This window comes from Panthera tigris, chromosome C1 (genome assembly GCF_018350195.1).
Source record: "Panthera tigris isolate Pti1 chromosome C1, P.tigris_Pti1_mat1.1, whole genome shotgun sequence".
NCBI lineage: Eukaryota > Metazoa > Chordata > Mammalia > Carnivora > Felidae > Panthera > Panthera tigris.
In genome coordinates, this window is record NC_056667.1 from 10,624,569 (window position 1) to 10,890,289 (window position 265,721).

Genomic DNA, 265,721 nt, shown 5'->3' on the forward strand with positions numbered 1-265,721 from the left:
TATTATCAGCCTATTTTATTTGAGCATAAACAATAAATACATTGCAAATTATTAATGGGAAACCGTGTTTAGGAATTACAGTGATTACAGATCAATTGGATGGAATAATTACTACAATCACTGGGTAATTAGATCCTTCCTGGCCTGAGACTTCCTGGCCCAGGAGCTCTGGGAGTGATTCCTCTGCGAAGCAGACTCTCAGAACCAGAAAGAATGAGTCCTGAACTCTGGGGCAGCCCACCTGACAATTATAAGCTACCCCCAAAGATGACGATGCCACATCCCTTTCAAATGCTTTCAGCTTAAGGTTACTGAAACCCGACTGAAAGCAGCTTAAACTATGGGGCCTGGTTTTGTTTTCCACCAAATAAGAAATCCAGTGGTCGGTAGAACCGGCCTGGTGCATCATCTCAACAGCAGAATCAAGAGCCCAGCCTCTTTCCATCTTTCTGAGTCGCCATCCAGAGGTTGGTGGTTTGTTACTTCATGGTCGCAAAATGGCTGCTGATGCTCCAGGCACCACATTTGCATTTCAGGCAGGAAGAGGGCAGAAGAGATAGTGACAGCAACATTTGCCCCCCCCCCTTTTTTAATGTTTATTTATGTTTGAGAAAGAGAGATCAAGCATGAGTTAGAGAGAGGCAGAGAGAGTGGGACAGAGGATCCGAAATGGACTCTGTGCTGACAGCAGAGAGCCTGATGCGGGGCTTGAACTCAGGAACCGTGAGGTGGTGACCTGAGCTGAAGTCGGGTACCTAACTGGCTGAGCCACCCAGGCACCCCTGTTCTTTTTTATCAGGAGAGGCCTGAGGAGACTTCTACTTATGTCTCATTGGCCAGGGTAGAATCACATGGCCACATTTGCCGCAAGAGAAGCTGGGAAAGTGGGGAACAGGATATATCGGTTGGCTTAGGCCAGTCACGGTCCCTCTTCTAGGCTGAGGCTGTCACTCTGAACAAGCAGGGTTTCTGTTAGCAAGAAAGAAGAGGAGAGCTGGGAAACTGGATAGACAACTAATGGTGTTTTGACTGTCCCAAGTCCCTTTGAACCACGAAGGGCATCCATAGTGGAACTACAGATGAGTTTGTTGCTTTTTGTTCATTCATTCACTCACTCATTCATTCAGTCATTCAACACATATGGAATCAGTGCCTAGTGGATGCTAGAAATTGTGCTAGGAAATGAGAGGAAGTACAGAATTATTTAGGACTAGAGTAACAGGGATGGAGGGCATCGCTAAGAACTTTCTGGGGAAAGTGACTTCTAAGCCAAGAATAAGAGATAAGCGCTTGCCACCTTGTTCCGTGTGTGTGTGTGTGTGTTGGGGTGGGGTGGGAAGGTGGATGTGTGAGGAGCAGGTGGGAGGAAGGGAGTGTTGCAGGCAGAGAGAAAGGCACGAGTGATGGTCTCAGTGGAGGAAGAGGTGAGACCCGTTTGCAGAGATGGGACGAGGCCAGTGTAGCCAGAATGCCGAAAACGAGCCTGGAAAGACAGGAAGACAGCAGATCCTGGAGAGCCTTATGAACCAACCTAAGTCTTAGGCTTTACCTTAAAGGCCACGTCTGCCCCAGCCCCTGGTTAGTCAGAGGCAGATAAGAGTGACATTGGCCAGCATGTGAGCCTTCTTTCTGGCTGCATTAGTCAAGACTGTTTGGGTTATGTGGGAGGAAATGTCTAATTAAAAAAAAGATGAGAGAGGGTTGTTATTGGTGCATGTTATTCAAAAACCCAATAGTTGGCTTCAGGCACAGCTGGATCCAGAGGTTCAAATGGTGTCATCATGAGGCTGCCTCTCTCTAGACTCTTTCTCCATCGTGTTATCTTCATTCTCAGACAGGATCTCCCTGACTCATAGCAAGAGGCCATCAGGAGTTCTGGACTTATGTTCTGTGAACCTTAGCTCCCAGATGAAAGAGCGGTCGTTCAAGGAGAGGTCCCAGGAGGAGCTCATCGTAGGTGACATGGCCAACCCTGAGCTGACCTTTGAGGCCAAGGGATGCTGTGCTTTAATTCGCAGGCCTGAGTCAGGTGCCCACCCCAGGGGCCTGCAAAGTGAGCGGAGACAAGAAATTGAGGTGCTGTTATGCTCCGGTAGATAAACTGTCAGGTAGTGCTCCCCCCATCCCCCCACCGCTGCCTCATTCTTCGCCTGTCGCTGTCTGGACTCCTCCTGTGTTAATGCAGCTCCTCCCTCCTGAACCCCTTCCTGCTCCCCTTCCCTCACCCTCCTCCCTCTGCACCTGGCAGATCCCAGCCAACATCATCGGTTACTTCTGTGCTTAATAAAAACGCTAAAGTCTCCTTGCGTTGCATAAAGCGGGAACCCAGGCCCTGTGCGTTGCTTTCTGTTCAGCTTCTCAGCAGCCTAGTCAGTGTGCCGCCATGAAGGCATTGATTTATTCTGTCCAACATATCACGGCTTGTTAGCGCTCTCAGTATGACAAGAAGTATTGAGCCTTACGTCCAAGGTTTTACAAAAATATGGATAGATCACCATCTGGACTCTGAATTAACAGAGTGTTCTGCCCGCTGAATAGGAAACTGAGACAGGGAAGTGACAAGAACTTTGCTGAGACACAGACTACCTTTCCCTGTCCTTCAAGACTACCTCTCGTTTTACTTCCCCTGGGAGACCTCCTCTGAAATCCCCACTGTGCTATTCAAGACTCTGGGTTATAAGTGACGGAAAACCAACTCAAATAGACACAAGCAAGAGCAAAGTAATTTATTAGTTCTTGACTGTGAAAATCCAAGAGTGATTGGCTTCAGGTATGGCTGGATCCTGGTTCTCAAAAGATGTCATCAGGACTTAATATTCCCTCTCTGTCTTAGTCTCTGTCTCTGTCTCTCTCTCTCCATCTCTGGGATCTGCTCTCCTGTACATATGGGCTTCGTTCTTAAGCAGAATCTCTCCCATGATACCCCTGGAATGTCCAAGGCACGTTCTTATAGCTTAGCGCCTTCAACAGCAAGAGGGTGCCTTTTCCCCAAAATTATCAGTCCATGTCCTGTGGCCGATGGTCACTATCTTTGATTGACTCAGCTCTGGTCATCAATCTAGGGTCTAGACCAGACCCACCATCTGTTTTTGCGTGGCCCACAAACTAAGAGTGCTTTTTACACCTTTAAGTGTTTGGGGGAAAAAAAGTCAAAAGAACAGCGTATCATGGCATGTGAAAATTATATGAAACTGAAATTTCGGTGTCCATAAAGGCTTACTGGGACACGGCCATGCTTATTTGTTTATGTGTCATCTAAAGCTGCTGTTGAGCTACAATGGGGTGACCTCCATGGCTCACAAGGCCATTTACTATCTGGCCCTTTACAGAAAGCGTTTGCTAACCCCTGGTCTAGACACTCAGGGAAGCCAGTGGGATGTGTGAATCAAGTGCCCACCCTTGGGTTTCAGGGATGGAGTCAGCCCAACCAACCAGACCACAGGATGAGAGTGGCAGAAGGTTCCAGAAGAAGGGGGCATGAGTGCTGAGTAGGCAGAAGAGCAGGTGTCCACTCTGCCCACTGTCTTAGACTGGGATATCCCAGAATCAGAGAAGTTTGTAAGCACTTTCTCCTTAGGGGGATGAGGGAGTCTCAGGGAGCACTGGTGGGAGTGGAGGGGAGGGAGACAAGGAAAGGGAGAGGAGAGAAAGAGGCCAACACAGGGAACTTTGTTGAGTAGATACCACTATGGGAAACTGGGTTCCATCCTGCTTAGGGATTTCTGGGAGACAGTGTGGGGCACACACCTCAGATAGCCCAGTTGGAGAGTAAGGGAGCTGGTATATTCATTCTGCAACCCCTCCCGGCCCCTGGCCATCATATATATGGGCTCCACTTTTCATGTCTGCCTATGAGGCAGTTCTCTCTTCCTCACCCCATTCAGTGGGTGGTTAATAAAGTCTTCTTGATGCATGGACACCTGGGATGAAAGTGAGCAGTAACCAAGAGGTTGGGGCAATGTCCCCAGAACCCTTGCTAAGAGACCCCTGGAGCAAGCATGTTACTGCTTCGTGGCTTTGGTGACTTATGCACTTAACAAACAGTGGGTGATGGCCCCATTCAGGTCATAGCCTGGAGTTTGGGTTTACCAGCAGCCCGGTGTCTAGGAAGAGAATGCTGTCAGCCATGATTCCCTTACTTCCACTCAAAAAAATCTATCCTGTCCTTCCAGGTAGCATCTATGACCTCCTCTTTCCCTGCCCTTTGTCTATGACATATACTATTTAGAGGAATGTGATAATATACATGAAAATGTCTTGAAAACCATGCAAATGTGATAGAAGTCATCATTTAAAATTTATTACCGTTCATTCCAATTTATTGAGTACCTTCTGCCAGGCACAGGAAATACAGGAACGGAAAAGAAACAGTCAACAATCTCTACACTCACGGAACTTAGAACCTAGTAGAATTGTCATTATTAGTTACTATTATTATTAGTTATATGATGAAGATATAATAATGGCTCTTGTTATAATACTGAGTCTGGATTGGTAGATCTTAAGGTGCTGGTTTGGGGTGTTCTTCCATTGTAAATGATTTTCTGCTTGAGAAGACTTTCAGCTGGGCCACCCTATAAAAAAGAGTAGATTCCCAAATGGTTCTGTGCGTTTCTGTGTTCAGTTAAAGCTGTTTCGGTAAGCAGGTGTTAAAGAGGTTTGTCCTAAGCAGGTGGGTGTGTGACATTAATTCATTTTAAATGCCCATCCTATGGGGCGCCTGGGTGGCTCAGTCAGTTAAGCATCCGACTTCGGCTCAGGTCATGATCTCACGGTTTGTGAGTTAGAGCCCCACGTCGGTCTACAGAACTTGGACGTCTAGAACTTCCTGTTCTTAATCCTAATTCTGAAGCTTCGTTGGGCTTAAATGAAGCTCTGCCTCATTCAGCTTTTCTCCCCAGGGCAGAGCCCACAGCCAGACCTTCCTCCTCTTTCTGGCCTCTGTCTGGGGCTCTTTATCTTCGGAGCATCCCTGAGGCGTGAACAAGGTCTGCCCTTTCCGCCCTTCCCCCACTCCACTAAACTATGGTGGGAAGATGGTCTCAGCATGGATTCCCACGGCATTACTTCTTTTAAAATTCTTCATCATATCATGTTTAATGAAGATAACAGAGCCTATTAATGAATTTGAACATTTTAAAGTATAGTTTTTGTAAATGGCACCCACAGACCCACCACCCCTCTGAGAAACACCCTCAGGGGGATGAACAAGACGGTGACCAACCTTGCTGAGGCCACCTGTGGGTTCTTCCCCCTCCCAAGTCAACTGATCTAAGCACATAGTGTTGTCCTGAGTGTTGTCTTTATCATTTCTTTGCTTATTTTTTTGTCTCATCTCATGTTTATAGATCTCGAAATAATTATGTAATTATAAACACTGGTGCTTCGAATCCATGGCTTCTGGAAGGTCTCTTGGGTTTATAGCTAGGACTGACATTTCTGGTATACAGTGAACTGGAAAGTCCACATCTCAGCTTGAGAGAAAGAACCACACTATCCCAGTTAGTTACCCAGAACATCCATAACTCACCTCTTGTGTTTGACTTTACAAGATTACGCTCAATTATGTTCCAGAGTGGTCCTTCCCAGGCTCCCCTCTTGATCCCCTTCCTCGATTGTACGCAGGCTTAGGGTCCTGACTCTTCAACCTGCTCAGGATCTGCACTTTACCCACCTAAATTCAAGGAGAGGAGAGATGGACAGCTGCCCACACTGCCCTTGATCAACTCCTACCAGGGGCATGGTGGGAATTCAGGCTTCAGGTCAACCCAGGGGAGAAACTCTCCAGCTGCAGGTGTGTTTTCCAAACCCACCCTCTTCCGCCACCTTAGGGCGCTAATGCTGAGCATTTCCTCCATGTTCTTCTTCAAATGCATGGAAGAAGAATTTTGTGAAAAGAAATCCTTGAAGGTAGTGGTGAGCTCCACGGTCATTGAATTGGTCTGCCTTGGTTCACATCTTAGCCCTACCCCTCTGCTGGCTGAGAGACTTTGGACAAGTCCTCCCCACCCCCACGTTCCCTGGCCTCACTGCCTGCATTCTGGGGATAAGGAGGCACAGTGAGTCATCCTGAAGGTTAAATGAGAGTAGTAGATGCTTCGAACAGTGTCTGGCATAGAGTAAGCATTCAATAAATGCTAGGTATTGTTTGAAAGGTTAAATAATAGCCAAAAGGCACTCAAAAAACTCTAGAGTAAAACACATTCTTAATAAATGTCAGCTTGAAATGATTGTTATTACCAGAAAAACTCCTATTCATCCTTCAAAACCCAACTTTCACGGAGCTTTCACGAAGATGTCCTTCCCTGCCTCTCTCTCCTGACAGCATTTGGTGCAGAGCTCATAATCCCATCTATCGGGTTGTGTTTTTATTTCCCTGTCGGTGATCTTTGTTGCTGTTATTACTGTCTCTTTCCCCAACTAGAATTATGGTATCTTTCAGAGAGGGACTCTATGCCTTTTACTCATCCCTGTGTCCTTGGTGGCCAGCAGAGAGTAGGTGCTCAATGTGTGAAAAGGAAGGGGTAAAAAAAGGCAAGAGAACAGCTGGATCGTAGAGGCATGTTATCGGCTGCTTCTCTCTTACATGGTTGCAGAACAGACAGGAGAGGGGAGCCAGCCTGCCCACGCTCATTCATTTCCTCTGGGCTGTAGTAATTCCGAGGGAGGAGGAGCCAAATTGTCTTTGTCCTGCCTCCTGCCCTGGCCAGTACCTTGTCACTTCCTCCAGGAGCTCTAGCCAGATGCCAAGCCGGGTTTCCAAACACGCCCCCCAGCCCATTAGTTTTTCTGACCCTCCTTACCACCTGGCATCCCAGAAAACTGATTTTCCCTCACACTGTGTGGTTCTCATTGGCTGCTTCCAACTAAGAATCCCTTTTGGTTCTTAATTGAGTCCGCAAGAGGGCATGCACAGTGATTGCTGATTTGAGTACCCTCCTCTGTAGAGGTCAATTATTTCCTTTATTTAAATAATAGCCGTTGAAATGATTAGATGGCTGGGCGCTGGAAAGTCTGGGATGGGGGATCGAATCATACACAGAATTGCTAGCAAATCGTCTCATTTTGGCCTTTTCTTCCTAATCACAAGCTGCTCTTGCCTTTTTGAACATTTGCACCCTGTTGTCCACCTTTCCAGGACCCACATCTGTGGGAATACAGGTGCAGGGAGGAGAGACATTTAACAAGCACATTACATTTCTCTCAAACTTGAACTTGAGATTGGAGTCTTTCCCGATGCTGAGAAGAGATAATGCTGCAAACCACCTGCTAAATATTACTCTCACCATTCATGGTGGGTGACAGAAGGGCTCAGGATGTGATTTCCTGAAATGTATTTTTTAAATTTTTTTTTAATGTTTACTTATTTTTCATAGAGAGAGAGAGACAGACAGAGCGTGAGTGGAGGAGGGGCAGAGAGAGGGAGACACAGAATCCAAAATGGGCTCCAGGCTCTGAGCTATCAGCACAGAGCCTGATGTGGGGCTTGAACTCACAAACCATGAGATCATGGCCTGAGCTGAAGTCGGATGCTTAACCAACTGAGCCACCCAGGTGCCCCGGTTTTCTGAAATATATTAAATAAGGGTTGCCATTTGACCGTAGGCTGCCCTCAAGCTGGAAATTCCAACCCTCATCCAGGCAAAAAGAGCCACACCTGCCTGGGCATTTAGCCTGGAGCTTCCTTTTGGTACCTTGTCTCTTGTCCACCATGTGCCTCAGTAGTCTTTGGTGGGGACACATCCTCCAAATCCCTACATTTGGGGTCTTGTTTATTGTGGGTATTAGAGGGTCATGGACTCATATTTATTAAATGCATTCTTTCTGTGCACCAGACACTATCTAGGAATGTGTAATGGATGTAGCAATAGCAGGATGCAGATACCAGAGACCATGGTCCCCTTGATACGGTAACAGGTGTGGATCGATGGATGCATGGATGGGTGGATGGATGGATGGATAGGTAGGTAGGTAGGTAGGTAGATAGATAGACGGGTGGATGGATGGATGGATGGATAGATAGATAGATAGATAGATAGATAGATAGATGGGTGGGTGGATGGATGGATGGATAGGTAGGTAGGTAGGTAGGTAGATAGACGGGTGGATGGATGGATGGATAGGTAGGTAGATAGATAGATAGATAGATAGATAGATAGACGGGTGGATGGATGGATAGATAGATAGATAGATAGATAGATAGATAGACAGACGGGTGGATGGATGGATGGATGGATGGATGGATGGATAGGTAGGTAGATAGATAGATAGATAGATAGATAGATAGATAGACGGGTGGATGGATGGATGGATAGATAGGTAGGTAGGTAGGTAGGTAGGTAGGTAGATAGACGGGTGGATGGATGGATGGATGGATGGATGGATAGGTAGGTAGGTAGATAGATAGATAGATAGATAGATAGATAGACGGGTGGATGGATGGATAGATAGATAGATAGATAGATAGATAGATAGATAGACGGGTGGATGGATGGATGGATGGATGGATGGATGGGTAGATAGATAGATAGATAGATAGATAGATAGATAGATAGACAGACGGGTGGATGGATGGATGGATAGATAGGTAGGTAGGTAGGTAGGTAGGTAGGTAGATAGATAGATAGACAGATAGATAGATGGGTGGATGGATGGATGGATGGATAGGTAGATAGATAGATAGATAGATAGATAGATAGATAGATAGATAGACGGGTGGATGGATGGATGGATGGATGGATGGATGGATGGATAGGTAGATAGATAGATAGATAGATAGATAGATAGATAGATAGACGGGTGGATGGATGGATGGATGGATGGATAGGTAGGTAGATAGATAGCCAGATAGCCAGATAGCTAGATAGCTAGATAGCTAGATAGCCAGATAGCCAGATAGCCAGATAGCCAGATAGCCAGATAGCTAGATAGCTAGATAGATAGATAGACAGATAGATAGACGGGTGGATGGATGGATGGATAGGTAGGTAGATAGATAGCTAGATAGCCAGATAGCTAGATAGCTAGATAGCTAGCTAGATAGCTAGATAGCTAGATAGCTAGATAGCTAGATAGCTAGATAGCTAGATAGCTAGATAGCTAGATAGATAGACAGATAGACACACATATAAGGTAGGTAGGTGGGAGGTAATTTAATTCAGTGATAAGGGCTGTGAGAAAATTAATAAGGGTGATGTGAAGAGAGTAATGGGGGATGGGCACAAGAGTGATCAGGACTCTCAGAAACAGACATTTGAGACAAGATCTGAATGTTGAGAAAGAACGTGCAAAGAGCCAGGAAAGAACATCATAAATGTCTAGAACAAGTGTGAGGACTGAAGGTGCAATAAACTTGGCAGCTGTGTGACACTGTGCGGAGTTTTATGGGTAATTCACTTAGAAATGGGGTCCCAAATGGGTTGTATTCCAATGCACAAAGCTGAAAATATGAGAAGGACATACCTTGTCCAAGGCATTTAAGTGAAGGACCCTGAGGGCGGGTGGGCCTTCTCAAATCTCTGCAGCATTGAAGGATCAAGGGCCCTGCTCAGGCAGCAGGGAGCTGGCGCTGGGGCTGGATGTGCTCACCCCCTCCCAACTCTGCATTCAGTGACATCACCTCAGAAGTCAGCAAATGCTATACATCATTAACGTTCATTCATTTTTGAGAGACAGAGAGAGACAGAGCATGAGCAGGAGGTTGAGGGGGAGTGCAGAGAGAGAGGGAGATACAGAATCCAAAGCAGGCTCCAGGCTCTGAGCTGTCAGCACAGAGCCTAACGTGGGGTTCAAATCCACAAACTGTGAGATCATGACCTGAGGCAAAGTCGGATGCTTAACCAACTGAGCCACCCAGGCGCACTGAATCAGGTATTTTTTAAGGCAGTTTTTAAATGTTTACCAGCACACCACTGACTTATGGACAGGGCCTCCCTGGGAATGAATGTGCATTGGGTAGTGAAGCAGACCATCCAGTTACCTCTCTCACCTCTTGTCCTCTCTTCTCCCCTTCCAACCTATTTCAGTCATTCTATCCTTGGCCATGCCAGCTGTGCTCCTGCCTCTAGGCTTTTGTACTTTCTGGCCCTCTTTCCCCGGACATCTACATGGCTGGCTTTCTAATGGCCTTCAGGCTTTGCAGACATGTCTCCCTGTACTTCCTGTCCCTCCCACTCTTTCTCTGTAGCATTTAACACCATCTCACTTAGGGTGTCTCCTACTGATTTATCTTTTTCATTCTCTGCCTCACCCCCCACTCCCTGCTAGAATGCAAGTGCCAAGAAGAAGGGGGATTTTCGTCCCTGTGGTTCACTATTTTATACCCAGCACTTTAAGCCATGCCTGGCACATAGTAGATGTTAATTCATCTTTCACTGAACACATGAATGAATGGCCTGGTCTGTGTTTTCTCTTTTCCCTCTAGTGGATCCATCTGTTTAGTGTTGCCCCTTGTTTTCAAAATGAGGATAGACAGGGTCCAGAAGATCTCAATGAGGCACCACAATGAGAGGAGAGAGTGGCTTGACTTACACCAGCAAGAAGGCCCCAGGCAGGACCACTCTGTTCTGTTGTGCAAGGTAGCAACCCTGGGAGTTCCTCATTGTCCTGCTTCATTTAGTGAACTATTCCCCCCAGAATTTTAATATCTAAAAGCCATTATTGTGCTGAATGCAATTGACATCTGTTTACATTATGCCTCCATTACTCGTTTCTGTGCGAAATCTGTTTGCCTTGATGCTGTGCTGATTTTAGAGCATGTTACTTGGAAGGATCAGAGGAGCGGTACAATTCACAATGGGATTCTGTTTCTTTTGCACTTTTCGCTTTTTTTAATTTTTACTTTTATTAAAGTAATACATGCACATAATTAAAAAATCAAAGAGTATTAAAAGGCTTATAATGAAAAGTACCAATCCCATGCCCACCCTTCTCTCCCCTGATTCCAGCTCCCCAGAGCCAACTACTTCCCACACTTCTAGCTGTCTCTTTTGCTCATCTCCACATTTTAAAATCGTTTGTATATAGCTATTTCTTGGGTTATCCATTTTAGTCATCGTCTATTGATGTCCTCTCATGGTGGGTGAATATTTAGCTCTCTTAGGCCCCCTTCACCCACCTGTCCCTCCCCAGTCCTCTTAATATAGTTGGACCACACTTAGTTTCTATCAGTGGTCTGTACTGACATTTATTAGAATCACACTCACTGTAGAATCAGGAAGCATCTGAGATTCTCCCAGAATGGCTGTGCTGTTCAAATCCGCACCTACTATGTGCATAGGCGTGTATACTAAGAAAGACTCAGGGCTCTGTGTGGGGCTGAGGGTGAGGGATCCAAGAAGGAAACAAGAAGTTGAGGAAAAGAATCATAAAGGACCCATGACAGTGGATAGCAGGAGGAGGCCACATTTAAGCCAAGCCATGAAGGATGGAAGGAGGGAGTCGGTGGGGGAGGCAGTGGACAGAAGGGTTGCTTTGCAAGCACGGGGAGGAGCATGAGGTCCTCATTTCAGAGTTTTGCATCTCTTGGTGGCTGCCATCAGACATGAAATCAGGCTCAATGGAGGGGCTGGCCTTTCAGCGGGGCCCTGAAGACGAGCGAGGCATTGGCAGACAGCCCTGGGGTGGAGATCATTCCTGACACAGGAACCTACGTTGGCCAAGACCCAAAGGTGGGGTTGATTTCAGCAAGCCTCCCTTCCTGTCACTGGATTTAAATGTCTTCATTTTATAACCTAAAGACTTTTTTCTAAAGAAATACCACCCCCCCCGCCATCCACTTCCCTGACTTATCCTCTTCTAGTCCTCACTTCTGCACAGACACTTTTATATCGGTGTTGCTTTTGGTGGTCTTGAGTTTGCAGAATCCACCCGTGGGCCTCCAGGTGTTGGGGAGACTCCATGTGGATCTCAACCTTACTGCACCCTCACCACTGCAGCCACTCAGCAACTGGGCAAAGATACACTGGAGCTCACACTGCCAATGCCTTGAACTGTCTCCTCCTGCAGGAGAGGGCATGATTGTAATAGCTTTAAAAAGCATTTGGAGTTTTACCCCTCATCCTCAGTCCCCTAGCTGTGCAGACAGAGATCCTCAAGGGGGATCCAGCTTCCCTTTTGAAAGTGTATGCTTTGAGCTCTCATTAGCAAGCCTCTGACATCTAGTCTGGATTGAGCCTGTTTTTTACCTGCAGCACCCCTGGCCCAGCCTCAGAGCCTGCGTTGGGAATGTAAAGGAGCCCAGGCTCAGAATGGACAGCCCTGCCCTACCCTGTATCCTCACTTGTACTTCCCCAGGTTCACCTTTTAGGCAGATTGTTTTTGCCTTTGTGAGCCTCAGTCTTCTCATCCGTAAAACCTATCCTAAAGGTTGCTATGGGGGGGGGGGGCAGTTAAACAAGGTGCTGCAAGCTACAGTCCTGGAACAGAGCAGGAGCCTGGCAACTGTTACTTTCCTCCCCTTCCTCACTTTCCCATTATTAACTGTGACTGCCTGATACTCACTTGACACTCCTTCAGCCTCACTTTACAAAATAGCATCCTTCCTGGGCTGTCAGCCTGGTTGGACATGTGCTGGAAGAAGAGTGTCTTGCAGGCATCTCTTTGGGCACAGAGCCAAGATTTAAATGAGATTGTTCTCAATGAAGAAAATGTGTGCAGCCGTAGGATATATTTTTGTCTCGTCTGAGTGGGAATCAACTCAGATGACAGAGTCCCTTTCCAACAGGGAGAAAATTGTGCTTCTTCCTCAATCTCTTTTTGGCCTTCACTGGGATGACAGGGCAGCCTGAGAAGCTGGTAGCTTCACAGTCAAGGACTTCAGTGACTTGCCCAGCATCCCACCATAGTGCCTGGCTGCTTTGGGGGCTGGGTGGGTGGAGAAATGGGTAGATTGGTGGATGGATAGACGGATGGATGGATGGATGGATGGATGGATGGATGGATGGAGAGATGAGTGGGTGGGTGGATGGATGGATGGATGGATGGAGGAATGGATGGATGGATGGATGGATGGATGGAGAGATGAGTGGGTGGGTGGGTGGATGGATGGATGGATGGAGGAATGGATGGATGGATGGATGGATGGATGGATGGATGGAGAGATGAGTGGGTGGGTGGATGGATGGATGGATGGATGGAGGAATGGATGGATGGATGGATGGATGGATGGATGGAGAGATGAGTGGGTGGGTGGGTGGGTGGATGGATGGATGGATGGAGGAATGGATGGATGGATGGATGGATGGATGGAGAGATGAGTGGGTGGGTGGGTGGATGGATGGATGGATGGATGGATGGAGAAATGGATTGATGGATGGATGGATGGAAGGAAGGAGGGAAATAGGGATAGAAGTATGGGGTTCACAACTCCTTCCTTCAGTCTTGAATGTCCTTGATGGGTTGACGCTTAGTTTCTCTATGTTACGCCTGTATTCCTTGTGATGTAAATAGGTGCTCTTTAAGAGGTCTGTTAGTCCAAATTCTCTAAGAAGCAAACACCAAGGTGGGATTAAACATGGGACAATTTTATTAGGAGAATTTCCTTTGTGAGGGAAAATGGAGAGGGAACGAGAGAAACCTGGTGAGCCATCAGACCAGGATGTAAGTTGGACCCCAAATGATGGAGAGAGAAGAAAGGTCAAATGGAAGCATCCTAGACTGCCATGCAACCTGAGGAAGGTTTGGCAAAGCTGTCCAGGCGTCCTCAAGCCAAAGATGGCCATCAGAGGAGTCCTGTGTCTCCCAAGAGTGGGTCTGACTTTGTATCCTTATCATGCTCCATCACTGGGTGGGAGCAGACCCCAGAGAAGCATGGCCTCTGTGCAAAGGTAGCAGCGGGGACCCTCAGTCATTTATGCTCGCTGTGTCTGGAAGTCATAAAGGTGCATTCTCGCAGCCAACAGAGGGGAGGAAAGTTCTACAGACCTATAAATTTTGAGATTGCTGAATTCCACAATTTTCAGGAACTCTGGGTGCATGTCGGCATAGCAGACTGGCCCAAGAAGATCTGCAAAAAAGAAATCTGTTGGATTCAGCATTTCCCAAATTTATTTGATGATGCAGTCTCTTTTCATAGAATGGTTCCAAGGAATAGAGTTTGAGATCCAGGGGTCTAAGTGTAGCTCCAGAGTTCCAGGCCAGGAAAGAGAAGAAAAGAGAAGGAAACAGATGTGTGTGTGTGAGAGAGAAATGGTTGCACACGGACAGAGGCAGGACAAACGCAGAAACACAGATCGAGGGGTGCCTGGGTGGCTCAGTCGGTTAAGCGTCCAACTTCAGCTCAGGTCATGATCTCAGTTTGTGGGTTTGAGCCCCACATCGGGCTCTGGGCTGACAGCTCAGAGCCTGGATCCTGTTTCAGATTCTGTGTGTCCCTCTCTCTCTGCCCCTCCCCTGCTCGCACTCTGTCTCTCTCAAAAATAAACAAACATTTAAAAAAAAGAAACACAGATCGAGGGAGAAACAGAATGTCACTGGTTGTTTTTAACAGACCATGAGATACCAAACATTGTTTTCAGTAAAATATGTAGTGTCTATAGATGATGTAAAGATATATGTGTATAAAGAATCTCAGAATCTCAGTGCTACTGGCCAAGGCTGACACAGGACACAAAATCATTTCACTTGACTTAAAAACCATCAGGCCTCCTATGTACACAGAGCACTACAGTTTATAAAGCTCTTGCCCATTTGCCATTTCCTGTGTCACCCTCAACCCTGCGAGTGAGTCTGACCGAGAGTTGCGGTCCTCATTTTATTGCTAACAATGACACTGTCCGCGGTGGTGATAACCGTTGAATTTCCTGAGCGCCCTCTAAGCGCGAGACACTGAACTAAGCAATTCTACCCCTAGTAACTTCCTTCTTCCCACACAGGGAGGGGACTGTGGCTCAGAGAGGTTAAACGACTGGCTCACCGTCACACAGCCGGCACACGGTGGCCTCTCATCGAAACCGGGGTCTGGCTTCCCAGCCGCTGCCGGTGAGTGAGCCGGGTGACCCCTTCTGGTCTTGCTGCCCCTTTCTTGCCTGACAGATCAGCAGACACACGCAGCCCCCTCTACGTGGGCTTTTTACAACCTGTTCTATATCACAGCGAGAAGTAGGCTCAGGGAATATGAAGTGGATGGTGATTTTTCTCCTCCTTTCTTTTACTGCCTTTGTTTATTGAGGGACAAATCATTGCTGTTTTCGTTTGTGTTTCTAGCACAATAAAAATAAAAGATATGCTGGCAATCTGTTTAAAAGCTTATGCAATCCCAGAATTTAAGCCGTCGGATTTATGCCACACGCTGATCTCACAGGCGTCACGGAGCCAGCTGCCCGGCCCGCCAAGGGCTTCTGAAGTTGCTGTCATCAGTCAGTGCCGGGCGGTCACGAGCTCAGCGTGGCCGTGGCCGTGGCCGTGGCCGTGGCTCCAGCCGAGAGTTGCGGTCCTCATTTTATTGCTAACAATGACATTGTCCGCGGTGGTGATAACTGTTGAATTTACTGAGCGCCCTCTAAGTGCCAGACTTAGCCAGGGCCCTCTAAGTGCCCCTCAGGGGCTGCATTTACCTGGCTTTGCCCAGAGCCTCAGGGGTGCCCACAGCCGGCTCACTTTGCTTGTCGGAGTTGATGTCTGGCCCAAAGCAGGAGAGGGGCCCCGGGCGGGCGAAGGGCCGGCGCTCTTGACCCCCACATCCACATTCTGGTCCCAGCCTCGTGTTCCCAGAGAAGCGTGTATGTCTGCACTTGGGAGTGAGAAAGGACTTCCCGCAGCTCATCAGCCTCCCCCGGCCTAGAACAGAGCCTGCTACACAGCAGGTGCTTCGTAAGTGTTTGTTAGGTGGAAAACGGAAAGTCACATACGCATGACCGACAAGCCAGTCGGAGGGACAAGTCAGGGCTGCCATCCACCCAAGGCGTGTTCCTTCCTCTCTCTTGCCCTCCTTCCTCTGCCTCCCGGCCCTCCTCTCTAGAGGCCTTTTCTCTCTTTCTCTTCCTCTCTCTGACCGTCGTCTCCTACCCTCTAAGACCACGCCCCCAAGCTCAGACCTTCCAGACGACCCAGGGAGAGAAAGCAGCGAAACAAGGAGGCCCTAGTGCTGTCCCTGATTTGCTCCGAGCCTGAGTCCTGCCCCCTCCGAGCTTCGGGCTCCTCGGATGGGAAATGGGAGGCATGCACCCACCTCAAGGACAGGATGGGCGTGAGCTGGCACGTGGGCAGGGACCCTGGAACGTAGAGGGTGTGATGGGGCGAACCAGAGACCCCTCCGTGTCCGGGACAGCGGTAGCTTTCTCTGCGGGCGTGAGCGTGGTGGGCGCGCGGAGCCCTGGTTTCAGAGTTCATCGAGAGGCAGCGGGGGGAGGGGAGAGCACGAACATCCAGTCTTCGAGTCTGACGCTACAGATGTCGACCGTCAGTGAGAACGACAGTTCCATTAGACAGCTGCCCGCTCTCCGCGTGAGTGATTAAAACGTCACCATCCATCCTGCACACTATACATCATCTCGCCGGCCTGGCACTTCATCAAGGACTGTGTGCACGCAGGGTGTTCGCGCATCTTCCGTGGGCCGCGCCGAGGCAGCGGTGGCTGGAGACATCCGGGCTGCGGGTCCCCGGAGCACCTTGGACACAGAAGCTGGTGAGAGCTTCACAGGCAGCGAGAGGTCCGTGTGCCGGGAGAAGGAGAGCGGGGACTAGGTCAGGAGAGGTCACTGGGGATCCGAGAGGTCAAGGGCCCTGGGGGTCACCAGTCCCTGCCCTCACTTTACAGCCCAGCAAGCTGGGACTGGGGCAGCCGAACTCCCTGCTCCCCCCATTTTTATCAGCTCACAGTGAAGTTATTCATTTACCCCCAGGGCCCGGTCCCACCCAGCAGGTGTCCTATTGTGCTTTCTGACTTGCAAGGAGTGATGACCAGCGTCCTGGGGTCATTGGCCGCCCTGGAGTTACAGCCCAGGTCTCCCGTCCCTCCTGAGCATGTATGACCCTGTCTATCATGAATTCTAATCACATCGTCATCAACACAGTAAAACCAGAACAGTAACAATAGTGATAGCAGCTAACATTTACCGTCAATGTGCTAATAAGCTCATTACACACATTAACACAGATGTCCCTGCTGTCATGTCATCCATGTGTTCCTGGAAACCCGACATTCTAGAAAATCCTGCGCTGGAAACTGCAGGGCTGATGGGAAGAGGGTCGGGAAGGCCTCTCCGGAACCTCGGAACTTTGTGACTAAAGCACGATCGGAAACAATAAAGGGTCACATAAGAATATCAGCTGAATACGGTTGAATTCATCCCCGGCTTCCCTGGGGGTCATTTCTACGCACCCTTAAAGGACACGCTTAACACTTGAGCTTTCTCTTTTGAGATGTTGATCCCGGAAGGCACTTGCTTCTGATAGAGCCTGTTTTCATCAAAATTAAAAATCAGAACCACGCTGTCGTTTTAACGATTCATCCTTCGCTTTCATACAGAGATCAGAATGTTCAAGCGTTGCCGTCTCGCACACGGGTCCCCCAAATAGCGTGGCGGGGTGGGGCACGGGCAGATCTGGAAGCCGTGAGATCAGTCACGGCTTGCCATAAAGAAAGGCACATGGGTAGATTTTCTACTTCTTTTGTGAAGATCTTCATTTGCCGCTAAGACTTCCTCTGTAACTTTAAGAAAGTTTGCCCCGATGGCTTCAAAACACTGATGTGCCAGGGCAGATCACCCCTAAACCAACACGATGTCCATCGCATTCTCTGGACCCCAGGCCCTTCCTGACCAGCCACTGATGAGGTAGTTGGAGCAGACAGACTGTATCTCCTTAAATCCTCCCCCCCAACCCAAGGAGGCAGATGCTACTAAAATCATCCCCATTTTCAGATGGGAAAACCAAGGCTTAGAGAGTTCAAGCCACTTGCCCGGTTACGCGCCTGATACGTAGACCAAGAATCTGAGCCCAAGCAGCCTGCCTCCAAAAAGGGTGACCCCAGCGACCCTCCGCCTCACTGCCAACCCAACCTTGTGTGCATTTGCATTAGCTACGATAGACTTGAACGCCAGGCTGTGTCTGTTCTTCTTCGCAGACCCCCAGCACCTAGCACGACGCAGGGCACAGACCAGGCATGGGAAAATGTTTGTTTGGAGTGCTGTCACACTGGAGAAGTTTCACCTGGAAGGTCCCACAAAGATGGTGGGGAGAGGGCTGTCGCCTGTGTGGGGAAGATGGCCCCGCCCCGCCCCCAACCACCACACCGAATCCCTAGGCAGTACGCACCTCCCTGGGTCGCCCAGGTCCCAGGCTCTGGTCCCCGCTCTGTCACCTTCCTGTCACCAGGGGACCGCTGCCCAGGGATAGTGTCCTTAAGGCCAGCGTGCACCAGGCCCGTCGTGCACACCTCACAGCTGGGGACTCTCTTCTTCCGTGGCGAGTAGTGGCCCCCCTCATGTCCCTGCTGCCAGCTGCCCTCTGTCCCTGCTCCTGGCACAGCCCTGAAGCAGAATCTCTAACTCCTCTGACCCTGTCCCAGCACTCCCAGGGGCCCCAAGGGGGTACATTGCTGCCCCTGAGCAGGGAGCTGGCAGAACCGACGAGGGGTGGGCAACAGGGATTAAAGTGCCGTCTCCACAGAAGCTCATTTGGGTTTCCAGCAGGAGCCTCCAATTCTGTTGGAGCCAGGAGCCAGGCTTTCAAGGTCACCTTGCGAGGCTGGAATCCTACCTACCTCTTCAAGCCCTTACCACCTGGGCATTGATTTATCCTCTCTGGGCCTCAGTATTCTCAGCTGGGAAATGGGATAGCACTCAGCGACTTAGAAAGCAGGAAGAACAACCAACATATCTACATGCTCAAGAAATGTTAGTTCCTCTTGTGGGACAGTACCTTGGCGGGGGGTGTATCTTCCTGTGGGGCTGTATCTTGGGGGTCGCCCTATCTCTTCTTCCCTTTCTCTGCATCCTTATCACCCCTCTCCCTCCACCCTGGGGCTGTCCACCTGGGCCTACATCTGGAAAATACCAGGTGTCCGTGTTTGAGGGCTTGAATTTCCTGGGGTCTCGGGGACAAAGAGGGACCCAGACAGCTCTGGGAGCTGCAGTAAGGCCAGCCGGGTATAGACACGGCACCTATCCACACTGCAGCCCGGCTTATCTTGAGTGGGGAGTCCAGCTGCCCAAACAACATACCTGGTGGTCAGAGGGGGTTAGGAGGCCCGTGAAAGGGGCAGGAGTCAGGGCCGGTGTCCTTCCCGGGGAGCGGCAGCTCTATGATGTTCTCCCATCTGAAGCCCCCTTCCCACCTGCAAGCCCCACCCCCTCCCCCTCTTGGCCCCCACATGAGGTGCCCCTGTGTCTAGGCTTGGTCAGCCTTTCCAGCTTCTACCCAGGCCAGGATCGCCAGTACCGGGCACATGTCCAAAGGGCCAGATGGTCTCTCTGGGAGCACTGGCCCAGGGTTCATGCCACTGGCAGGAGATGACAAATGTGGGCACAGAGAAGTGGCTTTGAAACGGAGCCCAGGGGCTCGAGGGTATGGACTGCAACTTCTGTGATCAGAAACGTTACTTTTCCTGCCCCTGTCACAGGATTATAAGAGTCAGCGTCCTGGTGCGCCGGGCTGCAGACAGCTTTATACAAGTGAGCTTAGCCTCTCGCTACTCCAGGTGTGGTCCACCGACCAGCAAACCTCAGCACTGCCAGGAACTTGTTCGAAGTGCAGCAGCCCAGGCCCTTCCCCGAACTGTTGGATCCCAGTCTGCAGTGTGAACAGATAACCCCACGTGATTCCTGTGCTCGCTGAAGCTTGAGGAACACTGAGCCACACTTGACATTGGTTTTCCAGGTGAGGACCCTGAGAATCAGGGGATCACAGGACTAGGGATGGGCAGAGCGGAGATGTGAATACATCTGGCTTACTCCAGAGCCCAGCCACATCCTTCATTCGTTTAACAAGCTGTTCCGGACGTCCTGTGTATCATGCTTGGGTCCAGAGGATTCCAGGGTGAACCAGACTTTGTCCTTTCCCCAGGGACCTGCAGTTTAGTGGGAGGTGGGGCGTCAGTGGAATGATCGCCGCCAATTACTATGTGTGGCAATGACCACGAGAAGGCACACAAGGCAGAGGAGCATAGCGCAGGGGCCGCTGAGGCAGGAAGGGTGTGTGATCAACTGACCTGGCGACAGCCCTGGACTCCGGTCCTGTCTCCCGGCCCCCCTCCCATCCAGTCCTGCCGCCGACCCAGAAGCAGCTGCTTGAGGAAGCTTGGGGGCCTGGCCAAGGGCGCTTGGTGCAGATTGGGGCCAGGGTACAAGTTGTCTACCCTCTCCAGTTCCCAATGGGGCTGAGGCATCACAGTAGATGGAGACCAGTGGCTCATGGGCCACTCTTGGCCAAGGAACAAAGATCAGAAGGAGAAAGACAGCCCTATCTGGGGGGCAGAGATATGCTTCTGGGTCAGGCTGGCCTGGATCCGAGTCCCAGAGAAGCTGCAGGATCTTAGGCAGGGACGACTAGCCTGGCCTCTGGTGAATTGCTTGTGGATGCCACCCACCCCCCACCAGCTCACCTGGAGGACCACCAGAGCACTCAGGCCCTGGGTCTCAGTTCCATGAAAACCTCCAAGTTGCCCCCAAGGACACCATCTGGTCCTTTGTGACTGAGCCATTCCCATTTTACAGATGCAGAAACTGAGGCAGAGAGAGGGGAAGGGACGTGCCCAACAGTTTTTATTGAGCCTACACGTTGACTAGCGGTGCCACCGTGGTGCCCAAGACAGCGTCGCCCACGTCTTATGGAAGACTCTTGTATGTTGGGGTTTCCCTGGTGGTATCGGCTCACCTCTCCGCCTTGCTGAAGGGAGGGGTCTCATCCGTTCAATGTGAGGCCCAGTTCAGGGTGGGGGAGGCATACTTCTCAGGCACTTGGGTCCGTCTGAGCTTGCGGGGGTCCAGCGAATGTTCTCGGGAGGCGGACTTCCCGAAGTAGTAACACGAGATGATTCTGTGGGCTGAAACTCACCTGGTTGTCGAAACGGGCGGGGAAAGACGCACAGGTGCAATTATCCTGGGAGCTTAGCTCGGAAGCACTGAGCAGGAGGTGCGTGGTGCACGGTGACTGTCGGTTTTTAATTTAGCCGTGCGATCAGGGGTCTCGGAAATGCGACTCAAGAATTTACCAGGGCCGTGAGCAGCCCGTTTCCAACCTACCAAACTGATGAGGACTTTTAAGAATAGAACAATGTCCCTCTCTAGCTCCTTGCCTTAATATCTGTCTCCCTGCTACACCACAGTTATTTTTATCTGCTGCCTATTGTTCTGGGTGGAATTATGCCTTCCCAAGTCTGCGGATAAGAGGAGAAGTTTCTAAATGAATTTGCACCTCGCCCGAAGGCTAAATGGCTGTCTTTTGACTTTTGTCGACAGCCCCCCGACACCTCCCTCCACACACAGAGAACTCCACCCTGAGAAGTCTGTGCTCCTCGTCTGAATCACTTGCCCCTTCATTGCACCAGTGACCAGGTGTAGTCTTGCATTGAGATGGATCGCTGGCATGATCTTATGGCATTCTGGTCAACCAGGCCAGTGCCCATGACCCGGGTGAGATGTCGTGGGGTCCTCGCTGGCCGTGGCATCAGCCTGGGACACAAAACTGGTGGCTGTCCCACAGCCTGGAAGGGAACTAGCCCGCTGTGGAAGAGCACTTAGGTGCCGGGCGGTTTCCACCACCAGGCAGAGAGGCAATGATTCTGCTTTACACATGGAAATACCGACAGCCAGGCAAAACTTGCCCCAGTGCACGTGGTGAGCGACAGCACTGAAATTTGAAACCACTTCTGAGGTGTAGCCGTTGCGCTAAGCCGCCAGCTTGCTTATGCAATTGGAATAGAAGTTTCCAGAATAAAGAGAGAAGGAAGCATGTTTCCCCCCCCACCCTTTGAAAAGAGGGAGAGGCTGCTTCCATGGCTGCTTGTCAAAGCAGTTCAGTTGAGGGATTGATTTTTCAATAAGCCACCAAAACGATGGTACGTTTACTCCTTATGTTACTGACAAGGAGCACATTAGTAATTGCAATGCGCCATTGGGATATGGCAGGTAGGTAATGATATGACTTAGGTCCTTGGGGCTGAGGTTTAAGTTATGTAGTCGTTGTTGCAAGGGCCCGCGCTATAAAATCAGATGCAGAGAGACACCACCGAGGCATTCGGTGACACCGTGGCTCTTGGCTCTTGTGAGGATAATGGCCATGGAAACGGGGGAGGGGTGCAGAGAAGGGGGGAGGGTGGCCGGGAATAACTCTGCCCACATGCATTTACTAAATAAATGGGAGGAGTACATAGTCCCCACCAATACGGATGCCAGTCTCAGAGGAACTCGTTCTTTCCGTGTCTCTTAAGTCTCAGATTATTCTCATAATGACAAGAGCCATTGTGCCTGTTCTTCCAGGATAAACATGAGCATATATTGGTTGTTGGGCTATTACGGGCTCACTCAGAGATTTTACAATTCGGTCGCAACTCAGATTCCTTTCCCCTCTTTCGATGCTTCTCTTTGGGAGGCGGGGTGAACGGGATTGCCTCATTAAGCAGAGAAGGCTAGGAGAGACCTCGGAAACCGTCTTCAGCCACATACAGGGCTCTCCGCAGTTTGTACTCAGAACGGGGGACAGGGGACTCGAATGCACAAGAGAGATTTGAGAGAAGCGGGCCAAGCACACGTGAAGGGAAAGAACACAGGTTCGGGGATCGGGCAGGCGTGGGGTCAAGACCCTGCACGAGTCGCATTGCTTCTCTGAGACACGCGGATCTTCTTTGCAGAATGGGAGTCGCAACATCCCCTTCAGAGGGTATAATGATGTCGAAATCAAGCGCTCGGCACAGCGTCTGACCTCTAGGTCACTGCTGTTCGTGTTACCAGTATTGCATGTCGAATGGGTGAGCACCGTGGGAGTGCGCGAGACATCTTCACAAAGGACACAGACCTCAAGAAGCCGCTGTGGCGTTCACAGTCCTGCAGACAGAGCCACGGCCACCTACCTGTGGGATTCCGGGACTCTAAAAACTAGGATGAACGTGATTTGGAAGGGGACCCCTCAGATACTCCCACGGAAACCTTTTGAAATGTTTTGTCACTTGATTTCTCCTTAGGCTATTTTGCATCTTTTGGGAAAAACCCAGCCCAGCTGTTTCCATTCAGAGTCCCTTACGTGCGTCTGACACTTTTTTTTTTTTTTGTGGTTGGAATCATTTTATTGAGATACAATTCACACACCATCCAGTCCACCCATTTAAGTGGACGGCCCTAGACAACAGATTTGCCTATTTTGGAAATTTCACTTAAACCGAATCACACGATATTGGTCTTTGGCAACTGGCTTCTTTCACGTAGCGTTATGTGTTCAAGGTTTAGCCACATCGTAGCAGCTGTCAGGACTTCCTTCCTTTTTATGCCGGAACAATGTCGTCGCATCACACGGATATCCCGCATTTTGTTTATCCGTTCATTCGCTGATGGACCTCTGGACGTTTTTTCCACCTTTTCGCCATTGTGAATAGCACTGCTGTGGACGTTCACGTCCCAAGTTTTCAGTTCTGCTTCTCCCCTAAAAACAGATCTCCATGGCAACAAGTGAGTATTGGCAATATTAACTAGAATTGAAGATAACGTACTTGAGGAGGATACAAATTTAGAAAAAGATTGAAAGATACCCAAAACCTGTATTTGCGTCCTTATTCCCTTGGCTGGCCCTGAGAGGCCTTCACGGAACAGCCTCTGGAATCCACCGGTGAATTTAGTGGAAAGATATCATCGCAGACACTCGTCCTGTGCGTCCTGTGAAGATCCATGAGATGAAATTTTCTTACATCTCCCTCCAGTCAATGTAGTAAGAACTGTAATTCTAAGTAATGGATTTATTTTTAGCCTAAAGATGCTGAACCCCATAGCTCACCATACTTCCTGCTCGGCCGTGGTCACTCTGGTATCCAGAGGCAAATTTCCAAGCCAGCTCTGGTCACTGTTCAGAGCGGGGTCTATACCAAGCACTCTTCACGCATCGGCCCATTTTGTCTTCCGACAAGCCCGTGAGGAACTATTATGATCCCCATTTTACAGGTGAGAAACCAGGGGAGGGCTTGCCCAAGACCACCCGGCAGCAGGTGGCAGAGCGGGGACAGAAATCTAACGCTTTTTTCCTCCCAAGTCCGGGCTCGGGACTGCCATCTGGAAGACTGTGTGCATTTCGCAAACCCACCTCGGATCCTTTCTGAGAAATGTGGAGGAGAGATGCAGACCTCTTTCATCTTCAACTTCTTTCATTCACTGCTTAATTTAACCCTGATCGGATCCCAGATCTGATTATCGCTCACCTGCTCAGAATCTAATTACAATGTCCTTCTGGTATTTTAAGACCATCAGGATAGCCTGATATCAAAAGCCCTTATCTGGCAATGTCTTTTCTCTATCACAGCCATGATCAGTTGCTGGAACTAATAAAGAGGCCAGGATTATTTTGTCCTTCTAGGCTTTTCTGCATGTTGAAAGCTTTCCTGCTAGTTTCTCTTCCTGTCCCCACCCTATCTCCTTAGACCTCTTGTATCAACCATCACACGTCAATAAGAGAAAGTGCGTCGGATGTGGTGGCAGGACCATTCTGCTTGAAACCTCTCCTGGATGTCCCCCACCTCAGTCATCGCTTCCCTGGCATAGAATCCTGTGAAGCCAGGCCTTCTGGGCGAGGCTAGGTTAGGGAGAACATGGTGATATTCGCAGCAGCCAGCACAAACGAGCCCCTCTGTCTCTTCTGCAGGTACGTTGCAGATGTAGCTGGATATAATGAAAATGTTTCCTCTTCTTTCTGGCATTGTGGTTAGGGAGAGGGTCCGTAGACTCTCTTCTGGGATTTGTGAAGAACTTCTTTGTGGTCCAGTACTTAGCCAATTTTTTAAGTACCCCAGGGGCATTTGAAGGAAAATAGGTGTTTCCCATTTAGCGCCCACGCATATACGCTAGGCTACATACACATACTTTGTGCCCGACGCGCGCGCGCGCGCACACACACACACACACACACGTGTCAAATTGAGTTTGTTAATTGTGTCTTCAGAATACAGCTAAGTGAAACAGAGTTTATCAACTGAAACCATAAAGCGTCTTTTCGGTAGACGTAAAATAAATTACTGGAAGAAGCTGGATCTAGTTAATGAAGCATCTGTGTGCATTTTGGTGCTGAGGTTGGTCATGAAAACAATTACTTTTTATCAGGTTCAAAGTTGCCAAGAGGGCTGTTTTGCCTTTACTCGGTTCTCCGTGATTTGCACAGCCTTTCCTATGAGAAGGGATGGAAGGAAGCAACTGAAGACACAATCCCTGCCCTGGGGAACAAAAGGAGCAGGAAAGAATAACAGTGAGCCAGTATCGTCCCTGAGCCAAAGGAATTTTGATAGAAGATCCAGTTTCCTGCCCACTGTTTGTTATTTCGTCTCGTGCTAAGGTAGACCTTCGTTGTGTTCTGTCCGCTCACACTTGTTACTCGAACTCCCTTCCAGGGACTCACCCCACCCTTAATCCATTCAGTTCAGGTGGGGATCATGCCAGTCCTGCAGTCTCCAGGCCACGTTGATTTGTTCAAGGATGGGCACTTGACCCAGTCAGAGCTAGAGACGCGCAGTGAGGCTTTTACGGAGACCGCTGGACAAGAGATGCATGCTTACCCATGTGAGCTTGAACCAGGGAGATGAGGCTCCAGCTGCTGGCAGCCATCTTGCCACCAAGAGGAGAGAGCCCATCGGAGCAGGGAACCAACCCAGAGCAGGAGGGGAGCCCGGTCATGCTGAGAGTAATGCCGAAGAGCGGTATCATTCGAGCTCCTTGGCAAACCTTGCTCTGAAAATACAACTGTCCTGGCACTTTCCAGTCACGTGAGCCAATAATTTCCTTTTTATTTAAACCAGTTTGGATTGAGTTATCTGGCATTTGTCATTGAAAACCCTGACACCGGCATCTACAGAGCGTGCTAGACCCGTGAAGGAAAGAGGATAGAAACTTGAGAAAGAAATATGCCCCCTCTCAAGAATCTGAGCATGGAGTGAGCACAGCACAGATCTGAAATCATAATTAAAATACAACTTGACAATTGCTGTAATAAATGTATGACCCAAGTGTCCGGGGACCCAAAAGAGGAAGGAAATAACCTTGTGGTTGTCTGTCTGCAGAAGACCCTCTTCAAGGAGGACTTTAGGGGCTCTTCATGTGGGTGTTGAACTCGGGAACGGGCACCCGGCTCTTGGCAGGGGAGGGGGGCGGGGCAAACCCCCATGAGAGCTTCCCATTCCAGTGCACTTCCAGATCAATCCGGCACTGTTCCGATCAGACCTGGTAGGGGTTTAATTGCTTTGGATTGATTTTTACCCGCGGTGCCTTCAAAACCCCCAGCCCAGGGATAAAGAGAGATTAGTCACGTCAGGGAGGCTCCCTGCCGGCTCCGGTGAAAATCAGCCAGGGGTGAAAATGATTTAGAAGAATTTTTAAAATCTGTGTCCCTGAGTGTACCTGGGACGTGAGCGGGCTTTCTGACAAATGGCGACCAGAGCACTTTGTGAGAACCCAGCAGTGATAATCCTAGGAGCTACCGTTTCTTACATGCGCCATGGTTCGCTGATGCCGCCCGAGCCCTTTACTTATATTCGAGGATGTACTTGGCTTTGCAAACCAGGACACGGGCCAGCGTCACCAGTTACCGGCCACTGGCACAATGCACGTGCTGTATTGGTTGTGCATTATTTGTAGTGTTGCCCCTTTATACAGTGTCTCCTTTAACCTTCAGGACGATGCTGAGACGAATAATAAGTTGTACAGATGAGGGAAGAGAGGTTAAGTTACCTGCCCGGCTAGGAAGGCACAAAGCCGGGATTTGATCTTGGTGGGGTCCTCTCGCTCCCACGGTTCCGTTGATGCCAGGAAGAGACATTTTCTGGAGCCGGGTCTTTGTATCTCCGTTTTCGCAACTGTCAAGCGATGAGCGCCAGCTTTGAGGCCTCGGTCTGTCCTGGAACAGTTCTTGTGAAACTCCCGGAGTGTGTGTGCACTGTCGATCCCACGTTTGCCATCGAGGCGAATGCGATGAGCAGCCAAAGGCATCACCCAGGGCGTGTACGGAGGGCTGACTTAGCCCTGCCGAGTGGTCCAAAAAGGCCAGGGAGAGATGTGTCGCGCTGTGTGGCAAGCAGACCCCACCCCAGCAGCAGCGCCCTGCCCCTCAGCGGGACATTGGCGCTCTGCTGTGTCGGGGGGTGAGATGTGGTGATGAAACCTCTGCCCCCACCTGGAATGTTCCAGAAAGCAGGTGTCTCTGTGTTTCAAAGACAGCTCTGAGCAGAAGTGGAGAACAGGGCCCAGTGGACATCCTTACCTGTCTTGTACTCATCTGGAGATGTAAATCTCCAGTTTCCTTTAATTTTCCAAGATTTTTATTGAACGCTAGATTTGGGGAGGGGGGTGAGAGATGAGTTGGATTCAGATCAGGTTTTTTGTTTATTTATTTTGAGATAGAAAGAGAGAGAGGCAGAGAGAGAGAGAGAGAGAGAGAGAGAGAGTCCCAAGCAGGCTCTGCACGACCAGCGCAGAGCTGATGGGGTTCCATCTCACAAACTGCGAGATCGTGACCTGAACTGAAATCAAGAGTCAGACGCTTGGGGCGCCTGGGTGGCTCAGTCGGTTAAGCGTCCGACTTTGGCTCAGGTCATGATCTCACGGCTCGTGAGTTCGGGCCCCGCGTCGGGCTCTGTGCCGACAGCTCAGAGCCTGGAGCCTGCTTCGGATTCTGGGTCTCCTCCTTTCTCTGCCCCTCCCCCCGCTTGCACTCTGTCTCTCTCTGTCTCTCAAAAATGAATCAACATTAAAAAAAAAAAAAAAAAGAGTTGGACGCTTAACCGACTGAGCCACCCAGGCGCCCTGAGTTGGATTCAGGTCTCCACCCTGGAGATCTCACCCATCAAAGAGGGGCAGATGTGGAAATAACCATAATACAGTCCAAGTTCAGTGGTGGCATTTGGTACGTACATGCTCTGAGAACTCAGGAGAACAAATAATTAACTCATCTGAGGACTTCATTTCAGGTGAAATTTAAGGACAATTAAGGGTCAGGTTGAACGGGTCTTTGAAGGATGAGTAGGAGCTTCTGAGTAGGAGTAGGGGCATAGGCGTCTCAGGCAAATGAGCCCCAACAGGCAGGCAGAGGCACAGAGGTGCAGCGGGTGGTGTTTGGGGGCAGAAAATCATGCCACAGAGCTGCCACGTGGAGTGGGGGCGGGGGGGGGGGTGCAGCTGAAAGGTGGGCAGGTTCGTTCCTTCATTCGTTCACTCGTGATCTCACTCTTTCTTCGAGCCGGCAGGCACTTAGTGAGTGGCTGTTATGAGTCAGGCGTGGATCAAGAGAGAAGTCAGCTAGACTCAGGAAGGGCAGAGTCCTCTCTTCCCAGGATGCTCAGCACAGGGGGGATTCCACCGCCACCAACTAGCTCGAGGCTTCGAGGAAATGTCAGGCGAACTGCCTGTCTTCTTGTCCGGGGCAGCTGTGAGAAAGTTCAGGAGTGACTTCCTACTGAGAAGTGAGAAAGGCTGCAAAGACGATGTCAAGGGACGGTCCCAGCAATGGCTCCCAAATAGGACTCCGTAAGTGGGTGTCAAGGTGGGTGGGGCACAGCCCTAAACCTTGAAGCAGAAAAGGTGGCAGGAGCGGGCAGCGGGTTGTCGCGTTTCTTCCCCCTCCCCCCCACCCCCACCGTGACAGCATCTGGCAACATCTGGCAGGCAGGACAGTGTCGCGCTGTGCTCGGGGGATGGGCTCTGAATTCAGATTGCCGAGGGCCGTATATGAGCTGCACTACGTTCCGGCTGTCCCTTTCCCTCTCTGGACCTCTGTCTTCCCACATGTGAAATGGGATGATAATGATATCAGTCACCCAACCCGCAAGGCGGTTGTCCTGTCTGGGATGCAAATGAGTCACTGCACCTAAAAGGCTCCAACCAGGCCCCCGCCGTGTGAACGTTCAGTGCCAACCGCTCGGGACACCAAAACGCACTGCTGGTCGGATAACCCCCAGGGGCCATGTCTTCACGGGGTCTTGTCCCTCCAAAATGCACTGGCACACACGACAGGAAACTAGCCGACCTGAAAGGCAAAGATTCTGGGTGGTGGGGGGAGGTAGAAGATTCTTCTACCTCTGCCTCCCACCCAAGGTCAGGGACGCCTTCTCCACACCCAACGCCATGTCTGGAGATGCCAGAGGAACAGACCTTTCCAGACAAATGCGGACGCGGTGCCTTCCCAGTATGAAAATAGATCGCCCTGGGACCGGAGGAGCTAATGAAGACGATAATTAGAATTGCTTATCAGGACCTGTCTTCTAAAGTTCATGTGTGCTTTTAATAGAATCTACAATGCATCTGCTTAGCAAGGATGATAGATCTTCCCGATCTGGTGTATTTTATAACGAGATCCTCGCACCCTGCCTTCTCCCGATTCCCCCGCCCCCGTCTCTGCCATCTGCTGCTGAGGTCGTCGTCCTCCACGGGAGGAGCCTTAAAATTGAGACCCGCAAACTTCTTGCAGGGAGCCCCCCCCCCCAGCCAGAGAGCCAGCTGGTCCCCTCCCTCTGAAAGCACAATCCCATACAAACCACCCCCTGCTCCTTATACTCCAGACTGTTCTAGGTGGGGAAGTGTCCCCCGCCGAATTCACGTCCACCTGGAACCTCGGAATATGACCTTGTTTGGAAACATGATCTTTGTGGATGTAACTAGTCAGGTTAAGGTGAGGTCCTATTGGATTGTGGTGAGCCCTAATCCAAAATCGGGTGTCCTTATGAGAAGACCGTGTAAAGACGTAGAGGGAAGGAGGCCATGGGATGACAGAGGCCGAGATTGGAACGATGTGTTTATAAACCAAGAAATGCCGAGGATTGCAGGCAACCACCAGAAGCTGGGAGAGGTAAGGAAGGGTCCTCCGCTAGAGCCTCCGGAAATGGGGCCTTGCCGACACCTTGGTCTCAGACTTCCAGCCTCCAGAGCGGGCAGAGAATAAAGCTCCGTGTCTCAAGCCACCCAAGCTGTGGCACTTTGTGGCAGTAGCCCCAGGAGACTACTACAGTGCCCGTCCTTCAGTGTCTCAAGCCTGCCCGGTTCTCTCACCCCTGCACGGGCTCTCCCATCTGCCTGGGACTCTCTCCCAGCTGCCCCTCCACCCTGCACATCCCCTCCTGGCCCTCACCACGCTTCAGCATAACTGTGTGTCCGTGTCTGTCCTCACCTTCAGACAGAGGGTCTGGCCAGGGCGCCGCCATTGTGGGTCTTATCCACTGACTTGTCCTCGGGGCCTGGCATCGTTCCTGGCATTCAGTGGGAGCTCGGGAGGATTCTGTGTGGTGGAAGATGAAGTGAGCAACGTTCCCGGCCACTACCCACCGTGCTGGCAGCTTTTCTTGACTTCTGCCACCACGTCTACCGTGGGGGACAAGACAGCGGCCATCATCTCAGACTCTGCCACCGAAGGCACCGTGGGGTCCCATTCGACTAAAGGCTCTGGGAGCCGGCTCACTGGTCAGTTGAAAATCCCGCTCTGGTTCTCCTGCCCTTCCCTTTAGTGAGGACTTTGCTCATAGATGAATATTTAATGAATTACCTTATTTAAAACAGGTGGCCTATGGGGCGCCTGGGTGGCTCAGTTGGTTAAGCTTCTGACTTAGGCTCAGAGCATGACCTCGCAGCCCGTGGGTTCGAGCCCCGCGTTGGGGTTTGTACTGACCGCTCGGAGCCCGGAGCCTGCTTTGGATTCTGTGTCTCCCTCTCCCTCTGCCCCTCCCCCACTCACGTTCTGTCTCTCTCTCTCTCTCTCTCTCTGTCTTTCTCAAAAATAAACATTAAACAAAAATTTTTTTAAGTAAAAGAAAGAAAATAAACAAATAAAACAGGTGACCTAAATAGAAAGGAAGCCTCCTGATTTGCCTGAAATTTGGCGAGAGCCCCCGCCTCCGTCCCGTAAGCTCTTGGGGAGTAATATTTGTGCTCATCTAATCATCTCTTTCTCCCTGGAGCCTGGCACTGAGTTGACAAATAGAAAATGCTTGATCCTAAAATAGCTGAGCCCAGAGAAGCCAGAGGGTCCTTTCGGCCCTGGCTCTGACCGCATCCTGACACCTAGCATGAGTCTCCAGTCACAGGCTTCTCCACGGAGAGATCCTAGTCTGTGAACTCTTGGGATTGGTGCACTAGAGAATTCCATTGTTGCCAGGGCGTAAACTTGCATTTGACAAGGCAGGGCGGAAGTCGGGAGGGCCACTCGCCCAGCCCCACGAGTGGTGGGCTTTTGACCTTGCGATGCCCTTCTTCTGAATCCCACGTTCAGCCTCCTTTTATCCAGGCCTCCTGAGCTGCAGCGCTCGACCACGGCCCAGCCAGGGCCACCGGGTTTCAGCTCCGATCAATGGCACCTGGAAACGTGCCTCGGGGCCAACCTTTTGCTTCCGTCCGCTCCCCTTCCCCCTTGAAGATCTGTCGTTTTGTGAGATCCGCTAGGGTGGGGAGGTGTATTCTGTGCGGGGGCTGTGAGGGGGCTGAGGGGGAAGCAGAAGACAAAAGCTGCACTTGACTTTGACCAGGGGACCAAAATAGAAAGCTCGGAGCATTTGATTCCCTCCCGTCCCCCGGGGGCCACGCTGCTGGTGGAGTGAATGTTGTTGTGTCCGGTGGGCATCCATCCACTTCCAGGACCACAGGCACGTCAGGTTCTGTCACTTTTCTGTGCCCGTTTCCTGCTCCGCAAAGTGCATCCAGCTCATGGAGACGCTGTGTTGCTGGTGATCACAGCAGTCACCCCGCCCGGTGCCTTAGCTGAGACTTTGCCTTCTGCGTCAGCCTCGCTCGGGGCCTTGGGAGACCCCCAGAGCGTGGAGGCACCGGGTGGGCAGTGGGCTCATCAGCTGGCACGGCCCCTGCTCCAGGCGGGCTGGTGCCTGGCTCCGTGCCCTTGGTTTTCCCGTGCTGAGCCTGTGATGTGTAGAAGGTTCCGGACTGTGTTCAGACAGAGGGGAAATGGAGACACAGAGGGCAGAGGGCAGAGGGGGAAATGGAGACACAGTTTCACTGCGGGAAGGACAGGAGCGGACGGGGGTGACTTCCCAGAAGCACAGCCAGAGCCTCCTCCAAGGCCACTGGAGGAGAACAGTTCTGACCTCCCCCAGAAACATCTGGCTTCCCCGCCACTGTTAATTGCGGGCACTCATTGAGCGCCAGGCACTATTCCAGCACTTTCCCTGGGAAGGAGCCATTTTATAGGTAACCGAGGCTCAGGGAGTTGAAGCAACTCGCCCGAGACCACACAGAACAGACCTGGGATTCCGACCCAGGATGACCGAGCCGAGGCTGACATCTTACCCACTTATTGGGGGCCCTGCTCAAAGTGAATACCTAACCACCACTTCTCAGCTGGGCAGCCTGGGGGGAGTCACGTGGCCTGGAAGCACCTGGGCAAGCCTTGAGTTGGGGGTTTCCGATGGGCCCCTCTGTGGCTGGCCTCAGTCCCGCACATCCTTGGGGCCAGGCAAGCGTCTGGTCTGCTTAGTTTCTCTTCCTTGCTCTTCCTTCTCTCCCACTGTGGTTTGAGGAGCCCCGTGGTGTTGCCGGTACCGGTGAAATGCTGAAAAAGGAAGCCAGGTCCCCCCTTCCCCAGTCCCTGCTGGCATGTCGGAACGTTCTGGTCAGTGGGAACGCCCATGTCCGCAAAGCAAAGCGGCTGACTCCTGTTCCAGCCACAGCTTGGGATCAAAGCCTCGTTTCAGGATTCCAGCTCCCAGCCTGCCCTCCCACTTCTACCCACTTCCTGCCCGGATCGACCCTTCCGATTTGTTCCTTTAAATCACCACTTGCGTTTTGGACAGTCTCAAGCTTTTCCTGGCTCTCATGCTTTTTTCTCCCCTCTCAGGGTGAGCTTGCGACCTCTCATGGCCTTCCCTGTGTGAACACAATTCAGGGGGCTGACTCCGGACTCACTGTGGAAGCTCAACGCAGGGGCTATGTGTATATATATTCAGCACAGCGCAGCTCTAATTACAGGCTGCTGCTGGAGACTAGTCATTTTGTGAGTCATTAGGACGTGTGGCTGGGGCTTTACAGTATCTTTTGACAAGTTCTGTGATTTTTAGATCTTCACCTATGATGACGTTTTCGGTGAAGCAGAACACGGTAGTGAGGTTGGCAAATGTCACGGCCTCCGGACTGTTTCCTTCTCCCCATTAAAAGGGTCCTCTCCTCTCCGTTGCAAGGAGAGCAATATTGATTTTGATTGGGTTGGAGGGGTTGGAAGCATGGCTGTGTCTCTGTGTCTTGCTAATCAATATCCCAAAGCCGTGGTTGGGGGTAATGTTTTGAGTCCTTGCTTCTGTTCTCCTTCGTGTTGGCAAATTACAGGCTTTCAGGTGAGGCGCCTTCATTTTGCAGAGGCTGTGAGGAGCAGGTTTAATTAGCACGCAGACCTGCTGGAAAAATCCAGCGTTATTAAGAGCCTCCCTCCATGTCGGTGGCTGCCAGGCTGTGCCAGTCCCCGGCCCTCTGCCATCTCCTTCCTGCAGATACCCAACACTGACCCCTCATTACTTTGCCATTACTCCCAAGATCTCCAGGGATGAGCAAGAAAGGGGTGAGAAAAATTACAAGTTCAGATTTTTCCCCATTGAGACGAGGACTCAGGGTCTCATGAAACTCTTGAAACTCTTGGCTTTGATCCTCAGATCCTGCTGGGCAGAGTCACTGAGGGTTGGGTCCATGGGCTCAGCTCTGGGAAAAATTAAGTCCTTTCTACTCAAAAGCAGAGACCACAGGCTTTGGAGCTGAGATAGACTTTGTGGGTTGAGCCCCGTTCTGCTCCTGACTTGATGTGTGACTTTGATTGAATAGTGTGATTTGTCTGGTCTTCAGTTTCTTCATCTGTAAAATGGGGTTAATTGCAGTGGCACTCTCATGAGTTGCTGTGATGCCCAATGAGCTAAAGTATGGAGGGAAGTGTGAGCTCGGCACAGGGATTGTCAGAGCATCAGCTCTCACCCAGGTAGTTGCTCTGAGGGTTATGCTGTGATGGTCGTCCCGTGGTCATGTTGTTTTGACCAGACCCAACCAGGAGAGGTGAGAAATTCAGACTCATCATATCAGTGAGTCCCTCCATGCCTGCCCGAGGTCACGTGGTAATCCAGGAAGTTCATCTGATGACCAGAGAATGGGGGAGGAGAGCGGAGTCTTGCATCCATGGTGGTCTCAGCTGACCTGGTCTTTGTCCAGGCCCACCTGACCCCCAGAGGTGGACGGCACTCTCCCCTGAGCCTAGGTGTTTCTTTGGTGATGTCAGGAGCCCCAGTGTCCAGGGTCCAGACCCATGAACCCTATGTATGGTGCCTACACGTGGCCACTCCAGACTTCAGCCCTGCTGACCAGTCACCATGCTGGTAGAAACCAGACACGTTCCCACTATCACAGGCCTACAGTCCCTCCTGCTAAGGCCTGGAGAATTGTCCAGTCTCCTCCTTCTAGAATGTTCCATATCTCCACCCCCTAGAAGCACCACCTCTTCTCCTCCTCTGGCCTAATTTCCTCTAGGCTTCCTGTCTGAGGAACAAAGGTAAGGAGGGAAGTATGCCTCCAGGTAAGCCCTGCTTTCCTTTCATACACGAGTCTCCCGGAGGCAGGGGGCTGAAGGACCCACTTTCTCTTGGAGCAGTGATTGACCAGAGTTGAGTCACACATTCATCCTGGAATCAGCATGGGGTCAACCCTATGGGAGGCTCATGAGCTGAGTGTAGAGGAAAAAGAGGTGGCCAGGGAACAGGGAGGTGCTGTTGCCAGAAGAAAAGGGCATGAATAATGCATAGACAACATGGCAAGAGACTGTCACCAGCAGACAAACACCTTGATTGCTGTATCAGAAGCTGAATTAATTAGGGCACAAGCCTTTGGTGACCCAGCTCTTAAATCACTCTGCTGTGGGAAGAAAAGGGACTTGGAGTCACAAAGCCAGACTTCAAGGCAAGCCTCTGTCTCGTGATGGTTGTGGGACCTCTCTGGGCTTATTTTCCGGTCTACAGAGTGGGAAAAACTACTTCATACAGAGAGGTTTTATGGCAGCACTGCTCTAACATGATAAAAATGTTCTAGAACTGCACTGCCCAGTGTGACGGCCGCTAGCCACAGGTGGCAATTGGGTGCTTGAAATACGGCTAATGTGACTAAGGAACTGAATTTTTTATTTTATTTTAATGAATTTGAATTTAAAGGGTCACACGTGGCTAGCGGTGGCCATATTGTACAGTACAGTTATCAAGCATTTAATGGAATCATGAACGGGAAATTGCTTCGTTAGGTGCCATGAAGGGATAGTCGTTGCATATCTAAATTGAAAGATCACGGATGGGGCCAGATGCTGTGTGAATAAGTCCAGATCATGGTGATTGTAACTGCTGATCTCAAGGAGGCCTAAGACCCCAACAGAGGCTGATTTCTGGACATCTCCTTCCATACATGAAGGGTTAATACACCAGCCCTGCCATAAACCTATACGGATTCCAGTAAGAAATGTATTGCATGGATGGATGAATGGATGGACAGACAGAGAATAGATGAACAGGTGAATGAATGGATGGATGAATGGATAGACAGACTCATCCATTTATTCCTCTGCCCTCTACTATTTGCTTGGCGTTGTTCTAGCAGTTAGGGATGGAATAATGAAGATGCCTTCACGAGGATCATGTTGTAAAGAGGAGAGTCGAATGCTAAACAAGAAACCAGAGGGCTAATATATCAAATAGCAGCAGTGCTGTGGAGAAAAAATGAAGTCAGGAGAAGGGACCAGAGCAATGTGGGTTAGCTAACTCACAAGGGTGGTTGGGGGAAGACATCTGGTAAAGCGATATTTGAGAAAAGTATGAGGGAGGTAAGGGAGTGAGCCATGCAGAGACGTGAGGGTGGAGCTAAGACAGCAGAGGGAGGCCAGGGTGATCTGGACCAGGGTGTCGGACGACATGTGAGCAGAGAGGAGGCCAGAAGGAGCTGGGGGTTTTCAGAGGTGGTTGGAAGGCTTTGGTTTCCCTCTGAGGGAAGTAGAAAGCCAACAGAAGGTTTACAGAAGAGGAGGGATGGGGTCTGGTATATATTGATGCTGCGTTGAAAATAGATGCTTGGTGGGGCGTATGGGTGGCACGGTCGGTTAAGCGTCCGACTTCGGTCATGATCTCACAGCTCGTGAGTTTGAGCCGCCGCGTTGGAGCCTGCTTCGAATTCTGTGTCTCTGCCTCTCTCTGCCCCTCCCTCACTCGTGCTCTCTCTCTCTCAAAAATGAAAATGAAAACAAACATTAAAAATTAAAAAAGAAAGAAAGAAAGAAAGAAAGAAAGAAAGAAAGAAAGAAAGAAAGAGGGAGGAAAAGCAGGGGCAGGCAACAAATAAGGTGGCTGTGATGCTAATCCAGGCAAGAGATGATGGTGACTGGGACCAGAACATGAGCAGCTGCAACGTGGTGGGATTCAGGATCTAGGGTAAAGGTCGAACAAACAGTGGGATTAGATGCAAGGTAGGAGAAAACAGAGAAGTCGAGGATACTTCAGGGATGTAACCTTGAGTTGCTGGAAGGAGGGCGTTACCAATTGTTAAGACAAAAATGGGCAGGAGCTAGTTGAGAACATGTAGGGTGGGGGCGACTGGGAGTTCAGTTTGGGGCCTGTTAACGTTTGAGATGTCTGTTAAATCGTCCAAGAGTTTGGAATTCAAGAGAGAGGTCAGGGCTGGCCGTATACATTTGGGACGCTTCAGCATAGGGATGGTATTTAAAGCCATGCTACGGGGCGGGTATACACAGAGAGAGAAGAGAGGAGGCCTACGGATGGAGCTCGGGGCCCTCCAGCATTTGGAGGGCAGAAGGAGAAGGGGGATCCAGCAAAGGCTATTGGAAAGGAGCAGCCGCAGGTGAACTAGGAAGAAACCAGCAGAGCGAGGGGCCCCGGAAGTAAGGTGTGTCAAGGAAGAGAGAGTGATTAACTGTAAAAAGAGGCTGGAAAATTGACCATTGGCTTTAACAGCGTGAAGGTCGTTGGCGACCTTGGACTGTTCAGAGGAATGTCGGCATGAATGGCCAGCGGGCCGGCTGGGTGGGTGGATGAAAGTTTACCCCGACTAATGCAGCTGACTGCAGCATCCCTCACCTGGACCAGCAATTAAGCAGATGTTGCCCGACGCCCTGGATGCCGGAACCAAAGGCCGTCAGGACCAACCTCGTCCATTTTCCCCACTTCTCTGGGTTTGGCCCACAAATGTCGGTGTGACCCCTGCTCATTATGAGATTTGAATCTTGGCATCTTCTGCTTTGATTAGTGTTCTTTTGATTACCCGTAATGCTCTCCGTTGAATGTTTCCTCTTCTGAGGCGTGAGAAGGGAAAGAGAGGGAAGAAAACGAGAGAGAGAAAAAGCTAGCTCTGGGATTCTGGATTCACTTGGTTTTGTATTTGCATTTGCAAACTGCCACTTTGCCAAATTCCGCTGCCTTTTGGGAAGAGCAGATTTGCAGACACCTACCTCTGCGAGCAGGTGTCCCTGGTGATTTCCGTCCACTTTAAAGCCAAGCGAGAAAAGTGAGGTACGCTTGTAAGTTGTAGTTGGAGAGCTAGAGATTTTATGTAAAATGCTGTTGATCTTTTATGGGTTTATTTCGTTATCATTCATTGGCAGGCATGGAGGCTGGAGCCCAGTCAATCAGCCTGTATTACATTGTCCTTAGTTTTTTTTTTTTTATGTTGTTTATTTGTTTGTTATTTATTTTTTTTATTTTTAATGTATATTTTATTTTTGAGAGAGAGCGTGTGTGCACATGCGTGAGTGGGGGAGGGGCAGAGAAAAGGAGACACAGAATCTGAAGCAAATTACAGGCTCTGAGCTGTCAGCACAGAGCCCGACGCGGGGCTCGAACCCACAAACCGGGAGATCATGACCTGAGCCGAAGTCGGACGCTTAACCGACTGAGCCACCCAGGTGCCCCTGTTTGTTTGTTTGTTTTTTAATTAAAAGCCTTATTTTCCATGAAGCAGTCTCTCTCTTCTCCTAACATTAAAAATCACGTAAGTGGGGAGGCATGAGGCTTAGACCAGGCTTTCTAGCTGTGCCAGGATCGTGATAGCCAAGGGTTAACCTCTCAAGAATGTGGTGAGCCTCATACTGGTAGCTGAAATCGGTGATGGTGAGGGTATTTACACCAAGGCAATTGGCAGCCCGACAAATCAGGACTCCTCTCCCCCCCCCCACGTCCACAGCTGATTGTTAAGCATTTACCAGCAAGCAGGCCACCGCCTGTGGCCCTCAGCCCTATCCTCTGAGATTCATCTGAAGTCCAATCTAGGCAATTCCCTGCCTTCCTGGAAGAGGAGATTTCAGCCCAGGTGTGACTGTCACACAAACAGGTGCTCAGGAAGATGTGTTGCCCACAAACTCGCACGGTTGATGTGCCCAGCTTCAAGCTCTGCAGGGTGGGTGACCGTGTGATGGGAGAGAGCTGTCCCTCCGGCGACCAGGGAGATTGAAAGCAGTTTGGCTGAGAGGAGGAAGAAGGCGACCGAGTGGGGTTGTGATCATCACCGATGCCAGGATCTCACCTCATTAGGGCACCTCCGGGGCTACAGCCGCAGAGGCGAGAAGCTGGAGGTGAGGAGGCGGCTTGACAGAATTGTCCGTGTTATCAGTTCCCTGTCCCCGATCTCATCTGCACAATCACCGCCTCTGTTGTCACCTGTCCAATTTCTGATCTTGTGGTAGCTGTGTTTGTTATCTGCACAAATGCGGCCAGCAGCGGGATGGCACCGGTGACAGTGGCTGCAGGGGGCTCGTCGTAAAGCAAGCTGGGGAGGGAAAGAACAGATATCTGGGAAGGCGCACCTGGGGTGTGCAAGCAGGACCCAGGGCTTATTATGACCATCACTTCTTTGCAGGGGACGCAGGCATGGTGTCGCAGAGGAGTTAGATGTAGGGGTCTGGAGGGAAATTGTCTGGGTTCAAGTCTCGTTCTGCCACTTACTAGCTCTGTGACCTTTCTTTATGTTTGTTTGTTTATTTTTGAGAGAGAGAGTGTGCTAGCAGGGGAAGGGAAAGGGGCGGGGAGAGAATCCCAAACGGACTCTGCACCGTCAGCAGACCCTGACATGGGGCTTGAACCCACAAACTGTGAGATCATGACCTGATTCGCAATTTACAGTCAGGTGCTCGACTGACTGGGCCACCCAGGCGCCCCTAGCTCTGTAACCTTGAGCACACTTCTTACTCTCTCTGTGCACCTTACAGTCTACCCATTCATAAAATAGGATAAGAATGATGATGATGAGCCAAAAAATGGCGTGCTTGTGAGGCTTAATGAGCAATCTATATAAAACGTTTAGAGCGGTGCCTGCCACCTAGAGCTTAATAAATGTTAGCTGTTATCATTCCCTTCCAGGCCTTTTTTCCAATAGCCATGTCTGGATTTGTGAAAGCCCTCTCTACCACCAAGGGTACCGCAACGCCATTCACTCTGAAATCAGAACTAAAGAAAATAAATGGGCCTTTCGGTGCATTGAAACCAACTTGTATGAGTCAGACACATCCTGGAGTTTCAAGTGAGAGGAAATCAACATAAACTGTCTTAACACCCCCCTCCCCCCGGCCAAAATGCAATAGCTATGGCTCAGGTAATTGAAAATACTGGAGTGGATCCTTCAGGCATGGCTGGATCCAGGAGCTTAAGCAGTGTCACTTATTAAACTCTATTACATTCTCCTCCCACCACCAATCTTGTGGATCTGCTTCCTTTTTTTCCCTTTGTATATTGTCCCCATTCTCTCCTATTGAGGTAGGCTTCTTCCACGTGGCTAGGGAGATGGCCTCCAGCATCATCTTTACATCAAAGATCTCCAGGGAATAGAAAAGCATATTTCCAGGAGGTCCAGAAAAAGTCCCAGGGGAGACTGTGATGGGCTCACCTTTAATCTCATGCCCATCTCTGATCCAATCACAATAGCCAGAAGGACAGAGTCTGTGATAGACCTAAGCTATGGGCCAAGCCCTGGACTGAAAGGTAGGCAGATAGGGGCCAATGCATTTAGCCCAGCCCATGAGATGGGGAAGAAGTGGTCCTCTAAAAGTAGAGTGTGGGACAGACATACAGCACTGGTTCACCACAAGTCCATGGTTAGAGGAAAGGCTCCAAAGGCCTTGGGTTCAAATCCTGGCTCCTTCACTCCCTAGCCAAGTCCCCTAGGACACGGTCCTTTTCCTTTCTGTGCTTCAGTGTCCTCATCTGTAACATGGGGATACTAACAGCACCTGCTTCATGAGGCCGCTGGGAACAAAAACTAGTTAAAAAGCATAGTTGAGAGTAGTACTTGGCACTTAGGAAGTAAACGCTCAGTAAAACCTGTTGTATGATCTGATATTCGCAGTTGTCATGAATATCCTACAAAGACTTTCATTAATTAAACAAATGTTTTATGCCAGGCCCTGCGCCAGGCCCCAGATGTCTTGCCGGACCCTACAGCCCATGGGGAGTGATAGACATTAAACAAATGATTGTGCAGTAATTGAGGGGGAGGGAGGGACTTCTTACACAGAGTGGCAAAGTGGAAAGCTAAGAAAGCTTTGCTGGAAGCCACACCAGCCTACAGATGGGGCTTGGTTCCAAGCCCCAGCTCGGGCACAAATGGGCTGGGTGATGGAGGACACAGGGCACAAGCTCTTTCTCAGCCTTGACTTTCTTCTCTCTAAAATGGAATGACAATTTCTGGTGGACTTTCACCCCAACTGCCTAACACCCCAGGGTCTTTATCACACACCTGGGTGCATTGATTCAGACCAGGATTTCTCAGCCTAGGCACTATTGACATTTGGGGGCCAGGGAACTCCTTGTTGGGGCTCTCCTATGTACTGTGGGCTGATTAGCAGAAGCCCCAGCTTCTACCCACCAAGTTGTGACAACCAACCAAACATGTCTCCAGGCATTGCCACATGACCCACGGGAGCAAGGCCTCCCACCCACCCTCCCCTACTTGAGAACCAGTGCTCTAGAAGAATTTGTCTGTGTAACTCTTTGGTCTGGGACTCCCCTCCCCAGGTCTCAGTCTCCCCATCTGTCAAATGAATGGCTTGGCCCAGAAGATGGATAGCCATAGACCTCCCCAAAGCAGAGTTTTCCCAGCTCCAGATTTTTTTTTTTTTTTTGGAGGTTGCAGGGAGAGAGAGGGATAGAAGGAGAGGGAAAGAGAGAACCTCAAGCAGGCTCTGTGTTCGGCACAGAGCCGGACATGAGGCTTGATCCCATGACCCTGGGATCATGACCTGAGCCAAAATCAAGAGTCAGACACTTAACCGACTGAGCCACACAGGCAGCCCCCAACTCCAGGTTTTATGGTAAAATCCAGCCAAGTTCCACCAGCAGGAGACAAGGAGGACAAGGAAGACAAAGAGGAGAAAGGCCATTCGAGCTTCAGCTAGACTGTTACAGAGCTTTCCAGACGCTCTGTGTATTCACCTTCTATAACCCCTTCCCTTGTGCTAGGCCTTCTTTCTGGCTGAATTGCCCATTGGCCACTACATTTGCCCAGGTCCTGGGGAGACACTGTCCCTCCTGCATCCCAGAGAGAATAGGAGGGTCATTTGAATGTTAATGAACTTACTGGTGAATTTGCGGTGGATGTTGATATGATTCCTGGCACCCGAAATGGCCTCATCCCCCCCACAGTGGTCTTTTGACCCTGGCTTCGTGTTTCTGAAGGAGCTTATTCTGGTTTTCTTGAAAGGTAATTCTTGTGGCTCAACTTTGCTGAGATGAAGAGCCTTCTCCTCTCCCTTTAAATCCCCACATGTACCTCCAAGAGCAGAAGGGACCTCTGTCACAGGTGTGGTATCACATTAGCACCTGGGCTCTGGAATCAGAAGGTGTCCTTTCAAATCCCAGCCAGGACACATATGTGACACGTAATGGAGTAAATACCCCTTCGTGTGGGGTTGTTGTTGGAATTAAGTGAATTAATATATGTAAAGCCCTTAGCATAGTTCCTAATGCATAGAAAATGCTCTATACAAAATCATTTATCAATAGTTACATAGATTATAATTGAGAAGTCAAACGGGCTTATTTATATCTGGTACTTTTAAACTGTTCAGTGTTACCTACAAGACTAATAATTCTAAGATGTTATCAACATCATAAATAGCACTGTGCCAGCTTTCCAGAGGAAAATAGCCAGATACGATCTGTCGGTATCACAGCCCATCAGTATCCAACGATGCTTACTCTGGCTTCAGGGTCAGAAACAGCCTGGATCTCTCACTGGAACAATCATGCAGAAAGTGGACTTGTTGGCTCAGATTGACTCAAAGCCCTGCTCTGGAAAAATCTGTGCCACAGAACTGGGCCCAAGAACCACCCCCATGAGGACCAACAGGGTTCCCAAATGGATGATGGGAATACAATCTGATGTGTGCAGCTGTGCAGGAACACCGACCCCTCCCCCACGGAGTGGAGGTGTCTAAGGGACACTCAGGGTCCTCCGGCCATGATGGAGACAGTGACCACAATGGAATGGATGCCAGGTGGAAGCCGCCACATTAAGTGCATTATGTGCATTATCTCATGAGTGTTTACAACTTCCTAACCCCTTGTTATAAATGATGAAAAGGCTCAGAAAGATTAAATCCCATGCCAAGAATTTGAAGGCAAATAGCAGGAGAGATGGGCTTCTACCCTGGGCTTCCCAGATGTTTGACTGCTGCAGGCAAGCACACAGAAGTGCCTAAACCAGCTTTAGGATGAGGTTCACGTGCTCAGGAGGATTTGGGTTGTAGGGGGCGATGGAGTGAGTGATATGACAAAAGGGAGATGCCCCTTAAAACTCTGAGCTCATGAAAGAGAACTGTAAAGGCTTCTACACCAGACAAGTGCCACATGCTTCATGTACACTTTCCCACTTAGTGCTAGCAACAACCCGCCAAGACAGAGTCTCTGTGGACACCCATTCTAGATGAGAAAGCTGAGGCCTGCAGGGCCCAGTGGCTTTCCCTTGGAAATGTCTATAATAATTAGTGGAGCTGGGTTTGGAACCCATGCAGTCTGGCGCCCTGCAGAGTTGTTCCAGCTGCATGACAAACCACCCCGAATTTAGTGATGCACAACACTAATCATTTTATTTTGCTCAGGGATTTTGTGGGTCAGGAAACCAGACAGGGCTGGGGTAGCTTCTTTCTGCTCCACGATTCTGCAGCCTCAGCTGGAGCTGACCCGGATAGGTGGGAGCTGGGCCAACAGGTCCACTTCCGAGAAGGCGTCTTCACTAGTCTAAAGAAGTGCACAGGTATGACTCAGAGGATGGGCCCAGCCAGGAGTGATGATCAGAGCACCTGCCTGTGGTCTCGCCGTGTCACCTGGGTGTGTTAGAGCATCTGGGTTCCAAGAGGGAACTTTCCAAGAGAAACACCTGGAAGCTGCAGACTTTCAGGACCTAACTTTGAAGTCACATGGCATCCTTCCTTCTGTACATCACCGATCAGAGCAATCACAGCAGCCCAGATTCAAGGGGATGGGACATAATTTATACTGGGCTCTAGCTAATGCTGGGGATTGGGGGAACAGTAAGACAAACCCTCACCCTTGAGCAGCTCCTAGGCTCGTGTGGGGAAAGAATTACACCGCCGCGTGTCCCATGCCCTCGAGGTCTCTGTGTCATGCCGTGGGCATGGAGCTCATCCTCAGAGAGCGTGGTAACTGTCTAAAAGCTCTGTCCCATTAACTAGCAACACCATGTGCTCTTGGAGTCACTTGTGACCAGTCCTGCACGGGTTGTGCCCAACCAGCTTAAGACGAATGTTCTGAAGAATGAATGTTCCTGTGATAAGCAGGGGATTTCCAGTCATACCAGAAAATCCAGCAGAGTGACCGGGCAGATAGCTTCCCAGCCAACCACTTCCCAACACTTGTCACGACTGGTGAGTGCAGAAACGGGTGGTAGCAAATACAAAGGGCACGGGAAATGCTGGCAGAACCCCTTTTGAAAGCTGTAGAAATCATGTGAGGACCTTAAGGCTCAAGAAAGACTAGAAGGCAGGAAATCAGCCTTTTGCCACCAATATCATGGCATTGTTTACCACCTGGTCCTGGACTTTCATTGTTCATTTATCCTTCATCTACAAGTGTTTATTGACTGCTGATTATGTGCTAGGCATTGTCCCAAGCCCTAAGCTGTGGCTGCTGCCCGCCAGTGGTAGCAACTTCCTCTCCTCCTCTAGACCCGGTCTCAGCTTCTCCAGGGCAAGGACTAATCTCCTCTCCTCCTGTGTATCTCTCAGGGTCTAGTTTGAGCTGCCATTGGAGCCGGCACTCTTCAAATGCCTGTTGAGTCATTAAGTCTGAACCTCAAATTTTACTGTGACTCTGAGGGTCATTTTGAATAGTTATGACTAGAGCATATTTAAATGCAAAACTTCAAGTTCTTGTAGAAGAAAAAAAGCCCATCTGATATCTCTGAAGCGTGGTTTGGTGAAGCAGTTCTTAATTTGAATTAAAACTCCTCTTCTGGGGTCGTTGGGTGGCTCAGTCGTTGAAGTGTCCAACTTCAGCTCAGGTCATAAGCCCCGTGTCGGGCTCTGTGCTGAGAGCTCAGGGCCTAGAGCCTGCTTCAGATTCTGTGTCTCCCTCCTTTTCTGCCCCTACCCTGCTTGTTCTCTGTCTGTCTGTCTCTCTCTCTCTCTCTCAAAAATAAAAATAAACACGAATTTAAAAAAAACAACTCCTGTGTGTTAGCTTCTCACATGCAGCAAATTGTTTATTCTCCCTAAGCTTCAGTTTCCTTGTCCGTAGCAGGGGGACTAGCCTGTTTGGGGGCTGCTAGGGTGTGAAATGATGCCTGGAAAGTGCCTTGCTTGGAGTTGGGCATACACTTGGCTTTGATAAATGAGGACTACTGTTATAGACCTAATACTTATGCCAGTCCAGAGCTCCAGGTATTGGGGTAAGGTCATGCAAAGTGCCACACCAACTCTGAGGGGCCAGGGTAATGACAAAGTGCCAGTTAGAGTTCAGATCCCCAAAGCATCACCCATCAAAACCTTGCTCTTCCAAAAACCTTCATCTCCCTGCACTCAGGAGGACAAGTCAGAATGATTGCAAAAATAAAAGCAATTATAGAACACTTAAAAAAAATTAGTTGGCATTTATTGAGCACCTAAGAACTTCGAGAGGCTGCTCTAAGAACTTTGCATGGATTATTTCACTTCAGTCTTATGACAGCCCTGCCAGGTGGATGCTGCTGTCATCCCTCTTCTATAGGTGAGGAAACCAAGGCAAAAAAAAAGCAAAGAGATTTGTCAAAAGTCATTCAGGTCAGCCCAGAGCCCGACGCGGGGCTCGAACTCACGGACCGCGAGATCGTGACCTGAGCCAAAGTCGGATGCTCAACCGACTGAGCCACCCAGGCGCCCCTGAACTATAATTCTTAAATTAGCACACCACTTCTTTGTGGACCACCTGCTTGGAAATCAGTTGTTTTCCTTAACTCATTAAACGTCCCCCTGACCTTCCTGTGTATGATGAGAAAGCCTTTCTTCATCCCTCAGGTCCCCCAGCCCCAATCTGTTCTACACCTCCTCATTTCATAGATAAAGAAACTGAGCCTGAAAGAGATGATATCATTCGCCCAGGGTTTTGTAGCCTGTAACTAAGTCCAAAGAGCACCCAATACCAAAACATCTCTTTCTGTTGTACCACTGTATTCAAGAATAAAATCAGCCTTTAATGTTGTATGTATAACAGCAGTATGAACTGCATGGCTTTGGTTTGAATGTATATACCGTCAAGTTCTCCAAATTTAGGATGTTTGTCACTGGAGTCACAGAAGCCCAGAACTGAGTGCATTTTGGGAGGTCACTTAGAGAAGTGTTCCTTAACTCCCTGTGCATGGCAGTCAGCTGGGGCTCTCCTTAAAATGAAAATTCTGATTAGGAGCTCTGGAGTTAGGCCCAAGATGCAGTATTTCTAGCAAATTCCAGGTAAGGACCATGCTGTTGGTCCAGAGATCTGTACTGTGTGTGGTCAAAGGCTAGACCAACCTCTTGACTTTCCCTAAATGGTTTCCATAGCTGAGCAGGAAGTATTAGCTGAGAGCCTTCAAAGGAAAATCATGGTTCACAGTGGGAACACCATGGTGCAGAAGAGATCCACCCGTGGGGTGGGGCAGAGGGGACCTTAGCCATGGAGGCTGAGCCCCATTTAAACATGCAGCATAAAGATGTGCTCGCTGGGGAGTCCAGGGAGAACAGGACATCACTGTGCACGGGAAAATGCCTGGCATGCAGCTATTACCCATTGGTATGGAGTCATTATGAGCATCTTTTCCAAAAACACTTTAATGCCAGAATCAACAACAATAACGTTACCTCCGAGTTCTCCTTTATTAATCTGGAAATGGGATAATCACTAAGCTCTTGCTTGGGTTAACCCAGGAGTCCAGCCTGGGGGAGGGTGCTCCTTCCTCTCTTCCTGTTGCACACCTCTCCCCAGCCAGGCAGGCTTCAGGCCAGGTCCTCCAAAGCTTCCAGCTCCTGCCCCCAGACCTTTGCACCTGCTGAACTCATTGCCAAGAATGCTTGTCCCCCTTCTCTCCATCTGATTGACTCCAGCCATTGTGTGGGATCTGAGTGCCTCTCTCTCTCTCTCTCTCTCTCTCCCCGCCCCCTTCTCACATAGTTTACCACTGCATTTCCAACATTTAGAACAATACCTAGTTCCTAGTAGGTGTTCATAAACACTTTTAAAATGAATTGAGAAATGAACCACCACCACTCCTCCCCAGGTGTGGTTCTAAGGATTAAATGAGATTATTTATGTATTACAATTAGCATAGCCCTGGGTATTAGTAAATGACCAATAAATGCTAATTCCCCCCCCCCACTTTCTCTCCCCTTCCCCTTCTCTGCCAAAGATCCCTTTTATTATTTGACCCCTCATGAACCCTAGGTTTTGAAAGATTTTTTTTTTCCTAAACTGATTACATAATGTATTCTTCTCCCCCTGTGCCATGGAGCAAAGACAATGCTAGCTGTGCAGAGGCATTAGCCTCCCTGGGAAGAACCCATGACTGCATTCACTAGGAATGAATCCCAGAAATTCCTACGATGTGATCAACAACCAATGAGACCTCTCACTGGTCTAAGTAAGCTAGTGTTACCACTGAGCGGATAGAATTCCGGCCTTAAACAAAGAAACTTGGCATTTTTAGTGTGTCTTCTTGTGCACGGTTATCGGGAGTAAAATAATGATTTCCCTTGGGGCCGTGGGTTAGCTAGGTCAGTCTGACTCTCGATTTCAGCTCAGGTCATGATCTCATGATCTCACAATCTGTGAGTTCGAGCCCCATGTCAGGCTCTGTGCTGACAGCATGGAACCGGCTTGGGATTCTCGTTCTCTCCCTGTCTGCCCCTCCCCGACGTGTGCCCCTGCACACGTCCTCTCTCAAAATAAATAAACATTAAAAAAAATAATAATTCCCATGAAGCATTTTTTAAGTTCTTAAAAAAAATCTCACAGCCCTTCCTGTGATCCCTGGCCTCCTGCCCTGCCCCAAGGAGCCCCGGTTTGGGAGTCATGAGCCTTGCGGTCGTGTTTCTTGCCACCACGTTCCCGTGGAGCCCGGAGGAGGCATTTTTCAGGGTGCGACTGCTTGATCACTTTCCTTCCCTGCTCCCAGTAATGAGCTTCTGGGCCTAATTACAATGAAATGTGCTGTTTCTCTTCCTTCTTTGTGTCCATATCCATAATGATCTTTATCATTAGGACGGATTAATCGCTCCTGCCCGGTGCATGCTCGCTCTCGCTCTCTCTCTCTCTCTCTCTCTCTCATTACAGTTTCCTCAGGGTGTGTATATGTGGGTGCATGAGTCTGCTCACTGTGTGGATGCAAATGGTTAAGGGGACCTCCATAGAACTGGGAAAAAAAGAGGAAAAGAAAAAGAAGAAAGAAGATAGGCAAGTGACAAGGAATGAAAATAGCACCAAACGAGCCTCTCTCCTGACTGCCCCTCTGAGTGATCATTGAGAAGAGGGGAAGCACAACACAGCTGTGTTTGTCCTTCCTCATTGCTGTGGCTTTAATGAGAAAAGGAAATTAGCTGATCCGGGGACATTCTTGTCATCTTCTAGCACGTGAACACCTTTGTGAGGTTTCGGGCAAACTCGCCTCGCCCGGGCAGCACTTTGCAAGCCTCCCCGCCCAGGAGGCTGGAACACAAAGGCTTCTGCCCAGACTTGCTCTGTGACTCGTCCTTCCCATGGGTCCCCTGGGGTTTCCAGCCCCGGGACCCCAAGAATGGAAAGCCTCCGGGCGTACCCCCCTCTCCCTGCTGCACCCTCTTGTGCACGAGTGTTAACTTCAAAGACCTGGGGAAAGAGGGAAAGTGAGGGACCCCAGAAGTCAGGTAGGAGGTGCCAATCAGTCCCGCAAATGCTAATCATCTTCAAATGGATGTAGTTCATTACAGTGAGGGAATCACTATGAATACACACACTGGAAGGGGTGATGCCCCGTTTAACCTGTTGAGTATGGCTTTATGCATTACTGATTAGTTTAGCCTGGCAGAAAAATGGCCACAACCTCTGACTCCTACAACAGAAACCACTGGGTTACAGTGGAAAGAGCGTGTTGTATCAGTTAGGATAGACTCGGTTATGCCACAGGGTTTATTTGTCACTTATGCTCGTATCCGGTACAGCCAGGACCCAGGCTGATGGCGTAGCCTCTGTCTAAGACCCTGGCAGGAAAAAGAGAAAGGGGCAGATCACGTGCCGACTCTAAGAGCTTTGGCTCAGAGATGACACACATCAATTCTGTGCATTTCATTGACCAGAGGAAGTCCCAAGGTCAAAGCTGCCATCATCAGGAGGAAAGTATAGTTATTCTCCTCCAGGGAGAAGTAGTGAATATTTCTGAAAAATAGTAGTCTACCACAGTGAGCTTACAGCTTATAATTGCACAAAACAAACAAGCAAACAAAAAAAAAATTGAGCAATTATGATATAGTCACTTAACAGAATAGCATAGAGCCGTGTAATGGATGCACTCCAGCTGTACCTAACAACATGGGGAGTCTTAGAATAGTAAGGGTAAATGAAAAAAGCAAGTCACAGAAGACCACATTTATTGCGATACCATTTTTGAAAAGCTAACAACAAAAGGTGGAACCAAACAATATGTTGTTAAGAACACACATTGATTAAGTCAGATCTTTTTTTAAAGAGAGGATTGATGTTGGGGGTGGATGGGCAGCTCAGCAGGTTAAGCGTCCAACTTCAGCTCAGGTCATGATCCCGCTGTTCTCGAGGTTGAGCCCCGCGTCGGGCTCTGTGCTGATGGCTCAGAGCCTGGAGCCTGCTTCCGATTCTGTGTCTCCCTCTGTCTCTCTGCTCCTTCCTCACTTGCGCTCTCTCTCTCTCTCTCTCTCTCTCAAAAATAAATAAACATTTAAATATATATATGTAAACGAAAGGATTGATGATCCCCAAACCCTCCGATAGCACCGACCCCTGGTAGAGAAAGCAGGGATTTAGAACAAGGGAGAGGCAAATAGACAACAGTCCAACGATGCTGACTCACAGATGTTGACTTTATTATTAGGATTCATAACCTGCGTGTATATTATGTATTTTTTCAATGTCTTTCTGGTGGTAAAATACACATAACATAAAAGTTACCCTCATAACCCCTTCCAAGTGTGCAGCGCGGTGACATTAAGTGCACCCACACTGTTGTGCAGCTGTCACCACCGTCCACCTCCAGACCTCTTTTTATCTTGCAAAACTGAAACTCTGTCCCCATGAAACACTAACTCCCCTCCCCCCAGCCCCTGGTAACCCCCTATATCCATTGTTGTCTATGTATCAAATATGACATAAGAGTTGGTTTTGAAGGGAAGAACAGGAGCTCTGGGAATAGATCTGGGTTCAAATCTCAGCTCTAGCTTTTAAAGCCGACCTTGGGATCTGCTTAATCCTGTCTGCTGAGTGAAAATGATAAAAGCATCATAGACGACACGTGCTGAGCATTTAGCACGAGGCTAGACATATAGCCGATGCTTTAAAAAAGGGTAGATATGCCGTTGTAAGTGGCGATTGATTAATTAAGTGTTGAATAAAGAATCGGCCCCGGGGCCATGCCCTTTCAAGGCACTTAAATGGGCCAAAGCTGGGTTGGTTTTCTCCTGGGAGGGAAGGAGGGAGTGCTGCAGAGATACTGTCTAGGAGCAGAGGGTCCTGGGGTCAGAGCAGGGTAACTCCAGAGAGTCTCCAGCTCAGGGTGGAGAAAAGTTGTACTTCCAAGGGACGTGGGGCCGGATGTGACGTGCAGGATGAACCCTAAAGCCCAACGCCAGCAGAGGGCAGACTGGGGAACGTGGTGTGGGTTGGGTTAGGGGACACAGGTCTAGACTGAGGCAGACAACGATACAAAGGCATTGCTGGGGTCTGTTCAAAGGAGTGGGCGTGATCACCAGTCTGTTAGGATAATAAAATCATACAAGATCTTTTAGTGAGCCACCCTTCTGGCTGGAGATGCCCCGAAGAGCAGAGAGGGTCCCATCCTTACCCCTATCACCTGTCCTCTCCAGCAGTCTTGTGCAGACAGTTCCGATCCATGCCAATGACTTCCCGGGTCTTCCTGAGCACATTCTATGGCCACAGAGCATGCTTGACCCACCCACCAGCAGCAGGGTCAGAGGTCAGAGAGGGAGCACCTCAGGACCACCCTCAGGCCATGGCATCCAGGAGTTGGAATATACACATTGCACCTGCTTCGGTCCTTCCGTGGAGACCATGCCCGATGCGTTCTACACAGTCTCTTAGAGGGCTGCAGAGGATCGACCCCAAGTGTCACAGCAGGAACCCATTTGTCAGCCTACCTTCCTTGTCTGCCTTCCCCACTTCTTGCTACCCGGGACCAAATCCCAAATAAACTTCTTGTGCCCACATCCTTGTCTTAGGGTCTGCTTTGTAGGGAAGACCCAAACTGAGATGGCGTCCAGATCTGGTTTTTGTCCAGAATGACTTAGCACTCATTGCCTCCCCAGAGACAATTCCTATCCTATTAGAGACAGCTCTGACCCTGGAAAAGTCTGCAGCCCATCCCTCCCTGCCAACCCATGGGCCAAATCCAGCCCTTTTCCTCCCCACTGTACCTACAGCCCATCTAACAGGAATACTTTTAAATGGTTGGAAAATATCACGAGAAGAGTAATATTTCATAAGTGAAATTTACATGAAATGTAAATGTCGCTGTCCATAAATAAAGTTTCATTGGAACGTAGCCACACCCATTCATTTACATATTAGTTAAGGCTGCTCTTGCCCTGCAACGTGAGCTGAGTAGCTGGAACGGACACCGTGGAGACCACATGACCTGAAATATTTACTATGCGGCCTTTTACCAAAAAAGTTTGTCAACCATGGTCTTTTTTTTTTTTTTTTTTTTAATTTTTTTTTCAACGTTTTTTATTTATTTTTGGGACAGAGAGAGAGACAGAGCATGAACGGGGGAGGGGCAGAGAGAGAGGGAGACACAGAATCGGAAACAGGCTCCAGGCTCCGAGCCATCAGCCCAGAGCCTGACGCGGGGCTCGAACTCACGGACCGCGAGATCGTGACCTGGCTGAAGTCGGACGCTCAACCGACTGCGCCACCCAGGCGCCCCTCGACCATGGTCTTAACATGACAGATGTGGCAACTATCAGACTGTGGGGTGGTAACCTCAGTGAAACGTACCTTGTAGGTGAGGGGCACCTGGGTGGCTCCGTCGGTTAAGCATCAGACTTCAGCTCAGGTCACGGTCTCGTGGTTCGTGGGTTCAAGCCCCGCGTCGGGCTCCGTGCGGACAGCTTCGGATTCTGTGTCTCCCTCTCTCTCTGCCCCTCCCCCATTTGCACTCTCTCAAAAATGAATAAATGTTAAAAAAAATTTTTTTTTAATAAAAACATCCTTTTTTTCAGCACTTGCTCTGAATTGCCACCGAGGTTTTGATCCAGACCCCGTACCATCAATGATCTGAGAGTTGGGCTTTATTCATTATCAGATAAAAATATAAAGACATCCAGTAAAACATAACTTGCAGCCAAACATCTGTACCCTCAATACCTATAAAAGTTAACGCTTTAAATACTCCTGATAACAAATTGAAATTTTTTTCGCCCTGCCAACTTCTAAAATTGCAGGAAAGGGTGTTCAAAATTTTTTTTCATGTTTGTTTATGTATTTATTTATTTTGACAGAGAGCATGAGGAGGGGAGGGGCAGACAGAGAGGGAGAGAGAGGATCTCAAGCAGGGTCCTTGCTGTCAGCGCAGAGCCCGACGCGGGGCTCGAACCCATGAACCATGAGACCATGACCTGAGTCAGAGTCAGATCAGATGCTTAACTGACTGAGCCACCCAGGCACCCCAGGAGCGGGTAATTTTCAAGGTATCCTATAGATCAAAATTCTGTGACTCAGAGTCATCTTGGGGGCTCTTCCGATGTAGAAACTTCCAGACCCCACAGCAGATCCACCGGTAGGGCTCCAGATGGGGCCCGGGAATCTGTATTTCATCCAGTTTCATACTGCTTCTGATGAAAACCACCAGTTTAAAATTGCTACATTTCCCAGCTACATGAGAAAATGTCCGTAGAGTATTGTTGAATTTAACAAAAAAAATTTAATAGTAAAATTTTAAAAGGCAAGATAGCCTCTGTAATGCTATCTGATTGCCGGACAATTCTGTGTTGTCTTATGTTTGAGGGGAAGAAAAGCCAATAGAAGTAACAGTAAGGCAAGTGTAATTTTACAGGCGATTTATACTTTTTTTCTTTTTACTTCTCTGACTTGTCTGACTTTTATGCAATGAGTAGATACTTCCTTGAAAATAAGAAAGCAATCCCTAAAGTAATTTTCTCATTAGGGCAGAGCAGACAGAAGCATCCTGGGATCTGTGGCAATTGGGGTCTGGCTGGGAGAGGTTTTACGGTGCCTCCTGCTCTTGGATCTGGCCCTGCCTGTGCGTGTGATCAGAAGCTACTGGGGAGTGTGAAGAGAGGTTGGCGTTCCCTCCTCCGTTCCTCCTGCCTTTGCCCTCTGGCTTGCCACGAAAGGGTCTGTGAGCCGTGTAGACACCTAGAAGTAAGTGCCCTCTCAAGGTGACAGGCAGCATGCCGCGGGGTGGTGGCCCTGCTGTCATGTGTGGTTCATCTCTGCCCTCATTCGTGGCCTCAATAGAGTCTCAAGGTCCCCCAGGGGGCCCAGGCAAGCACCTGCCACAAGCCCTAAATCCTCCCGGAACTCCAGGGAGAAGACACTTCTGGCAGAAGAGAGTTCGGTCCCTGCCGGGGGCTTGCCTCTGGGTCATCTCCGATGACCAGTATCTGGATGCCCTCCCTGCACCGTCATTATGGGAAGAGAGTCGTCCGTCTTTTAGAGACACCTCTCTCTCTCTCTCTCTCTCTCTCTCTCTCTCTCCTCCCATCCCTTGCCCCATATCCTACAGTCCCTGGATTGTTTGAAGGCTAGCTTCTCCTACGACATTTCCAGCATCCTCCCCTCCCCTGGCAGCCCACAGGAGCCCACCTGCAGGCTTTACCTGTAGGCTCTGCGAGGGGCAGAGTGGAAAGGGAGGCGCTGGAAGGTTGCAGAGAACCCCCCCGAATGTGTCTCCAAAGCAGGCTTTTGAATTACGAGCCATCTCTGCTGCATCCGTGTCCGTGCCGAGGGTTAGATCTGCCCGGCCCCCTCCGGCATGGGCAGATGAGCCCAGGAAGCGCCTGCCCTTGGGCAGTGGGGTCTCCTGCAGGCCGAGCCATCTGATGGCCAGGGCCCAGGCCAAATCGTCTGACGCATCTTGTATCCCCAGCACACACAGGAAGTTTCCGGAAGGAAGGAAGAAAGCAAGGGAGGGAGAGGAAGGAAAGAATCATCAATCTGCTGAGATTATCCCTCATTCATGCATCCTTTCCACAAGTATTTATGAGCACCTACTATGTGCCAGCTGCTATTCTAGGTGCTGGGATGTAATAATGAACAAAGTTGGACCTGTTCCCTGCCTCACGGGGCTGCCAGTCTACAGGATACGGTCTACACCATAAGGGAATAATCCTTTAAAAGAATAGTGAGGGGGCGTTGGTGCCTGGGTGGCTCAGTCGGTTAAGCATCTGGCTTCAGCTCAGGTCATGATCTCACAGTTCGTGGGTTCGAGCCCCACGTCAGGCTCTGTGCTGACAGCTCGGAGCCTGGAGCCTGCTTGGGATTCAGTGTCTCCCTCTGTCTCTGCCCCTCCCCTGCTTGAACTCTGTCTCTCATAAGTAAGTAAGTAAATAAATAAATAAGAGAGAAATGGCTCCCATGACCAGAGCTGCACAGGGGAGGCCAGAAACCTTTTGATCTGGCCGGCGGTGGGCGGGGGGTGGGGGACACTCCCCTGTGGAAGCAAATGCCTCTTGGAGCACAGGCGGGTGCAGAGTACAAAGACCTCCATCCTCCCTTCCTGCTCCCCCTCACTTTAACTGACCCCACCCCTACCCTTCATGCTGTCACACCCACCCACCGCCACTTCCCCGACAGAGGGGGCGGTGGGCTGGGAAAACGCAGAATTGGAAAAACTCTTTCTGACCATATCGCGTCTGGAGCTCTATACACCCCGCTCGGCCTAAGACCTCCGTACCTGGAGGCCAGAGGAGGGCGAGAGCTCAAAGCGGGCAGCACCGATCCGTCCCCTTTAAGCCTACATTGAAGGTGCAAGACTCGTCTGAAAAGTCCCTTTCCCGAGGGAGGCACCTTCCGAATGTAACAAATCTCACCCCAGCTCGGGAGCAGACGGCGTTGCCAACGGAGTGTCTCAAAAGTTGTGCAAATGACAAGCTCATTTTGAGCTGAGAAGAAGACACATCTGAAATATTGATGAGGCAGCCGGGGCCCAGCTCCAGCCCCGGCTACAAAGGGAGGCGCTAAATAGTTGATGAAGAGTATAATTAATCGCAGTTATGACTCTCTGGCTGCAGGTTTCAAACCAACCGTTCCCCACGCACATTTCTCTGACCCGCCAAAGCACAGGGCGCTGCCACTCAGGGCATCGGCCGTGCGTGAGTCAAATTGTAAACTTCCTGCCTTCTGTCACCCCCATCTCCCCGCCCCCCACCGGCCCACAGCTTTCACCGTGGCCCCTCCTGCTACAGCATCTAAGCATCGGCCACTGGCCTGGCAAACACTGTTCCTCCTGCTCAGGACCACGTTCTCCTCTGTCGCCTGACCCACTCCCGCTCCCGGACTCGCCTCTTACCACCTGTGCAATGCCTGAAAATTTTCTTTCTTTTTTTTTTAATATTTTGCTCTAATATTTTTTTATTGTGCTTTTTTTGGGAGGTTTTCATGAAAGTATATTGATAGTGTAACTTATCTCCACAAACTCTGTTTTAATTTTTTTTTTAACGTTTATTTATTATTGAGAGACAGAGAGACACAGAGCGTGAGCAGGGGAGGGGCAGAGAGAGGGGGAGACACAGAACCCGAAGCGGGCTCCAGGCTCCGAGCCATCAGCACAGAGCCTGACGTGGGGCTCGAATTCACAAACTGCGAGATCATGACCTGATCCGAAGCCGGTCGCTTAACCAACTGAGCCACCCAGGCACCCCTGGAAAATTTTCTTAATCTCGTTAAGAAATCTGAAGTCCAATGGATTGGACACCCCCTTCCCAGCTCAGCTGCTTGGCCTCCCAGATGTGCCAGTGCCGCCCATGCTTACATAATTGCTGGTCTGTGGTCCTCTCTGGACTCCGAGCTTCTCGAAGACAAGGATGGGACCATTCCTCTCTGTATGCCCGGTGGCTGGAATGGGGTCCACAGGAGGTGCTGCATGAGTGAATGAATGAACGAACGAATGAATGAATGAATGAGTGAATCTGCACAGAGACTTCTCCAGGGTCTGAGAAATAGCCCACATCTGTGACTTGGGTAAAGGGGACAACTCTGTCGCCTTGCTCATCCAGCCAGCTGTTGGACTCAGTGGAGCAGAGGCTGCCCTCGGCCCTGGGGCAAGGGCCTTCCCCACCAGGCACAGAGTCTAGGCCTACGGATGCCATGGGGTAGCCCGCTGTGCCGCCGTCACTTGAGGCTGAGTTTTGGAAAGCGAGTCTCGCCATCCGTCTCCCCCCCTTCCAGAGCAGGATTCTGTAAGCGGCCCCTCCTGGCATTTGCCTTTTCTCCTTCCTCTCCCGGCCTCACCGGCGGCCTCTGCCATTATCCGTGTCGCCTCTCCCCATACGGAGACAATGGGCAGCCCCAGAATCTAGGGAGCAGCCAGGGAGCTGTCTCTGGTTTTTTACAGTGTTGGTCCCATGCTCCTACCCCCCCCCAACCCTCCCCCGCCATGCCTTGCATGCTGGGCACACGCTGCAGGCTCTGGGCAGCCCGGCCAGCCAGGAAGTGCAGACCGCCCTTGATTAGTATAAGCAACCCGCTTTCCTTGGCTGGGTCCGGAGCTGTTGTGGCCTAATTAGCAAAGCCGCCAGATCAGCAGGCCTTCTCATTAACATTGATCCCATCCCCTTGTCAGCTGCTGAAGCCCCCACGGTCCATCCCTCGGCAATCTCCCTCCGGGTCACACCAGGGCTCTGAGAGCGGCCCTGACAGCCAGGAAGGGCCACGCAATGCCCTTGTCACCAGCTGATGTACAGAACCAGCCAGGGGCTCATCTTCCTGGGGGGAAGGGCTTCGGCTGGAGGGCCTCCCAAAGTTCACGGCAGGCCTTGAGTCCCAAGTCTTTCCAGCCCTTCCTCGTACAGTGACTCTGCACTAAGTTCTCTGAGACACACGGCTGCAGGCCATGGTGCCTGGCTTCAGAAAGCTTTCCTTTCCCGGAACCCAGGCAGGCCTACTCTGTGGTGGCCACAGCCACAGCCTGTGTCACAGTCAGCCCCGGGACTCTCATTAGGTCAGCTCAGAGCACCTGAGGCCAGAGACTAAAAGAAAGTAAAGGGAGAAAAGAGGGGCAGCTGCTTTGGTTTACACGACCCGAAGGGCTTCTCAGAGGAGGTGGCATTTAAATTTTTTTTTTTTTAACGTTTATTTATTTTTGAGACAGAGAGAGACAGAGCATGAACGGGGGAGGGGCAGAGAGTGAGGGAGACACAGAACTGGAAGCAGGCTCCAGGCTCCGAGCCATCAGCCCAGAGCCCGACGCGGGGCTCGAACTCACGGTCCGTGAGATCATGACCTGAGCTGAAGTCGGATGCTCAACCGACTGAGCCACCCAGGCGCCCCAGAGGAGGTGGCATTTGAACTAAGACTTGAATGACCAAAAAAAGTCGACCTGGCGATGATCCAGAGAGATGTCCCAGGTGAAGGGGGAGCGAGTGCAAATGAGAAAGAAGCCAACTTCTCTCTACAAGAGGAAGGAGGCCAGGGTTCAAGGAGCTCGGTCAGGCATTGGGATGCTGAGTAATGAGGCAAGCGGGAAGAAATCATCGGGCGAATGAATGAATGAGTGAACGCTGTCAGCACTGAAGGCTGGGAGAGACCGCTGGGACTCGGGGTCGTCAGGGAAGCTTTCTAGAACACACAGGGCTTTGTTTTTGCTCCTGTGTACTCCTCCATCACAGAAGCAGATCCTACGCGGTGGGAGAAAAGAGAGAGATCCTCAGAGCGCGGCAGGTGGATTCAGACAGGCTCCACGTTGCTCCCACACGACAGACCCCTCCGCTGTGCTGTCACAAGTCACAGTTAATGGCCAAGTGCCAAGCACCTGACATACTGAAGCTTCTAACAGTCCCAACAACCCTACCATGGGATAACTCTAGTTACCTCCACTTTACAGCAAGGAAACGGAGGCACAGAGGGGTTAAGTCAGTCAATGGAGCAGGTGTTGAGCCCAGGCATGCCCCTAGTCATTGTTGAGTTTGCTTTGTACTTGGTTAGAGAGCCAAGGGACCCGCCATGCTGCGTGAGCGGCAGCCCAAATCCCTGCCAAAAGCCACGGATTTGTCCCTGAGAGAAGCCTGTTCCCGGGTGCTCAGGAGCTTTTACCCACCACGCCTACTGTCCGGGGGCCTCAAAGCGGCTCTCCGGAGTACATTTCTCTAGTGGACATCTGTCACTCGTTTGGCCCACACGGCATGCAAACCTCCTTTCTGGGCTTGAAGAAGCCCCAAGTACTTTCAGGAAGAGTCTACTCCCCTCCATCAAGTTGAAAATGCAGGCGACTGGTATTCCCAGCCTCCCTTGCAGCTAAGGATTCGACACATGACCTAGTTTCCACCAATCAGAGGCAACCATCTCACCCTTAGAACTGGAAGCCAGTGCCCCAAAAGAGGTGACAAGAAATGCAAATTCGGTTCAGTTTCCACAGGCTGTGGCGGAGGCACCCGTGGGTCCATCATGGGGAGTGGCAGTAGGCAAGATAAGAGTGTCTGTGCTGGACAGTGGGGCCCGGCCAGCTTGATTTGGGCCACTACTCCCGGTTCCACGCCCTCCAAGGCTGTCTCTCCCACCCTCCGGGAGATGTGTGAGCTAGCCAGACAAACGTACCTTTTCTGCTTGAATTAGCTGTAACCACTTTCTGTTGCTCGCCACCAACAACCGCTCGAACTGGCCCACTGTCCTTAGGTCTCATCAAGTCAGTAAAGAATGCAGTTCTGGGGGCGCCTGGGTGACTCAGTGGGCTAAGCATCCGATTTCGGCTCATGATCTCGTGGTTCGTGGGTTCGAGCCCCACATCGGGCTCGTGCTGACAGCTCAGAGTGGAGCCTGCTTGGGATTCTGTGGCTGCCTCTCTCTCTACCCCTCCCACACTCACGCTCTGTCTCAAATAAACACTAAAAAAAAAAACAAAACAAACAAAAACCTCCCAAAGGTGAGACAAGGAACTTGTCATTTCTGGGCCCAAGAGAGGGACTTTGGGAGACACTCCTGAATCTCTCAGACTGTCCAGCTTCCTGGGGCCCCACCCAATGACGTTTTCTTGTGATCTGGATTGTAGATTGAGAAAAGCAAGAACTTAACCTTGAAAGCTATGTGGTGTGGTGGGAAAATAAAGGTTTACAAGGAGACATGGGTTTGGATCCTGGCACTTGGCACTTACTAGCACTCGCTTAACTTCTCTGAGCCTCAGTTTCCTCATATGTAAAGGAGGGTTTTGCAGTTCAAATGTTTTCATCTGTAAGGACTCAACATCCAAATCCAGCTGGCATAAAAAAATAAAGATGTTTATTAGGTCATGACACTGCACTTGAAGATGTAGGTCAACTTGATCCATGACTTTGTCTCCATTTTTGGTGATTCTCTTGGCTCTGCCCTTTTCTGGGTTCAGTTCCCTCTTCGGGCTGGATGTCAGCCAGCTGCTGACGTTCAGACGCCACAATAACATCAGAGAAAGACGTGGCATTGTTCCTATCATCCAGAGAATCGGGACAAACTTCCCGGACAGCTCATAGGCAGCTACTCCAATGATCTCATTGGTCCAAACTGGTCACATGCCTATTCTCCAGCCAATAGCGGTCACCAAGGGAAGGCCACGTGCTGATTGGCTTAGGCCTGAACTCCTGAGCCAATCACTGGCCAGGGTTATCAGAATATCGGGATTGGCTCAGCCAGCAGTTCTCAGACTTGTGTTCTCATAACCCCCAGTACACGTTTAAAATTTAGGCAGGGCTCCTACAAGCTACTGTTTCTATGGATTGCATTTATTCACTTTACCATTTAGAAATTATAACCGAAAAAGATTAAATGTTTACTTTAAAAATAACAATAAGCCCATTGACGTGTTAATAGAAATAACGTGTCTTATGAATAATAACTATACTTTCCAAAGCAAAAAAAAAAAAAGTTACTGAAAAGAGTGGCGCTGTTTTACACTTTTGCAAACCTCTTTAAAGTCTGGCTTTAAGGTTCAAGTCCGACAGCAGTTGTCTCATATCCGCTTCCGCACTCAGGCTGCCGCAGTAATACCGTTGTTGGAGTTGTAGTTCACGAAGACAGTTCAGCCTCGTGCGGATACGTAGTTTGGGAAGGTGAGGCCCCACAGACTTCCGGGAAGGCTCTCGGGGACCCCAGTGGTCCTCAGAACGCACTGTGACAACCACTTGCTTGAACTGACCAGGGCTCATCCCTGGAGCTGGCCAGGGTCGGATCCTGTAAACTCCATGGGAGCTGCACCTTGAGGGGTGCGCAGGTATTGAGGAGACACCCACAATGTCCAGTCCGTGGAGACGACAATCCCCCGTACTCCATAGGGTTGTTAAGAGAGAAGTAAGGGAGATTATGTATGTAAAGCACTTAACACAGGGCTCACTAAATGGTGCCTGGGACTGAGGAAGGACCTCAGGTGAGCACAGGTAAAAGCAATAATCTTTGGCTCAGATGAACTGACTTCTCCGTCCCTTTTCCCGGGTCCTCCACCCACGTGCACCCCATTATGCCATTCTTGCTGCATCTGTGAAAGCAAAGACATACCATGATGGTTGCTACAGAAAGGAAAACGGGGTCGTTATTCTACAGAGGGGAGGAATCAGTTGCAGCCATCAGACCCCAGCACTTGAGTTTCCCTGAGCAGAATGAGAGGCAGGGTCTGGAGTTGGCACAAGTCAGGGATCAGGGTGAGCCTCGGATCTGCTGATGCTCTCCCCCAAGGGCAGAACTGGGGCCCTCGCTCAGGAGTGCCGTTGCAGACAGCGTAAGACACGGTCCAGGGTCCAGAAGCCAAAGCAAAGCATCCGGTGTCAGCACTGGTCAGCAGGTTGGGGTTGGGGACAGGAAGCTGAAAACCAGATGGCATCAGGAAGTCAGAGCAGGACAAAGGAGAGCAGATGAGGCCTTGGTCACTTGGTAGAAGGAGCAAGAAACTTCAGACCAAAGTTGGAACTTGCAGGGAACAGCTGGAGCATATGCACATGTGCACACACACACACACACACAAGTGTGGAGCTAGGCAGGTAGCTTGTATGACTAAGTCCCTTGCACAGAGAGGAAAGCAATGGTGTGAAAGGCTGGCCACCGCACAGCTTGCAGAATGATCCCAACTTCAAAGGACCCTAAGGCGATAGGGACGGGTACCTCTAGCATTCAGTGCACGGCACATAGCGCCTATCGGTTCGATAACTGCTGGCTGGATGAATGAACCTGTATCGTTACCCCTAAATGCCATCAAAATATCTCAAAACTTGCCACGCTTCGGCATCCCGATTGCATCTCCCAGACTCCCCCTTGCTCCCAGGAGTGATACAAAAGCCTTTAGCTGAAAATGTGTTTGGACTCGGGGCTCAGAACACCTGCTTCCGTCCAAGCGCAGTGAAAGGGACCCTGCTATGCAGACCAGGAAACCCTGGTTCCGTCCCCAGCTCTTCACTAGATTGATATGTCATCTTCAGCTCGTCACTCTCCCTCTTGGAGGCGCAGGTCACCCACTGTGGGCGGATGGGGTCACCAGCAGGGCACCTGAGAGTGCGTGCTGAAGCAGGGGCTCAGGATCCCAACAACAAGGAACCCAGAATGTTCCACTAGCTCAGGTTCTCCGGTGGGACCAGGGAGACAGTTTGCCAGCTGAGGGTCAGGGCACCTGGAGAGTTTGGGCTGTGGTCGCACCTGGCGATGTGTTCCCTCTCTCGGTCCTGGCAACCCTTTCGTAGAGCCCCTTTACCTCAGGAAGGCTACAGATGGACTCCAGCCTCTGACCTGATACAGGTCAAAGCCTTCCGCCCGACTTTTAGGGTACGTGCTGCCAGTAGCTGAGGCCCGTGAACTTGGGTCTGGGCCATGAGGAATGATTGGAAGGAAAGAAGCCATTTTCGGTCCCAGGCTTGATCTCCTTTTTCCAAATGTGAGGTTGGGGAGGCAAATAGGAAGGCAATGAACGGTCTTCAAGTCCTGTGATATGTCAAGCCTCTGTTAGACTCTTGAACTGTATACGTGACTTTCGATCCACATGGTAATTATCAGCGTCCCAAGGAATTTGAGAGAGAGGTGTAATGTCTTGGCCAAGATCACGAGCGCAGACTTTCAACCTCCCCTCTTCTATGCATCCCTCTCCCCTCTTCCCCCTGCTCTCCTCTCCTCCCCCACCTCCTCTCTTGTGTCCCTCCCGCCCCCTCCCCTCCTGGAAGGTACCCAAGAGTCCACAACCACCTCTGTACCCTCAAGGGATTTGAGCAGCCCTCTCAAGAAGCAGTGTCCTTATTTCACTTTCCCTTTGTGACCCTGGACTTCCGCCCTGGCCATTCAGGGTGGCAGCTTCCTACCGCCCTCTCCCCTCTGCCAACAAAAGCCAGACATAATCCTGCCTTCCTGCCCGCCCCCTCCATCCTCCAAAGTAATGTCTTTCCTCCCTCATTCTTCCTCCCCTTGCTCCAGCCCTGTGGCTGCCTTCACAGCAGGCCCGTGGGATTCGGGCCAAGGTTGCCAGGAAGGACTGGGATGGCTGGGGAGGCAGAGCCTGCTGACCTGCACGCCCCCCCCCCCCGGGGACTCCCTGTCATTTGCTCACCCCGATGGCTGCACCTTGGAGCTCCTCACGGTGCACCCGGCCGTGGGGTTTGTGAGATGCGGTGGCTTCTGAGAGGAGAGAGCGTTCTGCCCCCGACCCAGAACTGCTTCTCAGGGGCCGTCATCACCTACCCTCGAGCTCTGCTTTGAGTTCCCCTGGGAGAGATCCTGCACTTTGCAGAAGCTCGTGGGAGAGGTGAGAGCCCCGCCTCTGCAGTTAGCTCTGACACTTGGCACGAGTTGAAGCTGGTCAGTGCCGCCATTTCACCATCTGAAAAATGGGTACAAGAGTAGTAATGACCCCGTGGGGTCATTGGGAGGATTGCATGCCTGGGAAGAGCTTAGGCACTGGGTCCGGCTGGTAGGGAGGACCTAGCAGGTGGGGTACAGCTGCTACTATGCTGATGTCTTTCTGGCTTCCTCTGTTGTCTGGAAAGGGGAAGCCACTGGAAGGAGAGAGTTGCTGGCATGGTTGGTCCAGGGAAAAGAGTTTCCTTACCCAGACCGCTGTGATTCCAGGGGTGGGTACAGTGCCCACTAGGGTATGCTGCACAGAGTGTCCACAAATTTATTCGTTCAACAAATAATTGAGCATCCACTCTGTGCCGGGCCCTATGCCGAGGGCCAGGAGGCAGTGGTGACAAGACACAGATGACCTTTGTCCTCAGTGAGCTTCTTGTATGGTAGAGAACGATAACCAATGAGCATTGAACAAATGATCTCGAGATGCATACGTGCTATGAGAAAAACAAAGTGTGGTCATCGGTTGGGGACAGCCAGAGGGAGGGGCTGCTTCAGGTGGAGGTGGGGGCAGGCCCCTCGAAAGAGCTGGTCTGTGACTGAGACCTAAACAGGGAGAAGGACCTGGGCACAGGTGGGACGGGGAAAGAGCCCCTCTCGCCGGGAGGTACGGCACGTGTCAAGGCCCCAAGGTGGAAAGTGGCTTGGCTTACTCACAAGATAACAAGGCTAGTGGAGATCAGTGAATGAAGTCAAAGTGGGGATGGATGGGGTTTGGGGCGGGGGGAGTCAGGCAGGGGACAGATCGTGCCAGTTATGCCACAGTCAGGAGTTCAGAGTTTGTCCAAAGAACAACGGGAAGTCAGTGGAAAGTTATAGGCAGGGGGTCACATGGTCTGACTGGCTGTTAGTCTGGCTTTTGGGTGGAGGCTGGATAGGAAAGGAGCACGAAGGCGCAGAGCCTGCTTTGGATCCTCTGTCCCCCTCTCTCTGCCCTGTCTGTCCCTCCCCCACTTGCACCCTCTCTCAAAAATAAGTATACTTAAAAAAAAAAAAGATCCGTTTGGAGGTGAAGCCAGGGGGACCCGCTGGTGGGTGGGTCCATCCAGGTCCCACCCAAGAGCAGCCACGGCGAGAGAAGCTCGAAGGACTGTTAAAGCTGCGTTCCCGTAGCTGCCTCTCCGGGGTGGCAAGACTTCAGCCTGTCTGTCTCGTCGAAGCTGAGAGTCCGCGCTGAGATATCCGAGGGGATGAGAGTGACACGCGCCGTGTTATGGGAACGGGGCCGGGAACCCGTGAATCCCCCTCTTCGGAGCGCCGGGAGGGTCTGCCCGCCGTGACCCGCACTCTCCGCTGATGAAACTGATAAAGACCGTGCACGCAGATGGATGTGATATGCACACACCGAGGCAGCCGATCCGCCAAGCAGGTTAGGGACGCAGGGACCCAGCAGAGGGTGAAGCACCTAGAAAGCCCGTGCTAGCATGCGCTTAACATCGCTGCCTGTGCCAGGGTGCTGGGAGGAAACAAGGACGGAGAACGTGCTTTGATGGACCCAGGTCTTTATAGGCTAGGAAACCCCAAGTTCTGAGAACTGCCGTGTTTATCTTCCGTGTTATTTCCAAGGAGAGCCAAATACGCAGCTGGAGACCGAACGTACAGGTGCTTTTATTTATTTATTTTTTAATGTTTATGTATTTTTTGAGAGACAGATCACGAGCGGGGAAAGAGCAGACAGAGAGGGAGACACAGAATCCGAAGCAGGCTCCAGGCTCCGAGCTGCCAGCACAGAGGCCGACGCGGGGCTCGAACCCACGGACCGTGAGATCATGACCTGAGCTGAAGTCGGCCGCCTAACAGACTGAGCCACCCAGGTGCCCCAACATACAGTTCCTTTTAAAAGCCAGCTTTATATTGGGGCACCTGAGTGGCTCAGTCGGTTAAGCATCCAACTCTTGATATTGACTCAGGTCATGAGCTCACTGTTCATGAGATCAAGCCCCACGTTGGGCTCTGAACTGACCGCACAGAGCCTGCTCAGGATTCTCTCTCTCTCTCTCTCTCTCTCTCTCTCTCTTTCTCTGCTCCTCCCCCCATCTCTCAAAATAAATAAATAAACTTTAAAAATTTTAAAAAAATGCCAACTTTATAGACATTCTGGAAAATGACATCAGTAAACCTAAGAAGTTCTTGCACAAAACTCAGTGAGAGGAACGGGAGCCACCAGGCCCAGCCACAGGGAATAAAGAGTGTGGGCAGGTCAGCCTCGGAACACAAAATGTCCTGTTTGTTGTTGGTCTGGAAATTGAAGGAACTGTCCTCGTAGACGCATACATTATAAATAATCTCTTATTTTCTCCTCCCCTCCCCCCTCTCCTTTTCTTCCTACCATGGTCTGTCTGGTCACCCAGTAAGATGCCAGGGATAGGAAACGCAAGAAAAAGGAAAAGGATAAATGCTAACAACACCGCCACACTTGTGAACTCAAACACAGGATCTGAACTCTGCTTTTCAAGAGGCCAGGAGGGCAGGTTTTGTTTGATGGCCCTGGGGCCACTTAGGCAGTGACCATCATTGCAGATCTCCCTTTCTTCCCGGCCCTGCAGGCCTCGGCAGCTGGGCGGGCACCCCTTCTGTCTGCCTGGGGTGCCCCTCCTTTGGCTACAGGGGGCAGACTTTGCGCCGGGCACTCGGGGGGACCAGAGGTCAAGACTATTCTTCCCCATCGCATCCAGCAGATGGGCAGAGAGAGGATGAGGAGTAGAGGGCTGGTTCCTGCTCTGTTGTGCTTTGTGGCTGAAGATAGAGATGTACCACGATGACGTAGGCATCGCTTTTCCGGGCTGAGAAGCTTACCACACTCTCCACCAGCCCTGGGTACAGGCTTTGTAAAAAGTTGCTTTGTGGGAAAATCAATCTTCAAACGTTACGCTGGAAACAAAATGTAAGTTTAACAATCCCGATCCCATTCGTCTGACATTGACAGGTAACATTTCTCAAATGCTAACTCTGTGGCGGATGCCGTTCTAAGCGCTTTACGTGCATTTAGTCCCTTTAACCCACTGAGGGAGGCAGCGTTGTTGTTCCATTTTGCAGATGAGGAAGCTAAAGTCCTGGGATGTTAAGCAATCTGTGAAGGGTCCTACAGGTAGGGCAGGATTCTTGTCTTAATCTCCCCTCGTCTCAGGGCCTGGCACCCAGGGATGCATATGCTGGTGGGAGGTTGGCAGGTCGACTGGTTAGTGAGTTGGGTGATTAGCTCATTGGGCTGGTTAAGCAGCAAGATGGTTAGGGGCCCAGGCTTGAGTCAGCAGACCCAGGTTCCAGCCTCAGTGTGGCCACTTCTCAGTTGCGTGGCCTTGTGGAAATTGCTCGCCCGCCCCCTCCACGCACCTCAGTTTTCCTCATTCATAAGATGGACGTCGGGATTGCCTTACAGAGTTTTGGTTATGGCTAGAGGAGATAAATGCATCTAAAACCTGGTGCATGGTAGGCACTTCATTATGGTTGCTGCAATGCTGAGCCCCAGCTGTGAGTGCGGCTTTGCAACCCGGTTCCAAACAAGGGCCACGGGACGCTGGCTTGCAGGGTTGGAGACGTCTGCACACTTCAGGCACCAGCATAGACAGGTCTGTGTGCGGCTCGTCAGATTCCCTGCTGGAGAAGACACCGCTCAGGTCTCTCCAGATGCCCGTGAAGTTGTTTTCCAACCCCCCCCACCCCCACCCCAGGCATGTCCATCATCTGCAGGTGCCACGGGGCTCTTCCCACGGGGCCTGAAGCGCACTTGGCGTAGAGAAGCCCCTGCCGGCTTGGTTTGCTGTGCCGCCTGCCAAAGGGGACCAAGTAGCAAGGACCCGCACTGGAGAAAGAAAGGTCCCGCAGGCCTGCATCCAGGAAATCCTCCCAGGGTTTGTTAGCCAAATATTAACGATAAGGATAAACCAACTACTTCATGTGAATGCTTAATAAGAAAATGACACACCACACGAATTCAGCTTGCCATTAACTGCCCAGGGGAACTCGGATACGAACAGTGGACAATTTTAACAATTTAACAGGACATGATTACCCTTGAAATATGCTGGGTTTGGAGGGGTTTTTTTGCTTTTTTTTTTTCTTTCTTACTTTCTCTTCCTTGAGCAGCGTGACTTTGCTCATTGCTTTGCTTAAGTGGATGTTAAAATTTGTTTTCATTCCTTGGCTTAGTGGCCAGGGGTAGGACAGCAGAGGGACACCCAGGACCATGCCAAGTAGTAAGGAAAAGTTAGCCTCAGAAGTGAGCTGTGACTAGAAACAGACACGTAGGCCCACAGAACAGAACTGAGTGTCCAGAAATAAACCCACGCCTATACGGCCAACTAATATTTGACGAGGGAGCCATAGATACCGGACGGGGAAAGCACAGTCTCTTTGACACATGGCGCTGGGGAGAGTGGACATTCACATGCAAAAGAATGAAACCAGCTGCCTATCTCACGCCACTCACAAAAATTAACTCAAAACGGATTAAGGACACAAACGTGGGACCTAAAATCATGAAACTCCTAGAAGAAAACACAGGCGGAAGTGTTTGTGACATTGACCTTGGCAATGACGTTTTGGATGGGGTGCCAAAAGCACAAGTAACAAAAGCAAGAATCAAACTGAAAAGCTTCTGCACAGCAAGAGAAACAGTCAACAAAATGCAAAGGCCACCTGCAGAATGGGAGAAAATATTTGGAAACCATATAGCCGTTAAGGGGCTGATATCCAAAATGTGAAAGGAACTCAGACAATTCGACATAAAAAGAAATCCATTTTAAAACTGGGCAGAGGAGCTGAATAGACATTTTTTCCAACGAAGACATCCATATGGCCAAGTACACGAAGAGGTGCTCGACATCACTAATCATCGGGGAAATGCAAGTGAAAACCACAGTGGGATGTCACTTCATACTTGTTAGAATGGCTGTTATCGAAAGGACAAGAAATAACGAACGTTGGCGAGGATTTGGAGAAAAGGGAGCCCTCTTACACCGTTGCTGGCAATATAAACTGTTGCAGCCACTCTGGAAAAGGGGATGGAGTTTCCTCAAGAAATTCAATATAGAACTACCCTATGATTCAGCCCTACCACTACTGGGTGTTTATCCAAAGGACACGAAAACACTCACTCGAAAAGACATCTGCACGCCCACATCCACTGCAGCGTTATTTGCGATAGGCAAGGCACAAAAACAACCTAAGTGTCCCTCAAGGGCTGAATAAATAAGGAAAATGTGGTATAAACACACACGCACATGTATACAGTCGCAATGGAATATTACTCAACCATAAAAAATAAGGAAATTCTGACATTGGCAACAACGCGGATAAACCTGGAGGACGTTATGCTAAGTGAAATAAGCCAGACAGAAAAAGACAAATATCCTGTGGGATCATGTATCGGTGGAGTCTGAAAAAAAAAAAAAGTCAGACTCACAGAAACAAAGTAGACTGATGGGTACCAGGGCCTGGGGGGTGGGGGAAATGGGGAGATATTGGTGAAAGGGCGTAAACTTGGCAATTGTGAGAGGACAAAGTTCTAAAGAGCTAATGCACGGCATGATGACTGTCGTTAAGCATACTATATTATACATGCGGAAGATGCCAAGAGCGTAGATTTCACACGTTCTCAGCACCACAACAAAATGGTAATTTAAAGCGAAGGATGTGTTAGCTGACCTTAGCGGGGTAAACATTTCCCAGTATATACATGCATCACATCATCACCTTAAACTCACCTTAAACTCACACAGTGCTGCATGTGAATTTGATCTCAATAAAGCTGGGGCCTGGGGAGACAGAAGTGAGTTACAGCATGGCTGGTGATCTGGGAGACGTTGCCCCACGCTGCCCAGGTGTCCCAAGTCCATTGTAGAGTCCAGCCATTTTGATGTCTGTCCCATAAAGTGAAAATGTTAAAAAGTCTTTTTCGATACCCCGAAACAGCAAAACTGATTTTTTTTTTTCTTAAAAAGTGCAAATGATCAGTTGAAACATGCAAGTGAATTGTTCACATTAAAAATCATTGTGTTCCCTCTTACTAGTGATCTCATATTTCTCTGGGAGACAAGGTGGCAACCCTCAATTGAGGTTAGGTGGCCATGAAATAATCCCAGCCTGCCCTCAGTTACAGAGTCACTGGATATGCCTCCCTCTTCTGAAGATCTTGGGGGGAGGGAGCGTCTCTGAAGCAGCGTAGATATAGGTCAGATTGAAGTACGCAATCTCCCTCCTGATGGGTCAACACTCTTGCCTCCCCTTGCCCCCCACTGCCGGGATTTACAAAGGCCAAGGTTAGTAAAGTGAAGCCCCTGCCCCTAGGAAGTGCCCTAGGACTTTTCCACTCAGAGTAAGGCCCTCGAGAGTGTGTGGCCTCTGGACCAACAGTATATGCAGCTCCTGGGAGCTTGTTGTTGGCAAAGCTGAGCCTCAGACCCTACCCCAGAATCTGCAGTTTCATAAGGCCCCCGGGAGATGCACGTGCCCAGTAAAGACACCCTGTGGCAGGATGCCCTAATACCCCTAAGAGGGCCAACCGAGTTTGAAAAGTATGTGCTGGGTACAAAGAAGAAGGCGTGATTACTTTGCCCGGGCATGTCCTGAACTGCTTCCAGAAAGAAGTGTCCTGTGAGCTGGGCTGGAAAGGATAGAAGGAAGGGCTTCAAAGGAGGTGGAAAGGAGAACATTCTGCGGGGGGGGGGGGGGGCTCAAAAACTGCCAGTGGGAGAGGCATTTCCAGACCTTTGGCTCAGCTGTTTCTCACCTGAAGGAGGGGGGGACGCCATTCCTCTACCCCCATCTCTCCCCAGAGCCCTCGTGCCCCCTGCAGAACATCTCTGCTGCCCTACTTGTGCTGTAGACTGGACTTCGCTCCATCCAGCTGAGCCGGGACTCCGTGTGAAATATTACAGCGTCTGCACCCACTCTGTGCCAGCATTGTGCCGGGCACCTGCCCTGCTCTATTTCATTTATTCTGAAGGACAACTCTCTCAGAAGATCCTAGAGAGGCAGAGGGGCGGAAGGGTTAGGAGCACGTCTCCTGGAGCCAGACTGCCTGGGTTCAAATCCTACCTCGTTAACCTACTAGAAGCATCCTTGGAAAAGGGAGGATTAGTTGACTGGCCCCTACCTTGAAGCTTCCTCTCCTATCAAATGAAACGAGTAATAGTAGGTACTCCATAGGGTTGCTACGAGGACTACATACATCACATAGAGTTTGGTGCCTTGGCCCCTGGGAAGCTCTCGAGGTGAGAGTTGTTGTTACGCTTCTTATCCCCATTGAACGGATGAGGAAACCAAGGCTCTAAGACTTTAAAGTCATTATTTTTTTTAATTTATTTTTGAGAGAGAGAGAGCACGAGCAGGGAAGGGGCAGAGAGAGACAGAGAATCCCAAGCAGGCTTCGTGCTATCAGCGCAGAGCCCGAGGTGGGGCTCGAACTCACGAACCGTGAGATCATGACCTGCCAAAGGTCTAAGAACTTAAAAGTGACTTCTCCAGGGTCACAGTTATACCCCACCGCCTTTGCAAGGATCCCCCATGGGCTCTGCCCTCTCTCTTCCACTTAGCTTGACTTGGAGGTCCCTTACACTCTGCCCCCCCCCCCACCAAACCTCCTCCAACGTCAGGCCCTTGCTTCCCAGTCGGTTTTGCTCCCAACTGACAGAAAACAGCTCATCTCAGATATGTGCCTCTGAGTCTGTTACTGCCGCCGCACCTTTGCTTGGGCTGCTTCCTCTGGCCAGAACGCCCACCTCCCCGTCTCTGCCTCTCCTGATTGCACCTTTCAAAGCCGGGGCCAAATGACACCTACGCCTGTGTGGACGGACCTGGCCGGAGGAGCCCCTCCTCTGCATTTTCCCGTGGCAGCCCCTCTCGGCGGGCCACCTCTCGCACACCGAGAGGGTCAAGGCTATGTTTTGCACATCATCACTTTCTCCCACTTTCCTAACACAAGGCTCAGTATGCAGTCGGTGCTTAATAAATGCATGGTGAACAAATGCCTGGCCCAGGCCGGTTAGCTCCTGGCTACCAGGATGGATGTGGGATGCCCACGGCCCGCGGATCTCTCTCTCTCTCTCTCTCTCTCTGCTCGACCCCTTCTAACATTCATTTTCCGACCTTGAATCACAAGTGGCTGCCACAGTAAATGCTTTCCCCTTAGTTCCACGAGGGAATGTTCCAGGCCCTCCGTGATTACGGAAAAGGACTTGGTCCACGCTGCTGACGTGGGTGACCCTCCCTCTCAGGATCCTGTTCCTAAGGGCTCGTGGGGGCTCGTGCTCTCTCTTGGCTCTGCTCAGTGTTTCCCAACCTCATGTTTGAAGCCAAAGAATTCTTTGTTCATCTTGTGTTTAACAGCGTCCCTGGCCTCTACCCACTGGTTGCCAGAAGTCACCTCCCCTCCCCATTTGTGACAACCAAAAATGTCTCCATACAAATGTCCCCTGGGGGGCGCAGTTGCCCCCAGATTGAGAACCATTGATCAACCAGAACTCCTCCCAGGGTGACCAGGAGGAAAGAGGGGTGACTTTAGCAGAGGGGGCTACAGAGAGGTCTTTGAAATCCCTAAACTTACATGCAGGGAGGTCACACAGACAAGGAAAGATGTCTGAGAATGAGGAAGGAGAGAGTGCCTAGCTCCTGCCAGTCCTTGCCAGGTGGAAATGTGGTCCAGCTTTTGCCAGATCTCAAGACTCTTCAAGAGAAACCAGAAGTCCTGTCTTTTATGTGAAATCCCCTGATTTTTAAATGTTGGCAGCTAATGTGATTTCAGAAAACAAACAAACAAAATACTGTGGGAGAAACAAAATATGTCTGTGAGCCAAATGTGGGCTGCGGGCTGCCAGTTTGACAAGCTTTCCTGTAGACTGAGCTTCCCTTCTAGAAGGGACCTGAGCCTGCAGGTCCCTACTCTCTCCGCACTGGTTTGCGTCTTAGACACCATGCACGAGCCCCCTGCTAGGCCTCTGGACCACACAGACACGCTCTGTCCACACTGGCCACGCCAACCCCCTCTGAAGCCCAGTTTCAAGAAGTTGGACAGTTCTAGATTCCTGAGGGAGAGAGACTATGGGAAGTCCCCCCAAAAAGGGGCTCAAGAAGCCTGAGCTCTGCCTGACTCTGGCATGGCTACGCCGTGTGACCTTAGGCAATCCTTCCCCACTCTCTGAGCTTCAGTTGCCTCCCGTCAAATGTTTATGGAATGAGGAGAGAGAGGGGAGCTTGAATGAATGCTGTCTGTTCTTAGGACTTGAATAAGCATTTCCCCTTGGCAGCAAGGAGCCCCGACTGGCTTGCCCGGTGCCCAGAGGGCATCTTTGTCCTCACACTGACCTAGGCAGGGACAATCTGGCTGTACCTCCCAGCTCAGGCATCCTGCATTTCAGAGCAGGGAGTCTGGGGAGTAGCTGATGGGCTCTCTGCTCTATGCAGTTAGATTATTGCTGCTGGCAGCTTCTCCAAGGGTGAAAGCCCCCCTCCTGTCATTGGGAAGGGCCAGCCCATTGGCCCCTGCTGGTACTGATGGCAAAGCTCTGGGCTAATGACATGGTCCCCTGCCAGGAGGTACTCACAACCACAGGACGGCTCAGGTGGGCGAGTCCACATCCTGCCCGTCTGCAGCCCCCAGGGTGGTTTCCCAGCCGACTCTGGGGCTGCGGGGAGCTTTAGGCTGATAGGATGTCCTATCCGGCCTCCAGATTGTATAGATGGGGAAACTGAGAGCCAGGGAGAGTCTGCCCAAGGTCACCCAGCCAATGGAACAAACACCAGAATCTCCTGCCCTGTCTGATCTGCCACATCGGGATCTCCCAGGAGTGAGCACTGGGGAGACAGACAGACAGACAGACAGATGGACCCAGTATAAGCAGTGCCTTTGCCTGTCATTAACTGTGGCCTAAGACTAGTGGTTGTAAACGCCACGCCTGGAGCACCCAGGCGGGTCACTTACATGAGCAAGAGAGCCAGGGGTAAGACCACAGGGAGCAGCAGGGATGGCAGGGGTGGGGGGAGGGGGGTAAAAGGGCACAGTGTTACCCTGTGGGATGGGATAGGGGTTCACTATTACCAGATTTCCTGATTTTTCCAAAGTAAAGCTAAATGTCTGAATGTTTTGATGTAAGTTATCCTCACTTTAAAATATTGGCAACCAGGGCACCTGGGTGGCTCAGTAGGTTGAACGTCCGACTTCGGCTCAGGTCACGATCTCGCAGGTTCGTGAGTTCAAGCCCTGCATTGGGCTCGCTGCTGTCAGCCTGTCAGCCCAGAGCCCGCTTCGGATCCTCTGTTCCTCTCGCTCTGCCCCACCCCCACTCACACTCTCTTTCTCAAAATATAAATGAAACATTAAAAATATATATATTGGCAAGGAGCTTGGGTGGCTCAGTCGGTTGAGCGGCCGACTTCAGGTCATGATCTCGAGGTCTGTGAGTTTGAGCCCCATGTCGGGCTCTGTGCTGACAGCTCAGAGCCTGGAGCCTGCTTCGGTTTCTGTGTCTCCTTCTCTCTCTGCCCCTCCCCTGCTTGCTCTCTGTCTCTCTCTCAAGAATAATAAACATTAAAAAATTTTTTTAAAAATATATATTGGCAACTAGTGTTTCAAATGTTTCTGAATAGAGTGTTAGGAAAAGAAAATACATTTCCTAGGCCCCATTTGGCTGTAGGGCCACCAGTTTGCAATCTCTGCTCCCTTCTCTGACCCTCAGTTTACTCTGCTTTAAAATGGATATAATAGCAGTATCCCTTTCTTATAAGGAAGTTGTGGAATTAAATGCAATGATGCATCTAGAGGGTCCATCATACCACGGGCCCCACAGTAAATGGTAGCTATTGTAACTTATTAGGACATGGGACACTCTTCTTCGGTGAAACAGAAGGGGCTGGAGTGACAGAAGGGGCACGTTAAGTTCGGGACAAGGCAGCTGGGAAGCCCTGACCTAGAACTCAGGGTCTTTTCATGAATCCACAGAACTGATCATGGGCTTGCTGTGTGCCTGGCACCATGAGCATATATCAAGTTTAAGACCTGTCCCTTCCTTGAATTTACAAGGGAGGTGGAAATATGCCCGTGCCAGCAGCTCGTGGGGTCGTCCTTTAGCCCAGGAACACCTGTGAATCCCTCCCCTGGGCCCCTGGCCCGGGAGAAACCTTCCACTTTCAAAGCTCGGGTCTTTTTTAAAAACAAAGAGAATGAAGTTTCTTTCACATTTGGCAAAACACATTTTTACTTGTTTGTTGAGCAACTTCAGGGGACGATGCCAGTCCTTCCTATGTATCTGCCTCCTGAAACCAGTTCCAAAGATATTTAAAGGGCAATTCTGGGAAAAGAAGAATTTAGAACCAATTCTAATTAGTCCCACTGGGACTCGAGGCCACTGCAGATTTCTGCCCTGAGAGCCCGAGACTGGGGCCTAAAGTTACTCCTTAATGTCCAGAGCAAAGAACGTTCTGCCTTCCTCCCTGGCTTGGCCCACACTGGAGAAGCTTGGGGCAAAGTCAGGCCTGTTCTCGGCTTTGCTGGGGGCACTTGCAGCCACAGAACCCCCTAATCTGCTTGTGTGGTGGTGATGGAGGCCGTGTATGCTCTGTGTTCAGAGTTGGAGAAGACAGGAGTTGCTCTGGCTGACGTACCTGGGTTCTGGTGGGCGGGTGGCTGGACGAGCAGGTAAAGCCCGTATTTACGGGCAAGCAGCCTCGGGCATGTGCGGACAGGCCTCCCGGAGCCAGGGCTAGGTGGCCTCCTGACAAGGGAGGGCCCTGGAGTACGGAGTCTGGGTGCAGAAAGCCATCAGGGTGGGGGAGGGGTGGTTATGTAACTCTGATGCCACAGTCACTGAGAAAGTGACCTTGCTATGCTCCACTGCCTTGTTCCTCCCCACTCGGAAGGACATGAAAATCTAGCAGCCCTTCCTCTGGGCACGGCAGTGGCCCTCAAGTTTATCACCATCGGGGTCACCTGGAGGGCTGTTAAAACTCACACTGTCAGACCCCACCCTTGAGTTTGTGACTCACGAGGTCAGGGCGGGGTAGAGAATTTGCATTTCTCATAAATGCACAGGAATGGTGCCGACGCAGCTGGGCCAGGGGCCACACTTTGAGAATCGCTGCTCTAGGACTTAGTCCATCTGCCTGGGCCCCTGATTTGCTGTGTGCAGCTGGGCAAGTGTCTGAGCTTCTCTGGGCTTCTGGGTTTTTTTTAGAAGGAGAAGCCAGCTTTGTCTTTAAACAACTAAACCCCCCCCTCAGTGTTGAGATGCCTAATTACTATTCACAGGTAGCTTAGAGATCCTCACAGGAAAGGCTGGGCCTTAGCACAGGGTTCTTACCCCATGGTTCGAACTTGCTTTTAGCCACTGTGAGGCTAAGTCACTCTAGGAGAGGTGGGCACTTTAAGCCTTAAAGGGGCAGGGCAGGCCAGCATCTCTGGCCTCAGCACCTGCCCTGCATGCAAGAATCTTGAAGAGGTTCACTAGGTTTGTCTTTGGGATCCTTTTGTTTCTTTGAGGAGGTGAGTGGCACAGGCTCATCAGAGCCCCAGTGATCTATGGCATAGAAGATTATGGCATAATCTGCCAGAAGTCCCCCCTTTTCATCTTAACATCTAAGTGGAGTGTCTGCCTCCTAGATGCTGGGGTCCCCTTGCCTCCTGCCACCGCCTCTGGGACAGGAGTGGACTCATGGCAAACACTGAGTGCAGAATAAAATGAACAAGCGAATGAACACACAGACCCTGTGAACGGGTCGTGAACAGGGCCCAGCTGTCCTCCTTGTGCAGTTACATGGGCTTTCCCACCTAGGGTCTCCTTTGCTTTTCACAGAACAGCCTTGGGGAATGGGCCAGTATTCTTATCTCCCTTTCAAAGGTGGGGAAGCTCAGGCCCTGGGGAACCAGGCCCCAGTGACCCGACTTGCTCGACCTCACTAGTAAGTAAAGGGCAGTTGCAGGAAGAAAGTACAGAACTCCAAGCCAAAGCCCCTCCCAACAGCCCCTCCCAAGTGTAATCAGTTGTACCTCCCACGCCCCTTGAAGAGCCCTCCGCAGGTGATGGCCGTGGACATGAAGTGGGGAGAGGGATGGTGTCGCTGCAGGTGCCCACAGCAGGTTCTACTGACCGGCTTCACCTCCGGAGCCCAGTGCAGTGCCTGGCACACGGTCGGTACAGAGTCTGCGTCTGTTGAGCGGATAAATGAATGGACGAATGAAGACAGGCCGGGTTGAAGTATCAGCTCTGCATTTACCAGCTGGGTGATCTCAGACAAATCCTTTTACCCCTCTAAGCCTTGGTTTCTTCAACTGTAAAACAACAACAACAACAACAATAATAATAATAATGACAGTAACAGAATGATAGTTAAGAGAGCAGACTCTCTAGAGCCAGAATTGCCTGCGTCTGAATCCTGGCTCCACCATATAGTACTGTGTGACCTCAGGCAACCTCCCCAACCTCTCTGTTTCCTGCTTTCCTCACTGATAAAGTGAGGATAACGACAGTATTTGTATAGTGTTGTGGGGACTGAACTGAGCTACTATGGGCAAAGTGCTCTATGCAATATTACTCATAACCCTTGACAATGATGATTCTACCTCAGTGCATTGGTAAATTAAATGACCTCCAAGGAACAAGCGCCTAGCAGAAGGGTTCCTGGTGCAAAGGCAGAAGTGCCCAGTAAACAGTAAATGTTATTCTTACCTCGGGCGCTGACTGGCCCAAGGCCCTCAGTGTCTCTTGAGTCACACATAGGAAGGGGAGACACAGGGTCTGAAAATCGTGGCGGGGGACAGCAGCCCCACTCCCCAGGTCCCACCAACCCCTGGTTCAAACTTGCTGAAACCAGTTGGAGAAGGTGAAGTACTGCCACTGGCCACTAGGGGCAGCAGAGGTCCCATCCCGCCCCGCTACCCAGCTACTTACGCCTTCCTTAAGTCCCGTCTTCTTAGGAGGTTGGCAAGGATCCGTCTCTTCCGGCAGGCCCACAGGCAGGCATTTTCTGTAACCCTGAAGGGGGGGGGGGGCATTTCCCCAGATAACACCCCTCCCTTCTGAGGGTTAGACTCCCAACCCTGCATTACCAGTCACATCACCTTGGATAAGTCCCCTTGTCCCCATAAACCTCGGTTTCCTCATCTGGGACATGGGGATAGAGTGATTTGCAGGGTTGAAGGAGCTAGAAGGAGCAGAGCACTCAACCAATAACACGTGTTGCCCAAGTAGCATCGTGATCATCAGCATGGAGTCTGCAGCCAGACCACGTAAGCTTCAACTCTGCTCGCCCCACTCGCTGCCTGTGTGCCCTTATGTAAGTGACTTGCCTTCTCTGTGTCTGTTTTCTCATCTGTAAATGGAGATGATAATAATAGTGTATGGTATACTCGTATCTCTCAGGGTTGTTGGGAGGGTTAAATGAATGCGTGAAGTACTTAGAACACATATAGTAAGTACTCTGCAAATGTATGCCAGTATTATTATAAGTCATGGTGTTTTGATGTTATTGTTTTTATTCTGAATAAGCTGCAACATTTTAACTTCCTGCAGAAACCTCCCTCTTTGACAAAAAAAAAAAAAAAAAAAAAAAAAACCTCCCCTAAAAGGGGCTTAGAGGAGATGAAGATGTGGCCTCTGGAAAAGAACTTTTTCCCTTTGTTGCAGCTGAGAATCTCACTCGGGACCCAAGACAGTCTGACAGGCAGGGAGGGCATGGAGGCCAGCTGCACTCTGTGAAAATACTTCAATGCCTGGCTCTGCCCGAGGACTGAGCTAAGCCGTCGCCCCCAGGGCGGGCCCTTTGCAAGCCCTCAGAGGGGATCAGGATCTCTGCCAGGTCATTTGGGGCCTCGGGAACATCGTCAAAGGGTACCAGTGAGCCCATGACAGGCGCACAAAAGTGTCCAGCCAGGAAGACCTCACCAGGACAGATGGCAAGATGGATCGTGGGTAAATCCCCTATCCCCGTAGGGCAAAGGTCTAAATAGGTTTGGAGGAAAATCCCAGTCTAATCCTCCCGCAGCACCTGGGCCCCCGAGTCCTACTGGGATGGCCAGGGAAGACCAGCACCATCCCTGCTGGTGGCCCTGGTCACAAAGGCATCCCAGGGCCTGCCAAAGGCCTTCCGAGTCACCAGGCTGCAGAGCTCCATGGAGATAGCAGGTAGCACCTGTCTGACTCAGTAGCAGTGGGCGTGTCCCGCCAGCCTCCTCCAGCCATGTCCCTCCAGCCCGCTTTTCAAGGGCTTACCCTGTGCCGGGCACCATTTACAGCTCCATATGTGCATTTTATCAGTGAACCACCCCCCGCCCACAACCTCTGAGGTGGTAGCCACGGTCCTCCCCATTTTATTTATTTTTTATTTTTTTATTTTTTTTAACGTTTATTTATTTTTGAGACAGAGAGAGACAGAGCATGAACGGGGGAGGGTCAGAGAGAGAGGGAGACGCAGAATCTGACAGGCTCTAAGCTGTCAGCACAGAGCCCGACGCGGGGCTCGAACTCACGGACCGCGAGATCATGACCTGAGCCGAAGTCGGCCGCTTAACTGACTGAGCCACCCAGGTGCCCCAGTCCTCCCCATTTTAAAGATGAAGAGCCTGAGGTTTCCAGAGGCAAATCGTTTGTCCAGCATCATGTACCCGTGTGTGCCAGAGCCAAGATTCGAGGCCCGGGCGCCGGGGCGCCCAGCCTCCCGGGGTGGGGAGCCTCCAGTATGGCCCCCAGTGACCCCCGCCTCCTGGTAGTCATACCTTCCTATAACCCCTCCCACGAAACGAGGGCAGGACCTAGTGACTCATTCCTAATGAACACGGAAAAGGTGATGGATGTCCTGTCCAACAACGTGAGGTTACAAGGAGACCATGGCGTCCATCTGGGGCACACCGTCTCTTGCCCTTTCTCAGAGCCCCGTGGCAGGAGCAGGCTGCAATTCTGTGTGTGGCTCTGTGAGGCGTGGAGGGCGGCCAGTGGCCAACAGCCAAAGGGGAGCTGAGGCTTGCAGTCCGGCAGCCCATAAGGAGCTGACTCTTGCAAGAGCCACAAGAATGAGCTTGGGAGTAGATCCCACCCAGGTAGAGCCTTGAGGTGACCGCAGCCCCAAAGGCTACCGCGGCTGCCACCCCATGAGAAGCCTCGAGCCACAGGCCCCCAGCTCAGCCACGCCTGGATTCCTGACCTGCAGAAGCAGAGAGATAATAAATACCGGTGTGGTTTGGTTTTTTTTTTAAATGTTTATTTATTTTTGAAAGAGAGAGAGACAGAATGTGAGCAGGGGGAGGGGCAGAGAGACAGGGGGACACAGAATCCAAAGCGGGCTCCAGGCTGTGAGCTGTCAGCACAGAGCCCGACGCGGGGCTCGAACCCGTGAACCGCGAGATCATGACGTGAGCCGAAGTCGGGTGCTCAACCGACCGAGCCACCCGGGCGCCCCAATACTGGTGGTTTTAAGCTGCAAAGTTTGGGGGTGATTTGTTATACAGCAACAGACAACTAATACACTTCCTTGTCACTCCTGGTGACACCCACACAGCCATCATAGAAAGGACAGAAAAGACCGGCTCAACTGTAGAGGGCAGAACTGGCAAAGCCCTTTCCCATCCACTAACCCAGCTCTTCATTCCGCTTCTGCCAGTGAGGGGCTGAGACACAAGGAGCCTTTTCCACAGTCCCACGCAAGCTAGCGGGGACCTAACATCCCTGCTGAGGGCTCCAGACTCCCTGGCAGCATTGCGAGGGTTACAGATGAACCTGTGCGGATTCCTGGGAATCCAGAATTGCCACTTTGTCTTCGTTGCAGGTGTTTGGAGAGAGCACAGTAATGTTGGCTGGAAGATCTTAGTAAAATCTCCTCTACAAATACTAAAAACATAGCCAAGAAAAAAAAAAATACCTGAAAAATTCCAGTGGATTCAGATACTCAACTTCAAGCATGTATCAAATATAGTGAGGCCTTTTAATACAACGTTTCTGGTCTTCCTTCCTTAAATCAAATGTATCTTGTCATCTTTTCCTGTGATCTAAGGGCAGTTTCCCTGGAAGCCAAGGGATACTTTGAATGGGAACCGTGCTGATCCCTAGCAATCCCTGCCCCGGCCTCCTTTGTGTTTTCTTCGGAGGCACCCCGTTGACATCCTGAGATCAGGGTCATGGGGACACTGGCTGGCCTCAGAGCTCAGAACCAGAGCATCCTCCACCCCCCTCTGGCTGACTGCCCATCCCCCCACCCGATTTCCCACTATGCCATTGCTCCTTAATTAGTTTTCTGGAGGAATGGATGGGGAAGTTCCTGCTGCCTTTCCCCCCCCCCCCCAGATCCTCCCTTCCTGCTGCCTTGCAGAGGCCCAACACAACGTACCCTGGAGGACGGAACGAGCCAAACCCCGGGCCCAGCTGCCTCCACCATCAATTCCCAGCATCCCCCAGAGAGGCTGGGAAGATCTTCTGGGAGGAGAACCAGCTAGGTAATTTGCAGATCCCAGTGCAAGATGAACGTGCGAGGCTCCTAGTTCAAAACTAATTAAGGATTTCAAGGCGATGACAGCAGAGCATTAACCCAAGAACAGGGCCCTTCTGAGGTCGCACGCTCAGAAGCTGGCTCCGTCTTGGAGTTTCCAATAAAAACCGCCCTGGAGTTATCATTCCTGGAGGGCCTGCCCAAGTGCCCAGGGCAGAAAATGGGTTGTCACTTGGTTCTTGGACCTCCTGTTGCAGAACTGAGCAGAAACGTCCCCCTGGGTCCAGGGTGTCCTCATAATGAGAAACATACCTCAAGGAAGAAACACCTCCCACCCGAGGCAGATGGTTTTCTGGAAGGCTGCAGGCCGTCGCTGGTGCCAGAGGTTTGCCTGCTAGCAGAGTTGCGAGAGGGCAGACAGAGGCTGACGCTGCCTGGGGGAGGCCTGGGCCATCGGAGAACCCCCAGAAAGTGAGGGAAGGTGGGTGCGACTGCCATCTGAAGTCCTGACCCTGAAAGTGGGGAACACAGACACACAGACACAAGCACACACGCGCACTCACACACACAGCCAGGCCAAACTGTGCTGAGTAAGGGAGAGCCGCGGAAATCCCCCAGGGCTGTGGGCTTGAGAAGCGGCTTGGGTTATTGAAATGTAAGTAGAAAGCATGTGCAGACTTCTGAGAGGTCACAGGGCGGGGGGCCATAACGGTAGCAGTGAAATGAGCACATGTAGCCAGTGGGCTACATAGAAACTTCTAGACATGTTTACTTTGTTGTTCTTTCTCCGTCCTCTTCTTCTCCTTCTCCTCTTTCTTCTTTGTAAGTTTTAAAGAGTTGTCCACATTTTGAACTTAGATTACACATAAAAAATTCATATTTCTAATAGTTCTTTTAAAAAACACAACAGAACCCCTGGCGACACCAGAGCCACATTTCTGCATGACAGCCATCTACGGCCTCCTCTCCAGGGAGGCTGGTGGCTTCCTGTTTGCCACAGTCCCCACCGCTCCCTAAAGTCTCCGTGACACTAAATCCAAGTGGCAAGTGCTCCGTATTTAGGCTTGTGCTGCTGTTTTCTTGTCGTGGAATTAAGAGGAAATTGCATGTTTCCATCCAAAGTGGGAAGACAGATGCAGAGTTCCATGTACTTCAAGAAATACGGGAAGGAGAATGTTTCTCTGTGGAAGTAAATAGCCTTCCTACGGGCTTCATATGCAACACGTGTCTAAGTCAAAAGACTACAACCTAAATGCCCTTCTGAAGCAAACCACAGCGAGCCCTGTACAGCCCACCCACTCATTTATGCCCCCAGTTGGGTCCCTGAAGGCACCTGGAACAGGGATTCCTGTGTGGGGTGTCCCCCCAGGATGGCTCAGAGCAATCTTTCTTTGGTTCTGTTTTGCCTGTTATCCCAGAAAAGGTGGAAGAACTGGGGGGATTCCTAGCATCTCCTATCACTTGGTGTGACCAGTGGTGGTCAGTTTCCTCCCCTTAGAGTGGTGTGGGTGTTGAGGGTAGTTTTCTCCCCTGGCTGGGGGTATCACCAGCATTTGATGTTACCGGTCAGCTTTCCAGTGGGAAGTCGGGGTTCCAGACAGGGGGCTGAGGCAGGCCAGTTTCCACATCATGGGAGGAGGGAGGAAGACGTCGCCTGTGGAAGCTGGGAAAGCCACGATGGGTGGTGGCCAGACCACAGTGCTTGCTCCGGGGCAGGGTTCCTTGCCCACAGACAGGAAAGTGACCCATGAACAGTTTTAGAGACTTGGGGGCGGGGGGGGGGGGGGAATAGTTTGTTTCCCACAGCTTGTTGGAGAGGCATATGCCAGTGACCTAGAAATTCCCAGAGCTCAGGCCTGGGGCCATGGGAGCCACAGGTTAGAGAGCCAGGCCTGGTGCACGCTGCCTGGAAGGGGAGGCCGGGGACATCACTGAGAGTGTGTGAGTTCTTGCCTTGTTCTTGCTATGTTGCCTCGGTTCCCCATGTGTGCAATAGGGGGGGAGACTGGACCTGCTTCCTGGGGCTGCGGGGAGATAATTAGTCCTTCTAAAGAGCATCATAATCCTCAGATCAAAGGGGGCTGGGAGCTGCAAACTCATTTTACAGCAAGCACTGCCAGCCACTGGTGCACCCACTCCAACAGGCAGGTTTAGGTTTGCAGACCCAAGGTGCCACCTCCTAGGGGCTTGGCTGGCTGAGTAACTGCACCCCCCCCCCTCCATTCCCGGGGTCCAGGCCCTGGCCTTCCCTGGGAATCACCTCACCTGCCTCCTGGCTCTGGCAGAAGGGCATTCAGAAGCATCTGGCATGGTGGACAGGGTGGGAATTACCGATGCCTCATTTGAGAGATGGGGAAACTGAGGCTCAGGGAAGTGAGATGCAGACATACCCCCCCCCCCCCCACGCCTGGTCGGTCACACAGTACAGGTGAGTGCAGGAAATGTCCCAGGGCCACCACCCCTTTCCCTGTCCACTCGTGCTGCCCTCTCCTGGTCGGCTGTTGGGACTTCGGCTCCTCAGCAGGGCTGTCACAAGGGTGTCGGAAGAGTGGAGACATCGGCAAACCGGGGTACCAGGCAGCCGTCCCCCAGATGCCCGCACTCTGGGCTTTCAGAGATCTTGGTTCAGGCCTGCCCCCCTCCGACCCGTGCGCCACTGGCTGTCGTTCTGACCCGCAGTCTCTCCAGAAATGACCATGTTGGGGGGTGCGCCGAGCGTCCCCGGAACGGGGCCACGAAGCGCTCGCCGAGGCCGTGGGGCGAGTCCCGGCGCCGCCGAGGGGCCGGGGGCGGGGCCGGGGGCGGGGCCGAGGGCGGGGCGGGGCGAGGGGCCTCGCCAGCCCGGAAGGAGCCGGAGGCGGAGCCGCGGGAGTGAGGGCCGTTCCCACGTGAGAGGCGGGCGGCCGAATTCCTCGCGCGCGGCGGCCGCGGACTGCCCGGCGTCGGCCGGACGGAGAGCCCGGGTGCGGCGCGCGCGGGCGGCCGGCGGGGACGGCGCTCGGCTGCGCCCCGATGCGGCGGCGGCCTCGGAGGCCGTGAGCCCGGCGCCCGCCGTCGGAGCCCCCCGCGCCGCCGCGGCAGCGCCCCCCTCCCCGGGCACGCGGCATGCGGGCGGCCGACTCGGGCACCTGGGAGCGCGTCCGCCAGCTGGCGGCGCAGGGCGAGCCGGCGCCTTCCTGCGGGGCGGGGGCCGGGCCGGCGCGCCCCCCGGGGCCCGCAGCTTGCGAGGCGGGTGCGGACGCTGCGCGGCCGGCCGACCGGCCCCGCGCCGGGGCGCCCTCCGTTCGAGCGGATGGCGACTGCAGCCAGCCCGGTAGGTGCGCGCGGGGCGGGGCGGGGCGGGGAGGGCGGCGCGGCCGCAGGCCCGGGGAGCCGCCGGGGCCGGGCGCGCGGGGGCGCTCCGGGCCGGGATCGCCGCGCGCGGGTGGCAAAGTTCTCGCCGCGCGCCGCGCCCCCAGCGCGGGGAGGGGCGCCCGGGGAGACGCGCGGGACGCGGAGTTAGTTCTGCGGCGCGGGGGCGGGGGTTTCGGGGGTCGCAGCTCTCCGGCCCGAGCCCCCGAGCGAGCTGCAGAGGGAGGTCAAGGCCACGCCTGCCGGAGTCGGCGAGATCCCGCGGCGCCCGGAGGGAGACCTCGCTCTGGGCGGGCCCCGCGACTTTCGTGGGAAGCGTGGGAAAGGGGCCAGCCCCGCACGAAGTTGGGGCCGCCCCTCTCCGGCCGCACCTGAAACCCACCTGGCAGCCCCGTAAAGGGCCAGGAGAGCCCTGCTCTCCAGCTGCCCCTCGGAGAGGAAAGTGATGAATTGCATTTGCCGGGAGGGTAGAGATTTCTCTTAACGTTTGAAGGACTGATGCGGAGAGAGATCGAGGCGCTGCAGACACAAATTAAAGGGTCCAGTTGCGTATCATAGGCTAATCTGACCCCAGCTGAGAACCGCGTTTTAATGTTAAAATGTTCTGAGTAGGTGCAGCCGGGTTCATTATGTTCCTGTCTCAGCCACCCCGTCCCCGCAAGTTATGTCGGGGGCGGGGGGGGGGGTCCCACCGAATCCCTGAATCCCCTTGACTCTAGAGGAGGAAGAAATTTAGATGGAAGATGAAGGGCTTCCAAGAAGTGTCTGTCACCATCAGTTTGAAGTTTGAATACTTTTTCCAGGAAAAAATGGGGGTGGAGGGAGTACAACTTGATTATTCATTATTTCTTGAATACCTGTTGGGTTCCAGTAATTTGCATGCAGTGTCTCCTTAAAATTTTATCACAACTCTGGGAGCCAGGCTGTGTTATCTCCATGAAGATAAGGACAGAAAACGCAACTTGCCCAAGGTGCCGCGATTTCAGATTTTCTGTCAGTGGACACTAGAATGCCTCTCCCAGACAGCAAGTTTAACCAGCTGGGAAACACCAGGCTTATTTACCTAATAATTATTTCTTTCCTATGAGAAAAAGCCAGCAGCAAGGCCCCCTAATTCCAGGCTGCCTGTGTTGGTCTCCCAGGGAGACAGAATCCTGAGTATCACAGTTGTAGCCACAGGAGCTGGGACCACTGACCTGCTGAGCTGCCACTGGTGTCCTGGAGCCCCTGAAGTCTTGGGTCACCAAGGGTCTAGAAAAGGGACACTGAGCCCTGGAAGTAGCTTGAATCCCTGAACCCTTGGCCTCGGGGCTGGGCCTGTTGGAGACAGTCCCACCTCCTCCCCAGTTGCACAGAGCAGTTAGAGAAAAGATAGCTTGCTATAAAACAGAGCACAGATGCGAAGGGTAAGCAGATAGAGCTCGGGCAACTTGTTTATCTTTTTGAGACTCCGTTTACCCATTTGAAAAGTGACGGATGATACAAGGGTCAACTAACATTCTGATGACCCGAAAGCTAGTGTCTGCAAAGCACCTTGCCTTGTTCATAGTTGACGCATAATAAAGGCTGGTTGTCAGCTTCCCTTGTGGGGCACCTGTCAGTGCCCCCGTTGACTCAGTTTCCCATTAGGATGTGATGCTGTAGGTTCCATCTCCACCCTCCTGAACTGGGCCAAGATGAGATTCGTCTTGTGTGTAAAATACCTCAGGGATCCAAGGCTGACTGTTGTGCCCCGGGAAGGGGGGGGGGGGTTGTTATTATGTAAAAGTGTAGGAGATGGCTGGGTGGAGATAGGTCTGTTTACTTTGTGTCTACAAAGACTCTGTTTGTGTATTCATAATAACAATATCCTAATGATACGGTGTAGCTGAGAAACGCCGGGTCTCCAAGGCCTTGGGGGGTGGTGGTGGTTCCAATGGCCCCCGTGGTGCCCCTTTAGGGCAGAGAGCAGTGGAAATCTTCTGATTTACAGATGGCATCCCTGGCGGGAAACAGGATCAAGCCGGCGGCTACACCAGAAAGTTTTGAGTTCACTCCACTCCACCACCCACCCTTCACCCTCTTCCGGTGCCCGGTTCTTAAAGGTCACGTGCAGTTTCTGAGAACTTCCGTGCCGGCCGGGCATTGAGGCTGGCCTGCCATGGACGTGGATGTTTGAGAATCCACGAGTGGTTTGAGACATTGGCTGTTATTAGGGGTTGTTCCTCTGGGAAGCAAATGAGAGCTCTTCTGGCTTGGAACCGCAAGCTGAAATTACTGTTGAAATAAACATTTTAGCCAGGCTGTGAGGTGACTAGTCCCAGGATCTCTGCCCGTCGGTCTCCAGCTGCACGTAGTTGCCCTGTTGGATGACAGAGTCTGGGAATTGGCACGTTCAGAGGTGTGGGGGAGGGGTAAGGGAGAGGGGATGCTGGCTTGGCAGGCTGGAAGCCTGGACACCTTGACATTGCTCACGGAGGGTGCCCTGAGATCAGGAGGGGGACAGGCTCTGTGCCGGTGACAGCCCTGGCCTCCAGAGTGGGGCCAGTTCTAGGGGAGGTGACCGTTTTCAGGCTCAGGACCAGAGCAGGAGAGGCCGAGATGAGACACGCACTCAGTCTGCACCTGGTTCTGCCTCAAATCTGTGTGACCTTGAGAAACTCGGTAACTCAGTTTCCCTGTGTGGCACCGTGGGACTAACTCCATCTGAGGGGAGGTCACCCAGACCCCCCGCAGAGTAAAGCAGGTGCTCCCTGAAGCTTCTTAGGCTGCGGCGTGAATTCTTTCCATCCTTGGTCGTGCATCCATTCAGTCACATTTCTTGAGCAACTGCCACGGCCACTGTCGTAGCTGCCAGGGATACAGTAGCAAAGGGGACAGCCGCAGCCCCTGTTTCCATGGAGCTTCTATCGTGGGAGGAGATTTCCAGCAGGCATGGGCGCACAAGATGTGTCAGGAGGTGGCCAGTGCTGTGCAGAAAAATAAAGCCAGGTGAGGGGTTAGCATGATGGGAGCGGGTGCTGGGTAGCATCTGGGCAGCGGGGTCAGAGAAGGGAGTGAGCTGGGTCCCTAAGGCGAGAGGGTGTTCGCCCTTCCGCTAAAGGCACCCCCAAGCCATTGTTTCAGAGTTGTTGGTAAGTTAGTAGATTTGGACTGGACAGCGTATCTGTCCGCATCTGAAGCCAGCCAGACCTCGAGGCCCAGTTCAGATGCCGTTGCCTCCTTAAGCGTTTCTCTGAACCCCAGCTTTCAAAAGCCGCAGGACCTAATGGCTCCTCGTCAGCCTCTACTTTTTTTATTAGTCATTTGCGTTCTTACCGCCTCTTGCCCCTCCCCTTCACATAAAGCACCCCCCTGGCCGAGGGCACCAGGCCCTTGTGGATCTGGGTACTGGCTCTCATTGCTGTCCTGTACCCTCCTGGGGGCCGGTGATGGTACTCACCCAATGGGGTGCTCTGTCTTAATCAGTCCTCCAGGGACCCCAGCCGGGAGGTGCAGGCGCCGGTCCCGGTCCACAGGTGAGGAGACTGGTGCTCAGGAAAGTTTAGTAATTTGCCCGAGATCACACAGCTGGTAGGTGTCACAGCCAGGATTTGACGGTGGGGTCCCAGGCTGAGGACCTCAAAGCGGTGTGGAAAGACCTTGTGTTGATGTTTAAGACGCAGAGCCACATGAGGTTTCAGGTCCGTTTTCTCTTTAAATTTTTATCTTTAAAAAGAGGGGGCGGGGGTTGTCCTCTCCTTGACTTTCCTTGTTTTAAGCAACTCAAGCATTTGCTTATCTTTGTGCCGTTAGCAATTTCAGCAATAGATTGGTCTTGTGTTATCCCTTCTGTAAAGGGTCTCTGCTGGGTTAGGGGTGAGATTTCAGTCTCCACCTTGGAACCGGGGATTCTCTTAGAAAGCCAGCCACCGGGACCACAGGGTTTAGTGTGGACATCCTTGGCGACCTGAGCGGGACAGAGACTGCTGAGGCTCGGGGGTGAAAGTCACTGCTCTTGAACACCATTCCCATTGGTTTCCCTGTGCAGATCCCTGTGGGCCAGCACCCTCACCCGGGTGACCGCTCAGTGAGAAGGATTGCGCTTTGCTTCTGCCAGGACACTTGAGGACAGGGCACCAGCTTTGGAGTCAAACACACCCTGGTTGCTAGCTTCTGCTTACTACTAGCTATGTGTCCCCAAGCAAATGATTTAAGATCCCAAGCCTCAGTTTACCCATCTATTAAATGGGATCATATCACCCACTTCGGAATTGTTGGACAGGAATCTGTGTGGTTGGCATCCTTCATACACTCACGGAGCCCGAAGCCACAGGAGGGAGGAGGTTTCCCGTTTATCCAGAGTCCAAACAAATCGATTGAGTGTGTATGTGTGTGTAAACTTCTTAAACGTTTTGAAGTGTGAGATACTGGGATTTGATGACATCGGGTGATTCCAGAGGGCTGGTCGCCGGCTCATTTGGCCTTCCAAGGAACCAGGAAATTTCCATAATAGTCATTATGCCTGCTTTGTGTTCCTTGTAACATTCCAATCGAGTTTACTGGAGGATATACCAGGACCCTCTAGCCATTCTGAAAGATGAGTTTAACCCCCTTAAGCCATTTCAAGAGTCACAGAGTGCATGGTTCAAGGAAAACAGCAAACATGAGCCTGGACCCCAGCCCCTCCCACCCATCCGGTGGCCAGTTGACAAAAGTAGAAAATCAGATACATAGGTGTTTACCCAGATTTTAGCCCTAGCAGATAAGCACAGCCAACATATCATTAAAGCTGTCCAAAGCAGCCGCCGTGGGGATGCTGTGTTTGCTGTGGGTCACTAAGGGCTGTAAACACTCCAGAGAGGTTGGCAGGCTGTGTTTACAAGGTGTGTGTACGTGTGCGTGCCTGTGTGTGGAGTTATTTTTTATGAATTCACTCTCCGTAGATGCACTTCATGTTGCGTGCGTCCGATGAGTGCCAGTCCGGGAGGGAAAAAGTCAGGAATGACTCCTGTTCTAAAGGACCACCCCTTCCATGCCCCTTGGGGCAGCCACCCTGAAGGCGGGGACTTCGTGCTTTCTCTTGTCTGCTGTTGGGATGTCCTCAAGAGAAGCCAGGTGGAGGGCCTGGGTCGTGGCCATTCCTCTGAGCCCTTGGCCAGTGCCAGTGGCCCCAGAGGCGCTAGAGCAGACCCGGATTTGGAAGAAATTAATGGCCAGAGAGGTACGACAGGTGGGTGAGTCCTGAGCTCTGAGCTGGGGGGACGCTACGCCCGGGCTCAGGAAGAGGGGAGCTGGTGGGTGGGTTCAGTGACGGCGACCGTCCCAGTGCTCCCTCCATCTGTGCGCTGGGCTTTGGGGACCACTGCGGGGAACACCCACCACCTGGGAGCCTGCCTGCAGGTGCCACCAGCCCCATCTGTTGTTGCCGCCCGGACTCGGAGGCTGGCTCGGGCTCCCAACTAGTTTGGGCCGTGACTTTATCACAGGTGTTGAGTGCGTTTGGTACCTTTGAATCGTACAGAAGCTTCAGAAAGCTCTCCCTGGGGGCCTGGAGACAGGTGAGAACAACAGGTGCCAGTTCCTTCCCGGACTGCACGGCTCTGCCTCACCGGTGCCCTGGTAACTTGGAAGTCCCCCTGTGCCCAGGCAGGGAAGAATGTGTATTTCCGGTTTGGGGAAGGTCCCTTTAATGGCGAAGAAGTGTTTGTTCAGGGCCACCCAGGAGCCGAGCACTTTGTTACCTGCACTCCTGTTGGTCTTGTGCTACCCCCGTAAGGCAGCCCTGCGGCATTCCTCCCCATCCTAAAGGTGACACAGTTGGGCTCCCGGGTGGCTCCGTCAGTTAAGCGTCCGACTTCGGCTCGGGTCGTGATCTCACGGTCTGTGAGTTCGAGCCCCGCGTCGGGCTCTGTGCTGCCGGCTCGGAGCCTGGAGCCTGCTTTGGATTCTGTCTCCCTCTCTCTCTCTGCCCCTCCCCCCCCCATAAATAAAACATTTTAAAAAATTAAAAAGGTGACCTAGTTGAGGCTTCAAAGCAGTTAAACAGATTGTAGGAAGTGGCTGTTCGAGGACGTCACACTCTCTGCCCCAGGACCATTGCTTCTCACTGCGGTTTTTCCTTCACCAGCTGACGATTCCTTGAGGGCCACCAGGGCACCAGGCAGAGGCTGTGCGGCTGGGTGTCACGGGCTGGGTGTCGTGGGATGCCCTCCCTGACATCTTTGATGCTGGCTTCCAGTCAGCCAGAGGCATTTGGAAGCGAGGGCCTCTGGGGCCCAGGGCCACTCAGCTGGCTCCAGGAGACCACACTGTCCCCCTGCCCCCCCTGCCCCGGCGAGAATCCAGAGCAGCCAGCTGACCCATGACAGGAGGTCCAACCCAGGCAGAGTCCCCAGAGGGAAACAGCAGCAGGGATAGAGTCCGTCACTCTCTACGAAGTGAGGAAACCGAGGCCCAGAGTGAGGAAGGGACCATACTGCACGATGCCGTGTGGTTTCCCGGGGCCAAATATCAAGACCCCCAACTACACGTGATACCTTGGCAAAGCTGGGAACTTTCCCTCTTGACCTCCTTCCTTAGAGGGGGTTTCAGCCTGAGGATCACAGGGGTCCGAGGTAGGCTCCGCCTCTATTCTGCCTGTAGTGCTGGGGAGGGGGCCTGGGAATCTGTGTGTTTATTGAGTGCCCTGGGTGATTCTGATACGAGGGTTCCCCGGGCCAGACTTTGAGAGCCTCTCTGCCCTCTGCGTTTCTGGGATTGGGTTAATTTTAGAGTGAGAATATTAGCAGGCCGAGCACTCTGGTTTACCCCCTGCATCCCGACATCGTCCTTGGCCGCACCCTGCTCCCTCCCACAGGTGTCCCCAAGTGGACAAGAGGCACATGGACACCCTAGCCAACTCTCCCTCTTTCCCTTCCTAGCCCACGCGCCCCTCCCGCCCCCACCTGACCTTCTCCGAATCTGTTAGAAAGAGGCACGTGCTAATCTGTCTCGTGCGCTCCCAGGATCGGCCAGGGGTGAGAAAGCAACCGGAGTAAGACTCTGTCTTTGCTCAGATCCCCCCACCCCACTCCCCACACCGTCACCAGCACGTCTGCTCAGCCGCTGTTCCTTCTTCCTTGAGTACCTCGGGGCGGGGGGGAGGGGACCAGGCACGGGGCAGGGCGCTGAGCGGGCAGAGGGGGACCGCACACTCGGCCTAAAGAACCTCCGTTCATCCAGATCCCTTAGACTTGGGACCAAGCCCGCTCGGGGCTCAAACTCACCATCCACGAGATCTTGACCTGAGCCGAAGTCGGACGCTCAATCCACTGAGCCAGCCAGGTGCCCCTCTGGCACTTTTTCATCATCCCAAACTGTGACCGTACCCACTGAGGAGTAAGTCCCCACCCGCCGCTCCAGCCCCTGGTAACCCACCATTCTGCTTCCCGTCTGTGCATTTGCCTCCTGTAAGCACTTCATACGGTAACTGCAGAACCCTGCACTCTCAACGGACTGTCCATCCTTGTCCCTGCACTGCCTGTCCTGGAACCGCATGTGGAGATCCCCTGGCCCCGGTACTTTAGTGTTCTTTCAACTCCTTCCTTGAAAACTCGACCACCTCATTTGTGTGCTGGGAAGCTCTGGGAAAGACGTAAATTCAGTTGCCTTTTCTCTGGGATTAAATCCAGTCTGTTGTTAATGCCTCTGCCACTGTGATGGGTTAAGCATATACCTTTTTTGTTGGGTTGGTTTTGTTTGGTATCACTATTCTTGAAGGGTTGTTGCTTGGGCTTCTGTTAGTTGGTTTTCCTTAGCATACTCGTGATGCCTAAGCTCTGACTACTAAGGACTGCTCATCACGGTGGGGAGTCTAGCAGCCAACCAGAAGGAAAAAGAACCATCCTCTTGGGTTCTGGGGCAGACATGGGGGCCAAACTGGACCACCTCCTCCCACCAGCAGGTGCACGGGCTCTTTAAGTGTGGCGAAGAAACGTCGCTCTGGGTGGAGCCTCCCCTCTCTCTTACACCCTGAGAAAGATGGTGGAGAAACCCCTTTTTATAGAAAGGGAAAGAGAGGCAGACACGTTGTGATCGCTCCAGGCCAGAGCTCTCTGACAGAACTTTGTGCAAAGGTGGAAATGTTCTAGACCTGTACAGTCCCATATGGTAGCCACTGGGTTTAAAATGTAGCTAGGGTGACCAGTGAACCAAATTTCAGGTTTTTTCAAATATTTCTTTTAAGGGGGGCTGGGGACAGAATCCCAAGCAGGCTCTGCACTGTCAGCGCGGAGCCCGATGTGAGGCTCGATCTCACGCACCACGAGATCATGACCTGAGCCGAAATCAAGAGTCAGGCGCTTAACCAACTGAGCCCCCCCCAGGTGTCCCCACTTTTTATTTAATTGCAAAAGGCTCCGTGCGGCTAGTGCCTACTGTATTGGGTGGCCCCGAGTCAGGGCATGGGACTACAGATGTTTCTGGGGCACATCGAAGCTCGCAAAGCCTGAGAAATGTATTTTTCCACAGCACCGCTCTGATGCTCCCACGCCCCTCCCTGTGGCCCAGACTGCCTGCATCAGAATCACTCAGAGCCTATTGTGGTTGTTAAGTTCCTGGGCCCCCTCGCAGACCTGGACAGTGAAAAATATCCAGGGAGGGAGGAGCCCACAGATCTGCATTTCAAGCAAGTTCCCTCCTCTGCCTTGTGATCCTGACCCTCTCCGAAGTGGGAGGACCAAGGCCTCCCAGCACCTTCATTTTTACTTGCGTGGCTCTTCCCAGCCCCCGGTGACCCATCAGCACCCCTGTGCTTCTTCCCCCTCCCCCCATCCCTCATAACCACATGCTCCAGGCCGGTGGTTCCCAAGATGGGGTGCCAAGACCAGCAACATCAGCCTCACCTGAGAACCTGTTACAGGTGCAAAGTCTCTGCCCCCCCCCCCCTCAGACCTGCAGAATCAGAAACGGGGTGGGCCCAGCAATCTGGGTCTTAATAATCCCCCTGAGGTGATGCTGATGCAGATACGGCATGGGACCAATCACTGAGCAGCACGGCTCTGGGAAGCTCCTTCTGCTTAAATCCGCCAAATCCCCTCTCCCGTCTTCTCCCTCTCCCTGCCCCTTCCACCTCCCCTGTACTCCGGCCTGTTTCTCTCCCCGTCTGCCCGGAGCCGTTGAGACCCTTCCACACCTGGGGACTACAGGCTGTGTGGCTAGATGATGCATTGCCTTTCACAAGGGCCTTTGGGGATCCTGGCCTTACCCGAAGGGTGGCCATAACGGGATGTCATAGGTGAGGCAAGCAGAACACAGCACCCCAATCCCCACCCCGTCTCCCCACGTCCCAGGTGGTGGCCGCCGTTCACCCTGGGTCAGAATCTCGGAAGAGCAGAGGGCCAGATGGGCCCGTTTCCCTGGGGCCCCTAGAGCCCCTCTTGGGGACGAGGGCTCTGGTGCCTTCCCCCCCCCCCTCGCATCCATTGGCCCAGAGGAAAGCGGCACAGCGCACGGCCGTGCTCGACAGACAGCGCTTGTGTATTTCACGTCTTCCCGATGTGCAGGGAAAGCGAGGAAGCCGGAGGCCAGAACGTCACACTGGCCCCGTGACTTGCCCACCGTGGTCACTCACGTCCGAGCCTCAGTTTCCCCGTTCCAGGAAACGAGAGTCATAGCGTCAGCCTGGCTCGGCTCCCACGCCTGTGGTTTGCCTGAGCCCACGATATGCAACAGCTTTGGAGTGTCTGAGCCCCTGACAAATGGGGTTGGCCCCGCCGGCAGTCTTTTCCCTCTTTGGTGCCGGTGCGGGCAGACCTGTGCCTCAGGTGACCAGCTCATCCTGGACTGCCAGAACTCTCCCGGTCTCAGCATTGAGCGTCCCACGCCCTGGGACACCCCTCGGTCCCCTGGCGAAACAGGACCGTCGGGCACCCTCTCTGTACCCCCAGTGGCTTCTTAACACTTAGCTGTGCCAGCCGTACTTACCTGCTGCTGCTGTATCGGACGAGCGATCCCCCCCCCACCCCACCCTTGCACTCTCCGCAGCTAAGGTGTCCCCTGCCTGGCCTCTGACCCCTCTACCTTCGCTCGCCTTTTGGTGCTGTTCTCTCCCAGCTCATTCACGTCTCTGGGCCACAGCTGAGGGTCAGGATGATTCCAGCCGAGCACCTTTACTAAGTCAGATCTGCCCGCTTTTTTTTGCTTAATTACTCACTGGATGCATACTCCTCTGACTGGGTGCCTCGTGTTGACAAGCTGAGCCAAGCCAGCTCTACCCTCCTGGGACTTACAGTCTGGAGGGGAAGGGTTCTGTCTAGAACCTTTAACTTGAACCAGAAGGATGGCCTCCCTCAAGCTCTCCCCAGATCTGCCAAGGCTCCTGGTTCACCCACCTGGCGGGTGTTGAGTACCCGCTCTGGCCTGGATTTGGGGCTGGGACCCACGGACGTCTGACAGCCTCTCTTTTGACTCCTGTCGAGGAGCTCAGAGCCTCCTCACTGTCCCACGAGCCAGCTGGCTCACTCCCACCCTCGCCTTCTTACTTCTGTTACCGTTCCACCCCACACTGACTTCCGGGTTTTCCGCCTCGTCCCGGGCCCCCGACCCTTCTGCAAAAGCCTGTCTTGTTCATTCCACCCGCTCTGTGCTTTGTCCTTGCATTGCCATGGGCGTGTGTCATTGGAGCACAGGGTAGCTGTGGCAGGTCCTGCATGAGCATTTCTCGAGTGTCACCCTGGGCTCTCTGAACTGTCCTCGCCGACGGGGCGGGGCCATAGGGCACCTGCACCTCTGTCTCCCTCTGTTCACCTGGAGCACAGAGCAGGGCTCCAGGAAATGCTCCAAGTGGGGGAAACACGTGCGCGTGAATATTTGCGCTGGAAGGACCTTGGGGGAAATCTAATCCTGCTGACATTGACACACCTTTGGCTGAGCCTCACCCAGCAGGTCGGGCACACCTGGAGAGCACCTGCGGCCTCACCAGTAATCGTCAGGCTTTTGAGGGGTCGGTAAACACGTCCCTCTTTTCTGGAGCCGGCTGAAAGCTATCGGCAGGAATGGGACGGGTGGAGACGGTGACTTGGGTTGTGCCTTGTGGGCACCCCCCCCTCCCCCCCCCCACACCCCTGCACTGGATTTCGTTCTCAGCCTCCGTCTGAGATGTAAGCTCACGAGTTCATTTGCTTTTACGCTTGCCCTCGTCCTTTGTGTCATCTGGTCACCCTGTAAACAACTGGACAGTTTGTGTTTCAGTCTCCAGAATCATTGAGGGGGCGGGCGCCTGGGTGGCTCAGTCGGTTGAGCGTCCGACTTCGGCTCAGGTCATGAACTCGTGGTTCGTGAGTTGGAGCCCCACGTTGGGCGCTGTGCTGACAGCTCAGAGCCTGGAGCCTGCTTCGGATTCTGTGTCTCCCTCTCTGCCTGTCTCCTGTTCACACTTTCTCTGTCTTAAAAATAAACATTAAAAAAGAAAAAAAAAAAGAATCATTGAACCTGTAGAGCCCCTGAAGTTCTTTTCTTTTCTTCATTTATCCTGTGAATACTTGGGGTGCACCTGCCTGGATCAGAACCCTTAAGTAACAGGGATACAATTGTAGATAAAACACAAAACTGCCCAAAACACAGTCCTCCCCGCTGGCCTGAAGTCAAGGATATTTTCAGAGGATGAGACACCGAAAATTCTTCCTCTGTTTTTGGTGCCGTTGAACATTTCCTAAAATGCCTTTCTGCTTCCCCACCTTGGTCGCAGGGCCAGTGGAGCCCGGGCGACTCCTTTTTTGGCATTGGGCTTCTGCAGACTTTCCGGTTCTAACTCAGAGCCTGCGCGCCTGGGACGGCTCGTTGTACTTGGCCCCACAACTTTCCCTGTCTGGGTTCAAGAAGGTCAGAATCCATTGCGTGCATCGCCGAGTTGCTTCTTTGTCCTCAGACGTAAGCCAGAGCTCTAGTTAAGTGGGCACCTGAGCTGGCCGGGACCTGGTTAGAAGACATTGGGTTGTGTGTTTGGGCGCCCGCTGGGGTGTTTCGAGGTGGCCTGCAGCTCCTCATGCCTCTCTTCACGCCGGGCTCCTGGAGTAGGCATCAGGGACTTCCCCCAAAAGGCCGTGTGTCCCCGTGCGACCTCCTCTCCCAGGGTGATCGGGCCTTCCGTCTGCAGCCGGCCCTGCCGACCTCTAGGCCAGAGCCCCGCCCTCGTGCTGTCCCCGAGCCAGCTGCGCCTTCCTGCTTCCCGGGCTGACTCGCTGATCCTGTTCACTGGGTCCTTTTTCAGAGACTCGAGTTTCACCAGGCAGATGAACCAGTGTTCTGAGCAGCGCTTAGAGGGACTCGTGCTTCTCCCCCCTCCCCCGCGCCACCCGGGACGCTCCCCGCAAGGTGTGCCGTCCCTTGGGAACACGCGGGCGAAAACCATGCAGGGGAGCCCCCTCCGGGGACTCCTGCTTTGCAGGTCGCCTACACCAAACAGCCCAAATCAGTGAGGTGCGTGAGTCTCCCCATTTTGCAGACGAAATAACTGAGGCACAGGGAAGTAAAGAAGCTTGTCCCAGGCCACAGAGCCGGGAGGCAGAGAAAAGGATTCAACCCGAGGTCCAGCTGGAGTCCGGCTGGCAGTAGCCATTACTCTCCTGTCCCCGCTGCCATGTACATCGTGGGGTCACTTGCGCCCATCCTCAGCAGTGGCGTGGCAGAGTCTGAAGTGAGCGGTGACGGAGGGACTTTATCCCTTGAGAGGCCGGGCACGCCCCTCCTGTCCAGGGGCCCCACCCCTGCTGCAGAGCTCGCCGTGGCTGCCTCCCGGGGCTGGGCTGGCCCCTAGTAAACTAGGAGGATCGTGGGCCAGCTCTGTATACTCCAGCCCAAGGCTCAGGTGTGGGTGAGCTCTGCGCAGGCGTCCCCGACAGAGGGTTCTCTCCCAGGGCTGTGCGTTTCCCCGCTGCTCTTGACCACAACACGTGAAAGATAACAGAGTCTGCAAGAGGGTCCAGCGACTTTCCCATGCACCCTGTGAGGCCGGGAGGCGTGCTCACCATCATTCAGAGCGGCATCTGCGGCTCGGAGAGGCCCTTGCTTACTGCTCAAAAACTTCCTGAAAAAACTAACTTTGTATTGTATTGTTTGTACTTCCTCTTGCTTTCCTACCACCTGCCCGGAGAGTCATGTAGTTGCAGGGCTAGTTGAGTCGCAGATGATAGAAACACCACTGGAACGGACTCACTGAAAGGAAAAGCAACAGCGCCCCATAACTGAGATGGTCAGAGGCAAGCCCGGCTTCAGGCGTAGCTGCATCCAGGGCTCAAATGATGTCATCTCCCAACTCTCCTTTCATCTGTTGGGGCTTTATCCTTTCTGGTGGCAAAATGACCCCTAACAAGTCTAAGCAACATTTACCTTTCTAGGCTTCCAGTCAGTGCAGAAAGCCCTTCACTCCCAGTATTTTCCGGAAATCCCAGGGCTGATTGTCATTGGTTTAGCTTTAATGACGTGACAGCTCTAAACCACTCACCTGGTCCAGTGGCCTAGAATGCATTGACTGGCCAAGCCCAGATGTGCACCCTTCTCTGGAATCAGTTGGGGTAGGGGTTGTGAGCCCCCAGTGAAATGCACAAGCTGAAAGGAGGGTGTTAGCCAAAGGCAAGTCAAGGAGAATGTTCATCCCTGGCAAATGCGGGAGCTGACCCCTGCGGAGCATGAGAGGAGTTCCTTCAGCAGATATGTGTGTGTGTGTGTCCCTCGCTAGGTGCCATGGGGTTGAAAGGAAAGCCTTAGATGTGGACCCTGTCACTTAAGGATTTTGCAGGTTTTCTTGAGCAGCTACCATGGGCCAGGCCCTGTTGTACACCTCTGTGGAGGAGCTCAGTTCTCTCTTCTGTTAAGAAGTCATTCTTTCTCTTGTCTTTCCTCCTTCTCTCTAAGGACCAGCTAGAGAGTTGCCACCTCTCAGCTTCCTTCTCAGTCTCCTGGTCATAGGGAATTATGACTCTGCCTGCTTCTCCCTTCCATCCCTCTGTTTATACCTCTTTTGTCACCCCTGTCCCAGGTGGGCTTTTACAAGGACCCGAGCATCTGTTGGCTTCCTGAGCATGGGGGTGGGGTGGGGTTGATCTGAGCACACACACCCACCCACCCCAGTGTGCCTGCATAAATGCGTGATGTGATGTTCCCATTGCCGGCCTCCTGCCACATCCCTGATGCTGCTGAGCGCACTGAGGGCAGTGACAACAGCTGGTGCTTTGGGCACTCCAGATAGCATCTGGCTTCTCTCAACCTCCCCATTGGGAGTCAGATTTTCCAGGCCGCATGTGGAGCTTGGCCATCTCCCTGGAAAGCACGGATTGATTCCCCTCAGAGATGACCTGAATCCGTACCCCGCAGGCAGATGCTGCCTTCTCACAGCAAGGCAGGGAGTGGGCAGCCCAGGAAGGTAAGAATTTAGAAAAAGGGATGGTTAGCTTGCCTCTGTGCCTGGCATTGTTTAGGGTGTAGGTGCTGGCTCCACATTTCCTTTGGTATCTGCCCTTTGGGGGAGGGTGAGTCCCCCCACGAAGACAAGTACCTGGACCCGGGGCTCTGAATGTGGGGACCCTGGAGGCGTGTACCAAGTGCCTGGGGCCATAAAGCCAGACCGCCTGTGTGCAGATGGTTTCAACAGTGGGGACCTTGAGCAAGCTTCTCAGTCCTTCAGTTTCTTCATGTGTAAATTGGGGAACTACCAACTCGGGGTGCTGTCCCTCCCTGGTAGAGGTTTTGCGGAGATTCACCGGGATGACTTAATGCACGGTGTTTCGCATGGTCCTTGACACATAGTAGGTGCTCAGTAAACATCGTTTGTATCAGTTTTATACCAAAACGGGTGCTGGAGAGATACAAGGCTCACGGGAGAGATGCCCACACTGCACAAACCTAAGGTCAGTGATCAGCGGGAGATAAAGTCCTTGGGAGCAGAGTGAGGTCCTGCCTGGCGGGTCCTGGCAGCAGATTGTCAGGGCTTCCTGAGACCCAGGTTCCGCACCCTGTCGTGGAAATGGCAGAAGTCACCCTGCAGAGCCCGGCATACAGCAGGTACTTGATAAGGAAAGCAGCTGCCTTATTCGTAAGCCATCTCAAATGCGTTGCAGGTGTTTATTAAGCACGGGGTTGGCGTTGGCGGTACCAGAAGCGTCTTCCCAAAGGATCGGGTGTGTGTTCGTGAGCCTGTTGGGACTTTGAGAGTGTGGGCAATGACTGACCCTTTAGCCTGGTTGTCTGTGGCATATGGTTGGAGTCAGGGCGCTGTGGCTGAGCGGTGATGATGGGAGGTCCATGGGGAGCACAGGCCGTGCGTGAAGCCTGTAGTCAGAGGGAATGTGAGTCGGCCTTGGGGAAGGCCTGGGGCTTGGTTCCCCTGTGCAGCCTCAGGGGTGCCAGATTCCCAGGACGGTCGCTGAGCCTTCGCCCAGCTCCGCATCCTGCGGGGAGCCTTCTGCTCCCGCCACCGCGGGTCCCGCCAGGAAGCCCCCCAGTGCTCCAGGTGTGAGGAGGTGCCTACCCCACGGGACTCTAGCCAAAGCTGGGCTTGTTGTAAGGACACGACAGGCAACCCCAAGAAGTCCAAGGCTGGCCGCGTGGGGTCCGGACATGAACGCTGGGAGCCTGCGACAGTGCCCCCCTCTGCGTCCCGCCCCCTTCCTCTTCCCACCCAAGGGCTCCCCCTAGCTGCCTTCCCCGGCTTAATCCTCTGCAGTAGCCTGGGTCTCTTCAATGCCCTGGCGACAGAGAATCTCATTGGCCCCTGCCTAACCAATAGTTGAGCACACCCTGGGTCAGGTGACTCTTCCGGCCCAATCAGCTGCAAGTATCGGGGGAGGGGGGGAGGGGGTAGGGTACCTGGCCTATGGAGTTGCTTCCTTCCAGATTGTGGGAAAGTAGTTAACGTAGAGAATTGGGGGCAAGGACGACAAATTGCCTCAGAACGTCCAGTGCAGTGTGTTCCTCCTGCTCTTGACTGCCTTCCGGGACTGGAAACTCCCTTCCAGGCAGCCCCTACAATTTTTTGATCAGTTTTAAGCATTCGCTCACCCTTTTATGGAGCCCCAAGTCGATCTCCTTGCAGCATCCACCTGTTGTCCCATGTCCTGCCACGTGAAGATCTAATACACTAAATCTATTTCCTGGACCTGATAGGCCCTCTGATGCAACCACATGACTCTGTGCAGATGGCAGGAGAGTAAGAAGAAGTAGAAAACAATACAAAGTTAGTTAGCTCCGTGGTACAGGACCCCGTACACCCTACCGCACTAGCTTCGTTTCCCCAGATGTCTTTCTTCCCGGTCAGGCCAGAGCAGATTGTGCTGGAGGGGCAGGGGAGGACAGGGCATCTTGCCTTGATCCGCCCGGCTCGACCAGCCTCACATCGCTCACTCCCCACCGGGAGCCCTTTTTGACAATAGATGAGAGCTGCCGCTCGTCCAGCAGGAGAATGTTCCCCATGCTGAGCTGTGTGTTCCCGGCTCTCCTGATGTTTGTTTCAAGAGGACTCAGGAACCCGAAGACTTCAGTGGCGCCCACTGGGAGCAAGGCTGGGAGAGGGGCAGCTAGAAACCCCACCGGATGCTGTGAGGACAGGCGGGGACGGCACAGTAGCCTGAGCCAGGCCGGGGCTGTGGAGTTCGGCTGCCATTCCCCTTTTCTGCAGCCCACCCTGTACCACCCACCCCCGTGCTGACAGCTCCTAGGTCAAAAGGAACCGAAACATCCAGTGACAAGTTCACACACTCCTTTTGCGGTCGATTAAGCAGCATCCGTGGCCAGATAAACAGCACTTGCCCCTTGGCAAGAGGGTCCTGTGAACATTTACATGTAGCCAAGAGATTACAGAGAGAGGAAGACAGAGGTGGAGGAGAGAAGCGATACGTTACTTGCGGACCAGTTGAAAAAGGGGATTGAATTTGTGCCTGGAAATGTTGGAGTCAGCTGCCTGTCGGCCAGGCCAGCCGGGATGGGGCTCTGGTCCACCCCCCCCCCCCCCCCCCCCCCCCCCCCCCGCTCAGCTTCCCCCAAATTAGTTTTTTGCAGGTGTGCACCCAGAGAAAATGCTAGTTTGGAAGGAGATTTATAGCTTTCTCTGGAGATCAGGGGCAGGAACAATTTCCTGGGCAGTGAGGTTATCCCGGGTTAATTTTCATGATTACTGAAAGAATCTTAGCTGAACGTTCTTTGGCCCTGCCCGTGGCCCTTGCCGGATGCCACGCTGACCGTTCACCTGCGGGAGAACCAGAGGGGTGCTGTCCCTTTGTCCCTGGGCCTCCTGGGTTGGAGGTTCATTGTCCAGGGCCTTGTGGCTGAAGAATAACCAGAGCTCGCGTTGGATTTTTTTGTTTGTGTTTGGTTTTGGTTCCTGGAATGTCTGCAGCTATGTGCCATCCACCCCCAAAGGAGTGACCTCGCTGACCTGGCTGGTGACCAGCCTGCAGTTCCAGGGGGGAACATGGCAGCACGCCCACAGGACACAGAGCTTTTTCTTATTACAAGTTGAATTACAGTGCAAACACCTGCATTGTAATTGTTACGACACTTACTTCTTTATTCGGCCTACTTTCTGCTGCTTTGGCCAAGCATGGGAAGCAGCGCTTTGAGCATCAGCGAACTGCAGATGTATGTTTTTTGTTTCGTTTTGGGTCCCCCGCTCCACCAATTCTGTATACCCCGGGGACACGTATCTCCTCTCCTTCCTCCTCAAGCAGCCACGAGGGATCATACCATTTCGGATGTGTCGGAAAAGGGGTCCCAACCTAAGGCCTGGGACATCCCAGGATTGGTGTTGGCGGATGGGAAGAAGGAAGAGAAAAGACATAGAAAAGTTCAGTTCAAGAGAGTAGGGCAAGGGGAGGCTGACTTCGAGAAAACATAGAGACCGACAGAAAGCCTCTGGCCTACTCCAGGCCGTTCACCTCCGGGGTCTCTGCTGTAACTTGCATTTGTTCCTTTCTTCAAGCTGCGCACTGATTCTGCAGCAACAGACCTGCTATTTTCCAGTTGGTGTCATTTTCTCCCCTGGGGTGGGGGAGGTGGGGGGGGGGTGGGTGGGCAGGGGAGGGAAGGGTATGGAAGAGAGAGACTTCAAGGAGAAGCGTGTGTGGTCTCAAAAGCCCCTCTAGGCAAGAGAGCGTGGTCCTGTGCCGGGGAATGGGGGAGAGGGTGGCCTGATCTAAGGCATCCCTTGCCCTGGGCCCGTGCCCTGGGCCGGCTTCAGCTCCGGGGCACTTCTTGGGCTTAGATCATGAGTCAGGGCTCTGCTAGGTGCTGAGGTATATAACACGTGACTCCTGCCAGGAGGTGCTCCAGAAAGAGTTGGAAGGATGTTGTTCTATACGAGATTTCCTTGTCTGCGTTGGCAGGATCGTTTGTGTTCCTTCCAGGAAAGCAGCCTGGGGGTCGGTCACCATTGGGGAAAATTCTGCATCGTCTCTTGGGCCTCCTGCTCCTTTTAAGGGGTGCTGGGACTCGGTCACGTGTTCCGTCGAAGCGGGTATGTGCCGTGTATGCGTGTGTGAGCGCGTGTGCGAGCGTATGGGGGAGGTGGGGGGTGGAGAGCCATGGGTTTTTTTTTTTCAATTTACATTTTTCGAATAGTTTTCTCCTCTGCTCTCCCGAGAGACAGCGTGCGGAATGGAATCAGCGTTTGACCTTTGCGAGACGTTGGTGGAGTGGGCCAGGCGGGGGGGGGGGGGGGGGGGGGGGGGGGGGGGGGGGGAACGTTTGGTGACAAGCTGGTGGCAGCTCAAAGCAGGAGTTCGAGTTGCATCTCTTTCCTTTTCAGTTCATGAACTGGACAGAGTGAGGGTGGTGGGCAGCAAACAAGAGGGGGCTTCTTGTGCCCGGGCCTCTGGATTAGGATCACGTGGGCCACTCAGCTGGGCAGCTGGGAGCCCCGCTCTGGAGACCTCTCAGCAGAGAATGTTCTGCTGCTGGGTCCGGGGCTTCAGGAGAAGACCCCGGGGACCCAGACCAGGCGGCCAGGCGGGGGCTGGTCTCCGAACCGGAAAGCAGTGGCCCCCAGAAGGGGGAGGCAGCAAAAAGCACTGGCAGGAATGTTGCCGTCTGGCCTGTGCCGCGTCCCGTCCCTCTGTGTATAGTCCCTGTACAGGGACAGCCACTCTTTTAATTCCCAGAGCCACCCTATAAGATAGGGACTGTGATTGCCCCATTTGACAGATGTGGGAACTGAGGCACAGGGAGGTTATGGAGTGGCTGGGACCCAGACCCAGACTGCCTCGCCACTGTGAGGCTACGTTCCTAGCCACGTAGACCACGCTGCTCGTCGGTCGAGGTGCCCAGCAAGTATCTGTCAGAACCAAAAGGCAGACAGGCAGGTCCTGTGTTAGGGTCGAGTTTTCCTGTGGGGGAAGAAGTTCTGTTCACAGGCATGGCAGTAACTCATTAGGGACTTGAGGTTGCCCTCCCCCCCCAAATACCCCACATTTTTCTGTCTTGATTATATGTTTGGTGCATAGACCACACTGCTCAGACTCCCCCAGCGAAATCAAGGGTGTTTTTCTAATCCGTTTTGTTCAGTTTTCGTCGTGGAGGTTGTAGCCTGATGGGAGGAAGGACACGGTTGTGGGGGCCCCGGTTGGTGCCCCATTGTGAAGTGCAGGAATCCATTACCGCGAAGGCCTCTGGAGACAGGACGGACCACTCTGGGATTGTGGGTACCCCCAGCCCTTCAAGCGGCGAGGCTTTGGGGGGAGGCTGGGAGGACAGGAGTGCATGCAGCAGCCCAGAGAGGCAGGGTTGCACCCAGGAGTCCGCACGGGTAGGGAGGGAGGGGGCTGGGGAAGGTCTAAGGAGGCAGGAGCCGGGCCCAGGCCTCCCGCACCCCAGGCTCCCTGGGTGAACTGGTTGAGGAGCTCATCCTTGGGCCGAGGGGCTAATCCTTGGGCCTCGGGCTGACTGCCCTTGCGAAGCACGATAAAACCTACCACCGTCATCTTCCCAGGGGATTAGGATGAGACACATAACAGAAGTGAGAGCACTTGGAAGAAGTTAAAAGTGCCGTATCCAGCTTAGCAGTGTCAGGCCAAAGCACATAGCCTTCTTCGTGTGAAGACGCCATTTTGTTCCGGGCTAGGCAGAAGGCCTCCATCTGGCCTCGCTAGCCGGTGTCCATTCTGTGCTTGCTTTGGAGTTATGTTTGTCAGGACTGGGGGGAGGGGGGGTGTCCCCGTGGCACGTCAAAGAATGGAATCCTGGGAAGACGTGTTGCAGGGGGAGCCAGGCAATGCAGTGACCAGGGCCCATGGCTTTGAGGTGTGGGCCCTGGGGCAGGCCCTTCGTCACCTGTAAAGCGGGCATCCTCCCACCCTCTGGGGTTGCTGGGAGGTTGCACGGGACGTGCGCCCGGCGTGCAGAGCTCCCCCTGTCCTTGGGGTGCTGAGCACGGCGCCTGGCCTTCGAGCTGCAGGTTGTTGAGGTCCGAGTAGGGCCTCCTGTGAACCAGCCCCCTGTGGCGTAGGCCTGCTCTTTCTCAGCCCGAGGTAATTTTTCAATTAACTCGATTGGCTGGAGACCCCGGCGCCCTTGGAGTGTGGGAAACCATCCCAGGCCGGAAGGGCCCTCCCCTCTGCCCCTAAGCTTGTGCTTGCTGGGGGAGGGGGGGGGGGGGACTTGGCTTCCAGAGGGAGGATCCGATTTCACATTAGGACACCAGGATGTGATCCCAGTGCCCCTCTGAAAAATCCCAGATGGCGCCTTCTGGAAGCCCCAGCGGGCTCCACTCTGGCGGCCAGCCGGCCCGCCCTCCTCGACCCCGGGCTCCAGGGGCTCCAGCGTGAGAGCCTCAAACAGTGCTCGTTACCGACTTTATTGCTAAACGGTTTAGAAAGGCCGCCCTCCCAGTTTTCATAAGTGAAACATTTAAAGTATGCGAAGCCTATTTTATTTCTTCCTGGAGCAGCTGCTCGGTTGGGCTGGAGGATAATCAGGAGTGAGTTACACGGTGCGGCCCTGCTGCGCTCCAAGCTTCCGTGGCCTCCAGCACCTCCCACCAAGGGATGGGCCGCGAGGGCCTGGGCGGCCGGGGCCCAAGTTGGCTTCTTCCTTTAACCCCCACCCCACGGGGCCAGCCGTCCTCTGTGATGGCATCAGAGCGGCCTGCCAGCGTTGCTGAGGGCTTGCGGGGTGCCGGGCACCTTCCTGCGACGTTCGATCCATTACTCCTAGAACGTCACGGCAGCCCTAGGCGATGGACACTGTCATTATCTCCGTTCCCCACATGAGGACAGAGAAGTGACCTGCAGGTCAAACAGCTTCTAAAAGGGCAGAGCCAGGATTTGATCGAGCACCTCCTAACCTTCGTGGCCAACATTTTGTGGGCGAGGACGTGGAGGGACGCAGAGGTCATGCCATAGCAGGAAACGCCCATGTTCGTTCGCCTTCTGGAGCCACCTTTAGACAGGGAGTCCTCTAGGCTTGCCGTCTTCGGGCCACAGTCTGGAGTTGGTTTAAATTTGTTTTTTTAATTTTTAAAAAAGGTTTATTTTTGAGAGAGACAGAGCACGAGCAAGGGAGGGGCAGAGAGAGAGAGAGAGAGAGAGAGGGAGGGAGGGAGGGAGGGAGGGAGAGAGGGAGGGAGGGAGACACAGAATCCGAAGCAGGTTCCAGCCTCCCAACTGTCAGCACAGAGCCCGACACAGGGGGCTCTCCAACCCAAGAACCGTGAGATCATGACCTGAGCCGAAGTCCGGCACTTAACCAACTCAGCCACCCAGGCGCCCCTGGGCTTGGTTTAAATTCTTCTGAATGCCCGGATCTGTTTGCGGTAGGGATCTGAAGATGCCGGGATTTCTGGCCCTCTATGCTCTTGTGGTGGCGACGTTTAGGAGAGCCGTTGGCCGGGCCTGGTCGCCCACTTCTCGTCTCTGCATAATTGTTTACATCTGCGGGGGCCTCCGGCGTGCCTTACACATTTCAATGCATTTAACCCCTGAGTCGATGTCTGAGACTGGCTGAGCGGAATGTTCTAGCCAAAGCATGTTTCCCGTTCGGCTTCCAGGTCATGGCAGCCAGTGGCCTAGCAGTCAAGGTCGTGGATTCCAGACACCTTCTTCTGGGCCTCAGTTTGCGTATGAAATGGGGCTAGAAATGTTTTTTCTTCCCCCAGTCTTTGGTGGGGGGGAACCAGGTCTGCTCTCTGACCAGTGTCTCAGGCAGCTTCTATCCACCCTGTGCATAATGGTAATGGGCGGAGAAGGAAGCTGGGAGGCAGGTGTTTGGCTGCTGACTCAGACTCAGGTGGGAAAGAAAGCAAGAGCTGGGCTGTCCCCTGCAGGGGCAAGGCCTCCTCGGTCAAGCTGGTTCCTCCCAGTTTGCAATGAGCTTTGTGCTCGCTGCTTGGATGGGCTGTGTCGTGCGTTGGTGGGTGTAACCAATATCACACCCTCTCCTCTATTTTTGCCTTTCACGTTTTTGGTAATTTTTTTTTTAATGTTTATTTATTTTTGAGAGAGAGAAAGAGACAGAGCATGAGCAGGGGAGGGGCAGAGAGAGAGAGGGAGACACAGAATCGGAAGCAGGCTCCGGGCTCCGAGCCATCAGCACAGAGCCTGATGTGGGGCTTGAACCCACGAACTATGAGATCATGAACTGAACTGAAGTCGGATGCTCAACCCACTGAGCCACCCAGGTGCCCCTGGTAATTTTTTTTTTCCTGGGGGGTGGTGAAGAGGGAGGAGGGGTGTGAGGGGAGAGTCACACGGGGTGGGGGGAGAGGGAAACAGGCCATGCCACCCGGTGGTCACTGTCCTCTCCTGGATACATGCCTTTAGGAGCCAGGCCTTCGGGAGGAATGAAGCTCGCTTCAAGAGCCAAGGATGGGGGACCTAGACATTTTTCACCAAAGTTCAAAGAAAGGCACAATTCCTTCTCTGTGCTTGTTTGTCAGGCTCTTTGATCTGGCATTTAGCTCAAGAAATATGCACAGCACGGTATTTAGGGCTGGGAGCCTAGTCCAGCAGTCAAGACCACGAGCTTTGCAGTCAGACAGACTTCGGAGTTGGGACCCAGCTGTGTGACCTGAGTCAGCTCTATGACCTTGAACGAGCCAGCTCACCTGTCCCGGCCTCTGGCTCTGCCTGTGCCAAAGGGGAGCACGCCAGCACCGCTCCCACAGGCTTGGCGGGAGAATTTGGTGGGCTGAGGCCCAGGGGCAGGCACATAGTCAGCATGCGAGCGGGAGCTGGAACCTGCAGGCGAAGGAAGGAGACCCAGCGGCTGTGGGGTTGGTGCTCACGGCTCCCCCCCCCCCCCCCCCCCCGGTGAGAAAAAAGGAGAAGGGCTGATTGGGGCAGGAAGGTCTGGAAACGGCTTTGAGGCAGAACTTGAAAAACGTGTGCCTTCCAGGGTTCAAGCCAGAGGGACTGTTGCCTGCAAAGGTAAGCTAGGCTTGAAGTACCCATGGGGGTAGGTGCTCATTGGTTTTGTGCAGGTGAATTGCCCATCCGGGTCCTGAAAGAGAGTGCTAGCTTGGAGCGCTTAGCATAGAGCGGGTGGCCTTTAAGTTTGTGGGGACGCTGAGTGCCCAGAAAACGATCTCTGACAAAAGCAGTTTATCAGAATTCTTTTTCCAGTTACAAGAGCTAGAAAGCACAAGTGGAACCGGCTTAAGAATGTGTTTGCTCACGTCCAGGGGGTGTATCCCGGCTTCGCGTGTGGTGTGATCTAGGACACGGATATTATCTGAACCCAGTCTTGGTCTTGTTGGCGCTCCCCTCTCGGTGGCCGCGCGGCTGCCACCATCGCCAGGCCCCATCCTGATGCCGGCCAAAGCAGAGGGACGAGAGGTCCAGACACTGGGTTTGATCGAAGCGGCTTGGGTCACGTGCCCCCATCCTGAGCCAATCACAGTGGCCAGAGTGATTCGGTGCTCTGATTGGCCAGACTGGGTCACATTGGCACCCCTGAACCACAGGCTGGCTCTGCAAAGGGAAATCGAAGAGCCGTGTCAAGAAGATGGGGGGATGGGGGGGGTGGGGGGGGGGGGGGGGAGGGATGGTCAGTTATGTTATATTAGCGGGACGGAAATGCCTGCGGCCCAATCCAGGAGGGGAGAATGAGCTTGGAAACGGCGGCATGAGCCCGTGTTCCAGAGGAAGTGGTAGCTTTGTGGCTCAGCGTGGCAAGCGTGCTCAGATTCTTGCTTGTGCCCAGAGGGTATCCCCGGGCGGCCGCCGTCAGCCCACCCGAGGCAGTGGACTGACTGGGGGCCCCAGCTCAGCTGCTTCTGATCCCCAGCGGAAGATGCGATCAGCGAGGACTGGAGCAGGCGGTGTGCGAGCGCAGAGGAGAGGCTGGCTCGCTCTTCTCCCACCCCTCCTGCCCCGCAGGCAGATACCTGCCCGGCAAGCAGATAGCAGCAGCCTCCTAAAAGCCACCAAGGAGACCCGGGCACCGGGCTTTGGGACTGCGCAGTCGTGGCTGCCACGGCCCCTCAGGGACTTGGCCACCCAGGTGACAGGAGAATGCCTGCCTTTCCCACTCCCGGCCAGATGGCGCCTTTGGAGGCTCACATCCCTCCTGGAGCTAGAATAACTTGCTGAGTGATCTTTGCGGATCCCGGAGGACCACAGGCTTCCTACCGGCTGTCAGTGCTATGGCAGCATTAAGCCATGGGCCGAGAAAGGCCACCGAGGATGTCCTTTCTGGGCTTGTGGTGCAACGGACACAGGAGGCCAGGACCTCACGCGGGGTAGGACAGGGATCAGGCCAAGCGGCCCGCAGGGAGCACATTCTGCGGCCCCCGATCCTCGGGCTTAGCTCGGCCTGCGAAGTAGGCAACCTGTGTGCTGGAGAGGTGTGATTCCTCCACACCCCCAGGGTGTCTCTGCTTTTGAGCCTGTGACTGTCGATCTTCCAGGGCAGGGACCTGGTCTCCCTCACCGATGCCCGGCACGCACCATTGCTGAGTCAGTGCTTGGGGAGGGGGGACAAGAGGCTGCAGACCCCTGTCCCTGGAGAGAATTGAATCTCTGGGGTGGGAACGACAGGCCCGTGGGCAACAAGACCACGCAGGGGGGGTTAGCCTGGCAGTCAGGGGCCCGAGCAGAGTCTGGCTAAACGGCGTGTTTATGGACTGGCAGGTGCACTGAGCGGCCTCTACAGGAAGGATTAAGCCACCTGAAGGATAAAAACAATCACTGTGAAATATGAGAAAAAGACGAAAGCAGTATCACCTGGGTGCCTGCGGCGCCCCCCCCCCCCCCCAACGTAGTAAGGATTACCAGGTGGCTCTCTCAGGCCTGGGAGCGGCCTGGGGCATGATACTGTTGGGAAGTGAGTGGCCGGGCGATATCTGAGCATCTCCTCGTATTTGGCGAGTGCCGTACCCCCAAGGCTTCAGGTGTCGGGATCCCATGACAAAGGCCCAGAGAACACGGAAATCTCCAGCAGACCATAGTCCCAGCTCTCCCCTGCCTTCCGCTTGGTCTGTTTCTGGCCTAGCGGGTGTGTCTCCACGAGCAGGGGGGACCGAGGGAGGGACAGGAGAGTCTGTATGATGAACGGGGACAGAAGTGGTCCAGGAGGGCTGTTTACAGCTCCTAACGCAGGGACCAGGCAAGAGGGGAGCCTGGGCTGGGCCTGAAGGGGCCAACCAGGCCAACCAACCAACGCTAAGGCTTGCTTTACCAGCCCTGGAGGTCCCCGGTGGCCCTCGGAGGCATGTCCCTGAGGCTGCTCTTCCCAGGCTACTGCTCTCCCAAGACCGCTCTCTCCAAAGGCAGATCGTTCCGTCCAAGACCAACCCGGCTGCATTTCCCTGTGGCACCCCGGTCACTTACAGAGCTTTGGGGCCGCATCTGGCACCAGGGGCCACTTTGCTGCTGCCGTCACTGCCACCCCTGCTGCCCCGGGGCTGTCCAAATCCAGGGCTCCCAGCCCCTCTCGGAAGCTGGGTCAGTCAGCTTAACCAAGAGGCAGAGGTTCTGTGACCTTGGGCCTTTCAGATGGGGAAAGGTTGCAGACAGTGGTGACTGTGCAAGTGGATTTGAGGGTCGGGGGCACGACAGCAGGCCCTGCGAGGAAGCACAGGGTTTGTGCCTTCCTTGGGGGGCAGCTTGCAGTCTGGCAGGTGTGCCCCCGGGAGACGGGCCGGCAGAGGTTCTGTAGCCAGAGCCCCTGGGTTTACCTGCATGTTCCCTGTGCCTGTTTCTGTGAAATGGGTGTATCCCCAGGGTCGTTGTGTGGATTGAGAATGAGAACCCTTCTGGAGGGCGTGAGCAGCTCAGAGAGGTTATCACCGCGATGAGATGATGATCCCGAGTGCATTCAAGAACAGGGACTTCAAGAACAGCCCCGGGCGGCTCCCAGGCCTGAGACGGTCGCCAGGTAATCCTTACTGCAAGTGGGGAGGGGGTGGGCGCCTCAGGCACCCAGGTGATACGGCCTCCATCTTTTTCTCATATTTCACGGCACGCTGAACACACCTCTTCCTTGCCGGGTCCTCCCCCCGCCCCCCACCTCCGCCTCCGCCCCCGCCCCGTCTCTCGGTGATTTGCCGGTAAGGATCCTTACACCTCAGTCTTCGTGTCTTCGCCTTCTGACGACAATCCTGTTGCGAGTTTATAGAATAAGCCCAACCGTAACAGCAAGAGCAGGAAGAGGGGCGCCTGGGTGGCTCAGTCGGCTAAGCGTCCGACTTCAGCTCAGGTCATGATCTCGCAGTTCGTGAGTTCGAGGCCCGCGTCGGGCTCTGTGCTGACAACCTGAAACTTGCTTCGGATTCTGTGTGTGTGTGTGTGTGTGTGTGTGTGTGTGTGTGTATGTGTCTCTCTGCCCCTCTCCCCACTCTCTCTCTCCAATGAATAAACACTTTTAAAAATTTTAGAAAATAGGGCGCCTGGGTGGCTCAGTCGGTTGAGCGTCTGACTTCGGCTCAGGTCACGATCTCGCGGTTCGTGGGTTCGAGTCCCGCGTCGGGCTCTGTGCGGACGGCTCGGAGCCTGGAGCCTGCTTCCGATTCTGTGTCTCCCTCTGTCTCTGCCCCTCCCCCACTCACGCTCTGTCTGTCTCAAAAATAAATAAACATTAAAAAAATAAACAGTAGAAGGGCTTAAGCACTTACAGGCACCGCTGGGCAAGTCCGTGGCAAGTGGCTTCAGAACCACTGACCTGGGCTTGACCCCAAGCACCCCCAGTGTCTCTGATGCTCCAGCGCGGTCACCACCGCCCTGCGCGGGGCGCCATGAGTGAGGCACCGGCGAGGCGAACCCTGGCACCCGGCCCGCCAGCCGGCGCTCAGACTGGCCGCTCGGTCGGCCGTTGTCTGTGTGAGCAAGGGGGCCTGGGCCGGAGGGGACCCGCGGTGTGCTGCCATACGTCGTGTGTCATCTAGAAGTGACCTCCGCCTGGCCAGGGGCAGCGTGGGGCCGTTCCCTAGGCATTTGGCTTCTCCCGTAGGGCGCATGTAGCTCAGGTGCACACCCCAGCGTCTCCTGGGACGCAGGCCTCATGTCAGGGAATAGAGGTCCGCCGCAGAACCTTCTGGATTGGCGGGGGTTGGACGTCAGCCCCCCTCCGCCGAGGCCTGCTGGAGGGCACGGGACCGGCGGGCTCTGTACCCAGATTTGGGGAGAGGGGGGAGGGAATATAAAACTGAGCATTTGGCGGAAAGTCTAAACTACGTTACTGCCGTGTTTGGATTTTCTTTTGCCCGGGGTAGGATCTACGTACAGCGGGTAACACCTGTTAAGTTACACAGTTAAGGCGTTAAGTGGACCGTTGGAGGTTGGCGGGTTCGGACAGGCACGCGCTTGGCTGCTTGTCAGGGTGTCCACCCAGGTGCCGCCAGGGAGGGCCGCTTCCAGGCTGGACTCATTGGCGCAGCCTGGCCTCCGCCCAGAGCCCCCGCCCTCTCCTGCCTCCCCCCCGGCCCCCAGACCCGGGACTCGGCCTTCTCTGCCTCGGAATCCACCCTCTCGGGATGGGAGACTCACGGGTCAGGGCTCTGCAGTTGCTCAGGCCAAGGCCTTCCTTCGGGATATCAGGGAAGTTTGCCCTCTTCTAGAAGAATGATCGTGATGAGCTACACGTGACCCCTGTTAGAACCTTCCAGAATGTTTCCGCTTAGATGATTGCTTTGTTTAATGTTTACCACAGGCCTGGGAGACTGGTCGTGGCTCCATTTTCAGATAGGCTCGGAAGTCGCTTATTCAGAGGTCAATCAGCTTGGCAGTGGGGAAGCCGGGACTGAGCCCAGGCTGGCTGGCCCCAGACCTGCCCCTCCCACCTCTGCCTCGACGCTGCACCCAGTGCCTTTCTGCCGAGAGCCCAGCACCGGACCGGGCGCTGGATGTCGGGTGCGAGCAGAGCGGAGCCCCTGCCTTTGTGGAAACGGCCAGGCGAGTTCCATGTGCACGTCTTTCTCCAGGAGCCGTGTGGGGACCCAGGGCCAGGAGCACTGTGTGCGGAGTCGCTGGGTCACTGAGCCCAGTCCACTGTGGGAAATGAAAACAAGCTCATAGCCTGCTGGGGGGGCGCAGCTGCCTCCACTGTCATCCACCAAGGAGAGTCTGCTTGGGCCCTGGGCTCCCTCTCTGTCACCCACAGATTTTGCCACCGTGCCCTGCAAGATAATACAGCGCGGAAGCTAAAACCGTGCGGGCCGGAGCTAAACCGCCCAGTTTGGCTCTGCTCTTTGCCCTCTGTGACCCTGGCCAGATCACCTGACTCCTGGGCCTCAACTTCCCCATCTGTAAAATGGGGTGATGACGATAGGACCTACGTCGCCGGGTATCGCGAGGAATAAACGAGTTAGGGCACGTTAAGTACTCACCACAGAGCCTGGAGCGCGTCGTGGGTGCACGAGGAGTGTTAGGAAAGGAACCGTTGTTGTTGGGATGCGCGGTAATTATAATATTGCTATTTAGACCTTTGACTTGGGAAGGCTGGGCTTGTAAATGTGCAGCTCACCCGGAGAACTTACTGGTGCTTGGTCCCCCACGGCCCCGTTCAGGCGGTTCTTGGGCGCGCCCTCCAGTCACAGAAAGTAACCCGCTTTCTTGTCTCCTTCCTCTCCTGCCCCTGCCCCTGCTCCTGCCCCTCGAGCTCACAAAAGCTAAGCCTGGAAGAGGCTTCTCGCAACTGGGGGCTCGTCCCCAGGGCCAGGAGCCGCCACCTCCCTCCTGCACTGTGTTGATTCTGCCACAGCCCGCCCACCCCGCCCGCACTCCCTGCGCGCCACACCTGAGCTGCCCACAGGCGCAGCTGAGGGGCCCTTAGCAGCGGCCTGAACTCAGACTCAGCCTGTAGCCTGGTTTGGCTCTGGTGGTAAGTCAGCTGGGAAATCAGAGACTCTCCCGCCCCAGGCAGCCCTGCCTCGCTGATGCTGTTCCAGGTCCTGATGCGGGGGCAGGGCTGAGCTGCGCTGTCCAGGCCCCATCGTCTTCTCCTCTCTTGGTGTGTTCTTGGCCCTATGCCCACTGCCTCCTTGTTACAAGGTAGCTGCTGCAGCTCCAGCTACGAATCCACTTTCCAGACAAGAAGGTAGAGAAGGGGCACAGCGCTTTTTTCAAGTTAGTTTAGTTTTGAGAGAGAGAAAGAGAGAGAGCAAGCAAGCAGGGAGGGGCAGAGAGAAAGGGAGAGAGAGGGAATCCCAAGCAGGCTCTATACTGTCAGCATGGAGACCAGCGCGGGGCTCGAACTCGTGAACCGTGACATGGTGACCTGCGCCGAAATCAAGAGTCTCACGCTTAACCGACTGAGCCACCCAGGCACCCTAGAGTCCCTTCTTTCTTAAAGGACAGTCCTCCTCAGGAGGTTTCTCTTACAGCTTGCTGCCCAGACTGGGTCACATGGACCACCCTAGCTGCAGGGGAGGCTGAGAAGTGGCTTTTAAAAAAAAAAAAAACAAAAACACCAGGCACTCACTGCTCTTGATGACAAGACGTCTGATGCCAGACAGAGAAGGGCAGGCCTGCCCTGGCTCCCTTTGCCACCTCTGAGTGGGTATGCCCCACCTCCAACCCAGGGGGCAGCACCCCCTGGTAACGGGCAGCTTCCGCTGGGGCAGGAAAGCCGCTGTCTCCCAGACAGCACTTACTTCCGGCTTCCTTGGCCCAAGAGCTCTGCTCAGTCCGTGGCATTTCTGGCGTCAGCCCTTTCCACCAAGGTCCTAGGGCACTGGAGTTGCCCGGCATTGGCAGAAGGGTGGACAGTGATCTTTCCTTTTTCTGTTCTTGGGAAAGGGCCGGGATGGTTTCTCCATAAGCGGTGGCTCCTTCCTTAGCTCTCCCGGCCATTGGCAAAAGGCTCCTTCTGTCCGTGTGTCTGTGGGGCTGGGCTGGGCTGGGCTGCACCGGATGCTTAATAAATACCGCACTCTTCTCCCCTTTTCTTTCTCCACCTTGTGCCCTGTAGGTCAGCACTGAGCAGGAGCTCTCTGTGCAGTGAGGAGACTGGCCTCTGCGTGCTCGGTCCAACACCAGGGCCACTAGCAATGCACATGCACTTGAAACCTGGCTAGCGTAACTGAGGGGCTGAGTTATTCGTTTTAATTAATTTACACTTAAGTAGCTGCGTGCGACTGGAGGCTGCCTTGCTGAGGAGCTCAGCAGCTGTAGACGAGAGTGGGGACCCCCGTTCCCGCCAAGGGAAGACATGCGTAATCAGTAGCATTCATCTAGATTCGTGAAGCACGGGCACCGAGATTGTGAAGGCCCAGAGAGGGACAGTGACTTGCCCGGGGTCACACAGCATTAGGCAGCAGCTCCCCTGAGGCAGACAACCCAGATCTTCCAACTCCAGCTTCGTCGCTGTTTCTGAGGAATGTGGTCAGTCCCTCGGCACGGAAGGGAAGAGGAGTTGTGGGACGGTGGCACGCAAGGTTCCCACTGCGCCGAGCACGTGTAAGCGCGTTACGTGCAAGGCTCCGTTATTCCCACCACCCCCGCTTTACAGGTGAGGCATCTGAGGGCCAGAGAGGGGAAGTGCCTGCCCGCGGCCCCAGAGCGCCCCCCCTCCCATGGGCTGCAGTCTTGTGCGTCTGTCTCCCTGTGATGACAGTCCCGGGGTTGCCCCGAGTCTCTGCCTCTGGGAGGATCCAGGGTGTGCGAGATCTGGGTTTACACCCCCAGCCAGGGCGGGTGCAGTTAGTAAGCTCGGACAGGCCTCTCTCCTTCCACAAAGTTGTTTTTCCAGCCTGGTCTCCTAAGACTTGGCTCCCGAGGGTGCCCCGCCCTCCTGCTGCTTCAGGGCCTGACCCAAGGGGTGTGGTGGTCAGGTGGCACCTGTTAGAAAGGGGAGCGCAGGAAAATTCCGCCTCCGTCACTGTTAGCCAAGGAGAAGGGCACCCGGCCGCATCTTGCTCTCTGCTGTCACCTAAGCGCAGGGTGCAGAGAAGGCTGTGCCTGACCCTTCTTAGCCTCTCCCCCCTCCCTCCTCTGAGGTGCTCTGGCAAAGCCCTTTCTCGTGATCGCCCCGTATCATTGTGCCAGAATCCCCATGGATGGGAGTAAGGTTGCTGGGTGAAACACAGCACGCCCAGCGAAATTTGAATTTCAGATAAGCCATGAATACATTTTAGCATAAATATGTCCCGTGTAATATTTAGGACAGGCTTATCCTAAAAAATATTTGCTTATCTGACATTCAAATAGAAGTGTGCATCTGGGGGGGGGGGAGGGGGTGGGGTGGGAGGGAGCACTGTTTGTTTTGTTTTGCTTTGTTTTGTTGTTCTAACTCTGGCAACCCCAAACAGATAGCATGTTGTAGCTTATGTGAGTCCTGAGACCCAGAGAGGTGATGGGGCTTGCCCAAGGTCACAGCAAGGTCCTGGTCGGGACTGGGTTTGAAGCCAGGCCTCTTACAGTTCTCCGGATCTGTGTAGATACAGTAGGCGACCTTAGTGGCCACTTCAGGGCCGTCTAACGAGGCCCAGAAGTCACATCCCCAAGCAGACAAACAAAAGCAAACTTCTCTGCCACCTGTATGGTAATGTGAACACAGATGAGAACTCAGAGCACTCACTCGTACCTTATTCGGTGACTGCTGAGTGGGGACAGACCCTGGCAGGCTGGGGGGTTGGGAAGAAAGAGAGTGTGTCAGTCTGTTCTGGCTCCTGACAAAAATACGATAGACGGAGTGGCTTGTAAACGACAGACGTGTTCCTCACAGTCCTGGAGGCCGGAAACCCCAGATCCAGGCACTGGCAGATTCAGCCTCTGGTGAGGACCCTCTTCCTGGTTTCTGGACAGCTCTCTATTTGCTGTGTCTTCATGCAGTAGAAGGGACAAGGAAGCTCCCTGGGGTCTCTTTTTTAAGGGCACTAATCCCATTCATGAGGGCTCTATCCTCATGACCTAATTGCTTCCCAAGACCCTACCTGTAAATACCATCACCCGTTAGGGTTCAACATGTGAATTTGGGGGGGGGGGGGCGCAAACATTTAGTCTGTGGCAGGGAGCAAGGATGAAAAGTCCAGCGTCTTGAGAACTGCTAGAGATGGGTCACAGAGGAGTGGTCAGGGTTAAGACCTTTTATAATCTGACCCTGGCATACCTCTCCAGGCCACCTTCTGCTCTTTCTCACCTTATACCCATTTACCCCCCTCCACCCATCCATCCAGGGGCCTCTGCTTTCCAGCCTCCTAGGCTTTGCTCATGCTCTTCCCTCTGCTTGCCAGCCCTTACATCTTCCAAGGCCCATTTCAGTGTCCTTGTACCCCACGCACATGCAGCTCCTTGTGTTACGCCCACCCGTGTGTGCTGCTGCTTCTACTCACCAGAGACTCCTTGAGGCCGAGGGTGTTCCCTTCTCCTCTCTGGACACCCTACACTGGGCCTGCAGTGTGGACAGCCTGCAAATGTTGGGCCAGAGCGAGGGGAGGGGAGCGGGCCCCCACAGCAAACCTCCTGCTTTGCAGTTTTGCCGAGAGTCTTGGACGGTCTCCAGCTTGTATTCGAGCCGGGCGATGGCCGGATAGCCGGGCGCTCCCTTGCAGACGGCCCGTCTTCGCGGAGTGTGGGTTTGGGGTCCTTCAGCCCTTGCTCCCGGTGGGGTCTGGGAGTGCCAGCCTGAGGACGGGACCTGTCTGTGACATTCACCCAACGGTCCCCAGGGCCCGGAACGGTGTCTGCCATGGGGCAAATGCCCATGAACTCTCGTTGGCTTGATGGATGGGCCGAGGGAGTCAAGGCGACTGTCAGTGCGTCACCGTGCGCTGTTCGGGGCACCTCCGACCCCGCAGCAAGCGGGACGGAGCGGTGTGACCAGGCCCGCTGCCGGGGAGGCATGCCTGTGGGGCTCGAACTCCCGAAGCATGAGACCATGACCTGAGCTGAGGTCTGATGCTTCGCCGACTGAGCCACCCCGACTCACCCCTAGACGAGTCTGTATCTTCGGGACTGAAAGGTGGCCTGAGGGAGGTCGGAGAGGGCCGCCAAGGCCGCTGCCTATCGGCTCTACCGTGGGAGCGCGGCCGGGAGGGTTTTCCGCAGGGAGTGAGGTTCTGCGCTCTGCATCTCAAGGGGGCCCTCAGGCTTCTGTGGGGAGATGAGGTGGGCGAAGGGGCCGGGGCATCCCCCCCTCGCACACGTGGCCGCCGAACCCAGGAGGCCTCAGGGAGGGTGGTAAGAGGGGGACAAGGGACAGGCCGGAGTCAAAGCCACCTTTTCGCAAAGCCTCTGGGGGTGGAGGGACCGCACGTTCTTGAGGCCTTAGCTCTGCTTCCCCTCGCCTGCCCCGTGCCCCGGGCCTGGCTCTGCCCTGCTCGCCTTGAACCCAGGACCCCCGAGGACTGCAGGTCACAGTGTTGCAGAACGCCGGGCGCCGATAGAGGGTGAGACGTCTAGGTTGATGAGGGCCACTGCCTCGCCAGTATTGAGCACTTCCTGTGTGCCCCCAGCACATCCCGGACCAGGCCCATGCGGGGTTTGGGGGAGACGCCTTCTGTGTCACAGTCCGATGAGGGTGAGACCCGTCGAGGGGGGGCATCTGAGGCTCCAGGGGGAAGGGACTCGCTCACGGCCACATGCCTCTCTGGAGCCAAACGAGAGACCCAGTGACCCCAGAGCTGTGCCACAGCCGTGACCCTCCCAGGCAGGGACGGCACCCCCAGTCCACGGCAGCGTGAGACCTGGCGAGAGGGCCTCCCTGAGGAGGTGGCGCCGGGGGAAGGCCTGTGCGGCGGTGAGGAAGCAGCCGCAGCGAGAACAAGGGGAAAAGGGCCCTCTGGGTGGAGGCCGCTGCAGGGACACAGGCCCTGAAACCGGGGAGAGCTTGGCATGTTGCAAAGAGAGGGACCGGGGTGGCGGGAGGGCGGGAAGGAGGGGGCGCCATGCGTGAGTTCAGGGCCATGTTGTCAAGGGCCGGCTCCCATGAGGAATTCAAAATCTCCTCCGGGGCGGCTCGACCCGGGCGGCTGGGTCAGTTGAGCATCCGACTTCCGGCCGGGTCACGATGTGGTGGTTCGTGAGGTCGAGCCCCACGTGGGGCTCACTGCTGTCCGCGCAGAGCCCGCTTCAGATCCTCTGTCCCCCTCCCTCCCCGTGCCCCAAAAAGAAAGAAACATCCAAAAACAACGTTTTTTAGTCTCCTTTTACAAAACCATGGGGTGAGCACCCCGACCACGAGGCTGGCTCCCTTACAGGGTGTGGCAGGGGCGCGGGCGGCCCAGTGAGGCTGCTTGACCCCGCCTCCGGCACCCTCCGAGGCTCGGGGTCTGCTGCTGCTCAGGCGAGCAGGCCTGGGTGCGAGGGTATCCGTCCACCCGCAGGGCTGAGCTGGCCTGCAGATTCACGGGGGCCTCCCAAGGCCCCCAGCCCCCGAGGGACACCACGTTCTCGCCCTCGTGGATATGGGGTCGGGTTTGGGTGGCGTGGAAACCCCCGCCCCTGGTGTCACCGCCGTCGGCGCCCGCTTGGCCCCGTTTTCCCGCACGTTCAGCCGTGAATGCCGAAGTCCTGTGTCTGCGCGGTGCTGGGCTCCCGGAGACCCCGTGTTCCGCGACACCCGTCGAGCGTGCCTTTCGGGGACTGTTCCCTGAGCGTCAGACCGGGAGCTCAGGCTCTGGAGTTGGCCACGTCTGGGTTCGAATCCCAGCTCTGCTACCTGCTGACTTTCTGACCTTGGGGAGTTACTTAATGTCTCGGAGCCTCAACTCCCTAATCTGTGAAATGGGGGCGAGGCTGGTAGCCGCCCCAGGAGGGTTTTTTTTGGTGGGATTAAATGAGATAGAGCATCTAAAGGTCAACTCGGCAGGCTGCAGGCTCGTGGCCGGAATCCTGCCTCCTGTCGGCTCTTCGTCCTCATGCTTGTTCCTGCCTTTCGGAGGGAAGATGATGTCGGCCGTTGGAGTGGACGCTCTCGGTGCAGGGACGGCAGCACCAGAGAGCCCTAGAGAATGTGGCAGGGGGCGAGGGGGGCTCCCACCAGGCCTGCTCTGCAGGTGGACATGGGGCGCGCAGGGCTGCGGCAGGGGCTCTTGGAACAAAGCCAGTGGCTTTGAGGTTTTTCTTCCCGGCACACACGTAGGAAGGGCCTCGAATGCAGAGCAAACGGGAAAAGCCAGAGCACCTTGGAAGTGTCCCCTTCCTCTAACCGTGTGCCCTTCTCCCCTAGTGCTCCTGCGGGAAGAAGTGTCCCGGCTCCAGGAGGAAGTCCACCTTCTCCGCCAGATGAAGGAGATGTTGACGAAGGACCTGGAGGAGTCACAGGGTGGCAAGTCCTCCGAGGTCCTGTCAGCCACCGAGCTCAGGGTCCAGCTGGCCCAGAAGGAGCAGGAGCTAGCCAGAGCCAAAGAAGCCTTGCAGGGTAAGTGACTAGTCGGTGGCAGTTCCCTCCCTCCCCTTGCCTGGGGCTCAGGCTTGGGCCACAGGGGCGCCGAGGAGCCAGGGTCCTGCCTCTGCGGGGGGGAGTGGCGCGGACACGGGGGTCTCCCGGCGCCTAGACCCCCAGCTGAGGCCGCCCTGTCCCCCTGTCAGTAGATGTCTGCCTGTCGCAGTGTCGGAGGCTTATGTCACTCCCTCCTCTGGGTGACCGCCACCTGCTCTCCATAGTGGCCGTCCAGGCCACCTCCCTCTGAGGCGTGGACGGCGGGCGGGCGTCTCTGCTAGATCGGGATGTGGACCCAGCAGCTGGGTCTCCTCTTTCCCGCCATTCTCGAGGTCCTTTAGCACCTCCCCTCACGGGACGGTGTAGATGCACTGAACCCTCTGCCAGAGGAGGCGTCCGTCCACCACGTTCGCTCTCGTTCAACGTGGCGGTCTCCCGGGGGGCTCGGGCCCCTTCTCCCGTGGTCGGCCTGGAGGGGGCTCCCCTCTGAGAAGTGCGGTGTCCGGTGTTCTCTCCGAGGAGACGAGAGAGGAGGTGGGAGAGAGTGTGGTGCTTTCTGGCTGAGCCGGGCCACCTGTAAGCACCACGCGGCCAGCCAGAAGCCGCTTTAGGGAAGGAGGAAGCCAGCGGTCCCATGTGTGCAGCCCGCTCTCCCTAGAGCTGGCCTGGGACCCTAGCGGCTGGCATACCCCTCACTCCTGGGGGCCACCTGCCCGTGCTCTTTGGGGCTTGGGGGGGGTCTCAAAAGGTTATTCAAGCAAGGTTGGGAGTCATCCTCTAACAGTGCGTGGAGACCTCGGACCCGTAACCCAGGGCAAGAAAATGGCCTTTGGGGCTTCCTGGATTCTCTGGAGGCCCCCTTACTGTCTCTGATTCTCCTGGGCAGGGCGGGGTGGGGGGGGGGGAGGGGGGGAAGCAGTAAAACTTGGCAACCTGCTTTCCACGTGCCATTTTACTAGAATGATAAATACCCTGAAAACTTCATTTTTGAAGCCAAAGCGGTTTTATTACTTAGGTTGAATTCAGGCTGCTATAGCAAAGACATTCCAAAACGGAGTGGCTTAAGGAATTTGTCTCTGTCTTCCATAACCACCAAGCGGAGCATTTTAGGCTGCGGGGTATCTCTGCTCCCCCTCGGCCTGGGGGAGATCCAGGGAAAGAGCCAAAATCGAGGGGCAGACGTTCCCTTTGGCAAGAGCTTGGTGATAACGGCCATGCCCGCCTTCAGGGAGAGCTGGGGAATGTAGTGTCTACCTGGGCGTCCGGGCCCACCCACTGGGCTAACTGGGAGGGAAGCAGGGGCGGGGAAGGTGGGTTTTGCAGGCCAATCAGTCGGCTCTGGTAGTGGGTTTCCCTGCCCGGAGCTGGGCTATGAGCAGCAGAACATTGGCACACTGGCCAAGCAGGCTGTCTGTCCAGCGTCCCACTAATGTCCCCCAGGAAGTCTGGAGAATCATCTTTGAGGGTGCACAGCCCCCTGTGAATTCTTTTCAGCAATACGTGTTACTCATAAAGACAGGTGAACCATTTCCTGCTGGGGTAGTGCTTCCGGTGGGGCCACTCAGTGTTCCGGGTGGTGTCTTCAGGCCAGACGGGGCCGGTGGAATGTGCTGTGGTCCAGCCGATGCTGGGCGATTGGGAAGTCATCGCGCCGGGCACGTACGCATTTGCTGCCTGTGCAGCCATCCAGGAGTCTGGGCAGATCTGTACGAGCTTCGAGCTTCCGGGGGTCTCCTGACATCACTCCTTTCTCAGGATGGAGACTCCAGTCACGGGAAATCTCCCTGAGGAAGTGCCTCGGGGCCTCGGGCTGGGCCAGCTGGTGTCCTTTGGTCTCCCTGAGTGCTATGACCCTGTGGAGAGTTGGGACTACCTTGGACGCAGTCCCAGCCACCTTTGCCAGTATTTATTCCAGGGACGGGGAAGCCTGCTTTCCATGTCCTTGACCAGGGAAAGAATTCTCACCCATATTTGCCCTTCTGGACCCGTCTGGGGATGGGGGGATGGGGGGGGGGCGCAAAACCTCTCTAAGTTGTTTCTCGGTCCAAAGGAATGGGCAGGCTCATTTATCCACCATTCCCCAGCTCCTGGGACAGACAGTCTGCCCTCTCCAGACCTCGTTCCTGGCCTGAGGACTGAGGCGATGTCTGTGAGGGTGGAGAGCTGCCTGTTAAGATGTGCGTGCTTGGGACGCCTGGGTGGCTCAGTTGGTTAGGCGTCCCGACTTCGGCTCAGGTCACGATCTCCCAATTCATGGGTTCGAGCCCCACGTCGGGCTCTCTGCTGTCAGCGAGGAGCCTGCTTCGGATCCTCTGTCTCCCTCTCTCTGCCCCTCCCCTACTTGTCCTCTCTCTCTCTCTCTCTCTCTCTCAAAAATAAATAAACATTTATATATTATATAAACATTAATAAACATTATCTTCCTAACTCTGTGCTGTAAGGCGTCTTATCCATCACCAGAAGTCACCCACAGGCGCGGAGATCTGCCGGAGGGAGTGGCTCCCTTGTCAACAGCAATCTCAACAACAAGGGCTTGTCAGTACTCATGACAGGAAAGCCTTCTGGAGCACCTACTGTGTGCCAGCACTGGATCTGTCCCTCACCCCAACCCTACCAGGGGGTATCAACCCCCTTTCCCAGGTGGAGACACCTGAATGAGGTTCAGAATGGTTAAGTAACTTGGTCAAGGTTATAGAGCTAATCACAAGCAGAGTCAGAAACTTTCCCCTGCAGGAGCATCCCTCTTCTTCCCTCTGGGGAATTCAGTCCGGTGGACGAGAGCAACAGGAGGCCTTCGTAGCTCAGGAAAGGGGACAGCAGACTCTGGGGTCAGATCTGGGCTTGAATCCCAGCTCTATCTAACTTACTAGCTGCGTGACCTCGGGCAAATTCCCTAACCTCTCTGAACTATGTAGTTCTCTTGCTGAGGGTAACAAAACCAAAGCTGTTTCTCTTATAATTGGGGCCAATAATAGTAGCTACTTCAAAGGAAGAGGACAAGATCACTTGTCATCAGGATTAAATGAGATATAAAGTGCTTGGCCGAGTGCCTAGTACTGTTAGTGCAAACACTTAGTGATTACCGGACGAGAGGGGGCGTGGCACACCTCGGATCTGCCTGAAGATGTTCGTCCCCTGATTCCCGTTAGGGGTGGCCCGGACCTTAGACCCCCTGAGCCCACCGAAGCTCAAGGTCGCGGTGGTTCCCAAAAGCAGTGGGCACCTTTAGCCGGCCCAAGCATCCTGCCCGGCATTCTCCAAAGTCATAAATAAGACACTTTCTCCCCAGCCACAGCACGTGGTGAGTAAATTGCAGACAGATGTGGGCAGAAGGAGGCTGGAGCATGAAAAGGGATTTATATGCCCATAATGAGGAGAATGAGAATAAATGCGCAAAGCAAGTAAGCAGCAGATGTTGGGTGATGCTTGTTAACAGCCGGCGTCCCTGCAGTGGGAAAACACAAAGCCCCCAAAGACTTCCACCCTGGCAGTTCCCTGCCTACCTGCCCCCGTCTTTGCCTGGGGGTTGGATGAGACCAGAATTTTCCAGAACATGAGAGGATGAGGAACTCAAGCAAACACCAGAAACACCAGCCCGGGGTTCCAATGCCAAAGCAAAGCAAAGGGCCACGTTCGGGGAGAACAGTCCTTGGTTCCTTTGGGGATGAGTCTGGAATGTCAGGTTTAGGAGTTCGGTCTCGCTGTGTGTGTAAAGGCAGAAGTCGAGAATGATCGTTCAACAAAGAATGGCGTTATTGTGTGTTTAAACATAACCGGGGTCCTCCAGCCCTACAGGTGCAGTGAGCTTGCGGCTCATGGGGCCCCTTTGGGGTGTCTGTCAATTTCCCCAGCTTCCCCCTCTCAGTTCCATTGATTCCCCCTGAGAATCAAGGCATTACAGAAACATGACCATGAAAATTTGCTTCTGCCTTTTTTAAATGGTGTGTCGAGTGTATTGAGCATTTTCTCGCAATAAATACTCTTTGAAAACATAATTTGTAATGACTACGTAATGTTCTAGCAAATGGAGGCCCCATAATTTAGCCACTTCCTGCTTATTGGACACATAAGTTGTTTCCACTTTTTTCTCAAAGATCTGGGTTTGTAAATCAGTTTATTTTCTTAAGACAACATTTCTCAAACTTCCTGGTCTCCAGACCACTTTATACTCTTTACAAAATTGAGGACCCAAAAGGTCTTTTTAAAAAAAATTTTTTTGTAAATGTGTATTTATTTTTGAAAGAGAGAGACAGAGCTCGAGCAGGGGAGGGGCAGAGAGAGAGGGAGACACAGAATCCGAAGCAGGCTCCAGGCTCCGAGCTGTCAGCGCAGAGCCCAATGTGGGGCGCGAACTCACGAACTATGAGATCATGACCTGACCCAAAGTCGACACTTAACCAACTGAGCCACCCAGGTGCCCCAAAGGAGCTCTTATTTATGTGGTTTAGTTCTGTAGGTGTTTACTATTCTAGAAATTAAAGCTGAGAACCTATTTAAGTCTCCGATAATTTATTTTTAAACAACAGCAGTGAAACCATTACGTGTTAACATAAATTTAAAATTTTTAATGAAAAATACTTATATTTTCCCCAAACAAAGCTACTTGAGTGAGGAGAGCAGCAGCGTTTTACATTTTTGCAAAACCTTTTTAACGTCAGACTTGCCAGAAGACTGCCAAATTCTCATACCTGCTCCTTCAGCCAGGCTACGGTGATTTGTTGTTTGAGTTGAGTATCTGGCAGCAAACAGATAATATTGGAAAAGGGAGGAGGGTATTAATTGCCTTATGAGGTGATTGTAGGTATTACTAAATTTGTTGGCATACTAAAACTCACTAGATGGTAGTATCTGAGAGATTTGCTGCTGTGTGCGATCTCAGACTTTCTCTGGTGAGGGTTTTGTGTTCTGTTGCAGTGAACATAGCCATTGGTCTCGTCTGCCCTTTGAAGGGATACTGCACCACACACGACTTTTTAGCATCTACTATTGATCACTTTTTTAAAAATAAATGTTTATTCATTTTTGAGGGAGAGAGCATGAGCAGAGGGGGTGCAGAGAGAAAGGGGGACAGAAGATCTGAAGTGAGCTCTGCCCTGGCAACAGTGAGCCCGATGTGGAGCTCAAACTCATGAACCGTGCGATCATGAGTTGAGTTGATGGTCACTCAACCCACTGAGCCACCCAGGCGCCCCTACCATTGATCACTTGAGCAGTGCATCACCTGAATGATCACATCTTCTCAATGATGACATACTTCATTATCCATCACCAAAAAGTCACATTTATTAACATCACCACTCATCTCATCAGAAAAGTCTTTAAGTCTCGAGAAGCTTTTGGCATGGTGGCACATCACATCTGCCGAAATTCTCACTTTTGTTTGAAAGCTCAAATTTTATCATCGACAACCAATATGGTCAGTTGTTTCTCAGAAGGAACAGGCTCACTTAGTTCATTTGTGGACTTAGCAGTTTGCCAGGTACCTCGGTTAATACGTTAGTCACTTGTCTGTCAAGTACATGTGGTATTCTATGGCAAAAGTGGCTAGTTTAGCTTGCAACTCAAATGGTCACGCAAATGTCTTTCGTCAAGATAGCCCTTGTTCTTTGGTATGCAGCAAAAGAGCTTTCAATGTGCCTCCATTTAAAAAAAAAAAAAGTGGGACGCCTGGGTGGCTCAGTCAGTTAAGCGGCCGACTTCGGCTCAGGTTATGATCTCGCGGTCCATGAGTTCGAGCCCCGCGTCGGGCTCTGTGCTGACAGCTCAGAGCCTGGAGCCTGTTTCAGATTCTGTGTCCCCCTCTCTCTGACCCTCCCCCGTTCATGCTCTGTCTCTCTCTGTCTCAAAAATAAATAAACGTTAAAAAAAAAAAAATTAAAAAAAAAAAGTATTCAGGATCAAGTTTTAATAAAATTAATAATTCTTACTGCTTCATCAAGGACATTCGGAAGCAAAACTGTGCCCTCCCCGTTTGTTTGTTTGTTCTTTCAAGAACAAGTGCATGGTGTCAAGAACATAACGACTAATATGGTTTGATGCCTCTGCCTGGATTTCTGCTAAGATGGTCAGCATTTTACTCTGTGTTGCTTTCGTACCAATGGTGAAAATACACAGTAAAAAAGGCAAATAGCATCATAGCATTATTATGAAAATAGTTTTCCTCATGGATCCCCTGAAATGATATTGCTGGTGGTAGTGGCGACAGCTAGCATTTCTGAGCAGTGTGTTTATGCTACATACTCCAGAACTTTAGCTCATTTAGTCTTCCCAACAAGCCCAGGAGGTGCGCTGTGAGTGTGCCAGGAGTATGCGCAGTACCTGGTTCGAGCCAGGTTTGGACTTCAGCAGGGTGGACTTCTGCCCTTAGGGGATGCTGGCAGGGACAGAGAGGGTACTCATGCAGGGGAAACAGCTTGAGCAGAGGCAGGAAGACCAGTGTGACAAAAGCCACGTTCTCGAGCTGCCTTTCAAATGGCGTTGCCCAAGACCCCATTAAATTCTACTTGGAGCCGTGGCCTCTGTCACGGTGGAGGTCCCGAGCCCACCTCGCCCTGACAGGGTCACGACATGGCCCTGAGCCTGCGGCAGGAAAGCGAAAGCCACGCTGGCCTCTGTCCTGGGAGGAGAGCTTTGCTATGAGCGAGGGAGGGGTTTTCTTCAGAGTTGCAGGGACCCTTGCTCGGCCGGGGTGAGCACTGGCCCCAGATGGCCGTGGACATGGGCCAAGTCTGACAGGGGCCTCAACCATGATTCTCCTCGGCCCTGCTCGACTCCCCAGGGGACGCTCTCCTGGCCTCAGAGACCTCGGGGGTGGGGGTAAGGTCCTTCCCGTAAGAGCAGCACCACTGATGTCTGATCAGGCACGGAGAAAGCGGGGCTTCGCGGCCTCGACTGAAACACAGGCGAAGCGGGTAGGGAACAGGGATGGCACCTTTTCACTCAGATTTAGCAAGCCTCATCCGGGACCTCCTGGGGTTATTAGCCCCGTGCTGAGCCCTCCACACATCTTCGTTTTCTGGTAACCTCCGAACAGCCCCGCGACACAGGTAGAGTGAGCCTGACTTTACAGTTGGGGAAACCGAGGCGCCAGGAGGGTCTTGCCGCTTGCGGGTCTCAGCACTGGAACTTGACCCAGATCCGTTACTACCACACCAGGGTCAGTTTTTGCTCAACGGAAATCTCTTCAGTCTTCATAAAATCATACCCCACTCCCTTGTCTATTTAACAAACGCTTGTGGAGATCTATCTGCCAGGCATTGTTCTGGGCCCTCGGGGTAGGTCTGTGAGCAAAACAGACAAACGGTCCCTTGGTCATGGAGCTGATGTTCTAGAAGAGCGCGCCAGTTGATAACTGACGTATAACAAACTGGCCCCAAATCTTAGTGGCATAAAAACAACCACCAGTGTTCTTATATGTCATGATTTTGTGTCGGGGACTTAGCAGGGCTCAACTGGACAGTTCTGCACCTCCGTGTGGTGTCAGCGGGGCCCCGCCATGGGGGACCCTTCCACCAGAGTCCAGGACGGCTGCACTCATGTATGGTGCCTTGGGGAGGGGGTGGGGGCGGGTCTCAGCTGGAAACGATACCCAGAGCACCCGCGTGGTGGTCAGGCCTTGCACATGGAGACTTAGGGCCCCCCGCAGAGAGGGTCCTCCTGCACGCTTCTTATGGCCTGGCCTCAGACGTCACTTGGCGTCACCTCTACCACATTCTGTTGGTGACAGGCCAGCCACAAGGCTAGCCAGACCCCACGCTGTAAAGAGCATGCGGTATGGGAGATACTATTGTGTCCATCTTTGCAAAAATACCATCTGCCACAGAGGAGAGGGAGAAGGCCAGCGACCGACAATGAACAGTGTAGAAATTAAATCGCCCGACTTAGAAGATTTTGAAGGACCACGGGAATGTGGGTGTTTTACAGCCGGGTGAGATGTGACCCAGCCATTCCCTCCCCGGTGTTTACTCACCTGGGAGATAACGTATCCGCACCAAGACCGGCCCAGAAATGGCGGTAGCCGTTTTCTTCGTCATCGCTCCAAAAGCAGGAAGGAGCCCGGATGTCCGACAGATGCAGGGAATCCGGTGCATCCTCTGGTGGAATCCTACTCGGCAGTAAAGCCACAAACTACTGATCCACGTAGCCGCATGGTGGATCTCAACATAATCACGCTGAGCGACAGAGCCCAGAGAGCAGAAGAGCGTATCCCGGATGATTCCATTTACATGAAACTCTAGCAAATGGAAAGGAATCTGTAAGGTCAGAGGGATGAGTGGTTGCCTGGGGCGGAAGCAAGGACAGGAGCGTGGCTCACAAACGGGGGGAGGAGACTTGGGGGTGTCGGATGTGTTCGCTGTCTTGATTGTGGTGATGGCTTCCCGGGGGAGGCGTGTGTTCCGACCGTCTCTAACGGTGCATATTAAATAGCGTGCACTTACAATCATTGAAGCCGTATTGAAAGGGGGGTAGGGGAATGAGGGGTCCTGGGGATGGTGCGTTTTGGGGTGGGCAGCATTTCCCAGTACCCCATAGGCCACATGGCTCAGGCAGACTCCAGCTTTGCCGCCTTGCCCCGCACGCCGGCCTCAGCGGGCCACGGAGGGGACCCGGCCCCGGTGCGCAGCGTCCGGCCGGTCCGGGCAGAGCCTTGAGCTGTCAAGGCCCCAGCACGCGGGGCTCCTGGGCTCACGTTCCAGAAACAGGCAGAGACCAGAGAGGTCCGAGTCTGCGTGACCGTGGCCTGGGCTTCCGGCCCAGCTCTTTAAATAGCTCTAGCCACCTGGACTGGCCGGTGCCTAAGACACAAGGTGCTGCTACCCGCCAGGCAAGCTGGGCAGGCCTTTGTGCCCGAGCCCAGCGTGTGGGCACAGCAGGAGGAGAGGCATTTTTTGGCACTCAGAATAATGTAGAAATTTAGAAAGGAGCATTCTAATTCTGCTCAGGGTCAGGTACTACAGTAGAGAAAAGATGGAGGTGAACATCTGATGGTTCAGTAATATTTTTTTTAAGTTTATTATTTATTTGATAGAGAGCATAAGCGGGGGAGGGCAGAGAGAGAGGGAGAGAGAAAGAATCCCAAGCAGGCTCTGTGCTGACAGCACAGAGCCCGATGTGGGGCTCGAATCCACGAACTATTAGATCATAACCTGAGCTGAAATCAAGAGTCAGACACTTAACTGAGCCACCCAGGCACCCGGCTCCATAATATTTTTAAAAATAATATACGCATTTAATGTATACATAATTAAAATACATATTTACTGAATTTTTTTTTTAATTTTTTTTTAATGTTTATTTCTTTTTGAGACAGAGAGAGACAGAGCATGAACGGGGGAGGGTCAGAGAGAGGGAGACACAGAATCTGAAACAGGCTCCAGGCTCTGAGCTGCCAGCACAGAGCCCGACGCGGGGCTCGAACCCACGGACCGTGAGATCATGACCTGAGCCGAAGTCGGCTGCTCAACCGACTGAGCCACCCAGGCGCCCCTGAATATTTTTAAAGGATTTTTTTAATGTTTATTTATTTTTGAGAGAGAGAGAGACAGAGTGGGAGCAGGGTAGGGGCAGAGAGGGAGACACAGAATCCGAAGCAGGCTCCAGGCTCTGAGCTGTTAGCACAGAGCCTGATGTGGGGCTCGAACTCACGAACCTCAAGATCATGACCTGAAGTTGGATGCTTAACCGACTGAACCCCCCAGGCACCCCTTTACTGAACACTTTTGTAGGCCAGGAATACATGGGCTGTAAATCCCATACATTGTCTTGGATAATCCTCCCCATTTTTTAGACAAGAAGACTGACAGAGCAGTAGCCTCCTGAAAGGCGGAATTTAAACCCAGGAAGGCATGGGTGGCTCTAGGGCCTGCATGACTTCGCCCGTGGGTCCTGCTGCTGTTTGCTTAAGTGGTTAACAGTTGGTTTTTACGACGAATCATTTGTGACATGTCTCCTGGAGTGAGGCTGGGCCTGTGGGTCAGAGGCAGGGGGGCACCTTGGAGTGGGCAGTCGGGAGGCCAGGGCTGTCCATCAGGCTTGCCCCTGACCTCTGCAGGCCTCGTCTGGAAAACGGGCGGGTTGGGCCGAGGGTTGTGACAAGTCCCACTGGAATGTGAGCCGCATACTCAGAACACAGGGGGAAAGTACCTCCCGGAAAGCCAGACAGAAGCTTGACGCGACCAACCGGCTGCCTGCCTGTCGCCGGTCACAGAGAGTGCTGCAGGGCCTGCCACTTTGACCCCGGCCCAGAGAGAAGCTTCGGGGCCCACACCCAACAGCCCAACCTGGAAGCCCTTAGCCCGCTGACCTCTGCAGCCCCTGAACTCTGGACAAGTTGCTCACCCATGAGCTTTGGATCGTGAAGATCTACAAGAATCGTTCTGATTCAGGCCTTGCCAGCAGAACTCGGTGCCCAAGGAAAGAAAGAAGTCTTCAGCAGGAACCCATGGGCTCAGGCAGCAGGAGGGGGCACGGCCCAGGACTGGTCAGTGTCCTCAGCGCCTGCCGAGCCCCCGGAAGAGGCTGTGCTGTGCTTCCCTCGGTAGGTTCTGTCCTGGATTCGGGGCCCAGCTAGACGCGGGTAGAGGGTCGGCCTTCCTGGTGCCCTTAACCCTTCTCTCTCCCACTGGGTGTTGGGCAAGGGGCTCAAAAAATGGGTCCTGAGGTGAAGGCATAAGATTGAAAACCCCGTGAAGGCTTCGGGACTGTCGCTTCCTGGGGAAGGCGCCTGTTGACTCAACATTTTCAGGCCAGGAGCGCCCTGAGGTCAGGGTCTGGAGTATGTTATCTCTGCCTCTCGGTGGTTGTTCCCATTCCTGCTGCTATGCGGCAGTTAGCAGGGCTGGGGAAAGAGGGACCGAGCAGGGACCAGGGACGAGATGTTTGCTGGGCCCCCAGGGCTCAGGAAGTGCAGAGGGCCCACACCCCACAGGTACATGCCCACGGTCGGTCACAGATTCCGGAAGGTCCTCGTGCTCGGGTGGCATCCCCCAGGCTGGGTTTCCTGGTTGTAGGACCTGTCGGTGTCATCCTGAGCGCTGACCTTTGTCTCCCGCACGGGGACCAGGGGAACGCGTCACTGCCTCTGAGTCATTTAAGGAATCTGTGCACTGGCTGAGCACCAGTGTCACTGGAGAAAAAAGGGCCCCTGTCTTTCTTCCTCGTAGTTCAGGTGACTGCAGATTGGGGGAAACTTGCTTCCTTCTTGGGCAGAAAGGTCGGGGGTGGCCCTGGGTGGCTTCCCGGGGGAGGTGGGCGGATGGGGACTGGGGGTCTCTGGCCAGACCCGCCAGAGCGGGGCCATTGGCAGCTAGAGCTCTCAGAGGAGCGTGGCTTTGGAGACCACTAGCTCGCACGCCGACCAGGACTGTTCAGTGGCCGGCTGAGCATTGACCTCCCAGCGCCAGACCTCTCACGGCTCACCTGCGCAGGGCTGAGTGTTGGCTGGCGGCAGGTAAACCTCGAACTCACCGTGAGGCGTATGTCCAGGTATAGAGCAGAAGAATGAGCTGGTCGGTGGGGCATCTGGGGGGCTCAGTCGGTTAAGCGTTCGACTTCGGCTCAGGTCACGATCTCACAGGTCGTGGGTTCGAGCCCCGCGTCGGGCTCTGTGCCGACAGCTCGGATCTGGGAGCCCTCTCTCTCTGCCCCTCCCCCACCCCTGCTCGGTCTCTTTCTTGCTCTCAAAAATAAACATTTTTAAAAATGTTCTACTTTAAAAGAAGAAGAATGAGCTGGTTGGTGATGTCTTGCTGAATGTCGGGGTTTTCCAAAGCACCTGATGACAGCTTAATAGATGAGGATGGTGGGGAGTCAGTCAGAGGCTTGTGGTCCCACGGATGGGAATGTTGTGTCTCCTCTTTGGATGAGAAGTTGGTAAAGCCCCCCTTCACCTCTTTGGGATCTTCCATGCCCACCAGGGAACCCCTGCAGGCAGTGTTCTTCTATTCTTGGATTTCTTTTCATCCGAGAGGGTTTCTGCTTCCCACTCGTCTGGAGGTCCACGCTCCCCGCCCCCAGGCTGCCAGCACATTTGAGGGGCAGTTTCACGTTGGTGATGGATGGCCGCTGGGCATACGGGGCGTTCTGCTGTAGGCTGTTGTCATATGGTCTGGAGGCTCCGCTTGCCACGGAGGCTGGCTGGGGGGGGGGGGGGGGGAGGTGGCCTCGCTCCCCTACAAGTGTGAGGGCTCTCCTCGGGCAGAGGTGGGCTTTCCAAGCTCCCCCTAGAAGGGGGGGTATGATGCCAAGGCACGGTGGCCTCTGTTGCTGTTCAAACTTTGTTGCTAGTAAGTCGGAAAGATGGTGAATAGTTTAAGGGTGGGATTTGTGGCTCAAAACAAGGGGGCTTCCTGCCTGCCACGTTTACGCTCTATGTGAATGCCAAAAGCAAGGGCAGTAGAGATTTCCCAGTTCATAGCGAGCAATTAGGAGACGCTTCTATAGGGAAGGGCAGGTGCCCCTCTGAGCTTCTGAGCTCAGCCCGAACCCTCAGGAAAGAAGTGACGGCAGGGAGTGTCCAGGAAAGCAACCCGCGGCTCGTGGAATCCTGCCCGCCGTCTTACAGGATAGTTCCTAATCTCCCTTCTATGTGTAAAGAGCAGAGGTGCACGAGGTCATGCGGGTGGTGAGACAGGACCAGGCTCCACTTGAACTTTGGCCAAGTTGCTCAACCTCTCTGTCTCCTGTTGGTGGCCCAGGGATTGCAACAGCACCTGCTCTCCGGTCCTGAGGATTTAATGAGAAGATTCGTAGCAAGAGGCTGGGGCAGTAAGTACCCATGTGTTAAAATATCAGCGGCTCCCTCTTTATCATTATTCTTGCACTCGGCTTACAGCGACTGTATCATTTATCGTCTAAACTCATAAGAGAAAGAGGGCCTATTAAATAGAGTTCTGAAAAAGATGATAATCCTAAGGTTGTTCCTGGGACATTAGGAGTAAACTGGGACTGTCCCAGGCAGACGGGACCTGTAGCCCTTGACCAGCAGGATAGGATCCGAGTAGCTGGACAGGTGTCAGGCAGGCATTCCAGGTCAGGGAATGACACAAACAAAGGTGTGGGGGTTGGATGCTCATGACCGTGACCGTGAGGTGGCCGGCCTCAGGGCTCACCTGCCCCACTGGCCCTCCATTGCACCTGACCCTGTCGCCCGGAGCACTTGCTTGCCTCCGTTGCAGGTTCGTCTGCGTTCCTCCGAGACCGCTCATGATATATGAGGACACCACAGGCCACTCGGTTCTTTATGGACCTGAAAAAGACATGATCTTTCCCACGACAGAGAGGTTTGAAAAACACTCTGGTGCTGTGATCGACGGGAGGGAGCGGAGGCAGAGAAGTTAGCTATTAAATCACGGAGCGCATCCTCGTTGACACCAGAGGAACGGAGCTTTCGGGTGGTGGCTGCAGGAAGAAGGACGTGGAAGGCAGGGGAAGGGAGGTGGGGCGGCTGGAGGAGGCTCGCATCCCTAGCCTGCGCGGCTTCCGTGTGAAAACCTCAGCAAAAGCACGTGATGCCCTGAGAAGGAGGCGTTTCCAGGCAACTGATGTTCCGCACCCAGAGGGCCCCTGTGTCTCCTGGTGGAGCACGGTGTTCTGGGGAGTCAGGTTCCCAGAAGGGTGGAACAGTGGGGTCTAAGAGATGCTGGGAAAGACCTCCTTTCCCCAGAGAAAGACTGGGGAAGGGAGTCGGGACCTGGAGGCCAGGCTCTGGGGGCGAAGTGACATGCCCCAGCTAAGCTGGAAGCTGGACCTAGACTCCCCACCCTGGACGCCTAGTGCGGTCCTCGCTTTTGACTGTCTGTGCTCCTAAGAGAGGTTTCTAAACATTTTAATGAAATCTTGACCCGGTAGCGTAGGATCTTAGCTCAAAAAGCGTAGGCCGGTCACCAATCTGGGGATCGTAAATGCGCATTTCAGACATCTGTGGGGCTCCCACTAGCCTCTGTGGAGACTTGGTGCAAATTAGAAACAGCCATATAGACAGATTCAGAAAAAATGTGCCCCTTCCCACTGAACACAGTCCTACTGCCCTACTAATGCCTCAAGTTTCTCTGAGCCCTTAAAATGCAGCCCTTGGGTGGAGGTGAGCAGGCTTGGGCTTGGGGGTGGGGCCAGGGCTCCCCGCTCATCCCCTCTGAGCCAAGGTTGTTCCCAGCACCCTGCGACCCCGAGGGATGCCCGGCCTGGGGCCGTGACTGTGTGATGGCAAGAGGACTGCAGACACCGTGCTGGATCTTTCCACCACCTGAATTGCTAAAGACGTCTTCCTGTGGCCCACGAGCCTGGTACGGGAAGCGCAGGTGCTGATGTAGGAAAGAGAAGTGCCAATTAATAGTGAAGGCCCGCACGGGCACTGTCCAGCCAGCACCCTTGGCCTCTTGCTCGGAGCACTGTGGAGGGAGCTCCTGGCCCCGCGACAGGAGCCTGGCAGCTTGTCCGTGATCGTCAGGGCAGAAGGCCAGAACGTTGCTTTTGTCTCTTGAAGACACCAGGGAGCCTTTTTTCTCCACAAAGGAGAAGGGCACGCTTCTGAGGTTTCTCCAGAGACCCAGAGCTCTCCTCGCCTGTACACAGAAGCCAGCGTGTCGTTTCGGGCCTCATTGGTCCGCGGTGTTCAGGCCCAAGTGGGTGGGCATGGTGACCGTGAATACCACCCCCCGCCCCCGCTAGGATGCCCAGCCCAGCACCTTCGGGATGAGCCCTGGACTTGGCCCCCGGGCCAGAGCCTTCATCCCAGGGCTGGAAGTATAAGCAGCAGATTAAGAAGATACAAATTACATCTGCCCAGAGGTATCATTGCTCACCTCTCCGGTTGGCAAAAGCACAGAATGACACCAACACACCTGTGGGGGACTAGCACTCTCACGCATGACTGGCAGAGAGGCAGAATGGTGTGACCCCAGTGGGGGGAAAGTGAGGTACGGTGAGCAGAATCACATACGCATTTGCCCATTGATCCACCAGTCCCCCTTCAGAGGGTTTGCCCTGGGAATAAAACACAAATATGAAACAGGTTACCCTATACTCCTCATGGAATATATCCGAAGGCAGAGGGTGCTTGGGTGGCTCAGTCGGTTAAGTGTCCAGCTACGCCTCAGGTCATGATCTCATGGTTTGTGGGTTCAAGCCCCATGTCAGGTTCTGTGCTGACGGCTCAGAGCCTGGAGCCTGCTTTGGATTCTGTGTCTCCCTCTCCGTCTGCCCCTCCCGCACTTGATCGATCTCTCTCTCTCTCTCTCTCTCTCTCTCAGAAATTAAAAAAAAAAAAAAAAAAATACACCCAAAGGCTTAAAAGAACAGAATGGGAAACAAATCTTAGAAGTTTACGTAGATTTGTTGGCAGTCCTTCTTGTGTAATAACCGTGGACTTATTCCATGACTACGGAATAGACCAAATAAGTAAACTACTGTTAGGTACCAGGATCGCCTCTGGAACATGGGAATACGGAACGGGGGAAGGTGTTGGATGGGAGTTGGAGGCGCCAGTATGCTCGTGATTGTGTGTGTGTGTGTGTGTGCGTATAATTTACATATGTACATTTTATATGCATGTGATTTACGAGTCGAAATCACAGAAAGGGCGAAGAAGCAGTGACTTGTGCAGCAGTGCACACGCCTGGTGCCCACAGCTCACTGCTGTTCCCCGTGAGAAGGAGCCAGGGCTCCTTGGACCTCAGTGGAGGATCCCGGGTGTGGGGCAACGGAAAGTAACAAGGTATGACTAGACCATCCTGTCATTCTAGAAAGCAAGGATGCATTCAGAGACAGATGGGTCAGAAACCAGGCACCGTTTGGAAGAGGCGGCTGCTGGCGAAGATGAGACACTGTGAACACCCAAAACAATGAGAAAATTAGATTCTTTTTTTAAAATTTTTTTTTTTAACGTTTATTTATTTTTGAGACGGAGAGCATGAACGGGGGAGGGTCAGAGAGAGAAGGAGACACAGAATCTGAAACAGGCTCCAGGCTCTGAGCGGTCAGCACAGAGCCCGACGCGGGGCTTGAACTCACGGACCGTGAAATCGTGACCTGAGCCGAAGGTGGACGCTTAACCCACTAAGCCACCCAGGCACCCCGAGAAAATTAGATTTTTAAGGGGGGAAAGGAGGGGAGAGACGAAAGCTAGTAAGTAAGTGTGTAAATAATTAGAAAGTCACCAGAGTGGGCAAACGGCGTGTGGGCCTCCTGACAGGACACAGGAAGAGGCCACGATGTCACCTATGGGTTCGTTGGATCGGGAGCAGGCAGCTTCAGTGTCACCAAAGGACCCACAGAAGGCAAAGGGAACCGCCTAGACTGAAGGACAATTAGGAGCCACAACGGCTCAGTGCAACGTGCGACCCTATGTGGGATCTCGGACTGGGGGGTGAAGCAGCCACAGAAGCGGTTCCTGGGGACGATTGGGGCGGCTGGAACGTGGGCTCCGTGTTGGGTAATGTCGCTGCATCGGCCGTGATGCCGAGTGAGACTCGTCAGGCGCTCTCAGGACGGGCCGCCGCCCGAGTGCTGGCCTGCCGGGCTCCGGCAGTTTCGCAGCCCTGCCCTCGCACAGCGCCACTTCCCCCGTACGTGCCCTGCGCTGGCCGAGTGCCGGGAACAGATGTTAATCCTCGTTTGCAGATAGGAGACGCGTGCACGGCGATATTGCCTCTCTTTATGAATATTTTAATATTAAAGCAGCAAATCCCAGAAAGTGCTGACCTGTAGCTTTTCTTGGTTGGCGTATCCCAGGCCAGTTCCACTGGCGGGCTCGCGGCCAGCCAGGGCTCGGTGCACCCGTCCCGCCGCAGACGGGGGGGGGGGGGGGGGGGGGGGGGTTGCGCAGGACCTCCGAGGGGATGCCGCTGTCTTCTTATTCCGGAGCCACTTAGGGAAAGCGGCTCCACTCCGTGTCCGAGCTGTGTGCAAGGGGTGTAGGACTCTGATGGGGCCCTGGCCGGCCGCCTTCCTGGAGACGGACAGGCACAGGGGACACTGGGCCCCAGGGGCTTTGCCCGCACCTACCGGCTAAGTCATTAGTGGGTCCTCAGCAAGCAGTGGCCGCGGCTGCTTTCCTCTGTTCGGTTGAATCGAGGGCGCAACGGCAGGCACTCGCCAGGTATCAGAAACGCAGAGAGTCATTCATCCCAGAAATATCGATTGACCCCTGGCCACATGCCAGGCCCGGGGCGAGGTGCCGAGTGTCTCGTGGAGGAGAGAACAAAGTGTCGCCTCCTTCCAGCTCAGCAGTTTAGAGGAGAGTCGAGTCATAAATTAGCGAACAGACGAGAAAGAGATAAGATAGAAACACGTGCCATAAAGGATGAAAATGGGGGTGGGGGGCATGGAAGATCCTGGGGACGGGGCGAGGGGCTCCTTGGCGTGCGGTGTCAGCGAAGGCCTTTCTGAAGCAGGGGTCTCTCGCGACACCGATGGGGAGGAGGCAGCTGATGAATCAGGGTGGTGGCGGGAGGGCAGCTCACCAGGAGGGGGACAGAGGAAGCCGCTGTGGCTGGAGGGTGAAGGACGGGGAGAGAGTTGGGGGTGAGGACAGGCAGTTTCGGGAGGGGCTTTGCGATCCGAGTGAGGAAGTGGATTTTGTTATCGCGCCGGTTTTAAGCAGGGAGGCATCTCAACCTGATTCGCATGGGAAGCAGCCCCTCTGGATGTTGCCTGTGAGAGAAGACGGGGACGGGGGTGGTCCTGGAAGGCAGCTGCAGTCCTGGCAGGACAGGTTGGAGAATCCACCTGACTTTCTGGCAGATCAGGTATGGGAGAGGAGGACAACTCACAGGGATGGGGGTTGGGCACCTGGCACAGGGCAGTGTCTCCTCCGGCAGGAGGGCACTTGGGAGCCACTGCAGGCTTGAGGCAGGGAGTGATGGGATTCTACTGGGATTTAGGAAGCCAGCCTGGGGGTGTAGCGTAGAAACAGAGAATCCAGAAGGCCCCGGGCCAGGGAGGAGGAGGGGAACGAGGACAGTGGTTCTTCCTTCAGAGGAAGCAGTAGGTGTAGGCAGGGCCTGCTTCCTCCCCACGTTTGGCCTCAGGCCCCTGGCTGGGGGTCCTGTACCATCACCCCCTCCTTCTGGCTTCCTCGAGCCTCCCTGAGAGGAGAGAGAATGTCGCCCTCCCCTGTGGGGACTGCATTCCCAGGCAAAGGCAGAGTTCCCGTGGCTTGGGCATCTCCGTTTCCATCCCCACCCGATCCCGCCCTCTCCTCTCCGCCCGCCAGAGCCTGGAGTCACCGAGGGAGTGAGGGCTGCCCCGCAGCTCTGCCCTGCCGAGCTCTGCTGGAGGGGATTGGAATTAAAAACGGGGTGGCTGCACTTGGACTAATGATGCTCCACACTCAGAATTGCTGTCCTGGGCTCTGATTTTCCTGATGCCAGAAAATCCAATCACCCCCGGTTGTATTCGGTCTGGATGCAGTGCCGACGGGATTCGTAAAATCCGTCCAGCGTGTGGGATTCTGATCATTGCCTGTTTGGGGGGACGGCTGTCAACGCAGGCAGCAGGCGGGCAGTTCGTTCACAAGGGCCACCCTTACGCAGGTGGGGACAGATGGTGCGGCTCGGCCGCAGAAGCCAGGGCCTCCGGCCCCAGCTCTGGGCAACACTGCAGCTGCGTGCAAGACCGCCTCCCCTCGCCTGGGCTCTCGGGGTCCCCACGTGTGACCATCACGTGGGACAGCAAGCTTTCCTAGAACCTGGCCCCTGCCCTTACCAGCCAGACTCAGGGGAGCACAGGTCAACATTTCTCAGTGACTCGAGGTCATCCGGGAGTGTTCATTCTTGCACTTGGGAAAATGTGGCGGCTCAGTCTGTTTGTGCTGGATTCTCTTTCCCTTCGTCTCAGGCCGTGGCCTGTCACTTGTCTCTTGTCATCTGGCTGCCCCTTGGCATCGATGGAGGCCATCATATGTGGAGGTTGGGATCTCAGGCACTGGGTTCAAATCCCAGCTCGTCCCTCAGCCCCTCTGACCATCTGCAAAGTGGGGATGATATTCATGATATTCATGATATTTATTCATCTGCAAAGTGGGGATGATACTGGGACCTGCCTGGAAGGGGGACGGGAGGATGGATTGTCACCTCGGCCACCTGCCCCGGGCACAATCAGCCCCGAGGACGGGAGCGACACCCTCACGCTCACCGCCTTCTTGCTCACCCCGCCATGCTTCAGGCCCAGCACGGAGCAGGCCGTGAGCCGCCAAGGCCACCGCTGCTGTCTCAGTGCTTAGCAGCACGGGGGGGGAGTTTTCCTGGGGCAGCAGGAGGAGGCTAAGGGGAAAGTGGGAGCCTGAGCCTTGTGCGCTGGATCCTAGAAGGTGGCCGGCACCCTTCTGGGCAGAAAGGGAGAAGCTGAGCTCCACGGAGCTCCTTCAGGTGCATTTCTGCTGGGACGAGCTGGGACTTTGTCAGGATCCCCCAAGGTGCCAGCGCTGGGCTGGGCCCTGCTGTCCCGTTTGCAAGGACAGCAAGGAACCCTCCGCCCTGGGAGCCCCACAGCGTTCCCTGCAGAGCCTGATGGGCGTCGACTGTTCCCCATTTCATCTCCATCACAGCAGGAGCCCGGGGGACAGCCTCCCTGGGCTGGGCCTCCGTCCCCGTATGTTTGCCGTTCAGAAAGAGGCTGGAACTCGCACACCTACACCAGCTGCACAGGAAATAATCAGGGGCCCGACAGGAGGAGCCAGACAGGGTTCTCCTTAACCTGCTTCTCCTTTCCTGCCTTCGGCACTTTGTGCAAAACGCCCCTCTTGCCAGAAGCCCTTTCCTGCCCGGCACAAGCACCTTCAGGCATGTCCGACGCACTTCCTTGTTTTTATTTGCCTTCGGTTATCCCAGGCCGTAAAGCTGCCGACCCACAGATATGTTCTGTTGAGTCTGTGTTGCTTATTCAATGCTTGAATGCGTTTCCAGTGTTTGAAAGTCGGAAACTCTTCACGGTGCGGATTTGCACCTTCTTTTGGAAAACGGGCAGGTCTGGGCACCCTGGGCCGTGCCGCCTCCCGTCAGCAGTCACCGGAGCTACTCCCTTGGACGGCTCACGCTGCCCTCCACACCCCACCCCACCCCCAGCCCCTTCTGCCGGGCCTCTGTCCCTGGCTCTGGACCCCGTGCAGCCGACCGGAGAGGACGCACGCCAGTTTCTAGTCTCTTCCCGGCAGCAGAGCTGGCCCAGCCCTCTGTGTCTTTGGTCCTCAGCCCCCCACACCCACAGGGTCCAGAGCCTTTGACACGTGGCCACCGGGTGGGCTTTTCCCCTCCTTCCCTTTGCAGACGCATCCTTCTCCCTCTGCGTCCTGACCCCCATCCCTCTCTCTTGCTCCCCTGCTGGCAGCACAGTGATTCATGCCTTTCTTTTGCTCCCCGGGTGCCTTCACTGGTGGCTGGATTTTAACACCCTGGCTGTGTGACTGAGTCATCACTGTGCCATCAGAACCCAGCTCAGGGCCTGGCCCGCAGTGAGCGCTCCAGGAATGGAGACTTGCACGAACAGGACGCTGAGGAAGCTACCAGGTCCCCGCCCGCCCTCCCCTCCCAGAAGTCTTGCTTCTCGGAGGGGAACGCAGATCAGATCGGCCAGCGAGATGCTGTCTGAGAGGTACCTGCCGCTTCTGTGTGCTTCCCCCCCATCAGACTCCCCTCCGGCCGGCCTCTCCCAGTCCCCGCAGGAAGAGCTGATCTTCCCAGAGGCCTGCCACCTGCAGGAAGGAGGCATCTTGGGTGCCTCACACCCCCCGGCGCCCGGCCTGGCATGTGGGGCCCTGGGAGGGACTTGCATGCTCCCCGTGTGACGTAGTGTCCACCTCCTTGACCGACCTCATCGCCCCTAGTGCGCTGGGTCACATTCTGGTCTGTTCTTCAAATGCCCTGAGGCCACTCGTTCCTGGAGGGCCTTTTGGCTTTGCTGGCCTCTCGGCCTGGAGTGTTCATTCCCAGCATTCCCCGCCTCCCAGAGCAGCTCATCCTTCACGGACTCGGCTTAAGTGTCACCTGCTCAGAGGGGCCCCTGGAGCTTCCTCTCCCCTGGAGACCTGCTGCCCTGTGCCGCCCCCCCCCAGTCATTCTCAGCATCAGCCCCAAATGGTTCCCTTCACAGTACGTTTTACGGTTTCTGACTGTTTTCTGCATTTGGACGCTCATTTATTGTCAGACGCAGGAGGGCACGGGGGTCGAGTCTGATTTCCTTCTGCTCTGTCCCCAGCAGCCAGCTCACGGTGAGAATGCCGTGGCTTCTCGGTAAAGCTGCACTGAAGAGTGAAGGGTGAACAGGCCCCTGGTGCTAGACCAGGAGCCGGCAGCTTGTCAGGCTGATTCTGCAGAGGAGCCTCTGAGCAGGCCTGGGCTGGGAGTTGGCAGCGGGCGCCCAGAGGCCGCGGGGCTGACCGGGACCCTGGGCGCTTGGGGCCCAGCGGGCCCTCGCGGAGCCGAGACATCCAGGCCCACTCCAACCGCGCCTCAACTACTCTGTTGCCGTGCGGCTTTGGGCAAGGGATCTAACCTCTCTTGGCTGGAACTTCCTCATCTGTGAAATGGGTAGAGCACTTTCCAGCCCACGGGAGTTAATGCGGTAACGGAGGTAAGGCATCTGGGAACAGCGCCTGGAGGCTAAGCGGACAGCAAATTGTTAGCTGACGGCGTGATTTTAAGTGCCTTTGGTGTGGAACCGGGCAGACAGGAAGCAGAGAGGTGGGTCTGTGCCATAGAGGTGAGGCAGGGCTTAGATGCCATCTTGGCTCCCTTTTACTCCTTGCTCCCACTCTGCCGACGGGAACTGCCCTGCCAGCTCCCCAGCCAGTTTGGGGCAGAGTGGGAGGCGAACGAACAGTCTCCTGCCGCTGGTGGACATCGTGGCTCTTTAGCAGAAAGATGCTCCAGGGGTTGGCCTGCGTGGGTGTGCGGGTTGTCTGCCACGTGGGGGCCCGCGTCCTCTGCTCCTTCACGCCCACCCAGAGGACGCGGCTGTGGCTGGGGTGGAGACTGCGGGGGTCAAAGCAGGGGGGGCACGCGGCTTCCGTGCAGTGCGGCCCTGCTCCAGCCTAAATGCTCTACCCGAACTGACGCGTTAAATCCTCACAGCGCCCTGTGAGGCAGGTGCTTTCGTCCGCTCCACTTTACAGATGAGGAAACTGAGGCCCGGAGAGCTAACGATCCCTCCCTGGTAGAGCCTGGGTTCAGACCCAGGCTGTCGGGCCCAAGAACTTGCACTTTCAACCACTTGCCCTCCTGCTGGGAGCCACAGTCAGCAGGTGTTTGTCAAGTTCATGGGTAACCTGGAGGTAATTTAAGTGGCAAAGTCAAAAGGACACTGGTCTTAGAGTCAGGTGGACCTGGTTGCAATCCTTGCTGTGTGACTTTAGGCAAGTCACTTCACCTCTGAGCCTTCGTTTTGCCTTTAGAACGACGGACCTAAAAATGCTCCTTTTTTGCAGGGGTATTTTGGACGCTGTTTTGGAGAGCTGTTTGCCCTCCCAGAGGCACCCCACAAGTGTTAGTTTGCTGTCTTTCTCCAGGGTTTCCTCCCACCCCGTGCCTTCAGCTTCAGGCACTGGCTCCTGTCCAGAGCCTGACCTTGGCCTTGAGTTCCACTAGAACTTCGGAAATGGCTTTGGCTGCTCCAGTGGAGAGAGCTGCCCCGATCTGCTTGCTGATCAGAATCTCGGGGCGCCCCTTGCCAGGCCTTTCATGTTATTGCTTTATTTCACAAGAGTCCCGGTGTTTGTTTAGCAACGGGCAGTATTTTTAGAACTTGAAAGTAATTCTGCTCTTCGAGGAACAAGCCTGTGGATGTAGCCCCATCTGGAGCCAGGCCTGGACTGGAGGCGTGTGGGCGCCGTGCCCTGGGTCTCCCCACCTCCGTGCCCTGCTCCTCTGGGGCCTTTCCACTGGCCGCGGGATACCCTCAGTCGGCCCGGCCCAGCTGGACTCCTTCCTTCCCACTGGTCTGGCTCTGGGGGTGCTGGTCGTTTGTGTCGGGGGCGGGGGGTGCACCACAGTCCCAGCCTGTGGTAGGCTGAGTAGGAGCCCCCCAAAGACGTCCACATTTCAGTCCCTGGAGCGGGGGAAAAAATGCTACCTTGCACAGCAAGAGGGACTTCACAGCTGTGATTGAGTCAAGGCTCTCGAGGTGTAAGCTTATCCTACCGTATCGGGTAGATCCAGTGTAACCACAAGGACCAAGAGCAGCTGAGAGAGAGGAGAGATGTGGAGGCAGAAGTTCAGAGTCCGAGGGAGGGCTTGTGGGTGCTGCAGCGCCGGCTTTGGAGATGGAGGCAGGGACCACGGGCCCAGGGACGCAGGTGCTTCTAGAAGCTGGAAAAGGCAGGAAAACGGGGGCGCCTGGGTGGCCCGGTCGGCCGAGCATCCAGCTCTCGGTTTCAGCTCAGGTCACGATCTTGCGGTTTTGTGAGTTCGAGCCCTGCATCGGGCTCCGCGCTGGCAGCACGAAGCCTGCTTGGGATTCTCCCTCTCTCTCCCCCCTCTCTGTCCCTCCCCGTCTTGCGCTGGCTCTGACTCTCTCAAAATAAATAAACCTTAAAAAAAAAAAAAAAAAAAGGAAGGAAAACCAATTCTGCCAGAGAGCCTCCAGAAGGAGCACAACGCTGCAGCACCTTGATGTTGGCCTGGGAAACCTGCTTAGGACTTCTGCCTTCCAGAACCGTCAGGGAATCAGTGTGTGTTGTCATCAGCCGCCAGTCATCTGTGGCAGAGGCAACGGGATCCTAATACCCGGCCCCACGTCCGCTTCTGCCCTTGGAGGGCCTCCCTTCAAGCCAGATGTGCAGGGGCACTGACCCCCCTCCCCCCAAGTACTGCACTTATGAGACAGAGCTCACTCTTCTGGAATTCTTGGGAGGAGTTCCCGAGAACGTAAGGACCTGACCCAGCCCCTGGCACGTACTAAGCATGACACCATTACAGAGTCACGCACCTGGTGTGCTCCCCAGAGAGGCAGGGTGGCGGTGGGGGGGTTAGCGCAGTGGGTGTGGGTCTGGGTCGATGCTACGGAAACCCGAATTCAGATGCCAGCGTCAGCACATTCGGGGAAGCTTTCCAGTGAAGTTCGGCAAAGTCGCAGGGACCTCAGCGTCCTCGTCTGTAGGAGGGGAGGACAGCGGTCCCAGGCCCGTGAGCGAGTGCACAGAGCCTGGCCACAGCCTGGCCACAGCGCTCCTGGATGAACAGGTGAAGGGGGCCAGGACTCTCGTTTGCCCAGCCGGACCCCTTTTCTCTCCACCCGAGCTTGGCCGCGCGCCTCCTCCAACAGCTGGAGGGCTCCCAGCCTCCAGGGTCGACCCCTGTTCGGTGCAGCATTTTCCCACAATGGTAGTCCCCATCTGGGGGTAGCCGAGGACCCTTGCGTGTCCCACCCGGAGGCGATTGAGAGTAGGAGGTGCCTCTTCCCGGCTGCCTCCCACTCTGTCCTACAAAGCTGAAATCCTAGCCGACTGAAGGCCGTGCCTGAGGCCTCCGGAGGTCGCAGATGACACATCGGGGGCGGGAATGCTCCCTCTGTGGGGTGTGGGAGGAGAGAGGCCCCCAAATGGGTCTCAGACGTTCCCTGCCTCAACCAGCAGCCGCCTGTCGTGTTTGTGAGGACACAGACCGTCAGAATGGGTTCAGTCGAGTTTGCGGAGAGAAATCTGTGTGCCTGACCTGCCCACGGTGCCTCCCGGTCCATTTGGGCAGGAGCCGGCAGGCGTGCAGCCACACAGGCCGGGACACCAGGCTGCATCAGGCTTCAAGCTTCCCCTCTCCCGGACAGGACAGCATCGGGGTCCGGAGCACCTGCGTGGACTCAGACTGCCCAAGTTAAAGCCTAGTTTGCTCTCAGAACGCCCTTGGGCAAGTCATGGAACTTTCAGGGACGTCCGTGTCCCATTCAAAGAAGTCAACCCTGCCATCATCTTCTTCAGCTAACACATCTGGAGCCCTCACTACGTGCCAGGCACCGTCCTGACTCCTCTGGAAAGGTACACACTCTGAATCCTCACCGCGACCCCGTGAGGCGGGTGCTCTCGTTGCCGTCAGGCGAAAGAGGGGCCCAGAGGAGTAGAGGAAGGTACCCAGAGCCGCACCCCGGGGTTTGGAGTCAAGTCACCAGGCCCTTGCTGGGCCCGCGGCCTCCTCCAGAGTGCCGGGCACGTCTCCCGGAACTTGTCGGGACGACGTGGGTAAAACACGAAGCGTCGTGTCGGGGCGGTGAGCACTCAGCACCTGTTAGCTCTTCTGTTCCTCTTACCCGATGAACAGAGGTGCTTGGTGACTTGTGCTGGGGGGGCCTGGGTCAAAATTCATTCTGACTTTTGAGCGCCACGAATGTATTCACCATTTTGATTGGGTTGATGGTGTGACGGGTCTGTACGTAAGTCAGGGCTCATCTAACTCTGTGCTTTAGATACCGTGTAGGCTGGGGCGCCTGGGTGGTTCAGTCGGTTAAGCATCCAACTTCGGCTCAGGTCACGATCTCGCGGTTCGTGAGTTCGAGCCCCACGTCGGGCTCTGTGCTGACAGCTCGGACCCTGGAGCCTGCTTCGGATTCTGTGTCTCCCCCTCTCTCTGCCCCTCTCCTGTCTACACTCCCTCTCTCCAAAATAAATAGACATTGAAAAAATTTAACATCTAGGCTGTCCATTTTATGTCAATTATGCCTCAGGAGAGCCAATTAAAAAAAAAAAAATACAGCAGACGTTAATGAACAAAACAGGAAATCCGCTCTGCCCTGTGGGTGTGGCCGAGTGAGGACCACCTAAAAGGGTGGCAAGTTTTGGGGTTGCCTTTCAGGCAGCATCCTGTCTGCTCAAGTTCTTGCACAAAAGAGGGCCGTGGAAGTGAGGGGTGGCCTTTCATTGTACCCACAGTGCTGTCACAGCGCTGGCCTTTCCTGTGCACTTGACTCCAGATCCGCACATGGACGCTCCCGCCAGGAGTCGGATGATGTTCCCACAGGCGTGTTTCACCTGCGGGTTGCACTGGCTTTGTTGTAAGGAAGTGGGGTTCACCCTGCTCCCGGGGAGGGGGGGTGCCCCCCGCTTGGTCTGCTCCAGGAACTGCCTCTTTAATGGCCCACGTCCTGGTTTGCACCTGGGCTGGTGGCATTCATCAGCTCACGGGCGGCCCTTGGCCCCGCTTTAAGGAAGAACCAGGGTTGACAGACCTGGGCCCGAGCACCCCAGTCCCTGGCTGGTGTCCAGACTTGGCCCGGTACGAGCCGCGGGATCCCGTCCAAACCTCTTCGCCAAGCCAAGCCTCAGTCACCGCATCTGCACAATCAGGGTGGTTTCACGAGGCCGTCTCGAGGGTCGTCCGAGAAGGTCCCGTATTGTATCGATCCCAAATCTGAATCGGGGTCTGAAATCAGGGTGCACCCCCCGCAAGTGGCCTGTCAGAGTTTATTTAGCAGTGCTTGTTGACTGGTAATTTTGCTCAGCGTCTTCAAGAAGAGGAGACCGTGTGTCTCTGGGGAAGCCACGCCTGAGGTCAGAGGCGCTCCCGGTGTTGCCGTTTACGGCATCCAGATCACTTAGATCTTGGACCTCAGTGTGCTCACCTGTACAATGGGTATAATATTAGTACCTACCAGCTGTGGTGGCTGCGAGAATTCAGCGAAACAGCACAGAGGGCCTGGCACTTAAAATGCACTCGCTGGGGGCATGAGCCAGGTGCCCACGCGTCCAGTTTCCGTTAGCGCGTTATTAACGGTGATTATTCTTCTGAGCTGGGGGTACAGGAGGGAACACGTGCAGATCACTCTCCTTGAGACCTGGCGACCTTTCACACGTTGAGGACGAGAATATGAAAGCCAGGCCGACGGGAGGCATCAGGGCTGACCCTCACCTGAGAGCACGGGGGTTGGGGGGAGGGGTTCTCAGGCACAAAGACGACTCCCCGCGTATTTTACAGGTGCACTTTGATCATTTAAAGTCATCATCGGTTTTGTTTGGGGAAAAAAAAAAACATGGTTTTACTCTGTCCTGCATATTCTGCCTCTGCGGGTTGCTGGGCCTGCACCTGGCCCCCAGGAGTCCGGTCTCACGGGTTCCAAACAGGGGCCAGTGTTTGCCGTACGGTCACGGGGGCAGGTGCCATCTGTTGGCACCACGCCCCCTCCTCCTACCCTGACTGTGTCCCAGGTTCTCTGGGCTCCCGAGTAGCCAGAGCTGTGCCTCCCCCTTCCCATTTCCTTCTGAGTTTAAAATTTAACCTGGAGAGGATCGGGCCCAGAGCAGGGCCCCGCTGCCCGGTCCCATCTGCGGTGGGACAGACCTCTCAGGGGACTCGGTGCTGCTTGCATTTTTCACCCTGTCTGCACTTTACCACGCGGGAGACCGGCAGATATCCAGGCAGGCGGGTCTGGGGGTGGCTGGAGGGTTGGAGGTCCGAACCTTGAGCCCCGCGGCCCAAGAACCGTGTCCAGAGATGGATGCGAGTATCAGACCCACCCACTGGCCAGCCCCGTGAGGTTCGTGAACTCTTCCACGAATAAAACCCAAAAGCCAAACACTTTAGAGTTGACAGAACACGTGCCCCCAGCATCTTGTTTGAAGCAAAAGAGGATTCCTGTGGCCGGAAACAAGAGTGGAGCTGGTCGGCCCAGGCTTTCCAGAAAGGCCGTGGGAGGCCAAGCCAGGTCTTTGTTGGGCTGCGGGAAGGAAGGAGCTCTCTTCCGCCTGCAGAGGCGTGGTGGTGGCCCAGCAGGTGCCTTGCATACGGTGGCTGCCAGCTAAGGGCCGGTGGGGTTGGGCTGGATGTGAGCCCGAAGAATCTGGGTGGGTCAGGCTGGGTGCCGTGCGATCCCCTGGCAGGAGACTCCCCTTCTCTTCTGTTACAGTTCATCCCATCCCCAAAGCTGACTGTGCAGGTGTCATTGCAGAACCCGGTAGGTTAGCTGTAGGGTGAGGACAGCGATGATCATTCATTCACTCATTCATTCATTCCACGCGTACTCACTGAGTATCTGCGGTGTGCCGGGGACTGTTCTAGGTGCTAAGGACACAGCCGTTAATAAAACAGGCAAAACAAACCCTCTGTCACAGACATGCCGTCCTGCCAGGGGTGTAGAGCAGGCAACAGGGAGACCAGTAAGTAACATGCACAGGCTAGTGTTTGACACCCGGTGCTAATGATTGCAGGTCTAGAAACTTCCAGGGAAGGAATGATGTCACTAATTAACAACAATAGCTATATTGGCCTAGTGCCTTCTAGAGGCCAGGCCCCTGCAAAGAACTCGAGACGCTCATGTAGCCTGGGGTAACAGCCCTGAGACTTGGGTGGGGAGGCTGGGCAAGCCTCGGGAACCGGACCCCTGGGGTGTGGGCCTGGAGCACAGCCGTCCCTGTCCTACGGCATGACCTCAGACACGCTCCTCCACATCCCTGTGCAGACAGCGGGCTCCCCGGGCTGTGACATGGGAAGGGCGGCAGCTCCCACCTCCATGCCCGTTCGTGAAATTGTCCTCGTCGACCCGGGCACAAGTGAGCTGCAGAGTCAGGATTCGAACCCAGAGCTGGCACTCCAAACCCAGCCGGTTTTTCCGAGAGCTGGCTACCCTACGAGGCTTGGTCCCCAGTTGACAGATAGAAGATATGCGCCCAGAGCGCTCGGCCAGGAAGGGGGAAGGTGTGCTGGGAGCCGCGGCTGTCCCTCGGGCATCGCCGCTGCCCACGCCGCCCGAGTGCGGGTTGGCAGGGAGGAGCAGAGGGGCCCTGGCGTGGGGCTCTGGTGGGACGCGGTCTGGTGGGTCCTGTAGTGGGACGCCTCCCTCCCCTCCCCTCCCGGCTGCTCTGACCCGCAGACACCTCGTTGCCTGCCTACCTTCACAGCAGATGTTTAAGAGGCCCCGCAAAGTGGATAATTCCAAAGCAGTGGAGATTGGGAACGGAGCACACTCCTCATTTTCCGCACATTGCCGCTTGCTAACAAAGCTGATTGCCGCCACCCAGCAAACTCCGCGGCTCTCATTTGCATGAGAAGTTTTCTTCCGGATAGATTTATCAGTTCATGGCATCTCCCGTGCGCGGGAGGCTCGGCTGCCCCCTTGGCAGCCCGGGACGGGAGCTGGCACCTGACCTCGGTGCAGAGGTGGCCCCGGCAAGCAGGACCTGCCGGCGTGGGGGGAGGGCCTCCCGCCGAGTTCCGGAGCAGAGGAATCGCCTCCTCCCTCCTCCCCTTTTTAATAAAATAACTGTTTTGCTCATGAGGCTTAATGAGGATCTGGAAGCTTTGTTTGTCTTAAGCTGTGGCCTACGGAAACAGATAGCTGCCTTCCCCGGAGGCTCAGCCCTGAGTTTGTTACCGTAAGCCCAGCACGCGAGCCAGTCGTCCCCATCCAGACTTCATCGCCTCGGAATCGGGGACCTGGTTGTGATTCTGGCCCCGGGCTGCCGGCATCATGAAGGAAAGGGCTTTGGCAAAGCTGGTAAATGACTTGAGGGTGCAGGGGCCACACGGGTCCCTGATCGGGCAGGGCCTCAGACCAGCCCAAGAGTAGGAGCTATGACCAAAGGCAAGTCATTTAACCCCTCCAAGCTTTGCTTGCCCATCCGTAAGATGGGAACACGAGTACTGACTTGTGTGCAGATGGGTGAGGCGTCTGTCAGGAGGAGTGGTAGTGCCCCGTCATGTTTGCAGAGCACTTCACTGTTTGCAGAACACTTTGCAGAGGTCATTTTGGGTGAGCCTTAAAATTGGTCATGCGACCGGCCCACATACCAGGGCCTCTGGCCTTGGTAGCTGGTTCTAAAACTAAGGCTCTTTCTACCTTGCCCCATGTGCCTTCCAAGTTCAAAGTCTGTATAAAGCACTGCTGTTATCCTGAGCGTCAGTGTAAGTCCTCAGCGGTCCCCTTGGACCTAGGAGCCCTGGGCCGGGACAGTAAAGTCTCAGGTGGTGGTGGCTGGGGACACTGAAAGGGAATGCTGAGGTCCCACTCCCTCCCAGCCACGGTCCCACAGGCCTCTCCCGCGTCCTCATCACTTAGTGCTATTTGTTTGGGCCGTTACTAGCTCAGTTCCTGTTATTCCCTGCCAGACAATCGGCCAGGAAATTCTTCACTTTTGTTTCCTTAAGAGGTCAAATGCTTTTCTCTTTGCAGAAATAAATAAATCCTGCATGCTGAGTTGGCAGTTTTTCGGGGCAACCTGCAGGCCCCCTGCCCTGCAGCCTTAGCCAGCCCCGCGCAGGGCCCCAAGGCCACCGGGGAAGCACAGGCAGCCTCAGCCCATCCTCCCACCTCCCCGAATGGCATCCTGGACGTGTCTACAAAGGGGGCAGGCGGGGTACGATTTTTTTAACCAGACGCAGGGCCGGAGCCCAGGAGGGTGCGGGAAGTCTGTGCCTGTTGACAGGAGCACAAGTTCCCTCTCTCTCCCATCCCCAGAATCCTGATGGAAGGGAGTGAGGGTAGCACCGTGACCTCGGCGCTCCCCGAAAACTGTCTTGAGGCTGTCTTAGCTCCCCAAGGCATACTGAGCACCGGGAAGGAAAGGAAGCCTGGCAGAGAACTGGCATAACCAGGGGCACAACTCCTGAGCATCTCTGTACAGATGGCATCCCTTTTGCCCAGGCTGGGGGACTCAGGCTTGACACACAGCAGTAGTGAGCCACGTCCCCTCGGTCATCCCACAACAGTGTGGAGGAGGCGCATTGGGAGAGGCCGCTCTGGGCACTCCTGCAGAGGGACAGCTGTCAGCCACATAGCAGACGGACAGACTCTCCATGGAGCCCGCTCTGTAGAGCACCAAAGTCTGGACCACTCGTGAGCTGTCCTCTGTGAGTCTTGGTGGCATTTTTTCAGTACGTGCAGAAGTCATTTCAGTTACACAGAGGTCAGTAGTATCGTGTGATAAATTGCACATACCCGTGACCTGGCCCCAACACCCATCACCCCGTGGCCAATTCTGCCCCACACTCATCCATCATATTGTGAAGCATCATATTGGGATGCATCCCCATCATATTGTGAAGCAAATCCCAGACGTCATCTCGGCTATGAATACTGTCGTACGTCACTGTAAAAGAGGACTCTTTAAAAAAAAATGATAAATAAGGGTGCCTGGGTGGCTCAGTCAGTTAAGCATTCGACTTCGGCTCAGGTTGTGATCTCGTAGTTCATGGGTTCGAGCCCCACATCGGGCTCTGTGCTGACAGCGCAGAGCCTGCTTGGGTTTCTCCTTCTCCCTCTCTCTCTGCCCCTTCCCCACTTGTGTGCGCTCGCTCACTCTCTCTCTCTGTCTCTCTCTCTGTCTCTCAAAATAAGTAAACTTAAAACAAAATTAAAGGGGCACCTGGATGGCTCAGTCGGTTAAGCATCTGACTCTAGCTCAGGTAATGATCTCACAGTTTGTGGGTTCGAGCCCCGCATCAGGCTCTGTGCTGACAGTTCAGAGCCTGGAGCCTGCTTTGGATTCTGTATCTCTCTCTCTCTGTCTCTCTCTCTCTGTCTCTCTCTGTCTCTCTCTCTCTCTGTCTCTCTCTCTCTGCCCCTCCCCCACTCACTCTCTGTCTCTCAAAAATGAATAAAGGTTAAGAAGAATTTTTTTTAATTAAAAATAGTAAGGAAAATAATCTGCAAACTGTTATCACACCTAAAAAAAAAAATGATTAGATATCCAGTCGTGATTCAGATTTCTAATTGGCTCATAAATTTATGTTTCAGACTTTGTGGGAATCGGGATTCAAGTAAAATCCACAGCGTGTGATTAGTTGAAATGTCTTTTTAAAAAATCCAAAGGTTCCTCTTCACTGCTCTCTCTTAGTTTTCACTCTTGCTAATTACCGGTTGACAGAGCTGGGTGTTTGTCTTATTCCCTGCCAGACAGTCGGCCAGGAGATCTTCACTTTGGTTTCCTTAAGAGGGTCTGGAGTTTGTAATTGCATCCCCGTGGTGCCCTTTGACGTGCTCCTCTGTCCTTTGTGTCTCCTGTACACTGCTAGTTCATCCAGAGGCTTGATCATTTTCTTGACTTACTTTTTGCAAGCCTCCTTCCGAGGAGATGCTGGGTCTTCCCTTCGGGAGGGGCATGCTGTCTGGTTGTCCCCTTTGGTCCCGTTGGCAGTCCCGAACATGCAGTGGCTCAGTCCCCACATTCGGCACGTTCGGCACAACGGCGGTGTTCTCGTCCGTCGCTCCTTCTTCCCGGGGCAGCTGGAATCCTTCCGTAGAGCAACTCCCCGCCATCCTCCCCCACTGGTAACAGGTCTTCTAGGGAAGGGAGGGTGAAGGCTTGATCTTCTTTCCCTTTATGGACCAGCTTTCGGAATAATGAGTTAGTGCCTTTGCTTTCATCCCTGTGTTTTAAAAGCTTAGATCCCCAGGAAATGGTTCAAGCAATGCATTTGCTAAGAGTTTGACGCTAAAAGGCTCAACTGGTTAGAAAACTCAGACACCCCCAATGTTCTCCGAGATAGCCCGGGGTGTCTCACAAATGTGGCAGATACTAGTGTGTTCGTGAACTTCAGAGAGAGAAGTTTATTTATCCCCACTTCGTTGGTCAGAAGACTGAGCCCCAGCAATCGGGACCTGCCCTGTTTTTGTAGCCAGTGAATGTGACACACTCATAAGAGCAAACACAGAGGCAGAGTGGTTAGATATGTTCGCCTTGTTTCTAAGACCCAGGCCTCCCGACGGGGCTTGAGTACGTGACCCCCATTCCCCGCCCTTGCTTACAAAATGCCCTTAGGTCTGGCGAGGTCACTGGTCCAAGGCTGGACGCTGAGGGGCAGCCACCAGGAAGGAGGTGGTTGTTGATACTTTCCCCAACTGTCTGAAATTCAGGACAGGCCCCAGTCCTGCCTCTTTCTGGAGGCCTTTCCAGACGTCTGTCCAGCTCACGGTCTCTCTCCGACTGCCGCTTCTCCCCTCCCAGTACTCGTGCCCACAGCCTGTGTTATCCCTTCCCTGGCTTGGATTAATTATTCACGACTTGACGTATCTCTGTTTCTTGCTAGTGTGGTCGCCGGCTTAAGGCGGATTAAATAAAGTTTGCCCGAATGAATAAATGAATGAGGGGAAAAAAAAAAAAACAGGACTCTCATCGTTTGTATTTAGACCTCTCTTTCCGACCTGGCCGTAAGTCCCTCCAAAGCAGGATTCTTCTGTCTCCTGCAAGGCTGACACGGGACGCACGGGGACGGGAGTCGGGGAGAGGGACCGCCGAGCATCTTCAGGGAGGGGCGGTGGGGAGGTGGATGGTGGGCACGGGCCAGCCAGCACCCGCAGCTCCTTCCGTTCTGTGTGAGCGCGTCTGCTACCCCCAGCCATCCCAGGGCTGCTGGGAACTTTGGGGAGCCTCTCCGTTCGCCCCCTGCCTCACGTTGGATCCGTTCGCAGCCACCCTTAGTAGGGATTGGGGCTGACACCCCGAATGATGCCCTAGGCTCTGTGAGTTACTTTCTCCGATTCTCTGCATAGCCTGTGTGGTAGGGACTGTCACCACCCCCCCTCTGCAGGTGAACAGACGGAGGCAACAAAGAAACTAAGAGGCTCACCCAGAGTCACCCAGCTGGTAAGTAGAGGGGCTGAGATTGAGCCTAGGTGACCGGGTTCAGAGCCCCACTCTCACCAACCGCACCGGCTGCCTGCTGGTAGAGAAACAGCGTCCTGCTCAGAGACCCTCCCACGGGGACCTGCGTCCTCAACGCTGGAAAACTTGTCCTAGGGACGCCTGGGTGGCTCGGGTGGTTGAGCGTCCAACTCTCGATTTGGGCCCAGGTCACGATCCCAGGGTCGTAAGATCGAGCCCCGAGTTGGTCTCTGTGCTGAGCTTAGAGCCTTCTTGAGATTCTCTCTTCAAGGGAGCCTGCGTGGCTCAGTCAGTTAGGCATCTGTCTCTCGGTTTCAGCTCAGGCCGTGATCTCACGGTCTGTGAGTTCGAGCCCCACGTCAGGTTCTGTGTTGACCCCACGGAGCCTGCTTAGGAGTGTCTCTCTCTCTCTCTCTCTCTCTCTCTCTCTCTCTCTCTGCCCCTCCCCCACTCACTGTCTCTCAAAAATATTAAAAAAAAAAAGATTCTTTCTTTATCTCTTCCCCTCCCCCGCTCATGCACAAGCATGTGCACACATGGTCTTCTCTCTCTAAAAGAAAAGAAAATAAATAAAAGAAAAGTAAAGGAAGAATATAAATACAAGTAAAAGTAAAACTTGTCCTAAAGAGACCCATTTAAACTCGAGTGTTCCATCGCTGCCAGGGATGGGGGTTGGAGGGCCGTTGGTGCCTGGTCTCTGGGGTGATCGAACCTTCCACACCTGGAAGTGAAAGTTGTCACCTCTCCAGCTTCCTGGGCTACAACTTACCCCCCGTTTCTCCCAAGGCCCTCACGCCTGGACGTAAGAGGCACACACAGAATGTAAACCCTCGTTGAAACCTCAGAGTTCTCCCGCAGAGAACCATTCTGGCCAAAAAAAAAAAAAAAAAAAAAAATTACGAAAAAAATAAAAGAAATGAACGGATAAATTTGCTCTGCCCCAGCCCAGGCACCAGGTCTGGTCTCTGAACCGCTATGTCGAGCTGTTCTCTGTTCCAGAGCAATTCTTTACAGCTCCCAGTTTCCTGAAGCTCGTGCAATACTGAAGTGAGTGTGATTCCCCAAACACAACAGGTTTCTGCACACACACCCACAGCTCTGCAAACACTTCCCTGTCCTGCAGTGACCCTCAGCCTCCGTTTGCCAGGCTCGCGAGCTCGGAGACGCCCTCCTGTCGACCTCTCCTGCCTTCCTGCCCCCCCTGTACCCCGTACTCACTCCACTGGGCGTAAATGCTTTTAAATGCTTCCATAAATATTTATTGAGCACTGTCTATTTGCCAGACCCTGATCTTAGTGCTGTGGGCTTAGCAGGAAACAAAATTATCAAAATCCCCCCTCCATGCTGATTGGGAGGTAGGGGTGGGGGCTGGGGTGCTAGACAATAAGCACGTAAATGCAAAACACACATCATGTCCGACGGGAAAGAGCTTTAGGGGAAAAGTATGGAAGGAAAATAGTGCGAGGGGGTCTGTTACCGTGGCAGTTTTAGAGATGATGAGACAGTAACGATCTGAAGGAGGCAGAGAAATGAGCCGTGAGCTTGGGGTTGGGGAGGAGCATTCCAAGCAGAGCGCATGGTAAGTGCAAAGGCACTGTGGCATGTTAGAGAAACACTTATTTGCTTTACTGTTCAGAAATTCTTTGCTTACCCCTTGGTCTGTTTCCTCGCCTCCTGTGTCTCACACACCCGACACAGTAGTACATGTTGGGACACAGGGGAAGGATCACTTGAAGCATCAGGAACTCATTCCTGGAGAGGGTTCTGTCTGGGGGAAACCACTGGCCAGGACTCACAGGCTGAGCAGGAGGGAAGATTCTCCCTTGAATCCGGGAAAAGGGCCGAAATCACACCCTTGGTCCTTCTGGATAAGTCAGACATCCTTCAGGCTACCTGTACCCAGATCCCCCAGAGTCAGCCCCACCAAGGGGTTTCAGCGAGGAAGAGTATTGGTCTATAGGGTCGGAAGTCTGTGATTTGAGTCCAGCCCAGCCTCTGAGTCGTTTGTGGGCAAGTGACTTTAACTCTCTGAGCCTCGGTTTCCGCATGAGCGAAGTGGGACTACAGTCTCTCCCCCTGCCCACCTCACAGGTGCTCCCAGGAAGGACTAGGTGGTTTTTGTCAAACGGCGCATTTCACAGCAGAGGTCGGCTATGGCTCCTACTGCCGCTGCTCTGATTTCCTTCCTTTTCTCTTTTGTATAATTCTGTCCCCCGTTTCAATCCGAGTGCCAAGGCTCCGATGAATCAGTCGTGCTCTGCTGGATTAACTTTTCATGGCAGGGCATTTCCAGCACCCTGGGAGAGATCTCCAGAAATTCAGCTTCTTGCTGCCCGTGCGAGAGGGCACCTGCAGGCTCCCATGGAATTCTGGGGCATTTGTCACTGTCAGGAAAGCCATTCTCCCGGGGCAAGTCTTGGCACGTGCCCTGTGCTTGGAGGGCAGTGAGAGCAGCAGTGCGAAAGCTGCTGGTGTATTTAAGGGGACAGTCAGGCGGCCAGTTTGCGGGGCTCAGAGCAGCACCACCTCCCCACCCCCCACCCCCACCCCCCCCAGATTCCTGCTCCTTAGCCTTCCTGGCTCTGGCCGAATTGTTTCCTTGGATCTTAAGAAATAAGCCTGAGAAGGCTGGTGCTTTTTTCTAGCGTGGGACCTTGGCTGCATGATTTAACCTGTCCGTTTCCTCATCTGTAAAATGGGAGTGATAATAATTAATAACAATAACAACGACAGCACCTTCTTTGTAGAGTTACTATAACAATAATATATCAAGTACTGAGAACACTGCTGACGCACAGGAAGCAGGAGATAAGTACTAATTTTTCTAAGTGTATGTGAGTCGCATAGGCCGCGATGGCTGGGGCGGGGGTGGCATTTTTTTGCTCCGGTTCAGCCCCGAAAAGTCAGACTGCTCATGACAGACCCATGTGAACCAAACTCACGAGAAACCGATGTATAGCCCACAGTGCCAGTTAATCACTCGTCAAGGAGAAATGTGATTTCTTGGTGCTTTGTGTGCCTGGAGCTCACTCTTGCTTGGAGCGTGGGCTCCGAGGAGGCCCTCTTGAGCTGGTGTGATCGAGCTTCAGTGACTTGGGGCTTTCCTCCCTCCTCTCCGGAGCACCCCCTAGGCAGACAAACCATTGATGTGGACAAGATCTGGGTCCTGAGCGGGGCTGGGTGCACCTTGCCAGGCCCACCCCACTGACCCCTCTATATCTGAGGGCTTTCCTTCTGACCACTTGCCTCCTGGGAGGCACAGGATCTCAGATTCATCCCCTTGTTTGTCTCTGCCACCACCACCCTACTCCAGGTCACCACCTCTGTGCTCTGCTTGACCCCAGTCTGGTCTCCGTGGGGCAGCAAAGTGGTGGTAAGGCAGGTCACTTTTGCTAACACCCCTTCCCCGACGTCGTGCCGTAGCGAGCCCCTCAGAAGATCCATCGGCCCGAACCTGTGCGTGTGGCCTTATTTGGGAAGAGGGTCTTTGCAGACACAGCTGAGGTAAAGATCTCAAGATCATCCTGGACACAAGTGTTCTTGTAAGAGAAGGGGGAGAACGCACAGGGGACAAGGCCAGGGGAAGACGGGGCAGAGATCGGGACGATGCGTCCCCGAGGAATGCCAAGGCTTGCTGGGGACACTGTCCGCTGAGAGAGGCGAGGGAGGTTTCTTTCCTGGAGCCTTCAGAGGGATCTCAGCCCTGCCACACCTCGGTTTCAAGCGTTTGGCCTCCAGAACTGCAAGAGAATACACTTCTGTTGTTTCAGGCCACCTGGTTTGTGGTAATTTGCCCCGGCAGCCACGGGGCACTAATGCAAGTGTCTTCCCTCTACCCCTCAGAGAAAACCCAGACGCCTGCGTGGGCCTGCGTGACCTGGCCCAGCCCCCTTCGACTTCACCTCCCGGCCCCCTCACCGCGGCCTCTCCCCTCTTTGCTGCCTCAGGGCCACTGCATTTGCTGTTCCCCCTGCCAGAACAGTCTTCCCCACTCTTGGCCTATGTGGCTTCTCCGTCCTCTAGAAGGGCCGGCCCTCCCAGCCTGCACCGCCCCCTGCACAGCTCCCCAGGGACTCCCTGGCTATTTCCTGCACAGTCTGACCTCAGCGTGCATTTAAATAATTGATCTGTCATACATCTCCCTAGCTCCAGCACCGCCCCCCGTGGAATAAAGACCTCATCTGTCTGGCCGAGCCAGGCTCCCAGCAGCAGGCCCAGTGCCCAGCGCACAGTCAGCCCTCAGGAAGATTTTGCTGAATTAACAAATACAAGGCTCTCTATTAATAAGGCCATAGCAAGGTCCTGCTCGTCTTGGTCTTGACCTGTGGGATGATACACTGTTTGAAAGCAGCATTTACAGATACTGTGATCTCATTAATCTTGCACACGCTTGAATTTAACTCTTAGGCGGGGCGCCTGGGTGGCTCAGTCGGTTGAGCGTCCGACTTCGGCTCAGGTCATGATCTCACGGTCCGTGAGTTTGAGCCCCACGTCGGGCTCTCTGCTGGCCTCATGGAGGCTGCTTCAGATCCTCTGTCCGCTCCCCCCCCCCCCCCCGCCTCTTGCCCAGCCTGCTAACTCCTCTCCCTTTTCTGGGCAACCCTTTGAGCATCTTTCCAATAAGACAAATCAAAGTCCGAGAAGGCTACATGCGTACGGCTGTTCACACCTATAATTTTACAACACGAGAGTTTATCAGTCCTGAATGTATATTTAGTGACAGGCTTGGCTAATCTTTCAGCTAATTACACCCATTAACATTTAAACGTATAATCATTAATATATCTGGGCATGGCGGTCTAAATATTTTATAGAGGTCTTAATTACAGCAGACTTCCATAAAACCCGCGTGCCCCGTGGCGTCAGGTAGCCTGGGGCCCTGGCCAAGTCGGTAGCAAGAACTCGCCATTGCACGGAGATGGGGTGGCTCGGGGGGTGGGGGGGGCGGGTCTCCAGTTTGCGGCTGCACCACGGAAGCCGGGGCCGGCAGAGAGGACGAAACTCATTCTCGTGATCTCTCACTGCCACACCGCTGTCGACTTCACGCTCCTCCTCGAACGGGGGGAGTTCAGAGACACGATAGCAAAGCTTAAAAAGAATAATCGTTGGGGCGCCTGGGTGGCGCAGTCGGTTAAGCGTCCAACTTCAGCCAGGTCACGATCTCGCGGTCCGTGAGTTCGAGCCCCGCGTCAGGCTCTGGGCTGATGGCTCGGAGCCTGGAGCCTGTTTCCGATTCTGTGTCTCCCTCTCTCTCTGCCCCTCCCCTGTTCATGCTCTGTCTCTCTCTGTCCCAAAAATAAATAAAAAACGTTGAAAAAAAAAAAATAAAAAAAAAAAAGAATAATCGTTGCTGCCAAGGCTTCGGGGAGTCGATGAAGAGGCGCCCCTTTCTTCTTCTGCCAATTGCAGAGAGCCTCCCAGGAGGCAGGTAAAAGATGATCAGGACGTGTCTTGTGGCTGCAAGAGCTGATCTGGGAACGTGGCGCGGATCCGTGGCCACGTGGCTGGTCCACACCGTATGCCAGAAATAGACAGACTTCTCCCCCCAGACCGCCCGGGTGGGCACCTGCGGGCCCCCAGCCGTTACCGTTCACGGTAACAGCTGTCTTTGCCCCCTTTGAAGCTCCCTGTGGATTCTAGAGCTCATCTTCAGACGCTTCTCGGTCCCGAAGGCTGGCAGGGTTTTGTTACACCCCTTCCACAGAGAACGCGGAGTCCCTGAGAGGTCCCGCGGTTCCCCAGAGGTACATGGCTGCTGGCAGGCAGAGCAAGACCCGAACCTTTGATGTCCTGCCCTGAGCCCCACCTGGGCTATGACCTGTGCTTCCCGGCAGCCTTTTTGCGTCTGTGAGGTGACCCAGGAGGCTCAGTAGACCCAGGAGGACTGAGCCCTGGGGTTCGCAGGAGACGTAAGACCTCATGCGATGGGGCCACCGGGCTCCGCTCCTCCCACAGCCAAGGCCGGCATCCACAGCGGCCATGTGGCACCGGGCTCTGCCCGCCTGGACAAGCTTAAAGGCAGGGACCCAGAGCCAGAGCTCCTGGGCCACGTCCTCCCTCAGTTTCCTTACTTGTAAACTGGGGATCACTGATGCTAACTACCTCACGGGATCGCCGTAAGGGAAAATTTAGTGAAAACATACAGAACAATACCCAGCCCCTAGTACACACGCAGCAAATATTAGCCGCTGTCACTGTGGTGATCATCAGCGTCGTGGGGCTGGGGCGCCCACCCCGACCTTCCTCGCTCGCGCGCGGTCTGGGCACCTTCACGGAAATCTTCCCCCTGATTCTCACCGCAGTCCTGCACGGAAGGTGCTATCTTTGTGCGGGAGGGTGCTAGACTCTGAACCCAGGACAACCCCAAGTTCACGTGCATGGTCACGTTCTTTCCCCCAGCCCCAGGGGTCCTGCAGATTCACAGCAGCTGCTCTCCTCGCCCACGCTTGGACCTGCCCATGTCATGGGGGGTCCCCTGGTGGCACGGGGGCCACCTCCCCCCACCCCAGATGATAAGAGCGGATACTTCCTGAGGGCTCCCCCCACTCTAGACACAGTTCTGAGTGTGACGCGTATGTAAAGCCAGCCCTGTAAAGTAGACGCTGTTTTTAAAGCTTTTTGTTAAAGAATAACATACATACAAAGTGCAGGTTTACCTGCTTAATGTCAGGTGCTTAGTGTCACCAACTAGACACACATGTGTGACACCAGCACCCAGATCAAGAGGCAGGACGTCAGTAGCTTCCTGAATGTCCTCCCGTGGCCCCTTCCTGTCTGTATCCCTCAGCGGACAACCTCTTCCTGACTTCTCCCCACATCCGTTAACTTTGCCGCCTTTGTGTGCTGTAAAGGGAGCCACGCGGCTCTTGCGTCCGGCTTCCCTGGCTTGGCGTGCCGTCCTCGTGGGTCATCCCGTTGCGTGTGGCGGGGTGGTTGTCGTTCGCTGGTTCTCATTAGATCGAGTCTTCACCCCTGCAAAGGGACCCCTTCTGCAAAGGGACTGTGCCCGTGGTTTTCCAGTTTGGAGCTTTTACGGATGGTGCCGTTGTGAGTTTTTCAGTGCAGGTCCTCGGTGAGCCCGGATGCATGGGGAGGAGCTGTTTTTATCCCTCTTGTACAGATGTGAAAAACCAGGCTGATGTGACTCGCTCCAGATCTCCCCTCTAGACGGTGACAAAACCGGTTTTAAACCCAGACAGCCTGGCTCCGGGATCCGCACTCTGGAGAGGTCTCCTGCCCCTCCCCTGAGCTTGTCTAGGAGGAGGCTGACCATAGCTGCCAGTTTCCCACCTGCATCTAACCTTGAATAGCCTTGCTGTATCTCTGTTGGAGGGAAGCCAGGCGAGACCGATTCCCAAACCATCGGGGCTCCAAAGGCAGCCTCCTGAGGGTTCCAGAGGGCCCGACGGACCATCCTGAGAGTCTGACACCAAAGCCCAGAGAGGGTGTGTGAGTCCCCAAGGCCGCACAGCACACTGGCTTCCCTCCGTGTCCGGCAGCCATTCTCTGCCACATACCTCCTCCTCCTCTCAGGGCCGTTATCTTGCCTGAGAATGACCTCACGCACCATCATGAGCCGCTAAAAATAGTCCTCATGTGGGGCGTGAGGCCCATGGCCCATGCTGCGTTTCCAGAAATCGCCCCCCTGGGACTAGGGAATGTCAGTGTTCCGGGCCCATCCCTTGCCCCTATTTTTAGTGGTAATTTGGAGGAAGGAGGACATTTCCTGGACTTGCCTTTGGAGGCTGGAAAACAAACACCACCCCCTCCCTGCCTCCGCCCTCCCATTTCCCTCGGCAGGAAGTGGGGGGCCTGGCTCCCCGGGCCTGCCACCCTCTGGGCTTCCAGGTGAGCTCTGAGTCATTCCGCAGTGTGTCCCCACCCCCAACTAGGACCCCCGCTGTGCCTCTTATTTATTGCCCTCTGTGTCTAAGGCCCTCGCTGGCCTCGCCCTTCCTATCTAAAGTTTTCCGGTCGGGAGCCTCTGACATCTAAGCCTGAGACAGAGATCCTGGAGATGGAGAAAGCCCATGCACCCCTCTTCCCATGCACCCCTCTTCCCTGCTCAGGCTCCAAGACAGCATTCCGCGCAGCCAGCTTGCAGCCTCTACTCAAACTCCCCGGCAGGGTGCCCGCTTCCTCTCAAGAACCCCCAGTCTGCCCTGAGACCTCTGTGAGGCTGTCACCTAGAATGACAGAGCCCGACCAAGCCATCGGAGGTGCATCTAGAGCTTTTGCTCTCCTTTAGTGGTCACTACAGCAGAATGACATAGAAGCTGGTATCTCTGCTTCATGCACGAGGGGAGAGGCACAGAGAGGTTAAGGAACTTACCCGACGTCACCCAGCTAGTGAATAGTGGAGCTGGGATTCAACCCCAGGTTTCTGTCTGCAGAGCCTGGTCCCTGGTCTCACTCTACAGAGCTGCAGTGGGCTCACATCGTCCTGTGTTCCATCTTCTATAGCCACCTGCTCAGGTCAACGGTCCAGCACCCCCGTGAGGCCCACAGCCACGGTTGGGTATCATGATTAATTGCCAATATTGGAAAAAAAAAAAAAAAAGACATTTAAGACATAAAGACTACGACAATCCAGAGTTTGGAAATCTCTGGAAAAGTTGGAAGGTGTGGCAGTGCTGGGCCCCCTTCAGTGCCGGAATGGCTGCCCCTGCTATGCATTCTAGGTGCCCGCCTGTGCTTACTCTCCGACCGATGGACCCTGGCAGGGCCCCGAGTGCCACTGTGCTCTCCGCCCTGGGATGGCGGTGGGGGGGGGGGTCCCTCCTGAGCCCCTGAGCTGGAGAATGCAGGAAGGGCGCGGCTTGAGGTAGGGAGCTAGCATGGCCCCCCGGCATCCAGACCACAGGTAGAGGCGGGGGCTGTGGGCTTTGGAAAGCCAGGCGGAAGCTTCCTCGAAGTCTCACAGGGAGAGAAGGCCGGGAGGTCCTCCCAGAAAGGCAGACGTGCTCCCCTCAGTACACACAGAATACATAGTGTTCGGTGGTGCTGAGCTCTAAGGAGAGCGGACAGGGAAGGGGGGGGGTGAGGAGGGTGTCCAGGGAGGGCTTTGCTGAGAGAGTGACGGTTGAGGAAGGACCTGGGAGGGAGTGGGTCACGCGGGCAGGAGGACATTCCGGGCAGATTCAGAGGAAGGAGCAGATCCGCGTAAACCGGGAGCAGCTCGGAGCCAGGTGGCAGCAGTGGGGTGGGAGTGGGGGGATGGGGGGCGGGAGGAAGTCAGAGAGGTGAGAAGGCAGGGGAGGACAGACACGTGACTCTTCTGGACCATTCTAGGGACTGCGTGCTCACCCTTGAGACTGGAGCCATTGGAGAGGAGCAGGGAAGTCATGATCTGATTTGCCCCGTAAAGGGACTACTCCCTGCTGAGCTGATGGGGACCGAAGGGTTGGGAGACCAGTCAGGAGGCTACTGCATGATGCAGACACAGGATGGTGGTGACACGGGCCAGGGTGGTGACTGAGGAGTGGTGACAAGGGGCCGGATTCTGGCAACATGTCAAGCTGACGTGGCTTGTTGAGGAATTGGGTGTGGGGCCTGAGAGGAGTGGAGTTCGGGAAGATTCTGGACTTCGGGGCCAGAGGAACTGGAAGGCTGAGGCCGCCCTGGAGTGAGTTCGAGGAGGCCAGGCGGAGCAGGGTGTGGGGGGCTGGCTGTGGACTCCGTCTCAGACGTGCTGGGTTGGAGGTGGTTAGACCCCCGGTGGAGGTGTGGGGAGGCTCTCGGCACTGAGCGGGCTCCAGGGCCGACGGCCAGGCTGCAGACGCACAGCACGGGGCTGGAGCTGAAGCCGGGAGGCTGGACGGGCCACCAGGACACAATGGGAAAGGAGGACAGGTTCCTCACGGCTAGAGGCCCGCTCCTCAGAGAAGTCAGCAGAGACCTGGAAGGAGCCGCAGAGACAGAAGAAGAAACCAGGAGAAGGGGGCGGGAAGGGCACACGAAGATGGAGTGTGACAGACAGGACTGTGGGGTTCACAGCACGGAGGTTACGGTGACCTTGAGAAGAGCAGGTGGGGGAGAAGTCCAGGCGGTGCCAGGGAGGGTGGGAGGAGAGAAATGAGGCACGAGCCCAGGCGGTCCTTTTAAGCATCTTTGCTCCAAAAGGAGGAAGAGCTAGAAGGAGAGCGGGAGAGAGAAGCGGGGTCGGCTGCGGGGTTTTCTGTTCGAGTTGTGAGACAGAATCGCACGCTCGTGTGACGCGGGGGAAAATCCAGTGCAAGGCCCGTGCCAGGTGCACGGAACATGGGTACTCAGAGCAGGCTCTCGTGATGGAAGGATGGCCACAGTTTCCAACGCCTCCTGGCCTATCCAAACCTGGTGGCCTCCGCGGGCCACGCAGGGTTGGGGACGGGGAGCCCAGCTGACGAGTGGGTGGCCTCCTCGAGACCCGGGGAGGGTGCCGCCATGAGCAGGCTGAAATCAAGGAGCCTTGTGGGACAACCAGGTCACCCCGCTCCCAGACACCGGGTGTTGCCTGTGCTGGGACCAGTGTCCGGGGTCCGTCCCCAGCTCTGAGCACCTTAAATACTCCTGGTGCCCTGGGGCAGCCGAAGCTGTGGTCCGCTTGAGTGTCCTTGTATCCTGCCTGGCGGGTGCCGTGAAATGGCCGTGGACGCGCCGCACAGAGCCCGCGGCAGTTCGGCGAGAGCCACAGCCTCTCTGCAGTCGGGGCCCAGGGGCCGGTCAGGAGGCACAAGGGGAAATTAGCCTGCCCTGTCAAACCTGTGGAGGTCAAGAGGAGACATGCAAAGGAAAGCCGGATCACCTCTGTCCCCAGGATGCAAGAAATATTGGACACAGCTCAGTGACGACCATGGAGCAGGTCCCGGTGTTCTCTAGGGAGGCCACCCTTCTGTCATTCATGAGTAAGTTGGTGGGTATTTACTGAGCACTTACTATGTGCCAGGCACTGTTCTATGCTGGAGATACAGTAGTGAACAAGGCAGGCCAGGTCCCTGCCCCCAAGGATCTTATATTTCCAGTGGACATAAAAATATGTAAGTAGACCCAGGAATCCTCCATGTATCTTGGACCAAACTGAGGGAATATTGTGCTCTCACCGTCGAGTGTGTGCGTTGCAGTTTGTGTGCAACCGTCTCAGATGCGAATGGACTGGCTTCTCTCTTTTGGTTAAATGGAATTAAGTGGAGTCGGTATTGGCACTGCATTGACCCAGACAGGGCTCACCCAGCCGTTCTCAAACATGCCAGCTCTGATCAATCGGTGATGGCATCTGACCTCCCAACCCGAGGCAGAGCAAATCTGCATTTCCCTCCTGTGCCATGGCAGACATCCCCAGTCAACCCAGATTCCTGTAGAGTGTGGTTGATTAGTCATGTCTGCATGGCCACAGGATTGGGAATTAAGAACCTGTATTCCAGACATTTGGAATATCTTTCCAGGTTGGAAAGGCCACGCTGCCTAACTCTTTCTAGGCTGTACTTGGAGAGAGGAGCTGTGGGGACTCTGGAAAGATCGCGGACCTGAATATCCAAGTGGTAGGGTCAAGTGCCAATTCTGCCACTCGTTGGCTGAGTTGGCCAATCAGTCCACTTCACCTGGCAGTGAGAAGAAAGAGGAGGTTTCGGTCCCCGAGGAGCAGAGCTACACCCAGGTCAGACCTTCGGCCACACAGCCAAGCCCGTGTCTGACTAGGCCTGGCTCAGCGGGTGCTGGGTTTTCCTTCTTCCCTGAGTGCCTCCTGACAGGGCAAGAGCCTGCTTAACCTCTGCACCTGTTCTGAAGTCACCTTGCTCAGCTTTCAAACAGGAAGAACCAAAATAAACCCAGGCATGCCCGTCCCGGGGCCATAAGTAAGTCTGCAGGCCTTTTGCTTCCTTCCCTGCCCTGTGCCCGCCCTTCCCCCTGGCCCCGGGCCCCTTCCCCAGGCCCTTTTCCCAGAATGCAGCCTGTTGGTCAGGTCACCCAGTATTTCCTGAGCCCTCCTGGGGCCTGGGAGCCGTGGGGAGCCGGAAGACAGGAGGAGGTGCTAACACTGAGTGAACACCCTGTGGATTCAGGTGCCAGGTAGTGTCACAAAGGGCCTCGCAAGGTACAAGTTATCACCCTCAGCTTGCCGGCTGAGGAAACACCCAGAGACGTTACACGCAGGGAAGCTGGTTAAGGGGAAAAGCCGGACTGGAATCCGAGGCTCCGTGAATCCAGAACCCTGTCTTTCTGAGGCTCTCTGCTCCCCACGTGCTCAGGGTCCGCACCTGACGGGTCACTCCGGATATGGAAACCTGTTCTCTATCAGGCAGAAGTAGGTACACTTTCAGTCCTCGTTCCACAGATGGGGAAACTGAGGCTTAATTAAAGTCTGATAGGCCGACTCCAAAGCTGATGCTTCTAACCCAGCGGCGTTGGTCTGAGAATCAGGAGACCCGGGCTGGCTGGCTGTGTGATATTGGGTAACCTCTTTCCCTCTCTGGGCCTCAGTTTCCCCATCGGTAAAGGGAAGTTGAGCTAAAAGAGCTTTGTTTTCTTCTTTCTTTTTTGAAAGTTTTTCCATTAAAAAATTTTTTTCCACCCGAGTAGAGTCAGCACACAACGCTATTCCAATGCCATCGACTGACTGTACTCCCAGCGCTGTGCCTTCTGTTCCCGCGACCTGTTTGGGAGAGCATCTTGGTGGGTGTGTTTGTTCAGAGTGGTTTGCTAGGCTCTTCTGGCCCCCGCCCACCCACCCCTCCTGTCTCAGAATCTGTGGATGCGGAAGGTTCAACTGGTTGGGGGTGTTGAATGGAAAAGAAAGGGGGCCCCCTGCTGGCGGTGGCTGAGATCATCATACCTGGGCTGAAATTTACCCGACTCTGCCCACCATCCCCGTCCCCAACTTCCTTAGAACCTGTTTGCCCGGAGGAAGGGGGTTGGGGGGGGTGGGCACTGACCAGGCTGGACATTTTCATAAGGTCTCTTGGTTTGGGACCGTCCAGAGCCAGGCCCTGCAGTCTTCCGAGGCCAGACCAATGGGAAATCTGGGCGTGTGGAAGGAGACTGTGTCTTGGGCAAGCTGTGGAGGGGGGCCGGGGGAGGATTCCTTGAGAGCTGTGGCTTGCACGCACGCGCACACACACGCACGCACGCCACCAGCGGCCACGGAGCAGTCATGGGGTGCACACAAGAATGTCAAACCGCCGTTGACGGAAACCTCGGAAGGTCCCCTCGGGACCGTAAGCCGCAAACACAGTGTCTCGTGGCAGGAGTGACTGGCGCAGATTTCTGGATCATCCAGCGGTTTTGCGCTTCGATGCAGGTCCTGCTGTTTCCAGGGACGTGCTTTCACAGTAGGTTAAGGAAGGGGAGTGAGGGGTTCCAGGTCAGACGGCAGAGAGGCAAGTCCGGGATCCGGTCCTTGAGCTGCGAGGGCCCTGGAGAGTAAGTTAGCCCTTCGAACCTCAGTTTCCTCCTCCACAAGGCAAGTGCCCCCTCCCCTCTACACACACACACCCCAGCCCCCCAGCCCCACCCCTGCACAAGGTCCTGAGGAGCAGGCGAGGCCAACGGGACCCTGCGGGGCTGGTTGGGGTCGGTGATTTTGGAGGCAGCAGAGGACCAGAGGGGGAGGGGGAGGGGAGAGGGTAGGTGGGTGTGGGGCCAGACGGGCACTGCCACTCACTCCCTGACCCGGATCCTCACTCTCCCGGGGTGCCTACTGCCCCATGCTGTGACATGGAACGACTTCATACGGTGGTTGTGGTGGTTGAGTGGCAAGAACGCTTCGGGGGCTCAGAGCAGGGCCGGGCACACGGGAACCGTTTTCATACCTAGGAAAGCGAGACTTGGGGGAGGGTGGTGACTTGCTCAGGGGCTCAGAGCCAGGGACAGAACCCAGGTCCTCTGACGCCAGACTGATGCCCATTCTGCCCCGCTGTGTGGTGCTGGCCAAGGCCCTGGACACCTCTGTGGGGAGCAGTGGTGGAGGTGATGCCTTCTCGGCCCTCCAAAGCCAGAGGAGGCTCCCAGGGTCCATCCAGCACACTCATGGTGGGGGCACGGTTGAGGCTCAGAGAGGGGAAGCCTGGGAGCCTGGCCTCTCCCTCCCCAGCAAGGTTCTCCCTGCGCACTCTGCCTTGGGGGGTAAGCAGAAGTCCCCTGGTGCTCAAAAGCGCCCTGTAGAATCCCTTGCCCTCCAGGCACACAGCCGCTAGAGGCTCAGACGCCACGAATTCGCCTGTCCGGTCCCCTTGCTTGTTGGCGGAGGCCTCCCTATGCCCGGGCATTGCCGCTGAGGGTCTGTCACCCGTGGCCGCAATGAAGGGGACTGGTCCTTCCCCTGCCAGTGGTGCGTTTGCAGCAGCTGTGAGGTCAGTGAGGAGCTGTGGTCCCCTAAGCCAGGAGAGGAAGACGGGGTCTGCTGCGGAAAGGCCACGGCAGAAGCTTGAGAGGAGGACATCCCCAGAGATGCTCTGTCTTCACGGGGCCACAGCCGGGCCCCTGGTCAACCCCCTGCAGGCACTCAGCCTCCTCTGAGTTAGAAAAACAAGTCCCTCCCCCCCCCCCCCCCCCCCGGAATCCCCACATTCCCCGGAGCTGAGCTGGTCTCCCTCGGTGACCCCACAGGGCCCGCCAGGCATGACATCACCCATCACCATGGCAGTGGTTCCGGTGGCCTGGCTCCTGGAATGGGACACGCCTGGCTGAAGCTGGATGCCTGGGAAGGTGAAGTGAGCGCCCGGGAGCTTTGGGCCGAGGCAGGAGGCTGGTCACCGAGAGGGAAGGTCAGGTGTCACAGACCCCACCCTGCTACTCCTGCCTTAGTAGCAACATTTGGAGAGCGCCAAAATGCGGTTTGGAAGGAGGGATAACAGCAGACCTGTGGCAAAGGGAAGAAGGAGGCACCCCATTGCATAGTTTTCATAGCTGTGTAAATTAGTAATTTAAATTCTTTCTTGGGGACCCGTCGTGCTGATCTTCTTGTCTTCTTTTTTTTTTTTTTTTTTTTTTAATTTTTTTTATTTTTTAATATATGAAATTTACTGTCAAATTGGTTTCCATACAACACCCAGTGCTCATCCCAAAAGGTGCCCTCCTCAATACCCATCACCCACCCTGCCCTCCCTCCCACCCCCCATCAACCCTCAGTTTGTTCTCAGTTTTTAACAGTCTCTTATGCTTTGGCTCTCTCCCACTCTAACCTCTTTTTTTTTTTTTTTTTTCCTTCCCCTCCCCCATGGGTTTCTGTTACATTTCTCAGGATCCACATAAGAGTGAAACCATATGGTATCTGTCTTTCTCTGTATGGCTTATTTCACTTAGCATAACACTCTCCAGTTCCATCCATGTTGCTACAAAAGGCCATATTTCATTTTTTCTCATTGCCACGTAGTATTCCATTGTGTATATAAACCACAATTTCTTTATCCATTCATCAGTTGATGGACATTTAGGCTCTTTCTTGTCTTCTTTTTAATGTTTATTTATTTGAGAGAGAGAGAGAGAGAGAGAGAGAGAGAGAGAGAGAACAAGGAGGGAGGGGCAGAGAGAGAGGGACGCACAGAATCCGAAGCAGGCTCCAGGCTCCGAACTGTCAGCACAGAGCGCAGTGCGCGACTTGAACTCAGGAACCGCGAGATCATGACCTGAGCCGAAGTTGGGCGCCTAACCTTCTGAGCCACCCAGGCGCCCCCGATCTTCTTGTTTTCTTAAAAGAGTTACAATGCCAGTGACACCCTTCAGGGAGCCCCGTCTGACGGCAGCGACCCAGCATCTGGAGACTCGGGGACAGTCAGGCCCCATGGGGATGCACGCGCGCGCGCGCACGCGCGCGCGCACACACACACACACACACACACACACAGACACACACACACAGGTGCCTGCTCCCAGGTCCTGCTTCTGCGAGGAGTTCCCGTGAGTCAGTTACGGTCGTGTGTGCCTCCGAGAAGCTATGGCAGACCGCTCGGCATCTGCTTTGTTCACGCTGTGGCTCCAGAGGTGCCGAAGCTCCGTTTCAAAGGGATCTGCACCCGGCATTCCTGCCCAGAGATCCAGCTTTCATGTGTCTCGGTCCCCAGCTGGGCAGGGTCCAGCCGCCGCCCCCGCCGTGCCCCCAGAATCCGCAGAGCAGGGGTTCCCAGGGAGAGCTCGTGCGAAGGAACCAGGCAGCGAAGGTTATTATGGTGGGGGTGGTGGCACCTCTCACAGCCCGCCCTGATGTGTCCGTTAGGAATGTGTTGGGGTGCACGTCATGGGAAGTCCCCCAAACACTGTGACCTTGTACTATAAAGAAAATGGGTTTTCCCAGTAGGCTCCTGGGTACGTTTTAGTAGCCACAACTGGACACATGGCCCCTCAAGTTGCAAGGGAGCATGGCACGTTGAGTGTTTTAGTGGGGCGCAAACAAAATTGGGGTTCCCTTGGTAAGGAGGGGTGGATGGGGTCTAGCGTCATCCACGTGTGCAGGGGTTGTCTCCTCCGTCACACTGGCAACCTCCCAGGAGGTAGGGGCGTGTCTTCTTCAGCCCTGTCCCCCCAGCAGCAGCAGGCAGGGAGTCTGGCACACAGAACATGCCTGATCAGTAGTTCAAGGGAGCTCGCAGTTTCCCCTTGAGGAGGAGCTACTAATCTGAAGATGGAGGGCCAGCCCCTGCTCTCAGGAGCCCCCGGTCAGATGGGGGAGGCGTAGCTCCCTGCCCCACCACTGAGCTCCCTGCCACTAACACACAGAGACACAGGTGCACACACCCCTTTGCTGGGGGACAGAACGGGGGCCCACACGGCTGCTCCTGCACACGGTGGCGCAGGGGTAGAGGGGAGGGAGCACCGTGGAGGCCAGCGGCAGGCTGCCACGTCGCCCCTCCCCAAGGTGTTTTGGCAAAAGTGAAGGAAGGCCCAGCACTGCTATGGAGGAAGGGGGTGGCATCCCTCCCAGAGCCTCCAGTTGCCAAGAGCAAAGTCTGGAATTTGGTTTCCATCCAGACAAGGCTAACGAAAGAGGCAAATCGGAGCCCAAGGGGGATTAATTTCCAACCAAGGGCAGAGGCATGCTCCCCAGGGGAGTCCGTGAGACCTTCTCAAACCCTGGGGTGGAGGGTCCCACAGTGGTGACTTTGTCCGGGTCAGCTGCCCCCACCCGCAGCCCCTGGGAGCCACTCCCCTCGACAGTCTGAAACCCACCTGAGTCACCTCTGCCATTTGCCGGCTGTGTGGCCTCAGTTTCCTCCCCTGTAAAATGGGATGATAGCACTTCCCTCCCACCCACCTCTGTCACAGGAGGGAGTACAGCCAGGATCTAGGGTCTGATGAGAATGCAGATGGAAATTTCCCAGTTCTCAGTGGCAGCTGAGCCTGGGCTCTTCTGTAAGATTCCTTCTGACCCACTTATGTCTTTAGATGTTGGGTTTTCTTCAAGTGAAGCTCACCGTTAACCTATACCCTGCACCCTAACAGAAAACTAGCACAGCCCTGCCCCCCCACCTCCTACTCCTACCCTGGCCACCCCCAGCCTGACTGGAGAGAGAGGAGATGAGCTCTCTCACCATGCTCTCCACTGTCCCTGTCCTCTAAGGTCCCAGCCCCAGCCCTGCAGGCCTGGAGCTCCGGCCCTGATGATCTATGCTGCCCCACCAAGCTGCCACGAAGAAGACGGGTCCAGCTGCAGGACTGAGGGGAGCTGAAAGCTGGAATTTAAAGGGCCACCCAAGACCCAGGGCCCCCACCGCATGGGTCTCCCCACGGTCCCTGTTCTACCCAGGTTGGGGGTTGGGGGAGCAAAGCGCAGGAGGATGAAGGAAGTCCCCTCAGGGCCAGAAGGATATCAGCTTATGTCGAGCACTGGGCCAGGAGCCCAGCATCCTCGGTCCTTACATCCCACCTGGGGGCCCAGACTCCCATATTGGCAAGCCGAGTTTGCAGAGATGGATGTCCAGGACGAGATGGGGTGTCACAGCCATGGTCTGCCCCATATCACTGCCCTCAGCTAGCCATGGGGCCGGGACCCTCCAGGTCTTGGAGGCTCCAAACAGCATAACGTGGGGTCACCTGTGTCGGCTTTCAGGTCAGACATGGCTGTGTGACTTTGGGCAAATGACTTAACTACTCTGTGCCTTCTCAGGCCAAGGAGCGTGAGAGCCCTCCAGAGCCACGGAGTTGCTTTACCCTCCTCCATACCATCCGCACAACTCTGCTTGGTGTTCTCTCCAGGGACAGGACAGAACAGACTTCTGGGGGCGCTGGGACAAGGCAGTGGAGCCCCCTCTGCAGCCACAGCCCCCCCTGACCACAGCTACTCTCTGCATTTGCCAAAGAGCCAGCGGTGTGAGAGAGGGTCTGCAGGGAGCAAAAAGTCACGCTGCCTGCCAGGAGGTTGCTTAGAGCTCATGGCCCTGTGTGTGTGTGTGTGTGTGTGTGTGTGTGTGTGTGTGTGTGTGTGTGTGTGTATGAGAGAGAGAGAGCTTTATTAAGATCTAATTCACATATCATACAATTCACCATTTACAAGGTACAATTCAGTGGTTTTTAGTATATTCACAGACTGCTTATCCATCACCACAATCAACATTAGAACATTTTCATCATCTCAGAAAGAAACCCCAGGCCCTCCAAATACCGCCCCTGTAGCCACACACCCCCGTCCCCCGCCATCCACCCCTCCCCCCAGCCCTCAGCAGCCACTTGTCTGCATCCTGTCTCCGTAGATTTCCCTACTGTGGACCGTTGATACGGCATATGGAATCCTACATCGGCGACTGGCTTCTTTCACTTAGCAGACCGTTCAGAGTTGATCCGCGTCGTAGCGTGAAACGGTACCTCTTTCCAGTGTCAGACAGCGTTGCGTCGTATGCGTCACCGCACCGCGTGTTTGGGTTTTTAATTCCTTCATCAGTTGCTGGCCATTTGAGTTGCTTTTCACCTTGTGGCTTCTGCGACCCGTGCTGCCGTAAACGTTTGCGTACGAGCGTTTGCGTGGACGCGTGTTTCCCTCTCTCTTGGGCGTGTGCCTAGGCGTGGGTCGCCGGACCACAGGGCAACTCTGTGGAATCCCTTGCAGAACCGTCAGGCTGCCTTCCCCCGTGGCTGCACCGTTTCCATCCGTCCGCATCGGCGGTGTGCAAGGTGTCCTAGTATCCCCACATCCACGTCAACCCGTGAGTCCGTCTTGTTTATTTGTGGCCATGCTAGTGAGTGTGAAGGGGTATGTCCCTGTGGCTGTGATCTGCAGCCCCCTTGGACTAATGAGGTCAAGACCCTTTTCCTGTCCTTGTTGGCCATTTCTTGGAGAAATGTCTGTTCCGACCCTTTGCCTCGTTCTTACTTGGGTTGTCTTCTTCTTATTGAGTTGTAAGAGCTCTTTATATATTCTGCACGTAAGCCCCTTATCAGACATGCGTTCTGCAAGTACCTTCTCCCATTTCCTGCGTTGCCTTTTTACTCTCTTTGTGGCCTTTGAAGCACAGAAGTTTTATGTTTTGACGGAGTCTGACCTATCTGTATTTCTGGCCGTTCCGCACACTTTCCGTGTCATTTCTTGCTGCGCGTTTTTCATCAAGTGCTTCTCCTGTGGAGGAAACGGGGCAGATGATGGACTATGGTGCTGGGCTGAGTCTTCCTGGGGGCTCAGAATGGACCGTGGGGGGCTCCTTCGGCCCGGAGTCGGGGCGCCATCAGCTTCCCCGGCCACGGGCGCTCACCGGGCCTCCAGCCCCCTCACCCTGGAGACCCCCTCGGTCCAGGGCCGGGAGAGATGCTCAGTCCAGGACTTGCTGCCCTGGCTGGATCCGTAAAACCGAGAGGTGAGAACAGGTTCTAGAGACAGGTGGCCCAGGTTCGAATCCCGGGAATGCCACTGAGGGGCCGGGGCGCGTGGGAGAGAAACGTCGCCTTCCTGAACCCCGTTTTCTCATCTCTTAGAAAGAGGATAGAGGCAGTGCCCCTTCTCCCCATCGGGCCGACGGCCGGCTAGACTCTGGCACTCACAAGCTCTTCCGCCCCGCAGCCATGAAAGCCGACCGGAAGCGCCTAAAGGGCGAGAAGACCGACCTGGTGAGCCAGATGCAGCAGCTGTACGCCACGCTGGAGAGCCGCGAGGAGCAGCTGCGCGACTTCATCCGCAACTATGAGCAGCACCGCAAGGTGGGACCCGCCCCCCCCCCCCCCCCGCCCCCCCCCCCCCCCCCCCCCCCCCCCCCCCCCCCCCCCCCCCGCCCCCCCTCCCCCCCCGCCTCCCCGCCCCTCCCCCTGCCTCCCCTCCCCCCTGCCTCCCCTCCCCCTTCCTCAGTGCCCCCTCCCAGACACCAGCGTCTTCCCCCTTTTGCCCCTCCCCTTCCTCCCCGCCCCCTTCTCCCTCCCAGACACCAGCTTCCTCCCCTCCCCCTCCCAGACACCAGCTTCCTCCCCTCCCCCTCCTCCCCTCCCCCTCCTCCCCTCCCCCTCCCAGACACCAGCTTCCTCCCCTCCCCCTCCTCCCCTCCTCCCTCCCAGACACCAGCTTCCCCCCCCTTTTGCCCCTCCCCTTCTTCCCCACCCCCTTCCTCCCCTCCCCCTCCTCCCCTCCCCCTCCTCCCCTCCCCCTCCCAGACACCAGCTTCCTCCCCTCCCCCCTCCCAGATACCAGCTTCCTCCCCTCCCCCCTCCCAGACACCAGCTTCCTCCCCTCCCCCCTCCCAGATACCAGCTTCCTCCCCTCCCCCTGTAGACACCAGCACCCTCACCTACCACTGCCTGCGGGCTGCCTTCTCTGCCCAGCAAGGGGTCTGGCTTCTCTAATCCCCGAACACACACACTCACTGCCCGTGTCACCTGTGGTCGCCTGAGGAGGCCTGCAATATGTCTGGCCCGGGCCTGGGCACAGCCCAGGCACAGCCCCTAGTTGGGGGGCCTCCGTGCCCCCCCCGGGCAGACAAGCCCAGACAGGACAGCCCAGCCAGTGTCAGTGAGGACTGTGGATCCTGGGTGGCCCGAATTCAGATCCCAGCCCCCTGTGGGCGTGCCCTTGGGCATCTCACCTAACCTTCGCAGCCTCAGACCTCCTGCGGCTGTGATGGAGACGCCGGGCACCCAGCACGGCATCTGGCTTCCAGTAAGTGCTCACTAAATACTCGCTAGGCGCCTTACTAATGATACCACAACAAAAGTGTGAAGAGAGAGCCAGGGCGACAGCAAGAAATTCTGCCTGCAGGGAGAGAGGCTCGTGAGGCTTCTCGGAGGAGGTGACCTAGGGGTGGGGCTCTGCGGGGTGCGTAGGAGTTTGGACAGACCCGAGTTATTTCCGCTGTTAACTGTTTACAGAGCAACCCAAGGCAGACCACAGAGAAGAGGTCCCAGCTGCCCTCGTGAGCCATGGGTGCCGTGCTGAGCATTTCAGCGGCAGTGTGACCATCCTGGGGCTTAATAGCCAACATCTCTCCCGTCTTTCAGTGGGTCATTACATTTTAGAGACGCGCTTTTCCTTGGAAATAAAATCTCCACAGAGATCCACCTTCCGCCAGGTCCGTGCCGTGACTTTTTTTAAGTCGCAGGCACCTGGGGGCACCCCCCCCCAAGTCCAGCCAGCAATGGGGGGGTAGGGTTGAAGCTGCTGAATAATCCGAAGCCAGCCACGGGCAGCCATAGATGGCCACAGCTCAGCACCGAGCGTCACTCTTACGGAATGCAAGAGCCTTCGGATTCATTCAGAAAAAGGAATTTGGAAAACACTAATTAAAAGAAAACTTAGTGTCTTAACCCTCGTCGTGTGGAGCAAGTTGTACTTCTAGCCTGTCAGTGGAAGAGCAACGTTGTGGTGGGTCTTCAATCGTCGTTGGGCGCAACCCCATTTTACAGACGGGAGGACTGAGGCTATGAAGGGTCCAGGGACTGACCCAAAGCCACCTGTTTAGAGCTGGTTTGGAGAAGCTAAAACCACAAGTCCTGATTTTATTGTCTCTTCCAAGACCTTGCAACTGGTTTAAAAAAAAAAAAAAAAGTTGCCTTTTATGCACAAAGTAAGTGTCCCCGTGAACAGGATTAACGGAACCTTTAGGTGCCCCGCCCTCCTTGGTCCTGCCACTTAGCCTGCCACGGCCCACCCAGCTCCTCCTGAGGGACCCCTGCAGGCCTCACCTGGAGCAGGGGGCAGGACCCCAGTTCTCTGAGCTACTGGGGTCAGCACAGGCACAGGCTGCTGAGAAATGAGGGGTTTGGAGTCTGCCCAGAAAGTTCGCGGAAACGCAGCCTCCCAGAAAGTTGTGCCTGATGCTCGTGCCCCGTCACACGGTGCAGTTTGGAGGGCGATTTGGGACTCTCCGTAAATCCAGCCGAGGAAGTTCTCGCGGCAAGTCGGGCGGGCAGGCTGGGGGCCACGGGCCAGACACAGGGCCGTCTTGGGTAGTGAGGCCGTTGTCACAACGGGCCGCCTTCATCCCGCCCTCTTCACCTCCCCAGACAGGCCTTTGTCCCCTTGAAGCACCATTCTCACTGCACCCCTCCTCCTTCTGTCCAGTGAGCCTCACATGCCAGCAGAGGGACCCCACATCCGCCTTGCCATCTGAGGCCCGACCACCCTGATCCCCGTGTGGTTCCAACCTCCCTGGCGGGTTTCCTTTCAGTTGCTTTCCTGCCTCAGTTACCGGCCAGGATCGAGATCTCCACCACACTCTCGGGGAGGTGGCGGGGGAGCTGTTCTACTTCTCTGGCCTCAGCTCGCTCATCTGTGAGACAGGGATGGTCATAGTTCCCCACCTCACGGGGGGGGGGGGGGGGGGGGCGTTGTCAGGTTTAAATATAATTGCCTAAAACGCGGAGGCACCATGCTTGACGTGTGTCCAGAACATTCCGTGTCACTTGCGACTGAGCCCCGCCCTCCTGCTGCCAGGGAATGTGATCATGGGAGTGGGTGTCCGAGTCCTCACCAAGACGGAAAGCACCTGGAGGCCTTTCCCCCCCAGCCTGGAACCCTCAGTCTGCTCGCGACCAGGGCAGTCAGTGACTGCAAAGAGACGCGGAGACAAAAATGATCCCGGGGTCCTAGTGGACCTTCCTGATTCAAGAATGTTTTGTAAGCAGCCCCTCGTTACACCAGCCAGTTCGAAGAGACAGTCCTTAACCAGTTATTCATTTTCCACACGCTTCTATGATCGAGGCTTGTGGCTGGGTGCTGGGGGCAGATGCCCAGGACACAGCTCGGCCCGCAGGGGAGGAGCTCCCCGTCCGGGTGGGTGCCGGGGGCCATGCCTGTCACCTGTTTGCACCGACCCCACCTGAACCCAGCCCCACAGAGAAAGGACTGACCAGCAGTAGAATGCCTCCCTGCACGGAGACTCTTGCTTCCAGAACGTCAGACTACAGCTTCCCCCGTGACTGCGCGATACGCCGTCTGTGTCTTGCGTTGCCAGTTTCTGCTGGGCGTCCCGTCACCCTAGGAGGCGGTATCACCACTGCCTCACAACTGAGGTGACCCAGGTTTGGGGAAGTTGAAGAACTCGGCCAGTGTTCTGCAGCCTGCAGGGGGCCGAGCTGAGAGTCCTACCCGGGCACCTGACCCTAAAGCAGGTGCCGGCGACCCGTCCTGGGAGGGATCGTCCCCCCACCCCCTCCTCCAGACTGCACTAGGAAGCGGCGGGGGGGGGGGGCTGCCCACACCACGCCGAGGGCTGACACGTGGTGATGGCCTTTGTAGCTGTCCCAGCAGCCGGGACGCACGCAGTCATTTCTTCGGCAGCATCTGTCACCCGCTGCTGCTGGCCGGGCTGCCGTCCTGGGACCCGGGTACACGCCAGGAAACCGAAGTGGCACGTCCCTGCTCTCGCGGCGCATGCGCGACGGCTTTTCTCTGTGAGCCCCGCGGATGCGGGGATTTTTTTTGGTCTGGCTCATGCCTGCCGACAGCATCCGTGAATGTGGATGGGTTGAATGACCAGTATCAGGCAGCAGGTTGGAGGGAGCCCAGGGCTACTCTCGGGTGAGTGGTCAGGGAGGGCCGCTCAGAGAGGACGGTCGAGCAGGGTCTGCCGTGCGCTCGCCCCGTGCTGAGCTCTCCGCGTGGATTGTCTCATTCAGTCCCCAGAACAACACCCTAAAGTACCTGGGGTATTATCTCCGAGGTAGAGACCAGGCCGCCCAGGCCCGATAGTCATCGCGGCTCGTCCTTGCAGAGCCGGGATTTGACCCGGACTCTGTCCCCAGACCACAGGACATAGCTCCAGCTCCATGACAGCCCCAGAGAAGGGGACAGCCCTCGGCCTCCTTGGCTCTGGCCATCTGGAAGTCGGGCCTTCTGCGACAGGGCTGTTAAACAAGGCAGGATGTGCCCCAGGCCACACAGGGACCTTGAGCGTGGCTCCTGGTCTGGTGAATCAGAAGACCTTGCTGGGTGGGTGGGCGGGGCTCCGTGCTGGGACCCTTCTTCTCGGGAGGGGCACCTGGCCTTCTGACACCAGCTCTTGCCCTGGGAGGTCAGGCCCCCTGACTGTGTTCCCCGCCTGCTGGCTTTGCCCCTGCACGGCCCTTCCCTCTGCACCTCTGGCGGAGGACGGTGCTGCATCCAGACCCAGCAGCGAGCTGAGGGGTTCGGCCTGCTCCGTCATCGGCTGTGACCTCGTGAGGTGCTGCGGGACCCCGTGGCCGCCAGAGCACCGGGCTGCAGGTGTCTCCTGGGCCCCTCCGTGCCTGGGACACACACGTTACCAAACAACAGAACAAAGCCCCGCACCCGTTACTGACCCAGACCTCTGTCAGACGCCATGTATTTCCCACGTGTAAAGTCATTTGATCTTTATAACTTGAAACAAGCGGTGTCGACCCCCTGCCCCCATCTTAAAGACGGAGCAGCGAGACTTGACGAGGTCAGACGACTTAACCCGTCACGCTCATTTGCTCACGTCTTGTGGAAACGCTGTTCACTGAGCATCTACTAACGGATTGTCTGTGTCCAGTCCCCCCCGCTAATCTGTGGCTCAGCCAGAGCGCCTCCCCTCCCCTTCCTCTGGTCCAGGGGTCAGGGCCCCCCTCTGGGTGTCTGTGGGCCGAGAGGCGGTCCCGCAGCCCCGCCGTAACTCCCCTGGCGCTCCGTCCCCACAGGAGAGCGAGGACGCCGTCAAAGCCCTGGCTAAGGAGAAGGACCTGCTGGAGCGTGAGAAGTGGGAGCTTCGGCGCCAAGCCAAGGAGGCCACGGACCACGCCACGGCGCTGCGCTCCCAGCTGGACCTCAAGGACAACCGGATGAAGGAGCTGGAGGCCGAGCTGGCCATGGTGAGACACCCCCCCCCCCCCCGCCCCACGCAGCCGGGGCACCCACGACGTGCCGCGGGGGACAGGGCACGCGGACAGGGTGGGCGGAGGAGAGGGTGCGGCTGGGCGCGGGGTCTGCTGTCTGCTCAGGTTGACCGCTGAGCCCGGACCACAGCCTCTCCTCCACCTGCAGGGATGAAATCCACCACACTCCCAGGCCACTGTCAGCAAAGAAACCAAGCCCGTCTTGATTTAAAATACACATATTTAGGGGCGCCTGGGTGGCTCAGTCAGTTAAGCGTCCAAATTCAGCTCAGGTCATGATCTCACGGTCCGCGAGTTCAAGCCCCGCGTCCGGGCTCTGTGCGGACAGCTCAGAGCCTGGAGCCTGCTTGGGATTCTGTGTCTCCCTCTCTCTGCCTTTCCCCCACTCACGCTCTGTTTCTCTCTCTCTCTCTCTCTCTCTCTCTCTCTCTCTCTCTCTCTCAAAAATAAAAACATAAAGAATATTCTAAAATACACGTATTTGTTTAGGAAAACATTTGCTTTGGGAGGAAATGCACCAAAAAATTAAGAGTGGTTATTTTCTGGGTAGTAGGATTGTAAGAGATTTTAGTTCCTTTGTTTCCCCTCCTGTTAAAAATGTGTTACTGGGGTTGTCAAGGAAAAAAATGTTATTCTTTTTCTATTCCAAAACAAACCTTCAAAGTACTTCCAAACTCTGTGTTTTCCATGGAGGTGACCAGCCTGCATGTGGGGACAGAGCACCCAGGTGGTATGTCCGGGCCTGGTGGGAGGGGTCCAGAGCCCTGACGTCCTGTTCTGCCTGCCCCTGCGTGACCTGGGGCCACTCACTGAACTTCTTTGGGCTTCCGCGCCCTTTATCTTGTATCAGAATGGGGGAGACGGTCTTTACTTCACCCTGCCCTCCCAGGAGGTGGCTGGGGGAAGCCCAGGGATCCCATGACTTAAGTAAGGGGCCTTTGAAACCACCAGGGTCTCAACGTGATCGTGGCTGGAAGGAGACTATGCAAAGTGCTCATGAGGGGTGGGGAGGCCCACGCAGCTCGTAGAACTCAGGGTTCTCCCTCAGAGCTCTGACACTGACCAACCATGTGCTGATGGCCATGGGTTCTGGGCTTGAATCCAGCTGTGTGACCTTGGGCAGGATCCTTCACCTCTTGGGGCCTGTTTCGAGTCTAAGTAGGGATAATGGCATATACCCCACGGGGCCTTTATGAAGGTTTCAGTTAAATAATGCAGGGGAAGCATTTAGTACGTGCCCGTACACAGTGATGATACGGTGACACAAAGGTTCTCTACGATCACTTCCTTCAGGATCGTGGGCCGCACCCGTGGCAGGTCAGGACCCTGGGGCCCCTCCTGGGTCTCCTGTCCAATGCTGACCCCTAGTGGTGAGAACTGCCCAGGCCAGAACAAGGTGCAGCCGCCAGGTCCCCTCTGGGGAGGGCTTTTCCCAGCCCTGAGGTCCCCGGTGCTAAGCCTTTCCCGCTTCAGACCTAGGAAGTGGGTGCAGGGGGAAGCAAGGTTCCCATCCTCCCAGGTCTTCCCAGTGCCCCGTGGGTGGACAGCTGTGTCTTCCTTGCCTCAGAGCACTGGCCTCAAGCATTCTGGGTGTTTCTGGGACTTTTCAGGAGTGGGAACCCAACCACCTCTGTTTCCGCTCTCCCCATGCCCAGACTGGTCAACCTGCTTCCGTTCCGGCCAGCAAAACTCAGGTTCTGGCCGCCCCTCTGGCAGGCATCGCACCCCTCTGCTAAGTGTGAATCGTTACGGGGAGTGTTTGCAGCTCCTTGTACCATCAGCGGGGCCCGTGTCTGCCTAGGGCTCGGCCGCAAAGCAGGGGGCTCTGCGGAGAAGCGTGAGAGCCCCAGCTCTGTCGGGGTGCCCGGGAGACTGGAGGTCTCCTCCGCGGAGCACCATCCAGAGAAGCTCATGTTGGCCAGCGTGCGCCCCAGTGCACTGCTGCCCAGGCCGGGACCGGAGGGAGGGCGCCACCCCTGTGCGCGTGCCTTACGTCCTCGGGTGCGGGCAACGGGAAGCAGCCTGGCTGGTTTGGCACAGGGGATGCACCGGAGGGCCAGGCTTAGAGACGGCTCGCAGAATGGGACGCCCGGGTGGCTCGGTCCGTTACGCGTCAGACTCTTGATTTCGGCTCAGGGCACGATCTCACGGTCCGTGGGACTGAACCCCACGCCGGACTCTGCGCACACAGTGCGGGGCCTGCTCGGGATTCGCTCCCTCCTCCTCTCTCGGCCCCTCCCCGCTCCTCAAAATAAACATTTTTTAAAAAAGAAAGAAATGGCTGGCCGAAGCCAAGGCAGCCGCAGAGGTGGGGAAGCCAGGGTTCCAGACGGAGTGGGTCTGCTCAGCGGCCCCCCCACCCCGGGGAGCAGGAACCCGAACCCTTTGTCCTTTGAATTTCACCTCCGTTTTTTTGTAAGTGTGAAAATGGCCCATCTTGGGTCACGGCGGTTACCACTCACCTGGGGGTCCTGGCTGTGGCCGCTGGTGATGAGTAATTTCTCAAGTGACCCTGAGGTGCCCCCGAGGAGAAGGGAGCTGAGCTGGTCAATTCCCACCCGCCCATCGTGCCGTGACACGAGAACCGTGGGAAGCGGCCTGGTGCCCGGTGAGAACGAGCGGGCCCCGTTCTAGCTTAGGCACCGTCCCCTCCCCGGTCTCCACACACCTTGCGTAGCTGCTTCACCTGAGTAAGAAAGAGCCAAAGGCTTTGGCTTCCCAAGAAGCAAAGCCCCCTCGCTGTTTGCTGACGGCAGCACCCACGCTCCCCCTCGGCCGCCTGCCCTTCGGGTGGACGTCTTCCCGATGACGACTTCCGGCCCAGCCAGACATTCCCGCACGTGGCGTGGCTTCACCTCTGTGGCCGCATTGGCTTTGTGGCACCACCCCGTGGGGAGAATGCATGTATTTTTTAATATGTTGTTTTACTGAGATGTCACATCCCGTGAAACTCAGCCTTGCAAGATGTACAGTTCGGTGGATTTTAGAACGTTCACAGAGCTGTGCGACCGTCACCAAACAATTCGGTTCTAGAACAGTTTGCACCCCCCCCCCACCCCAAAAGGGAAACCAGTATCCATCGGCCGTCACCCCTCACGTTCTTGTGGTGCCCGCTTTAGGGACGTGGAAGCGGGCTCGGAGGGCGAGAGGCTCACCCAGAGCTGCCCAGCGGGTTGAGAGGCAGAGCTGGGAGTCGGGGAGGCCCCGAGCTTCGTGACGTGGAGGCTTCGGCTCCGTTTGCGGGGCCTCTGTAGGGACATCCGGCTGCTGGCCTGAAGGGGCCCCTCCCCCACCAACCCTCGCATGTCCCTCGGGCCCTCCTCGCTGGCCTCCGTCACACGGAGGGGGAGGGAGACGGGCCTGCCAGCGCCCGAGAGCACACGCTTCCCCCAAGGGCAGGCTAGTCCTGCCCCCCAGGACCTTGGTTCGTGTTGACCTACTTTCCTATCAGCGCTGTCTTTCCAGAACAGGAGGCTTTTTTATGTTCACTATACAGTCGGTCAACGGGGCTTCTCACCCTCAGCACTGTTGACATTTGGGGCCGGTCCGTCTTCGTTGTGAGGCCTTCCTGTGCCCTGGAGGATGGCCACCAGCTTCCCTGGCTTCCACCTGCTAGATGCCTTGGGCACCTCCCACCTGTGACCACCAGAAGTCTCCGGACATTTCCCAGGGTTCCCTGGGGGAGGTGGGGGTGGGTCTTGCCCCCGTGGAGAGCCAGCCTTCTGTAAAGTTGGACGTTTCTCAAGCGTCGGGCGTGGGATGGTCTAATCTTAGCATCTCTCTTAGCCGTTCCGTTCTAACGGAGTCCCCGTTGGGTCCCGCCATGTTCGGGCTGTGTGACCCCTGACAAGGGACTTAACCTCTCTGAATCTCAGTTTGCCCACGTGTGAAGTCAGGGCTACGAGGCCTTCCGCCTGGGGAGGGGGGGGGATTGTGAGGTGATGGTGAGCCAGGGCAGGTGTGCACCGGTGCTCAGTGAGGGTCACTTACTGACTGGTGTTGGGCACCTAGACCCATTTCAGGTTCCGTTTCACTGGCCAGTCACCGTGTGACCTCAGGAGTCACTCTTAACCTGCCTGGGCCTCAGTTTCCTCATCTGTGAAAATGGCAGCCGCCACAGACCCAGGCGAGAGTCGGGCGCGGTGCAGTGAGGGTGGGGGAGAGGCGGGGTCAGGCGGCAGGGGGATGCCGGGAATGGCCCGAGTCTCCATTCCTTTTCTGGCGGCCGTGCTCCGGGTTGGCGCTGCTTCTGCCCTCGCTCCCAAGAAACCCGCCTGCCTCAGGCACCACCCCCTGGCCCTGGGCCATTGCCGTCTGGGAGCAGCGGGCCAGACCTCACAACCTGCTGGTGTTTTCTTGGAGGATCCCCCCCAGCAGCCTTTGGCCAGCAGAGACGTTCCCTGGACAAGCAGGAATCCCTCGGAAAGCTAACGAAGGGTTCCGCCAAGCCGTGCTCCCGGCATCCCTCGGGGGCCCGGGCTTACTGTCCAACATGGAATACCTCCTGGCTGCCGGTCAGCAGACCCCCCAGCCGGTCAGGCGCCTTCATCAGCCCCGATCCAGAGGGAGGCCCCGGGCAGGGTCCTGCCACCCCCTGGATCTTATCGGCCCGTCTTAGGGCATAAATGATCCCACCAACCACGATCACTGCTTCTTATGGAACATGGCAGTGGTGCAGCTGGCGTCCTGGGCCTTCATTGGACTTAGTTCACGCCTGACTCCTACTTGTGAGGTGGAAGATGTTTCAGGATTTAAGTCACTAACCTTTATTGAGTATTTTTATCTTAGGCCGGGGCTCTGCATCGCAACTGTGTTATCCCCATCTGACAGAGGGGGGCATGAAGGCACAGAGCGGTGAGGGACCTCGCCCAGGATCCCCCCCCCCCCCCCACCAGGAAGTGGCACAGCCGGGCTCAAACCCAGGCAGTCGGGTTTCCGAGCCCAGACTCCAAAGCCCCCTCATCCCACAACTCCAGGGGGCGCTACTTACATGGCAGTGATCTTCCTCTGCCCCCCGTCTTACTGGGGAGGACCCCGAAGCTGAGGGAGGTGGAGGAACTTGCTGAAGGTCGCACAGCAAGTTAAACAGTAGAAGTGGAGTTTGAACCCAGTTCTGACTCGTGTCATAACAGGGTGTTTGAGCCAATGTCCAGTAGCTCGAAACTTCGGGTGCAGAGTGCTCAGGAGAGGGCAAAGGCCCAGAGAGAAGAGGGAGTCAGAGCTCAGGGGGAGCTCCCAGCATTAACTTGCATTTAGCGGAAGCGGTCAGCCGGAGAAGTGCTGTGTAGACTGCCACGGGGAGCGGATCATGTGGCATACCCATGCCTGTATCTTAGACTTTATGCGCTGCTTTTTGTAGGTCTTGTCTCTGCCACAAGTGGGCCATTTGTAAGAGGTCCCTGTGCTTCAGAACTCAGGGGTACCACCGCCCCACCCTGCAGGACCAAGCACAGGGGACCTCCCAGTTGTCAGGTAGCAGCGATGTCGAGCTGCCTGCTGAGTTAGAAGGTGCCTCTCCCAGGCCTAGACGGAGACGAAGCCCCACCTGGGAGAAGAAAGCCAGGAGGGGACAGAGAGGGCATCTTGCCTTGGGTTCTCCCGTGCTTCCCGCCTACGTGCCCGTGAATGTTTGCAAGAAGGCCGAGCTGGGGGTTAATTAGCACGATGGCAGATTGACCTGGGGCTCGTGTCTCCACCCCGGGTCCACCTTCCAGGCAGCCGAGATGGATGGGGCCCGGAGGAGGCAGGGAGCAGGGCAGCTTAGCACATGGAGTGGTGCCCGGGATGGTGGGCCAGGAGGCCAGATGCACATGACCTAGAGGGACAGGAGATGTGTTCCCAGCTGAAGTGCCCTGGCGGCCAGGAAATGAGGGTCTCCGTGGTGCTGGGTGGCCGCAAGCCTGGGGCAGCTCAGAGATACACGTGTTCATATCAAGGTCAAAGCCAGCACTCACGATGACTCTGTTATCTGTAGCAACGTCCTAGGTTGTCAGGTTCACTGGAGAGCTCGGTTCAAGACCCTTGGGCCCCTGCCTGTGTCCCCGCTCAACCCTGGCATGATCTTGGGGAACCAGTTGAGAAAGGGAAAGAGACTGTGGTGAAGAGAATATGCATTAATGCATGGCTCATTATGTGCCCATTTTCTCCCCCAAGTAATGTGAGATCACTTCAGTAAAACCCCACCTACGTGGCAGGGAGATCACCCAAGGCTGAGAGATGTTGGACTATCCCTCCTGCCCTAAGTCAGCCCCAGACTTGTTCCTGGGCTTCCTCCTGTGATCCTGGGAGCCAGGTTGAGGGTTTGCTCTGTCCCCTGCCTGCACTGGACAGCACCTTGTAAAGGGGAGCTCGTGGGCTGAATTTGGGAGGAGTTAGGGTGGTCAAGCGAAGCACCCATTTTCCTCCAATCTCATTCAAATCCCGGCTGGTCCTTAGAGAACTCGAAAGAATGGGTGATAAGTGTCTCCTTGGACCCCCTCTCCTCTGCCTCCTTGGTCTCCCTCTCTCGCGTCCCCTTGGTCTCCCTTTGTGTTAGCAGGAACCAAGGGGCAACCCCAAAGTGCGGCCTGCGGTGCAGGTGTTAGACTCTGACGGGCCATGCCATTCAGAGTCACAGCTGCCCAGGTACCGAGGGCGGATCCATGGCTTTCTCACCGCGGTGGGTCTTGGCCGAGCGACAGGCCGGGAGATCCCCTCGATCCCATTTTCTCTGTGTCTCCCGGCCCTCTCTCCAGGCCAAGCAGTCCTTAGCTACGCTGACCAAGGACGTCCCGAAGCGGCATTCCCTCGCCATGCCGGGCGAGACGGTGCTCAACGGCAACCAGGAGTGGGTGGTGCAGGCGGACCTCCCGCTGACCGCGGCCATCCGGCAGAGCCAGCAGACCCTCTACCACTCTCATCCCCCGCACCCTGCAGACCGGCAAGGTGAGTCCTGCCCCCAGCCGGGCCCAGCCCTGGCTGCCGCGGCTTCTTAGGAGGCTCCTGACCTTCCCAGGGCGGGGCAGGCAGCCTCTCCGTTCACACTGTAGCTGCGTGCGGGGGGTGTGGGGGCAGAGGCCACAGGCTTGTTGTAACTGAGAAGTCTAAGAGATGGACTTCAGGCACAGCTGGCTCCTGAAGACCGGATGCTACCTGGGGCCCCCGCCTCTCTGCTCCACCTGCCTCCATTCGGCCTCATCTTTAGGCCCTCTCTTTCCACAGAGCAGCAAAACGGTCTCCGGGAGTTTCAGGCTTTTAAGGTCTTTAAGTGCAAAAGTCAGGAGAAAGAAAAACTAAGCGTTTTCTCTGGGTTTATGGTAAATCCCGAAGGAGGAGTCTGATTGGCCCGCCTGGATCACGTGCCCACCCCTGGACCAATGACTGTGTCCAGGGAGCGGGAACGCGGATTCTCCAGCCCGGGTCTCATGGGATCCTTTGGCAGGGGAGACCGCAGGGCTCCTCGCGGTCACGGGGTGTGTGGGAGGGCCACAAGTAAACGTCACACGTGTTCCCTCCGGGCACTGGTGGGAGGAAGGGTGCGGCCTCCGGGCAGCGTCTGTACCCACTGGCCGTGGTACAAGCCCCAAACCCCCCCGCCCGTCCGCAGCCCGCCTGGCTCTGTTCTCTGTCCCTGTGTTGAGTGGCTGCCTCTGGGCGACGCGTGCAAGTTGGGGGTTGGCGGCTGGCCTTTAGAGCCCGCAGGTGCTGCCGTGGCCCAGCTGGGTACCCAAGTCCCCGACCGCAAAGCCCGCTGTCCACCCCTCTCCCCCGCCAGCCCCCCACATCGAACCGTACGGCCACTGGCAGGAAGGACGATCTTTGTGGTGACGCAGCCCAGTCCGCTCCCTGCTCCCATGCTGCCTGCGTACAGGAGGCCCTCAGTCCGTCTGGTTCAACAGGGAGTGAAATCGGCGGAAGACAGGCTCTTTGGTGGGGGAAAGCGCGGGGAGAGCGGACAGTTGGGGGAGGCCTCTCTCAGGACAGGCGGAGCGACGTGAACGGTGATAATTCCTCCCGATGGAGCAGCGGGACCAGCCAAGACGGAGGCAGGAGGGAGATGGCCTGTGCCAGGCACTGTCAGAAAGCCAGTGTGATGTGAGCCAAGGCTGCTAGGGTGGCCGGGGCCACCTCCCTTTGGGCCTTGGGGGTTTTCCCCCGCAGGGTGACCAGATGCCCCGCTCTACTGCAGCGTGAGGAATGGAGTCAGCAAGGACTCCCGTTCAGTGGAGGCTGGGAGGCCGCACGGTCTTCCCGGTGACAGACGGCAGTGGCTTCGGCTTGGGTAATGACAGCGGGGTTGGAGAATAGTGGATGTCTTTGGGGCGCCTGGGTGGCTCAGTCGGTTGAGTGTCCGACTTCGGCTCAGGTCATGATCTCGCGGTTCGTGGGTTCGAGCCCCACGTCGGGCTCTGTGCTGACAGCTCAGATCCTGGAGCCTGCTTTGGATTCTGGGTCTCCCTCTCTCTCTCTGTCCCTACCCTGCTCATGGTCTCTGTCTCAAAAATGAATTAATGTTAAAAGTTAAAAAAAAAAAGAAGTGGACAGATTGGGGGTTGTGTTTGAAGGTGCTGATGACTGGGTGCTGGGTGTAGGGGAAAGAGGGGACCCAGCGGTGGCCGCTAGGCTTCTCACTTGGGAAGCTGGTGTTGACCAGCGGTTAGGATTGAGCCAGGTCTAGGGAACGTCCAGCTGGTGAGAGTATGGTGAGGACAGTCATCAAGGTCCCTGGAAACTCGGGCCTCTTCTCCTTCACTGCGGTTACGAGAGGGCCACCTCGGATCCAGAGGCCATGCCGGACCTTCCCAGGAGCTGCCGTTTGGCCGTGTGTGGGTCTGTGGAGTGGAGGGCAAAGGGCTAGACAGTGTCTTCTCTATGCCTCGGCATTGTCACCTGCGTAACGGGAGCACAGGGACGCCACTGCAGGGCGGCACAGGCGAGGACATGCTCTCCACCCCTCACTCACCAGCTGTCCCTGCTTTCCAGCGGTCAGGGTGAGCCCCTGCCACTCGCGGCAGCCCTCTGTCATCTCCGACGCATCTGCCGCCGAAGGCGACCGGTCGTCCACGCCAAGCGACATCAACTCCCCTCGGCACCGGACGCACTCCCTCTGCAACGTAAGGCCAGCAGCAGCAGGGCCTGGGCCCCGGGCCCTTGCCTGGAAACCGCAGGGGCGGGGTGGAGGGGTGAAGACGTACCCGCTGTTTCCTCTCGTCCACCCAGGGAGCACTCTGGCGAAGGCATTTCCTGTTCTGTTCTCTCCTTTTGCAAGAAGAGATGGATGTGGGGAGAAAGGAATGAGGCCTGTTTGCTCCTTGTGTCCGGGAGGGCCAGAAAAACCCAGAGGAAGGCGGGCCTGGGTCGGCTCAGGGTCCGTGCAGCCTGGATTACCTCTGGTCTAGGACTGCGGGCCTCTCCTCAGAGGTTCCTTCGGGGCCTTACCAGCACCCTTCACTTCCATGGAGAGCCAGCTCTCAGTCCTTCATCCTGGGATAAGCCAGGTTTTGTTTTGTTTTTTAGTTTCCAGGAGTCTGGGCAAATGCTACTTCTGGAGAGGTGTCCCACGAATTTATTCTCGGGTTTTTTTTTTTTTCTTTTGCTTAATCAAATGCTCTTTGATGGCATACTGGGCACCAGCTACCAAAAGGTGCGGGTCCCTGGCCACCTCACTCTTGGTGACCGGCAGAGCAGACAGTCGGGCTCCCAAGAAGGGGACGAAGGTGGGTCAGGCATCTGAGGACAGGAGGACACCATGTGGACACTGGATCCGGGGTGTGGAGGCCACGCTACAGTTTTGTTCTGTCACATGGTCGATACGACGGAGGGCGGCTCCCCTGCCGTGAAGGCAGAGACACAATAGAGTTAGGTGTTCAAGAACATGAGAAAGCTTTCTCAAAAATTCACTTAATGTTTTATTAACCAGTGAGACTGATAGGAGGAATGAGGTGAATACGGTAGGAAAGACAGACAAAATAACCATCACTTGCCACGGATCTGCTTTCCTACCTGGAAACTCAAGAGAATAACCTCCAAAGCTATTAGAACCGATAATGACCAAGTACATTAACGGGACTGGTTGAAAATCAGTGTAGAAAAATCAGTAACTTTTCTATATATGAATAATCGTACTGGAAAGTTTTGTCCAGTCTACAAGAACAATGGAGAGTAGCTAAAGACTACTACTAAAAGTAGCTAAGCCTGAAATGAAAATAGTTGCCTTCACCTGGCACATGGACCGTAGGGATCGCTGGCCCGGGGCTTCATTCAGCCCAGGCAGGATGCCAAGAAGGTCGCTTCGGGCCTGAATCCCACTCAAGGCTGGGATTCTTTGTTAACTGGGGCTTTAAGGAAGCAATCTGTTCTTCTCTAGTTCCCACGACAGAACCCCGTGACAAAGGTGGTCTTGAAGGACAGAACGAGGGCCACTAGCGGGCCTCTGACATCTGTCCTCTGGTTCTGCGGGACCACTGATGGGCTGTACTCACAGCCATGTGACTTCGACCATGGGCCAGAGACTTAAGAGTAGCCATGCACACCCCAAATGAGAAGACCTTCCCAGGTGCCATATTTTGTCTTCTTGTGGTGGGCCCAAGGGGGCTCTGATAGCCAAAATCCCGTAGGAAAGCCCATTCTCAGCACGGGTTCTCTAAAGACCTCTTGAATTGCATTTGGCCTAGCCTTTTGCTCAACTTGGCCTTGACACATACCGGCTGCTACAGGTGGCAGTCCAGCATATTTATTTCCGAGATCACAGGGGCCCTGCTGCCAGGAAATGGGTGCTTTGATAAGCCAGTTGTCCGCACACAGCCATTTCAGTGGGCACCGGCTTCATTCTCTTCCCCATTAAGGTAGACCTATCTCAGTGGCCCCCCAGATTAGTTTCTGTTTGCAAACCTTGGGCTGGGACTAAAGACTAAACTAGCATTTGTTCCATTCCCGCCCACCCTCAGCCACGTTCATCCCCCATTTCAGCAGATGTGCACACAGGTAAGCCAAGAAGAGCCTAGAAAAAGCACCAGGTAACCCTGTGTTCTCGGGCCTTGGACCTGGTACCAGCAAGAACAGGCCAGCCCAGACTAAGGACTTCCCCATCCTCTTACTCTGTGGCCACTAATTTAGAGCAGAGGTGGGGACCAAGTGCAGGGAAGTTGAAGACTGATGGACTTCGGCCCAAATGACATTGTTTTTTTCATGGATATTTTGCCTGCAATTCTGGAAACCACCATCAGAGGCCCCCCCTACTAATGACTTGTGATCCGTTTGCCCCCCAGGCAGGGCAGCCAGAGTCTGGGCTGTAGCGAAGGCTTTGCGTCCAGCCACCTTTGCCTGCCCACAGGAAAGCAGCACTGGACCAGGAAGAAACAGTCCCAGATCTGTTCCTGTTCGGCTTACAATTAGTTCCATCACGTTGGGTTGTCCAGAGCCTCTCTGGATCTGTAAATCGGGCTAATGAGCCCTGCCTGCACCCCCAGAGAATAAGAGATGCGTTGAATTGGGGGGGGGGGGGGGGAGGGATTAGAAGCTACATGGTCTCCCGTGTCTTCCTGTCCAGAAATTTTTTTGTGTGGTCTTTAAAACCATATTTCTTTATGAAAAATCCCAAGTATAAACAACCTCCAGTCCCAACTTGATGGGCCAAGTGGGACAGGAACTTAGAAGCCTTCAGTTGACTGATCTGTTGATCACTGGGTGTTGGGTGGGGGAAGGGGGTCATTGAGAGACCTGAGGAGGCAAGAGCACCCCAGGACCTCTGGACCAGGCAGCGTCTTGAACCCCAGGTGCCATTGCTGAGCCATCTGGGAGTGTCTGCTTCAGGGCGGGTGGGGGTGGTCCCCAAGAGAGGGCTTCCTTCCACGGAAGGCCCCACGGGCCACGAGCCACCTCTGCTCCCACGGGTCTCGCGTCGGTTTCATCTTCTCCCTCTTTTTGGCTGCAGGGCGACAGTCCCGGCCCAGTTCAGAAGAACCTGCACAACCCTATTGTACAGGTAGGTGTGCCTCCCCTGGCCATTTGGGCCCACTCCCCCACCCCTTGTTCCCCTGGGCCCTCGGCATCCCCACTTCCATTCTTGGACACCCAAGGCAGAGAAGAGTGAAGCCGCTGCTTCAGTCAATCCAGGTTTGGCGTCTGAGCCAGGCTCAGTGCCTCGTCTGCCCTCCCCTGTCCCCTTTCCAGTCCGTGGACCCACTCAGTGCATCATACATCCTCCGTCCCACTGCCCTGGTGAGTGGCTCCTGGCAGCCAATGGTTGATGACCCAGGCCAGAGGCTCACTGGGTCCCCTGCTGCAAGAAACTGTTCTTTCAGTACCCTGTCAGCAGTGAGGAGGGGACCGCAGGCAGGAAAACCTGAACTGAGAGTCGAGAGGGGTCTCTGAGAAGGACGCTCTAGTCCTGGGGTCCCCAGATGCTGGTCTGTGCACGGCCCATCTCCATCAGGATCCACCAGGAAAGACTTTGCAAATGCAGATTCCGGGGGCCTTTAAGCCTGAAGGATCTGAGCCCCCAGGTATGGGATGGGCCCTGGAATTCAGGTAATTCTGGTGTGTTTTGGGCACCATTAGTCTAACCTCCATCTTTTGCCCAATGACACTCCGTGTCTTTGTGTAAGGCACTCGACAGTTTGTAAAGCCCTCCTATAGACACCACCCTCTGGCCCATTAGCCCGCACAGGAGGCTATCTCCGACATCACTGTGGTCTTGGGCTCAGAGAGAGGCAAGGGGCACTCCAAGAGCCCATGGGTAGTGACCTAGTTAGGACGGGAACTCAAGCTCCAGCCTCCCTGCTCTAGTCCACCCTCTTGGCCAAGGCCTTAAGGTCCAGGGCCCTTGCTCGTGGCTGGCACGAAGCTCAGGTCGCCCCCTTCCTCATTTTCCGGGCTCCCCTGGGGCTCCTTTGCCATGGGGACTTTCTTTTTACAGGCAACCCGTACCCCTGCCGCAGTGGCCCCGCAGACGAGGCCTGGGGCCCAGCGGGAGCCAAGTGCGCAGACGCGCTCCTGCAGGCCCTCAGGAAGCACCCCAAGGGTGTGGGCAAACTGACAGCTGTAGAGCGGCAGCTAGCGGTCATTTAAAGGGTTATTATAACGCGGCACTGCTGTAAGCACGGTGGTCCTCGCTGCCACCCTCACGGCGGCCTCGGGTGGGTCCCGCCGTGGTCCCAGAGAGCTTCCGCAACTGGCCCAAGTGGGCTCCGCCAGCGAGGAGGGGCAGACCCTGGCATTTCACCCACCCGTGGCCCCTGCCGCCCCCTGTCCCTCCGCCCCTCTTCCCCCGCCCCCCCCACCCCGCACCCAGCTCAGGTGGCTTTGTTCTTCTCCTTCTACCCCGCCGCCCGCCCGACTCCTCAGTCACTAGAGGATCTTGAAGACCAAAAACGGAAAAAGAAGAAAGAGAAGATGGGATTCGGCTCCATCTCGCGCGTCTTCGCCAGAGGGAAGCAGCGGAAGTCCCTCGACCCCGGCCTCTTTGATGGTACCGCCCCTGATTATTACATAGAGGAGGACGCGGACTGGTGATACCCGCCTCCCTGCGCCTGCCGCGCGCAGGCGTGTCTGTGCGTGTGGACGTGCGTGCGAGCGCGGGGGAGGGGGGGCGCGGCGGGGCGTGCGTGGCGGGGCGTGTGCGGGCGCGAGCTCCCGCGCACGTGGGTGCTGGGCGTGGCCGAGCGCGGGCCCCGCCCCCTGCGGCGCCACCTCTGTAATTGATGTACATACTCCAACCGTGTGTGACTCTGTCAACTCTCTGTCGTCCTCGGAGCGATACAGTCGTGTTGTTAATCTGGGTTTGTTTCTGTTTCTTTTCCGTGTTTTGTTTTTTTGCTTTTTGTTCGGTTCGTTGGGTTTTTTTTTTCTCACCCTCCCCCCCCCTTCTCCTCCCCTCCTCCTTTTTTATGAAACTTGAAAACTTGAAGGACTGCTGTGTATTTGTAAATAACAAAACTATTGTGCACTCCGTGCTTGTAAATGTCCCTTGTCCAAACTGCTACTCTTGGAGCCCGTCTGCCCAAGGATGTGGTCTGTTTTTGCTGTCCCGTTCCCCCGCCCCCCAGGTGTGAACGCGTGGGACCAGACCCTGTCCCCGGGGCGCCGAGTCACTTTAATCCGCATCTGCCCAAGTGGTCGGGTAAGGTCGGCTCCTCGCCAAGACCCGGAGCCCGGCCAGGGGATGGGGGGCGGCGGGGGGGGAGGGGGGCGGCTTACCTTGGCTCGGCGTGCCGGAGGTCAAACGGGCTCTTTTTAACGGCCTGCCAGTTTTTAAATTGCGTTGCCGTTTCTTTCTTTATGGAAAAAAAAAAAAAAAAGAAAATTGTTCCGTTTAATTTATTTGCACAAACGCAGAAGACTTATTCTATCTAAATTATTACATAAATATTGGAATGTATATTTTTCCATGGGGTGGGAGGGAGGCGGGTGTTTTGTTGACTTGTCTGTTCTATTATCATGCTGCTGCCAAACTGTGCAAGGTAGACTTTAGGGTGGCCAGAACCCAAGGACCATTGGATTTCAAAGCTTGCTTTTTTCCGTTCTTTCTTCTCTTTCTCCCCCGTTCTTCGGCCCCTGCATGGAAGTGCACTCCACCTTCCTTCCCACCCGTAGCTCTTCCCCCTTTCTAAATATCTATTTATTTATCTGAAATAAGGAAAACTGACCTCAGTGAGCAGAGGGCCAGCTGTGATGGTCACCTTCTCTCGGGTCTGTCTGTTGTGAGAGCGGTTGAGTTCAGAGTGAGACAGCCAATCACATGACCACAGGGTATGGCCACAGGGACCCTCGGCCCGAGTCGGTGCCACGAGGGGCCTCGAGAGGCCATAGGTTCTTCCCTGCAGCTGTGTCTTTCTCATCCTCGGGTCATTCTGCATGTTGGCCAGGCAGGTGTCCTTGGGGGAGGCACCCACCTCAAGGGGAGGGCTGCTGGGGACACAGTGTCCGGCACCAGAACCTCTCTGCCCTCCCCATTCTGGCTGGTTCCTCCAGCCACACTTAATAGAATCTCCCGGGATCCCTTGGGCCCTGTCCTCCCAACTTGTCACAACAGCCTGAGCCCCCTCACCCCAGGAGAGAAGGGCTGGCAGGAAATCGGCCCGTTTGGGGAGCAACATTGGCCCCAGGGAGGCTTCACCAGCAAAGGAACCGTGTGCATTGTAACGCCAGGTGATGGAGAACTCGTGAGCTTCTAAGCCAGGGCCTCCTAAGGCCTAAAACTAGCTTAACCTTTTCTTTTGTTGACCTGTGGATTCCCCCCGCCCCCCCCCCCCTTCACCTTAACTACTAACACAGCTCGATGACCCGCACCCTCTGCACAACAGTAGTGGCGCTTTCTGCTAACTGTAACATTTTCAGCGCTTACAAAGAAAGGAGATTTGAAAGTGCTGGAGAATCTCTATCAGAAAGATAGGATATATTGTCCAAAGTCTCTAAAGCAAACAAAAAAGCACCAGTAGGCTGTTCCCTTTCCTTCTGACTCGGTGGGGGCCGGGGGCGGGGGGGCGGTTGCTGGGCAAGAGCAGGCAGGGTACCTAATAAGGATCTTTCGGGCCTCCTTCGGCTAAGCTGTTTAACCGAGCCTGGCGGTGAGGGAGCGCGGCCGGAGCGGACATCTTTCTCTACGGAGAGAGACTTTAGAAAACACTTTTCTTCCCCCGTGATTTTTTGTTTCCTTTCGGTTGATTTTTATTGTTTGCCCTTTACTTATGAGAACATAAGATTGCAACCACTCCTGGTAATGATTCAGTAGTTCCTTTTCATTTCAGTTTTTGTAAATTAGGAGATAAATCTAAGAGTTACTAAGGATGATTTATTTAAGAGAACTACGTCAAATAGCGAATGAGTTATGGGTAAATTAGTTGAAAATAACTTTTCCCATGGGGAAGGTTTCTCGAAGGCATGGATGCAAATATAAAATATAAAAAAAAAATCTAAATAAAGCTTATTTTAAAATATTATTGAACTCTATGTTATTTGAGTGCTTCTATCTTGCTCCGGGCGGGGGGCAAAGCCCCTGCATGGCCTGCTCCCTGAAATTCCAGGGCTGGGTCCGGAGGGGCTGAGGAAAGCTGGCTGAATTCTGGCTGAATTCTGGGCCCGTGGTGGGGGCGGAGGCCAGGGTGGCCTCCCAGAAACCTCTCACCTTGGCCGCCCTGACTGTAATTTGGGGGAGCTGTCAGCATCCAGGGCTGCCTGTGGTCCTATCGTGCCACCTGTAAGCCTGGCACCCTGGCCCTGAGTTCTCCAGTCCAGCGGCCCCGGTCAGCTTTCCTCTGCTTCCTTCTCTCCCCGGCCATCCTTCCAAAGGCCCAGAAACGGGCCTGTGAGTTTGGGGCATGTTACTTCCTGCAGACCTCAGTGGGCCTCTGCATCGTCCCAACGTCCCACCTACCCTGGGGACAGGAGAGGAGCTTAAAAGAGAAATCAATGGAGTCACAGGACTTTCCTGATCAAGCCAGTGTGGGCCAGGCTTTTTCGAGTCCCAGGAGATCCCTCCGATGCAAAGCCTGGGCCTCTTCCCAGTGAAACTCCACAGTGTTGCCCGAGAAGAGGTCACCCTGGATACCCAACCCCCGATTGCAGCCAGGGCCTTCGACCTCTATCTCCCAACTTAAAGACAAATCCTCTCCAGCAATCAAACTGATGGAAGCCCCTGTCATTTCTGCTGGAAGAAAGCTCAAAGTTCTATGATCTATGAACCATGCCGAGAAGTCGTGCAGCTCAGGACTTGGGGAACTTAGGGACGTCCACCCCGGCAGTTCTCAACCTGGCCACACGTTAGAATCACCTGCAGAGCTTGTGAAAACCGTTAACCGATGCCAGGCCACATCCCTGAATCAGAGCGTGGTTAAGCCTTCTCTGGTGCATTCTAAGGTGCAGTCAGCATGGAGAACCACTGGGCTGAGGAGGGTGAGAAGCCCAAACTTACATGCCACTGCTCCCCGCTCTCTGGCCTCATGCAGACATCACTAATCAAAGAGCCCCTCCCACCCAGCCCAAAGCAGCCTCTGATTTCTTCACTTTACAAAGCCTCAGACAGCCCCTGCCGATCAGTTAGACTTTGGCATACGAGGGGAAAGCCTTTCTGTCATCCCGAAACTAACTCCACCACCCCACCCTACCCGCCCTGGACTGATGGGAAGAACTTTGGCCCAGAGAGGAGTGACCTGGCCAAGATTCTAACTATCGCTCCTCTAGCCCTGTAACCTTTTCAAGGGCTGAGCCATACCTCATTCGAAGCTGTGTAGCTCGACTCAAAAGCCACACTACCTCCTTTGTTAATCTTCTCCGAGACCTTGCCCCCAAATGGTCCGACTTCAAGTGGTACCTATTAGAAATTGAAGTCGGGATGCCCAGGCATCTAGGGCCAGGGTACAGCCCCACAGGTTGCGTACTGCACTACTCCAGAAGGCACTACTGTGGAAATGGTGCCCTGAGTTGTACAGTGCACAACCTGCACAGCTGTACTCAGTGGCCCCTCCACGTGCTCTCCCACCCGTGCTGGCAGGCTCCAACAGATACAACCTAATAACGTAATAATAATATCTAACAATTATTAAGCACTTCCCACGAGCCATGGTCTATGCTGCACATTTTACACGCATTAACTCAGTTAACCCTCCCATAACTGACGAGATCACTACATTTTTGATGAGAAAACTGAGGTTAAGTAAATCGTCCAGGGTCAAGGGGCTAGTAAAGAACAGAGCTGGATTTCAAACCTAGGGAGTCCATAGTGCCTTGGCCACTCTACCACCTGGGCAGTGAGGGGCTGGGCCTGGTTGGCAGCTCACCTTGCCCACCAGGAGTCTGTGGCACAGCCTAGCACTTCCTTGCTGGTGGGACTGCACCTACTCTATCCATTCCGGCAGCCTTTTACCCCCAGGTCAGGGAGCCCCACCCCTGGGAGGAACTGGGGCAGGCAGACTACATACAAGCTCTTGTCCCGCACTGGTGCTCCATCCGGGCCAGAGGCGTGCCCCCGTTTGCCCTGCTGCAGGACCCCTCGCTGCACAGAGCTGCCGCAGTCTCGGGGTTAGCTCCGCCCCCGACGTGAGGCAGCGTCTCCCATCCTGGCCACAGCCTGGGCCCGGGAGCCACCCACACCCACGCCCAGTGGGGAATCCCAGTGCCGTGTGGCTGCAACATACGGGGTCACCAGCCCTTTGACCGGGAGTTTTAAAATAGCTACAGGGCCTCTCACCCAAAACCTGCATTCTCACAACGCGGGCCTCACAGACACCCCACCCCCAGCCCATCTGCTCCCAACAAACGGCTCCGAAGTGTTTTCCATTCACACCCCACTAGGTGGGGCAAACACTGCCATAGGCCCACATCTCCCACCTGTTCCCATTGTCGAGTAGGAAAAGAACTTGGCGATAATAAAGTATCAGGAGGGAATACATGCAATCACAGCTTTATCTTAGAAGAGGGTTCATAAGCTTAGGTTATGAAGGAATGCCCTATAAACGTGAAGATAACGTAGGAGTTTGATCTGGACTGTACGTTAGAAGCGTTTGAACATAAACATCAGTGCATCGCTAGTGAAGTGTCACGGTACAGGCCAACGGCGGGTGTAGATCTTGCTGGCAGCCGGGGTGTGGACAGTTCATCCCAGAACCACCGCCACCTGGGGTCGTGAAGCCCACTTACTGAAAACATACGCAAATATGCAACCCTGTGTGTACTCTTAAGGGCTCTGACCACCGTCCCCAGCAAACAGTCCATGAGAACATGATCCCAAGAGGACTGATCTTTAAGCAGCAAGAACAGCAGTAACTGAAACTCTTGCCCCGGTCTTCCTGAACGTGGCAGGACCTCCCATTGCCCAGCCCGTCCCCAGGAAGGCCTGGCGACATTGTTGGGCTGCTTGTAGCAGTCGCCCTTCTGAATCCGAGGCCCCAGGACACGCGGGCGGACTGCTCGTCTGCATTACTGAGTTTCAGGTTTTGTCTGATTGCTTTCTTAACGGGTTACCAGTAAATAGCAGTTAATTGCACCAAAACAAGAGAATCTATGAAACTGCACGCCGTGCTCCCTCTGGAGGACCCTTGCAGCCCCTCCCCCTCCCCCTCCCCAGCGGGGCCAGGCCGTGCCTGGATCATCGCTCCAGCTCTGGCCCCTGCATCTGATTTCAAGCGAGTTGTCTCACCCGTGAGCCTCGGTGTCCTCTCGTCCTCTCCCCTCCTCACAGGCTCAGAAATGAGCGCTGCATGCGTTTTGGAGCCTGGAAAGCACTGGCCCCACGTGGCCCGCATTCCCCCGTGATCTGAGTGGATTTAAGTTCCATCGGGGGTAGGAAAAAAGTGTGGAGGCGGCTTGATACACATCTTGAGCGCAAAGAGGACCCAAGCAAAACTTGTCCCTGGGGATAAAACCTGGTCATCAGGCTGTGTGGACCTGATATCCCTCCAGCTGTGTACCCTCTCCTCAGAGTCCAGATGTAGTTCCAGTGCTGCTCTGTGAGAGAACCCAGGCTTCCCCGCCTCAGAACAGGGAGGCTTGGACCTGGTGGCCCAGAGCATCCACCAGCCGTGACGCCGTTCTTTCTAGATTCGAAGGAGAAACCTACTCCCTGCTGTGGCCAGCACAGCGATTAGGCTGCCCAAGCCTAAGTGCTTGGGACAGAAGCCCCCAGGTCACCCCGGGGGGGCACACGTATAAGGACACGTGTGTCAGAACTCGGGGCCAGCCCGGTCTCACGTGCCTCAAACTCTGTGCAAATATTCACTTATCTGATCTTCCCAGTAACCCTCCAGGATAGATACTGTTATTATCCCCATTTTATAGATGAACAAACCAAGGCACAGAGAGGTCAAGTTTCTGCCCAAAGTCACACAGCCAGGAAGAGGCAGAACCGGGTTTCAACTCCAGCACTGGTCTGACTCCAGAGTCTATGTCATCAGTAATTGTGCTGTATGGTCTCCCCCAGGGACAATATCAATAGGAAGCTTCAGAGAACTTAACAAAGCCTCACTAGCCCAGCCCCATGCAGGCTAGCTCTTTGGGGCTCAGTTTTTCTACCCAACAGAGGAAGGAAGTGGAATAAGCAGTAGTTTTCAAACTGTGTTCCATGGAACCCTTGAGGGTTCCTCAGGTCACTCCAGAGGCTGCCATAGCTGATAAAAGAATCAGCAGGCAGGGCTCCGGTCCTACCTCCGGCCACAAGCTCTGCTCTTATCTGTTGCACGCTGTACCTCCATGCAGGAGTCCATGTGGAGGGTCCCACGACAGGAAAAAACATGAGAAAGAGGGAGGGGGGGGAAGAAAAGAGAACCACACACAGATCGGTAGTTGAGAAACCTGACCGCGCCTTGAGTTTTGAGGATACAGATTCCCAGGCTCCATCTTATATCTACTAAATCAGGTCTGGGGGGGTGAGGCCCTGGGATCTGTGTACCGAGCAAGTTCCCCCTTGTGGGCTCAGCTGCCAGAGGTTCGTTCCACGGGGCAGTAGCTGAGGGTGGCATCCTGCCCACGGGTTTCAGCATACACTTGCCATCGGGAAATTTCCCCAAGGGACCATGACTAGGGAGGGCGAGGCTGCCTTTCCGGGGCAGCTCCAGATCCCTCGGGGAGGGCGGAACCATGCTCAGGCCAGGCCCTGAGGAGCAGAGAGCGAAGGGGTCTGGCATTGGCATACCTGCTGCCCCCCCACCCCCACCCCTGGGCAGAACCCCCAGCGGTACACCTGTTAGAGTCACAGAGAGGTGCCCAATTCTAGAGGCACACAGCCAGGAAGGGGGGGGGGGGACAGAAGTCAGACCTGGGTGCAGGCCAAGTTCTGAGCGTGGCACCTGCCATCTCAGACTTGGCCAGGGCCCGACGGTGCCCCGTGGACAGCAGATGCTGAGCCCTACACATTGGGAGCCAGGCTGCCCGAGCTGTGCCCCGGGGAGCAGTCTGGGCGATGCTGCTACTGAGGGAGGGGCCCAGCAGGGCTCTGCCCAGACCATGCCCTCAGGCTCCTAAGGAGGCCCAGCCTGCAACCCAAGAGCCCCACCACCCCAGCCCAGTGCAGGCGGGAGCCCGGAGCCCGGCTCTGGACTTCCCGTTCCCAGCGTGGCCAAGGACTCGCTGTGTGACCACTGGCAAGTCAGTCCCCCTCTCTGGGCCTCAGACACCCTCCAAAATAAGCCAGGGCAGTGGTGGCCTGTGGCATCCTAGGAGTCCTTGATGTCTGAGGCCATCTCCCCCCCCCCAACCCCAAACTCATGCCCTTCAGCCCAAAGGCCAGTATATTTCTCTTACAGATACGATTTCGTTGGCACGAAGGGTTTGCAATGCCAAGGCAGTGTGAAACCCTAACCCGTGGGTTCGGTCGTCTGATCTCTGTCCCGTGGGCGGCCTCAGACCTCCTCCCGCACCCCTCACCGTGGAGAAGTCGCTCCCCTGGGCACCCCCAGACCCCTCAGCCCTGCTCCGCACCAGGAGGAGGTGGCCCAGACCCCTTCCCTCCTCACTCTGGCAGAACGGGAAAGCCCGCAAATGGAGGGCCCGAGCCCCGCCCCAGGAGGCCACGTCCAGGTCCCCTGGTCCCCAGGTCCCCTGGATGAACCACAGCAACATTACATAGAAGAATGCCCCTGCCAGGGAGCAGCCCTTCACAGTTTGTAACGCTCTTTCTCGGGCAGACCAGGGTCAAGGCTAAGAGGGTGTGCCCTGGTAGCCCTTAGTCCTGACATCGGCTCCCTGGTAACCTCAGGCAAGTCAGTGAACCTGGCTGGGCCTCAGTTTCCTCACCTGTACGCTGGGGACAATAAAGCATCGTCAAGGGGTGGCCGCAAGGAGGGAAGGAGTTCCCGCATATGGAAAAGGCTTAGCTCAGGTGGCAGTAAATGTCAGCCGCGATGATGTTGGTGAGGACAATGACGGCAGTGATCTCATTTCAGCCCCTCACCCGCCCTGTGAGACGGGCAGGCAGGCCCCTCAGTATAGGTGTGAAGGAAGCTTAGTACAAGCGTGAATTAGAGGTGAGAGGGCTCTCGTGGCTTCTTGCCCACTCCCCTCACATTACGGATGGGAATGGCTGAGCCGGTTCTAGAACCCAGGCTCTGAGCAGACCACAAGATTCGGGGCGCGGCGAGGGGGGATGGCGGGGAATAAATGCTTGGGTCGTCTTGGAAACAATGCCGTGTCTCTAACCCTTAGAGAATCAACACAACACGTTAGCTCTGTAAGGCTCTGACAAGTTCTGCAGTGAAGAAAAATACCACACTTTTTTCCACCTCGTGTTTCCCAAACTTAATGGACCACAGAACCATGCATTTTTTAAGGTTTATTTTGATAGAGAGAGAACACAAGCAGGAGAGGGGTAGAGAGAGGGAGAGAGAGAGAGAATCCCAAGCAGGCTTGCACAGTGTGGAGCCTGACGCGGGGCCCGAACCCACGAACCGTGAAATCATGACCTGAGCCGAAACCAGGAGTCAGATGCTTAACTGACCGAGCCATCCAGGTGCCCCAAGGACGCTGCGTTTTTTGTCTAGTTCCATGGAGCACCCCCTACCCCTCTGGGACATGTGACAATGGGCGACTCCTTCAGCCCCTGTATCCTGTGCTTGGAGGCGCTAAGCCAGTGGTTCTTTGGAGAGCTTGGAGCCCACCACACTTCTGACATCATTTAGCCCTGGAAAGTTCCTGAGGCTCATGTGGGATTCCCACGTGCCTTAAGGAGTGAGCCAGGATCAAGGCCAGGTGGGCCTCTTTCTATCCCCTTTGCTTAGTTAGAAAGGACCTGAGTCAGTATAGGGCATCTGCACACGGGCCCCCGCGGGCTGGCTAAGAAGTGCCAGCCCCAGGGTATTTATCTTGTGGCCGTCCCGGGTCCCAGGCATAGGCAGAGAGGCCCAGTCCATTGCCACAGGGCCTTGGACAGGGACAGGAATGGGCACATCCTGCCGGCACAGCTGGCCCCGCCTGCCCTGTCTCCCCACCAGCTCTGAGCTGCCTAATGGCTTTCCCCAGGACAGGCCACAGACATTGGTGGCACATCCAAGCTGGGTCCGTGCACACACAGTGCCAGCTCCCTTCCTTGCTAGGACACCGATGTCTCGGGGGGGGGGGGGGGGGGGGGGCGGCACGGAGCCTGCGGTTGGGGGCGGGCAGGCCAGGAAGGAGAGAAATCCGCCCCTAGCAGCTGTCACCGCAGACGTCAGTGCTGTGGCGACAGGGCAGGAGGCTCTCGACAGGCCAGAGGGAATCTGAGGGCCTGTCTACAGGCTCTGAGGGTCAGAGATGACAGGCTGGGTCACCAACTGCAACTCGCGTGTGAGAGCCACTGCCAGGTCCCCTCCGTCTCTCCTTGCGTGTGCGGGAAACACACGATCGTTTCGGCGACAGCCTGCACCCAGCAGAACTGATAAAAACCAAGCAGTGCAGGGAGGAGCGTTGAGGAAAGACCAGGCTTTGGAGCCAGACCTCTGGGTTCGATCCCAAAGAAGCCACTCACTCACCCAGTCCCTTTGGGCCTCGGTTTTCCCCTCCATGAGATGGACACAAAACTGCCTATCTCCTGAGGCCACTGCCAAGATGACGTAACAAACGGGCAGAAGCGTCCAGCCTATGGCAGCTGCGTGTCTCAGCGTGGCAGGAGACTCACGTGAGAGGAAACGTGGGCCAGTGGCCTAAGACACGGACTCTGCGTCCTGGCTGTGCGTTCTGTCCACACCTGATTGACGTCTCTGAGCTCCACTGGCCTCATCCGTGCAATGGGAACACAGCCGCTCACTGAGCAGGAAAGCACCGGGCAAGCCCAGCCATCACGGCGGGGGCCTCCCGATAAGAGCTGGAATGTCTTTCCTGAAACCCTCTCCGCTTTAGGTCAGCTCTAGCGGCCCCGCCGCACAGTGCTGTGGGCGATGACAGGGGCTCACCTCCACGAGCACTCTCGGGAGCCAGCACCGAGCTGCACGCTTACGCCCCTCATTCCCGCTATGTCCCGGTCCCAGAGGCCTCCGGCAGGTTGGGAAGAGGGTACCCGGCGGCCCCGCAGTCTGGCCCCTCCTAAGGAAGCAAGCCCCGCTGGGCTCTAGTGCTTCCAGACCTCCTGATCTTTCAAAAGAAGCCAAAAATGCCACAGATACACCGCAGTTCTTACTACTGGCAACTCAGGTTTTTTAGAAGATCCGTGTTCTTTAGGGGAAAAAAAATTTCCACGGCCCCGGTCTGTCTCCAGGCCACCTGCTCTGCCACGTCCGCTCTGGATTCCCTCTGTCCTTGTCTTTCCCCTTGATCGCAGAGCCCCGTGTGCCTGCCCGGCCACAGGCGTCCATCTCAATTTGACACGTGTCCTCCTTCACCAGAGGGCCCTGCGGCCCTTCCCTCGATGGGGAGCCCGGCAGCAGGGGACCACGCTCGTTTCTGAACCCAGAGCAGGGCTCCCAGAGCTTGGGGTGTTGAGGAAGTAGCAGGTGCCCTCCGAATTCTGGATTCGGCACAGGAATCCTGAGCCCGCCTGGCCCCCAGAGGGCCGTGGTCAGACTCGGGGGCAGCCTGCCTGCGGCCCGGAGCCCAGCCAGGGGACTCCACCATTTCTCGTGGCCGCGCTCGGTGGGATTCAGAGATGGAGAGGGTGGCAGGGGAGGCCTCGCTTCACCCTCAGGTGGAGGTGTTGATGGGCTGACAAAGGGGGACCCCAAGCTCTCCCAGAAATGCCAGGCGGATGCGTGGTCACCGGTGCGGAAACAGCCGTAACCTGCAGGCCCAGGGATACGGTGTGGGTGTCAGGCTGAGGACGGAGGACAAGGACTGGCTTCTGGCGGGGGGAAGAAGGGCGTAGGGAGTGAGAAAAGCCGGGGGAGGAGAGGAGGACGCGATCTGCAGACATTTCCTGAGTGCCAGGCGAGTCCAGGCCCTTGACATACACTCAGTAAGTCATTCGACAAACACGGGCTGGCCGCTCCCCGTGTGCCAGGCCTAGGGCTCGGGCGGAGGATGCAGGTGTGAACACGAGACGACAGAAGTCACCCTAATGTAGTCCTCACCAAAATCGCATGAAGGGTCTGTTATGGTCCCAACCTTACAAGGGAGGACACGGAGGCTCAGACAGGTGACAGAAATAGCCGAGGGGACATAGCACGTGATGAAACAAGGATAAGAATTGGGGTCCAACAGCGCCCTAAACCCAGACAGGTGCAAGTACAGCTGACAAAGCCAGGAGCTGTCAGAGTGGCTTAGTCCCCTCTCATCTCCAGAAAGTCAAGACCAGCACCAGCTTCTTCCCTGACAATTCCAGTTAGGGGTCGAAGTTGTAAGAATGCCCTCCATGAGCCCCACCAGAGCTCGCTCTTCATTTTGAAGGACATTAAAGATCTGCTCAGAAGCATCTTTGCTCTTCCTAAATTAGCCTTGGTGCCAGAAACAGTGTAGCTCATCGCAGGTACAGGAAAGTTCCAGGCAGCTGGGAGTATTTTGAAGGAGGTTGGAGGCTGGACAGTTTGCACTCACCGCTTAGGATGATCCCAGAGAGCGGCATTGGCTCTGGGGGCCTCGCCCTGAGCCAGAGGTCCACAGATCCGACTCGCTGGGGGTCCCCCCTGTGCCAGCGAGCAAACGGATAGGGTCCCACGACCATCCTGATAACCGCAGTCCACGGGACTCACAGAAGCAGGCTGAGCCGACCCAGAAAGGACCTCAGAGGTCCTGAGGGCCAGAGGGGAGCCGGGAGGGCTGGGAGCCAGGCTGAAAATCCCATCAGGGAGCCCGGGCACAGCTGGGCCCTCAAAGCACACAGCAACTGGATGCTCTAACCTGGCCTCCCAAGAGCCGTACAGACGCAAACTCGTCCTGTCTCCACGGGGCCCTGGGAGACCTACCCTTCTCCAGCCCCCAGCCTCTGCTTCCTACAGGCCTCACCTCCCAGACCCGCCCATCGGTAGAAAAGCCAGTTAGGAAACTAGGCCCTCAAGAGTACTAGCCGTGGGAACACAGGGGGAGGCCGCCCCCAGCATAAACAAAAGGGCAGAGAGATTTCAGGCGCAGATCAGACTCTAAGAAGGTCTTCCCAAACGTGGGCACTATTCGGTGGGGGGCGGGGGGGGGGGGGGGAGACAGGTCAGCAAGGAGCAAAAAGGAAAGCTTCTTTCTACATTGTTAAAGCAGACAGTGGCTGTCATTGGATGACACTGCACCTGCCTGCCCTGGACCTCGTCTCCACATCTTGCCCCTAAGTCTGTAAAATTAAGAAATACTTGCCAATCAGCTACCCGGGAAGTGAGTACAGTACAGAGCAGGTGAAGCCTTGCCCAGTCCAGGAAATCGATTCCCTGCCTCTTGGGAAAATTCCCCAAGGGGCTGGCGGGAAGTGGTGACGGGGGGGGGGGGGGGGGGGGGGGGGGGGGAGGAGGGAAGATGTCCTCTGAGGTTGGGGACAGGGGTCTTGTCGCCCCAGGGGACAGACACAGTGAGCACAAGCTTAGGGCCTTTGCCAGGCACCAAAAAGGAGGGGAAAGGGAAATATGTGAGGTTTTCTCTGAACGCATCAAACAGTTATCGCTGGTAAGGGCTGAACTCTGTCTGACTTCTATGTGTGCTTTGTGGTTCTGTGGATTTTCTTTCTTATTTTTTTAATGTTTATTTATTTTTGAGAGAGAGAGACAGAGAATGAGCAGGGGAGGGTCAGAGAGAGGGAGACAGAATCCAAAGGAGGCGCCAAGCTCTGAGCTGTCAGCTGAGCCCAACGCGGGGCTCAAACTCACACCTTGAGATCATGACCTGAGCCGAAGTCGGATGCTTAACCGATAGAGGCAGGTGCCCCGGTCTTGTGGATTTTAAAGGACATGGGGGGAGGGAGTGCCGTCAGCTTTTGAGCTCAGGGCCTCCAAGCACCCGCTGGGCACTGGGGTCAGGGTGTTGTGGGCGGGTGGCGAGCCCACCGGGGTCCCGCCGTCACCCCAGCAGCTACGTGGTCAGTGACTCGATGCCGTGTGAACCCGTGTTGTCGGTCTGGCACTCCAGGGTCTGTCTTTTGCACATCTTTCACAGGGGCTGTGACTGCGGGCTCCAGCAAAGCATCTCCATGCAATGCAGCGGCTGTTATCAGGCCATAAAATGTTACTTTCTCATATTATAATGCAGAATTTTAAAAATGAGAATTCAGCTTCTGGCTGGATAAGTGCTGACAGGGGGCTCCCTGCCACTGCCCAAGGGCAGGGAGTTTTGACCTTACTTGGCTGGCAGAGCAGGGTGGGTCTGAGAACAGAGGGGCCCCGGGGCGGAAGGATGGAGGCGCCCGGAGCAGCCACACTGTGTGCTCACTGGCATCTAGGGTGTGGAGGCCAGGTATGCCCCTAACCATCCTCCCCGGCGCAGGACAGCCCCCACGACAAAGAATGAGCCAGTCCCAAATGTCATTCAGCAGCGCTGATGTCGAGAGGCTGAGAAACAGGAATGAGACCATCTGGTGTGTTCAAGAAGCTGCAAGCAGCTTGATGTGGCCGAAAGGAGGTGGGACGAAGAGGAGCCTGGAGGGAGAGGCCTCCCTCCCTCCTTACCTCTCATCCTGCCTGCTTTCTTTTAACCAGCGTCTCTAGAGCACCTTCTGTCCAGGCAGTAGAGGGCAGGATCCGGCTCATACAGGCTCACAAACAGATTTCCTCGCTCACATCCAGCGACCTCTTGCTGGTCAGTGAAATCGGCCACGGTGGGTGAATCTACACCACAGAGATCGGCAGAGATTGAGCCCTTGCTGAGGGCCAGAGATACCGAGGGAGCAAAAGCAGGCCCCGCCCCCTTCCTTCCGGGGTTGCCATTCACCAAGTAATCCCCTGACCGTTCGTTAATTTCAGCCGAGAGAAGCGCAGGCAGAAAGAGCCCCTGGGTTCATGAGAGCCCCGCGAGCACACGCACCTGGAGCGGAGGCGTGCTGGTGACCGGCCTCCCCCAGGTGACCTGAGAAGGGGTCCCTGGAAGAGGCAACATTTCACTAGAGCCTGAAGGCTTCATAGGAGTTCACCAAGCAGATAAGCCAGTGGGGGGGGGGGGGGGGGGGGGGCGGCTTTCAGGCAGAGAGCAGCAGGTGCAATGGATTCGAGATGGGGAGGGGATCAGGAGTGCTGGAAAAGTACCAGAAGCCCGGGGTGCCAGAGAGGGGGTGAGGGACAGAGGAGAAGCCAGCCAAGGGCTGAGTCGCAGAGAGTCTTGTCATGTAAGGAGTCTGGGCTTCATCCAGGGAACCGGTGATGGATGTTGAGCAGAAGAGGTCCCTGGGAAGATTCAAATTAAAACAAAAACACCGACTGTCTTTTTCCCATAACTTGGGCTTCTGCCGATGGCATTAAGCATCACCGTGAACCAGACTTGGGTGGTAAAGAGGTGCAGAGACCTGACCTCTGACCTGGGAACTCCCTTTGTGGCAAAGGCAGATGGACAGACCCGCCCACCAGCGGTGCCCACAGAACGTGAAGAGCGCTGGGTGGACAGTGCCCTCGGCCAAGAGGGACGTCCTCTCGGGGCCTCGCGGAGCAAGACAGACCGGGGACCCTCCCTCCACAGAACCACTAAAGCTAAAATAGAGCATACTTCCTCATGTATCTCCGACATCACCAAAAGTTAGGGATATCCCCAAGTTGCCCCTATCCAAAACTAAGAAGCTGTGAGCTAACCCCAGAACGAGGAGCAGTGAGTGATAACTCAGTGTGGAAACCGGGGTCTGTCCTGGGAACAGATGCTGATGTCAGGACTGTGTACCCGGAAGTCCGTGTCAGGGCGTGGCACAGCGAAGGAACAGAGTCTGTGGTCCCTCGTCCTCCCAGGTCCCTCTAACAGGAACGAAGTGGTCCCTGCTGCCAGGTATCATCCCCATTCCCTATCTCCTCCTACGCCGGCAAATCCTCTCTGGAGGACAGCACCTGCTATTTAGACCCTAGAGATTCCCAGAAGATCAAACCTGAGTTCAGCACGCATGCAAATCCACAGAAAAACACAACCAATCTAGAGCCTCCACGGCCTTTTCAGATACAGGAATTACCAATACCAAATATAAGCTAACACGTAGGTCGTTCTTTAAAAAAAAAAATTAAGATGAGGGGCACCTGGGGGGCTCAAGTGGTTAAGCATCCAACTCTAGAGATCAGCTCAGGTCATGATCTCACAGTTCATGGGATCGAGCCCCACGCCAGGCTCAGAGCCTAGCACGGAGCCTGGTTAGGATTCTCCCTCTTCCTCTCTCTGTTTCTCTTCCCCCACCCCCTCAAAATAAATAAATAAACATAAAATTTTTTTCAAATTTAAGATGAAACCATAACATGAGTAATCAACAAAAGACCATCTAAACAGACCAGGAATACATAGTAACATTTAAAAAAATAAAATCTGGGGCGCCTGGGTGGCTCAGTCAGTTAAGCGTCTGACTCTTGACTTCGGCTCGGGTCATGATCTCACGGTTCGTGGGTTCGAGCCCCACACCAGGCTCTGCAGTTGGCAGTGATGAACCCTTCCTGCCCCTCCTCTGCTCGTGCTCTCTCTCAAAATAAGTAAAGCTTAAAAAAAAAAAAAAAAAAAAAAACTTAAAAAAATAAATACATAAAATCCAAGGCTGGATTAACCAGCAGTGTAAATATCCGAAGAGAGGATTTTAAAAATGGAAAATAGGTGTAAGGAAATTACCCAGAATGCAATGCTGGAAATGCTGCATTCTGGGAAACCGTGGGGAGAAATTAGAGTTTTCTGGTCCCCCACAATAGCCGCTAGCCACACATGGCAACATAAACCTGTATTTGAATTAAAATTAAATAACAACTTAAGCTCAGTTCCTCAGCTGCACCAGCCACATTTTGAGTGCCCGCAGTCATATGTGGCTAACAGCTGTCACATTGGACAATGCAGATTATCCAACATTTCCACCATCGCAGAAAATTCTGTTGGACAGCACTAGGTTACACGAGAGGGAAGACAGAATTAGAAAGCCCAGTCCCAGCAGGAGAGCAGATGGAGAGAATGGAGAAGAGGTAAAATTTTAAGAGAGAATGCTCGAGAATATTCCAAACGTGAACCCACAGATACCAGAAGCACAATTTACATCATTCGGAATAAGAAGACATCCACATCTAGCCACATCGTAATGAAACTGCAGGACCACAAAGGCAAAGACGCAATCTTAAAAGTAGATAACAAAAAGAACAATTTTACTGGCGACAGCTGCCTTCTCTTTAGCAAAAAGGAAGACAGAAGACCGTGGAGCCATGTATTCAAGGTGCCAGAAGCAAATGATCGTCAACCTAAAACTGTGTGGCCAGCAAAGCTCTCTGAAGGACAAGGGGGAAATAGAGGCTTTTTCCCCCCACATAAACAAAAGTTGTAAGAGCTTACCACCAAATACTCCCAGAGGAAATTTTAAATCGCGTCCTTCAGGAATGAGAAAAATTACCTTAGAAGTAAGGTCTGAGACACAGGAAGTGATGAACCATGTAGGGAAATTATTTCAGGTCAATACGATCAGCAGAAAATAACCATGATGATAATGTCTAAAATTATGGGGCTTTTTCAAAGGACAGAATTAAAATAATCGACAGGGTAGGTTATAAGTCAGAAAGAGTGATCAGAATGTTTTAAGTAACTTATAATTGAGGACAGAGCATTAAGATCCGCTCAACCCTAGGTTTCAAGTTAAATACACGTAAGTTTTCAAGGGAAACCATTAAAGAGTGGTTCTAGAATTCAGCACACATCAGAATCACCTGGGCGGGGGAGGGGCTTGTTAAAATGCGGATTATTTGGCCCAACATTCAGACCTTCTGCTCCAGGAACTTGGGGGGGGGGGGGCAGTCCTAGAATCTGCACGGCTAACAAGTCCCCACGTGCTGCTGATGCAGCTGGCACAGGGACCCCACTTTGAGAACCACTGAACCAAAAACAGAGAAACAGGACGCTTCACTTCCAAACCAACAGAAGGGGGGAAATACGGTGAGAAAACAAACAAAACCTTCCATCTAATCCAGCTCTGTCCAGCAAAAATACCATGAGTCACACATGTAGTTTTAGACTCTAGTAGACACATTAAAAAGTAAAAAGAAACAGGTGAGATGAATTTTAATAATATCTGATTTAACCCAATACGCCCCAAATATTAGCATTTCAACATGTGATCAATATAAAGATTATTGGGATTACTTCTTCTTTCTTTGGACAAAGTCTTCAAAACTCAGTATTTTATACCGTAGACACTTCTCAATGTGGACAAGCCGCATTACAGGTGCTCGATAGCCACGTGTGGCTTGTACCTACCATACTGGACAGAGCCAGTGTAGACCGTTTGTGACATGAACTTGCAGAGGACGGAGGCCCCCACGCAGCCCCTGAGCACCCACTGAATGCCAGACACTGAGCTGAGCACTTTGTGTGGATGGTACATCCCCTCACTAATTCCCACTTAGGCCTGTGAGATTAGACATTATTATCATCCCATTTCACAGATGGTAAAAGTGAGGCTGAGAACATTCAAAACACTCTCCCAGATCATCTGGCTGGTAAGCAGAAGAGCCGGCACTTAAACCCAGGTCTCTTGTATTTCAGTGCCAGCCTCAGAACCTCAAGTTTTCCGTAAAGGATTTTCTGTAACAAGCCAGATAGTAAATACCTTGGGCTTATTTGGACCAGCCGATCCATCAGGTGGGAGAAGGTAGAACCTCTTCTGCCAGAGCCACCACAGTCCCCTCCCCCACCGTGTGCCAAAGGACCCAGACTGCCTCTTGGCGACACCTCCTCTCAAGACTCTGCCAGGGGCTCGGCCAGCCTCTCGAACTCACCAACTGTAAACGTGAGTTATGCCCACTCTCAGGCTGAGACAGAGGGGAAGTAAAATCCAAGATTGATGGAATCCTGAACATAAAATCTGGCATCCTGCTGCCTGCATTTTGGAAAGTACCCTTAATTAATGGTTTATGACCCCAAAGACGCCTCCCCCTCAGCCCTTCTGCAGCGTCGCCTTGGAGCTCCGTCCTGGGTGCTGGGGGTGGAGGAGTTTGCGGGGAGGACGTGGCGGCCGGGGGGCGGGGGTGGGGGGGCGCCGATAGCTGTTCTCAAAAACCAGAATGTGTGGTTTGCTCGTATGAGCCCAGCTCAGCCTCTGACATTCCTCGAGCCTGGACACCATAAGTAATGGGAGTTGAAGAGCCAGCTCTCATCACAGGCCCGGGGCCCCCTAACCACAGAATGACCCGCACACGGTCACACGCTTGGGAAAACACGCACGGGGGGGGGGGGGTTTGCTTTTCCTCTTTGCCCACTTACCTGAGGCTCCCTCTCCACCCTCCGCTCACTCTCTCCTTCCTGTTTACCTGTGTCCTTGTTGTTGCTCTCAGTCTCTCTCCTCTCACTTTCTCCGTTGCCTATCTTCTCCTTCCTTCCTCTTTCCTGTGCCTCCTTTGTCGCCTTTATCTGGGGAGGCCCAGCCACACACCGCCCACCCGGGTGCCGGAGAGACAAGCCCACCCCTCGCCTCGCGGGGAGCCCCACCCTCCCACCTGGACCAGGCCAGGGTCCAGCTGGGACGATGCGTTTCAGCTGGGCTCGACACCAAGCGGGACCCCTGTAAGCACCTGAGCCGAACTCAAGCCACGTTTCACCCCAGGAAGGCAGTCCTCAGGGAGGGGCCCTTTACTCCCAACAATAACCACCTTCTACCCGGTGCCCACGATAGCTTCGCGTTCAGAATTTATCATAGTCATTAACCTGGGAGGTAGAGAGTATTGTTTTTATTCCCATTTTATAGACGGGAAAACTGAGACTTGAAGAGGTGAAGAAATTTGCCCACAGCCAGGGTCTATTCAACCCTGAAGCCTGGTCTCTTTCCACAGGCCCGGTCCAAACGGACAACACGGGCGGTGTCTCGGAATTTCAGGTAACCAGATGTGGTGACGTTCGTCTCTCATCTTCCCAGAAGCACGTAACAGAGGCAGGACCCGGCCACAGGAACACAGGAGCTTTCAGCTCTCCAGCCCAGGGAGGGCACCCTGTTTGGGTGCCACTGATAGGACCCAATCAGAAAGACTTCCCTGCAAAAGCCAAACCTGTCCTTGGGAGCCGGGGACCAGCAAGAGGGACACCGAGGCTGGGAACAGGCAGCTCTGTCACCAGGCAGAAACTTGGGGGCCCCCAGGCAGGGCTGCAGAGGAAGCTGCTGCTTCCACATTCCCGGGCGTCATGGCAACATGTGCTCGGACTGGGGACCAGCGCAGAGCTCTGTGCACCATTGCTGTTTCCCTGGGGGCAGGGCTGAGGCCTTCCATCTACCTGAGAAGGGAAACAATGTTTCAGTAGCTTCTCAAACCTCCCCCATCCGGCACAGACCGGCCCGGGAGTCCCTGAGTGCCCAGAGCAGCCCAGGAGAGGAGGCAGGTGGCAGGGAACAGTATCATGCCAACCTTACAGAGATAGAAACTGAGGCACAAAGCAGCATATCTGCCCACCCTGAATTAGGTCGCTCCGCCCAAGTGCCCTGCAGAACCAGGAGTGACATCTTCCTGGCTGGCAGCTGTGGGCTCCCAAGGGTCCCTGGCTGGGCAGTTCGAGGCCCCCGGTGTTAGAGAGAGAAGTTTCCGCAGAGCTGGATGCATGCGTGGCCACCAAAATTATGCAGCTGTTTCCAAAGAGTTTAAATGGCAGGGGCAGGGGAGGGGGTGAAGGAAAGCAGCCTCGTAACTTGAACAAGGTTTCTAGGCTGTGGTTTTCAAACCACGTTATTGGGGCGGCTGTGGTTTTCAAACCACGTTATTGGGGCAGTCGGTTAAGCGGCTCAGTCGGTTAAGCGTCTGACTTCAGCTCAGGTCACCATCTCGAGGTCCATGAGTTCGAGCCCCGTGTCGGGCTCTGGGCTGATGGCTCAGAGCCTGGAGCCTGCTTCCGATTCTGTGTCTCCCTCTCGTTCTGTCCCTCCCCCGTTCATGCTCTGTCTCTCTCTGTCTCAAAAATAAATAAACGTTAAAAAAAAATTAAAAAAACAAAACCACGTTATTCGTTATTCAGACATAATGCAGTCAATGCAGGACACATGGGAAACAGGAAAGTATGCACACATGCAAATACTCTTGCACACTCACACGCACATACACACACTTATGCACCATTAACCCATCACCCCATTCCAGACAGACTTTTAACATTTATCCAACTAATATCTTATGTGTATAAATATACATATACACACACAATTATAGTTATATATTATATAGTCATATATATATGTATCATTTTAAAAATACAGTGGTGGGGGGGGGGTGCCTGGGTGGCTCAGTCGGTTAAGCGTCCAACTTCAGCTCAGGTCACGATCTCACGTTCTGTGAGTTCGAGCCCCGCATCGGGCTCTGGGCTGATGGCTCAGAGCCTGGAGCCTGCTTCCGATTCTGTGTCTACCTCTCTCTGCCCTTCCCCCGTTCATGCTCTGTCTCTCTCTGTCTCAAAAATAAACGTTAAAAAAAAAAATACAGTGGTGGGGGTGGGTGCCTGGGTGGCTCAATTGGTTGAGCGTCCGACTTCGGCTCAGGTCATGATCTCACGGTCTGTGAGTTCGAGCCTCATGCCGGGCTCTGTGCTGACAGCTCAGAGCCTGGAGTCTCCTTCAGATTCTGTGTCTCCCTCGCTCTCTGCCCCTCCCCCGCTCATGCTCCGTCTCTCCCTTTCTCTCCAAAATAAATAAACATTAAAAAAAAATAAACGTTAAAAAAAACACAGTGGGGATTAGGTTGTACCTGCTGTCCCGTGGGGCCTTTTTCACTCGGCAATGGATCATGAACATCTTCCCATGTCAAAACTATTCTCCAGGGGCGCCTGGGTGGCGCAGTCGGTTAAGCGTCCGACTTCAGCCAGGTCACGATCTCGCGGTCCGTGAGTTCGAGCCCCGCGTCAGGCTCTGGGCTGACGGCTCGGAGCCTGGAGCCTGTTTCCGATTCTGTGTCTCCCTCTCTCTCTGGCCCTCCCCCGTTCATGCTATGTCTCTCTCTGTCCCAAAAATAAAAATAAAAAACTTTGAAAAAAAAAATTTAAAAACTATTCTCCAGTGATAGATTTCTTATCAATGACATATATTCCAATATATGAAGGCAGCATCATTCGTTCAGATACACTCCCATCAATAACCACTTACAGTTTCCTATTTTTTTTTTAATTATTCCAACTTATGCATGTTCATTGTGGAACGCTGATGACACACAAAAGTGTGGAAGAGTAACCTCATTCTTCCGGGCACACGCTCAGTAACTGTAAACACCTGTGTGACTTCACACACATTGTTTTAACCCTGTGCCCGATTTGATGCATCAGCATTTTTTTTACATCGTTAACGGTAATTTATAATGCACCAGGCTTATTTTTTCTCATGCTTGTCATTTCTTGTGGTGTTGAGTTTGGGTATTTATTTAACCCTGCTTTAGAGAAAGAGACTCTTTCCCCTCTCAGTCGAGTCTGTGTGAACTGAACTTGGCCTGTACATCAGGTGTTGTTGTGGCTGACCCTGTTGTGGCCCTGATCGAACAGGGCCGGGAGATGCTGGCAGGTAGACGTTTTGGGGGGGGGGGGGCTACTCCGGAAACAGGTTTCGGGGTGTTCAGGAAAGGAGCTGAGGCTCCATTTATCCTAAGAAACCAAATCAGCCCATGGCCAACAGGTGACTGCCGAGATGTATACAGCAGCGAAAAATGGGGAACAATTCGTGCCCATCGACAGGAGGCAGGCGAGGTAAATTAGAATGTATCCTCTGATGGCTCCTGTGCAGTCAAAAGCTATCGCAGATCTCTGCTGCGACGGAAAGACATCCTCCGTGGCATGAATGAGAACAGCGTCTTACAAAACAGAGTGCGCGTGGGTCTGTGTGTTTGTAAGCGTGGGCATTTGTGTAACCCAAAGAATATTTAGCTAAGCACGAACAGCTGCTGTCTCTGGGGGGGGGGGGGGGGGCGTGGGATTGGGGGCGATTTTCACTGTTTTATTTTCATTCTTTTCTGGATTAAGTTTTTGAAATTCTTCTGTGGGGTGGGGGGGACAGATTACTTTTGTCATGGGGGAGGGGCAGCAAAACAAAACGAGAGCCGTTTTGATTTGGCCAAGAAGACGCGCACGAGGGGAAGCCATCCCTGCCCTCCTCCTGCACCCTGGGAGTGCAGACTCAGGGGACAGCCGGCCCAGTCCCTGCCCCTCCCCCCACAGCGCCCCCCTCCCACCCCGCCCCCCTCCCCAGCAAGCTTGCGCTTGTGTGTTGCAGACTCGGACAGCCAGTGCAGCCCCACGCGGCAGAGCCTCAGCCTGTCGGAGGGCGAGGAGCAGACGGACCGGCTGCAGCAGGTGGAACTGGTCCGGACCACGCCCATGTCCCACTGGAAGGCCGGTACCGTCCAGGCCTGGCTGGAGGTGGTCATGGCCATGCCCATGTACGTCAAGGCGTGTGCAGAGAACGTCAAGAGTGGGAAGGTAGGGCACCTCCGGGACCCCGGTGGGAACGCCCCTCGCCCTCCCATGAGCCTTAGCGGTCCAAAGCTGGCCTGCTCCACCCACGCCACCGGCATCCCATCCCCGGGCGAGGAGGAGCTGGGTTCTAGGAGCCGGGCCAGGGGCCCCAGTAAACCATCGCGTCTCCCCTGGAAGGCACATAGAGAGGCCTCTGAGCCTAACCTTCTCGTACCTGGCTGGAGGGGAGGTGGAGACTGGCCTAGAGGGCGCTTTTGGCCAGGATGTGATTCCCACTTCCCGGAGCAGGGACAGGCCAAGTGCTCTGCCTGGACTGCAGAGGAGGATGGGCAGGGAGACGGGGTAGGGGGCGGGATCCGAGGGGGGGTCCAACGGGGGGGGGGCCCAGCCTCATGCCCGCAGACCCCCCCCCCCCCCAGGCCGCGGCTGTGCAGCCAGCGGCGGGCCCCGGGAGCCTCGGGTGCCCACCCAAACCTCCCTCCTGGGCGCTCAGTCCTCACCTCCCGGGGGAGCAGGTGCTGCTGAGCCTGAGTGACGAGGACCTGGAGCTGGGCCTGGGCGTGTGCAGCTCCCTGCACCGGCGCAAGCTCCGGCTGGCCATCGAGGACTACCGCGACGCCGAGGCAGGCAGGAGGTGGGTCGGCATGCGCGGCTGCCCCGCCTGGGCGGGGCCTCCGGGGAGAGGGGAGAAAAGTCCACCCTGAGACCCCCAGATCACACAGTGGGGGCGGGGACACGCAGTGTGGGCTGGGCCAGGGATGGGGGACGGTGTGGTAGACCGGCAAACGCCACTGGCCGGGGAGGGGGGCCGGGCTCACTCCAGTCCCGCTCTGGACGGGCCCTCCCCTTAGAAAGATGGAGATCCAGGGAATCGGGGAGGCCCCAGTGCCCTGGGATCCCCGCAGCCGCAGCCGGGAGGCCTCACACGCCCCCAGGACTCCTCAGTCTCCGAGGTCCGGCCCAAGCAGGCCTGGAAATTCGGCCAACACGTCAGCTCTGCCTCCTTCTACCTCAACCCCTGGGCCTACCATTCCGGAGGGAGGAAAGACGGCATAAGGCAGGGAGAAGCAGAACGGGACAGAGGAGAAATGGACGTGGCTTTTTTTTTTAAAGTTTATTTGTTTACTTAGAGGAGACAGCATAAGTGGAGGGAGGCAGAGAGAGAGAGGGAGACGGAGAATCTCAAGCAGGCTCCACGCTGTCCGCACAGAGCCCGACGCCGGGCTGGAACTCCCCAAACTGCGAGATCAAGACCTGAGCTGAAACCCAGAGTCAGACGCTTAGCTGACAGAGCCCCGAAGGGCTTTATTGCAATCTCTGCGCACAGGATTGGGGCCGGCTGGGCGGGGGCTCCTTTAGCAAGCACACCTGGGAGTGGCCCCAGGTCCCTCCCCTCAGGTGTGCCCTGCTCCCCACGTGCACACCCCCCCCCATCTTTGTCCCTCCTCCTGACCTTTCGCCAGCGGGATTTGTTGTTGGGGAGCTCACTCACCAGGCAGCTCCCAGGAAACCAGGGCCGCCCCTCCCACCCCCAATCCTCAGCGTGCAGAGGGGAACGTAGTGAATCTGACACTTTCTGTTTTGCATAATTATCTCCTTCACTGGTTTCCCCATCATTTTTGCGCAGTTAATTAATCAAACCTGGTGGTGTGTGCCATTATTTGCAGAAGCAGCTTTGCGGATTAACAAGTGAGGGGGGTTAGGGCCGGGGACTCGGGCTGCTTTGGAAGCAGGAAACCAAACGCCTGTGAGTCCTGGAGAGGGGCCCGTGGTGTGATTCCGGGGTGGAAGGAAGTACGTGTGAGATCTGATCAGAAACCCGGGTAGCAGCTCAAAGCAAGCGAAGCCAAAAGCCCCCGAGCTTGTCAGCAAGTCAGGCCCCCCGGGCCAGGGCTGGGGGTGAAGGATGGGGGTGGGGGAAAGTACCTGCTGGGGGAGGGGAGCGGTGGGCACGAGCCTGCTTTCCTGGCGCTTCCCCTGCTGAGGGTCTCACAAGCACCTCACGCTCACCCACCCACTACTAACCAGTGCCTTCCCCCCCCAAAATCCCCAGAAGCGCTCATCCTCTGCCACCCCAGCTGGAGACCCCTCCCGCGCCCTGGTCCGCTCCCGGTGTGGTCAGTAAGCACTGGCCATTGACAGGGCGGGGGCTGCCTGCTTCACCCGGTGAAAATGCCAGATCGCTGCCCAAGTCCCCCCAAAACGGGACCGACCCCTACGAACCTCTAGGAACCAAGATTCTACAGCACCTGGAGAGGGGGTGGGTGCAGGATGGGAGCAGAGTTTGAAAAATTCTGACGGCTGTGATCAGGACCGTTTCCGAGGAGAACGCGTCCCGGAATTAGACACCCCCAGGGCCTCCCGCAGGAGGGAGGGTCTCATTCCCTGCGGAATTCTGGCGTGTCTCTAACTTGCCGGGACCTTGCTCTCTCTCTGGGACACGGTTTCTCCACCTGTGAAGCGAAGGGGGTTAAATTAGGACAGCGGTTCTTTCAACTTTTGGAGACCGGGGCCACTTTGAGAATCTGATAAAAACGGTTGACACTTTCCCCACAAGAGATATTACAAAACTGCTTTAACTTCGTGTCCTGGGACCCTTCGGCTCCCTCACGAACCGTTTAGGGGCCCGTGAACTCTAGGGTAAGAACCCCAGTGAGCTCATCTTCAAGAACACCTCCTGTGTGGCTTCGGGCATGACGTTACCCTCTCTGGGGCTGGTTCCTCTTATCTCTAAAATACACCAGTCGCCTTATGGACACGATTTTATTTACCCATCACCACACCCGTGTGGGAGAGACATCCTTACCCCCATTTTAAAGACAGAGAAAGCGAGGCCCAGAGAAATCATGGGTACAAAGTTACATTTCAAAATACCTAACTTTGAAGTCAATCCTCTTTCTGTTATCCTATGTTGCCTCAATGTTAAAAACACTGACCATCCCCACTACACTTATTTGTGGAACATGGAATGCGCCCCAGACCCTGTGCTAAGAGTTTTACGCTCTCTTGTCTCTTCCAGCCCTCACGACGTCTGTGAGGCAAACACGATTAGCCCCATTTTACAGATGAGGAAACTGGGGCACCAGAGACGCAAGGTCTCCAAGCTAAAGGTGATAGAGCTAGAATGGCCTCGTGTTTACAGTGCTGAATAATGACCAAGATGATACCTAAATTCTGTGCCCAAACTCGGATTTCAGGGTCTAATCCAGACCCAGTTTGGGACAGGGGACAATGTTAAATTTTATAAAATATCTGAATTACTTTTAAAGTCATGCCGTTTTTGGGGCGCCTGGGTGGCTCAGTCGGTTAAGTGTCCGACTTCAGCTCAGGTCACGATCTCACGCTCCGTCAGTTCGAGCCCCGTGTAGGGCTCTGGGCTGATGGCCCGGAGCCTGGAGCCTGCTTCCGATTCTGTGTCTCCCTCTCTCTCTGCCCCTCCCCTGTTCATGCTCTGTCTCTCTCTGTCTCAAAAATAAACATTAAAAATATAAAAAATAAAAAAATAAAGTCATGCCGTTTTCAACTCGGGTGCTTACAATAGCTCAAACCAACAGCTGGGAAAGTGTTGCCAAGCTGAGGCCCCATGGGGACAACTTTAATGAAAAGGGAACTGCTTTTGAAGGGCAAGAGTGCATTAATTGTCAGCATGCAGATAGATATTGCTGACTGTAAATGGCTTCTCTCACGTAGGTTCCCCCATGTGCCCCCCCCAACACACCAGCCCACGTCTTGTTGCTGAGCAAACCCTCGCTCAGGAGAGGAGGGCTTCTTGTCCCCATTAGGGCCAACCCTGGCCCCGTGGCATCTGATTAGGAAGGCTGGGAGCTCTAACTCCTGCACTGGGCAAGAGAGCCATGACAATGGCAGAGAGGCCTGGGAAGGGCCAGAAGAGGCTGGAGCCCTGCCCTGGGGGGGATGGGGGCTGGGGGGGGTGGGAGGGGGTCTGCCTGGGACGTTTTCTTCCTAGAAGGGCATATGGGCCAGAAGTTTCCAGCTCATGGGGCGCCTGGGTGGCTTAGTCGGTTAAGCATCTGGCTTCAGCTCAGGTCATGATCTCACGGTTCATGGGTTCAAACCCCATGTCGGGCTCTAGTGCTGACAGCTCAGAGCCTGGAGCCTGCTTCGGATTCTGTCTCCCTCTCTCTCTACCCCTTGCCCACTCGTGCTCTGTCTGTCTCTCTCAAAAATGAATAAACATTTAAAAAAAAATTTAAAGAAACAAGAAGTCTGCAGTTCAGGAGCTCCGTCTGGGCAGCCTCCTGGTGAATAGGCGTCAATGCCCCACTCACCCAGCTTTGCTTTGTCTCCGATGCACTGGATTATAGAAAAGAGGCTGTTGACCATGAACTCTGAGCCAGGTGGGGAGCCCGGGTGTTTGGAGAGAGGCCACACCCAGTCCCACCCTCCAGGAGCTGACGGTGTGGTGGGCCGCTGGCCAGATGAACAGCAGGGTGACAAGTGCAGGGACCAGGGACTCCCGGGGGGCTCTGGACACTGAGAGGGGCTCTGACCCAGCACTAGGGGCCGGGAAGGCTTCCGGGAGAGCGAAAGCACGGCGGAGTCCTGTGGGAGTCCAGCGTGGCGGTGGAGAACAGCCTGGAGACCAGGAGGCCCCGGCCTCGGAGAGCAGCCCCCAGTGGTCCTGGGGGGCTGAGGGGCAGGAGGAGGCAGAGCGAAGCTGGGAGCCCACCCTTCCAATTCTTGGCGGATCTTCCACTGAAAGCACCTGCTGGGTGTCGAGCGCTAGATTGGCTCTTCAGCAGAGAACATAGTCTCTGTGCTCAGAGCAGTTAATTCCTAAGGTTCCATGTGTAATTAGCACTTTGAAGGAAATACTCAGAGGCAGAGCAGCAGGCCAGGGAAGCGACTCTAGACAAAACGGGCAGAGGAAGCTGCCGCTGGGAGGTGAGTGAGCCGTGGGCAAGGCTGGAAAGAAATGGGCCCAGGGAAAGGCAGCTCCCCCACCCAATGGGGCCAGGAGCTCGGTGCATCTGGGTGCCCCCTGAGCCTGCGGCTGTCGTGGGAGAGGAGGCCACACCTTGCTGGGCGACACTAGTGACTCCTGATGTTATATCTGCAAAGGGAAGCCACCGTTTTCTTGTTGTTTCCTTGAGATCTACTCTTTGTTCCTTTCCCCCCTCTTTTACTGGCTTTTTATCAGTTAAATGTTCCTACCACTAGCTTACGAGCTACACTTCAGTTTCCTTTCAGTTGTTTCTCTGCAGTTTGTAATACACATGCTTCGCGTACCACTGTCTTCAAATAATATTATACAACTTTGCGTATAGTCGAAGGCGCTTTCTTCTCCTGCCTTTTGTGCTATTGTTTTCACAGGTTTTCATCTATGTGGATTATACATTCTGTAATACATCGTCACTGTATTTCTTTTAAAGTGTCCATTATTTTAGATTTGAGATTTGCAAGTGAGAAAAATGGTGACCCAGATATTTACCATTTCCAATCATTTTCCTTCTTAGAAAAATTTTTGTACTGTGCATATTTACCATCTTAACCATTTTTTTTTAATTTTTAACGTTTATTTATTTTTGAGACAGAGAGAAACAGACATGAGTGGGGGAGGGGCAGAGAGAGAGGGAGACACAGAATCGGAAGCAGGCTCCAGGCTCTGAGCCATCAGCCCAGAGGCCGACGCAGGGCTCGAACTCGCGGACCGCGAGATCATGACCTGAGCCGAAGTCGGACGCTTAACCGACTGAGCCACCCAGGCGCCCCTAAATCTTAACCATTTTTAAGTGCACAGTTCAGTAGTGTAAAGAACATTCACGTTGCTGTGTGGCCATCACCACCATCCATGTCCAGGACTTTCCATCTTATAACACTGAAACTGTATGCTCACAAAAACACAATAAACACAAACTCTCTGCTCTCCCCTCCTCCCTGTATAATGGCAACCACACTTCTACTTTCTGCCTTTACGGTTTTGACTACTCTCAGTACCTCCTACAGTATTTGTCTTTCTGTGCCTGGCTTACATCACTTAGCATCATGTCCTCAAGATTCATTCATGTGGTAGCGTGTGTCAGATTTTCCTTTCTTTTTAAAGCTGAATAATATGCCACTGTGCATATATATATAGCACGTTTTGCTTATCCATTCCTCTGTCGATGGACACTTCTAATGGAATTGCTGGATATGATAATTCTGTTTAATGTTTTTTAAATTTTTTTTAATGTTTTATTTATTTTTGACAGAGAGAGACAGAGCATGAGCGGGGGAGGGTCAGAGAAAGAGGGAGACACAGAATCCGAAGCAGGCTCCAGGCTCTGAGCCATCAGCACAGAGCCCGATGTGGGGCTCGAACTCACAGACCGTGAGATCATGACCTGAGCCGAAGTCGGACGCTCAACCGACTGAGCCACCCAGGCGCCCCATAATTCTCTTTAATTTTTTGAGGAACCACCATACTGTTGTCCACAGTGGCCACACCATTTTAGATCCTCACCAACAGCACACGGAGGTTCTGATTTCACCACATCCCCAACAACACTTGTTTTCTGGGGGTTTTTTTAGCCATCCTAATGGGTATGAAGTGGTATGTCATTGCAGAGAAATTTCCATCTCTCTAGTGATGAGTGATGGGCGTCTTTTTGTGTGTTTATTGGCTACTTGTAAGTCATCTTTGGAGAAATGCCTATTCAAGTCATCTGCCCATTTCTGAATCTGGTGGGTTTTTTATTGTGACTTTTAGGAGTTCTCCTCTTTATTCTTTTGTGTGGGCCAAGTTGCCATACAGTTATTATTTTCTTTCCTTTTGAAGAAAGTCCGTCAACATTTCCTGCGGTTTATTCTTCTGATGATGAATTCTCCCAATTTTGTTTGTTTAAAAAAAGTCTTTGTTTCTCCCTCATCTATTAAATAAACATTAATTTTTTAGAGCAGTTTCAGTTTCACAGCAAAATTGGAAGGAAGGTACAGAGATTTCCCATGGACCCCCTGCTCCCACTCCTTCACAGCCTTCCCCATAATCCACGTCTCCCGCCAGATGGAACATTTGCTACAGTTGATACACCTGCACTGACACATCATGATCGTCCAAAGTCCATAGCTTATGTTAGCGTTCACTCTTGGTGTTGTACATCCCGTGGGTTTGGACAAACATCTAATGATATGCATCCATCATTGCACTATCATGCTGAATAATTTCACTGCCCTAAAAAGTCCCCTGTGCTCCACTTATCCATCCCTCCCTCTTCCTAACCCCTGGCGACCACTACTACTCTTTTTACTGTCTCCGTAGTTTTGCCTTTTCCAGAATGACATAGGGTTGAAATCGTACAATATGTAGCCTCTTCAGATTGGCTTCTTTCACTTAGTGATGTGCACTTAAGGTTCCTCCACTGGAAGATTTTAAGCAAAGGAGGGACATGACCTGATTGATGGTTTTAAAAGACTGTCTGGCCACTGTGGGGAAAAGTGGATTAGAAGGGGTGGAGCAGGTGGTGGGGGGTGGGGGGCGGAAGTAAGGAAGCAATTGCTGAAATCTGTGCCAGAGCTGGTGGTAGATTGAACCCAGAAAAGGAGAAAAGGGGACAGACACACTGACCAGAGTGATTGATAGACCCGGCGGGGGAGGGAGGAGGAGGGCAAGTGAGGCCCGGGAGCTGGGTGATGGTGGGCAACGGGGCAGAGCTGGGAAAGGGGACAGGGCATTTCATTTGGAGCCCATTAAATGTGAAATGCATGACAGGAAATGCTAGGAGGGCAGTTAGTGAGAAGCTGGGTCTCAGAAGACAGGAGAGGGGAGAGATGAGAATTTGGGAGTCCTCATTTACAGACATATCCAGAGCCCTGGAAATGATGCCACCAGGGAACAGAGAGCACAGGGGAGAAGAAGGAAAGAAAGGGGCCACGAGATGAGGGGAGACGTGCCCATTACACGACAGCATCCATCCCGAGCACACCAGTCAGTAGCTGCTAAGCGCGTATTGGTGGAATGAAGGAAGGACGGCAAGGAGCCAGGCAGGAGCACCAGCAGGATGGGTGGTGTGGTCGGCCCTGGCTGCTGTCCTGGGGAAGGGACTGGGGAGGGCCCAGTTGGAGCAAGGAGACCAGCTGGAGGGCAGAGTCCAGGGAGAGGCAGGGTTGCCCAGAGTGGGCGGAACAGAGTGGAAAGGAGGCAGCGGAGTCAGGTGGGAGTGAAAATCCCACCCAGGTCTCCAGCTTGAGCGGCTGGTAGGGCAGCTCTTACAGATGGGTGCACAGGGAGGGGACTGGAAAGTGGGTGAGGGGTGTTCCATCCGGGGCGGGGAGGGGAGGATGCTGGTCCCACTCCCAGACCTGGGGAAGGGGGCGGTGTCTCCCCGTGGGCCCACATTTCCCTATAACATCCTGATCCCTCTGTAGTGGACCCGCCCACCTGGCAGCCCCGGGGGTCATTTCTCAAGTCCCTCGGTAGGCGGGCTGGGCTGTGCTAATTCTTTCTGTCCCGCTGCCACCGTGTGGCGATTAGGGGAATGACAGCCGGAAGGACCTCTTGGTCCGGAGCACGCACTTTTTTATCCGTTTGAGTCTTCGTTGTGCACCTACTATGTGTGCAGCACTGAGCTAGGTTCTGTGTGGGATACAGAGGATCTGAGGTCTAGCAGTGAGGTGAGAGGGCTTGGAATGGGCAAAACGGGGGTTTTAATTCTGATTTCAAGACACGCCACGGTGTGACTTTGAGGAGAGACGGCCCAGGCCATGGCTTTGCAGGCTTCAGGGCTTCGGTAGAGGGACATTCCCAGGGGAGCGTGCCCAGGGACAGGCTGAGGATGCCGAGGGCTCCCAGAGGTGCTGCTTCCCACTGCACATGTCCCTGCTGCTCTGCCACTGTCCCTTCCCACTCAGCGTGTCTGAATGTGCTCTCTCCTCTTTTCCTGTCCCCTTTGTCTGCCTCTCTGTTGATCCTTTTTCTGCTCTTTGGGGGCTCGCTCTCTGTTTCTCTGTGTCTGTCTTTCTGTCTGTCTCTGTCTCCTCCCGCCCCCTGTGCCCACCTCTCTCCCCATCTCTGCTTTGTCTCTCTCTTCCTGTCTCTTCAATCCATCCCTTTTCCTGTCTGTCTTCCCGATTTCTTGGTCCCCCACACTTCCCCGCCCTGTTGTTTTCCCTCTATCTTCGTCTCTGCCCATCTCCGCCCCGTTTCTTCCCGTCCCTCTGTTCCTGCCACCTGTCCCCCACCCATCCCCCTTTCTGGCCATGTCTTTCCTCGCCAGCCTGTCCAAAGCCGCTGACCTGGACCATCACTGGGTGGCCAAGGCCTGGCTGAATGACATCGGCCTGTCCCAGTACTCTCAGGCCTTCCAAAACCACCTGGTCGACGGGCGGATGCTACACTCCCTGATGAAGCGGGACCTGGAAAAGCACCTGAATGTGTCCAAGAAGTTCCACCAGGTCAGCATCCTGCTGGGGATCGAGCTGCTGTACCAAGTGAACTTCAGCAGGGAGGTGAGGACCAGGGCAGGAGGTGGGGGCACCTCCCACAGCCCTTCTTCCCACACTGGTACCCACTGTCTGTCCATCCGACTACCTGCCCATCCCTCCATCCACACACATCCATCGCCCCTTCCTCGCTCCCTCCCTCTTCCAACAACTGCTTATTGGGCATCATCAGGCCCGGTGCCCAATTCAGAGGAAGTGGGGAACTCTCATCCAAGAGCTCACTGCTGATCAGGGAGAACCACATAGAAGCTGGAGCCACAATACCATGGAAAGTTGCCCCGGTGAGGAAAGCCCAGCGCTTTATGAAAATCCAAAAGCCAGAAATTCCAGAGGAATCAGGGAGGGCATCCCAGAGAGAGTGACAGCTGAACTGAGGCCTTGAACAGGGAGGCCAGGTAGGCAACCGGACAGCAGGGGGAGAGTTAGAGTTTGGACTCTGAGCGCCCCCTTGATTCGGAGCCCTGCCAAGCCAGACGGCACGGGACATGCACCTCAGCTCCCCGGGGACCAAATATCCCTGAGGGAGGGGCCCTCGGCCGCGGAGTGGAATCAGTCCAGATGGTTTCCTTTTCTTCGAGTGTGACATCAGAGCACAAGAGCTGGGGGTCAGGAGGAGAGGCATAGAAAAGGGCGCTGTCCAGCTCTCCAGCCCTTGGCGCACGCCCAGCACAGGACCCGAGGCACAGGCCCCGGGCCCCCGGGAGCCCCAGGCTGGTGAAGGAGGTGGATGTGCAGGAAGATCGTGAGAGTCAAGGGTGGAAAAGGGCTTGGTGCACTGGGGCTGGTCAGGGCAGGTTGGAGAAAGCCATGGGCCGGCGGGGGGCAGAAATCCATGTGTCCACCACGAGCCCAGGAGTCCTTGTCTGGGAGCCAGTCCCCCCAAGGGGGCTTGCGAAAGGGGACCAGGCTGATCCCTCTACAGGCCGCCGTGGGTGACGTTTTGTGCCTGGGTGACACTCGTTGCCCCCAGGGGCTGGGTGGACCCACAAGAGACCTAGCCCCTCATGGAAGGGCCACATTGTTGGGCACCCACTCTGTGTCAGGAGAGCGGCGGACAGGGACGCACAAACCAGGGAGCCTCTGGGGGTCTCACCCAGCCCTCCACCCCAGAAGCAGGCTTCTCCCCATTTCCCACAATGAACGGCCAAGCCCCAGCCTGACGTGGCCAGAGAAGCTGGGGCTCGCCGGCCAGAACTCCCCCCTGTACTGGCATACCAGGGTCCCCCCAACACGGCCGACACTCGCTCCTTGTCATCTCTGTGTAGCCACCCCCCCACCCCGACACACCAGCTGACCCGCTGTCTTCCCCCCACAAGGCCCTCCAGGAGCGCCGCGCCCGCTGCGAGACCCAGAACATAGACCCCGTGGTCTGGACCAACCAACGGGTGCTCAAGTGGGTGCGGGACATCGACCTGAAGGTGAGAGGCAGTGATGGGCTGGGGGCGACTCGCAGGCACGTGCCAATCCCATGCACGTTTGTGTGCCCATTTTGTGGGAGTGGGGTGTCTGCCCAGGCTGGTGAGAGTGCCTGCCTCCTGTCGCTCAAGAGGAGGGAGCACTCACCCCGCCCCCGCAGCGGGACCCCCATTAATGATGCCTTTCTCATAGCAGGAGTGGAGAGGCTGGGCTGTCCCCTGAAGCCTGGGTCGGGTTGGATCTGGGTTTCTCTTCTCACTGAACAAGTATTTATGGGCTGCCTGCCAAGGTCTGGGGATATGTCAGTGACAAAATAGTCTTGGTGACCGTCCTCATGGCCGTAAAGGAGTGAGGGGATCCCCCTTGGGCTTAAACTGACCGGTCCCCAGGGGGACAAGCCTTTGCTGTGGGGGACATGTCCCCACTTGCAGCTGAGGGCACCTCAAGCCAGCAGGGCAGCCTCAGGACAACAGGGTGGCCCTCTCAGACTAGCAGGGCAGCCCCCCAAGGCTGACCAGCCCTGTGCCTCGCCCTCAGGAGTACGCAGACAACCTGACCAACAGCGGCATCCACGGTGCTGTGTTGGTGCTGGAGCCCACGTTCAACGCCGAGGCCATGGCCACTGCCCTGGGCATCCCCAGCGGGAAGCACATCCTTCGGAGACACCTGGCAGAGGAGATGAGTGCCGTCTTCCACCCAGCCAAGTGAGTGTGGGCTGCTGGCTCCCGCTCTGGGGCTCGAGGAGATGACCCTGACTTCCCCATGGCCCCCTCACTTCCCGCACCCCCTTCTCCCCTACCACACGGAGGCCTCCTTTTACACAGAGGAAACTGGGGCTCCGAGAAGCAAGGTGCTTTAGCGTGAAGGTCACAGAGGAGGGGTCAGGTCTTGAATGAAGTGTGTGGTGAAATCCCCAAACTCCCCCGGCATTTAGGGAAGGGAAAGTGAGTAGCACAGGTGTAAGGAAAGACCCTGCGAGGGTGGGGCGTGGGCTGGGGAGGACCTGCACTAGCCGGAGAGGTCAAGGTGGCCGCTCGGGCAGGGAGAGCTGTGGAGATGGAGGTTTGGAGGCAGCGATCGAGCAGACTGATGGTGCTGATGGTCCCGGGGGGCAGGCTGTGTCAGCCCACCTACCGCAGCCTCCTCAGCTAAAAGTGGCCAGAGAAGAAGCACCTGGACAGATGACCCAGACCCCCTCCCAGTGGATTCTGTCCACAAAATAATTACCGTTAGGCTAAGGTTTATTGGACACTTGCTATGGGTACTGATTTCATCCTCGTGACAACACCAAGAAGTCAGTGTCACCAACCCTCCTTTGAAAATGGAGAAACGAGGGGCGCCTGAGTGGCTCAGCCGGTTGAACGTCCGACTTTGGCTCAGGTCATGATCTCGCAGCCAGTGAGTTCGAGCCCCGCGTGGGGCTCTGTGCTGACAGCTCGGAGCCTGGAGCCTGCCTCAGATTCTGTGTCTCCCTCTCTCTCTGGCCCTCCCCCACTCATGCTCTGTCTCTCTCTCTCTGTCTCAAAAATAAATAAACATTAAAAAAAAATTTTTTTTAAATAAATAAATAAATGGAGAAACTTGTTCGAAGGGGCCAAGGTCCCTGCCCCAGGTCACACAGGTAGAAAGTAGCAGAGCCCAGATTTGCCCTTTGTTCTATTAATATGGCATATTACATCGACTGATTTCCATATGTTGGAAACCTTGCATTCCTAGGATAAATCCCACTTGGTCGTGGTGTATATTCCTCTTCATATGTTGCTGGACGAAGTTTGCTAGCATTTGCATGAGGATTTTTGCATCTATATTTATATATTTTTTAATTTTTTAAGTTTATTTATTTATTTTTGAGAGAGAGCACGTACAAGTGGGAGAGGGGCAGAGAGGGAGGGAGACACAGAATCTGAAGCAGGCTCCAGGCTCCGAGCTGTCAGCACAGAGACTGACATGGGGCTCGAACTCACGAACCATGAGATCATGACCTGAGCTGAAGTCAGGTGTTCAACCAACTGACTCACCCAAGCACCCCATGCATCTATATTTATAAAGGATGTTGGTCTAGAGAGGTTTTTTTTCTTGTGATATTTTTGTCTGGTTTTGGTATCAGAGTAATACTGGTCTCATAGGTTAAATTGGGAAGTATTCTCTCCCCTCCTATTTTTTTTTTGGAAGAGTTTGTGAAGGATTGGTTTTCATTATTCCTTAAACATTTAGTAGAATTCACTGATGAAGCCTCATGGTCCCGGACTGTTCTTCAGGGAATTTTTTTCCCCTACTTCAATTGTCTTTGTTACAAACCTATTCAGAATTTCTATTTCTTCTTGAATCAGTTTCAGTAGCTTATATCTTTCTAGAAATTTGTCCGTTTTGCCGAGGTTAGCTAATTCGTTGGCATGTAACTGATTATATAATCACTTCCTGATAGCCTCTCCTATTTCTGTAAAGTTGGTAGTAATGTCCCCTCTCTCATTCCTGGTTTTAGTCATTTAAGTCTTTACTCTTTGATTATCGGTGAGTCTAGCTAAGGCTGTGTCCGTTTTGCTGACTGAGCTCAGATTTGAATCGGAGGCTCTCGAGTCAGAACCCCGAGTGCTGAACCCCCAAACCACATGAAGCCTCAAGAAGCAGCCGGAACACACCCTGTTATGCAGGTGGAGACACTGAGGCTTAGGGGGTGGGGGAGTTGTGTATCAGTGGCGACAATCCAGAAGTCCCGAGTTGCCCTTCCCCATCAGCAGGCTAATACCTAAGTGTTTCTCAAAGCGTGGTCCATGGACTCCTGCAGCAGAATCATCGGTGCCCTTGTGAAATGCAGATCCCCTGGCCCTCACTCGGATCTGCAGGACCCTTATCTGCTGGTAGAGCCCAGGAATGTACATTCTGAGCATTTTGAGGTAGTTCTATGGAGACCAACGTTTGACGAGGACCCTATTCCATGAGCCGTACATCAACAGGTGCAGGAAAAAGGCTTTTCTCCTAAGAATTGTCCCCTTCCCTGACCTCCCTTCTGGAGCACTGTGATCTGTAATGGCCTTAATACATTCTGAGCCCTGGAGGGGCAGCACTAGCTAAACATTAGCAGGCACTCATGTGTCTGATTAAACCCTTGAGCGCTCCTGAGCTAACAGGTGCATTACAAGGACTGTCCAGGATTTGTGGCTGAGCACTGGGGAAGTTTCTGGTGGGGAGCAAATAGGGTGGGTTCTTATGCTGTGGACAGGCCAAAGACTCCTTTAAGAACAAGGTGAAAGTGGGGCACCTGGGTGGCTCAGTCGGTTAGGCATCTGACTTCAGCTCACAGTTCATGGGTTCAAGCCCCGCATCGGGCCCTGTGCTGACAGCTCAGAGCCTGGAGCCCGCTTTGGATTCTGTGCCTCCCTCTCTCTGCCCCTCCCCTGTTCACGCTCTGTCTCTCTCCCTCAAAAATAAAATGAACATTAAAAAATTTGTTTAAGAATAAGAGGAAAGCAATCCTTCCTGATATCAGGATAAGGAAGAGGAAAGTGGACTCTTCTCATCTTACAGGCAAGGAGTCAGAGCTGGTCAGCCAGGGCACTGAGACGCTCCGCCAGCCCAGACCCCAGGCCCACCTCCCTGCTGTCACCTCTGCACCATGCTGCTTCCTTCTGTGTGTCCGTCCATGGCCCGTGCATCGGGTCTCGGTGTGGCATTTGAGACCCCTTTGCTGAGAACCTGCCACAGCCCAGGGGAAGAGATTTCAGTCAGCTTAGGGGAAACAGAACTTCATGAGTTCCTAAGAAATTCTGGAGACCACCCCCTGTTGGTACAAGTGTCCCCAGCTAAGCAGAACACCAGTGGAGACGGTGACCCCCAGGCATGTGGTGAGATGCGTGGGAGGGTTGGATGGGTTTATATTAACCAAGATCCTCGGGCTTTGCCCCAGGACATCTCAGCGGTGGCCCAAGCAGTGAAACTGCCCTGCCCATTGCCCTCTTGCTCCCTGTCCTTCTGTTGCTGACTTTAGCTTTCCAGAGAGAGGGGGCAGGGCAGGTGGTGCTGGTCCTTTGGGGTGAGCCCTTCCAGAATACTCTGATGGGGTGGAAGGATTCAGATGGAGAACCATCCCTGACCATTGAATAGATACCAAGGGCTAACGCGAGACTCCATCCCGGATGGAATCCAAGGCTTGGGGGGACCAGGTGACGGTTGTGGGAATAACACTTCGCAATTTGACTTGCAAATTATCACCAGCAAAGTTCTGTCTCATTTCTTATTTCATCTGATCCTCGTCCCTAAGAAGGAAGCTGGATGAGAAGGGATCATTGTCCCATTTTTTAAAGTTCATTTTTATTTATTTTGAGAGAGAGAGATAGAGAGCAAGCAGGGGAGGGGCAGAGAGAGCAGGAGACAGAATCCCAAGCAGGCTCCGAGCTCTCAGCGCAGAGCACGACTCGGGGCTCAATCTCACAAACCGCAAGATAGTGACCTGAGCTGAAATCAAGAGTTGGACGCTTAAGCAACTGTGCCACCCAGGCGCCCCAGATCATTGCCCCATCGTATGGGTGAGAAAACTAGCTTCAGAGAAATGCAGTGGCTCCCTAAGAGTAGCCAGTGGCCATGCCAGTGTCTCCCTAGGACCAAATGGCTTTCCACCACGCTGGCAAGTTTACGGGGGTGCTGACGAGCACCTGCTCCCACTCCCCAGTAGACCCTGAGGCCCTGTGACCTCTTAAAGAGGAGAGGGGGCAGGCCGCTCAGAGCACATCCGGAGGCTGCAGTCACCCCATACTGTGGCCCAGGGCCACGGAGTCAGGGAACATTAGCATCCACACCTGACCCCGGGAGAGGCACGTTCCCGGCGTTACTAAGTCCCAACATGACATTGCCTTCTCCCGCCTCCTCCTGTCTCTGTGACAAGACACACACCCAGACGAGCAGTGTCTCACATCCTCTCGCGGCACCTGCCCCGACACGCGCCTCCTGCTTCTCCTGATAAACCCCCGTCCAGCACCAACTCTGTGTCAGTCCTCTGTGAGTTCCAGATCCGGAGGAATAAACCAGGGGACAAAAAGGATGCAGGGAGTAGCCGTGGTGTTCCAAAGGCATTCGCTGCAGCCCCAGAGCAGCCAAATGGAAAGTCTGCATGGAAATAGGGGACTGTCCCCAGCGTCGGCCTGGAGGATGATCCAGCCCGTCACTAACATAGAGTCAGGGACAGGGATGGGTCCTTCCAGAATGCCCACTTATATTCTGCTTGGATATGAGGTCAGAGATGGAGTTCTCTGTATTTTTGTTTAATGTTTATTTGAGAGAGAGAGAGAGAGAGAGAGCGTGAGCAGGAGAGGGGCAGAGAAGGAGGGAGAGGGAGAATCCTAGGCAGGCTCCATGCTGAGAGCCTGACGCGGGGCTCGAACTCACAAACTGTGAGATCACGACCTGAGCCAAAATCAAGAGTCTGTTGCTTAACCAACTGAGCCACCCAGGGGCCCCCAGAGTGTCCCCTAGATCTCTGAAGCAGCAGACAAACTTTGTATCTTCTTACTCATTCCCGTTCTATGGCCTCATGACCCACAGTCCAGAGGTTGCCATTTTGTTTCCAAAAATGGAAGAATCGGCCAACATCTCCCTCTCCTCCTCCCTTCTCCTTCCCTCCTGCAGAGGCAGCTATAGGGTGCGGTCATCAAACTGCCACAGCCACTGGCTGCCCTCTGCCACGGGCCCGGCTCAGGGCCTAGCATTTGATAGCTACCAGGAGACACATACTAGGAGCCCCATTTCACAGATGAGGAAACTGAGGTACAAGAGGGTTACCTATCTTGCCTGGACCCATCAGCTGATAAACAGTGGAGCTGGGATTTAAACCATCATATGCTGCTTCTTCCCTGAAGCGTGAGCCGAATGACCAAACAACAGCGGGAGGTGTCAAGGCCCCTCCCTGAACCCCTCCCAGGGGGACTTTTGAGCCTTTGTCCCAGGGTATAAATGCCCAGGTTCAACTGCAATAATGGAGGTTAAGACCCCTCTCTCTCTCTCTCTCTCCCTCTCTCTCTCTCTCTCTCTCTCTCTCTCTCCCTCTCCTAAATGTGGTTCGGTACTGGTGGGAACAACCCTTTCTCTGAGCCCCCCAGAATGCCCCCGACAATGAAAGACAATCTTCCTGATGGGTTTGTTCTTCAACCCACCCACCATCTTCTTTTAAAAAAAATTTTTTTTTTAATATTTACCTATTATTGAGAGACAGAGAGAGACAGAGCATGAGCATGGGAGGGGCAGAGACAGAGAGGGAGACACAGAATCTGAAACAGGCTCCAGGCTCTGAGCTGTCAGCACAGAGCCCGACGTGGGGCTCGCACTCACAGACCGCGAGATCATGACCTGAACCGAAGTTGGACGCTTAACCGACTGAGCCACCCAGGCGCCCCCCAAATCTCTGATTCTTGCAAGGACACCAGTCATATCGGACTGTGGACCACTCGAATGACCTCATTTTAACTTAATTACCTACCTCCACAAAGACTCCTCTCCAAACACGGTCACATTCTGAGGTAGGACTTCATAATTTTTTTTTAATGTTTACTTATTCTTGAGAGAGAGAGAGAGAAAGAGAGAGCATGAGCATGGGAGGGGCAGAGAGAGGGGGAGACACAGAATCCGAAGCAGGCTCCAGGCTCTGAGCTGTTGGCATGGAGCCCGATGTGGGGGTTGAACTTGTGAACTACAAGATCATAACCTGAGCCAAAGTTGGACGCTTAACTGAGCCGCCCAGGCGCCCCGAGAAGAGCTTTCACGCACCCCTCTCTGCAGAACACACAGCCCAGGTAACGTACCTGCTCAGAGGTCAGGCCAGGCCACTCCACTGGTGTGGAGCCCAGGGTCCTACGCTGTCCTCCAGGGTCCGGATCTTGATCCTAGAGGCTCAAGGTCAAGTTCCATCCCTGCCACCGAGGGTCTCGTGAATCCTCAGGTAAGGCCTGACTTCTACCTCTTCTCCAGGGGGAAGCCGAGGGCCCCGGCAGCTCTCCCAAGCTCAATCAACAGCTAGTGTCCCCAAGTCAGGAGGATTTAACGCACTTCGATGCATGACAGCAAACCGCTGGCTGAGTGAGTTTAGATTTTCATGGCTTCTGCATTGGAACGGCTTCCCCACTAGACCCGGGGAGCCCCCGGCACCCATGGATCTGAAAACTTAGCTTGATTTGCCCTCCAACCTGCCAGCGCCCCTACATGCCACCTCTCCCCTGCCTTAAACCCCCTCGACAAAGTTTGCCCCGGAAGCAGGACTTCTCTGAGGCAGCTTTAAAGACCCTAGAAGGTTCATTTCTCTTAGCAAGTCTGCCTTCATGTTAGCTTGGGCCAAGGCTCTCAGCTCCCGCGACCCCGATCCCTGGCTGCCTGTCAATCAGAGCCGACTCCTTTGCAAAGTGTTCTAAATGTTACTATGAACCCTTATTATGGCCATTTATTGGACGTCAGCTAAGCTTCGAAGCACGTTTTAACTAACTTCATAAAGTTGGCTACGTTATGATCCCCGTTTTGCAGACCTAGAAACCAAGCTTCCAAGAAACGAAATGGCTTGCTCAAGGTCACACAGCCAATGAATGGTAGAGCCGGGATTTCAATCCTGCTAGAGCTCCGGGAAATTTCTCTGGACATAAGCGGCTTGGGTCTGGCAAGGTTGGCGGAGAACGTGCACAAGGCTCCCGCCAAGGCTACAGCCTACCCTGCAGGCAAAGGCTGAACGCCAGAGCCCAGGGGAGACGGGGGTTTGCCCAACATCTAAAAGTAAAACAGGGCAGGTGGGAGGACTGAGTTCGGAACTTCCAGGATTCTGGACCAGGATTCTTACCCCAACACCTCACACGTCCAGCACAGCACTGATATTCTAACAGGGGCCGGAAGACTTCTTTAAAACGTTAGACAGAGGGACGCCTGGGTGGCTCAGTCAGTTGAGCTTCTTGATTTCAGTTCAGGTCATGATCTCACAGTTCGTGGTTTCAAGCCCCACGTTGGGCTCCATGTTCATCATGGAGCCTGCTTAAGATTTTCTCTCTCTCCCTCTGCGCCTCTCTTCCACTCACACGCACGCAAACTCTCTCTCTCTATCAAATAAAAAAAAAAAAAAAGGTTAGATAGTAAATATGTTAGCACTTGGGAACCGTGTCAAAACACAGACACTCGGTCTATATCAAAAATATACGGGGGAGAAGGAGCCAAGATGGCGGAAGAGCACGGACGTTTTTTGTGGGTCTCGTGTCCCTGAAATGCAGCCAGACCAACACTAAACCAACCGACACGCCTAGAAAACGGACCGGAGGATTAACACGACCATCTGCACAACCTGAACCACAGAATTCAGCAGGTACGCCGCACGGAGAAGTGAACTTGGGGAGCAAGAAGGCACAGGAAGGGAGGTGCTTTTGCGAGCGGAGAGAGGACGGAGGCCGGGGTGGGGGGGGCAGAATATGGGAAAAGCACCCCTCCCCAAAAGCAGCTGGAGAGAAAGTGGAGAATTGGAAACAGCCGCAGGGACTGAACTAAAAAGGGAGAAAGGAGAGGGTTTAAATTCCATTAAGACTGTAATAAACAAGGGGAGCGCAAAGGCTGCAACTCCCCAGCTCGATACCTGGCGGTGGGTGCTCTGGCGGGAAGGGCGAATCCCCAGGAGCAGAGCGGGGTCCGGGAGGTTCTCGGGCCACACGGGGAGAAGCGGTTCCACGGCCGGAAGGACGTTCGGCAGAGACTGTGAGGCCACCTGGGCCCAGCAGACCCCAGAGAACGGCCCCGATCGCTGGTGCTGGAACAAGGTCGTTAAGGGTGAAGCCTGGTGCCAGATGCGTGTTGCGATTTTCCATAATCCCTGAAAGGCTGCTGCTGCGCTAGCTCGCGAACTTTTTCTGGGGCGGCTGGCACCCCGGCCGCAGTCTCTGGGCTCCGGCAGCAGCAGGTTTGGCGAACTTTCCTGGGTGCGGCCGGCAGGCCGTTGCTCAGGGAGACCCCCCTGCAGAGGGGCGGAAGGGGCCGAAGCCGCAGCCCTTCGGAAGTAAGGGGCCGGGGAAAACAGCCGCGTCTGAGACAAAACTCGGGGAGAGGTACTGCCTGGGGCCTGGTCATGGAGACAGAAGAAACGGGGAGCGGACGAGAGCTGAAGACAGAGGACGGGTGCGCGACTGCCGATCGGGGAGAACAGACCGGGTAGCTGGGTGGCGCCATTTTCACCGCTCCCGCGCATGCGCATACGCACCTACGAGCGCCACAGGAACCCACCCCAGGAGGCTGGCGGCGCCATCTAGCGGAGAGCGGAGCGGTTACACTGAGCCCCGCCCAACGGGCCAACCTCGCTCTTGAAGAACACACGTCTCACCGCCGGCTGAGTTTATGGACCATAAAGCGCTTCCTAGTCTGACTTCTAGGGGAAAACGAAGCAATTTCAGTCCTACTTCAATCTGTTAGCAGGTTCATCTATTCAATATTCTTTCTTTCTTTTTTTTTCTTTTTCTTTTTCATTTCTTTTTCTTGAATACAGAAAGAGAAAAAATTCATTTTTATTTTCAATTTTTATTAAAAATATTTTTCTTTAATTTTTATTACTATATTTTTTACTCTCATGTAAATTTTTTCAAGTTCTGTTTTGCTTCCATAATTTTATTTTAGTCTACTTCAGTGTGTTCACCTTTTCGAATTTTCAAACGATCTCCTTTTTTTCGTTTCTTTTTCTTTTTCATTTCTTTTCTTTTTCTTGAATGCAGAAAGAGAAAAACTTCATTTTTACCTTCAATTTTTATTAGAAATATTTTTCTTTAATTTTTTTCTATTTTTTGCTTTTATGGAAATTTTTTCAAATTCTATTTTACTTCCACCATTTTATTTTAGTCTACTTCAGTGTATTCACTTTTTCAAATTTTCAAACGATTTCCTTTTTTCATTTTTTTCTTTTTTTCTCTTTTTTCTCTTTCTCGTTTCTTTTCTCCTTCTTGAATATAGAAAAAGAAAAATTCATTTTTATTTTTAATTTTTAATAAAATATTTTTCTTTAATTTTTTCTACTATATTCTTTACTTCTGTGTATGTTTTTTCAAATTCTATTTTACCTCCATCATCTCATTTTAGTCTACTTCAGTGTATTCATTTTTTTCAAACTCTCAAACGATTTCCTTTTTTCTTCTCACCCCCCCTTTTTTTTCTCTAATCTGTCAAACCACTTTCAACACCCAGACCAAAACACATCTAGGATCTAGCATCATTTATTCAATTTGTGTGTGTGTGTGTTTAATTTTTTAATTTTAATCTTTTTTTAATTTTAATATTTTTTAAATTTTAATTGTTCTCTCTCATTAATTCCTTTTCTCCCTTCAAAATGACAAATGAAGGAATTCACCCCAAAAGAAAGAGCAGGAAGAAAGGACAGCCAGGGACTTAACCAACACAGATACAAGCAAGATGTCTGAACCAGAATATAGAATCACGATAATAAGAATACTAGCTGGAGTTGAAAATAGATTAGAATCCCTTTCTGCAGAGATAAAAGAAGTAAAACTAGTCAGAATGAAATAAAAAATGCTATAACTGAGCTGCAATCATGAATGGATGCCACAGCGGCAAGGATGGATGAGGCAGAACAGAGAATCAGCGATATAGAGGACAAACTTATAGAGAATAATGAAGCAGAAAAAAAGAGGGAGATCGAGGCAAAAGAGCACGATTTAAGAATTAGAGAAATCAGTGACTCATTAAAAAGGAACAACATCAGAATCACAGGGGTCCCAGAAGAGGAAGAGAGAGAAATAGGGGTATGTGAGCAAATCATAGTGGAAAACTTTCCTAACCTGGGGAAAGACACAGACATCAAAATCCAGGAAGCAGAGAGGACCCCCATTGGATTCAACAAAAACCGACCATCAACAAGGCATATCATAGTCAAATTTACAAAATACTCAGGCAAGGAGAGACTCATGAAAGCAGCAAGGGAAAAAAGTCCCTAACCTACAAGGGAAGACAGATCAGGTTTGCAGCAGACCTATCCACAGAAACTTGGCAGGTCAGAAAGGAGTGGCAGAATATATTCAATGTGCTGAATCAGAAAAATATGCAGCTGAGAATTCTTTATCCAGCAAGGCTGTCATTCAAAATAGAAGGAGAGATAAAAAGTTTCCCAGGCAAACAAAAATTAAAGGAGTTTGTGACCACTAAACCAGCCCTGCAAGAAATTTTAAGGGGGACTCTCTGAGGGGAGAAAAGATGAAAAAAAAAAAAAAAAAAGACCAAAAGCAACAAAGACTAAAAAGGACCAGAGAACACCACCAGAAGCTCCAACTCTACAAGCATCATAATGGCAATAAATTCATATCTTTATTAACAAATTGATAACAAATTAACAAATTAACAAAATTGATAAACCACTAGCCAGTCTGATCAAAAAGAAAAAGGAAACAACCCAAATAAATAAAATCAAGAATGAAAGAGAAGAGATCACAACCAACACAGCAAAAATAAAAACAATAATAAGGGAATATTATGAACAATTATATGCCAATAAAATGGGCAATCTGGAAGAAATGGACAAATTCCGAGAAACATATACACAACCAAAACTGAAACAGGAAGAAATAGAAAATTTGAACAGACCCATAACCAGTAAGGAAATCGAATTAGTAATCAAAACTCTGCCAAAAAACAAGAGTCCAGGGCCAGATGGCTTTCCAGGGGAATTCTACCAAACATTTAAGGAAGAGTTAACACCCATTCTCTTGAAGGTGTTCCAAAAAATAGAAATGGAAGGAAAACTTCCAAACTCTTTCTACGAAGCCAGCATTACCTTGATTCTAAAACCAGACAGAGACCCCACTAAAAAGGAGAACTATAGACCCATTTTCCTGATGAACATGGATGCAAAATCCTCAACAAGATATTAGCCAACCGGATTCAACAATACATTAAAAAAGTTATTCACCACAACCAAGTGGGATTTATACCTGGGATGCAGGGCTGGTTCAATATCCATAAAACAATTAATGTGATTCATCACATCAATAAAAGAAAGGACAAGAACCATACGATCCTCTCAATAGATGCAGAGAAAGCATTTGACAAAATACAGCATCATTTCTTGATAAAAACCCTCAAGGAAGTAGGGATAGAAGGAGCATACCTCGAGATCATGAAAGCCATATATGAATGACCCAACGCTAATACCATCCTCAATGGGGAAAAACTGAGAGCTTTCCCCCTAAGGTCAGGAACAAGACAGGGATGTCCACTCGCGCCACTGTTATTCAACATAGTATTGGAGGTCTTAGCCTCTGCAATCAGACAACACAAAGAAATAAAAGGCATCCAAATCGGCCAGGAGGAGGTCAAACTTCCACTCTTCGCAGATGACATGATACTCTATATGGAAGACCCTAAAGATTTCACCAAAAAACTACTAGAACTGATTCATGAATTCAGCAAAGTTTCAGGATATAAAATCAATGCACGGAAATCAGTTGCATTCCTATACACCAACAATGAAGTGACTGAAAGAGAAATCAAGGAATCAATCCCATTTACAGTTGCACATAAAACCATAAAATACCTAGGAAGAAATCTAACCAAAGAGGTGAAAAATCTATACGCTGAAAACTATAGAAAGCTTTTGAAAGAAATTGAAGAAGACACAAAAAAATGGAAAAAGATTCCATGCTCCTGGATAGGAAGAACAAATATTGTTAAAATGTCGATACTACCCAAAGCAATCTACCTATTCAATGCAACCCCTATCAAAATAACACCAGCATTCTTCACAGAGCTAGAACAAATAATCCTAAAATTTGTATGGAACCAGAAAAGACCCCGAATAGCCAAAGCAATCTTGAAAAAGAAAACCAAAGCAGAAGGCATCACAATCCCAGACGTCAAGCTATACTACAAAGCTATAACCATCAAGACAGTGTGGTACTGGCACAAGAACAGACATTCAGATCAATGGAACAGAATAGAGAACCCAGAAATGGACCCACAAACGTATGACCAACTAATCTTTCACAAAGCAGGAAAGAATATCCAATGGAATAAAGACAGTCTCTTCGGCAAGTGGTGCTGGGAAAACTGGACAGCGACGTGCAGAAAAATGAACCTGGACCACTTTCTTACACCAGACGCAAAAATAAACTCAAAATGGATGAAAGACCTAAATGTAAGATAGGAAGCCATCAAAATCCTAGAGGAGAAAGCAGGCAAAAACCTCTTTGATCTTGGCCGCAGCAACTTCTTACTCAACACGTCTCCAGAGGCAAGGGAAACAAAAGCAAAGATGAACTACTGGGACCTCATCAAAATAAAAAGCTTCTGCCCAGAGAAGGAAACAATCAGCAAAACTAGAAGGCAACTGACGGGATGGGATGGGAGAAGATATTTGCAAATGACATATCAGATAAAGGGTTAGTATCCAAAATCTATAAAGAACTTATCAAACTCAACACCCCAAAAACAAATAATCCAGTGAATGGGTGAAAGACACGAATAGTCACTTCTCCAAAGAAGACATCCAGATGGCCAACCAACACAAGAAAAAACGCTCAGCATCACTCATCATCAGGGAAATACAAATCAAAACCACAATGAGATACCCCCTCACACCCGTCAGAATGGCTAACATGAACAACTCAGGCAACAACAGATGTTGGCGAGGATGCGGAGAGAGAGGATCTCTTTTGCATTGTTGGTGGGAATGCAAGCTGGTGCAGCCACTCTGGAAAACAGTATGGAGGTTCCTCAAAAAACTAAAAATAGAACTACCCTATGACCCAGAAATGGCACTATTAGGTATTTATCCAAGGGATCCAGGTGTGCTGTTTTGAAGGGACACATGTACCTCAAATTTATAGCAGCACTATCGACAATAGCCAAAGTATGGAAAGAGCCCAAATGTCCATCGATGGATGAATGGATAAAGAAAATGTGGTATATATATATACAGTGGAGTATTACTCAGCAATCAGAAAGAATGACATCTTGCCATTTGCAACTATGTGGATGGAACTGGAGACTATTATGCTAAGAGAAATTAGTCAGAGAAAGACAAAAATCATATGACTTCACTCACATGAGGACTTTAAGAGACAAAACAGATGAACATAAGGGAAAGGAACCAAAAATAATATAAAACAGGGAGGGGGAAAAACATAAGAGACTCTTAAATATAGAGAATAAACTGAGGGTTACTGGAGGGGTTGTGGGAGGGGGAATGGGCTAAATGGGTCAGGGGCACTAAGGAATCTACTCCTGAAATCGTTGTTGCACTATATGCTAACTAATTTGGATGTAAATTTTAAAAAAGAAAAAAAATTAAAAAAAGAAAAAAACATATACAGGGGCACCTGGGTGGCTCAGTTCGTTAAGCATACGACGTTAAGCGTCCGACTTCAACTCGGATTATGATCTTGTGGGTTCATGGGCCCCACGTCCGGCTCTGTGCTGACAGCTCAGAGCCTGGAGCCTGCTTCAGAGTCTGTGTCTCCCTCTCTCTCTGCCCCTCCCCTGTTCATGCTCTGTCTCTTTCTCTCTCAAAAATAAATAAACATTTTTTAAAAAGTATAGAACTCTGTTCTCATAGCAAGAAAGGAGGCTTAGACAACACATAAACTAATGGGCGTAGCTGTGTTCCAATAAAACTTTATTTGCAAAATCAGTCAGCGGGCCGGCTCCAGCCTGCAGTTTGCCGAGTCCTATTCTAACAGAAGCCTTCCGCGCTTTAACACAGAGAAGGGAGCAGTGGGGTCACTTCAGCCAACAAGTCACTGTGGGGTGGGGCGGGGGAGACACAGATTTCAAAAGCAGGGCGGGGGCGATTTTCCTGACGCTTCGGAGTGCATTCGCAGCACAGGGGTGCTTAGCACGCAGAAGGTACGCGGTAAATTGCAGCATTTACGGTCATTGTCACCTGTGTGAGTGAGTGTGTGTGTCTCTGGGTGCTGGTAGCTGACCGGGTCCCCCACCGCTGACTCAGAATGTGTCTCTCCCCAGCTCCTCAGGCATCCGGGAGGCTGAGCGTTTCGGAACACCCCCAGGGAGGGCCTCCAGCGTCACCCGGGCGGGGAAGGAGGAGAGCAGCGGCGGCATCAAATACAAGGCTGGCCGGGTAAGACGCTGACGCCTTCACCCCGGGCTCCTGCAGCCTGGGGAAGGTCTTTTTGTCATCTGGACCCATGATGCCCCCTCCCAGCTCCTGTCTTGGCTTGTGGAGGGGGACCAATGGACCAGGTCACAGATGCAGAGGGGAGAGAGGAAGACACCTTCAACTGACCTGCATGATGCTTTAAGCCCAGCCCTCCCCTCCCCCCAAAGGCTTAGAGTAGCATCTCAAAGCCCAGGTCTCGCCCGCCTGCGTCAGAATCACAGGCAGCTTCTGGGACCCACCTGGGCCTCCTAAATGTTTGTTTATTTTTTGAGAGAGAATGAGAGAGAGGGAAAGCAAGTGTGAGCAGGGGCAGAGAGAGAGACAGACAGACAGACAGACAGAGGATCCCAAGCAGGCTCTGTGAGCTCTGCTCAGAACCCGACGCGGGGCTCGGACCCAACCAACGGTGAGATCATGACTTGGGCCGAAATCAAGAGTCAGACGCTTAACCGACTGAGCCACCCAGGCGCCCCCACCCGGGCCTCCTAAAACCAAGGGCCTCTGGGGTGAGGGGGATCCTTGGTTGCAGCCAAGCCGCCCAGAGGGTTCCATGCACCCCAAACTCTGAGAACCACCGACTTAGCTCTTGAGCTCCAATGACCCGACCGATAGCGGCAGATTAGCCTCTGGTATATGGAAGCACGTGCGGTTTGGATCTGTTCACACGGACTCAGACTGACCCAGATTCCTAAATGGAAGTGTGTAGACTCAGATGGCCCAAGTGGATAATCCAAAAATTCTCCCATTCATGCAGCAAACGGTTTTGGGATCCTAACTGTGTTTTAGGCACCACCCCGAGCATCAGTGGGACTAAGCATGAATACATTCTCTCCCTTACTCTTACCGTGCTCTCGGTCCAAAACGTGCAGTCTAGAATGGGGTGAAAATGGGTTTGGTGGGAAGGGGCAAAAACCTCACTCTTTTTATGTATGAAGCACAGGTATGTATACGGGACATGAACAGAAGCACAGTGTGTCTGTGGGGTGAACATTTGATGGGGGGGGTGGGATTAGGAGCAAATATCGGAAAAGTCTCCGTTTTTAAAGGTGGCAACATGGAACAAAAGATCGAGAAACACGGGTCTGGCAGTCGAGGGAATAAGTAGTTACAAAGCGCCATCAGGAAGATTATAATAGAGATATGTTCAAAATAAGAGATAAATACACACTGAGGACCTGCTGTGTAGGGTTGATAATAGCCCCCCTTTGCCAACACCTGGCTGTGTGCTTTACAGATCCAATTTCTACTCTTTGTGACAACTCTGGGAGAAAGGAACTTCTATTCCCACCTTGAGGCTGGGAAAACTGAGGCTCAGAGAGGGCAGGTGACTCATCCCAGGTCACACAGCCAGGAAGTGGCAAAGCAGGGATCGAAAGCCCAGTTTCTGAGTCTCCAAAACACGCACACCCTTTCTGCCACACCAGGAAGTGCTAGAATATTTCTTCTCGACTTGGGAATGCAGTCGGACCTCACGCCCCTGCTCAGACACTCTCGCCTCTCTTGTTACACCCACTCTCCATGCTCCTCCTGCTGAGGAGGGAGGGAGGAGACTTTTGAGGACAATCACACTATATTTGTCCTCACCCTGGGCAACCAATCAGTTCCTTCAGTTGGGAACGCAAAGCTCTCTCCGAGGGTTGACTCACAAAATCCTCTCGGGGGTCTCTGAGCAGCAGGAAGCACACAGAGAGGTTAGGCAAGTTGCTTAAGGTCACGCAGCAATGAGAATGGGGGGACCCCACGTTTTCCAGATCCCAAGGCACCCCGTTCCTTTTTTCCTCTGACCTTCATCTCTCTCTTCTCAGCTGCCGCTGGGGAAGATAGGAAGGGGCTTCAGCAGCAAAGACCCCGATTTTCATGATGACTATGGCTCTCTTCAAAATGAAGATTGTGGAGACGACGACCCCCAGGGCAGGCCAGAGCAGTGCCGGCTGGAAGGCTACAACGGCCTCGAGGTCACCAATGTGTAAGGGACTGACGCCCCACCAGCCCCAACACGGACACACCCGCGGAGGAAGGGTAGCCAGATGCTGTCACCACTGCACATAGTGGCCGCGGGCCAGGGATGCGCCCCTCCCGGGCACAATCCCAGCAGACTGTCGCAGTTTCAGACGGGCGCTCCGAGGAACGAGGGGACACCAGCCTGCCTGTCTTCAGCGGGTTGTGGACCTGTCCGCTCAGTGGGAGGACCTGTCGGCCCAGCCTCTCTATAACCCGGGCCCCACCCAGAGTGACCGCCAGCCACTGAGCAGGCCGGGTGGTCCCCGGGGCCTTGAACTGAGCTGCCGCGGTTGGAAGGAGGCAGGCAGTTCCCCAAGAGCACCCTCCCAGAAAGCGCAGGTGCGACTCCAGCCGGACACAAGGCACCCAGCAAGGGCGGTGCCAGGGGCGAGCACAGCCTGAGGCTGACCCGTCGGCACGGGGGTCCTTCCAGCCAGCCTGGCGGGGCTCCTGGCTCCAGCACCTGTGCCCCCCCACGACTGAGAACCCGGGTTCTGACTCAGCTGGCTGAATCTCCCTTGGGAGACTGCAAAATGGGGTGGTCACTCCCTTCCACCCCAAAAGCCATGGGGCACGGGGGGTGGACGCGGAGAAGAGCCTTTTGCCTGCTCCCAGGCGCGGCTACAGCGCCGGGAGGGTGCGGGGCGGGGAACGGTGCCAGGAAATGCAGGTTTCCTGTCGTCAGGATGGACATCCTGAGGACGGGATCCGGGCTGACTGACTCAGGCCGGCGACGACCAAGTTCGACAACGGGGTTGGGATTGGGGGCAGGGAGATGCTTGTCACTGTTGACCCAACAAACCTGTGTGGTGAGGTCTCAGTCACCTGGAACAGGGGTGCGTTCACCAAGGCCCTCATGGGGATGAAGGCTGGCGAGCAAAGTCACTGACGTGGCGGAGAGAACCCCCCGCCCTTTTCCTGACTCTGCCACTGTTTGGCTCTGTGGCTTCTTGCCGGTGGCCTCACCTCTCTGTGCCTCAACCCCTGCATCCACAACACTTCCTGGTTCCCTCCCAGGGACATTGTGAGAATTAACACGTGCTAATGTCTGTAACCCACTTTGTAACCTCTCGGGAGACAGGTGGCAAGCAATGAGGCTAGAAGGGAGCTCTGAGTTCCCGCTTACAGCACCGGACTGACCTTGAACTGGTTCTCCCCAACAGTGTTCCGGTTGGAACAACGTGCACAAGGAGGAAAGGAATGCTTAATGTTCAGACTCTCTAGAGCCCCCAGTAGGGCTTGACCAAAAAGAGAGAGAGAGAGAGAAAAAAAAAAAAGTCCACAGACACAACCCTTGAAAACCAGTCGGACCCATGTGTTCGGGCTCGAGTCTGTTGACCTCAGCGCTGAGCGATGACTTGGGAGGGACGACATGCACTGGAGTTCCCCTGACACTTTGGTTGTCAAAGCAAATCCTTTGTTGGGACCACGATGCTCGACCGCCATTGGGGCCGTTCGCACCAGAGTCAATGACAGGCCTGAACTCCCAAGACTTGAACAGGTGTCGGCCTCCAAGAACCGTCAAAGTACATGTTCCTCAGCCCAATGAACCAGTTCCCCCTGCGGGAAAAGCCTAAACCGAGGCCTGAGGAACCTGAGAGTGACCCTTCCTCCCCGATGCCGGAGACCATGGTTTTCTCTCTGATCTTAAGATAAGCACAGCTTTTCTTGCCCATGGAAACCAAATGCCCAGCTGGTGGACAGGTGGATGGCCCTCCGTTCATCTGATGTTTAGCCTTCTAGGGTCCCATTTCTGATTCCGTGGCCTTTGGGGGGCGGGCGGGGCAGGGCGGGAAGCTCTGGTATCTAAGGTGGCTTTGCTGAGGTTCCAAATTCCAGCCACATTCAGCCACACCTGGGGCCTGCAGCCCGGAGGGGGAAGTAAAACGTCTTCTAACCTGATGCCACAGGTCACTCCCAAGCCAGCCTCCAGGCTGGGTGACCCGGAACCCTGGGATCTGCCTCTTGGGAAGCAGCAGACCAGGCAGGAAATGACTCCCACAGGGTGAGCAAGGGTAGCACAAGGGGGCCTGATTATCTGAAGCCAACATTCACCCAAGTTGTCGGAAATGGAGCTTGCCTTTCCCACCCCCGCTCCACCCCACTGGGGACAAGATGGGCAAGCGGACAGTATGGGGGGGGGGTCACCGGCAGGGATGGCATTGTCCCCAAAATGTGCAACATTGGGCCAGCAGGCCTGGGGCGATGCAGACAACCTCGAAAGCACCTTTCGGTCCAAATGATACCTTAATAGCCCACTCTCTCCTACCTGACGCCCCGGTCCTTGGCAGCCAAGCGACCGTTTGGAATTGGCTTTTCGTGACTCAAGCGGGCAGGGTGGCCGCCTGCAGAACGGGGACCTGCCACATCCCGTGCAAAGGGCCTGAGTCGTGTGGCCGTGGAGGGTGATGTGGCTTCCGGACCTGGGAACATACGAATGTGCTTCTTGGAGTGGCATCATCTGTGTCCATGGGCGCTGGCCCCTTAGGGGTAGTTGGTGCCAGAGGCTGGGGGGAAGCAGAGTAGGCAGAGGCACCCCATATTTCTCCCAGAAGCGGGGACCAGGGCCATCAGGAGGCACCTGCCCGGGGAGCCTGGGTGGCTCTGTCAGTTATGTGTCCAGCTCTTGATTTTGGCTCAGGTCATGATCTTGTGGTCGTGGGATGGAGCCCTGCATGAGGCTCTGTCCTGACAGCTCGGAGCCTGCTTGGGCTTCTCTCTCTCCTTCTCTCCCTGCCCCTCCCCCTTGCTCTTGCGCACTCTCTCTCTCCCCCTCTCCTTCTCCGTCTCCCTCTCTCTCTCTCCTTCTTTTTCTCTCTCTCAAAATAAACATTTAAAAAAAAAGTCACCTGCCCAGCAGACTCTCAGCTTTCTGACCCAGACACCTCTGGAAGGTCCCTTTGTCATTAGCTGGGCAGAGCTTTTCTCCTAAAAGTCTGTCTGTCTGTCAGCACCTCAGTCACCCACCTGCCCCCTGGGCCCCAGGCTGCAGGGGGCAGGGAGGAGCCGCATGACAACCTGGCCCAGATGAAGGGGAAGGGGAAGGAGAAGGAAGGGGAAGGGCCTCTACGCAGCCCAGGCAGCACAGAGGGGGCCTCAGAACAGCGACCCCAAACCTCGAGGTCACTAAACAGGGCTGCACGTGGCAGAGCGGGAAGATGTGGCAGGACACGTCCGCTGCGGGGTCACCCAGACCCTCCAGAGCTCCAAGCTGCGCCCACCCCCTTCCCATCGAAGCCCGTAGGCTCTGGCCCGTCCCGCCCACGCCGCTCTTCGAGGCTCCAACGGGCTCCTGGTGGGTGAGCGGCGAGGAAAGAAAGCCCGTGGGACACGGCGACTTCTGAAGCCCACGTTCTTGGCGACAGCTGGCTGGTGAGAAGGTGTCCCAACCCAGAGGGAGTTTGTTGGCCGCAAAGGGAAAAGTTGTCCACAAACAGAGATGATGCCCCTGCCTTTTAGTTGCTGGTCACGGCCCCAGCGCCTTCCCAAGAGTGGATTTTAACACTGTAACAATAAATACTACTGCACAGCGGCTCATTCATAGTAGCCTTTCTCTCCGTGTGTTCTCCTTTAATTTTCCCAACAGCCTCTTTGGGAGAGATTACCCACCCATTTCAGAGATGGGGAAACTGAGGTGGGGGGTTGCTGAGGGGCTCACCCAGCTCCGTAAAGCTAAGAAGTCCCAAGGCAGGGACTCAGACTCAGTCATCTGCCGCGCCACCCCAGGGTCCTCCACCCTGGCTGCACACTTCCTGTCGCTGCAACGCTGGGGATCCCACCCCCGCCCCCACCTCCCAGCACAGGACTTACCTCACCAGGGGGCGTCACTCGAAGCGGAGTTGAGAGGCTCTCTGTCCTGCTGGAAAAGCCTGGGGCCTGCGCTCCCCGTTTCCAGGAGGAGAACATCTGATCGGGGACCCTCCCTTAGCATCAGTAGCTTGCCCGCCTCACCCCTCCCGTGGTACTTCCGTTTTCAGATTGCCCTCTGGTATCCGGCGGTGGCCTCAGTCAGCTCAGGCTGCTCCCTGGGGGTCTTCAACAGCCGACGTTTATCTCTCCCAGTGCCACCTCGTCCTGCTCTTGGTGACGGCTCTCTTCCTGCTTTGCAGAAGCTCACCCGTGGCCAGGGGGTTTGATTTCGGACAGTGGTAATGTGGTGCAGGGGTGGGGGTGCCCAGAGGACCTTTGAACCGAGACCTAAGTTCTGGGAAGGAGCCAGCCCCGCCAACACCTGGGGGAAGAACGTTCCAGGCAGGGCCAGAGGACAAGCTAGATGCTGAGGATATAATGGTCAATGGAGTCCTGCCCAGCCTCTGCCCTTGCAGACCTTCTAGTCCAGCGGGGAAAAGACACGCGAATCAAATACTCCTCGGGCAATGTAAGAGCGTAACTAAGACCGGTGTTGAGAGCAGGGGAAGCTGGTCGTTGGGAGGGCTTATCATGTGGGTGTTTAGTGTGGTCAAGAGGAGGTGAGGCCTGGAGGGAGGCGAGTTCAGCACGTGAAGAGGAGAGGGAAAAGGATTCTAGATTGCCGGGACGGCATGTGCAAAGGTCCCGTGGTAGGCAGGCCAGAGTAAATGAGGCTGGGATAAGGCCCACATGGCTGGGTGAAGGAAGCGAGGAGCTCGTCTCCTGACAGTGCTGAAGGAGCATCGAGCAACAGCAGAACTTCCGCTGGGATTCCGCCCACTCCCGGGGGACCCGCTCTGCCTCCTGCCCATTTACATCACCCTCACTGCCGGCAGCGCTTCCTAACTGGAGGTGAAGTCTCCACCTTCTGTAAAGGTGTCCCTTTCCCTCTGCTCTGACTCGTGGCTCAAGTGGACTCCTGGGGCCACAGACTGATACAATGGGCCCATGAGGTGGCACCGGGGGCCGTCAGGGCACAACAGAGGTGTCGGGTGGCTCTTTTGCGACCCCAGGGAGAAATCTGAGATGTCTGCTTTAAGCCATGCTGGTCTGCAAGAGTGGGGGGAAAACCTCGCAGGAAACGATATCAGACCCGTGAGAAACGCCCAACCCCTCCTGATTCACCGGCGCCTGACAGAGCTCCTTCCCCGCGGTGCGTTTCCCATGGCTCAGCCCGACCCGGCGTTGAGGGGAGGCCCGAAAGGAAGGCCCTTCCCTGGTGGACAAGCCGAGGCCAGGGCAGGGCCGACGTAGGCCAGGCCTCCCTGAGGGTCCCTAAGCCTCACCGGGCCCTCCAGACGAGGGGGCCAAACTCCCATAATAATTAGCAGCTAAGATTTTGCTTGTGTGTTTGTTCTAGACGCTTCTGTACGCTAAGGGCTTTGCACAAGCATCTCCTCTAATCGTGACGCTTCCCCGAGAGGCGTGTACTATCACTGATTCTGTTTTACCGATGAGAAAACGGACACGGTGGGTAGAGAAGGCACATGAACCTGTCTGCAAACACCCCGTTCTGCCTGGCCCTGCCCTCCAGGGGCCTCCCCGATGGGGTCCCACTTTCCAGGAGGACTCCTCAGGGGAGCACGAGAGGATTCATCCATCTCAGGACCTAATTCCCTCGAGTAGCCTTGTTTGGTCCCTCCCCCAACCCTTCTGTGACCCAGAGGACGTCAACCGGGCCTCCACCGAAACTTTCCGCATTTCCGCTTCGCATTAAGTTTATTCGCGGGGGGCCCTGGGACCTTGCTGTGTACCCCAATACGGCATCCAACGCAGACTCTTTGTTTGTTAAACAAACGCAGTGATAGAAAAGAAAACTCATGCAGGACACAATGGAGCCATGACATCTGATAGAGCGGCCACGGGCTACACGTGGCCGTTTAAACTATTAATTAATTAAAATTAATTAAATTTGTATTTTTACATTATTTACATTATTTACATTAATTAAAATTGTATTTTTTTTAATTTTTTTAAATGTTTTTATTTCTTTTTGAGAGAGAGGCACAGGGTGCGAGTGGGGGAGGGGCAGAGAGAGAGGGAGACACAGAATCCGAAGCAGGTTCCAGGCTCCGAGCTGTCAGCACAGAGCCCCAGGCGGGGCTCGAACTCCTCAACCGGGAGATCATGACCCGAGCCGAAGTCGGACGCTTAGCCGACGGAGCCACCCAGGCGCCCAGTTAATTAAAATTAAAAAAAAAAAAAAAATGTAACTTTCCATTTGTCAGTCACCCCAGCACATTTCAAGGTCTCCATCGCTACGTGGGGCTGGCGGCTACCAAAAGGGACGAATGCAGAATATTCCCATCAGTGCAGGAAGTTCAAGCTGCTGCAAGGTCCAGAGGGAATTTAGTTTACTAACACAAACACCACCTCGAGAAGCTTATGATTGGTGGGGAAACAAATAGAAGAAAATCTCCAGAGAAAACACCACTGGTAGGGAAAAAAAAAAAAGGATTTTCGGGCAGGTGGGATTGCTGTATTAGCCGGTGACCGGAGATAGAAACCCAACTCAAAAACTGGTTAAAAGTACCAAGGAATGTCTCTCTCTCTCTCTCTCTCTCTCTCTCTCTCTCAAAAATAAATAAATGAACATGAAAAAAAAAAAAACACACACAAAAACAAAGTACAAAGGATGTCTTGGCTTCTGTAAAGAACAGTCCAGAACTGTGACTGGCTTTGGGGATGGCTGGCACCAGAGCACCCAGTGATATTTTCAGGACACTCCCCTTTCCTCCTCTCTTGGCTTTGCCTTCCTCTCTAGCAGGGTCACTCTCGGACAGGTCGTCCCCACTGTTGGCAAATGACCACGAGACACACAACCTCCCAGGTCTGCAACCCTACACAGGAGAGAGAGGTCCTCACCCCGGTGGTTCTAGCAGAGTCTGGGGCTGGAGTCTCGTTGGCTCGGTGGGACAGGGTCTTAGGGGTGGGACAGCCCCCGCCGAGTCTCCAGTCCTGAGGGATTCGTGCCCGCAGCGCTCGGGGGACTCTAGCAGTGGGAGGCTTTAGTGTGGCCCAAAGGCTTTCTGCTTTCCTGAGACAGGTATCCTGTCCTTAGCAGCTGGGGTAAGCAAGGACCCCAGGGGATAAGGGCCCCCAGATATTCACAGAGGGAAACACCCTTGAGTCCAGACACCCAGACTTTCACAGAAGCACCAGAGACAGACTCAAGGATTCAGGGGCGTCTGACCCCGGAGCTCAGACCTAATACTAGACGGCCTAGACTGGGCACTCGCCCTGTCCTTTGCCGCAGGGTTTCTCAAGCTCGGCGCCACTGACATTCAGGAATGCTTTGTGGGGGGGCCTGTCCCCCGTGTATTGCGGGATGTTCAGAAGCATCCCTGGCCTCTACTCAATAGATGCCATTATTGGGGCGCCTGGGTGGCTCAGTTGGTTAAGCGTCTGACTCTTGATTTCAGCTCAGGTCATGATCTCGCGGTTCATGAGTTCAAGCCCCAAGCTCTGTGCTTACAGGGTGGAGCCTACTTGGGATTCTCTCTCTCTCTCTCTCTCTCTCTCTCTCTGTCCCTCCCCTGTCTCAAAATAAATAAATAAAATTTAAAAATATATTTAAAAAAATAGATGCCAGTATCACCCCCACCTCCACTCGTGACGACTCCCACATTTTTCCAGGCATCACGAAATGTCCCCTGGGGAGGCAGAATCTTCCCCAGTTGAGTGAGAACCACAGCTATAGTGTTTTTTCCCCGTTGAATCCCCCCCCCCCCCACCGCCGGCAATCCTTTCAGGTAGACGTTGCTTTTCTCATCAGACATATGGGGAAACTGAGGCATAGAGCGGTCACATAGATTCCCAGGGTCCTGGGTGAGTGAGTGGGAGCAGACTGGCTCTTTGCAGTCTGGGCTTGAAACCAATGGCCTGAGGCTCGCTGGCCACACCCCTGCTGTTTACAATAAAAAACTCCTAAAGCCAGATGTTCCCAGGGCAGAAAAGACTCCCTCCGTATTAAGTACGATTTTCTTGGAAGCCGGATCCACTCCCTCGCCTGGCAGAAAATTGCTCTGTAAATTACAGGTTTAAAGGGTAAACGGGGCCCTGTGAGCTCCTGACTTAAAACAAGGTAATAATTTAGGGCCTAGAACGGTCTGGTTGAGCGAGTTCCCATAATAGTGAATCTCACACCACACCCCCATCATTCTCATTTTATTAAAACACAAACAAACAAACAAAAATGGGATAGAAGCAGGAGATTTTGGACAGGTGCCCAAGCCCTCACAGCAAGTTAGTGACGGAGCCTGACAGCAGCCGAGCTGTCCTCTTCCAATCACACCGGGAGTCAGAGACCTGGCCTCGGGCTCACTGTCCCCCAGGCTCGGCCACAGACACAGGCTGTGTGTTCTGAGGCCAATTCCTTTCCCTCTCTGGGCCTCCCTCTCTCTGCTGAGCACACTTTTCCCTCCTCTGCCAGCCTTGGGGGACTGTTCCACCTTCACGACGGGGGGTGTGGCTGTGATCCTGGTGCCCCTCTGCCCACCCACCCCCCCCCCCCGCCCACTGCCTTCAGGGAGGTCACATGACCCTGGCTGGACCAATCCCAGCTCTGCAGCCCGGTGGAGGTGCCGGAGCCCCAGGAACAGGCCCGGAGACCTGAGAGGAGAAAATCAGAACCTACCCGGATGGCCCAAAATGGGGACTGGAAGGTTAGCGCTCACTTTTCTCTCGGATCTTGAGCTGGAAGATGTGCCCCGGGGTTGCAGCCTGCCATGTCCCTCCCACAAGAGGATGCCCGAGAGAAAGGGACAAACCCAGAGCCAGAATACAAGACCGTTGAGGGCAGCAGGAAGATCATATATTGCCCAGATCACCCTGTCCCTGCCGGAACCACCCCTGCCTCTTGAGTTTTGGTTGAGTGACGGCCTAACCCTTTCCCCCCGCCCCCCATTGCTTCCCTATATTAGTTTGCTAGGTCTGCTGTAACCAGGTGGCTTGAAAATGAAATTTAGGGGCGCCTGGGTGGCTCAGTTGGGCAAGCGTCTGACTTGGGCTCAGGTCACGGTCTCACAATTCGTGAGTTCGAGCCCCGCGTCTGGCTCTGCGCTGACAGCTCGGAGCCTGGAGCCTGCTTCGGATTCTGTGTCTCCCTCTCCTCTCCCTCTGCCCCTTCCCCGCTTGCACTCTCTCTCTCTCTCTCTCTCTCAAAAATAAATAAACATTAAAAAAATGTTTTTTCTCACAGTTCTGGAGGCTGGAGATCGAAGATCAAGGTGTCAGACCCCCTTTCTTGGCGTGTCGATGGCTGTCTTCTCCCCCTGTGCTCCCGTGGTCGTCCCCCTGTGCCTGTCTCTGTCCCAGGACCCTCTTCCTATGAAGACACCGGCCATATTGGATCAGCGCCCACCCTACCGGCTTCATTTTAACTTAATCACCTCCGTAAAGACCCTATTTCCAAGAACAGTGCATTCTGAGGTGCTGAGGGTTGGGGCTGCAACACGTGAATTGGCAGGGTGGACCCACCAGCCCGTAACACTCTCCCCCCCCCCCCCCCACGCACCCAGGGGCTTACGTCAACATGAACTGGGTTTCAGTCCCTCGACCCTTCAGAGAGCCTAGTTAAGCGACCGCCTGTCCACCGGGCTTGACCCCAAAGTGCCTCCGTCCCATCCCCTAACTCCTACCTGCCATGTGCATGCACGTCTGCAGCACGTAGAACAACACGGGAGAATGAAATAATTTTAAATCCTTTTTCTTCTTTAACGGACCGACTCTTCCTAGCTAGAGATGCCCTCCCTGGAGCCTGTGACGTTGCATTTGTGGGGATGACGCTGCCCTGTGTCTCTTGGCCACCACGCCACCGACTGGACGCCCCAAGGGATGCCCCCCCCCCTCGCTTCTGGTTTCCTGCTGGGGTTTCAGGGCCCCTCCGTCCCGGCTGGGCAGGGCCCCTCCGGCTGTAGCTCGCGGTAGAGGTCAGTCCAGAGCCGAAAGGACGGAGCTGGTATCACCCTGACAACACTGAGCCTGGGACACCAGGGCAGGGCTCTGCCAGGAGCCCCGCAGACGCAGACGGGCACGTAGCACCATCCGAGGGAGAGCCGGGGACCAGTCTCCGGCCCCAAGTAGCGGACAGAAGGAAACCTGTAACGTGGAAGCCGGTGTGAGGGGCAAAATCCAAACAAGGCAAGGGGAGGAGACGACCACAGATGCGTGTCAGGTGGGCAAGGGTCCATAAAGGCAGATTCGTTTGCTCTTTTCCTCCCCGGATCCACCCGTGGTTTCGTGGCCACTTCAGCCCGCGAACTCCAGCATCAGAGTCATCGGCGGCCTCAGGCTGGCTTGCTAAGGGCGCCAGAGGCACCCGGAGCGTGGAGGCCGTGGGGTGGGGTCTGGTGAGGACCGCAGTCGGCCCCCTTCTCGTGGCGTCCATCATCCTGGCTGGCAGGAGGGGCGAGGGAGCTCTCGGGGGTCTCCCTTCTAAGGGCACTCGTGGCATCCGTGACGGCTGCACCCGCATGAGCTCGCCACCTCCCAAAGGGCCCCCTCCAAACACCATCACGCCGGGGGTGATGGTCCAACATGTGGATGTGGGAGGGGAAGAAACGTTCAGTCCGTAACACTTCATGTACACGTACGGTAAAACCCTGGATCGCGAGTAACTCGTTCAGCGAGGGTGCCGCGAGACCAGCAAAGGTTTCTAATACATTTTCGCTGGATAGACGAGCGATGTCTTGCAACACGAGTCGAACGTGATGCCAAACATCACATGATCACAACTCAGCCGATCGTTCTGAAATTCGCTTTGATACACAAGCGCTTTGCATGACGAGCACGTTTCCAGAACGAATTCTGCGTGCAAACCAAAGTTCTACTGTTTTCTTTTTTTTAATTTTTAAATGTTTTCTGTTTATTTTTGAGACAGAGACAGAGCATGAGTCAGGGAGGAGCAGAGAGAGAGGGAGACACGGAATCCGAAGCAGCACCAGGCTACGAGGTGTCCGCACAGAGCCCGACCCGGGGCTCGAACCCACGAACTGTGAGATCATGACCTGAGCCGAAGTTAACCGACTGAGCCCCCCAGGTGCCCCCTTACTGTAATTCAAATTTGGCTCAGGCCTGATGGGACGTTGCCACCCGCTTCTGTGAAACCACAGGCCCAAGACGCCGGCCTGATTTTTTCTATGACATAAACATACACACAAACATACATGTGTACGGATGTGTCCCGAGCGTGTGTGCGTGTGTGTGCCAGGTATATGAATAAGTATGGAAACAACTATTGCTGCAGATGCGTGTCTGTGTTTCCCCCACGATCAGACCACGCTCCGCGAGGGGCAGATGCACCGCACCGGAAACCGCTTGCTCTGGGGAACAGAGATCTCGCTCGGCGTCCGCCTGAAGGGCTTCCAGTGAAGCCACCAGCCCGCGAGTCAGTCCTTTCCCTTCCCAGCTCCAGGGGTTTGCAGGCGTTTGCTCACGCACGATGCCCCCTGATCCCCGTTCCCTCTTGCACACTAGACCCTCGACTGGTATTTTTAAGCACCACACACCCCTTGTTCCCCAGACACCTCTGTCCCCTGCCCCGGTTATAGACCCTCAAGCATCCTCCCAGCCCCTCAGTTCTTCCAGCCCCCCTACCTCCGGACATTCCCTCTATAAACATGTTCCTGAAATCAGACACAGTGTTGCCAACAGACTTGAGCAGTGTGACTCATTCCTAAGGGCAGGCCCTGTGCTGAGTGCTTCGTACATGATCTCTTCGAGTCCTTCAAACAACCCTGACAGACAGGTACCCTTATCTCCACTCTACAGAAGCAGGAAGAAGTGTAGGCATTGGCCCATGGTTTACACAATTGGGAGTAGCAAAAGTAGGACTTGAACCCAGATAGTAACCATTATCTCATATCCTCCCCTAACCTGGGGGCTATGCTTCTAGTAATATGACCAAATGTAGCACCAGCTTCTTAAAAAAAATCCACATGTCACAGTTGTCTCATTTAACTGGTGGCCACTGTGTCAGTGGCGTTGACTTCAAGCTGCCCATAGGAGTTACTAGAGAAGCCTGGTTAAGAATTTGGATTCCAGGGGCACCTGGGTGGCTCAGTCGGTTGAGCATCCAACTCTCGGTTTTGGCTCAGGTCATGACCTCACAGATCATGAGTTCGAGCCCCACATCAGGCTCTGCACTGACAGCAGGGAACCTGCTTGAGATGCTCTCTCTCTCTTTCCCTCTCTCTCTGCCCCTCCCCTACTCATATTCTTTCTTTCTCTCAAAATAAATAAAACTTTAAAAAATAATACTTTATTAACAATTTGGATTCCAGAGGCATCTGGGAGGCTCAGTCAGTTAAGCGTCTCACTCTTGATTGTGGCTCAGGTCATACTCTGACAGTTCGTGAGTTTGAGCCCCCAGTCTGGCTCCGAGCTGACAGCGAGAAGCCTGCTTGGGGTTCTCTCTCTCTCTCTCTCTCTCTCTCTCTCTCTCTCTGCCTCTACCTCCGCTCATGTGCGTGTTCTCTCTCTCTCTCTCAAAATAAATCAATAAACTTAAAAAAAGAAAAGAATTTGGGTTCCCTGCGGAAGACAGCGGTGGCCCCGGAGCTAACGTTGCCGGAGAAGCCCCTGGGACTGAGTGAAGGCAGCAAACACAGAGCTCAGGGCGAGCGCCGGATTTCAGTTCTTCGAATGAGCAATGGTCCAAGTCTAACGGACTGACTGCCAAAGCGGCTCGTCTTGTCGGGCCGGCCTGCAAAGACTGTTTGCTGGCGAGCCCCGCAGAGGGAAAAGCAATAGTTCAGCCGGGTTTGGAGTGCAGGGTAACTCGAGTAGACGGACGCTCCAGGAAGGACGATGTCCACACTCCGTCGAAGGGCCGTAATTCAGATCTTGAAGGCACAGTCCACTTGCAGGATATAACTTTACCTTCGCAGATACCCTATTATACTACGGACGTCATCGCTTTGTAGTTGACCTGACGGTTCAAGAAAAGGAGAAATGTCTTCATGTATCTCCCTGGTCTTGTCACAGTCGCCATTACCCAGGGATCAGGCAACAGGCCACATCTGTGCATTCTGTCTTCATCAAGAACAGACTATGTACCGGGGCGCCTGGGTGGCTCAGTCAGTGAAGCGTCCGACTGCGGCTCAGATCATGATCTCGCGGTCCGTGGGTTTGAGCCCCGTGTCATGATCTGTGCTGACAGCTCAGAGACTGGAACCTGCTTCAGATTCCACGTCTCCCTCTCCCTCTGCCGCTCCCCCATTCGCATGTGCGTGCTCGCTCACTCTCCGTCTCTCAAAAAATTTAAAAATAAATTAAAAAATTAAAAAAAAAAAAACCAGACTAATTCCCACCAGAAGCTATGATGACATACAGAAGTGTGGTCACAGGTATTTCCAAAGGGAAGTAAATTCTGGACCAGAGGACTCACATAAATTGATATGCAGTCATTCTTTGTTTGCTGAAGTTGATAGAATAAACTTCTGTCTGAATCTTTTCTTTGTTCTTTCGTTGAAATTCTGCAGCTTTTATGTAAAAACTCCAACTGTCAAAACTGGAGCTGAGATCCAGTTATAAACTACCTTGTTTTTATAGATGAAATTTATTTTCGTAAAATGTGTAAATCAGCGGCTTAATCTTCAGGAAAAAAAAAAAAAATAGTCCTTTCAGTGGCTGACCTGTTTGGCAACTTATTGACCTCTCTCTCTCATATTTTAAAATTCATTTTCTCCTTATGGATATTTACAGCTATTTGTTTATTAAAAACTATAATACATTGTGTCGAGGATACAGAAAGGGAAGACAGATGGATTCGTTTTCAAACATTTATGTAAGCCAGTAAATGTGGTTAGGAAGGAAGGAAGGAAGGAAGGAAGGAAGGAAGGAAGGAAGGAAGGAAGGAAGGAAGGAAGGAAGGAAGGAAAACTTGGGATTCCCAAATCCTATCCCAAACCTAGTTTAGAGGTAAGTCCTGGGGATCCACATTCTAAAGCTAAACTGCAGATTTTCAGGCCTCAAACTTTCTGATGCAGGAGGTGTGGGGTAGGGCTTGAACATTCCTATGTTTAAAAAACCTCCTCGGGAACAGCCAGGGCTTGGAGTCACCTCTCTCCTCCGGGGAGGACTGAGCCTGGTAGGGAGGAGTCTGGAGCCTTTGCAGCTCCCAGTTCCACCACCCACCACTAGATGGCGAGACTCTACGTCCCCCGCCGGCCCGGCCCAGCTCAGCCCAGACCACCAGGCCCACGCGGGGGCGGGGGTTGTGGGCAGGTGCCCGCTGTTATCCCCGCCCCCTCCCTGCGCCCAAAGAGGGCGGCTCTTGATGGGAAAGGTCTTTTGTTTTTGTTTCCCCTCACAGAAGACCAGAGACACATCTTCAGCGGGACAGGCAAGATTTGGAAGCGGGGCTCAGGGCAAATCGGAATAGCTGTTGCCCCCCACCCACCCCCGAGGATTCCCTCCCAGGCAGGGCACAATGCTGGAGGGGGGCTGAGGAACCGGGCCGATGACAGCCGAGGCTTGGGCAGTTCCCAGGTGGGTGGCCCTAGGAGCAAGGACAGGCTGGGAGCTAGCAGGGTAGGGTACTTTTTCTGCAGCCATTGTTCCCAGGCAGAGAAGGCTATAAAACAGCCCCATGGGACCATGTGGGCCGCCTGAGGGAGGCAGATGCACCTGAAGAATGGCCATAAACTTCACCTTGTCCAGCCACCTGCCTTCTCCTGCTCCTGGACAATAAATGAGGCTTCCTCCTGGCCCCTGGGCATGCCAAAGGGGCCTCTCCCTCTGTGCCAGGACACCACAGGGGCCATCAGGCAGCCTGCGTGTGGGAAGGGGGGGGCCCTCGGGGCAAAGGAAGGCAAATGCATGGAAGGACTCCACGGGGGGGGGGGGGGGGGGGGCACATCGGCGGGCCCCCGGGCACTCCCACACCCTCATCCCCGGAGCCTGTGACCGTGTTAGGGTACACGGCAAAGGGGCACGCAGATTGCTGATGGAATCGGGCTGCTGATCAGGTGACTTTAAACTGGGAAGATGATGCTATTCCAGGATTATCTGCGAGGGGCCTAGAAGGGGGCGAGGGGGACGGAAGAGGAGGGCGCAGAGAGAGGTGCCACTCTGGCAGGGTTCGCACCCAGAGCCACAGAACGGGGGAGCCTCTAGCTGCTGGAAAAGGCAAGGAAACGGACGCTCCCCCGGAAGGAGCGCAGCTGTGCCCGCACCGGGATCTTCGGCCCAGGGAGGCCCGCGTCAGACTCTGGCCTGCAAAACGGAAACGGAACGCATCGTGTTGTGCAAGGCACCGCGTTCCTGGTGTCTGTGACAGCAGCAGCCTTGGGAAGCAACGGGGCAAGGTCCATTAACCACCCCCCTCCCCCTGCCCTGCTCAGCCCCGGGGGTGGGGTGGGGGGGCAGGTGAGGGAAGCAACCTCTGTTTTAGGGAAGATGCTAAGTGAGGTGGAGTCCGGTCGCCGGGTAAGAGGAAGACGACCTGGCGTCAAACTCGACTCTGCCAGCCCCCAAACCCGAGATCCTTCTGCCGCCCCGACGGCAGAGCGGGGTGCCCCAGGCCCGTCGGGCAGCTACTGAGGCGGCTCCCGTCAGCCCCGCCTCCTGGTGGTCCTGCTCTGCTGAAACCCCCTCCCTTGGAGCGTGATCTGCTTCTTAGAACCCAGCAGACACGACGGGAGGTCGCTCGTCACGCCGGGTTACAACCTAGAACACGAGAGCCGCGATTCGGCCCTGACAGGAGGTCCTTCTGCACGCGAGGCCCGCTTACATCAGCCCCCCGCCAGCCCAGCTTCTCGCAGGTGCACAGCCAACTGGGCCCCGATTCGGGGTCCAGAGACCGGCCTCCAAGGTCGGCCCCACCCACCACTCCTACCTGCATGACCTTGCCTGGACCATACCTCAGTCCCAGTCACCTCGGCCAGAAAAGGGGCATGAGACTAGTTGTACCTTTCTCTCCCCGGGGTCGCTGGGGGGCTGGAGGAGACCCAGGCAGGGGAGTTTCCCGAGGGGCAGAGTCCTTCAGATACCATCTAGGACGCGTAGGGGTCACGGCTGAGCTGGTCATACACCCCTGCGCTAGACCTCAGCAGGTGCTAGCTGGGAGGGGGCAGGTGGCGGTGGGGTTCGTGTATTCATTCATCAAATGCTTATCGAGAGTCAGCATCAGGTGTTATCAGGGGAGTCGCCTTGGGCAATAAGGAAGCAAGTGGGACCTGCTCCCTCCCCCTCGAGGGGCTGACATTCTACTCAAGGAAGACCTACGAGCAAACATTCCTGAAGGGTGAGAGGAGCTCTCACGGGGCACGCGGGGCACAGGAAAGGCCACAGGCAGGGGCGCCCTGGCCTCCTGGGGCTCTCTGGGGGGCTCCATCTGTGTGAGGGGGTGACAGCTGCCCTCCTGAACCCGAGTTTGAGAAAACCATAGGGGAAAGGAGGGGGGCGGTGGTCAGAGCGGAAAGGGCCCTGCGCCATCGGCCAGAGGGCGCGTGTTAGGGTCACCACCGCCTCCCATTTGCCGTGTGATCCCGGGCATGGAAGCCGCGACCCTCGCTGGTCTCAGCCTCTCATCCAGAAACGAAAGCCTGTGGGCAACGTGGCCCTTCCAGCCCCGACAGTGGGGGGTTCTAGAAAAGGTGGTGATGTTCCCATTAGAGCACCCTGCGGACTGACCCTGAACTTGGTGGTGCAGCTGGACTGCACTCCCCAGGAAGGTGGGGGTGGGTGAGGCATCCCCAGGCCCGCTCCCCAGCCCCCCACTCTGTGCCTTTGTCCAGAGTTGTCTCCTTTTCAGAGACCCACTTTTCTTTTTTTTTAAATGATTATTATTTGTGTCATATTTTTTTAATATGAAATTTATCGTCAAATCGGTTTCCATACAACACCCAGTGCTCATCCCAGCAGATGCCCTCCTCAGTGCCCATCAGCCACTCTCCCCTCCCTCCCACCCCCCATCAACCCTCAGTTTGTTCTCAGTTTTTTAAGAGTCTCTTATGGTTTGGCTCCCTCCCTCAGAGACCCACTTTTCAAGAAGTGGGGCCCCAGTAATGACTGCCACTCCCCCTGCCACCTGACAGATGTGTTTTATCACACTCCACCCATTTGCTGTACTAACATCATTCTGGCTCGGGAAACAGCATAGCCTCGGAAGACAGAAGATGGGAAAAGAGATAAACGTCCTGTGCCCAAAACATACAAATTAAGAGGGAGATGTAAATATTTTTCTAATGATGCAAGTTCTATTAACTCTGGAATCGGTTTTCCGTTTTTTCCCATCTATAACCTCAGATAAGTAACAGGAGTGAAAAGTTATTCACGTAGTTCTATAATTATTCATGCGAATTGAACAGATATTTGTGGGCTAGCTTGCAAAACCACCTTGGCCTTGATAACATCGTTGCTATAAGAAAACAGATTTTGATTCCCAGTTCACACAACTATCAAAACACCTTTGGAATGTAACCGGCTGGTTAGGTGCGGACTGGCCAGCTCCCATAAAGCTTTCTTGAATATTTCAAACAGGAGCACTCAGTGCTTAATCGTCACTGGTAATGCCATTGGGGGAGGACATAAGGACAGAATACCTTTTTCTCCCCCAGGCAGCCATGCTGTTAAAGAAGCTCCCGATGGGTAGAACTCCACACCTAGAAGGGGAGAAGTGATTCTTAAGTGAATGTTAGGGGCAAGATCAAATTTAAAACCTTCCAGGGAAGAAGGATACCACGAATTTCATGGGAAAATGAGACTATCAAAAATTTAAACCCGAGTCCTTCTAAGGGGCCTAGGGTAATTTTAAAGATTCAGAGATTCAGGGCACCTGGGGGGGCTCAGTCAGTTAAGCGTCTGACTTCAGCTCAGGCCATGATCTCACGGTTCATGGGTTTGAGCCCCGTGTCAGGCTCTGGGCTGACAGCTCAAAGCACAGAGCCTGCTTCAGATTCTGCGTCTCCCTCTCTTTCTGCCCCTCTCCCGCTCCCACTGTCTCTCTGTCTCTCTCTCTCTCTCTCTCTCTCTCAAAAATAAATAAACATAAAAAATATTAAAAAAAAAAGATTCAGAGATTCATTAAAAAGACCTTGGATTAAGTTCCCATTGCCAAATGATGAAAAGGTCCTGAGAGATTCACCCCCTCAGCCTTCAGAAGGCCAGCAGGTGCACCCAGATCAGTCACCTCAAGCCAGAAGCAGCCTTATCTGTGGACCTCAAGGCGCCAAGCCATGATGGAAACCAGAGCCCTCGTTCAGGGGTCCTCGAGCATAGGAAACACCTGAATGGATGTTTAAAACCCATGCTCCAAGGGGCCCCTGGGTGGCTCAGCCAGTTAAGCCTCTGACTTGGGCTCAGGTCATGATCTGTGGTTCACAAGTTCAAGCCCCGCGTCGGGCTCTGGGCTGATAGCCTGGAGCCTGCCTCGAATTCTGTGTCTCCTCTTCTCTCTCTGTCCCTCTCCCACTCATGCTCTCTCTCTCTCAAAAATAAATGAACATTTTTAAAAAATTAAAAAACAAAACACACGGCTGTTCTACCCTAGACACACTGAGCTAGGTCGTTCTTAATCCTGGAGGTGAGGCATGGTAGAAACACCTGGAGCGTTTTTTACACCCTAATGTTAGGGTCCCGCCCCCAGAGATTACTATTCCATTGGTGGAGCTCGTGTGATTCTTCAAAAGGTGTTCCTCACATGCAGCCGAGATTAAACATCACTGACATTTTAATCCAACTTCCCATCCAATGTAAGAGTTTCCCGAAACAACTTCCTAGAGGTATCCAGCCTCGTTCCCAGACGTCCTCCCTCCTCGTTACCGCCGAGAGCAGAGCAAGCTATGTAAATGCTGGCTGCTGTTATTATTGGTGTTGGTATTACCATTATTACTATCCTCATGTGTATTCGGTCACGGGGGCAAATTCAGCCCACCTGTCCCCATAACCCAGGTGCCAAGACCCTCAGGTTTGGGTAGAGCATGGGAGCTACGCTAAGCCAATCAGAGTAGTGTTTCATTCCCCTACCTGCCCCCCAGTGATTGGTTCAGCAATGAGCATGTGATCCAGTCAGAGCCAAAAGTGAGCTTATATTGAAATTGTTGGCCAAGAGAATCACTCACTCTCCCCCTTATACCTGGGAGGGCGTCAGTCTTACCCAGCCAGAGCCACCAAGATGAGAGAGAAGTTGTTTGAGAATAAGGCAGCACAGAAAAGAAGGAAAGCCAAAAGATGGAGAGAGACGTTATCTAGATGACATCATTTCATTCACCTGGATCCAGCCATACTTGAAGCTGTTATAGTCCTGGACTTCACATTCTCTTTTCTCCCTAAGTCAATTGGCGTCTTGTTTTGTTTTGGGACTTGCAAATGACAAAGACATGCTAATATATTCACCTGATACCCAAGCTCACCCCGGACCGTACCCATGCGGGGCTCTTGCCCCTGAGCCCCCTACCAGCGACGAGGCCATTGCCACCTGATGACGAGTTTCCCAGGTGCCAGCCGCCTGCCTGGCTGTGCTTATTCTCCATCGCCGTGAACTGCTCACATGTCAGGACACCCTCTAGGTCATCTTGGATTACGATGACCAACCGTCCCAATTTGCCCAGCACTGAGGAGGCTCCCGGAATACGGGACTTCCCGGAATATGCTGAAACTAAGGAAGTCTCAGCAAACCAGTGCAGGTTGGTCACCCTCTTTTGGATTGTGTACTAACTGGAACTGAAAACCTCTGGAACTTCGGGACACTGAGCTCTGCCAGCAGCCAACACGGCTGGGGCTGCCCCCCATTCCGCTGGAGGCACGGGGAGGGACACGGGACCAGACCTCCCATCCTTCCTGCCTGCTGTGCCCAGTCGGTGCCCGCCGAAGCCTTGGGTGGCTGCCTCCGGGAAAGAAAGCAGAGAGTATGGAGAGCGAGTGAATGCATCCTCCCCACGTCCTCGCAAGGTAACCTAGTTTTCGGTTGGAAAGTTTAAGGTGTGAAAGTAACAAGATCACGTGTATCAGGATTCTAGCACAGTCCCTGATGAGCCCTAAGTGAAGAGGGTAGCTGGTACCCTGCTCACAGCAATGGCTGATTATAATTTTATAGTGCTTCCTCTATGCTGGGACTTACTTTTTTTTTAATTTTTATTTATTTATTTTGAGAGAGATAGTGAGTGTAAGTGGGAGAGGGTCAGAGAGAGAGAGGGAGAGAGGGAGAGAGAATCCCAAGCAAGCTCCATGCTTAGTGCAGAGCCCGACGTGGGACTCCACTCCACAGCCACGAGATCATGACCTGAGCTAAAATCAAGATTCAGATGCTTAACCGACTGAGCCACCCAGGTGCCCCTATGCGAGGCCTTATTGTAAGCATTTCAGTGACACCAACCTATTTGTCCTGATAACCTCGGGAGATAGGTAACATTATCCCACTTTTTCGGGAGAGAAACCCCCACAATCTGCCTCATGAGGTCGAACTATTAGCCATTGTTCGGGAATCGGCCTCCCCTTCAGGCCTGACTATTGTCTATTCATTCAACAAGCATTTAATTGAGCACCTGCTAGGTGCCAGGCACTGTTTTAGGCACTGGGAATATTGCACTGGACCAGACAGTCCCCACTGCCCTGGAGTTTACATTTTAGTGGAAAGGACACCAGTAAAGAAGGAAATGAGTAGCAGAAACCAGCCCTGCCTGGCTTTTGCAAGAGGGAATTTACTGGAAGGCGCTCCCAGGGCATCGCTGGATGGATGGGTCTGCTCAACTTCAGATCCAGAAGGGGAGCATCTGATTGGGTCACGTGCCCACCGCCGTGGCTGTGGGAGGGCGGAGCCCCCAAGTACCTTCCTTTCTACCAGACTGTGCACAGAGGAGATGAGTAACCCCCCAAAAGGACATGAGAATGGGGGGGGGGGGGAGACAGATGTCAGGCCGCCAGAAAAGCAACAAGCATCGGCGACCCTAGCCCTCGAGTAGTTAAAGTCACGACATTCCACCTGCAACCGGTCTCTCCTCTGAGCTGAAACCCTCATTCCCCACCCCTACTCGGGACTCGGTTTCCATCAACCTAATCCTAGAACTGTAGGACTTTAGAGCTGAAAGCTGAAGGAACCCAGCCATGCAGGTGACCACGAGTGCCCATCACACAGAGGTGACCTCACTAAAAGCCTCCGAGAAGATGTGGCACGTTTAGGGTCTCGAGAGAAAATGAAGGAAAATGTAATGCCCGGTTCAATTTGAATTTCAGACAAACAATGAATCATTTTTGAGTAGGCATGTGAAAAGGAGGAGGACAGAAAATGTTCTTTGAAAGCCCTCCTACCTATAAAGACTTGAACTCGGAAGCAACCCCCAGGAAGGAATTGGCATACAAGGACCCTTGGCCCCTCTCGCTCACTAGCAAGCCATCCATTTGGAGAATATTTATTGAGCACCTATTGTGTGCTAAGTAAAAGGGCTGTAGCAAACAGCCCCATAGTGAGTGTTTGCCAGGTTCTAGCTGCTTTTATGCTTATTAATTCATTTAATATGTACAAACCAATGGGGTCGGTGTAATTCCTATTTATAATGAGGCAACCAAGGAAAAAGATTAAGAAATTGTCCACAGTCCCAGAGCAGGTAATTGGGAGACTTGGGATCTGAACCCAGGTAATTTGGCTTTAGAGTTCATAATCCTCGATACCTGTGTATTAGGGTTCAATGCAACAGAACCAGCGGGAGATTTTATATGCATGTAAAGGGAGGGAGGGAGGAAGGAAGGAAAGAGAGAAGAAGGGAAGGAGGGAAGGGAGGAGGGAGGGAAGGAAGGAGGGAGGGAGGGAGGAAGGGGGGAAGGGAGGAAGGAAATAGCCTTTAAAAGCCTCACGTATGATAAATACATATATACATATATATAGCATGGAAGGCACATACTGTCACCCCCATGTGTCACCCTCACACTCTTGGTCACACAGGGCCAGCTCCATTCAGTGTGGGAAGGAATGGCTAAGCTGGGACTACCAGGAGGTGGGGGTCACTCTGGCCATCTCAGAGGCGCTGCCGACTTCCCCGCTAATCTGTCCCTCTAGGCGCTGAGCTTAGTACTTGGGGAATTGAGAGTGAACAGGACCAACCCATTCCCTGCCTTACAGCACAAGAGGCCAAACACCCAGTAAGTAAACAAAGAAGTAAATCATTACAAATTGCAGTGTTAAAAAGAAAGCAGAGGGGCACATGGGTGGCTCCGTGGGTTGAGCACCCGACTTCGCTCAGCTCATGATCTCACAGTTCGTGGGTTTGAGCCCCACGTCGGGCTCTTTGCTGACAGCGCAGAACCTGCTCGGGATCCTCTCTCCCTCCCTCCCTCTCCCTCTTTGCCCCTCCCCTGCTCTCTCTTCCTCTATCTCAAAATTAATTTAAAAATTAAAAAATATATATAATTTATTAATTATTAATATTAATTAATTAATTAAATATATAATTTAAAAATTAAAAAAAATATATATATATATTTTTTTTAGAGAAGGCAGAGAGCAGAGGTGGAAGTCTTGGGGCCCAAAGGAGAAAGGTCAGTGGGGCTGGAGCGTCTTCAGGCAGCACAGGTGCTTAGAGCCCCGGTGAGTGGGGGGCGGGGGGGGGGGGCTTTGTCACAACAGCTCCCAGAGGAAAGAGAAATTGGGGTGCGGATAAAGGACAGGAGAAGAAGAATCAAAGTGACCTCCCCTGCCCCAAACTCTCTCTCTCTCACACACACACACACACACACACACACACACACACACACACTTGCTTGAAGGGCTCAGGCCCGTGTTGGGGGAGGACACAGTGAGACCTTTCCCTGGCTGACTTTGGGGAAGGAAACCTGAAGGAGGGATCTGGAAGGATGGAGAAGACCTTCTACCTGAAACTCAGTGCTTTGCTTCTTTGCAAAGCGCACCTGCTCTGCATCCCAGGGGGTCTTGCATTAAGATGGATATGAACTGGCCAGGAAGTCTGGTGGGTGCTGCCTTCAAAACTCCATGCCTCCCTCCGCTGTCCCCGCCTGCCAAGCCCCCCCCCCCCATCTGTCCCTGGATTGTTGTCACAGCCTCTTAACTGGTCTCCCTGCTTCTGTCCTCGTCTCCATCTGTTCTCCACATAGCAGCCAACTCCCCTTAGAAATGTTAAGTCAGATCTTGTCACTCCTCTGAGGGAAACTCTGTAGGCTCTGTATGTCACTGAATAAAAGCCAAAGTCCTTATAGCCACCTATACGGCCCCTCTGCCCTCTGCCCCTCGCCTCTCTGACCTCATGTTCCATACCCCTCCCACTCGTTCGACTCATTCCCACCAAACCATCCTTAATGTGCCCCAGTTACCGCCAGGATCCTGCCTCAGGGCCTTTGCACTTGCTGTCCCCCTGCCCAGAACACTCTCTCCGTCCCACAGCCCCCCTCACCACTGCACCCGCCACCTCTTTCAGGGCTTCTGAATATCACCTTCCCTGACCACTGTGTTCAAAATTCCCACCCTCCCTGTCCCCCAAGCCTCC

General features: G+C 54.1%; 1 protein-coding gene, 2 long non-coding RNA genes, 1 other non-coding gene and 1 pseudogene across 4 annotated transcripts in view; 4 read left to right on the forward strand and 1 right to left on the reverse strand.

The window, feature by feature from the left end:
• Positions 1–83,494: 83,494 nt before the first annotated feature.
• On the forward strand, positions 83,495–242,715 carry KAZN (kazrin, periplakin interacting protein). Its single transcript, XM_042996204.1, has 15 exons — positions 83,495–83,564; positions 119,126–119,317; positions 172,801–172,937; positions 177,861–178,031; positions 184,790–184,979; positions 187,017–187,147; positions 189,967–190,017; positions 191,379–191,502; positions 214,204–214,409; positions 214,922–215,040; positions 223,619–223,850; positions 225,161–225,262; positions 225,798–225,964; positions 240,222–240,336; positions 242,181–242,715. Exons 2-15 carry the CDS (start codon positions 119,182–119,184, stop codon positions 242,343–242,345), a joined length of 2,046 nt encoding a protein of 681 aa, XP_042852138.1. The 5' UTR covers positions 83,495–83,564; positions 119,126–119,181; the 3' UTR covers positions 242,346–242,715.
• On the forward strand, positions 110,407–110,491 carry TRNAR-UCG. Its single transcript has one exon. It is a non-coding gene; the product is annotated as a tRNA-Arg (tRNA).
• Positions 208,771–211,670, forward strand: LOC122241124. Its single transcript, XR_006221105.1, has 3 exons — positions 208,771–208,913; positions 209,523–209,766; positions 210,806–211,670. It is a non-coding gene; the product is annotated as an uncharacterized LOC122241124 (long non-coding RNA).
• Positions 242,716–252,758: 10,043 nt separating the features above from the next.
• Positions 252,759–259,390, forward strand: LOC122241446 (annotated as a pseudogene).
• A 167-nt stretch (positions 259,391–259,557) lies between these two features.
• Positions 259,558–265,721, reverse strand: part of LOC122241321 — a 9,691-nt gene continuing 3,527 nt past the window's right edge. The window contains exon 2 of the long non-coding RNA XR_006221390.1: positions 259,558–259,892. This is a non-coding gene — a long non-coding RNA (uncharacterized LOC122241321). The remainder of the gene's footprint in view (positions 259,893–265,721) is intronic.

What these genes read in the sequence shown, in the direction of transcription:
- KAZN (XM_042996204.1), top strand. Translation starts at nt 119,182, where the DNA reads ATGAAGGAGATGTTGACGAAGGACCTGGAGGAGTCACAGGGTGGCAAG. An exon ending in TGCACAACCCTATTGTACAG is followed by an intron (nt 190,018 to 191,378) that starts GTAGGTGTGCCT and finishes CCGACTCCTCAG; the next exon opens with TCACTAGAGGATCTTGAAGA. An exon ending in AAGTGAACTTCAGCAGGGAG is followed by an intron (nt 223,851 to 225,160) that starts GTGAGGACCAGG and finishes TCCCCCCACAAG; the next exon opens with GCCCTCCAGGAGCGCCGCGC.